Here is a 256,839-nt window from a genome sequence, read left to right as displayed (position 1 = left end):
TTATAACATCTCGCAAATATTCTGTGAATGTTAATTGAAAAATGCTCTCTTTTTGTTATCATGCAACTGAAACCAAACCTCCTCTGGATGTTCCAATTGAAATCTTCTGTCTCGAATGAATATTATTTAAAATAAGAAATATCCTTAATATCTTCTTTGAACATTAGATTTAAATGTTTTCTTGAGAACATTATTAGAACACTGACATTCTAAGTTGGAAATACTCAAACATGACATTGTCAACAGGTTAACAAGGTTTTAAAAAATCACCAGAAGGGATCTTTAAACCTAAATAAGAACTGAGACCATTTTTTTCCAATACACTTAATACATTTTTAATGTAATAGACTTAGAATTACTGGAAGATATTTGTAGTTTACCTACCAGTTCCTTTCCAGATGAGGATTTTATGAACACATCACCCATTTATAAAATTAAATACACTGTAAAAATAGTTCCACCTTTACAATCTACAGCGTGAACAGGCTGCCTGTCAGTGCTTTAATAGTATAATATGAGTTACTGTAATACTAACAGGAACATAATACCTACTTTTACCTCCCTTTACTATAACTCCATTTATTATTCAGGACTTTTACGTAGCTTAGGGTTAGTGAAATAGTGAGTATTTCATATTTTATTCAAGTTATATGCTTGTACATGACAGTGGCGAGTGCAGGAAACAAGGGAAAGTGTCATAGTAGTGAATGATAGATGAAAAAAGGAATGAATATTATATGAACATAAATAACATTTAGCTCAGTAACTCAGCTGTATAAAGAATAATGTCTATAGAGTGTGGATGCAAAGCTTTAAAGAGTAAAACACAGAAAGTAAGTGATTGTGTGAATATTAAAGATGTTTTTCAAAATGTAGTTAATCTTTGAAACCCAGGCTGCTGTTGTTTACACCATGAGGTCAGGTTTATGTTCGATGTCACATGCTGAGGAGACTAAATCATGTTTGTAATTGGTTGCACATGAAACCTTTGACTTTTCTCCAAAGGCCACAAGGTCATGGCAGGCGTCTGAGGCAGAGAGTTCAGGATCTCAGAGAAAATCTGTCCTGCACAAGGCGGTGACTGACAGTCAGCTGATGGTGACACGGTGGAAAAACCTCAGCTGCCGATAGCAACTGTTTTCACGTACACATACAAACATAAACACAGGCATGGACTTGTAGTAGAAAACATGTGGATCGCAGATTTTTATGTAGTCATGTCATGATTAACCCTTGTGTCATCTTGTGGGTCAAAATTGACCTGTTTTAAAGTGTGAAAATGTGAAAAAATATATGTATTTTCACAGTGAAACTTCAGATGTCCATATTTTGAACATTGTGGGAAATCTTTGAATATTTTTTGGTGGAAAAAAGAAATGTTAAAAATGTTTCTTAAGAACATTCGCAAAAAATCTTAAGTTCTTAAGAGAATATTAGAAGTTTTACTGATATATATGTAATCACTTCAAATATTTTAAGGATTTTTTTTGAAGATTTTTAATCATTTTTTGAAAATAATTCCAAGAATTCTCTTGCCAAATTTGGGGGATTTTTTTTTAAATAGTAAAACTTTTAAGGGAAATTTTTTCAAGATTTATTGGAAATTTCTTCCTGAAGGTTTTGCAAATTTTCAGAAATTTGGGGAATTTTTTGTTGAATTTTTGGATTTTTTTTTCAGACAAAGAAACAATATTTTTTGGTGCCTGTAAATGAGGACAGGAGGGTTACCTACAACTCAAATGGAGCTTGTAAAATCAACTGGATCTGTTTTTAAATGTGTTCTTGACATTGTGTGTTAGTATGCATGAAGGAAAATGTTCTAAAAAACAAAACATTGACTTAACTACTGCTGATTGAAATCAGACGTCAACATTAAGGAGGTATTAAAATTCCACTTCAGCTCCTTTGAAACGATCTTGACCTCTGCGACCTCCTCCAGATTTCCACTATGACAGCAAGTGCCTTCGCCTCGTCGTCAGAGGAGAGTGCAACCTGACACTGACCATGAGCCGTAGTGTGCATGAGGCTGCAGGGTGACAGACGATCAGGGATGTATCCCACTCCCTGCTAGTCACTCAATAAGTGGCCCATTGTCCTGCACTCTATTGTGCCCTTGTCACATGTATGCCAAACAAAGAGACAGAGAGGTAGGCTGCCCTGTGTGCCAGAGGGCTAGCATTACATTCATGGCCTGGATGCACAGAAATGAAGAGATGCAGTTGGGTGATGAATGGACTTTGATGTTTCAATGAAGACCGGAATGAGGAGTTTCATTTCACCAGCATTTATAATGCACAATATATACATTCTGTTTAATGCTTAACCCTCCTGTTGTCTTCATTTACAGGCACCAAAAAAAGTGTTTCCTTGTCTGAAAAAAATCCAAAAATTCAGCAAAAACATTCTCCAAATTTATGAAAATTTCCAAAAAACCTTCAAGAATAAAATTCCAATGATTTCTTGAAAGTTTCCCTTAAAAGTTTTATTTTTAAAAAAATCCCTCAAATTTGGCAAGAAAATTCTTGTAAATATTTTCAAAAAATAAGAAAAATCTTCAAGAAAAACCCCTAAAAATTTCTAAAATAATTACATATATATCAGTAAAACCTCTAATGTTTTCTTTTAGAACATTCATTTTTTAAAGAAACATTTTTTCCACCAAAAAATGTTGAAAAACTCCCCAAAAATGTTCAGAAGTTTCACTGTGAAAATAGATATATTTTTTCCACATTTTCAAACTTTAAAACGGGTCAATTTTGACCCGCAAGACAACAGGAGTGTTAAAGTCATTGTAGTGAAGGGAACAGAGGAACTAAATACCCAGGACAGACTGAAAAACCTGGAGTTAAGAGAGTGTTTTGTGTACAATTTTGAAACATCATATTACCAGCATTTTAAAAATCTAAAGCCTGTTTCTGGAGCTGGTTTAGAGCCTCACAGCTCCCATAATAAGAGCTTCACACAGTAATTACAGTAAGCAAAGACAAGAGACTGAAATAAATTTCTTTATTTATTATAAACACTCGATTTTAGATCTTATAATGCAGATGCATGACAGTGACAATGGATGTATTATAGCAGAAAAGGTGTGCATGTGTACCTTTAAGGCCCCAGTATGAGACGCCCTGAAAAGAAACTGTGAGTTCACGGCATTGATCTCGATAAGTGATTAAATAAAGAGTCGCCTGTACTGTATGCATATTATGCACAAGCATGTACTTGCACCAGTCTTGTTCCACTCTGCATGTACTTACCGGCACACATACTTGCAGTGGCCTGATGAAAGGCCTCTACACACGGAGAGCTAAAGGTTAGATGCAACAACCTTCTGTCTGCAAAAGCCTTGATTCTGAATGACATTAAGAGCACAATAAGAATACATAGCTGTGTGTGAGTGTGTGTGGTGTAGGGCCATGGCGTGCTTGAGGAATAAAGAGCTACTCCCAGAGGAGGAGCAGATTCTTGGGCTGGGTTACTCCCTAGAGATGTACCTTCTTTCTTTGTAGGAGGTGTGAACAGTATACACACTCAGGGACAATAAAGTGAACGAGGTGTGGCCTGTATGTGAAGAGCCCTGAGAAATGGAAACTGGCTGCTTAAGCACTCATACCTGCATGCTAAGTGATTCACTTGCTTAAATGTTAATGCTTTTTTGACTTCAGATCACCCTTTAGACCAGGCAACCAGTAAAGAATCCTATTCAGGCTAAACACGCGGCACTAAACAAGAGACGCCCACTTAACAGACAGGCATACACAAACAAGGGATTTGACACTTTACCTGGGATATAAATAAATAACACACTGGGCTTAAAACAGCCACGGAGAAAGATATATAATTAATCATCGCCAGCCTTTGGAATCAGATCTGAAGAGGGTTTCAAAGATTTTAATGGTTCACGGACGCTTCTTTTTTTATTGGACAGCAGAGCAACAGAGGAGCACAGTGTCTGAAGTGCATCCCATTTAACATTGTACAATCAGCTATTGAGCACCCCCAGGCTCTTCAGGCGTCTAAATGATTGCATTTTCTGGATCTCTGTGAGAATTTAACCATTTACCTGTTCAGCCAAGTAGTGAAAACATAAGTGGAGCGAGAGAGAGGAGGTCACCGAACTGATATGTCAGCCCTTCACATTGCCTGCAGAAACCAATAAAGACTTTCTTAGTAGAAGAGGAGCGCACATCCTGTATGCTTTGAAAGCAGCTGTCACTTCACATTTCAAGGCTGCGGTGTCTGTTCAAGTTGTGTCTGTGCAGAGGGGATGTTTTCACAGCCGCTCACTGCTCCCCCTGTTGTTCAAATGAGGAGTTTTCTTGTAGATTTCTGGTGTTGCACTCCTGTTATGTTATCCAGGACAACACACGGTTAGGAATATGAATACAAACCTTTGAAAAACTACTGTTTGTAAGTAATACAGAGGTTCCTTACCTTTTTAATCAGACACATCCCACTGCTCTTTCATATAAACTCAAACCCATTACACTAACCCATTACTTTTATCAGACTATTGGAGCTGATTACCAGTTACAGTTAGCAATAAGTTCATTTATCCATTCATTTTAGCTATCTCCTTTTAGCCCTTTAACTCAGTTTCTCCTCATTTATCCATTACCTAGCTAACTATCTCAATTGTTTATCCGTTATTTCACCACTTAAGAACTTTTCCATCCATTCCTATTATCTAGCTATCAGCTTTAATCACAACTAAAGGTTTATCTATTAAAGGTGTAGTATGCAATTCTAAACCGCAACACTTGTTAAATCCAGCAAATATCTCTTCACAACCCTGTCTCCAGAAAATGGCATTCCTATACAACTCAGCTGCACAATGAAACTTAATTTTGCTCTGAAACAAACATATTTTCCCAGCTTTGATCGAATATAGAAAGTGTGTAGTTTGTATGAGCCACAAAGTCTTTAAAAGCAGGTAGGCAAAGATGGAGGCATAAACTTAGACCAGACTTTTACTCAGTAGACTGGGATTTGCCTCTCATTTCTGTTGCTGTTGATTGGTTAGATTTAAGCACAAAAACTGCTTGGTTAGGGTTTAGGTAAATACTACAGTTTGAGTTGAACTTTCACTTTTACACAACACGTTTGACAAATCTCCCCATTCAGTCGCGTTCCATCTAATATAAGGCTGTGTGGCTGACAAGGGGCAACAGTAAAGCTGTAAAATATATTCCAAAGACATGTTACTCAGAAACATATTTAGAATACATCTCAAACAAACCTTATCTGGCAGAAAATGCAGTTGCATATGCAAACAAACCAGGTATGCCAGACTAATCCACACAAGGAAGAGGGTAGAAGGGGAGAAAAGAGGGAGTATGAGCGAGACGGATGGGAAATTCGGACAATAGTGTTTGAATATATTAGCTATCTAAATATTTACACAGACTTTTAATGCATTCATTTAAACTGATGTATTTTAATCATCAATCCATTAAGTAGCTGTCTGAACTGTCAATATAGATGATGTATTAAATATTTGCCCATCACTTTCAGCTCACTTGTTCTCAATTTTTCACACTGTCAACACTTTATGACTTTACATATACATATACATATTGAAATTTGCACATTTAAGCTGTAAACAAGTGTGCACATGTCTGTATTTGTGTGTAATCTAGTCTAGTTTGTCATCCAAAGTAGGAGTTAAAGTCCTTTTAGTTTATTTTTTGTTGTATAATTAACATAGAACTATCAATAAAGTGGACTTTACTTAGTTAACTCATTTGCTTCAACTTTTCCCCACATTTTCATTCTATCTGTTGCAGCGATGACATTAATGCATCTGACACCTTCATTTAAATTTCAACCATGAAAGACTCAACTCAGGCTCCTGCAGCATCTCAGTCGGTGTACAACAATTACAGCCTCGCTAACGTAACACCACCTTTTCCGACGACCAAATTACACAGGCTTAAAGTCGCCCTTGCAAGTGTAATCCTGCAGTGAATGCCTGTTACCGGCTAACCTGTTCTCACACACCTTCCCCATTCCAGCGACAAGGGAGAAGGAAAGCGGGGAGGATTAGGATGCAAAGAGAGTTCCCTAATCTGTGTATTAACAGCAGCCAATTGAATCGGGCTATCCTGGGCAGGCAGATTTTGGAAAGTAATCTGAAGTGCCTTAATGTGAGCTGTGTAAAAAAAACAGACTTAATTGGAAAGGAGAAACATAAACTCTGACTGCTCATACACCTAAATGTGTCTCATTCTCACATTCTGTCTTCAGACAAACACACAAAGATCACCATACAAAAACACATCTGCCAGCTGAGTGTTGCACCAGATCACAAATGGCATTACATCGTTGCTTTTGATAAAACATATATAAGGCTCAAAAAAGAAGCACAGAACAAAGATGATTGTGTTTATGTATGTGTGAGTCTACCAGCCAAAAATAATTGGCTCTTAGTTGTGGACCCAGAACTTATTATTAAGACTGTTGCCTTTGTAGATGGTCACAGAATGTTTTCTTTACTTAATCTACATACTTTGAACTTTTTTTTTAGCATTTGCACTCCTGGTTTAGTCCAAATCAAATCGGCCGTAATACTCTCACCCTCATTGTAATTCTCCCTGCGTTCTTAAATGTGACGTCTGTGTTCAAACTTCCATCCCCCAAAATAAAAACACCAGCCCCTCATGTATCATAAATGAGGATGGCTCCTCAGCCATCTCTCCTGGTTTAATAAGGGGTGGGGAAAAAAACGCCTCTCATGTCTGAGCCGCTCTCCTCCTACTAAGCAGTCATTTTAATTATTGACCAGGCAAGGGAGGCTCTCAACACACTTTTGTCCGCACACAAACACCCCAGTACACACACACACACACACACACACACATCCAAACAGTGGTGAGTGATATCGGGACAGGTCTCTACAGTACACAGCCACTAAGTCGGGGGTCAGATCGGAGTCAGCTGGATAATAGATGAGCTTGAAAGAGGCAGCCGACAAATCAGTAGACACTCGTCTTACAGCGTCCCTGTCCGCCTGATTTTCTTTTTTGTGTGTGTGTGTGTTTGACAGTATGATTGAGTTCGAGTGCCGGAGAGAGGAGCTGACACACTGAAGACCTCTGTACTGCAGCACAAGTTAGTCGGAGAAAGACAGAGATCGAGGTAAAGGAGTGCAAAAAGGAGAATATCACTTTGATCTATTGTGAAGGTGGTGTGAGAACGCACGGCGAAAATCCCCTTAATTTTTAGATAATTACATGTCAAGCTTAGTATCACTGGTTTAAAATATGAGAACCTTGCTGAGAAGGGTGCAATCTGAGTATTGTTTAAGAAAAAATTTGTCAATGAGCTGATTATTAAGTTGCTTTTGTTGTATTTTTATTCACAGTGGGCTCGATTTTCGCTACTTCTGCACCTGCATGGAAACAGAGCAACCATTTTCACAAGCAAAAAGGTCTCAGAAATATCATCTGTGTAGAGTAACACAGCTATAATGCCTTAATTTTTTTTAAATGACAGATTAATGTATTTGATTATTTATTTAACAAAAACGTGTCCACAGAAGCCACAATATTTAATAAATGATGGCTGTACATTTTATAGATATGCTGCTATTTACATTTTAAATCTGTTTCCGCACTTGTCTCCTATCTGTTCTGTGTAAACACTGCCGGTAGTTCACTTGAAACGTTTCTAGATTTTGTCACATGACTGTTGGTTGTAGCTAGTTGTGGCACAGAATATTCTTTTTTTTTTCTAATTTACTTTTGGCACATTTTTAAAAGATACACGAATAAAGTGATTTTCATTAAATATCACAATTTTACGTTTTGGCTATTTGAAGGACTGTCAAAAATTAGCAATTCGTAATAAATAGTTCATTAATTTTAAGTAATTTTGTGATAATATGACTTTCAAACTTGCTGCTGGGTTCTGAAGAATCAGAGGGTTCAATGAATAGTTGAGCTGATTAGAAGATTTATGCCACTCAGCCTGGTTAGTGAGGCTGAAGGCGGTAGACAGTTAGCTTAGCTTAGCATCAGGACTGGAAGCAGGTATGGCCAGCTCACCTGACACTATACACAGGCAACAACTAATCCCCTAACCTGCACCTCTAAAGCAAACTAATACATTCAATATTGCAAAAGACGTGTAAAAACAAATATTGGTGGTTTTACAGGTATTATGTGTGGAACTATTTCCTGTCCTGGAGCAGTGGCTTCAGACACACAGACATCAGAATGGTTGTTTCCAAAATGCAGCTACATATGAAGGAAAACTGTCTACAATGTGCTGGATATAGCTTCTCTTCTTGGTTTCATTGTATCTGAAATTTGCATATCTTTTGATTTTGCTCTGATGGTCAGACAACAGTAAACATATGTAAAACAACAGATTAATTAACGAGGACAGCGGTCTTCAGTTGGTGTCCTACATAATTGCAAATGTAATTAGAGAACAAGTGCAGCAGGAGGACAAGAGATGTGTGCAAATGCTCTGTCTTGCTGCATGCATCGATTACGAATGTGTCGTAGTCTCTGATCAATACGGCCTCTGTGGCTTCACCCTCTGACCGCCATCATTAGCATCTGTATATCGAGGTTAAGGTGGCGTCTTCACACCTCTGTCAGAGATATACTGTGTGTTGATGTTCCTGTTCAAAGCTAAATCTCTCCTCACGCAGGCCTTCAATGTTACTGTCAGGATAGATTCACAGATCAAAATTTAGGTTATAAGAATAATGTAGAATCACACACAGCCTCAAAGCTGATGGATGAAGAAAAACTATTCGAAACTTCTTAAGGCAAAGGGGAGGACTTGCAATAATACCATTTTGTTTAATGGTTATCTGTTTGCCATGGGTGATTGCTATGACTATTTTGTGGATTATTTCTCTGGAGGGCTGCTGGAAGTTAATATTCACTTTCTTTTTACAATCTGTTTTGTTAATTAATCAAATAAACAAGATACAATGGATTTATTTGCAAGTTTTGACAGAGCAAAGATAGCTGTTTCCCATTGCTCTGTCTTTATGCTAACTATGCTAAGCTATGCTGAGATAAGCTAGGCTACGCTATACTAAGCTAAGTCAACTTGATTCAACTATACTGTCAGGACTGTTTAAAGTCCTGACAGTATGCACTCAAAAAACTTATGTTTAGGCTAATAAAAAGCAATAGTTTGCATCTGTCTTGTTGAGTTAGCGAAACAATAAAAAAAATTATTTTTATTCGCTAGTCTTAGCTATATAAAATTGTCCAAACATGGCAAGAGAGAAAAAGAAACTTGAAATTCTGCATTCAATGTGAAAAGAAAAATAGTTATCAAGCTATTTTTTAAAAAGTTTTCTCAACTTAAATGTAGTTTAAAACCAACTAACCCAAATATTTGGAGTTTAAATCACACAATATAAAGCTGATGTAATTACCAACATTATTCGTCTCTTTAAACTCTTTTCAAGAAAGTGAAAGAGCACATTATAAAATGTAAAACTCATCTTACAATGACAGTCTCATTCTTCCTTGTAGGTACAGAGTTAAAGCGCGTCTTCTCTCCCACCGACACAGACTGCATTGAGTTCAATGTATTCAAGCGTACAAGAACCTTGCAGCAGTGGTCTAGCTTAATAATAAGACTGAACAATGTAGTGAAATGCCCAACTGTGATGCATACTGAAGAAAAATTCACTTCGTCTGCTCTGTAATCTCTCTCACCCTTTAATTCTGCCACCAAAGTCGTGCTCTTCAACTGCAATTGAGCACGAACCTCCGCCAGGCTGCATCGTCTAGACGCTCGATTTCAAAGGCCTTTTAAAAAACTTGAATCAATAAAGTTGCTCTCTCATCAACACACAGCTTCCCCCAGACTTCTGGCCACAAGAGGCCAGATAAACATTGTAGCTTTTGCTGAAACACCATCAATTAATCTCCACTGTTGTCTCTCTGCATGCGTAGTCATCGTTACAAGAGGAGAAGGGAGGGAGAGTCCCAGGATGGAGTTGCTGAGTGTGTTGTAAGTCTTTGTTTATGCTGGATGACGGTGAAGCCTCGTGTTTGCATGTGATTATGTGTGCTTATGTGCTGTCTCCATATGTGTTGATTTACGTATTACAGTAAATGTGGGAAAATGTTAACACTTACTTTTCGTGTGGTTAGCGCTTCCCAAGGTTGTAAACGTAACTAGAACACTCATCTGTACGATGAAAGAGCTTACATGAGACATATGTCTTTGTCTCAGGGTCTGCTAAACTGGAGGTTTGGGTTTTTACTGTAACACTGCAGAATGTGAAGATGAAAACTGCATGCGCTGGCAGCCACAGCTGTGTATGACAATGAACCATCATATCATAACAAACAAACCTTTTCCCTGCATATAACTCCACATAACCTGCTTTTTTTTTGCCATGTCATTGCTTGATCATTAACCCTCCTGTTGTCCTCATTTAAGGGCACCAAAAAATATTGTTTCCTTGTCTGAAAAAAATCCAAAAAATCATCGAAAAAAACCCAAAATTTATGAAAAATTTGCAAAACCTTCAGGCAGAAAATTAGAATTATTCCTTAAAAGTTTCCCTTAAAAGTTTTTTTTTTAATACCCCAAATTTGGCAAGAAAATTTTTGTAAATATTTTTTAAATAATGGGGAAAAATCTTTAAAAAAAAACTAAAAATACCTAAATTGATTACATATATATCAGTGAAACTTATAATATTTTCTTTAAGAACATTCACCAAAAAAAAAATCTTTTTTTTGGTGAACGTTCTTAAGAAACATTTTTAACATTTCTTTTTCTCCACCAAAAAATGTTCAAAGATTTCCCAAAAATGTTGAAAATGTGGACATCAGAAGTTTCACTGTGAAAATATATATATTTTCCCACATTTTCAAACCTTAAAACGAGTCAGTTATGACCCACAGGACAACACGAGGGTTAAGGCTACCTCAGTGTCACACTCCTTGTTAATCTTCAATCACACCAGACAGAAACAGTAATTTCCAGGTCAGGTGTTCCTCCAAGTCACTGTAAAGATTTCAGCTTTGGATGAATGACTTGTCTTGATGTATAATAATAAATAAATCCTTCAGTTGAGGATGTAATTCATATGCACATCCCACATCTGTAGATTAATATTAAAACAAAGAGACCTTTGTTGAAGCACTTCAAATGAAAATTCAAATGACTGTCAGCTATTTTGGAAGTAGTTTCTGCCCGCTCTCCTCTATTCAAACAGCCTCTCTTCTCTATTTATAGATCCATTTCTCTTTAATTTCTTTGGATTTTCAATTATGCAGACTCTTTTAAGTACACTAGCTGGAATTGTATAACACATCGCAGGCCTGGCTATAGTATCCACAGCACAGACGTTATTTGATATAAAGCTGAAAGCAACACTGCATGCTTTGCCCTAAAAATGCCCCCGCAGCTTAACACAAGCTTCTACTCTACCGGCTTTCCAAAGAGTGTGTTTGAGTCATGTATCACAGCGGAAGGTTTCCCCTTGTGTGTGCGCTGAGGCATACCTTGTGATTCATTTTGACTGTGGAAAAAAAAAATCGGGGTTTCCAAACACTATAAATAACTTTCTCAGGGCACCGACCGGCTAAATTATTACATTTATACAACTGGGGCTGAGACGCATTTCACCGCAAACCTTACAGACGCTACAGTGCAAATGTATACAGAATGTCAGTGTGAAATGATGCAGTGTACTGATGGAGGAGTGGCCATCAATCCTTATGAGTCTAACTTAAAGGAATTACTGTAACATTTAGCAGATGATATAGTGCTGTGCAAAGGGGCTGGCGGAAAATGGGAAAATATGTTTTACATTTGCGCCACACTAGCAGCTAAGAAAGTATTGGAGGAAATGAGATGGGAAAGGTTGGATTTTAGAAGCCAGCAAGCATCAGTAAAGTTAATTTAGATGCAAAGATTCAAACATTTATAAAGAAAACCTGCACTGCACACAGAATTTTCAGTATTTAATGATGGATAGTACAGATAAAATACTGCAGTAAATAATGAATATTAAACAAAATACTGCAGTAAATAATGATTACATTTAAAATAAAGCAGTAAATAATGAATACTACTGGTAAATACGGTAGTAAATGATGAATATTACAGGTTGAATACCATAGAAATGATGGATACTACAGATAAAATACTGTATTTAACCTTCACACATTTATAAATTCATTGGCAGCTGACAACCTTTGCATCATACTGCATCTGTTTGTTGCTTTAGCATAGTATTTAAGGATTGGATTGACTATTAATGAAGTACAACGGAGTGTTGAATCGTGATCTGTGCAGTCTGTGCTTGTTCGCATCTGATTGTGAGTGTGCTCGCCTGCTTCTATTAATAGCAGACCTCCAGTAGCTGACCCTGTATTAACACATGTTGTCAGTCAGCAGGCCAGATTATGACCCATCAGACTGTTATTCTGCCATCTGGAAGAGAAGGGTGGGACTTCTCAGATTCTACGTACGCCGACTGCCAGACTTTAAAACCCATACGAGCTGCATGATGCTTTGCTTGCATACATGTTTAGGAATATCTTGCTCAAACTCTGAACTAAATACAGCTTCCTCATTTACCCTTTGGCTTGTTCTGATTCTGTAATGTGTCTTTTTAGCTCATGCATGAACCCGATCGGTCTACACCAGAGGTGTCAAACTCATCTTCATTCAGCCCAGTTTGATTTCCAGTCGGCCGCACCAATAAAATCAGACAGTAATAACCGATAAACAATCAGAACTCCTGATGTTTCCTTTGTTTTAGTGCAAAAATGTTCACATTTTAGTAATTATCTTTTTACAAAATATTATGAACAACCTGAAATTTGTTAAGAAAAAAGAATTCAATCTCAACATTACGTCTCACTTTATCCGCTACACATTACAACTTCCAGATCACAGAGTGTCTACAAAGGAACACAACATTTAGTCACTGGTATCTGGAACTAAATGATATAGTATTTTATTTTATGATCAAAACAACAAAAAAAGACAAAAAAAGACAATAAGCAACAAAAACAAGACAAAATATTACAAAAACGAGACACAATACGACAAAAGCGAGACACAAATTGACAAAAAATGAAACAAATGACACGAAACAAAACAAAAAACAGACAAAAAATCAGACAAAAAAGTTACAAGGCGATAAAAACATGGACGAATGACAAAAATGAGACAAACAGTTGCACAAACGAGACAAAAAGAACAGAAGTGTGAAACAAAACGTCAAAAAATAGATAAACAACACGAGCAAGACAAAAAGGAAACACAAAAAGACAAAAAAGTGAGACAAAAGACAAAAGTCAGACAAAAAACAACAAAAACAAGACAAAATGTTACAGAAATGACACAAAATGACAAAAGAACAATCTAGTATTTTACATTATGACCAAAACAGCTTGTCATGATCTAGAAATGATTTCAAATTTATAGTTTGACAAATGTACAATCTGCAGTTAATGTCTTCTCTGTAATTTTACTCTTTGCAAAATCGTCCCACAGGCCAGATTGGACCCTCTGGAGGGCCGGTTTTGGCCTGTGGGCTGCATGTTTGACACCCCTGGTCTCCATGCACACTCTTCTACACATAGGGACATACAGTACGCCAACACCAGCAGCCGTTCGAGGATTATTTTAGATCTGTGAGTCTGTGGGGCTCCTGGCATTTTGTAGGGGACCAGGTGGTGAGTCTGTTGGGGCCCCACTGCACAGGCACTAATCCTGGGTCACTGCTGGCCGCCGGAGCCCGAGACCTGAAACTTCTGTGTCAAACATGCAACCTGCTGCAATGCATCAACGTAGAGGACACAAAATGCTCTGCAAATTCTGCAAGGATTAAACACGGCGCTGGGTACTGTATGTTCAGTATGTCGGCATTAATCACACACACACACACCAGCACTCAGACAGTGTTTGTGTAAACGCTGAGCACCCTGCAACATATTTTTAAAAGTGGGTCACACCACCTCGCATTCAAATTTAAATAGTTCCGAGCTCGGTTAAGTTGTGCAAAAGCATACCCGTGAGAGAATATTGTGTGTAAATTCTTAGGAGGGAGAGGCAGGGAGGGTGGGGCAGCATTTGTGGATAATTGGATATTGGGCAATGCAGAACAGCTGACAGCACTCCTATACTCACACACACACAATGAGAGTACTGCTCTGTCATCGAGTGTTTACCACTTCCTCCTCCTCTCTGCTCGTCTCCTCCCTCCCTCCATCCGTATATAGTATAGTACTACATGCTCTAGTTGACAGCTCATGCCGAGCCAGCACATTCCACATTATTACTACTTCAGATGTTTGTGGCCCAGAAGCACACCGATTGGCTGCAGTGCCTCCGACACCGAGGCTACTGAGAACCAATGAAGAGGCGACTCTGGGGAGCTGAGAGACAGACTTTTATTTCTAAAGGAACTCCCTCTACTGGGCAGCACAGAGACTATCTGACTGAACAGAGAGCCAACTCACTGTAAACTACTATTTAGCTCACAAAATAAGGCCATATTTGTGTCCATTTTCTCCCTCTAGCCCTGTTTTATTTGCTCACTCTGTTACTTTTGTCTCCTCATTGTTAATTAAGTTTTTTACTTCACCTTTTGAGTTGACATTCAATAATGAGCAATAGCACAATATTTATTACACTGTATGCTTACTACATTTACTATTTTTCTTTGGAAATGCACATTTTACATTTAGGCTTGTAGTGCTTCAGCCTATGTTTAGATTGTTAGGACACTTTTTTTTTTTTTGCTCTTTTTAAAACATATTTTGAGGACATATTTTTCTACTTATGCTTATATTTTTAGGGCATATTTTTTTCTATTGTTCTTTCTATATTTGTAGGACATATTTTTCCACGTATGTTTACAATTTTAGGATGTATTTTTGGAAATATTTTTGTACTTATGTTCATAGTTTTAGGATATATTTTTCTACTTTTTTAAATATACTTTTAGGACATATTTTTTTCGACTTATTTTTAGATATTAATAGGAAATATTTTTGTACTTTTTAAAATATATTTTGAGGACATATTTTCTACTTCCTAAATATATATTTATAGGATAAATGTGTCTACTTTTTAAAATATACTTTTAAGACATATTTTTCTACTTATTTTTATATATTTATAGGATGTATTTTTCTACTTTTTTAAAAGTTTGTACTTTTTAAAATATATTTTTAGGAAGTATTTTTCTATTTATATGTACTTTTATAGGACATTTTTTTCTAGTTTTTTCAACATATTTTTAATAAATATTTTTCTACTTATGTATACATTTTTAAGACATATTTTTCTATCCATCCATCCTCTATAGACCGCTTTATCCTCATTAGGGTCGCGGGGGGTGCTAGAGCCCATCCCAGCTGACTTGAGCGAAGGCAGGGGACACCCTGGACAGGTCGCCAGTCTGTCACAGGGCTACATATACAGACAGACAATCACTCTCACATTCACACCTACAATTTAGAGTAATCAATTAACCTCAGCATATTTTTGGACTGTGGGAGGAAGCCGGAGTACCCGGAGAAAACCCACGCATGTACAGGGAGAACATGCAAACTCCATGCAGAAAGATCCCAGGCCCAACCCGGGATTTGAACCGGGATCTTCTTGCTGCAAGGCGAAAGTGCTAACCACTACTCCACTGTGCAGCCCACCGTATTTTTCTAGTTTTTAAAAAATATTTTAGGATGTATTTTCTACTCATGTTTACATTTTCAGAGCTGATTTTTCTACATATTTTTAGGGCATACTTTTCTACTTATGTTTACATTTTCAGGACATATTTTTCTAATTTTTTAAACCAATTTTTAGGACATATTTTCTAATTACTTTTATCCATATATTTTGCACTGTTTGTATTTCTGACTTTGAATAGGAGCCCCTTTAAGCAGTTTCCCCTGTATGATCAATAAAATATTTCAGATTTTTATTCTCATTGTACCGATTATCTTCGTATTTATCCCAAACTTTTTCGTTCCGTTTTTCCTTCTTTTCCCTTCCAACTTGCTCGATTCCTTATCCTTACCTTCACTTGCAGCTGATCAGGTAATCAGAGAACTTCTGCTGCCGTACAGCTGGTACAAATGCCTAAATAGACACAGAAACACCAAGTGAAGTCAGCTTTTCCAGAATGAGTTTCTTTAATATTTTCCAGAGAACTTGCAGAGGGACAAAAGCCACAAAAACAAAGACGCGTGCTGCTGCTTTGCTCCGCCCTGTGCTCTGCTGGAGGTCATCCAAAAGGCCTGGAATGAGACTGAGAGAAGCATTTGCGGGTGGAGTGTCCCTCTATAAAAATTCCAATGAAATGTCACTCGATTGAGTCAGATGGAAAGTCCAGTTGTTTTGTGTGTGTGTGTGTGTGTGTGTGTGTTGTAAAAGGTGAGTCACAAATGTCTCCGTACATTATCTTCACTGTGTTTACTATAATAAAACCAGTCACGCTGCAAACACAGTCACAGGTAATACTAGGGCTGAACAAAAACATTTTTTCAGAGCCAACATTGAACGTGATTATTAAAAATCAAAAGCAACATTTGAGAGCAACATTTTCTACTTTTTAAAAAATATATTTCTTGGATATTTTTTTCTACCTCTGTTTACATTTTTAGGACTTTTTTTTACTTTTTTAAAAAGATATTTTAGGACACATTTTTCTACTTATGTTTAAATTTTTAGGACTTTTTTTTTTACCTTTTTAAAAAGAGATTAAGACATGAAGAGTTCATTTGCAAAAACAGATAACTCCGTTTTCATAAATTTTCAGAAAAACTTTTTTAATTTTTTAACTTTTTACTTGAGATAATATCAATCAAACTGAAGTTGAGTGGATTTGACTCAGTAGAAAAATACATGACAAAACAGAGAAAAAATAAATTATTAGTGTTGTTATCATTATTATTATTATTATTATCTCAAATAAACAACAAAAAATAGTTTTTGGAAAATTTATAAAATGGAGTTACCTGTTTTTGCAAATGAACTCTTCACATATTTTTCTGCTTTTGAATACATATTTTAGGACATATTTTTCTACTTATTTTTATATATTTTTAGGACATATTTTTCTACTTATTTTTATATATTTTTAGGACATATTTTTCTACTTATTTTTACATATTTTTAGGACATATTTTTCGACTCATTTTTATATATTTTTAGGACATATTTTTCTACTTATTTTTATATATTTTTAGGACATATTTTTCTACTTATTTTTTATATTTTAGGACATATTTTTCTACTTATTTTTATATATTTTTAGGACATATTTTTCTACTTATTTTTATATATTTTAGGACATATTTTTCTACTTATTTTTACATATTTTAGGACATATTTTTCTACTTATTTTTATATATTTTTAGGACATATTTTTCTACTTATTTTTACATATTTTAGGACATATTTTTCTACTTATTTTTATATATTTTTAGGACAGATTTTTCTACTTATGTTTACATTTTTAGACCATTTTTTTCTGCTTATCTTTATCTTTACACTTTGCACTCTGTTTCAGATTTTGTAAGGTAAGCAGTTAGCAAATAAAGGGAGCACAGCAAATGTATGGATGGGTGGTGTTGGGTTTAAAAAATAACAGTGCAAGTATTTTAAAAAACTATTTCCAATAGTAGGTAAATCTGTTGATTTTTTTTTTTGTAAGTCTTCATTACATGATACTGAGGTTGACAAAGTTCCTGTAATGCAGTTAGAAAAAGCCTTGTTCACATGACTGAGTACTGATATTTGGCATGAATATTCAGCATTTATTCCAACAATTTTTAATTCCCTGCCACGTTTTCCAAAAGTAATTTTCATCATCATTGACATTTAAATGAGCCATTATGCTATATGTACTATTAAAAGTGTCACAGCTAGTCATGATCCCACAGAATAATGTGACCTGACTCTGTTCTGTTGGAAGATTTCAGTATCTTCTACCTCACTGCTTTGCTTTCACAGCCTACAGTTGGACTATTTTGGTCCATTCTCGACAATATAAAATCCAGGTACACGTTGCTGGTTTCAGCCCAAGCTGTGACCGCTCGCTGTTTTTCAGCTCCTGTCTGAACGCCACCTGCTTGGCAGCAAAGTCCAGACAAAGTCCACTTTTGAACACGGCAGAGCATTGAGCAGCTCAATAGGCAGCCATTTCCCTCAGGGGTTGGCGGAGACCAGAATAGAGCTAAAATAAGACCAAATGCTGGACTTTGCAGAAAAAATGAATTGATTTAAAAACAAAATGGTCATTTTATTCAATTTAAATAGCAAATGGGTTACAAATAAGGATATATACCATGAGGCATGTCTGTTTAAGGGGTTTAACCCTCCTGTTGTCCACATTTACAGGCACCAAAAAATATTGTTTCCGTGTCTGAAAAAAATCCAAAAATTCTGCAAAAAATTACCCACATTTCTGAAAATTTGCAAAATCTTCAGGAAGAAAATAATAATTAATAAGAATTCCTTAAGTTTCCCTTAAAAGTTTTATTTTAAAAAAAGAAAAAAAATTTGGCCAGAAAATTCTTGTAAATATTCTCAAAAAATGAGTACAAATTTTCCCCCCAAAAAATCCTAAAAAATATTGAAAATGATTACATATATGTCAGTAAAACTTCTGATATTTTCTTTAACAACATTCACATAAAAATCTACCAAAATCCAGCGAAATTCGCTGGATTTTGGTTGATTTTTATGTGAATGTTGTTAAAGAAACATTTTTAACATTTCATTTTTCCACCAAAAAATGTTCAAAGATTACTCAAAAATGCTGAAAATGTGGACATCAGAAGTTTCACTGGGGTAATATATTTTTTTCTACATTTTCACACTTTAAAACAGGTTAATTTTGACCAGCAGGATGACACGACGGTTTAATGATTCAAATGATCTCGGTGAAGTATACTCCTCGAAATCAGCTTCAGCTTTACAATTACATGCATATCTGAATTTTAAACTGACAAAACGAGACTGAAAGTGTCAAAAGAGGAGCTAAAAAGCAGCAGCTACAATGTTAAGTTAAACAGCTTTGCATAACAGCTCTCCTTTCATGCTCTGATAAATATGTTTGCAAAAGTTGCATATTGTTTGTAGACCGTATTACGTAAAGTTCAAAAGCACTGTCAGCTGTATGCTTCTTTGTCTAGCAGCGAAGCGGCCGTGTGCGTGTGTGTGTGTGTGTGTGTGTGTGTGTGTGTGTGTGTGTGTGTGTGTGTGTGTGTGTATGGGTGTGTATGCAACTGTTTGTCTTTTGTTCACGTCCATGTGTGTGTGCGACAGAGAGCAAACAGAGAAAGCCGAGCTGTGCAGGGCATCGCTTGTATAATAACCGAAAGCTTAAGTGAGGCTGGTTGAATTTTAATAGAGTTCTGCGGGGTATTCCATCGCCTCTGGTCCCACGGCTCAAAGATCAGAGAGAATTTTCAAGCATGGTGTCCCTCAGCCTCACACTCTTTCTCTCTTCCTGCCTGTTTCTTACACTTCTCTTCCCACTCGCCCTCCATTCTCATTTTCTCCCTCTTTTTTCCAATCCTTTCCTTCCTCTTGGGGCTTTTGTCTCTCTCTTAATCCCTTACTGCGTCTCGCACTTTCTCTTGCTTTCTCCCTCCACTCTGTCTCCCTGTGAAATGTGTATTAGAGCCACTCGAGGCGTAATTATTGCTAAGCCTCTCTCAGTTCCCTGGCACAGAGAACAACTCATGACTCTCAGCACAGGAGAAAAAAAACTTGCTACTGAAGGACAAAATGCTGTGATGAACTTTTAAAATCATGCACAATGGCTGACAAAATGTTTGGATAGTTCTCCCATGCTCAGAGATTATGCAACAGAAAGCTAATTTTCTCGTTGCCTCAAAGCCATTTAAGGAGCTGAATCGTTTTTATACACTCACATCTAAGTTCGAGCAAATTTATGGAAGATATTACAGATTTATAATTCCGACTCTGCATTTACATGCGTTCTCGCCCTCCACACGAGCTCCAGAACACACACGTGGGTGTAAGCGCAAGATACAAGTTGATCTAATGATCCCTGAAGGCCACATTTTGGAAGCATTTACAAAAAAAGGGGAGACACGAAAGAAACGCATAAAGGTAAAAAATGAAACAAAAAAATGGAATTTAAGTCACAGCTCCCATGACAGAGAAGAGAGCAAAATGTAAAGCTCGTAAAAAGTCTTGAATGGTGGCTGTGATTTGTCTTTTGTTTCATTTGTTGGAGGGAGAAAGTTGGCAAGAGACTGGCGATGATTACTAATTCATAAGGATTAATGGTTGCTATTTAAAAACTAGCATGCTGAGGAGAGCCGATGAACGTTGTGTCTTCCTACTGGGACCATAAGACAAAATATGCCCCTGGCTAATCTTACATGAACACGGCTCATAAAATTCAGCTCCACAGCATTTTGGCACTGCGAATCAAAAAATAAGTGTAACTGAAGTTATTCAGTAGTTAATGTTCCCTAAATAAACAGCTTCTGAAGTTTCTTGGCATGGGGGCAACTCCATCATTCATCTCAGGCCTTTAATCAAACACTATAAAGGTTATCGACGCATTACAGGAGTGGGTACAGCCATTTTCATCAACACTGTAATATATAGACAAGTGTGACATCGAAGGTGACTGGGCTTGATATAAATTTCTTCAAGATGTCTCATTTGAAAGGCGGTTCAGTTAGAATTGAAATTCAGTGTCGAGTTCCAGGCTTTCCTCCCATGAAATAGGAGTTTTCACCCCAAATGACAACAAGGTCAACACAGAAATGCTAAAACCTGCAGTTCCTTGAATGTCCACTTGAGGTCGACTCCAAAAGCGAGTGAATCCTCGTTTGCCCTCATGTTACATTGCATGACTTTACAGCAAAAATTAACATGATTACAGCCTGGTGAAAAAGTTGCTTTTGTCTCTACAGCTAGTTTCACTGTTAACAACAACTGAACAGAAGGTAAATTTGTATATAACACATCCATTAAAATTGTATTGAAGCTTAAAGTTATGCATAATTCGGACATCTGTCAAAAACACTGACGCTGCTGTCCAGACTGCATACTTTATCTTTTTACTTTTATAATATACTGTTGCATGCAGTATTCATACAATTACAGCGCTGACATAATGTTGCATTTTAAGTTTTTATCAGAAGTTTTTCTTGCTAAAATATCCACTGCAACCGGTTGTGTGAAATAGGTTGTTTTCTGTGCGTGTGCTCTCAAGCTGGTTTATTCTCTGCTTTTGGGTCAGAATGGTCAGAAAAGCAGTTCTGAAAAATGCAGCTGAGGGACTTTTGAATATATCTTGGATATATATTATTACGAAGAATATAACTGATAATGTTTTTTTCAAAGCAATGTATTAAACTACAACATCAAATAAAAGCTGCCCATACACATATACAGGGTATAAATACAGCTCAGAATAATCTTTATCAATCTATTAGAAATTTGTCTGAACACATTGTTTTAATGTGCTGCTCTTTGGTGGTCTTTAATATTGGTGCCTTCTTATGAAGACTTAAAGCATCCGACACGATGACAGAATTTTCTCTCCAAAGCTGTAAAAGTTTCCTTTTTTTAAATTTCTTCTTCCACTCTCTTCTTTTCACTGCTTTTATGTGGGCAGGGATCAATAATACAATGTCACAGTAAACCAAAAAAGGATTTAACACCATTTATACCAGAAACTGTTGACAGGGGAGGTCATGAGCTCCATCCACACAGGCCGGATAAGGCAAAGGAGTAATGAAGTGTTTTTTATTTACTTAGAAGCTGCTTCTTTAGACATAAATACTTAATTTTAAATTCGGATTTAAGGTTTTAAAAGTTGAAAAAGAGCTGAAGCTTAGGGAATAAAATGTAACTGTCTAAACGCACATTTGCACAACTATATACGTTTGTCTGCACCTCACTGTAGTCCTGTAACTCTGTATGATACAAACTACTGTTTTCACAGCAGTAAAGCATTTCCAACAAGCTGCATCATGCTTTGCTGTGTGACCTGTGGCCTAATGACTTTTCTTGCATTGATATTTTTTGCTCCAGAAGTGATTTTGCAAACGCTGGACATCTTGGTGGAATGCAGACTCCCTGTTGATTAAAGGAAAAGTCTATTGTTCAGGCTTCATGTTTGACATACACCTGACAAGACAATACAGCCGTGAAGCGACAGACAAGCAGGGACAGGAAAGTACCTTCAGCAAGAGATACATTCCTGCAAGCCAGCAAGTGTTCTCATGCCTTCAATAGTGACTGGAGTTATAGATTTGTCAGTTATGAAAGCACAGGCTGTGCTCTCGAACATTCCATAAAGATTGTGCAAAAACATCTCTTGGAAAAAATGCCAGTATCTAATAAATACAGTCTATTTCTGTCTATTGAATCTGGGCCTCAGCTTGTATTGATCTGTGCTGCCCCCATGTGGCTCGGGCCCAAGTGTTGGAGCAATAAAGGAGAGCAGTCTTGTCAAAATAAAGACATCAGTGTGAAATCCACCAAAGACATCATGTAGGAGGAATGTGCATGGAAAGGGTTACAGGGTTGTACAGTTCGGTTTGTTAACTGACCTTTGTCCTTCTTCCAGGCTGGAACTTGGTTCTGTAGCTCAGTTCAAAGTGACCTTTTGTAGTAAAAGCCAAGCATTGACATTAAAATACAAGCTGTGTGCCTATGTGAGCGTGTAATGTCTTTTACAGGTCTTTAAGTAGGAACTAATCCCTCTAATCCTTATATTTCTACAATACACTCACCCTATCACCCACTTGTTCAGGCGTGGGTCAAAGAAAATTAATTGCTAAATGCGTTGTGAAAATCCTCTGTCAATTATGATCCCTTCCTTTTTAAATCTGGTTAAATTCTGAAACTACAGCAGTTTTGTCTATTAAGGGGTTCTTTATTTGCCTGGTTTTAAACTTTTCCACTCAAAAGCTATAAACTGCATGTAATGTTGCCTGTTTTTCTTTCCATTTCTGCATTATGGTGAATCATATTCTACGTTACTTTTGTGCACAGCTGCAAAAAGACATAAAATATGATGTGGAAAAAGGCGCACATGAATGCAGAAATTGTGTAGTGAGATTAAGAAAATATATTAAACTGTGGACCCTTTAATTGTAAGGCATGATATTCACTCTGTAATGTATTTAATGTATTTAATTAATTAATGTATTTAATGCGTGAAAGCCTCACAAAATAAGAAAATAATATATTTCATCACATCTACTGAAATATTTGACCTTATGTTTTGAACATAAATATTTTAAATGTCTGATTTTCATTTTAATTCTAATCCTGCCTTTTTTAACACCTCTAACTGTATTTCAGTGTAAATTTAAGGCAAACATAGCTGAGGACTGAGCTATCCCTTTGCATAATACACTGAGATGAATGAAATATGAGTCCATTTAGTATATTTATGTCAGCTGGACTGTAAAATGTGATTTAATCAGTGATAATATGTAATACCAGAAGAGTTTTACATTGTGCATAAGTAAAATTCTGACACCATGAATAGCATTCAATAATCAGTCGAGACAAACTGTGGTTCCTGATGCTAAACATTTGCCCTGAGTCACAAAAATTACAAGTTTGAAGACACAAAATATGAGCAGAGAATTTACAAACATCATTTCTCACATTGGAACCTCATACACCCACGAGATTTTTTTGTGTGTGTTGTTTTGTTACATTTTAGCATATCAAAGCAATACTTCATCAAAATATTCATAGGCACAGAGTATGGACAGAAAGAAGCCTGGCATGTTTGCATGTTTTTCTTCAATGTATATAAGAATTATCACAACATAAGACAGAAAAGATTACTAGTATTACCTTGAACAAAATAAGATAAAATGCATATGAGAAAATGTCAAAGTCTACAACCTATTAACGTTGCTCGTGTCTGTAGGACTCTTATTCTGAAATAAATTAGTTTGAAAGAATGATAAAGATGGGATTGTCTCTGTCGAAAAATGAATGTGAAAATAAGATGGGCATCTTAGGGCAGTTCCAGTAACAGCCACTAGAGGTCACCAAAGGAAAGAGTTGTCAAATCCTCCCCAAACAAGCTTTCAGCTTCACACCGAATAAACAAATTATATACAGAAACATAACATGTATATTAAAATTTACCATAGATGAGGAGAAAACTCAGAATATCCCATGAAAGCACCGTTTTTAGCTTCAGTTAGCAAAAACTTACAATACTTAAACAGGTTCTCCTCACAGCTTATTTGTTTGTCCAGCGGTGTAAATTAAACGCCTTACAGCACAACATGTGTTTGTAATGACACTGTCCCACAATCTGCATACATTTCATTTTAAAGTGCAAGTCCAAGTTTCATTCAGAAAAGTCCTTCGCCAGTCCGTCACTAAATCAGGTATCAATAAATTCTCCAGATGTGTGTGGTTTATTATCCATGCCAAGTAGAAGAGAGTCTGCAGTAAGAAGGCAGCTACCTGCCCCCTCTGCGCTGGACAACTATGGTCCCCGCCACAATGTCATACACAGTCCTGTTGTGCTGGAAGAAGAGGAGGGTGATGAAGACAGGAAAGAGGAAGGCAATGGAGAAGTTCTTGTTCAACGCCCGCACAGTAGAGCTGTGAAAATCAAGACGAAATACTGAGAACTGCTGAGTCCCGAACAGATTCTCCGTGGGCACCAGAGACTATTGGAAGCAGTAGTTTTTTTGATTGAGACTCCAAATTAGATTCCAGAGTAAATCAAAGGGCAACATTTACAGTGTAGCTATGCACACACAGATTAATTAAACGCTCATATGTCAGATTATTTCTCTGTTTCTTCTTATCAGTCGTAAAGTGAGCAAACAAAGACATTCATGTGTGATTACTCACGCTGAGAGGGAGACGTTAGATGCTGGAACCACAAGAACCCGGTTGGGTCGAACCAGAGTGGACGTATCACACGTCACCACCCGCAGGCCGAGCAGGAACTTCCCAGGAGTAGCACCACCAGCACCCAGATACAGATCGTCTGATTGGACAAGAACAACAAACAGCTCATTACTGAATGTAATTTTTGTTGCCCAAGACTCTACCTCAATATGCAGCATCAGTGTCTGTATCATGTGTAGTAATTCATGTGCAATGTGCAATGTTTCATATTCTCATTTCTCAGGTATATTACTTCAGTTAATGTGTAATATTTCATTATGTGCAACATTTTTGATTGCATGTGTAATATTTCACTTTAATGTACGGCATTGCCAAAGTAATGTGTAGTATTTCATGAGCATGTGTGATACCGTCTATAACCCAAGTATAATTTCTTCTTCTATTTGTAGCCTTATTTTTGCTTACAGTGGTGGAAAAACATTTTCAGACACCCCATACATTAGCATGTATATTCCATTAAGAATCACTGTTAGCTGTACTCTTTAAGTGCAATTTCTTTGAGTACAATTACAGCTATAATACTAAACAAATCCTACAAAAAAGCCCATAAAAACCTAAAATTGATTGGTTCCATAAAAATAGGAAATTTTGAGTATTGGGTCATTTTTGGTAGAATTTAGCTCTGTTAGTTTTCTTGTAAAGAATAAACAAAAAAGCATCATTTGTATTTGTTTTTGTCTGTCTAATGGAGCCAAATATTTCATAATATTGGAGATTGTGTAACATTTTAAGGATTTCTACAACCTTTTTTCCTCCACTGTATTTTATTTCAGTAATATATTCTACTTATATCCTACAGACTTTCTACTTTCAAGCATAGCATTTCTAATATAATGTCATTTGTTTTTTTCTGAGCAATATCTGGAATTAATAAAGTTTTATCTTCTCTTTTCTCATTAGGAAGAGCAAAAGTGCAAGAAACTTTATGTTCACATTTACACAAACTAGCTCAGGAGCATTTCAGGAAACATGGCAGATGGTGTTCGCCTGAGCAGAGGTGCCTGAATGTCCCAGTGCTGCTCCCCACCTGGGAAAACAAGCCACTGACGCCGAAGTCCAACAAAACACGCAATGCCTGACTTCATCTCAGGCAACTGTGAACGCTGCGTTGCATCACTGTTCTCTACGGAAAAACGATGTTGTGTTGCAAAAGACTGTTCTCATTAAATGTGAGCATGCGATGAGGCAGCTCCGACTAAATGAACATAGAGGGGAATATTATGCATATTTCAAGTGGTGTTTCACTTCATTTATCAGTAGAAATTGTGAGGTAAGAGGTTGTCAGAGGTGAGTGTTTCTTTTCAGCGCAGAAAAACCTGTGCAGCATTACAGTAAAAGGATGTCTGTTTCAATGATTCAAGTAAAAGTAGCGTTAAATAGGTGATTCTTGGAGAGATTAAGTGCTTATAGACCTTACATGACGCTAAATGTTATAAATGTATTAAAGGAAAGCTAAGTTTGAGCAAAAGATCAGCATTTGTATGACAGAATATATATTTGTCAAGTAATGATGCTAAATCATTACTTTGCTTGATTTCAGCCAGCCACGATGCATGTGTTTTTAGTATTTAAAAGTTAGCTGATTATCATAGACCAGTATTACTAAATCCTGTCATTTTGAAGGCAGTGTGAAACATAACCCACCTCATAGACGCACACCAGCACCCTGTAGACCAGAGCAACCGCCATCATCTTCTGTAGGTCCTCCATGGACGTGTTCTCATCAATCTCCTCCACAATGAACTGAGTAATAAATCTGGCAATATCCCTTTAAAGAGGAGAGACAGACACTCTGTGTGAGCACAAACCCGGGGAATGATAATAACCGATTTAACACTAAAGCAGTAATGTAAACTCTTTGGTCATGGACATTGTCTTTTTTTGGCTCTACAGTGACACCACTGCCAGTTGAGCCTGAGAAAAATGTATCAACATTGTAAAACCTACTGTTGCAAAAATACATCATCATTTTTATTATTATTTATTATTATTTGTATCATTTATATATTTATATCTATATATTTTTGCTCATTTTTCTATATTTCATTTTAACAGATTATTTATACACATAATCTGTAAAATAGATATATAAATACATATATAATATGTGTATATATAATTTTATTTTTTAAAATACATTTGGGTTTTGCAGGGTTAATGGACTGCAACACTGAAGGGTTCATTTGAATTAGAAGTTGATCAAATATTGAGTTTTCAGATTACTGTGCTGATTAGTAATCAAGGAGGCCGATAACCAAACTGAAAAAATATTTGCCAGCAAAAATTTAAATTTTTGGTGTCAAAATGTAGAATTACACAAATCCCAAAATAAAACATTCCTGAAATTTAATTTAATTTGTTTTGAATTAGTACACTTTTCACCATTTATTTTTCAGTATTATAGATGTTATTATTTGAAAAGCAACCAATAACACAGTGCAGTCTATGGGTGATTTCTCAAGACTATGAGTGTTCACAGCAGACAGAAAATTTGACTATTGAGTCAATTAAAAAAAAATTTATTTGTGCCTTGGGGGCAATTCAAGGCATGTACAGCAGCTTTCTACACAAGTATAACAACAACTGTACATAGTATTAGCAGCCATGTTATGGTAAAAAAAAACATAAAAAAAAATCAGAATAGAATATAAGTAAAATATTGTATTGGCAATGTAGATACGGTGGTAAAATCGTGATTCCATATTAATTAGCAGCGATGGTTACATAGGGACAGAATCATAGTTTTAACATTTACATCGATGGTGTAGGTCAGATCTAATTAAAGAGCGTAGGGTAGTATTCAGCAGAACCCTAATTTGAATTCTTCAAGCTTTCTGCCCTTGTTCGCACTTTTGATTTTCAAAGCTGCATTACAATATAACACTTACTTCATCCCACTCAGATGCATGATCCACAGCACAATGGTGGCCTTCACGCAAAACAGGATAAAGAAGTCCACTGTCTCTGCCAGAACCTCTGGAGAGGAGAGGGGATGGTGTACTCTCGTCCTGTGGAGCAGAAGAAAACACAAGTGCATCAGTATGCCTTTCATTCAAATAGTTGCTCATTGCTATAAGTCACCAGAGGACTCAAAGGACCTTGAAAACACTCTAAGCATGTAAGCCTGTTTTCACTAGGAGTTTTACTTAAGCCTGCTTCCCATTAGACTCGATGACCTAGCTTATGCATTCAGAATCCCACACATAAGCTGCAGACTGTAAGACAAAGTAGGCCACAGCACCAAACTGAGCCCTACCTGCCTGCGGAGGGTTCCCGTCTGCTGCTGCTGCGCTGGGCGGCATCAGTCGCTGTGAGCGTGGTGGCGGCTGAACCTCTGCCCGCTGTGGGTACCACCCGGGTGAGGAGAGGATGCGGGGAAGCCGAGAGGATACGGGTAGCTGTACCAGGTCCGTGTGTCATAAAAAACCTCGCTCCCGGAGGTCGAGGCAGGTGCCCCCGGTTGTGTCTGGGCGCCTGTGCCCGGCGGAGGGACACCACAAGACGGAGGGAAGGGGAAGGCGGACAGCGCCAACCAGCTCTGCCAGTTGGCGTAGCCCCAATAATACTGCCACATCCATTGCTGCAACTTAGCGCAGTACTCCGTAGTAGCGCTGCTTTCAGGCGATTTTTTGTCGTTTTTAGTATCGTCGCTGCTTCTGTCACACGTCATGGTTGCAGCTGTTCCTGACAAACTCTGCAGACCCACCAGGAAAAGCTTTTTCACCTCGGTTAGCCGTCAGCTAATCCGTCCTCCGCTCTGTCCATTAGCCGTCTGCTGTTAGCTGCGCCTGTTTGTAAATACACGGATTTCCTGGACCGTTCAACTTTACTCATCACCTCCCAGGCTGGTGTCATTGTATAATGTTCAAGTAATTCATATTTAAACAATAATTGATAATTAAGAAATACACTGGATGCTTTATCAGTGCTGTAGATACCAGAAAATTATCACCGTGTTGTGGAAATGTCCGGTAAACCCCCTGTTCTGTCATTAATGGTATGAGCCATTTAAAGGCAGTACTTTTCCTCTATGCACCTGTCAGACCGTAGACTTTATACAGTCTATGTGTCAGACACAAAATTCATTATACTGTAGTAGTTTGCATAGAAAGTTTATGCAGGACTGTAAAATTAAAAAAGAAAAAATGCAAATAATTTAGTGGACTAAAGAAAATAAATAAAGTGATTAAAAAGAGCAAGAAAATAGCAATAAATAAATAAAAGAAGATGAAGCAAATCAGTAAAAACAATAAACAGAGACAACATCCACTTTTTTGAATTTGCATTATGGGATCTGTAGTTTGTGTGTTATCAGCGCTTCATATCGTCAGGCCATTAATAACAATAATAATAAATCAATGTAAAATGATCTCGCGCGGGCCTTGAGTTTGACACATGTGGTCTACACCATGGTAACAATTCATCACTGGACTTCTTTGATGCCTTTAATCTGAAAATGTCCTCAGTTTTAACAGAGTTTTAATGTATTTGTTAAATACAGCACACTATATGTGTAAGTCAGTGTGTATATTTTTATATCATGTGCATATTTCTATGACAAACAGGTGTGGAAATAAAAATATCTGAATCCTCTCAGTCCTCCTGACTAACTGAACATAACCTCTGCAATTGCACCACAAGAGAGCAGCAGAGGTCTGTTGATCTAAAGTCCTCCAAACATGTCAGATTCAACCAGCAGAACAATCTATCTTCATATATTTGTTCTCACAGTATATGGAATAACATTACAGTATATATTACAGGTGTTGCTTTAGGTCAGGTGTTGGTTTTTTCGGTTCATCTCAGCATTAAACAATGTTCTGTTCTGTTCAGTATTTTTGAACATTTACATACGAAGAGTGGGAGGTGGACCTGCTGTCGTATTTAAAAATCCCAAACATGTGAGCTGAGTGACAATCAGCAAGTCTGCTATAGAGGTTAGAGGGGTCAAAAACTCCAAACTCTATAAAAGCTGCTATGGAAATGGCTTTGATTCAAAAAGACCTGCTGATGTTTTGCTCTCTCTGACACGTTCTTTTTGTCTCTGACACACTTTGTCCCTCTTTTTTTTTGTTGCTCTTTCACTATGACCCCACTTTGGAGCAATTTGTCGTTCCTGTTTCCACTCTCATCTCTGTTCCACCTCTACACTCACTTGTCTCCCCACTCTCCTGTCTCTCATTTCACTCCCCCTCCTGTCTGATTAAAATGGGGAGCAGTCGGGGGTGGAGGGTTGTTGCATTTGCTGACTGGGCTGCCCGACTCTTTGGGGTTAGGTGTTAGGTCTGCCAGTTCGAAATGATTGTGCCGGACCCAGTGAATGGAGCCAGTGAGGCGGACGCCAATCCCCCCAATCCCAGTGGACAGAGGCCATGCGATGACTGTGCCCCAAAGTAATCGGGTCCAAATAAAAGCTGCGTCCGGCAAACGCTGACCTCCATAGAAACCCGACAACCTGTGGGATTACTGCTTTGGAGGTGTGTGTGTTTGTGTGTGCGTGTGTGTGTGTGTGTGTGTGTGTGTGTGTGTGTGTGTGTGTGTGTGTGTGCTAAAAGAGAGGTGAATGAGTAGATTTGCATGTCCTGGTTACTGCTGGACAGTTTCGCACCCAGATATGGAATATTCACTGAACTACTGTGGCACAAATTCAAAGTAACAGTACATAAAATCAGTTTTGAAGTTTCAATCTCTGTTGTTGCCAATTTAAAACAAAAATATGTGGGGATCACGATTATGACCTAGTAAGTATACTACAAGTTGGTGATAGAAGTGAATAAAATCAATATTAGCCTATGACCATGAGATAAAGCTATCTTATGTAAATACTGAGCACCATTTCAGTGAACCTCCTAATGTGTACCATATAGACTGAAATTATGTAATCTGGCTGTACTTTCTTGAGTAAACACAACACAACATGCTGATAGTACAGTGAACATAAGGGGGTGAACTTCTGTGTAAAACCATGTCTGAGTGTATTCCTCCTTTTTAACTTTTAATACTGGTAAATGTCTGTGTTTTCACAAGAAATTTGACTTAAAACACTCAAAAGAATCACACTGACGAATATTTAAGAAGTAAAAATTACTGCCTCTTACAATTGAATGCTTTCTTATTTCTTTCATATATGAAACCAGGACATGTATGACACAAGTAAAAACTAGTCTCTGACATGTAATTTTCAAAAACTGTGCAGGTTTTCTGTTTCGATATGGAGAATATGATGCAGACCAAAGAAACAATACCTGTCCTATGATGTAAATAACAGTTATACATAATATACACTGCAAAATAAAAGACAATATGGAGCTTTTCGTCCATCAGACTGGGCGATATGTTTGGCAGACATCAATGAAGCATGGTGGTGGCAGCATCATGATGAGAGGCATGGTGGTGGTAGCATCATGACGTAAAGCATGGTGGTGGCAGCATCATGACGTGAGGCATGGTGAAGGCAGCATCATGATGTGAAGCATGTTGGTGGCATTATCATGACGTGAGGCATGGTGGTGGCATTATCATGACGTGAAGCATGGGGGTGGCATTATCATGACGTGAGGCATGGTGGTGGCATTATCGTGACGTGAACCATGGTGGTGGCATTATCATGACGTGAAGCATGGTGGTGGCATTATGACGTGAGGCATGGTGGTGGCAGTATCATGACGTGAGGCATGGTGGTGGCAGTATCATGACGTGAGGCATGGTGGTGGCATCATGACGTGAAGCATGGTGGTGGCATCATGACGTGAAGCATGGTGGCGGCATCATGACATGAGGCATGGTGGTGGCAGCATCATGACGTGAGGCATGGTGGTGGCAGCATCATGTGAGGCATGGTGGTGGCGCATCATGACGTGAGCATGGTGGTGGCAGCATCATGACGTGAGCATGGTGGTCATGAGCATGCATGGTGGTGGCAGCATCATGACGTGAGGCATGGTGGTGGCAGCATCATGGCGTGAGGCATGGTTGGTGGCAGCATCATCATTTGAATACCTGTATATTTGAATACATGCATCCACATTAATTATTATTATTATTATTATTATCGCTATACCACAAGAAAATTGTCTCTTTCCACCATGGTTGCAACCTGATGGCTCACACACATATCATGCATATGCTTACAGAGGCACACCTCAGACAGACAAAATGGTGAAAAAAATCCATTCACTGACTAACAAAAGTACACATAGTTCATAGTGTTCCTACTGAAAAGGTTGCTATGTCTGTGCAGAATGTGCTGCATGTTCCCAGACATACACTGAAGGAACAAGGCCATCAAATAACCTTAATTGCTCTAAAACACACTTTATGAACAAAATTTAGTGCGTATTTGGTCTTCTGTCACTTTCTCATGACTCAGCGCTGACGTTTCTTACATTTTTGAGACTTTGATTATCTGCTTTTTACAGCATGTGATGGATAAAAACTGGAGTTCATAATCTCTCATAGGTGTTTAGTTGGGTTGAGATCTGGTCAGACGGCCATAATTTGCCCCCGTTTAACATGCCGAGATCCCTTTGAGTGAATCTGAACTTTCTATGGCACTTTGATATTCTCTACAACTAAATGAACTTTTCCTGTAACATGCTGTGCTCAGAGTCCTGCTCATGTGTTGTGTGTGCATGTTTTTATGTTGTTTTTCTGCTAGTGATCTCTATTTGCTATATTTTTTCACTACTTTTTGAACCTAATTTCTTTTTTATTTAACCTTTATTTATACAGGTAATCTCATTGAGACATCAGGTCTCATTCTCAAGAGAGACCTGTCTTCAAATAACATAAGTGTCCTATGGATTGCAACATTGTTATCATGGAAGGAACCACACCCATTATTATAGAAATGTTTGGTCGTAGGATACAATACAACTTTGTGTTTATTTGCTTCCCTCTAAGGGAACAAGTGGAAAGTGGACCCGAATAGCAAAACAGATGAACTATGTCCTTACTGTAGGGGTCAACATTCAAATTAGTCCTGGTGGGATCAATCTTAATAACTCTCAGCAAGAAATCACTGTAGATACGCATGTTTGCTTAAAAAAAAAAAAATGTTTTTTTTTTAATGATATGGATGGTTTGGTGAAGATATTTGTGCTGTTTGTCAAAATTCTGAGGATAACTCAGACCCCAAGCTGTCTCAGGATCTTGACTTTTTGTTGGGTGGGTTTCACTTGACTGAACTGAGCTGTACAGCCACTGCAAGAATCTTAATTTAAAATGGGTTTCCTTCATAACAGGCTAATTATTAGAACCGATTGTCCACAGTTCTCCCACAGTTGTGGAATCCAGCCACAGTTTATGTAAAGGCTCCGTAGAGAACAGCATATCACTGATCTTAGCCAACACCGATTTGGAACCCTTTACAAGAAGCAGTGACTCTTGGCTCCTCAAATGTATCACTCTGACAAGTCTGTCAAAAAGCCCGAAGGCAAATTTTCCACTTCTGCTCATGTGGGAACTCAAGATTTAGGTTTCTGCAGCTTTTTCATACTGGCAGGCTGCCTTGTACTGCACGTTCTGGTTTAAGGTCTTACTGCACACAAAGGTTAAAGCACAGTGATTCAGTCCATTCACATTGTGTCGAGTGGGTCGCAGGGTAAAGAAATGAACAAAGCATGCATCATTCATCTAGAGAATGTGGGGAAAGGGGTCGTGTCCGTTTTGAGGCAGTAGGGAGGGCGGCCATCATGTGATTTATATATAAATTGCTCAGACTGGCTAGAATGCACTTTGGCATTTCATGTTTCATGTTATTTCAGAATGTTCTTACAATCTGTTCCTTCAAATAGGATTAATCTCAGCATTTCACTGATTTCACGCAGAGATTGTTGCATCTACTCTCAGATGTATATTGCTCTGAATAAATGAAACAGTAGAATTGTAGATCAAAGAGTCTATAATGTTTATACCAGAGGTGTCAAACTTATTTTAGTTAAAGGGCCTCATTCAGCCCAGTTTGATCTCCACACCAGTAAAATCACACCATAATAACCTAGAAATAATCACAACTCCTAATGTTTTAGTGCAACAAAGTTCACATTTTAGGTATTATCTTTTTACAAAACATTATGAACAACCTGAAATTTCTTAAGAAAAATAAAACAAATAAACAGCAAAGTCGTGATAAATAGAAGTCCTGAAACCAGAAAAATATAAGATGACTAACTGCTCCATCTGCTGAGGCAGCAGAGGGAAGCCCACATTACCTTTGGCCTAAAGAAGAGGAAAAATCCCTGCCTTTTCTTATACGTAAGAATTTAAGCGAGAACCAATTAAGTAAATTATGTCTGCTTCCCTAGAGCCCTGACAGGAACACCCAAGGGGAGAATGAGAGCAGAACTGCTCTCCCACTGACTTCTGGTTCAAGCAAATTCCCCTCATCCTCCTCCTCGTCGTCGCTTTGTCCCTGAACTCCTTATTTCCTGGACCTTGAATGTCTCAGCACACACTCACCTCTTCCCTGCTGTCAGCACAGCTTGGTCTGGAGTAGAGAAGCTGGTTCATGTAACAGTACAGTAAAACCTTTTTTTTCTACTCATTTCTGCTTTTTGCCTCATCTCTGGCTACGTTTCTCACATGATGCTGTTTCTTTTTCATTTTCTTTCTACCCTGTATATTACCACCCTTCCCAGTTATGAACTCCTTTACATACGAGCTTTAAACCTGGCCTTGTCAGTATTTTATATCAGGAATGGATTCCGTTACTGTGCAGTATAAAAGAGGTCACTCACAGAAAATTATGCAGTTTCTGTTACTTCAACACCTTTTAACTCATTGCTTGCAACTTCACTATTGTGTGTTGCTCTCATTGCTTTGATCAGTCCTGTTCCAGCAGGTGTGAACACAAGCAATGTCTGTTTAACCATCTCAGTTATATTTGAAGCCTCTGTAACGTGCCCTAAAGGTGCAATGCAACTTATCCCTGCTAGGATAGTGCACCAGATTATCATTCAAAAAGTGTCAACTTCTCTCATGAAATGTTAAGTCAGTACATTTTTCCAAAAAGTCATGGTGATTTCATTTCCTAAATTCACTCCTTCTTACCAGTGTGACGCACAATCTACAAATCATCTATTGTGTGTAACGGCTCAGCATCGAACAGACAGAAAAAATGAACCGCTAGCTGGTGAACATGGTGAAGCGTTTAGCAACAGAACATCCTGTTTGCCTGAGGAGTGGATAGAGTTAAATACAGAGTTAAAGGAGAGTAAATACTGCGTTTAGATCTCTCATGAGCCCAGAAATGCTTCTACAAATGAATTCTGATGTTGCAACATATTTTCTGGATGAGCAAACTGGCAAATTGTTATTTCAGAATCAAGAAAGTCTAAATTTTACAAGTAGCTCAAGTGCGCTTCAATTTGTATTGAAACTCTCTTGAAAAGCAAATATTTTTATGTTTACTTTATGATATTCAAGTCCAACAAAACTCATAATGGAGACGGAGTTGCCTTCTGCACAGCTCCCTGTTGAACAACATGCCCAGCAATCCAAACGATGATGAATTCCTGACGTCTAAAACGAGAGGAAATGGTTCCTGTGGCTGTTTCACTATGTCCTACTTCAACCTTCAGCCACTCTTATTTCACTACACTGGTGTCAAGATCCAGACTCTTGGTCACATGCTCCGTTTCTCTCTCCCTTCTGCTTTTTTTTTCCACCATCAAAAGTGCCTGACAAGACAAAGAGCTAACAAAAGAGCTGACCCACACAGGGTGCTTGTTTGTTTAACGTGCAGCTGTGCATTGCAGGGAAGGCAGCTGAGTTGTTTCCCGGTGAGTTTCACACGGACTCAAACAGCTGTAAACCCGCAGACCTCGAATTAATAGAATTAAACTTAATTAGAAAACATACAGCTCTGCAACATGTTGGAAAATAAACTGCTTCACATGATTTACAGGCATCATATTGCAGTCTTATTGCACTCTGACAAAGCCCATAGATGCCATCTAAGAACTAGATCACCTCTGCTTTGGAATGGAGCTTTGTGGTGGTTTAATAAATCTCACCTGAAGGGTTGCGAGAGGTTCGCTGTTTGGGTTTATTCTTCTGAGAGGCCTGTTTACTAGCCACTTGGAGAAAGGTCACCCTCTGACTAATGGCTTCCGTTTTCCTCCCGCCTATCAGAGCTGCGGTTATCTCCACAGTGCATTGTGGGGAAGTGCCTGTTGGTCTACAGCACGTCTCAAAGTGTCCATCAGGCCAACTTTCCTGATGACCTATTGTTTTTTGATAAAAAAAAGTTTCCTCTAAAGAACAGACTGTCCATCTGCGATGAAATCTAGCATCAATTGCTGAATGTATACATAGAAGTACTGATGCACTGTGTAGATAAGGACTCACGCCGCATTGTTTTTTTCTTCCGGCTCAAGTAAGGAGACATATTAGCCTGTATGAGACAGAAATCGCACATGTAGCTTGCACTCTACATTGTTGTATTTAACCATTGGTAGATATTCTGCATCTACTGTAAACCAAACACACACCTGCTATACTGAACACAAAAGGATTAAACTGAAAATTGGTATTTTTAACCCTAATGCTAGCTCTGCTCTTACATTGCTTGATAAAAAAACCAAAATAAAACAGTGAAACATTGAAACCAGATCAGACAAACAACATGATCTGACCTTTAAAATATCAGCACCATTCAGCCATACCACCTGCAGTAGAAGGTCACTGTGTCTGTGTTCATACTCATTGCATAGAAACTACGAAAAACCACTACCATCCACTTAGATTCCTTGAAATCTCACTCATTTTTGCTTACATAAACAGAACCTCACAGAAACAGACAGTCTGCTGTATTGTCTGGCACGACAGGACCAGTCCTACTTCCAGTGGAAAAGTACAGTCACATTTTGGACTGTGATGTCTGCTGCCTATCCTGAAGTCGGCAGTGCTTATCCAGGTCATGGACGATGGTCACATATCTACCAGTTTTGAAATTTCCTAAACTGATTTTGAGCTGAGAGGTTGTTTTTTTTTTTCTTTTTTCATTTTAACGCTGAGATCACTTGAAATAACCATTTCAAATTTTGGTTTCACTGAGTTGATTGTGCAATGATCAGAGTTGAGGGGGAATGCATTACAAGACATTCTTCTAATCACATTACATTTGACTGTAAAAGCAGTATCCATCCTTCCATCTTTTTTTCGCTTATCCCGGATCAGGTCATGGTAAGCAAACATTTCTGTCATCCCTCTCTCCAGCACTTTCAAGCTCCTTATTCAGCATCCCAAGGCGTTTCCCGGCCAGATGAGATATATAATCTCTCCAGTGAGTTCTGAGTCTACCTCAGGGTCTCCTCCCAGTTGGACGAAAATCTCCAAAGGAAGGCGCCCAGGAGGAATCCTAATCAGATTTCTGAAATGCCTCAGCTTGTTCCTTTCAATGTGAAGGAACAGAGACTGTACCCAGAGCTCCCACCCCATGTCCAAGCTCCTCACCCTCGCTCTAAGGCTGAGTCCAGACACGCTACAGAGCAAGCCCACTTTGATCTTGTATTCGCTGCCTCATTCTTTTGGTCATTACTCAGAGCTCAAGACCATAGATAAGGGTTGGAACATAGATTTGCCTTCTGGCTCAGTTCCTTTACAATGCCTATCCAGTACAATGCCTGTATTACTGATGATGCTGCATCAATCCGTCTGTCCATCTCATACACCATGAGATACTTAAGCTTCTTCACTATGGTCAGCAACTCATCCTCACCCCAGATGAAGCATTCTTCTTCAGCAGAGAACCATGGCCTCAGACTTGCAGGTATAGGTCATGCAACATATTACTGTTTCTAGATTCAGTAAGTTACCTTACAGTTACATATCAGCAACAGCTGTTTTTATTTTCAGGCAGTATAGCCTACAGACAGCGCCACAGTGACTCTCTTGAGGTAGTTTTACAATGCAGGAACTTCGAGCTGTCACAAGGCGATGCAAACATTTCCAGGAATGGCCCTGTAATTGGTCTCGTAGCCTTTTTATTTCCATTGAAGTGTAGAATCTTGACAACTTTGATTGCAATGTCAATTCAGTGTGTGCCAAACAATAACAAATACAGGGGTCCTCGGTTTACGATGTCCTCAACCTACGCCATTTCATCGTTACGTTGGAACTGGTTACGTGGAACTAGTTGACGAGCGGAGCAGACAAATATGACGACTTAGTTTACATTCGCCAGTTGTACGCCACTTTGGATTGTGCTACATTCGCTAACTTTTTGCCCTTGCATGGTAAAGTAGATCAAGTTGTGAAAATAGTGCAACATATTCCGTTATCTTCTTGTAAAATGACTCATACATGCATGAAAGTCATTAGTATTCATGAGTTTTCCAAAGAACTGATCAATAGCATGATGCACATAACAGCTTTGTTTCCATTTTTGCTGGAGTTCCGACTTACAAATCGACTCATGTTGGGCCGTAGGAACGGAGCTGCAACGTAAGTAGAGGATGACCTGTAGTAGGTAGTGGACATAATTCCAGTTTTATAAACACACAGGAGATAGAACAATGGACTACTCGAATTTTACACCACTGATGCCAATGTCACAGAGTAGAAGACTGCTGCTTGATGAGAACATCGAGAGGATAGAAAAATTTTCACTCATTGTCTTGTTAGAGTTTACCCCGGAATACACACTTTTTTCTCTCCCAGAATGTCTCTGAAAGGAATTCTCCAGGGGTGGTTCTTGGAATTGGAAAACCCACAAAGGTTTGGGTCACTCTAAAAGGGCCTGCAAGTTCCAGCAGTGGAAAACACCTTGCAGACATGCAGCTGAGCTTGTTCTCGCCACAGCAGTTTTCTGTGAAGTGCTCTTTGGGCTGGTTGATTTTGCCACCTTTGCTGTTGTCTTTGAGGTATTTGTGATAATACGTAGGCGTATATAAGCTTCAAAGTTATCTCGTTAACTGGCAACTTCTTGATTTAGTGTTTGAAGTCAGTTTTTCCTCACAGAAGTTCCGTTAAAACCCTTCATGCTGTGGCCATAAAACAAACTACGCTGCATGTTACAGAGTCACAGAGTTCTTTCTGTGACTGGAGCACAAAGGATGCTTGATGTGAACAAACAGAGCCCATCTATAGTGTTACTTCCCATCTGGCTCAACGTTGACGCACACGCACTCACACACACCGATTTCAAAGATCACCCCATTCCTCGCTTCCCCTCTCAGAGTCACCCCCTCCAGATTACAGATCACATGTCCTGTCACACAGTAGTCGTAGGAGGAGGAGCAGCCGATAAGCCAAACACTATGACGACTTGTGGTGGATTCAGAGCAGAAAATGCCGACACTTACTGACATTCTGATGCCTAACCAGCCATTTCTTTATCTGCGTTTGAACAGAGAGCGCAAATATAGACACACGAACAAATGAACAAGCAGGTAATGATGCTCGTATAAGCAGAAAAAGCCATAGTTTGGGTTGCAGCATTCTCTGGGGAAACTATTGTGTACAGTCAGGTTTGCATAGTCTCACATTAAAGATTTCCACCGTCCTTCCTCTGAGCTATACAATCACTCGGGGCCCCTGTTCTAAGCTAAACTATGACAGGAAGTCCTGGTGAGCTGACATGAAAAACACTGAGTCTCTTTGTGGAGCTCACAAAAGCAATAATATATTTCCTCCTATACATTGCAGAGGCCTTTGGAAGTTATATTTTGAGCTGCCCCCTTCACAGAGTGAGAAGTCTGACATCAGCTTCATGAAAAATATTATTTAAAGATGAAAGACTGAGAACACTCTCCATCTCTCTTGTTGTTGAATGACTGAGGCTCATTCCAGGATCGATGCTTTGTCGCTTGTATTATTATGTTTTGAAAATGGGGTTAGCTTGTTAAGAAACAGTTTAGACATGTAGGTTGGTATTAGATGTCTGCCTTCTTTAGCTTACAATGACCTTTGGTGTTGTTGTACAGTAGCATGATCCCAGACCTTTAAATCAATGCTCATACTGTATCTCAGATTTTTTTTTCAGTGATTTCAATCATTTTTGAATCATGAAAAAAGAAAAATCTGCCACACTTTGCTGTTTGCCCTGTGCTGTTGTCTCTTCTAAGCCATCCATTAGCTTCATGTATATAAAGCAAGTAAACTAATTATGCCATCACATGCAGAATTAAGCAATTTCTGCTAAATTACTGTGTATATATTGTTATTTTAAAAGCTTTCGAGGCATTTAAAACCTCTGAACCTCTAAAAGCCCCCATCAGGTTTGAAAGGCATCCCGTCTTTAGACAGCAAAAAGCTCCAAAATTTCACCATTTATTAGCCAGAAACTGCAGGAAGAGAAAAAAATCATCCCTTCATCTTGAGCTAGTCATCTGTAACATGAAGTCCTATCAACAAAGCACGGCAAATCCAGGCTTAAAATTTTGATATTTAATCAAAATGCAATTGCAGTGACCATATTCTGTGAAAAACAACAAATTCGACCCTCCTTGGGACAACCGTAAAGCTATTAGTGACTCCAACAGTCACATGACAAAAATTCAGGGATTTTTAATTGAACTGCAGGCAGTGTTTATACAGCGCAGGTAGGAGACAAGTACAGAAGCAATTTAAATGTGTGAGCAGCAAAATTTAGAATGTGAAGCCTGCAGTTTTTTCCAGTATTTGTAACACTGTGGGTCTTATATGAATCAATTCCTGTTTTTTTTATTTTTGTAAAATAAATCATCAAAGTAATTCAAATTGCCTATTTTTAAGTGATTTATGCTCATACAACACTGCACAGAAGACCCCTTTTGAGTTGTCTGTTTCTAGCCATGGTTGTTCTGTTTGCATGACTTTTAAACTGAAGTGAAAACGAGCCCACAGAGTGGAGAAATGTACCAGGAGCAACAAACCCATGAACTGCATGAACTTGAGAGGGTTAATCCAGATGTCCACACAGCACTCCGTGATCCACAGCAGCATCCTGCCTCTCTGAGCCTTTAGGGGAGATAACAGGACAGCCGGCCTTTGTCTGACCAGACAGAGCACAGCTTGCATAACATTCAGACACTTTCTGATGAAATCAGAGTTAGCTCTTAAGTATGACTGGATCGTGAAGTTCAGTGGAAAGAAATCTTGTTTCATAGCAACCAGCCTCCCCTATAGCTCAGCAGGGCCTCGACATAGTTCAGCTCAGAGGTTCGGTTGCCCTGGAGACTGATCTTGGGTCACTTTCGGTGTCGTACAAGTCCTGTGGAGAGACTGAGAGGAAACTGATGTGTGTTTAAGGTTTTAGTGAATGTAGAGGCAAACTTCAGAGAAACTTTACTTGGAAAGCAGGTGGAGGTTGACCTCAAGGCTGTCCACACCCTCAAGCAGAAACCTAAGCCGAAAAACACTGAATGGGAGTGGGATTTGTGCGGTAGGTACAGGGAAGATAGTCTCCTTATTCTGTTTTTACTTCAGTTTTCCTGAAACCAAAGCTACTGAGACTCAACGACAATCTACAGTGAGAAAGTTGGTGTAAGATGTGTGAAGTTACTGCTGCTGCTCATTTCAGTACTGACACAATAAATAATAGTCTCTCATATTTTTAAAAGAAAATGTTTGTTCTTGGGTGTTTTCAATTTGTACCTCAAAGTGTATTCATTAGGAACAAGCATAAAGGCCTGTCCAGACAGTAAAAGACTGAGACAAAACAGGTTCTAGCCGTTAGTCACGGTATCTGTCTGGTTTCTAAATTTCTCCCTGATTCAATCATCACAATCACACGGCCAAAGAAAAGCAAATGCTCTATTTTCTTTTTTATCAGTCCCCCCTTATCTTCACATTTCTTCAGATGTGGAAATAAACAGCAACTTTGTGTCCCTGCATTCTGTTCACCGTTTTCTGGATTAGATTGTTGTGACTAAAATTTACAGACCCAGACAATACACTCATTGTACACTTCATATCTCCTAACATGTAGCTCACATTCACAAATGAACAAGTGACCACATTTAGTAGGAACTCACTGGAGATACAGGGTATTTGTTATCATGACTGTGCTAGAACCCACGTTCATTAGTGGAATAGTCTGTAATGTTGATGACTGCCTTTTAAGGCCTTGAAGAATCACTTTTACAAAGCATTGAGAATGTTAGAGGCAGAATCTGTCTTTGGTGTAGCTGCACACCAAATACTTATTATTGTAAGGGTACACAAGTCAAAAAAGACTGGAGACAATGCACTGTAAATCTTTAAACAGCAACCACAGGGTCAGCCACTGTCATTTCAGACAGTCTTGTTGATGTTTGTTATTTGGGATCCAAAACTAAGTTATGTAAAAGAATTTTCCTGAAATCTGAAAAACTATTTTCACACTTTGGATTTTGTGTTTCTATAGTTTTATTCTATCAAAGAAAAAGCCTCTTACCTGCTAAGCCAATTTAGGGTTGGTGTCTCCAGAAATATAATCCCTACAGCCATGAAATTTGGTGAAGACACAGACTTAGAATTTGCAACAGATCCAAATGGATGAAACAGCTTCAGCAGAAGATATTTTTAAAAGAATATTTGTCCTTAAAGTGGTAAAAAAAAAATTGCAAAACTATTAAACAAGATTGGCACATGAATCCTGACATTGTCGTCTCAGAATATGGCCATGCATCAGGGAAGAAAAATCCATTGATATAAAGACTGGTCAGTCAGTATCTTCAGGTAGTCAGCTGATCTCCATTCTTGGGAAACACTATGTTGCTGAACCTGAACAACCCCCAGATCATAACCCTAACCCCCACAGGCTGTAGACACCAGCCATGATGAGTGCATCACTTCATCTGCCTCTCTTCTTACCCTGATGCCCCCATCACTTTGGAACAGGGGTAAATCTGGACTCATCAGACACATTTGTTCCTCTAAGATGATGGTTCTCCACTATCTTTCAGGTTTAATAATGTTGTCGGACGGTTCTTTACCTGATTTTAGTAGTTTCAGAAATCTCCGTAGTTTTTTCTTTGCTTGATGCAGGCCGATAATTGACCTTTTCTGAGACAGATTAACATCCTTCCATGACCACGGAATATGTCTTGGATGTTGTATCCATGACATATCCTGTTCCAACATGGTTGTTTAAGAAATGAGAAGCTCTACTGCTCAGCTATAGGGTTAATAAGTTATTGCAGCTGAAACACTATTCATCACTGCAGTAATTATCCAATGGAAGGCTCTTACTATTTGTTTAGTTAAATCCAGGTGATAGCTTTTTTTTGGCCAGGCAGCATGTTCGTGCAAAGCTTCATTTTGCTTCCATGTTGTCTTCATGAGACGTGAGAGCACCTTTTTAATTTAAAGGAAAATAAAATTGGGTACAGGAGTAACGTGCTATGTGTTGCATGAGAATTAAAAACAATCTGCTTTGTCTGTTCTCAGCTTGATTAGCTTTACTGGAGGTTTTAGCAGGTCTGACTCTACCATCTCCAGATTTGTGCTCGACTTATTATCAGGACAAAGAGGAAGGACACATCGCACCTGCGTCTGCTTCCCTACATTGAGTCCTTGTTGGATTTTCATGTGTTATTGCTCACTTTTACGCCCAATCCATTTACTGCCCTTTATAGGCCCCCTTTCGTCACTGCAGATTGAGTCCTGCTGGTTAAGGTCACAACCTTATATTATACAACTCAGACACTTTTTTATTCATTAAAGCTTTGGTACTTTTTGATAAATGTTTTTATTTTTTTAAAATTCATTCCATTCATTTTGTGCTTTTTGCACCTCTGTCCTCGAGCCCCTTAACCTTATGCTCATTTAGTCCTAAACACTTAGTGCTATAGAAATATCGCTGTTATGCTAAAGCTCTCATGTCATGCATGTTTAGCCGCTGCGAACCACTTGAACATGAAGGTGTTTGTGTTGACTAAGTTTAAGTTAAGGACAAGCAGAGAGGGTGTCAACGCTACAACTCAGTGAGCTTTCCAGATGTTATGCAAAGGATGTGAGTTCATTCTTTTAAAAGTCCGAGACGATCTTTCTCTATACAAAACAACCCTAGTGTCAACAAGATACCTTTGTCTATCAGGATCAGAGCACACACCCAACACCCACTAAAAACACATGCACACCGGCAGATTACATGGTGCACCAGCCACTTGCAAGATATCCTACACCGTGCACCCACATTAGTTGACATTTCAGCGTGTTTTCTTGTGCATCACATCATCAGAGATATCCGAAACTTGAAGCCCTTGTTTCTTTAACTACTATCCTCTGCCAGTTCACTCTCAGTGGGCTTCTCACTATCTTTCATCCTTTCCTCAACAGTTTTCCTAATTGCGCTCTGCTGATGTAAGGTTCACCTCCGTAAACTGTAGGCAGCGGAGGAAGATCAGGACCTTTCCTCTCCAACAAAATACTTCCTGTTCCATCCTGTTTGGCTGCAGTATTATTTCAGATGGTCGGAGGAATATCTGCCTCATGCACATTGTTCGTGTTTATGATTGAACTGTTAACTTTAAATCGCTCAGCTCCTATAATATTCAAATATTGAAGCTACTTGCAGAATGTGACTCTTATTCCACTTTTAGATAATAAGAAAGCCGTAGACAAGATATAAGATGTCGGAGTTAAAACAGGGAGGTGGAGATCTGCTTCATTCCCTGCAGTTAGCCAAACACTGTGACGTGGAGGCCCATGGACTACAAGCAGTGCACCTGTAAGTTAATCCATAGCAGATGTGGTCTGATGTTATCATTCTTTTAGAGCACTTTCATGAGCATACATTGCATTTTGAGCAGACTTAACGCAAGTTTGGTTCAATGTAACGATCAATAAAGCAACAGATTAAAAAGCCATGAACAACATGCTCTTATTTAGCAGTTTATTAGATACACACAGCTAATATTTACTTAACACAACAGTCCCTGCAGTAAGTTATGACACGGTGAATGTTGCTTCTGCTAAAGGAGATAAGAAAGGAAGCATTTAGAGCAGGGGTGTCAAACTCATTTTAGTTCAGGGGTAACATACAGCACAATGTGATCCCAAGTAGGCCGGACCAGTAAAATTAGAGCATAATAACCTATAAATAACCACAACTACAAATTCGATTTTCTTTATGATCAAAACGACAAAGTCAGACAAAAAAGACAAAAAAACAACAAAAACAAGAAAAAATATTACAGTAATGACACATAAAACAAAGAAGCGAGAAACAAAATGACAAAAACTTAGACCAATGACACAAAGTATAACAAAAGAGACAAAAAATTGACCAAAAGGTACAAAGCAACAAAAAATGGACAAACGACAAGAACGAGACAGAAAATTACACAAATGGCACAAACAAGACCAAAAATGACGAAAGCAAGAAACAAAATGACTAACAAAACACACAAGTGAGAAAAAAGGAAACACAAAAAGACAAAGACAACAAAAATAAGACAATAAATTATAAAAATGAGACACAAAATGACAAAAGAACAAAGAACAATGAACAACCTAGTATTTTACTTTAACATAAACGTCAAAACAACTTGTCATGGTCTAGAAACTATGACCAGGGGTCTGTAGTCCCCGATGCAACAGCATGGGTTCGATTCCAGCTTTTTGCCCTTTGCTGCAGGTCTACCCCCTCGTTCTTTACCCTACTTTCCTGTCTGCCTTTTTACTAACTTGTCAAAAAATGGCCAAAAAAAATTATGTAAAAAAAAAGTTGAACTTTGGATGGATGAAGCAAGTGTGACAAGTTGTACAAGAAAAACAAAAAATATTGATAGAAAGACGCATCCAAGTAGAAGAGAGTCCAGAATTTGTAATATTAGACAGCTACTGAATCAGTGGCATGATGAGAAATAACATCTTAATAGTTTCCTTAAATATCAATTTGTGAACAAAATGTGCTTAAAATTTGACAACAGGCTTTTATCTCAATAACTATCTCAGAAAGTATTTGATACCAAGCAAAATCAAACAGATGTCTAGATTCCATGTTTTATGCTATAAAAAGATGTCTTTCAATGATTCTTCTGTTTCTCAGTGGATTGGAACAAGTCATGCTGATCAGTTTTTCATACATTTATTAGAGAGGATGTTGGGTTGTAGTGCTCCTTTTGTTCCTCTTCTGTGCACATTAAATATGTGTGCCGTTAAAAACACCACCAGTGACGCACTAAAACATCTCTACTATGTCGGCCCTTGTTATACTGTTCTACTCTCATTTACTTGGCATCTCCCAGAAGCTCAGATGCTGTACGTCCTTGACCGCTGCCGCTCCATTGTCCGACGTTGGCCCACAGTTCCACCTGGTTCTGCTGTTTTGGCCATTAGGTCCAATCAGTACTATCGTCTCCCTTTTCCTGCCATGGGAAAGTGGCCATTGCCTCTCGAACAATCTCCCCAACACACGAAAACACACAAACTTGAGCAGCGGCCAAAGGGTGGGGGTGGGGGGGCGTAATGTTTTCTAGTTTCTCCATGTCCAGCTGCCAGAACATGTGCAATGGGAAATGTTCGACTTCCCAAATAAGGAAGAGGGGATACGTTTCCCTGCTGACCTCTCCGCATGGTTGCACTCAATATTTCTAAAAAGAGTTCACATTCCTCAAAGAGTCCCTGCCAACACACACCATATATCATCGGAACAGCAGGATGGTTCGCTTCTTGACTTCTAAAGTTGAGTTTGTTATCTGACTTTGCAAAAAAAAAAAAAAAGGAAGTATGAAAGGACCGTACAAGCCAAAGTAGCTTGAAAACACGACTGCAGGTGGATTTATTTGCACTACTTTTTATCAACCCCTGGAATAAACCAAATCAGGAAATCAGCTTGTCAGATTAGCTCCCATTAGAGCACATTTTTGTCCGGCATTCCTCTGCATGCCCTGATGGTCGGAATGCTTTGAAGAATGCCATAATTGAACCGCTAATGACCAGCAGAGTTACTTTAATTATTAATATTTAACAAACACACACACACAGAGAGAGGCGCCACTTTGACAGATTTTTCATTCATTTTTATTCAAATCACCACAACAATTCCAAATGAAACCAAATGTGTCATGTTGGAGAACAGAGGCACAGAATTTTGATTTTTGGCAACACAGTGAGGGTAAAGAGAAGGAAGAAGAGAACACGCCGTTACTTTTAGTTTGGTATTACGCTCATTGAACTGAGCCTGTCGTCCAGCAATGCATCCAAAGAGTGGGCTGAGAGGAAAAATAAAAAAAACAGCCGCCACTGTTACTCCTTTACGTACGTCCTCACAGCAACCACGTCTCCCATTATGCATTTCTGTGTGAAAAGACAAGAGATGAGGTGAGTTTCTGGCTTGTAAAAGAAGCATTTGCAAAGAAGGTTGTGAGAATTTGGGCCATGCTTGTATGTTTTCTTACAAAATTCCAAATAACTTATCATACTTCGTAAGATTTTCATGATACAGCTCTTCCTCAGGTGTGGCTTTTTTTTGTGCCATTTTAGTACTTGGAGGCTCCTGCTATATTTGCATTTTCTGTAATTCAGCTCATTTAAAGTTTTTATTGTTTGAAATTACAGGATTAGTTGGAATACAGGCAGAATAACTGCACTTGTTATGAACACATGTAAAGATAGACTTGAATTAGAATGTGGTTGTCAAGTAGAATGAATTTGACTTGATGTTTTGGCACAAACATAAATAAAGACGGATTAAAGACTTTCAAAATGCAAGTTTTGCAAGTCACATGTGATTTCCTGCTTTGCAATTTAGCTAATTGAATCTACAGATGTATAATTTCGGAGCCAATAAAGGAATATTATATTTCACAAAAAAGTCACAAAAACAAATCCTTACCGCTATCAATTTCCCATCTTCAATCTCCCTCTCTATATTGTTTCTTTGCCATCCCAGTTCTGTTTCTGCACAAGCTTTCCGTTCTCCATGGTCACCACGGTCTGCAGAGCACAAAAACACACCAGACTTTTACCTCCAGCTCAGAAAACACTGTGATTTCAGTGTTTTGTTTGTTTTTTTGTTTTGTTTTGTTTTTTTACTCCTCCTCTCTGAGCAAACACTAACCCGTGTCTTCCTGTCGTCTGCGGTGGTCTCATCAAACGGCTCGTTGAGCTTGAACTTGATTCAGTGGTTTTGAAGGTGCTCTGAGACTTCAAGCAAACAGCCCCCTGGTCGTCCACGGACACTATTAAGTTGGGCTTGGTCCGGTTCCCCACCTGCCGGGTGGCAAAACCCACACCTGAGGAGAGGAGGGCAGAAAACTGAAGCTAATTCAGATATTTAGAAAGTCAAACTATGTCTACATTACATTTTAGTTGCTACACATATCACAAAGCAACATTTTTACATTACATTTAAAATTTCAAAAAGCTAGCATAACTTCACCATTAATGTTTAATTAGTATGTAACAGGTGTGTGATGTTTCTCCAAAAACTAACTTAAACCGTTCCCTCTCTTACCAATTGCTTTCATGTAGTCGTCAAAATTGTCGCTGGAAACCATCTTCCATGTCCCAACAAACTTCTCAACCATGTTTGCAGCCTAAGAAGTGATTATATCCTGGATATCCTGACTAACGGGCCGAGCTGTGACTCCTGGTACGGCTCTTCTTCCACTGTGGGAACAAACGGAGCGCTTTTAAAGGGACAGTCCGCTACTCAGCCACGCAGGAGGAGCCAATCACAGCCCTCGACGTCACATAACGAATCTCACCAAGTCCCGCCCCTGCCACTATCATACTAACTAAGTGGATTAAAGGGGTTGAATTGAAGTTTATCACTAATCTGCTTTTGTTTTTCTGTTTATTTTATAAGCTAAACTGGCATCTCTCACTTCTTTACACCAAGGTGTTTTAACATTTATTAGCTTGACTAGTTATCCTTTGCAGATATCTATATTTCAGCTCTTTCCAGTCAAAAAGAATATTTCAGAAATCCACAATGTCTTTATTTCGAGGATAAATGGCATCCCTTTAACCATTCATGTGTATCTCAGTATTAATATATCCACAGGATGAATTGCCATCATTACACTGTCTTGTAAATACAGCTGTTAAAAAAAAATGTGAACAAAACTGTGAAAATATCAACAAATAACTCTAAATTAAGGATATTTGTTCAGTTGATTTAAATGCTGCCAAACAGTGTCATTTTATGGTCGCACGTTTTTGAAATGGACATTAAGCGTGGTGTGGCTTGTAGTTTTTTTTTTTTAACTCTTTCTAATCAAAGAGAACATTTCACAATTCACAGTGTTGTTCATCCTTCAATAAATGTTACATTTTTTTTTTCATTCATGTGCCTTTCATTACAAATATCTACAGTTCTGCGGCAAATATGACAACACGGACTGTACATATCATCACAGTGTTTGAAAATCTAGTGTGAATACTACAGATTTCAGACTCACCTGTTAGAAATAAGAACTCCATTAGAATGAAAAAGGAATCATTGGCATTTCAAACTCTAGCTTTTCATATATTTTACTGCTCAACACGCCATAAGTTTATCAGTGATTGATAACTGATATATAAAGAATGATTAATAGAATAAAACAGTTAGCTGGAACATAAAAAACTGTTACGACTGACACATATTTTTGTATGTGAAAACACTGAATGTAATAATGTTATATCAGTGCTAATAATCACGAAGTCACAGATGCTAATGGAACAGATGGTAGCAAGCAGAGAGAACAGGATTTCAATCATCTGTGACTGGTGAGAGGATTTTTTTATTTCCTTTTCAGTGAAGCTGCATCTAAACTCTGTGAAACTTAGTTAAGCCTGCTGTGTCAAAGGTTAGAGCTTGCATAATGTTTTCTCAAACACCGGAATGGTCGCTTTTATCAGGAAAATTTCACATTATGCAAGGACAGGCAGTGACCCAAGACTGATCACAGCACATATTACCAGCTGAAGAACTAAAATGATCTGATTGATGTGGAAATGATGGCAAGAGGGAGCAGTGCCACTTCCTGTAACTTGACAGAGGTCAAGTTCATGTTTAAGTGCAAAAACACTCAGGCACGATTCAAAGTTATGAATTAAAGGTGAATTAACACCAGAAGCTGTGCATGTTACCAGTGAAATAGTTTTTATTGTACATGTCAAACAATATACACAATAAATACAAATAAATTCAACTCGCATAACAGGACGTGGTCTTTTTTCGCTTCAGCTTTTGCCCGTGGGTCCTTCGTGCAGCGGGACTGAAAGCGCTCAGCATTCCTGGTGTCACTTTGCCCCCTTCATCAGCAGCCGTTCTCCATCCACTGTCAGACACACAATGGAATGAGTCACAGTGACGCAACGTTCAAGGAGTACAAGGAGTGAAAGGTTGAGGAGTTAAACCCTGAGCAGAAGTCAAGTAACACGATGTAGCGGTTCGTCAGACCACTCTTCTGCTGACTACGGCCCATATTCTATTTTAGCTGTAAGCTCAGCTCACTGTGGGTGGGGTTCATGAGATCATACTGCAAAATCATCAGCATGACAATTCCCAGACTCGTAATACATCATGAGTTGTGTGCTGACTTTTACAGAGCAGGGGCGATGTAAAATTGAGGACTTTTGAAGTCCATGGGGATATATCTTACATATGTTTTATAATAAGTAAAAAACAATGTTTTTTATGTTCATTATGATCATGTCTTTACAAATTCCATATTATTTATTATGGAAACAATCACTTATTAATAAACAATGATTGGATATCACTAAAATGTCAACTAAATAACAGTCTGAATTGAATAACTACCACCATCTAATGAGCTAAACATAATAAAATGAGCTGATTCAAAAAATAGTTTTGATTGTGTACTTTTTATTAAGTTGAGATAATCATGACAGATTATCTATCTATCTATCTATAAACATACATATATTTTTTATAGGGGTTTTGCTAATTTCTTCTGTATTTGGGTTTATATATTATTGTTAATATTTTTGTTTGACTTTATTTTTTGATATAGATATTTTTGTTTTTTCTACATTTGTTTTATTTATATATTTTTGTTTTGTTCATTTTCTCTGTATTTGGGTTTATTCATTATTTTACTATTTAGATTTTTTGTGTTATTTTATATTACTTACTATATTTGGGTCTTACAGGCTAAAGGGAAGTGAGTGACTCCAGTGATGAATGCTGATTAAGTTGCTGCAGTCAGCCATAATGTATCTAGATATTTTTTCAGGGCAAACAGCTATTTACATGTTATGCACCATAGTCGCTGCCTAAAGGACTGGAAATAAAGGCGTGATGACGCAGTGTATTCACAGTGTGTCCTCCTGCATCCCTCTCACCACTGCAGAGCTTTTCCAGAGGAAAAAAAAAAAAGAGTCTTAGCCTGAAAGGCAAATCTTGTAGTGAAAATGACTAACAAATTCAACAATCTAGTCTCTTTGTCTACTCGAATATCACATTCATTGAAAAATAGTGAGCAATAGCCAAGCTTTTATCTCAAACAGGCATGTTGAAAGACGAATATGCTGTAAATATTCAAAGTTTTTTACTTTGTGGTCACTTTTACATTTGTCTGTGATATAAATTTTGAATTCGAAGCTACCTAAATAGCTATACTGTGACTTTTCAAACAGCTCAGTAAACAGCAACTACTATCTAAGGGTTAAAGATAGCACATGTAACACTCCAGCTCTGACCACACTACCTAATATCTGAATGTTGAGACATCATACTTACCAAAAGTAGTAACGTCCACTACAGGTTCAGATTTGTCGTGCGTCACCGTGGTTATCACTTCACAGTTCATGTTAGTAGATCGAGCCTTTTCTGAGCCCACCAAGAGCAAAAACTCCCTGTGAGACAAGAAAAAGACTTATTTAACTACTGTGCGATACGCTTTTACTCCACTGCATTTGTTTTATTGCTGTAATTAATGAACAGATGCAAAAATTATGAACCAAATATATTGTAATTGCACTATTATGATATATAGCTTCACACCAAACCAGGCAGCTGTATGTAAAAAAGACAAAATGAGCTCCACCTCAAGCTAAGACAGGGGTGCCAAACTCCGTTCCTGGAGGACCACTATCCTGCATGTTTTAGATGTTTCCCTCTTCCAACACACCTGATTCAAATGATCAGGCTCGTTATCAGGCTTCTGCTGAGCTTAATGATAAGCTGATCATTTGAATCAGGTGTGTTGGTAGAGGGAAACATCTAAAACATGCAGGATAGTGGCCCTCCAGGAACTGAGTTTGACACCCCTGAGCTAAGACGTTAAGTTACTGCTTCTACATCAGTAATAGAAATCCCATGATAGCTTCCTTTACGATGAGTTCTTATCATTTCAAGAACACTTTGCTGGTAAAACCTGAGTGTGTTCTTATTTAAGTAAAACTGTATTCGAGTTTTTTTAAAATTAAATTTAGTATTAAAGAAGTGGGCAGAAGGGTAAGGAGCTCCTATTAAATCAGTCAGACAGGCTTCATAACCAGAGTCCATTCAATAACAAGCTAGCATGTCATCTGGAGGTCTGACTGCTGTTCGCAAAACTGTCAAAATATCACTTTCATCCATCGTCCAGCCACACAGAACCACCCTGAGACACAGCAGCAGCACTCTACGTGCGTTTCTTACCGTGTTGAGCGAACATTGGACTCGAAGGGACAAAACTGGACCGCGATTTTCTTCACAGCCTTCAGCAGCACGGTCGACTTACTGGACGCCGCCATGTTTTCTTCGGTGACGTTTAACCCCGTCAGAGAGTGACGCTGCTGCTGAGGACCAGCAGGGGGAGCTAGAGGATCAAAAAACAGCTGGGTCAGTGGCTGGGAAATTAATACAGAAATTAAACTGTAATGAGGTGAAAAGTGACCTGAGGCTTTTATTAAGCAGGATGTGAGAGGCCTGTTTAATATAGAAGTCTTAGATTATAATGATAATGGTGATTTATATAGACATTTTAAACATGTGTAGTTAAAATGGAACACTGCTCTCAGTTATTTTGACAGAAAATAACTGAGGATCACAAAGTATTTGGGTCAATATATAATTGAGGGACTTCGAAGTCCAAAGGATATTTCTTGCATACATTCTTATTAAATTTTTAAAAGTAATGTTTTTTATGTTCATTATGATCACGTCTTTACAAATTCCATAATTATTTATTATGGAAACAATCACTTATTAATAAAAATGACTGGATATCACTAAAATGTCAACTAAATAACTGTCTGGATTTAATAACAACCACCTTTTAATTAGCTAAACAATAATAAATGAGGCTCATTCAGATTCTTCGATTGTGTTCTTTCATTAGTTGTTAATGTGTTGTGAGTCAAAGTGTAGATTTATGGCATGTCAACAGGTTTCCTACAGTATCTTTAGAATAACTTTCAATTTCAATGTACTCATTTGTGGTATAATATTTATAGAATCTTTCTGGGGGAAAAATGCCATGTGGTGTTGATTTCAGGCCTGAAAACAGCAAAAATGTAAACTATGTTACAAAAAGTCCCACAACTAATATTGACCCGGGATGTCTTCCTGAAACTAAGCTAATAAGATTAGCATAGCCATGTTTAGCTCACCACTAAGTTTTACCGCACTAATGAAAGCTCTGGAGATTTATTTGTGAATTTGTGAATGGAAAAGTAGGCAAATATGGTTAGTCATGGTCACAATAATTTTAAAAAGGCCTGTTTTAGTAAAACTTAAAAAATAATCAATGATGAGAAAGACAGAGAGGTAAAGGAAATGCTAAACACAACAGTTCAGCGGTTTCACATTCGAGTACTACAAAGTGTTTTGTATTTTATTGTACGGTTATTGGAGACATGACTGTCCTCTTTAGTTTCTCTGTCTGTTTTTAATATCCAAGTGAAATGTATTTGTCTAATTTCACATTTGTTTATTATAAACACTTCTTTTGAAAGATGCTATACAGATACAGTTTTTCTTCTTCTTCTCTTTATATCAGACTTTATGTGATAATGAAAGTGAAACACTGGGGCGTCATTAGGGGGACTTAAGCCAGTTCTAAATCTTTGAATCTTAAATTGATTAATTCCACATTTTAAGTTAAATGAATATAGTGAATAATGAGAGCCACTCTGCCTACAGAAACGTAGGCTATCACACATTCTTTCTATGCTTGGCCCACCATTTGTTGGTTCTTAAAGGCCTTTAAACTTTTATAGCCAATTCCATTTAACAGTAATGTGGGTGATTGACTCTTTAAGGAATTCAGGTGAAGAAATGTAGGGAAAAAGGTTTTCAATAAGATAATAACCAAAATAAACATAACACAATCAAGACTTCTACATTGAACAGTGACTTTACTACATCTAAATAAACAGAACTGAGTTCTGTCTTTTAAAGCAGATGTTACTGATAATTGTTGTAGATGTGAGAATCATCTTACACTTTCCTCTCAGAACCTCCCTTTTCTTTCTTGTCTCATCTACTTTGTTTTACATCCATTTTATTGTTGATTTTAACTTGATTGGCTTTTGTCCCCGTAAATGTTAACAAATGCCAGTGTCAGAGCTTTATTTCATCATTTCTGTAACTTCAGACAGGAAGGAGCAGGTAATACTTTCCATGATAATTCTTTAATGACGACATCACATCAGAAGCAGCATGGCTTTGATTGGGTAATTTTAAATTCAACCCAGTCAGAGGTTTGTAAACAGTTCATTACAACATGACAAAGCTCATTACAGCAAACTGAGAGGAAAAGCGACTGTGGCACCTTCCTGTAATCATCAAGTCCACGAGCAGAATTATGTTAGAGACGAGTGGGGGCTGCGGTGGGTCTGTCAGAACTAAGTCAATAAAGGAGGTGCTGCTCTCCAAATAGACAATCAAACAGGCACATCTCATAATCAAATAGACAGGGAGGATGGGAAATGGTCCGAGGCAAGCTGTGCTTCCTGCATTACGGCAGATGAAAAAAGGTCAAAAGCCTGTCAGGGGCATAAAAAAGAGTCAGAAAGTGGAAATAAATTTCACTTCTGACTGCGTAAGCACTTGAGTCAAATTTAATTACAGCATGAAATAAGTGTCTGCAAGCACTGGGGGATGGAGTCAAAACAACCATTTTGCCAATTTTAAGTAGCAAATTCAATTTTTTTTTTTTTTTTACACTGGAGAGCATCAACGTGTGGGAGTTTATCTCAAGGATGCTTTTAATGTGACTTCTGCATTTTCTCAATAAATGAATAATTTCATTTGCTTCTTTTTGTTTGTCTGGAAAAACAATGCATCCTAATCACCTTATCTGCTCGTTTTGTGCTTTACTTTAACTCCGCATTTGCACTTCCTTGACCTCTGTTCACTGTAAGCTATTTATAGGCCGCCTGTTTTCAGAGCGTGCGAAGAACAAATGTGTTATTCTCAGAGCTCGTACAAATTTCTCCTGACTTTAACACGCCTTGAGTCTCTTTCCTGAATGTCCGACCCGGCTGGTGACAGTTAGACAGTGGAGGCACGGGGCTCTAAATTTAGACACGAAGGCAGAAGCATTTCCTACACACACCCCTCACACACACACACACACACACATATACTTAATAAGTTGCACTGTATGTACTGCAGTAAGTAAGTGGGGGAGAGGGCGCTCAGAAACAATGAATGCTCAGGGGGATGGTTGACCTGAAAGGAGGGAAAACATAGGTATTGTCTTGGTGTAGCATTTCATCTGTAGTGGTCTCTGCAGAGCACAATAATAAGTTCTGAAACTGTCTCACAAGGAAGCTGTGGTGCTTCTACGAAAACTATTAGTGCTGCTATGTCTTCTTCTGCTACAGTACATGTACCTCTCCATATTCCCACCTCGGGTGACTCCAATTTGACAGACTGTAGAAGCTTGTGATATTCAGACTGTTAAATACGAAGCTCCACTTGAGAGAGTGAATTGGGAAAGATATAACAATGTATGAGTGAACGCCCAGGAGGTTTCTTGTGGAAATACCAGTAATTACCTCTGGAGAGAAGGCGTTCCTATAATACACGGTATGCAAGGAATGGCACTTTGGTGCAACTCCGTTCATTCTATTCATCGTTCAAGTGGTGCCTCAAGAACTCCTGGGAATCAAGAAGGGCGTTCCCAGAAGATGAATAACACGAATGTAGTATTCAGTGACGAAGTTGGAGAAATAAAACAGAAGGCACAGCAGTTAAATTATAGCTCTCACACTTCCCAAGCTTCCCCATCAAAATAAACTAGCATGAAACCCATAAATCATGGTAGTCATAAACCAGTAAAAAATTTTTTAAGAAGTTTCCATTTAGTTCCTCGGGGCAATCTGCTCTCCAGAAAGCTGCTCATGTGAAAGTTACAGGATTCCCTGAGTGTCTCTCCCTTCAACACAGCTTTTATATTCTGAAAAGTTTTAGGAATGCTTCAGTGCATATTTTTTGTTCTAGCAGGTTATTGCATTTTGCTAAACTCTGCACACATGAAAGGCAGTGTGTTCTCAGGCTGCACACCATCGAGTTATAACATTGCACATAAAATTAATGTGTGCTTATGTCACTGCAGAAGCGTGTAAATAACCCTCACATATTTATTGTTTATGAAAACATTCAAATATATCTATACTGCTTATTCATGAGGAATATTTGGATTTGTTGGACTTTTCTGTATAATATTGTCAAGTGTTAATGGTAATTCTTAACGTAGCCTAATTTGATAAACTAATAATTATTAATATTAAACACAGTCAGGTTAATTTGTCACATATGTAATACTTTAGGGTCCAACCATAATATTTAAACTAATCAGATACATTTATATAATCAATAATATTCTGTAGTCTTAAACTTAATGTTTAAATTAGTCACTTAAATCTTAATACTAAAATATGTCAGATAAATATATATATTCAGTATATAATATTTTAAGGTCTTAACCTTATTAAGGAAATTTGTCAAGTACATTTTTACTGTATATAATGCAATTAATTCATTTACTTAATAATATGGTCTTATCCTCAATTTTTGAAATAATTAGACTAATGCATATGATAAATAATATCCTATGGTCTTAACCTTAATGCTTAAATTAGTCAGGGGAATTTATTTAACAAATAATATTCTAAGGTCTTCACCATAATATTTCAATTTGATAAATAAATAATATTCCAAGGTCCTAAACCTTAAACTGGCTTGGTGAATCTATATTACATGTAAAATATTGCTAGGTCTTAAATTCAATGCTGAAATCAGTCAGGTAAATTTATTCACCACAAACTACATCTCAGGTCTTAATTGTAGCTATTAAATTCGGGGCGTAAATATTTGTTATGAAGGCAAATATTTTAGCTGTTTATCTTAACATTTAAATCAGTCAGGTACATTTGAAACATCCACTTTGTCTTGGGAAAAGGACTTTGGCTCAGTGATTTTTGTTTTGAATGTGATATATAAACAAATGAATAAATGAATAAATGAAACTATGCACAGAGCTGCCATAAAAATAACACAAGAATGCTTATATATAGTTATTTTTTATACAAATCAACAATTATGGTGTTAAAGTGATAAAAAAAAAAGTAACCTGAAGCAGCAGAAAACCAGCATAACGTTGTCCGACTACATTTCCCATGAAGCAGTGCGCGGCTGCTCTCCTCCTCCCAGCAGTAGCAGCAGCGTCCTGACTGTGGCAGTGAGCGGAGCGAACTGAAAGTGAACGGAGCGGCTCCGGTTCTCTCACGTCCTGAAATGCGCTCAGAGCTGAACACTGAGTCCGTCCGCCGCCCTCACAACATCTCATCTCCTTAATGCGGCGCAGGAAGTCTCTGGAAGCGACACTTTCTCCTCCAGGAACCTCTGAATGCTGAATTTTCTCTCTCCGGACACTCAGTCCTCTGTTTCTCTGGTAAGTCCCCCGCTCCTCATCCTCACATCTCACTGCGTGTAAAAGTTGTTTTGTTTATTTCCCGGAGTGCGGTTGTGTTGTGTTGGAGGGAAAGTTCACGGACGCACACTGAGCTGTTTGTGACTGCGGCAGCCCCGGTGGTCGCAGTGAAAAAGCAGAATGTGAGGCAGGGACTTGTTGCCCTGCAGAAAACGTGAGTCCTCCAAATTAGACTCCCTGTATGCTGCATGAGCACTGAAATGCAACAATTTGACTCATTTTCTGCCTCATTTTCACATATTTTGCTCTCTTATTTTTGCTGCAGTGCCTTTAAATACTTAAAACTGTAGTAACTCGAGTGTAAAACCACATAACCTTGCTGTTACCTTCACATTTCCATCACCTCATCGCTCAGTATTCCTATAAATAAGTTAGCTTTTCTCATTGTTTGTTCTTGTAAATCAGATTGTGCAATAACTGGCTCCTTTTATTAACATTAATGGGAACCTGTCAGATCCTCATAACCTTAAGATACACCTAAACTTGATGACACCGTGTTGGATGTTGCTCTAAGCCCCTCCGGACATCCTCAGACTTTCTCTGCCTCCTCCTCCTCCTCCCTCATTGACACTGACAAGCTCAGCCTTCTCCTGCGTAGCTTAAAGCGTGCACGCTTGGCCAAACACTCATACTGTATGTGCATACGAGATGCAGATTCTCACGCTATTCTGCATTCAGCATCCCCGCTCTGTAATTGGAAATTTTTCTTCTCTCTTTCCCTGCTCACCTGCCACATAAATAAACACCTCCTTTCACAGTCTGTCAGTTCCCTATTTCCTCCCTCCCTCTCTCTCACATACATGAGCAAACAGAGCCAAATGCCAACCAACAGAAAACCCCTCTGTCCATCCTTCCTTCCTGCTTCGCTCTGTTGATGTGTTGCTGAATACGTCGGGCAGAACATTTACCCTGCAGCAGCACGGGCTCTCACAGAAGTTGACATTCACTTGGGCAAACACAATTTGCACTTGTTTAGGTTCCCATCGCAGTCGCTGCACTTCCTTGTGCTACGTCAAACATATATGATTACTCTCTTTCCTGACAGCATCTTGATAAAGATAAATGAATAATCGAGGCATAAGCTGACGCCACAGAGCGGTTCCTAATTCGTGCCTTACCCCCTTGTTGTCCTGCGGGTCAAAATTGACCCGGTTTAAAGTTTGAAAATGTCAAAAAATATATATATTTTCACAGTGAAACTTCTGATGTACACATTTTTGGGAAATTTTTCAACATTTTTGATGGGAAGAAAAGAAATGTTAAAGTTTCTTTAAGAACATTCACAAAAAAATCAACCAAAATCCAGCGAAATTCGCTGGATTTTGGTTGATTTTTTTGTGAATGTTCTTTAAGAAAATATTAGAAGCTTTACTGTTAGCTATATAATCACTTTAGATATATTTAGTATTTTTTAAAGATTTTTACTAATTTTTTGAAAATATTTACAAGAATTTTCTTTCTAAATTTAGGGGATTTTTTTAAAATAAAACTTTTCATCGAAACTTTTAAGGAATTATTGGAATTTTCTTCCTGAATTTTTGGATTTTTTTTCAGACAAGGAAACAATATTTTTTGGTGCCCGTAAATGAGGACAACAGGAGGGTTAAAATCAGTTCCTTCCTCCAGCTTTGCATGTGACAGCAACAATAAATGCCATTCAGTATTTAAGCCAAAAAAGGATTTGAGTGATGTTTCAAAAATCCCAAAAGGGCTAAAATGACTAAATCTCTGCCGCTCTACAAGCAGTTGACTGTAAAGAGGACGGCAGCGTGGCAAATACTTTGTGACAGTTTTAACTCCGGAGTATTCAAAGCGTGCTGCTAATGCTGGAATTTGAATGCGGATGAAGCCGGCTGCATGCAGCTGTTTTACAGAAGCAAGGAGATGAGTGAGGGTAGCAGAAGGAGAGCTCGGAAAAGGATTTACCAAGGACTGTGGAGTGGGCATGAATGATGGATTGGAATTTTTAGAATTTTTGCCTAAATTTCTGTAAAAATGTCCGACTTTATTGACACCTTTATTCTACGTCCACATGAATCCCGCCAGATCTGGATTCACAGCTTAAAAATGATAAGTTTCCAGACAAGTTTTAGTCATTTTGCAAGGATTTTTTATCCACGTTGACGCACCTGCATCTAGAGTAAACAACTAATTTGCTTTTTCTTCTTTCAGCTTGTGTCTGCAACGACTAAAACAGCCTTTTTCTGTGCTTGTTTATAACCTGACTTCTGATTCAGGTGTGGTAATTTTTGGGCTTTCCTTCTACACTGATGAGCCATAACATTAAAACCACCTGCCTAATGCTGAGTAGATCCACTTTGTGCCACCAAAACAGGTTTTGCTTATTGGGACATGGACAGGGAACCTCTAAGGGTGTCCTGTAGCATCTGGTACTGGGATGTTGGTAGAGGATACTTTGGGTCCTTCAGGTTGGAGGTCTGCTCTGGAGAATCCATGGATGCTGGGTCAACACATTGGGCTCTTGGTTGCGTTCCTCGAGCATTTCCTCAGCAGTGTTTCTGGAGAATTCATGGATGCTCTAATCAGTTTGGGATCTTGGGAGTTTGAAGGGTAGGTCATCATATTGGGCTCTTGGTCATGTTCCTCAGACATTTCCTTCACAGTTTTTCTGGTGTTTCTGAAGAATTTATGGATGCTCAATCAGTTTAGGATCTTGGGAATTTGAAGGATGGGTCAATGACATTGGGTTCTTGGTCATGTTCTCGAGCGTTTCCTTAGCAGTTATTCTGGTGTTTTCTAGTGTTTCTGCAGAGTTCATGGATGCTCAATCAGTTTGGGATCTTGGGAATTTGAAGGATTTGAAGGTTCTTGGTCATATTCCTTGAGCATTTTCTTAGCAGCTTTTCTGGTGTTTTGCGGAGAATTCATGGATGCTCGGCCAGATTGGTATCTTGGGAGCTTGAAGGATGGGTCATCACATTGGGGTCTTGTTCCTCGTGTCACTTTTGAGCAGTTTTTCCTGTGTGGCAGAGTGTGTTGTCCTGCTGTTGGGATGCTTCATTGCCAGATGGTGTCACAGTAACATAAGTGAATGTCTGGACCCAAAGTCTCCCAGCAGAACGTTCCATTGTAATGAAATGATCAACGTTTTTCATGTCACCTGACAGTTTTAATGTTTTGAGTGAGCCGTGTAAATGCCACCTGCTAGCCAATTTGGTCAAATGCAGATACAAAAAGTACTGATTTCTCTCAGGAACTAATAATAACCCAATTCTGAAAGTTGGATTTTGAGTCATTTAGTGACTCAAAAGTGGTAAAATGACTTTGCAAAAAGTCATTTGCATGACCGAAACTGCTCTGTATTCTGGAGCTGTGTGGCCGAACAGCTGCCTGTACTTTTACGCTCATTAAAGCAGGTCATAATGTGTCTGGTCTGATGGAGAACCCGGTGATTCTGCCACTGCTGTTCCGGGCCCGGAGGTCCTGCTGCCGAAAGGATAAAGCTTAATCGCGTTGTGTTTTGACTGCTGCGTGAGTAGAGTTTCATCATAGCCTGTCAAGACGTCGTTTAGCAGACTGCACACATTTCACAGTCACTTAGGCTTTAACAAGCAAGATGCCCATCCCCGTCATTGGAAGGCAAACAGCGGAGTGTTTGGCGGTGCACCCCTGGTTTTACAATTACCCTGCGTGCCCTGTTTGACACCCCTGTCCATCTGAGACTAGCACCTCAGGGAATGAGAGGGAAGATTGAGTCTGGAGCTGTGATGTGACTACCAAGGAGTCACGATTGCCCTCGACTGAGTAGGATTCTATTATGAAAATGGAAATGTGCTGTTGTTGCACCGAGTATTTGTTCGGTCATTGATCTGGAACAGAGCGAAATGGAGGAGCAGAGTGTAATTATTTTCCCCTTTTGATGCAGCTTCTGCTCTATTAGTCAGGAGGCGATTTTCAGTAGAGGGGTAACAGCAAACGAGCTGGACGAAAAAAATTAGCTTCTCATTTCTAAGCTCACAGTTGGGACGTTGTGGCTTCTCATGTTATAGGTGTTGGTTTTGTTTCAAGAAATAAAGTCTAAACATTGCGGTTGAGGTATGCCTCTGTGGGCTAATGGCACAGCTCTTGTAAGCAGCAAACTGTCAAGGAGACACCCATCTGTGCTTTCATATTTACATATGCAGAACTTCCGGGGCTGATCTGACTGGGTTTCAATCCCCATCTGTAGAAAACTTCCCTCCACTGCAATGCACTGAGTCTATAATAAAAGTTTCTGCATGATTTCTGCATTTGATCATCGTTTATCTCCCAACTTTGTCTGTAATTTGGCTATATGAGGGTCTGTCATCTTAGAAAGACAGAAAGGGAACTAGCTCGCTGGTGGAGAAATTAATCATTAGCTGTGCACTTGTTCACTCCGGCTGAATAAGGGCGGCTGCTGAAAACGTCTCGTGTCCTCTGCTTGTAAAGATTAGGAGGTTCAGACAGAGTGAGAAATGCAGACAGAAACAGATTCAATCAGGGAGCAAAGAGTGGACTGAGCAAGAAAAAAAGCTATTAGACGGCGAGTGGGACAGAGGAGGGGAATAAAAAATGAGAGAGCAATTCTAATAATAAAAGAGGATATTGATCTACAGTGCATGAGTTGGGGTTATCACTGCTTGCTCCTCTCTGTCTCCTTCAACATTACTGGCCCTCGCACAATTGATTTCATTTGTTGCCTAACATTGTAAAGGGCACTTGGATGAGTGTGTGTTTTCTGATGAAAGCACATTTGAGGTGGTTATTAGAAAGCACCTCTTTTTTTTAAGAAGGGGACACAAAGTACACAGTCTTCAAAGGCTGCACTTGATAGAGTTTATGGACTTCCAACAGGTTTCGGCTCAGAAATGTAAATTCCCGCTGTAAAAGTTGACAAGTATTAATGTTGAAAGAGCTTCTTCAGAGCAGGAAATGCTTCTAGCTGCTCATTTTAAGCAGGGGAATTACCTATGTTCTACTGAGCTCAAATATTACCAGAGTTAGTTTGACTGATCAGGTAGTTTGAACAATGATCAATCAGCAAATGTGGACTTTTTGCAGCTTCATGACTGTTCAGGTATTAACTACACTGGACTTCAGGATATTAGAAAGTGAAAGGCTTTAAACAACTCTGCATATTTGTGTGAAAGTCTATATATGTAGCCAAGTTCCGCTTCTAACAGCAAAAGGCAAACACCTCAGAGACAAGAATCCAGTGAGCTCATTATGTAAGCATACCAAACGTAGGAATGTAAAATCTCATGTGTGTGTGTGTTTGCAAACAGCGCGTTACTTCATTGTCGGAGCAGAACTTGTTTGTCTTGACGTACAGTAGTTGGAATCTGCCTGATCATGCCCTCAGACAAACACTGTAAACAACTAGTTCTCACTCTCAGGGTGTCAGATATTGCCATTTTGAAGAAATGTCTCAGAGGAACGCTCAAGATGACCTCTGGGTGTCAACCCCACCCTGTCCAATATTAGACACTACTAGATGTATTCGGGTTTTTCCAGTGTTGTGCAGTTGTTTATATTTTCGGCGTTACAATTTCATCATGTGTGAAGTCCTCCCTAGATCTCTCTGCTCAAACTTTGTTTCAGCAAATTCTACAGCTGCGCTACAAGGACAGGAGTTGCACATGCCTATATTACGTTGACATCCATCTATTGTGCATGTATGGAATGGAGTCCAATAAGCTGATAGGTGGATTAGAAAGTGGTATAATAACAATTATGTTTCCATAGAATCTGCAGCTGTCATTTTGCATGTCTGTACTGGAGACTTTTAACAAGAAGACTAGTGTTTCTGTTCGTTATTTCCTTTACTTAGTTTTGTTTTTGTGTGTGATTTAAGTCTCTGCTTCATTTGCTGTTTACTTTTATTCGTTAGTCAGTTCAAAACTGCTTACTGAAGGTCGTAAAAAGATCATGGTTTGGGTTATCCCTTTCACAGTATTAACTAGGGATGTTAGTGATTATTCGTTAATCAATTGACGGTAACAATTAACAGGTAGGAGATGAAGGACATGTATGTTACTGTTTAATACTGTAATGACCCGTGGTGGTCAATCTGACTCTCAGCAGTTCAATGTTGGCAATCAGAGAGCATTATGGGAGTTGGATAGTAAAGTGGCACCATGAGAAAGTCTCCCATGATGCTTAATGCCTACTGGCCAGAGTCCTTGTTTTTAAACGAGTTGAAGTTTGCTTTGTTAGTGTCAGTGTGGGTACAGTGGTTGATTGTGTATGACTTTATAGCAGCGCATCTCATGTGTGGCCTATGTTCAGGTGGACATCGGAACACAAAATTATGTCAATTAACTTCATTTTGTGTTACTGTTTAATCAAGTATTGACTTGTGGATGTTATTATTATGGCTAACTTATCCTTTGAACTCCACTGATATATTGGTTTACCAGTATTATAGGCAGATATTGGGATGCCACAGCTATATAAGTATCAGTATCAACATATATGGACAAAAAACAAATACGAAATATAATACAGGAAAAAACATGTTTAGAGTAAGTAGAATTGGGGTCATGACTCAAGCTGTTTACGATGGTCCTAGTACTTTCTTTGTACTTTCTGCAGCACATGTAGCAGAGTAGGGAATCAGAGTTGAGGGCTCACCAGATAGGTTGTAAAATCAATTGCTGGAAAATTGCTAAACAATGACCCCATCAAACCACTCTAACATACTAAACATAAAAAGCATTGGCTCATAGGGGCGGCATGGCTCAGTGGGTAGAGTGGCCGTCTTATAACTGGAAGGTTGCCGGTTTGATCCTCGGCCCGTCGTGCTCATGTCGAGGTGTCCCTGAGTAAGACACCGAACCCCTAATTGCGGCCTGGTGGGTCGTGGTTAGCGCCTTGCATGGCAGCTTCCACCATCAGTGTGTGAATGGGTGAATGTGACATATACATGTAAAGCGCTTTGGATAAAAGCGCTATATAATACAACCATTTATATATTGATATCAGAATCTGTTACTCCCTAAATAGTTTCGGCTCAAAAAACTCTCCCAGCTGAGAAATCCTACTATGGACTTCATGGCGTCTCAGATTTTTTTTTATAGGTCTATTAAACTACCTTGCACTTTGAAAAAGGAAGCCAAAGGCTATCCAGCACATTAAAATGTGACAAAGCGGCCATATGTGACCGCTGGGTTGCATGGTTGACACATTCACACATGCTAACAGACGTAGAGTAAATGCACCCTCGGGTTATTCCAATACACACAGACATGAGCCCCATTATAATACACAGTACACATGCATGTTTTGGAATAATCTTCTCTCCCACTCTTGACTGTGCATGCAGCAGCTTCCACTTACAGATTGTTTACCTCTTTCATACATACAGCACATAGAAGGACACACTGTTATCAACTCACAGTGCCCTTAGCAATTTCTCGAGGATTACAAGGTGTTTCAACTTGTGTCGGCTATCCTGCAGCTCTGGGTTTGTGCACCGACTCGCTCTCTCTGCTGCAGCTCAGAAACCCACCTCACCTCTACAGAGGAGAGGATGAGTGGAGGGATTGGAGAGAGTGTGGCGTATTCAAGGCAAGTAAACATTGTGGAAGCAATTAATTGAGATTGCCTGAGAGGAAGCTCTAATGGAAATCAGAGTCCCTCTCCCAAGGATTGTGGGGTAATTGAAGGATATTCTCCCCCTGCTGTTAGAATCTACATCTAGAGGAGGGTAGGGGATCTGAAATGACTTGCATTCTGTCATTGATGTCTTTTGTAGAGAAGAAGCTCAGTTATATGCTTTCAATCCAGTGACGAAACCTCACATTGCCTGCTTAGATGTATCAATTTTCTCTCTGCAAGAAAGCATGTAATACTCAAAATGCTAACCAACATGGACAAGGTGTCTGAAAAGTGCTAAATCATGACAGGCATGAGCTTGGATGCCTCTAAATCCATCTCCATGGCAACCTTGCTAACTCTATCCACTCATGAAGTGTGTGTGATGCAATTCTAAACTCAAGAAAAAGATAAAAGTGGACCTTGAGTTGGGATTATTTTGTCAAACCATGACTTCCTATGTCGAGAAGGAAGCTTCACGCTTTAAAAGCCGTGTTTTCTCCCTGACCTCGTGGCGTCTAGCTATGCAGATAGTATCCGTTTTATCTGTTGAAGTTTTGAGATCTGTTTCGGAGATTTCTGCTGCCAGCCTGTTTCAGTGGAGGCGAATTCAAAGAAATGACATTTGAAAATCTCAGCAGGAACATGTGTTTCCAGAAAGAATGTCCAGATCACTCCAGATAACCAGTTAACATCATGAGAACAGGTTTTTTACTTCCAGCTTGAGAGGTTAGTGGTATATGTGAGCTGTGTGAGTTGTGTTAACTGACTTTAAAGGTCCCATATTGTGCTATTTTTTTTTAGCAAATTCACCAACGTCTGACAAGCCCCCAAAATGTGTTTTTCAGTTTCTTTCAGCTCAAAATACTCCGAAGATGAGTCAGTTTCACATGACTGTATAACCCCTAGTTGTAGGGATGTTTTAAAATGTTTTGCTCTGAAAACTAATAAAACACTATCTGTGGCTTTCATTACAGCCTTTTACTGCTTTTATTCTATACCGCTGAGTTTAAAACAACCTCAAAACACAATAAAAATGGGTTTTCATGATGTGGGGCCTTTAATGTCTGCCTCGATACTAGAAGCGTAAAGTATAATCCCTGTTTTTGCCTTCATTTCCTTCTCTTTGGTGTCACAAACATTTCATGTTAAGTCTGACTGCATTTACTGGACTCTACTTCTTTCGCATTCTGTGCTACAAGTTGTATTTTGTAGAAGAATTATTTTAAAATGCCAAGAAGCCTATGCTGCTTATGGAGAAATATCAGTTTCCTTTTAACTTTCCTTGTTTGAAATGTGAGCCTTGTGAGTTGCGTTAACATTGTGCAGATTTTCAGCAAGTTATGCAGCATCTTGCAGCTCCTCAGAGTGTGTTTTTTTTTTTTTTTTTTAGCTCAAAATACTACAAAGATGGTTGATTTCACTATGACTGTATAACCTCGTGGTTTTAGGGTTGTTTTGCTCTGAAAACCAATTAGCTGCTGCTGTTCCTGCCGCCTTCAGTAAGAATGTGCTGTCTGAGGAATAGCAGAAGTAAACATCTTCTTATCTTAAGGCTTTTATTTTACACCACCCAACTTTCTAACCACAAAACACAATAAAAATGGATTTTCCCTTAATGAAACCTTTAATGTCTGCCTAGATACTAGACAGTGCTAAGTGTATTTACTTTAAAATCCCAGTTTTTGGTTCCGTTTCTCTCCCCATGGTATCACAAAGTTTTCCAATTAAGTCTGGCTGCATTTAATGGACTCCACTGCTTTTACATTCTGTGCTACCAGGTTGTATTTTGCAGGAGAACTATTTTAATCTGCCTTGAAGCCTGTGTAGCTTTACCTCTGTAGAGTAAGAAATACCAGGTTCATGTTACCGTCTCTTATGCTTATTCAGTGCTTTCTAGGGCAACTACCTGCAGTTGTTGTTGCCTCTTGCTCTTCCAGTCGCATGGAGTGATGCCAAGGACTGGGAGGGGACAAGCAGCAACATCCTTTCGGTAACAGAAGCCACAGGATTGCTGGAAGTGTTGTTCTGTTTACGATTAACACCACAGATACAACTTGTGACGCTTTTAAGAGCTCGAGGTGTGCTGTGCAAGTATGTGAGAGTAAACTGTAGACAGCCAAGTGATTAAACAGCATGCCGAGTGTGTGGAGGGGTGAGGTGAGGTGTTGGACGGACGGCAGACATGGGTGAGTGAACAGAGTGTGTAGAGACTGTCCCTTCTCCTTGGTGTAAAGTGGTGCTGATGCAGCACACACACTTGCGCACAGTCACCCACTGCGGCGGTGGGACTGTAATGTCGCCCAGGGGGAGGATCCTCATCTTACACTCTGCTGGCTAAAGCACTGCAGGGAGGCTGCACACACACACACGCGCACACACACACACACACACACACACACGCACACACACTTACATGAACTGTATACATGCACACACAAAGGCCTGCACACACACACACTGAGCCTCATCTGTATTCTGCACTGCCTACTCATTTTTTGTCTCCGCGAGAACAATATCTGTGGCTTTTTGTAAAATCGTCTTTGTGTTTGGACTTAACTGCGTGTCGTTCTGCATATGCAAGCATGTCTTTGTCCTTGTCTGCATCTCTGATTGTGTGTCTGTAGGCAGTCTCGTCTTGTGGAAATAGTTAGCAGTTAATAATGGACTTGTTTACAAAGCATGATACAGTAAGGAAGTGTTTCATAGCAATAAAAATTTATCGTGTGTTTGTGTCTCAGATTGCAGATAAAGATAAGATTTGATGTTATTGACTTGTTTGCTTGGACTTGCAGCTTATGGTCAATAAAATCTTTTCCGTTTGGAGCCAGAACCTTTTCAATAAGCAGTGCAGGGTGTTGGCTTTCGTGTCCTGGAAACAAAACACACTCTGCTAGCTCGTTGGTAAAACCAACTTGACCAGAAGGGTTTACTGTTTCAGCACAACCAGGCTGTCAACACAACCAAAAACCCCAATCAGTGTTAATGAGTATGAAGAAAATGTTTAAAAACTTTGTTTATCAAGGCTTTCTTCACCTGTCTCTATGTGCACTCACATAAAAAGCTGGCATTTAATGCATCATGTGGCTCTTGAACTATCCACTGAGGTCAACAAGTTGCTGTAATGCAGAGCTATGAGGAATATAGAATTTATTCTGGCAAAAACTGCTGTTACTGCAAGTGATGCAAAAGAGGAATGCTGGTAGCTGCATATTAGTGCCCTTAAACTTTAATCTTCATACATTTAAGCATGATACTCAAGCAGTGCATGAAGGTCTGATAGTATCATGATGAATTCCAAATCTCTGACATATTAGCTGCAGTACCAGCAGTGGAAAATGGACTTGGTAACAAATCAGAACCAAGCATTACAACATGTATGCATTTTCTGCATACAGTTTTCACTATTGTACCTGCAGGACTGCATTTAGCGGTGTAGCTAATAGACAGCTCAACAGGTTTGCAGTTAAAATATATTCTCTCTTCTAATAACTTACATGAAAGCTGATTTAAATCCCAAACTTTGAACAGAACCTCCTCTGGAGCAGCATTGCAGTATCAGTTACCATGGTGACCAAGCAGGTTAAATGAGAGCCACCTTCATGAAAACTCTGACTTTAGGCTCAGCATATCTCCCTAATTCACTATTCTTGCTTTGTAATACACATTTCTGTTACTAAGTGCTAAAAAGGCAGTTATCATAACACACTAGATGTAGTTACCGTACCATGTTTTACAAGATGGATCCTACCATATTAAATAATAAGCAATGTAAGCTACATTTTCCAAACAAATGTTGCCTTGTCCAAGTGTTGAATGTGAAAACATGGGGTTGGTTGGTTTGTAAGTCCTACATTTGTTCACACTAGCTGACTGGTGACAGTACTGAGAATCACTTACTCACTGGAACATAAAATAAAAAGCGATGCAAGGGATAACTATTGTCAAAAAAAGGAAAAGCCATCCACTTTCATGTCGTGCCGTTCAAGCAGCAAGTGGTTCTTTGCTGACTAACTGCACTCAAACGAGGAAATCCTCCATTTAGCTCTAATGATTGTGTTTGTGGCCAGCACTGCTAAAATGAGGACTGTGTGGAGGGGTTTTGAGTCAGGTGTACCGGTGGTCTGGCAACAAGCTGAAATATGAAGCTGCCTCCTCTGCGTTCCTTTCTTAAGATCCGGTTTACAGACTGTCTGATTCAGTCTACTGTCAAAGAAGCAGGGTGGTGGAAGGAAAGGGGCCCAGCTAAGCATTAATCTTACCGTAACTTATCACAAACACTGCAGAACTGCACGTCTGGAAGTCCCTCTGCTTCAGCCTCAAGACTTGAGAGTTGCCGCTTGATTCATGTGGTCAGCTGTTTAGTGTCACATGGTTGGGAGAGAAGTGAAATATCTATTTACGGACAATTCATGTGTGGAGCTCATTGAGGTCTTGATGAAACGATAAAAGACAAAGAGGTGATTGTTCGCTGGTTCTCTGACGTCTCCGAGTGTTGTTGCATTTCTTTGTTTGCCAGTTTCTTTATAATTGGACATATGTGGTGCACAGACACAGACAGGTGATAGTGTGGGGAGGTTTCGTGCTCTGCGGGGTGGTTGTTTGCTCCGTTTATGTGCAGCCAGATGACGGATGGGACGCCCAGTGGATTGGCTTTCATCCATCACCAAGGACCTCAGGCTTTTACACCTTCTCTCTCTCTTGATCTGTGTCTGCCATTCCCCTGTTCTTTTCCCCCTTTTGTTTTGTTTCTCTAGTGCTATTTCGATGTTTATTCCATCTCCCTACCTTATTTTTCCCTCGACCCACCACCTCTTTTTCTGTCTTTTACCCTGGAACCTCATTCTTAAGAATCCCCGCTGCAACATTTAAGCAGAAGCAGTTGGACACACGGACATGCACAAAGACGGTCTGTCCTGCTTACAATTAAAGCGCACCTCCCTCTTCCCTTTTCCCAAGCAGCCCATAATAGGAAATGCCCCTGTTATCTCGTCGGGCACCGGCGTATTAATATAAGCTGCAGACAAACAAGGTGTGGGTACGTGCTCAGCTATGCCTGTGCTCTGATAAAATGCACTGGGCTGCTGCTACATGGTCAGCCTCTGCAAACTGTTTTTCATGAGATTTTTGTCCTCATCAGTGGAGTACAAGAAGGCAGAGGAGAGATAAGAGGAAGAAAAGCAAGAAGTGTGGGAAAATAAAGCCAAAGGTAGAGTTCTTCGATGTTAGTTTTTGCAAGTGTGTGGTGGTCTTTTTGGTGTGAGTCAAATTCACATTGGTAGCATGAGATGTTTGTGTTGTATGTTCTTCTGTAGTTTTTCATGGTTAAAACATTGTAACATTGCTGTACATGACTAACATGAGGATCCTTAATAAATCATTCATGGATGCATGAGAGCAGAGTGCTCTCCTCTGTGTTTTGTTACATTCAGTTTAAGGATGAGTTAATAACTGCTCATTATTAACCCTTTAAAGCCCAAGCAGGTTCTGGATGTTTCTTTGCTCCTGTTACAGTTGTACTCCCCATGGCCTCATTTTTTTACTACAGTATAAAGTCCTGCATCTCTATGGAAACTGTTCAGCATGAGACAGTTGAAATGGCACTAGTATTTTAAAAAATGGTGCCTGTCTGTACTATATACTGCTTAATTGTTGTTTAGGTCTGCTCTTTGTTAACACTACCTGCAGTTCAGCTGAGAAGAACCTGAATTTTTGTTACATGACTGTTGTTTGCAGCTGAGTCAGTTTATTATTAGATAAATCCTAATTTGAGACAGGTTGAATGCTGGGATTTTGAAAAAAAAAAAATCACAATTTTACGGTGAGATTTTACCAAGCTTCCCTTGTAAATTTGCTGATTTTGTAAAGACAACCTGACTTTCAAACCTGCTGGTGGCTTTTGGGGGTTCAAAGGTGGAATTCATGAAAAACCAAGTCATTTTAGGTTGTAAAATATCAGGAAATATTTAAAAAAAAAATGCCCATTTTTCTGTGGCCAAGGTAACATGAATTGTAGCCGCAATTCAGCCGCCATTCAAAACTCAGATATTTAGTTTTTTAATGTCAGAAAACCTGTCTTATGTTGTCTTTTGTACATTTACTATTATTCTTTAATAATGAATAAAGGGATTCTTATTTGCTAACTCAAATTACTGATGGAAAAGTGACTGCAGTGTTCAAAAATAGTCCCTGACTGCAGCCCTTCTGTCAGCCATTCCTCTTTGGTGGAGTTGCTTATCGTGGCTAACAAAGCTAATAAGCTACTTTCTGTTCCTCAGAGGGTCAGCGCTGTCAGACGGCTCAATACTGGTCAGTGGGTTGAACTTCACTTCGCCCACGATGCCAGTTTTGATTTTGTTCCAGACTGATTCTGCCTGCGTGATCTGGCCTTCATTTCAACGGTGATGCAGCTGCTGTTGTTCTGTCGCTGTTTTGTGCCGCTGCGCTGACGCTCGTGTAAATTAAATCTGTTCATGTGATCAGAATCAGAGCTGGTTGGAAAACACAGCTTACAGGGAGGGCATGCGACCCTGCATAAGCCAAAGGTTAAAGAGATACCACAGCAAACACAGCTGTTGGGGTCAGATATATGCAGTGCTTTTATCTTTGTGGATCGTGTGTGGATTCTTTCATACCACATGAAAGAGATTGTCTCTTCACTGGAATGAAACGCTGATAAAAAAGGAAGCCTCTTGCTGTTTTGTTGAACTTTCCGTGTCTTTGATCGCTGTGACTCTGCCCTCACTTTAATATTAGCAATAAAGGAAGCCATCAGTTTGGATTTCTGTCTTGCCTCAGACTGTATAATTGTTTGAGACTATTATCTAGCTGCTGTGGAGGAAATGAGCGGATAGTTCTATCTATTTTTCTCTAGAGATGGGCTTTAGCCTGATTGCTGATGACTGTTTGTAGCGGGGACAGTATTTGTTAATGGACTGTTGGGCTTTATGTCACCAGAGAGCACGAAGGGGATGAGAAAGACAGATAGGGTTTGAATGCAACAATTTGCAACATGAGAATTGTAAGAAAACTGGAGAAGGATGCAATTATGGCCATTAGGACTGTTTTCAGCTTTCCTCAGAAGTGATGGTTTATTGATATCTGCGAGTCGTCCAGGGAATTTACTCTCCGTCTCCTTCTGATTCTCCCACTCTGTCCTCCTCCTTCCTCTCTCAGTCTGGGTCAGTGAAGCTCTTTGAATGGACTCCTTGTTTGGCTGATAGTACATACGCTTCACTGTCCAGAAGGAGACAATGGCAAATGACAAAACGTAAAGGGAAGGAAGAGAGAGAGAGAGAGAGAACATTTAAATATACAGAGAGAGGGAGCGACACGGACAGGGAGTTGGGCCTGAATGAATGAGTAAATAGAATTGCAGAAAAGATGTTTGAGCCAAGTGGAAGAACAAAGAGCGGATTGTTGAAGTAAACTGAGGGGCCTTTCAGTTCCTGGACAGTTGGTCCCTGATGTTTTTCTTAGATTTCCTGATGAAACGTTACAGGATTAGGCACGTTCACTGGGTAAACAGTTTCACTCCCTGCTGTCCATTAAGAGTAGGTAGAATTCTCCGTGCTTTTGGATGTGCTTTTGGACAGTATCGGTAGGTCCGAGTTTCTTACCTAATTCTAGGTGAGTGCTTTTTCACTCAAGTGAAACTTCCATGTACAACGCTGTTGAAAGATTGATCTTTTCTCTCTTTCTTTTATCAGTTTTGGGAAGGGTTGAACAATTAATCAAAATATCAAAATTGCAGGAGTGGCGGTTTTTTGATAAAGGTAAAATTTGTCACAAAATCCCATTCGAAATGAAACGTGGTTCTTCAGAGATGCTATAGCCCACAGATAAAGGAACATACTTGTTTGGTACAGACTGCAGCAACAGTCTGTCATTATTTTTGCTTTGTTTTTATTGGAAAGCAAGTTTTAAAATTGATCGCTAAAATCAAGATTAATTTGCAGAATCTTTCTAAGTAATCGCACTATGATTTTTTTACTCGGTATTCGACTAGGAAAAGGTTGTGTGGTTGTTTCTGGAAGTATGCAACATTTGAAAGATTGACTTTGTTGACGGTTGCATTAAGGTTTTTGAAGAACTTTGTGTCTGTTTTCCTTGAAATACTTATTACTTATTATTAGACACTGATAATATTTTGGAGCAATGTAAATTGGCATTAAAGCTGAAAGTCCTGGTGTCAAAATTGGTAACGAACGACTGCAAGTTGAATTAAAAGAGAACTTTCTGACATTTACCGATCGGTGTTGATTGGCTGTTACTTGTGACACGTAACCAATCAGGTAGAGTTGTGGGCGGGAGAACAGAGGGAATGCAATTGGCAGAACAAAATAAAGACGGTGATAATCAGAAAAATGCTGAGTATTACATCTATTAGTCTGTTGATACTACCAAAAGTCAAAAGTTTGGACTCACATTCTCCTTCAGTATTTTTTTAATCTATTTATATTATTTTCTACATTGTAGATTAATACTGAAGATGAACACTTTTTTGTTTACAACATTATTCCATATTTATTCTTTTATAGTTTTGATGTCTTCAGTATTAATCTACAATGTATAAAATAATAAAATAAAAACCATTGAATGAGAAGGTGTGTTCAAACTTTTGACTGGTAGTGTACGTCAAAGTTAGGATTCCAGAAAGTGTCGCTTTGGTTGTAAAAATACGATATCTGTGCTGGAAATGTTCCAAGCAATACTGAACGTAGTGTTATAATGCTAAATCCTTCAGTTGTCAGCACTGGGAATTTGTGCAAATCAAATGATTACTTGATAAATTTATGAGATAATAAACCTAAGTAAGTGCACATCCTAAAAAGGTGGAGAAAGCAAGGAGAAAGGAGAAACCCTGACTGATTTTCACTCTGCTTCATCAAAATGCTTCTCTTTTACTTGTATAAACTTCTTTTTTCTCCACACATCAGTGAGGTTCTGAGGAGTACACGCGTGGCCTAGGGAGTAGCGTGTTTGAAAAATGCCAACAAAGCGTAAACGCTCAAGTTGCTTTGCGGAAGCTGCACCTTTTTCTTCAGACGGTGGGAGTGGTAGTTTTGACAAGAGGAAGAAAAAGAAGAGGAGTGGGGGTGAGATGAAAGTGGTCTACCTTCCAGCTTCTGGTTACAGAAAGCGATCTGAGTGCCAGCGAGGAACGGATCTGAGCTGGAGAGAAGCGAGGAGACCCGCCACAGCAGGGTGCTCTGCTGATCTGCACCAAACAGCAACATTACAAAAAAAAAGGTTTTGAACCGGCGCTGGGCCCCTTTAGCTCCCTACAAACACTGAGGGACGGAGGAGAAAAAATGAGAGAGGAAATGATGGGAGGAGAGGAAAGTTCAAGAAAATGGGGGATTAGAAGGGAGGGGTGAAGATGAAAAGAGAAGAAGGAAAGTGGAAAATGGGAGAGGAAAGGACAAGAAAAGGTGAATCCTGGGTAGTGAGATGAAGAGAAGTGCTTCCACTGTCGTCTTTCAAGCTGAGTTTAGGGATGAAGGTTGGGAATGACAACCGATTTTAAATGCAGAGCTGTAACTCTCTGAGAGGCACTTTTTCTGTTAGAATCAATGCTCTTATATAAAGAGGAGACATGGAACAGAAATTAAACATGAAGAATCCCTTTGAGAACACAACTGGGAACAACTGATATTTAGTGAAGGCTGTGCTTTAGCTTTGGATGTGATTCATTCAAAATTCTAGTCAGTCGAGTGTTGTGGATCCAGAGGAATTCAGACATGGAAGGATGGAGCTGAGGATATGAGCCAATGGCAACTCTCAGACAGACTGGGATGTGACAGCAGGAAATCCAAGTTGTAATCAGACCTTCTTAATGCTGGTTTGCCAGACATAACAGACCTTAGAAATTCCAAGCACTCAGATGTAAAATTTTCCAGTCCATGCTGTCCTTCTTGCTAATTCTTGTAATCCTAAAGTGAGCCACTGATCTGTTGTAATGCGGGAAAAATTTAGAGCATCTAAAAGATCTTCAAGCGTCATGGAAATGTCTGCAAGTGAATGAGTGTGGAATTCCTTCAGTGTGGAGATGAGTGGATGAGCTTGTCTCTTTAAATGAAAACACTTAAATATCTTGAAATATCTCAACAATTACTGGATGGATTGCCATTAAGTTTTGCTCAGATATTTGTGTTTCCAAAGGTGATTCTATCGACTTTGATGGCTTTACCTCTAACACCATAGTGACATTCACATGCATGGAACAATATCTGAAAAACTTGGCTGAATTGAATTTGAACATTCAAATTCCCTTCCAGGAAGAAATGTTAAACCTTTGCAACTTTTCTGGCATCATCATCATCAGACCACAATGTCATTTAGTCTAATATTTTGGTTTATACGTGGGTGATATCTTTTTGTTTCTACCTCAATACCTTCCCAAGTTTTCACTGGGGTAGCATTGGGGTTTCAGTCCCTACTAGTCAACATTTGTTCAGATGCTGCACTTGAAGCACAACTGCAGATGTATTTGTGGAGCACCCTTCACAATCCAGGCTGTTTCATGCTTTCCACGTCTACAGGGGCCCATGTGATGTAAACTGCATCGTCTTCCCAAGTCTGTGAGTAGAAATCTCTACATACCTCACCACCACCTCCACCTTTAGAACTCGTTAGAACAGTTGTATTTGAAGACGTCGCTGCAGGACTTTGAAAGTGCTTTAATTTGTATATGCTTTCCGTTGATGGCTCTGAAATCTCCAGAAATCCTGTGCTATTTCTGCCCACTGTGCTTTGGATGGGAAGGCAACAAACTCCGAGCTTTTCGTAGCACATCTCAGGAATACTCATCGACACAACGCTACGGCCCAAACTGTGTCTAGCTGGTATATGTTGTGGAAAGTTGGAAATTGCAACCAGGCTTTCAAAATCATCCACAAGAACCCCGTGTGTGGGTTTTTTTTTGTGTGTGTGTGTGTTGCATTTGGCAGGCAACGCAACCATCTGTATAGCAAAGTGACACGTACCCTAAAGAATGTAGTATGAATGTAGGCGACTGCAGGTTCTGCTGTTCCCATTTAAAGTCTGCTCACAGGAATGTAGAAACCATGAACTGGCTTTATTGCTTTGATTTGTTACCACAATTTAGCGCATACAACTTTGTGGGTATCACTGGATCTGAATCTAAAATAAGCCCGAACATGACCAGACATTTTTTCCGAGATCCCCACCAGCAGTGGTCATCTTTCTCAGCTCGGCTGCCTGTTCTGTGCTTCTAGTTCAGAAGCAGGAACAGTTAAAAGTTTTGCATTTTTGTTTGAATGGGGACTGTATGTTGTTGTCAAAATGGTTCCTCATTTGTTTTCCTAGGAAAAGTTAATCTGCGGATCTAGTCGTACATGCGCTAAAAGGTACTAAATAATGGTCTTTCTTTGACCAAAAAGATTATTAATGGAGTTAAGCCGGTTATGAGTCCGTGCCTACAGCTGTTAATAGATGTTTCTCTGTTTGCTGCACATCATTGTAGTCTGCCACTGCATTGCTGCTCTGATTTAAATAAATGTTCATAGAGCTGTTTTCTCTCAGTGAGGAACTTTCTGACGATTCATGTTTTTTTCCCCCTCTCTCAGTAAATAGCTTTTAAGTTTGTGTTTGTTAAAAAGCTGCAGTGGCTGCTGCAGTGCAAAAACAGTAAAGGATGAGGGGATTTCTACAGTATTGTTTGTCAGCTTTCCCTCTCCCATTCCTGACACTGCACATACACACCACATATATGTATAGATGAATGGACTGGTGGCAATAAACACACACCCGGTCATTAAAATTAAAAGCCTGACTCAGAGTAAAAAAATGAAGCTGGGGGGGATTAACGTCATTTCAACTGTGTTATGAGGGTTATTTTTAGGCTCTTCTCAGCCACACAATGCCTCATAAAATAACAAAGCTGCTGGCAGGGTTTGGTTTTTAAACACAGAACTCTGACTCTGCCTTCAGTGGGTTTCAGCTTTTTAACATGATATAGAGGAAGGGAGGAGGTGGTTTGTGTTCCATTTACATGATAGTGACCCAGTAGTGGACTTTAAACTGAGATTTTTGTGCCTTTGTCTGTATATCTCAGTTATCTGAACCTATTTCCCTGCAAATATACCAACGAACAAAGCCCACATCCACACAGAGAGGGATCGGTGCTGGCCCTCAGCCTCCACAGTAACTAATCACTGAGACAGCGTGGCCATGCCCTCTCATTTAGCATGCTGTACAGTGAAAGCAACACCGCTAATGACTCTGCGTTGCTTGTTACACACAATACTTTCAGACTTAATGCTATAATAGTCACCATAAGTCACACAATCTCCAGACAGACAGACGACACTCCCAGCTAACTGTTTTGTCTGTTTAGCCGTTGAGGACGTAATGAGGATTGTGCTTTCCTACATTCTGTCAATAAACCAGAAGGTATATGACCTAAAGCCCCCCCTGCTGAGCTCCCCCAACAACACACACAGTGTTCCAGAAATTTCACATCACATTTATTCCGATGTGTGCTGCCAAGCATTTTTTTTCTCAGCACTTGTTTCTGTGCTGTCATCTTGCATCCGCTGAGGGCTGGAAGTGAGGATATAGCCGGCTCATCTATTTTAGTGGAGTTATCCCGCTCGCGCTTCACGAACTTGACGTCGTCAGCCGAGCGTGCACAAATTCAATCAACAAGAATTTGCAAGGAGGCGAATCACGGTGCCGCTGAGTCCGAGACGGTATTGTACGCTCCTGTCAGCTTATCTTATGGAGCTCTATGTAAATATGAGGGTGTGGTTCCTTGATGGTACACAGTCAGTCGGAGTTTTTACGGAGTTTAAAGTGTTGGTAGTGGAAGTAGTGTGTGTGTTTACTTTGTTGTATTTAATCATCTGGCCAGTTTTGACGGATTTCTCACTGATCCTGAACATTGTTTTGTGTTGGTAATGAATTACAAGGATCGTTTATTTCTGTTTTTGTGCTTTATAGCATGTTTACTGTCTCAGTCTCTTTGGCAACAGCACATATTGTGTGTTTATATTATAGTTATGACTGTATACAAGGTGTCGATCTTTGTAATTTATATTATAGTTTTCATACAAAGTACTCATATGAGGGTGAATCTGTGTTTACAGATCTCAGAGGTTTGCATTAACAGCCTCTTGGCAATGAGAAAATGAAGAACCACTGTGTCCTACTCTGTCTGTTCACTGTCGGGGCCCTGTCGCCCCGGGTAACAGGGTTGCTAGGGGACGGATGGACAGACTGGCATCCCCAAAGTGCCAACCAGGCATGTGGACGATCCGCATCTCGGTTTCCTCACATTTACCCCCATCCGTTTACTGAAATTGACTTCTGTACAAGGTGCTGCTCAAAAAGGCTCCAACTGGTTTTGTGCAGATGCTTCAGTCTAAAATAATTTGGGGATCAGGAAGGAAAGTTCACGTGCTTGTGCTCAAATTCATACCCAGGGCGTGTTCTGCCCTCGCAAACAGGAAGCGTGCTCGCGTTTCATCATCCTCCTTCAGCCCCAAACTGATGCAGTCGTAATTATTCTTTCACAACTGGTCGATGAGGAATCCTGCATCAGGAGTGGAAATCCTGTTTGTTTCCAGTTGTGGAGTTGTTGTCATGGTGACGGATGCGTTTGGTCCCTGTACATGATGAGTCCCTTTTTAACAGACTGTGTCATTTATTATTACTGCAGAGTGCTTAAGCAGTGCTGGTGATGCACTGCAATGGATGGACGTTTGAAGATATATTGTGTTTGTGGAGCACATGTGTGTATACATGTGTGTGTGTGTGTGTGTGTGTGTGTGTGTGTGTGTGTGAGAGAGAGAGAGAGAGAGAGAGAGAGAGAGAGAGAGGAAGGAGTGGAGGTTTGAGGCGCCAGCAAAGAGGATATGTCTGGCAGCTGTGTCATTTCGCAGCGTAAAGGATTATGGGAGAATTACGACGAATGAGCGGGCGGACCATACACACAACTTTCCCTCTAGATTGTGTGTCCATGTGTGTTTCTGCGTGTGTCCGTTGCTCTGTCGCTGCCAGTGAGTCGCCGCTGTGGCATCCATAGCAGCTGGTGCCACTTTAGTCACAGTCTACCTGTGCAAACAAACGTAAGCCGCGACACAAAGCCTGCGTATAAGCCTCCCAATGAAAGTCGCTGTGTAGCAGTGGTATTTGTGACAGTTTTCTGGAGCCATTCCTCTGCTAAACCTTTCAAAGAGAGCTGACGAAAGGGCTTATAGATTATTTACTTAAGATGAACCTACCTGATAATGTTCCCTTAAACAGCCCAGGTTTAAATGACAATCAATTGAATGGGAATGTATCAAGTGTGAACACAGGTTTATAGCCGGTAACAGTTATTTTATTACTACATGGTTATTATAGGATTATTTTAATGCTATCATAGAGATTAGCAGTGATTTCTAAATCTTGCAATCATACATTTTCAGGCTCAATGACACTTCAGCGTAATTGGAGATTGTGACATGTTGCATCAACTTGTCGTAGGGCCAAACCTGCACTCACACAACAACACACACATCCCAGACACGCTCCCACAAAGCCAGCCAGTCATCTGGGATAATCAGTGTGTAATGTGTCTGTGAAAGCATGTGCGTGCTTGTGTTTCTTCTCTGCGACGATGTGTCATCTCTCATACGCTCTTACGCCACACTTCAAGGATGCTTTGTATCCTCGGGAGCATCGCCGGGCGCCTCTGAGGCCGCGGTTGTCATTCCTGCAGCCTATTATTGGGGGACACGCCGCTTTTGGATGCGAGGCAGCCTGCCGAGCGATAACAAGACCCGACGAGGGGTGTTCCACCTCTGAGCATCAGAGGGGATGTTAACAAGCTTTCCTTGATCCCTGGGTGTTTGTTGTACAACATTCGCACACACGTGTGGGTGCATCAGGCTAATGTTAGTTGATGGCATCAAGACACGATTCATTCACAGGAGGAACAGCCAGACAGCCCTCAGAAAAATTAAAGCAATCTGTTTGGCTTAAAAATTCAGTTTCAGCATGTTACCTGGATTTTGATAGATGTCGCTGTTGTTTAAATGTTTCTAACTAATTGAATTATTTCATTAATTATTGAAAGATATCCATTCAGTTAACTTTAATCAATAATTTAGGCCTTGCAGGTCCTTCCAGATGTCTTCAAAAACAGAAAAGATGCTTTAAAACTACAAACTTTGGTAATTTCACATAACACTGATAAAATGTTGCATGGAAAAGTAGATCCTTAAAGCAATGAGCTTTTTTAATTGATTAATCATTCATTGAAAGATTTATTGATTCAAGTGTCATAAAATAAGTCTAAACGATTCACAAACATTAACTGACAGTTATTTTAGAGAAAATAGAACCATTTGCTCAAAAATTCAATTTCAGTGTGCAACCTGGATTTTGATAGATGTCGCTGTTATTTAAATGTTTGTAACTAATTGAATTATTTCATTAATCATTGATTAACATAATTTCTGTTAACTTTAATCAATAATTTAGTCCATGCACAGTCCTTCCAGATGTTTTCAAAAACTGAAAAAGAGGCTTTACAACTGCACATTTGGTCTTTAAATGGTAATTTCACATAATACACGCTGATAAAAATTTTGCCTGGAAAAGTAGATCCTTCCATCAATTAGCTTTTTTAATTGATTTATTGATCCAGGTCTCATATAATTAGTCTCTTAAATGATTCACAAACATTACCTGACAGTTATTTTATCAATTAAGTGGTTCATTGTTTGTGTAATTCCCTAGACTCTGAAGTGATTTCTTCATTCCTTTTGTTTCTCTTTGTTCAGTTTCGTATTGTAGAAGATGAAAAACGGCACAAATCTACCCTTGAGCAGCTGCAACTAGTGAATTCTGAAAATGATCCTTGAATAGCAAATCAGCTGTCAGAATTGCTCCCTGTAGACGTCTTCAAACCGATCTTCCTGTCAGCGTACAACCACAAAGCCGCGTTCAGGTTCTGTAAAGCCGTAAGCCTGAGTGCGCCGTCAGCATGTTCCCTCTATGGGTCAGTGGCCTAATGAATCCCATATGTTTTGCGGGTTTGAGTCCAGGTTGCAGCATATGCCACATATCACACTTTTGCACACCAGCCGATGACATCCTGTCTCTGCTGCGACTCCTACCTTTCAAATCAATAAAATCTATATCCCTCCCTCTAGAAACTGTGGTGATGCTCCACTCAACAAATCTCAGGATGAGACTATGGAGCTCATTACTGACTCATCATATGGACCAACAGCCCGACGCGCTGATCAATTATTCACAGGGTTTGACTGTGAGGTGAATCACAAGTTTGTCTGCCAAGTTGTGTGTAAAACATGAGCCAGAGATTTCAGGTAAATAGTTTCTACAGCTTCCTAAAGGTATCCAGATTCTTCCTCGGGGGCCTTGGATTGAGTCTCTCGGCGGCTTGTTGTGCCTCAGCAGTCAGTTCACGCCTTCTTCTGCTTCCCCTCCAGTCCATCTCTTTCATTTCCTGGTGAAATCTTTGAACAGAGGGTGGCAGCTTTTTGGAATCTCTCCAAACATCTGTTCTGAACTTGTTTTACCGTTACAGAGCCTCACATGAAAGAACCCTCTCAGCTGGACACTTTTTCTTCCGCTAATGCAGTCTGGCTAATTTAATGGGCCATTATGACCATGCAGTGAGGCCCTTTATCACCACAGACAGTGTATTGTTTCATCGTATGGACCGTCTCCTTTTAATTAGTGATATAAGGGAATCAATGAGGAAGAGGCTTTTAGACCAACTAACACCTCATACAGCATAGATTCATAAGGGATTCTTCATTTCCCAACTTAAATTTACTGACTGAAAGTTAAAAATACACTTTTTCTGCTTGATATCACAAAAAAACTATGTGATCTTGTGTAGATTTTCTTTTTCCTTGCCCTTGAGGTTTTTCTAAATAGATGTGTCAGCTTCTCCATGGCCAGCTTTGCAGACAAAACAATCTATAAAAGTACTTGAAAGGCTGAAATGAACACGGTTTCTCTCCCTGCTAAAGTAAGAATCTGCGACTTTAAACAACGGGAAATCCACCCTTCCAAAGGCAAACATCTTCAAACGCCGTTTTGAAGCAGTTAGTGCCTGGTTTAGCCACAATAACATGCAGCCAGCTGTTTATGAGAGCCCTGTGAGCGGAACAATAACTGTGGTAGCTGCGTGCTGCTAATTCTGCTAAGCTAAGCAGCAAGTGTAACCACCGGGACAAGTCAAAACACAGGAAATTAGCTGCTGTTTGCTTTCTCCTCGTCTAGACTTGTTCCTACTAATTAATTGCAAAGAGCCCCCTTGTGGACCCCGATCTCAGAGGAATCAGCTTTCAGTGCTGCATGTTTTAGTGTTTTGTCCCGGTTTGGAAGTGTGGCAGTGTTTGACCCATTTGTGGCCCCCAGGACTGTGAGCTGCAGCAGTTAGGCCCACAGTAATCCCTCAGCGACCCAGAAAGTCATTTCTAGAGCAGGTGGTTATGTGGGACATAGGCCTAATAACACAACAATGGTGGCATATGGCTGAGAAAGTGTTAAAGCCAGCAGGGGTCTGGCAACTTGGTGCCATTAGTAACCCTCTGTGGTAGTTACGGGGCGTTTTTTTTTTTGCTCCCGTTACATTTTTACTCACTGTGGGATCATTTTTCACTGCAGAATTACGTCCTGCACCTCTTTGGAAACAACACAACCATGACTACAAGGAGAGAGGACTCCAATATATCGTCTGTGCAGTAGTTATGATTTGAAGAATTATAAAACAATCTAAGTTGAATTTGTTTGATTACATATTTTACAGCTATTAGAAAAACCTGGACTCAACATGGACCGCATTTTTCACACCAATGTTTTGAGAAAAAAAGTTGGCTCTACATACTACAGATATTTTACCTCTTACATTTTTCATTTGGTTCCATACTGTCTCCCCTCCGTGTACACAGCCTGCAGTTCAGCTGAAAAGTCCCAGACTTTTTGTCGTGTGACAGTCGAGTCACTAATGGATTCATAGTTGCACCAAGGATAATCAGGATAGTGCAAACGATTTATTTTTGATGAATTTTTAAATAGCAGTTTGATGAAATATTATGATTCTTAAGCTTCAGTTTAGGTAATTTCTCCAACAGAGCAGCACATTACAGACGAGTAGTTCAAGGACCATCGTAAATCAGATGATTCCTACTTCTTTCAAAATGTCTGTCTGAAAAATAGTGTCATTTTTGCACTGTTTTAAAAGATAACCTTTCAAACCTTCTGATTCAGAGGGCTATAAGTCTTAAAGATTTCCACCAGTGACCACTGCACTAGCATTAAAATTTGAACTCTGCTGTAAGTGTGTCTGATTATGGTTTTCTAAAAGCGACTGCAGTACATCTTAAACATATGGACCTCCACTGAATTTGTCAGACAGACATAAAGACAATAGTAGAAGCAGTTGTGTGTGAATAAAGCGAAGGATTAATGTACTTGTCTGAGCCATCCAAAAGATTGAATGGGGAATGTTTGAATGCTCAAAATGTTTTTATAGAATTTTCCGGCTGCTGTTGCATATATGGCTAAAGCAGCTGCATCATTTTACCCACAATCCTACTAGATGTTGCACACAGGATGTTTAGTACAATAGAAAAGGCTGAAAGTTGACACATTTCCCAGCATTCCTGCAGCCTCTCTTGGGGCTCTTTGGAGGACAGCGTGTGGACAGAAGGGACAAACCAGGAGGACAATCCCAACAAACTGCACTGTTCTCTTGGGCATCTTTTTCCAGATGAGGCCCTCGTCTCACGGCCTCTGATGAAGCATTTTGAAAGCGTGTGTGTGGCCTGTTTACATTCCACTGATTCCTCACGGGAATTCCTTTCTCTACCCTCTGTTCCCTCGCTGTCCTGCCCGGGACGCTGCATATTGTGTGTGTGCACTTGTGTTTAGGATATTTTTAGACTTTTTCTCTGGAACGCATTTGGCAGCTCTCCTCAGACCAGCGCTCACTGCCGCAGAAAGTTAATTTGGCATCTGTTGTCAGAGAAATCATACAGATTGTTTCAGAAAGAGTGCAGTTTATACGCCAACCAGCTAACCCCTCCACTTCTATCATGTGTTGCTGTATTTATGGACTGGATGCTGTCGATGTCATTCAGGTTAAGTGACAGCAGTCAGTTGTTTCATTTTAGGCAAATTTTCTGGATTCTTGTTCAGGTTTGCATCCTCTGAGAGCTTCATTTAGCGGCACGTGAACCAGCGGCTACGGGTTCCAGTTGGAGTAGCCCTCTAGTTGACTCCTGGAAAACCATGTCAGTAGTGTTTGAGTGACTTTGAGAGTCACTGAAGAGACACCTGAAGTCATACGCTAGCCTGCAGGTAGAGAATCACGAGATTGGACCGACCAGAGCTACTTGTTCTCCACTTTCAAGATCCAGACTTCCACAGTAACATCCTCAAAAACAGGATGCAGGTAATTGTGTGTTCAAGTGATGGGCTTTGCATTCAGGCTACTAAATCCGTGGGAACAGTTGCGATTCGTGTTGTGATTCCGCCCCAAAACATCATCATATGATCATCACATGAGGTCACCCTTAATGCCTCGTGTCATCTTGTGTTCTTTTCCCCTTCGTGTATTTAGTTCCCTCCTCCCAAACCAAGTCCTCCAGCTCAGATTTCTAGGAAGCCTCGCACAACAAATTTGTTGTACGAAGTGAGAGGATTGCGAATGTCATTTTTGTACTCGAGCAGCTTAGGGGCAAAATCTGCAATCTCTTCTCTGACCCTATTCACGCTGTTAATTCCTCCTCAAGAGACGATTTTATGCTCCTTGCTGTGTCAGCTGATGGTTCACTGGTCGCCTTTTTTCTCTCTCTATCTTTTAATCTTCAGAAGGCGGAATCGCATGCTCTCTTAAATATAGTTTTTTGGCAGCATTTCGGTTTTGTTGACAGGGAAGTTGACACGCTCCAAAGACTAGAGGTTGTTCACTTTACTCAGGCTGTCGTTTAACCGACTTCCTCTTTTGAGAAATCTTTGTGATCTAACATTCGTGCTGTGCTCATGGCCCGAATTACAATAAATGATATGCAGCTGATAGACGATCAGGAAGCTCTTAAGTAAGCATCTTATAAAGAGAAGTCATTATCGCCATAATATTATGTCATGTGTTGCATTACATGTTTCACCCAGGGTGATATCAACAGGAAAGAGGGGGGAAAAAAATCATCCTGGTGGCGTCAGAGCAGTGGAGTGTGTTAAGTGTCCGGACCTCTACTAATGGCCTAATATGAGCCGGTGGTCAGGAGCATTAAGAGCTGATTTAAAAGTGCTGCAATGTAATGACTCTTGATTTTAACCCTGCTGTTGTCCTCATTTATGGCACCAAAAAATATTATTTCCTTGTCTGAAAAAATAAAAAATTCAGCAAAATAATTCCCCAAATTTATTAAAAAAAAAAAAAAAAAAAAAAGCAAAATATTCAGGAAGCAAATTCATTAAAAGTTTAGTTTTTTTAATTTCCCAAATTTGGCAAGAAATTAAAAAAAATGAAAATTGTAAATATTTTCAAAAAATGAATAAAAATATTCAAAAAAATCCTAAATATATCTAAAGTGATCCAGCAAATTTTGCTGGATTTTGTTTTTTTTTCCCCAAATGTTCTTAAAGAAACATTTTTTTAAAACATCTTTTTTTTTCCACCAAAAAATATTCAGAAATTTCCCAAAAGTGTTGAAAATGTGGAAGCTTTCACTGTGAAAATATGTATTTTTTTCCCACATCTTCAAACTTTGAAACGGGTCAATTTTGACCCATAGAACGACACAAGGATTAAAGAGGCACTCTGGAGAAAAGTGTAGTGCACAGTGATACTTAATAAAGTGAGTAAATACACCAACAAATGACACATGAAATGACAGAATAGGTCATTTGTAATTGCCTCACAGAGCAGCCCGTGTATTTCCTGACCTGTCGCCACTAGTTTCCACTTTCTGAAAGTCTGCCTATCTTCCCTCTCAGTGCGTCTGTGTCAGTGCGTGAATAATATCAGCGAGTGTCAGTCTCTCCACACATCTCGCTATGTTATCCACCCACTGTGTGTGAACGGATTTGTCACCGGCCACCTCGGCTTCCTTGAAAGTGTCGGAGTGTGAAGGTGCCTCGGTCGCATTTTCCCTCACGCCGAGTGCTTTAATGTATTCTTTCGCATCTCTCGCTCCTTCTTCCTCCCTCCGTCTCTCTCTGCCACGCTAGAGTCTGTCGCTTGCTAATTGGTTCGTCTCCATTCGGGTGACTCTTGTGTGTCCATTTTCCTGCGTCCAAATTCCCAAGTGTGCCCGTGCATGTGTGTGTGTGTGTGCTGATGAATAATCGTCCACGTGTGTGTGTGACTGACAGCAGATTTTCCGCCACCAGCAGGCATTCTGTTTACTGCTCTGATGCACATTCAGTTGGTTCATTTGGTTTCCAGCTCTCCCTCGGGACGCACTGAGCCGCCCCCATTAACTGATTTGAGAAGGGCTGTGGCAGCCACCACCGCTTCGTAAATAAATATCCTCCCGTGTTTTATATTTGTTATACATGATTTGGCCCTCCAGTTCATGAAGCTGTTGAATGTAGCAGACAGTGTGAAGGAGGTTCAGCTGTGTGATTATGCAGTTTTTGGCTTCAGTTGTGCTTGTAAAGAGACGTCTACCATGAATAATTACGTCTCGGTACACAGCTAGTGGCAAATAGTAGGTCAGACAGCTTACCGGCTGCTAGCTGCAATGCTTAAAGGAGTAGTTGGACATTTTGAGTAATATGCTTATTTACTTTCTTTTCCAGCATTAGATGAGAACATTGAGACCATTCTAATGTCTGTATCCTATATATGATCATGCAGCCTGTTAGCTTAGCTTAGCACAAAGGCTGGAAGCAGGAGGAAACAGCTAGCTCAGCTCTGAAGAGAACAGAACCGACCCTTCTTAATACCTAACAACTTAAATCTGGTTTGTTTCTGGGTCACGAGTCCATGACAAAGGAGGGAAAGGCCCAGTTTACAACAGTCACACAAAGACAACCATTCACCTAGCCTAGCCGCGCTAGACAACCCACGGCAACGAATTTAATTCTCTGCCAGGGTGGGTCTAGTTACCCTCCATAAGGCTCGAGGCTGGATTCTCCTAAAACTGGCCGACGAATCACCATGAAGTGTAGAGTCAGAAGGCGGGCGTAACTAAGTGACGACAGAGGCGCGATGATTCTGACAGGAACAACCGGCGCACAATAAACAGTTATCTTTCGACTCGGCTTTGGCCACAGCCCTTAAAGATTTGAAGCTAAAATTCAACTTGAAAGATAAACAAAGGACGGCACTGAAGTGTTTCATTGAGAAGAAAGACGTATTTGGACTTATGCTGACGGGATATGGCAAATCCTTAATATACCAGTTGGCTCCGCTGGTTGGGAAGCTAATGGGACTTAGCCACAATCCGCCGGCGCTCTAGGAACTCCGTCAGCCTGTTCGTTGCGCTGATTGGTTGTATACCTACCCAATTGCTGCAGAGTGATTTGAAAGACAACCTTTTAGCCCGCCTCCCTCCCTGTCGAGCGGCCCTAGACCCTTGTGCCTTCAGAACATGGGTCTAGCGCGGCTAGGCTACCATTCACCCTCAGTACCCCAAAACCTGCCAGCAGATTTGAAAGAAATGTTATCTTTAAAAACTCACCAAAAGAAATGCATTTTTTTACAACACTAGTGTCAAAAAAGAAGCTATTGTCAGTTTTTCTAATGGTCCTTGAACTACACACCTGTGACGTGCAGTCCAGTCAGGAAAGTCGATCAAATCTTAGCTTAAAGTTGTGAAATTGTTGAAGTTATTTTGTTCGGTATGTCTAATTTAAAATAAAATGCCAAATATAAACCGTTGGCATTAGCAGATAAGAGACATTAAAACTGTAAATAATAAAATATCCATAGTATGTAAAGTCATCTTTATTTTTTCCAGTGTTTCTAACACCTGTGGGCAATTGGTAAAATGTTGTACAAGTTGTTTCTACTTTTATTAAATGAAAAATAAAAGGGAACTATCTTTTTTGTGTCATTATCACCCGTTTATAAAAGACAGACGACATGTTTTACTTGGCTGTACATCTCGTCAAGGTTGTGCTGCTTCCATAGAGGTGCTGGACTTTATATTGCAGTAAAAAATGAGTAAAAATAGGGTTAATGGAATAGGATGCATATGATAAAGGCTCACTGTAGCATAGATGTAACTTTACATTGTTGTTTCCTTTAGAAAGTGTGAATCTCTGAAGCCCCAGCCTCCATCTACACCCACCCACGACTCTGTTCAGACACTGTAAAACTACTCTACACTACACAATGACAAGGTGTAGTAATGAAGAAGAAGAAGAGTGATACATTAAGCTCCACCCTGCAAGTACATAGATTGGTTTCTTAGTTTTGTTACATAGAAAATGTCATCAGTTCAAACATCATTCCTGAGTAGAATAGCTCAGCTGTGGCCTTGACTGCTTATTTCGTTCCGACTTATGTATCTTCCAGCGCGTAAAAAGACACCATAAGAATATGGTAACAAGATAAAAGAAAAAAGATTTTCATTGGAGGGGATCTTTAGACAAACTGAGAGCTTCTTAGCAGAACTCAGATAGCGTGCGGATCAGTAGACTCAGCAGTGTAGGCAAATAGAGGTACAAAAAGAACACAGTCAGACCCGAAATGGACTGGAACATTGTAGGGGGCATCACATTTGTTTATTCAAAACAAAAAAATGTATGAAAATGTGCTGTATGATAATGACAAGCAGTTTTATGTAAAGGCCAAACAGCATTTGTACAGTTCAATTTTTATACAAATCGCACTAAACAATCTAATTTGTTCATTGATGTTGTACAAATACCTCTTTGGACCTGTTTTCAGACGTAATGATAAGCTAAGCTACATGCTATGGGATCATACTAGTGATATAAATCCTGAAAAAGCCAAACTATTCCTCTAAATAGAAACAAAAACCAAATTTTCTGCACATTCTCTCCAAATCTGTTGTTGGTTTTGATTCCTCCTCTCTGCCCTGGAGTACCCCCCCCCCTTCTCCGCTGAATACACCCTCGACTGTACTTACCTCCAGGAAACACGGAATAGTCTTCGGCTTGTGAAATGAGAAATGAAATGGAAAAGGTGAAGACAGGAGTGTATCTGTCTTGTGCAATCTCCCGGAGTTGCTCGGGCGTGCGCAGGATTGGATTTAACCAGAAAACGGGAGGATTGCAGTGTGAGGGGTTGCCACATCTTGCAGCATCCTAACCCCCACTCTTCTGTCTTATAGAGGTTGCCATGTATGTTTAGCTTCAAAATCCTCCCCCCCGCCAAATGTCCACCCCACCCCCAGCTGCTGTTCCTGATTGTAGATGTGCCCTTTGAGTCCCTGCAGGCTTCCATATTTTACCATATATTTATGGGGCCGGCAGACGTGTTGAATATGTGATGGTCTGGTTTGGCGACGGAAAGGTGAAGAGAAAGGTTGAGGGCCGAAAATATGGAGGAGAGACAAAGAAGAGAAGACGCCAATAGATTGAACCAGGTTAAAAATCCCAGGGAGTGGAAGTAAAAGTGAAAAATGGCTCGCGCTAAAAGGTCAGAAGCCGCCTCAGACTCATTCTCCTCCTCCACTTTTTCCTCCCTCCTTAGCAAAATGCACACCATTAGGAAACCTCTCTTTCTCCTTAAGCAATGTGTAGTAGGAACGTTCCAGAGGCTTGAAAGGGTCAGACCCTCCACCGGTCGCTCCGTCTGGGTCACCTAATAAACCCACCCCTGCTGTGGTTACAGTCTTGTAAAGATGGATCACATTTCCATTTCAGTCGCTCATCTCCTCTCACACACACACAACTCTTTTAATTCCCCCTTTTGCCCTGTGTCTTTTGTCCAAAAGGCTGGTGTAACAGGAGGAGATAAATGAAGTGCTGCGCTGCAATTTTTCCAAGCAGCAGCAGCCTCAGTTTAAGAACAGTTGGGGTGTGGTAACTCTAAGAAACAAGAATTAAATTGGTGGTTGTTAACACGTTTTTGACGGCGAAAGTGTGTGCATGTTGTCGCTGCAGGAACGAATTCGTTCGTCCGCAGGCATCTGTTGCATCTCATTAGCAGCTCTCACAATGAATTGCCTCAATGGATTTCTCACCCACAACCCGCGCACACATACAGCATCCTTCATCCTATTCCATCCACCCTGATAATCCCTTTATCTTGGCAGCTATTCACCACATGAAGGCCAATGTCACTGAATAATGATGCGCTTGTATCTACTCCTCTTTCACTCTCATGCTAATCTTCATCTCAAGGTGACAATGATGGGGACGTTTCTATGCGCGAAGGCTCGGGTGCTGCGCCGTTTCCTCATCGGGATTGTGTGCATCTGTTTGTATGAGTGCTGGTAATATTTTCTTTTTACGTAGAGGAGAAAGATGTGTCTCTCAGACGGGCACACTTCCTCCTCAAATTCCCAGAGTTCAACAGTTCACCCCCCCTCTCTGTGCCGCCGGTGGTGTTTTCCGAGAAGGTCACTTAGAATGTGAGTGACAGTTGGTGAAATCATTACAACAATCTGTCTTTTTTTCTTTCTTTCTTTCTTTTAAATTTTTAATCCATGCTCCTTCAGTGCCTTCAATTTACATATTTGGATGACACGCCTGGCTGGTTTGTTTAATCACCGTAAATTGCTCGACTGCACAATTACCGAAGTCACTTTTGTTTTGAGAGTTTATTATTAGCTGAGTGGCACCGCTGTCACAAAGCTAATCAATTTGAGACAATGACAGAATGCTTTTTTTTTTCTTTTTCCAGCGGGGAGAATAGAAGTGCTTTGTTGGAACACGGAGACTAAAAAAGGAGAAATAGTGGGGTGTTCGCTTCGTTAAATTTCAGTTTAACCCGTGTTTGCTTGTGTAGCAGATTGGCATAAACACAGCCCTTAATGCTGCATTTGGAAACTTCTGGTTTTTCATTCAGAGGGCCGTTATCCCTCCTGTTGTCCTCATTTACTAAACACCAAAGAATATTGTTTCCCAGTCTGAAAAAATTCAAAAGAATTCCTCAAATTTCTGAAAATTTGCGAAAGCTTCAGGAAGAAAATTCCAATAATTCCTGAAAAGTTTCCATTAAAAGTTTTATTTTAAAAAAATCCCCCAAATTTGGCAAGAAAATTCTTGTCAGTATTTTCAAAAAAATGAGTCAAAATCATCCAAAAAAAATCCTAAAAATATCTAAAGTGATTATATATATATATATCAGTAAGACTTGTAATATTTTCTTTAGCAACATTCACAAAAAATCAACCAAAATCCAGGGAAATTTGCTGGATTTTAGTTGATTTTTTTTGTGTGAATGTTCTTTTTTTCACCAAAAATGTTAAAGAAATTCCCAAAAATGTTGAAAATGTGGACATCAGAAATTTCACTGTGAAAAAATATATTTTTTTTCCACATTTTTAAAGTGTAAAACGGGTCAGTTTTACCCACAGGACAACACGAGGGTTAAAGCAGCGGTGGTTTTGGGAGTTGTTGCAGACAGAAGGGCGAAGTTCTCGCCAACAAAGATGCACTTCCGCTTTTTAAAGACCAAAGAACTGAAAGCCAAAGATTCATCATATGCAAGAGGGAACCAACTGAGAGAGCTGTTTTCATGCAGACAAAAGAAGGGAAGAACAGAGAGAAAAGTAGAAGTGAAACTGAAGAGTGTCTGAGAATGAATTTTCTTCCCGTAGAGTGCGTCGCTGACTCCACAGACACACTTTGTTGAGCTTAATTGAAGGAACGCTCACAGAGTCGAGTCCTAATGATTTAAATGCGGCGCTGCTGCCTCGGGCGTTGGCAAAGAAAGACAATAAGACGGTTTATAAAGTGGGAGAAAGAAGGGAAAAGCCCAAGACAGATGGAAGATGTAAATTATGCTCAACATTAGTGTAGTTTAGATGCTTGATATGAGCATTCTGAAGCATTATCTATGCACAAAAACATGTCTTCAGGAGCAAAACAAGCAAACTGCCAGAGGTTTGTTCCAGCTTCACGCTCATCCGGTTTCAATGCAGTAGTTTCTGGTTCAGTTGTGTTTTCTGAGACAAATCTCTGCAGGCCTCCACAGGCTTCAGGGTCATCGGCGTCCTTGAGAGCTTGGCAGACTAAGACAGGAAATGTAGCTTTTCCCATGGGGCGTTTTGACATTAACGGGAGGCAGATTTTACAGACACGCACACGTGTTTACACAATAACTGCACATATGTGCAAAGCCTTTGTGGACTGCTGTGTCTCTGCGAGGTTGGGGTAGGTCACCGAAGGCTTAGAAGAGAGAGGGGCTTTTGTCATTTCTGTTGAAGAAATAAGACACATGTTGCAGTTTGTGCAGCGTTGAAAACTGAATCCTTGAAATTGGATTCTACGGGTAAAAAACAGAAGTCTGTGCACTAAAGGGATGGATATAGTTCACTTCTTGCCAGCTGAAACACTGAAAAAGCAAGAACTAACATATGTGCAAATGTTCAGAGTGAAAGATAAGACGCTCGCTTGTATCTCTTTTAATCTCTCCAGATTGTGAGTAACTTCAGGGAAGAAAACATTTATCTGCTCGGGGAAAGTGCTTCATATTTCGCTTATATGTCCCCAGTGGGAGATGGTTATAAATGTTACCGCCAGCAGATATAGTTACTGTATATTGCAGAAGAGAGCGAGGAAGAGGGGAGCGCAGTGAGTATGGATGAAGATAAGACGCACATATCTGTAATATGAGACCAGGGAGCAGAAACGGGGGAGCCTCGCTAAATTATGCAGTTTCAATTTCCTCATTTAGGGAGGATAGATCAATTTCTCATACTAAAACCATTAACCCCTTAGGATGGCCGGCGTTACTATGGCAACCCTGATGTGTCCCTTGATCTGAAGCACCTGTTTTTATGCTCTTGCAGACGCACCAGCAGAGGCGTACAGTGATTAGGGAAGACTGTGCGAGGGCTGAATTCGATTAGATGCACAATAAGTCTCAGCCCTCCGGCTTCACACAAACACAGACACTCATGACTTTCAAGTTTCTTTATTTGCGACCAGATTTTTCTGTGTTTGTATGTAGGGGCTTGAACTGCATCGTCTCAGGGCTCGGTCCCTCTTGCACTGCAGTCTGTGGGGAGTTGTATATCATCCTCCCTCCCTGGGGATGGGTATCATGACGACTGTATCAGCCTCTCTGCTGCCTTTTCTGTGTTTCCTTCCTTCCTTTCTGTGTTATCTCCTCTTTCAACACTGGAAAAAATGCCCCTCTCAAAACAAGAAAAAAAAACGTATTTCAAAGAACTTTTACCTTGAAATAAGTTTAAAGAAAACTGTTAATAGAACAAGTGAAAAAATGGCTTGGCAAGATTTCTTGAAATATTTAGAATATTGAGATCTTAAAATTAGCTGGGAAAACTTATTTTAAGCTATTTTACCATGATTGTCAAGCTAAGGTGTCGTAAGCCTCCTGTTGTCGTCATTTTAGGAACCAAAAAATATTTTTTCTTTCTCTGAAAAAAATCCAAAAATTCAGCAAAAATTTTTGCCAAATTTATAAAAATTTGCAAAATCCTCAGGAAGAAAATTCCAAAAATTCCTTAAAATTTTCCCTTAAAAGTTTTATTTAAAAAACAATCACCAAATTTGGCAAGAAATAAAATTTGAAAAAAAAAAAAAAAAGGATTGTAAATATTTTCAAAAAATGAATAAAAATCTTCCAAAAAAATCCTTAAAATATCTAAAGTGATTCTGTGTTTATCAGTAAAACTTCTAATATATTCTTTAAGAACATTCACAAAAAATCAACCAAAATTCAGCGAATTTTACTGGATTTTGGTTGATTTTTTTTCTGAATGTTCTTAAAGAAACATATTTTTTGACATCTCTTTTTTTCCTTCAAAAATGTTCAAAAATTTCCCCAAAACATCATGAAAATGTGGAAGTTTTCACTGTGAAAATATTTTTTTTCCACATTTTCAAATTTTAAAATGGGCCAATTCTGAGCCACAGGATGACAGGAGGGTTAAAACAAGGTAATTTCAAGATTGTTTGACTTAACAAGATATTTAAGATGCATTGTCTCAAAACAAGTCCCTCTATCTTGCTGAAATTTCGGTGAATTTATCTTAAATCAAGTGAGATGGGACATTTTCATTAAAAATAAGAAAAACTTGGAAAGATTTTGAGTTTTTGCAGTGAATCCACTCTCTTCTGTTTCTCTGTTTTCTGTACATCTTCATCACCTTCCCCCTCTTCTTTATCTCCCATCCTCTCCTCTCTTGGCTGCAGTTTCTCATCCTTCTTGTCCCCTCCCCCCAATTCTCTCGCACCCCCACCCTCCAAATGGCCCTCCGGTCAGGACACAAGATGGTCAGTGGAGTGTGTGTTTGATGGCGCTCATTGTTTTTCTGTTTTCATGATGACCAACTGTGAGGTGGGACGGTGATGAAAACTGAGCAAAGCTGGCTAAAAATAGGCCCCTTGTGCATTAAAAAGTGTGACGGGAGTGCGCGTTAGTGTAAATATGTGTTGCGACTGAAAGGATACATCAACATATAGCTTTTTATAAGAGGCTTTGAGGAGGCTGCGTTTTCCCCTTCAGTGGGGATGAACGAGGGTCTTGTGCTTGTGCTAAGTCGCTCCTACAAGCTGTTGTGTTTTAGTCTTCATATTTTTTTGCTGGCCAGAAGGATCACAGAAAATTATACAGTCGAGTGCTTTTGAATCCTCTGCTAAATCCCGGCCCGTTTCCCCAAACGGTGCACAAAAAAATGCTCATGAAAAGATTCTCATTGTTTGGAATAAACACCAGTCATCACTTTCTTCTCCAGCTGCTTGTATAATTTGAGAAACGTTACTCCGGGCTTCCTGCAGAGCTCCACGTAAGCACGACTTCTTGAAGAAAGTTTTCCTCCCCTGAATCCTGGATTATTTATTTTTTGTGGAAATGCCTCTGGCTCGCCTTTGAGAAGCTTCCTGGGGCTCATTTGTCAGCAGCCATCCAGCTGTAAACCTTGCCGGTCTACGTGCACCCCGAGGACCTTGCAGACGGAGGAGGTGTCGCACAGCTAGGAAAGCATCCATGAATTCTGAAGCAGTGATTTGCCCGTGGATGTTAAATTTTTCCCCCTTTCCTTCCTACACATACTCACATGTGGCTGACTTGTACGCTCAGGTTGAGTTTCTGCCTGTAGAGCAGCAGGGTTCAGATTAGATGCCTTGGCTTTCTTGGCTCTGGTTTCTTACAGGGAAGGTTCTGCCATGATGCGGCTTATGGTTAGTCTCAGCCCTGTGTGTTTCTATGGGTACAGCTGGCTGAGGGTAGAATTTGGATTCCTGCCTTGAATCCCCAAAACACATTCCTTTTTTTAAAGTGACTTTTCCAGTCAGTTATTTTCTATGGCACAAGACAGAAGACAGCCACACTGATTGTCTCCCTTCCAAGGCTTCTGTTTTCTTTCATCAGAGCCTGAAAGCAGCAGGAGACGGAGAATGACAACGCAAGAGAGTCCGGTTGTAGTGCTTGGCTTGGCTTGTTGAATCGCATAGCGGTGGTCGGCGAGCAGCTTTCCACAGTGAAATAGATACTCTGAGCTTTTATGTATGATATTTACAAAGCGTTAAGGATCGAAGCGTGTCCTCAGATGAAAGACTGGGTGGTTTATTCCACGCATATTTGCGACTCAGCAGGGAAATATGTCGGCAATGCTGTCCAAAGCCGCGTCTGCATTTGTACTAAGCAGGTTCTTCATACCATTCGAGTAAAGATGGCACGAGTCGAGATTGAGTTTTAATGCCATAAAAAGTAGCAGAGCAGAGTTGGAGAGTTGGAAACAAGTGTGAGGAATGTACTTTAACAGCGATGTGTTACAGCATAGAGTCACTCTGGGACAAATAGAGAAACGTCTTAAGGTCAAAGAACTGACTTAGTGATGTCAGTCACACAAGTTTATGTAAGTTAAGTTGCATAAGTTTCTTGGCTTTAGCCACCACAAGCTTTTTTTTAAGACCTAGTAAGGCATTAAGAGTAAAACTGGGTGTTTTATTGCTTGTGACTGCTACTTTACATCTATCAGACCAAGAATAATCTGACAGACGTTTCCAGCTAATTACAAGTAAATGCACTAACTGTAAAACTTACAGAGAAGATATCTGCTGATAAATCATCAGTGTGTCAGAATCAGGCTGCTGGTTACTTCCATGCATACATAAAACACATTAATAATCTCTTTTGGGATGACATGTCACTTTTTCAAAATGACACTGACAGTGCAGATACAAAAAATGAAAGTAAAAGAAGCTCATGATGTGACGATTAAAGGTGAAGTCAGTGATTCTGGAGAAAAATAGTTGATTTACCATCTGTCACCACCCACTGGGAGTTGCGCATGCGTTAACAATTTGTGGTTTGTAAGGTCTGTGTGTGACATATGTTGCAAGTGGACCAAGTTCACAACAAAGGAGAACTAAAAAAAAACCTGTATGAACCCAAAATAAATCTCTCACTTAATTCAAAATATTGTAGAGCTGGGAATTGATGTAAATCACAAAAGCATGTATATATTACAAAAGTAAGCAACAGACTAGGTATTTATACATAAATTGAAAATATTTAGAAGGGCTGGATGATAGACATGGAAAATGTCTCACTAAAAATCTTCATTTCTCATTTCTGCCAATATTGATGATTACTGATCACTTTTAATCATCTATTTTTAATGAAGTCTATGAGGAGAAAAAGTTTAACCTGAATTTGGTCACTTTAGCCTGTTCAAAGCATACCAGTAATAATTTTGACGATGAAAAACGCACAAATAAATACATTTACACCCTTAGATGAAAATATATAAGGATAAAGGAATAATCTCATAATGACATACAATAAATAACTAGAAGTTTTACCAAACTTGGACCGCCCGGCGACAACGATGACCCCTGTGACCTTGAAAATGAGGTAACGGTCACCAAATTTGAACTTGATCTGTGTCTTAGTATGGTACACCTGTGTACCAAATATGGTGAGGTTACATCAATATTTTATCGAGTTATCGCGCGGAAACCAAATTGTTACAGACAAACAAGCAACCAAGCAACCAACCAACCAACCAACCAAGACCATGCAGCTCAAAACAATACCTTCCGGAAAACGCAGTTTTGCCGGGCGGTAAAAATCAACTTAAACTCTGCAGGTGCATGGAGGTTGGCCAAGGCTAATATTAAGGTTCATAGTGGGCTGGTTTAGGCTGGGTATTAGCAGATGGAGACCCTGAACTAGCATCTTTGTGCACCTTGACATTAATTCCCAAAAGCAGACTACCTGAAGGGCTTTGCTTAGGTGGTGGTGGTGGTGGAGAACACAGGGTTGTGGGTGTTTATTCACTGCAAAATCCTCACAAAAGCCACCACCTCCAACAAGCAGAGTCTGCAGATGAGCACACCTTGGGAGACCTGCACAGAAACCACAAAGAAAGTGTCTCAGGGCAAAGAGGCTCCATTATTAAGTAGCTGTTGCTCAGCAGATGGAGTTGTCATGATCACTGAAGCATTTCAAGGATTCCTCAGTCACATTTGCTTCAGAATGGAGACCGGCAGTGTATTCTTCACCTCGAAAACGGTGGCAGAAATAAACAGACGAGGAACATAATGAAGTGAATGACCAACATACCTGAAAACATAAACCACCTGCAGCGCAACAGTCCTCTATGAGTCGCTTTTAAAACATCTCTGTGGGGTTTTTTTTATTTTCCTCTCCACCACCATAAATAGCGCTGATGGGTAGAAGGAAATGTTGCCATGGCGACACAGTGCTGTGGCAGCCGGTAATTATTCTGGTTTAAGTGCCAGCAGAGACACATGCGAGCTGGCACACAGTGGCGCATATAGTGACACCTGGACGCCAGCCTCTCAGACGAGGTCGGATTCATCAGCCGACGATTGGATTTTAAAGCGAAATCCGGAGACGAAGGTCAAAATCTCATCGGGTCAATTTGATGCTCAACTCCGGAGTTCATAACTGAAACAGTGCACCTCGAGCAGTGTACATGTGTGTGTTCGTAATGTAAAATACTGCCGCGAATACAATCGATATCATGTGTTATATGATACAATTTAGCAGTGATGTCACCTGGTTATTATCCTCTCAGTTACATGGACTGACTGATCAATAAAGTGAACATTGTCTGTGTCCCCTGTGCAACATTGGATATAATATATACTGTGAATGACTAGAGGTGTGTGTGTGTGTGTCTGTGAAGTTGCAGGCAGCCTGTTGTCCGATACATATTTGATATTTAGAAACATAAACATACTCCCAATTCCCTCTTTGCTCTCCCACTCACAAACCCAGCCTACATCTGCACACACGGAACAACAACACCCTCCAAGGATAATATACAGCTCAGTGCTCTACCTCCGCCGAGCAGTAATCCCAACGCCTCCTTCTCATTTTTATCTGCTCTCTTGCAGGCGAGGCCGACCTGACTAATCATCCGAGGTGTCAAGGTAAGGCTGTGTTCGCCACTTGCACTGATAGCAGCATGAGCCCCGTTGTGCTTTTTCATCTAGGCTTGGAGCGGGGGGAGAAAACACAATCGGTGTTTTTAACAAATACAGGAATTCCTCTGTGTCCTTAGAAGAAAAAGAAGTTAAAATTGGGTTCTGCAGCTCGAGCTGATTCGCCACAAAACTTACTTCCCCAGCTCCCACACTCCCCAGTCACATTAGCATAGGCGAGACACAATGGGGCTTTTTTTTTTTACACCGCTGGCACACAGACACACACACACACACACACACACACACACATGCACACACACATGCACATTACACCAGACAGGAGTTTGGCTCGCACCAGGAGGAAATAGACGAGGAAAGATGGATTGTCATATTTTTGTCACTGCCCTCCAGTTCTTGCTGCTGTAGCTGTCTCTTCTGCTAAAGGACGTGCAATAGAAGGCAGAAAGATAGACACTTCTTTTTTGCATCCTGTCAGTCATCTTGTACGCCACCTTTATATTATATACTGTATAATACACACCACCCTCTCCACATTTTTTTTCCTGCCTGTCTTTTTTTCTTTTTTTGGAGGCACGCAATCTCATCCCTGCCACCGCCCCCCCCCAACTCCACACGGCCCCATAAATCAGCCGTGATAACATCAGGGCTTCCATCAGTTCACTGAAACCCAACTTTAGCTGTTAGACGGAGACGTGAGCAGGTTTCTGATGCTGTGCGCAGAGCTCAGACACCAGTTGTGGAGGCTCTGGTGTGAGGGGCCACTGCAGCAGACTGAGGCTGATCACCGTCTGCACTGCAGTCTCTCTCTGCTCTGCTCTGCCACCTGCTGGCCGAGTCTGGTCACTGTATGCAGTTAAGTTGCAGGTGAAAGATGCACAGAAATTTCCAGAAAAGTTCCAAGAAAAGCTCAGATTAAATTCCTCCTACGAACAAGTGATGTCTGCATCGCCAAAGATTGATAGAGACCATTACTTTTTTCACCTTTGCACTTGTGGACATGTTTTAGTTACAATACACATGGGTACTGTATTGATTTTCAGGTCAAATCATGTTTTTATCAAGTCAATACCATATACAAGGTCTTGTAGCCATAAATAATTAAAGAGGTACTATATCCTCAGCTGCAAATAGTTACCAACCATATAATTTATTTCAGGTTTAGTAAAGTTTGCTCAAGTGTAAATAAAGTAAAAGTACACATTTCTTGGCAGTTTTAAAGATTTACACTGTCATTCAAAAGTTTGGAGCCCTTATTTCCGAAAGAAAAGCAGTTTTTTAAATGAAGATAACGTTAAATTGATCAGAAATACAGTCGAGACATTGTTAATGTGGTAAATGGCTGATTTTTAATGGAATATCTCCATAGAGGTACAGAGGAACATTCCCAGCAACCATCACTCCTGTGTTCTAATGCTACATTGTGTTAGGTAATGGGGAAAGGCTCATTGATGATTAGAAAACCCTTGTGCAGTTATGTTAGCACATGAATAAAAGTGTGGGTTTTCATGGAAAACATGAAACTGTCTGGGTGACCCCAAACTGTTGAACGGTAGTGTAAATGTCTGGGATGGGAGTCGGAGAAAGGCTGAGGATATCAAAAAGTATTGGAAGGCACACCAACACATTTGGTTGAGTTTTTTAATAGGATTTGGTAGTGGTAACAAAAATCTAGAATATTAGCAGCTTTATGCTTTAAATCATTTGTTGTTTAGTGAAATAGAATAGAATGTCTTTCTATTTACAACAAAACTGGTGAAATTCTATTCGTGAATGAGTCAGCAAACAAGGAAATTGCAATATTTGCATAAAAGTGACATTTTAGTAACTTGTCATTTTCAGTTTCATAATAAATCATATATAAACTAATTGAACTGATCACAGATGAGCTTTTTTAAATAGAAATTGGAGATGCTTAATGAAGTTTTGTCACATTATAATCTTATTTCAGGATATTTTCTTAGCAGAAGCAGCACAGTTTGTGCAGCATGTCTCATTGTATCCTTCAGTAAACTGCATTAATCCTCAGCCAACAATGATCTTTTAGGATCTCCAGAGAAACTATTAACACTCTTATTCAATTGCACATTAAATATGAGGTTGTTAGCATCTCTCTGAAAGAAGTAATGATCTAATAACAGAATTATGGCATTGAAAATACAAAAGAAATCATTTAGTGTCTTTTTCAATCTAGACGATATGTAATGTGCACATTTTAATTCCTGTGTGTTTGTATTTTCTTGTGTTTCTCCAGCTGGTACCTGTCCGATGTCCTCTCCTCCCACAGTGTGATGTGTCATGGCTCCGGTGCTGAGTGGAGTGTGGTGGGGGCCGGAGGCGGGTGTAGTCGGGTCGGAGACGGCAGCTGGTCCTGGCGTGGCGTCGTGGCTGGGTAGCGGGCAGCTGGTCCTGGTTGTTGCCCTCAGCGTCCTCACTGCTCTGCTGCTGGTCTCTGTGCTGCTGCTGCTGTGTGCTAGCTGCCAGGGGTGAGCACTGACACACAGATTAACACTACCGTCCTGTGTTATTGTTTTAGTCGTCTTCGGTAACACTCGCATATCTAGAAGATGTCGGGAGTGTATGTTGTGAAAACGGCTTCATGCAGCGTCAGCTATCTGAAGCAAATGCACTCCTATTGGAAGTGCCGACTGTGCACAAATACCTGAGGGGACATTCATGCTGTAGTAATTATAGTTGAAGCGACAGTATAGAAAAGTGCTGCTGTGTAACCGTGAAGAAAACCCTCAGGGGTGTTGGTGCTTCAATACAGCTCATATGAATGAGTATGTGTGCTGATAAAGTAGAACACATAGCTAAAGATATAAGCAGAGCAGGGTGGTGTTCTATCATTTAGATTTATATAGTAGTTCCTGTAATAGCTGCAAATGTAGAGCACTGCTGTAAACGGAAAGTTGTTTCATGTAATGAGTCTCAACAGCTTTCTGTCTCATTAGAATTATAATGAAACAAAGAGTGATATTAACCATACTTTAAGTATTGAGGCTGTAAATTTAATCCAAGCAGCCACTTCTGATGTAGAGTTGTAGAACTGTAGTAGTTTTCTGTATTACTCCAAACTGAAAGAGACAAGAGTCCTGTTAACTTAGAATAAAGCTGAATACAGATTTAACCCTCTGAACTCTAAGCAGTTTTTACTTCTGCCACATTTTTACTCACTGTGGACTCATTTTTCACTGCAAGAAGTCCTGCATATAAATCGACAATTATAGCGCCATAAATCATAAAAACAGAAAAAAAGTTACATTTCTTCTATTACTTAGTTTACTTTTATTTTTTGGGGAAAAAAGGGATTCAACATGTACTTTTTCCAAGTGTTACCTAGCCTAGCCGCGCTAGACAACCCACGGCAACGAATTTAATTCTCTGCCAGGGTGGGTCTAGTTACCCTCCATAAGGCTCGAGGCTGGATTCTCTTAAAACTGGCCGACGAATCACCATGAAGTGTAGAGTCAGAAGACGGGCGTAACTAAGTCACGACAGAGGCGCGACGATTCTGACAGAAACAACCAGCGCACAATAAACAGTTATCTTTCGACTCGGCTTTGGCCACAGCCCTTAAATATTTGAAGCTAAAATTCAACTTGAAAGATAAACAAAGGACGACACTGAAGTGTTCATTGAGAAGAAAGACGTATTTGGACTTATGCCGACAGGATATGGCAAATCCTTAATATACCAGTTGGCTCTGCTGGTTGGGAAGCTAATGGGACTTAGCCACAATCCAGCGCTCTAGGAACGCCGTCAGCCTATTCGTTGCGCTGATTGGTTGTATACCTACCCAATTGCTGCAGAGTGATTTGAAAGACAACCTTTTAGCCCGCCTCCCTCCCTGTCGAGCGGTCCTAGACCCTTGTGCCTTCAGAACATGGGTCTAGCGTGGTTAGGCTAAGTGTTACCTATATTGGAAAAACATTGATTTTACATACTCTAGTTACTTTTTTTTATTTCCTTCTTTGCATTTCTTCTATCTGCTTTCTATCAACACACCATGCAGTTCACCCAAGCTCAGCCATAAAGTTGCAGAATTTTAGTAATGTGACTATTGATCTCAGCTAAATCAGAAATTAGTTCACGGTTGCGCCAACAAGTGCGAAATTTTATGGTTTTTACAGAATCTGGTTTGAGCAAATGGTTTTGCGTTTGACAAATTTGTAAATGGGACATGCAGAAAAAAGTATTCAGATGTAGTTTTAAACCTGCAATTAAAGTGATTATGATGCTTCTTTGCAAATTTAAGCTTAAATCTGTGTAGTTTAATGACTAAATGACATTACACAGATAAAAGGTTCCAGGACTGTTGGACAGCTGAATAATTTTCTTCTTTTTTTAGTGTTTTTGACTCTGATAAATGACTTTTAATCTCTTCAACAGAGGGTTAATATTGCAGAGGAGACTTTTGGCCAACAAAAAATAAAAAATAATCATGGCAGAAGTTCATTTGAAAAGGGCGCAGGCATTTTCATTTCCTTCCCTTTTATGTTTAAAATATTAGGAACACTTCTGAATGTAATGCAGTCAACTTGACATCACTATAAATCATATTATATGCTAAAAGATACAGTTCAATTCCATAACAAATGAAACCTTGTAGACATCATGAAAGAGGAATATCAAAGTAGTTGTGTTGGATTGCATTAGATTGTCCAGATGAACCTAATAAAGTGGACACACAGTGTATAATTTGTATTTTAAAAAGCCAAAATCTGAAGGGCAAATAGTATGCCTGGATGAATATGAACACCACATATGTGAAAAACATCAAAACATTTCATTTTAGCCTCATGGTTTCCTTTCAGATGCTACAAAAAACAGAACTGAAAACCATGAATACCAGGCAGACTGAGCCATGAATGGTGTTTTATTACCATCCACCTCTTATCTTTCTCTTTGTCTGTTTTCCCATCTGTCTCTCCTTTTAGGCAGAAGAAAACAGTGAATGGACATCCAGCAGGAGACCATGAGAACCTCATGAATGGGGTGAGTTGGACACAAGGTTTTCCCATCTTTCCTTCAACACTCTAACACATGCATAAAAAACATTTCGGGAGGCACGAACTGAATTTGAATAATATCCAATCATCTCTTCTGACGTCTTTGTGTTTGTTATCTATGAGGTGTGAGATGAGATGTGGAGGGGAGCAGTTTGTTTTGTCGGTCTTGCCACGGTGTGTCAGCCAGGCTAGTAATTACATGCATGCGTGAACATTAATATCCATGCATACGTAGCCTCTCAGACTCATGCAAACAATGTGTGTAATTATAAATGTTTTTTTTAGATAGGTTAGGTCAGAGTTTGTAGCATCTTGAAATTTCTATAGGCCTGTACTACAAATACCAGGATATAGTTTCACTGTAGTATGGCTTACCTAAGTCTAACAAACACAGTCTGGCTAAGAATTCATGTACAACTGATTTCTTATGTTAATTTTGAGCATATATTGACAACAGATGACCAAACAGGGACGGCCCTAGAGCTACATATCTCTTACAAGATTAACAAAATATAATGCAAAATCAGTATGAGGAGTTCAAAAGCAGAATACAGGCTAAAAGCAACACAGCTGCTACAGCTAAAACAGAAAGGAAAGCTGGTTTTAAAAAACTGCAGACTGTGTGAATGTGTTAATAGGCTTTTTAATGTCAGTGTCCCATCAATAAAACACAAGTAGATCTGAGTATAATTAGGCTACAATCGTGTGCTGCGTTAGATTTATGTGTTGCTTAGATGTAGCCTGTTGTTCTGGCGTGCAGGACAGCTTTATTCTTTCAGCTGCAGCCCTGGCAGTAGCGGAGCAAGTAAAAAGCAAATATAAAAGCGTAATTCAATCCAGGAAATAGCCTTACTAGTAAGTACAAGGCTTTAATGCTTTACTCAGTCTCGGTTTTAGGATTGCTTCGCTGTACAAATATTAACAGAACAATGAAGTGAATTGGAAAGTTGTTGCGTCCAACAAGAAAAGAAAAGAAATCAACAAGTTCACTCCACTGAGTCTATATCTCTCATATCTATCCTTCTCAGTGAAAGAAGTTTAGGCATGTGGCTTACGTTGCCACGGTGATGAACCTGGAAAGCTTGAGTTAAACCTGAAGTCACCTCAAACCCAGTACAGGCCTTCGGAAGCTCAAGAAACTGTCACTTCTCGCAGAGAACAATCAGTAATTTGATGTTTCTGCAGGGAATATATTCACTCAGACTTGCGCTCTTTCTTAAACAGAAGCAGCCGACACACACATACACATTGTGGATAAGTGACCTGACATAATCTGGCAGACTGGTAAATGGGTCTGTGGATAGAACTTACAAATTGTCTGCAAGACTGAGTGACACACAATTACACATTCTGACACACAATCTCTGACATTCGCCTTTGAACCCACTTCCCATCACACTGAACACAGAAGCGGCCACACAGCACAACCTCCCTGCACATGGCTGATTGACAGCCTCCAGTTGTTTGCAAGATTGTCTCTGAATTGCCAGCAGCTGCTGATGGGGAAGTGGTTCATCCTGCTCAGAGAGCTCATGTGGGAAATTCTACTGGTTGCTATTCTCAGATCACTTCTTTTGATATGTGTCTTTTTCTTAAGAATGAAGTGAAATTCCATGAAACAAATGGGTCAGTATACAGTTGCGGGACTTTTTCCTAACATAGTTGACATTTTTGCGGTTTTCAGGCCTAAAATCAACATGTCCGCCTATAACCAAACACCACATGACATTTTTACAGAAAAATTCTTCTTAATATTATATATGCAGTTGGTTAAAATTGAAATTCAAAATTATTTATAAAGCTATTGTAGTAAACCTGTTGACATGCCATAAATCCACACTTGACTCACACACTACTTTTATATTAAATAACTCAGAAAGCTTTGGAGTCTTTCCAGTTTTTTCTTCAGGAGGAAATGACATCATGTGGAGCAGGTCATGTGATCTGGAATTAACACACTTCTTCGAGAGGTGTTTTTGTAACGGGGAACTTAGTTGAAAGTGATTTCTTGGACACATGCAATTTTCCGTATAAAAATTGATATATTGCCAAAAAAGAAATATCTGTCATGATTACTTCAACTTAATAAAAAGAACACAATCAAAACTATTTCTGAATAAGCTAATTTTATTGTTGTTTAGTCCATTAAAAGGTGGTTGTTATTAAATCGGGATGGTTATTTCATTGACATTTTAGTGATATTCCATAACAAATAATTATGGAATTTGTAAAGATATGATCATAATGGACATACAAAAACATTAGTTTTTTTTTTACTTTTAATCAAACTATATGGAGGATATATCCCACGGACTTCAAAAGTCCCTCAATTATATACTGACCCAAAAGAATCTAAAGATAAGTATATTTAGGACTTCTAGACTTGACCTTTATCCTTTCCTGTTGCACGCTACTCATAATGACACCCTGTAAATGTAAAGATAGTAATTAACCACGACCATAATATTGATGCTTCGGTAACCATCAACATTTAAGCGTGACAAATGCCCAGCTTTCACCATCTAAGTGACATCCAGTCTTATTCTGTCGCTCCCTCTTTGTGTGTATCTCAGCCTACATGTACACACACACACACACAATCCTCGGAGGCTCTTTGCATTTGATGGATATCTCTGCTGTAACCTTTAAGAAGCAGCGTAATTGCCGGGTGGTCAGATTGTTTCAAGAGGGGTCCATTTGTATGACGGACCATGTCACGGGCTGACAGGTTAAATGGGGGTCTTTGTCTTTGCGGATGAGTAGATTAGCTCTTCCTCGCTCAGCCACAATCTGTCTTTTTTGCCGTCGTGTCCTGACATTCGTGCCTCCATATCCTTCGCTGTATGAGGTGCTTTAACCGTTCAGGGTTCAAATGGACCAGTATTTGAATCTACATTGGATTTGTGTGCAGAATCAGTGAACACATGAGCTGATGTGTTGTGAGATCCAGCTAGAAACAGGTCAAAATTACCGGGAGTCAATTTGCTTCCTTATGAAGTAATAAAAATATCAAAAACGCGAGCTTTGTGATTGCTTTGCATTTTGGGTTGATGTCAGTTCAGGTAACACCAAAAAAACAACAATTAAAAAACCTTTGAAAAATGTTTCAACAGTAATATATTTTCAAAATGATCACAGCTTATTAAACATTCAGCCTGAAGCTACGATCTTGATTAATGTTACTGAAAAGAAACATAAATGCTGACAGGTTCTCTTAGCTTTGCTTTTCTAAATGAATCAAACAAAGAAAGAAAAAGATATTATGGTCATAAAATAGTTAAAGATTACATCATTGGCACCAACAGTTATGAGTGCATGTGACCACTAGGTGGGGCTGTGGAGCTTCTAATACAGAACTCTCAGCTCACACATAAGAAAAACAACAAACCTAAACAAAGACCAGTCTTGGTTCACACTGTTGAAGAGGTTTTCACATTTTCTGATCTCTTAACAGCGAGTGACTGAGTGATTATCCAGACATGACAGTTTATGTGTAAAGTGCGTTCTGATAAATCAAGCCTCAGTGCAGCAAGTATTCAGCACATCCTGTGTTAATCAGCGACTGTTATTTGGAGTCGAGAACAGTGTTGATTTGCGTGTTTGCTCACTCGCAGAGCCGATTCTGCTGCTCTGCTGAGGCTGATCAAACCGGCTGCACGGATATTTTTGAAGTCTGACAGTTTAATTAGAGATTTTTTTTTTTCCCACCCGTGTTTCCATGATGTTTCAAATACAAAAACCAGCTTCTCTGGGAGGCTTTTTAAGTCTCAGAGTGCTCTGCTGAAGTGTCCTTTAGCAAAACTGACTCTCTGCCAGCTTCAGAGCTCTTTTTCTATAGCATCGAGCTTCCTGTAGAGGGAAGCAGGATAAAAGAGGGAAACAAATTTCCCTGTGGGTATCCTCAAAGCATCCTCCTCCTATGGTTTTCATTATTATTCCACTAATACCATCATTTCACCTTCTTTGATCGAACTCTGCTGTAATGCTCGGCTTGGTTTTAGTGCCTCTCGTTAAGGAATCAATGTGACATTGAGGACATAAAATGACATCTGTCCGTGAAACGTTTTCACACCACATTTTGTCAAACGAAGGATGTGAGATTGGCACAGCCTCTCATAAGCCCAGCTACAACAAAACAAGATGAGAATCAACAGCAGCATCAGTCGAATGAGCCTAAATTAGTTAATGTTTTTTATGTTTGTTGTTTATACTCACAGAAATCATTAGCTATATTTAGATGTCTTTTCTTGTTAGGGAAACAATACATTGCATTTAATTAAGAATAATTAACATTCTGATAATGAGCTTAAGGTAATCAGAGGTGTGATTGAAAAAGCCTATAAAAGCTAATAAAGGCGCAGATGAAGCTGGAAAATTGGAATCTGTGATACGAATATGACAAATCCCCCCCAAAAACCAGGAGATCCTAAAAATAATGTTCCAAACATATTACAGTCTGCTGCTAGTGGCTTCTGGATTGCACAGAGGTGTGAAAGTCATCTGCTGTGTGCAAGAAGAGGAGCAGATTGATTTCTGTTCCCTTTATTACCCGCTTTTTTCTCCTTTTTTTTGGTGTATCTTGTAATTGATATCATTGTAGACTGTCTTTTTTTGACATGTGCATTCAATCCCTGGCGCTTTCAGTCCTGAGATGAACTCTGAGCCTCTGGGCTGAGCGCAGCAGTAACAAACAGCTTATCCTTTGTTGTGCAGGTGTCAGAGAGAGAGACCATCAGCCAATCAGCAGACAGTCCAGTGACTGACGTGGCAATCAGCAGCTCTCACAATGGTCCTCTCACCAGCGGTACAAGTAAGCCGACACGATTTAGCTCCGTATGCCTTTGTTTACCGTGTTAACTAGTTTAACTACACGATTATCAGCATTAGTCACAGCTGCAGCATGGTTCTGCCGCCTTCTACGCTCATTAATTAAGTCACATGATAATGACATTTGCTTCATAGCTGTTGTTATGCAACGCGTCAGCTTTAAACCTCAGCTGTTGTTTTCCTACAGGGCGTATCTATGTCATAATCTTCGTCATTTCTAAACTAAACACTAATTTCAGCGTTTGGAAAAGGCAAATATGACTCATTACAGAATGACTGTGATGTAAATGTTACAAATACATCCTGTTTTAAGAAAACAACCCAGTGATATCTTTTTTTCTTCCCTCTCTCCAGTCCTCACAGACACACAGGACACCAGTCCCCAGTTGTCAGAGGAGATGCTCTCCAGCCAATCAGAGCTCAGGTCCTCCAAGTGTCCTCAGGACCGCGAGCTTCCCAGCATCCCTCCCAACAACGCCCTCATCGGGGACGGACCCCCTGCCTCGGGGGACAGCACCTATGAGGTCAGTGTTTAAAAGTCACCTTTCAAGAGCAGAATAATGTTTTTTTTGTGCATGATTAGAGTGGAGGAGGAGATTAAAGCTCTGACTGGTGAGGTGAAAGTACAGTCCAGCTAGAAAATGGAGTGTATTTCTGTTGTCCAGGTGGTGAAGGAGATGGCGGTGGCGTCCCGTGACGTCAGCGTCGAAGACTCTCTGTACGAGACAGTCAAAGAGCTCAAAGACCCCCCAGTGAAGCTCGGCCTCCCCAACGGTACCGTCCAGCTGAGCCCCGACGAACCCCCGCCTCACCCTCCCGCCCTCCTCAACGGCCACCTCAGCCCCAGCACACCTGAGCGGGGGCCCCTGTGCGCCGGGGTGGAATACGCCTCAGTCGACCTGAACAAGAAGAGCCGCCACAGCGTCGACATGGAGGCCAAACGGCGCTCCGATAACGCCGCCGTTCCCCCACACAAGCCCATGGAGGAACCGGAGGAGGATTTGCCTCCACCGGTACCGGAGAAAGTTCTGGATGAAAACGACAACCAGCCAGTGGTGATGAATGGGCTGGTGGGGGCGGGGCTGCACAACGGAGAGGTGAGGACTGTCTGTGTGTGGTTTTTTTTTGTCTCTCACCTGTAGATTGTAGCAAAATTTGCATAATGAAGGTTCATTCCATAATTTGATGGAACTGAGAGATGGAAAACTCATTTGGCAGAGCTATGCAGGAGCAGACGCTGCAGAGGGAAATCAGTTTTTACATTTGAATAAAAGAAGGATTTGAGTTATGATTTTCAGCCAGCGCGTGACCTTGGAAGCAGATAAGATTTTATTTTCAAATGGAGTTTTCTTAACCCTCCTGTTGTCCTCATTTACGGGCACCAAGAAATATTGTTTCCTTGTCTGAAAAAATCCCAAAATTCAGCCAAAAAAAAATTACCCAAATTTCAGAAAATTTGCAAAACTTTCAGGAAGAAAATTCCAATAATTCCTAAAAGTTTACCTTAAAAGTTTTATTTTAAAAAATCCCCCAAGTTTTGTAAGAAAATTAATATTAAATAAATATTAAATATTGAAATTAAATATTTTCAAAAAATGAGTAAAAATCTTCCTAAAAATATCTAAAGTGATTACATATATGTGAGTAAAACTTCTAATATTTTCTTTAAGAAGATTCACATAAAAATCAACCAAAATCCAGCGAAATTAATGAATGTTCTTAAAGAAACGGTTTCAACATTTCTTTTTTTCACCAAAAAAGTTCAAAGATTTCCCAAAAATGTTGAAAATGTGGACATCAGAAGTCTCACTGGCATTTTTCCCCCCCCCCCACATTTTCAATCCTTAAAATGGGTCAATTTTGACCCGCAGGACAACACGAGGGTTAGTCAAATGCATTGCGGCAGATGCAACATTTTTAAATAAGCTTATATTTCCATTTGACAACAAAAATCAGACAAAATCTCAGGTCATGATAGGCATCCTGTCTCTCATAATCCTATCTACGCCCCCATATAGCTGAGGTTGGTCATCTCCTCAGCAACACTGTGCAAAAGAGTCAGCGGAACTGGTTCGAGAACAAAGAAAGAAGCGAGATGTGTCTCACCACCACAATTATCATCTGCTAAGCTGCCATCGCAGTGCTGCTTTAGGGAGAGTGACAGACCGAAGGGAAGAAATTGGATGGCGAGAGAAATGGGTGTAAGAGGAAGGGAGGAGAGAAGACTGGAAATGGGAGCTGGAGAGAGTAATAGATGGAATAGAGATAGCGACAGAGAGATGATGGGAGATTGACTCAAAAAATGCCGAAAGGGTGAGGAGGAAAGAGTCAAGAGTGAAAGAAAGTCAGATAGAGAGGAAGAAAGAAAAAAACAAACTCAACAGCATACAAATGAAGGCATCTGTAGCACAGATGAAGGTAGTAGAGAAAAAGGATGATAAAGAAGAAGCAGCATAATGGAGAGGTGAGGGTGAGATGTATTGAAGAGGTGGAATAAGAGTTAAAGAAAAAGGAGGTGAAAAGAGAAGAAAAGCAGTTCAATGTCATGGACTGAACAGAGTGCTGCTGCTGCTCTCAGCACGCTGCCTTCCACATGCCAGACTCCATCAGAGGAACACACACAAACCAACAAACACGCAGTAGCACACGCACAGAGCTCGGAAAGAATTGCATCAGACAAAACATCACATTGTCAGTCTGACACAAAGCCGCATGAAGGGCCAGCTCTTCATCTGTGCGCTACTTTTTAAAGTTATCACTGTGTTTGCTTTCTTCTTCCAGCCACATCACTTCTCCTCCTCCTGTTTCAAAGGATGGTTAATTAGAGCTTATCTTATTTTCACACCCACTCCTGGTGATGTTCTAAGGATGGCAGCCACACTGAAATATCCATGTCGTCACAGTCATAATCACAGTAGAACCAGTGTGAATGTAAAATGTCCAAGCACCTTTAGTAGTTCAATAAAACTGTTTTCCTACTACTCATCAAGTCACTTTAAATCACTCAAATTCACTTTAAATCTTTGTAAATACTGTATATTGAATTTTAATTACATTTGTATCTCTAGATTTTAAAATTAGAAGTGTTTTTTATAGTATTGTACAGCAAACCTTTAATGTTAATGTTACTAGCCTGTCTTTTAACCCAAACTTTGTGTAACTCATCTGAAAAAGACGTTTCTGTTGTAAGTGTTCATCACCTGTGCAGACTAACTTCCTGAACAAACGGAAACTTAACTTACTTTAGCTTTGGGTGCACATTTCAGATGAATTCCCTTTTGATTTTACCATCACATAAAATGGTTTGATCACTTGTTTACAACCTGCTGCTTCCTTAGCCAGGTGGCTTTTGTTGTGGCAATGTTGCTCCGTTCCCACATCTCAACGTCCAGTGTTATGATAGCTGACAAAAATGACAGCCCAAACTATGAAAATAAGACCACAAATATCCCGTAATGTGCTCTGTCCTCATGACTAGGTATATTAAAGGATGTTTTATCTCCGGTCTCTCTTTCTTCATTGCTCTTCTCCGTGTTTTTAGTCGCATCTCTGTGTTCCTTTGTCTCTGGTGTTGCAGCCAATTAGTTAATCACTGCTTCCCATTTGGACAGCAGGCAAACGTAGCCTCATGTGACCCCCGTATCCGAGATGAAATCTTGATGTAGTGAGCTCCAATACATCTCCACAACGCTGGCAACGCACACATCTTCAAAATGTACTCATTTATATAACCACCCACCCGCTAAATGTACGCACCCACATGTATCTTATTTCCCATCCCCCTCATATTACACAGATTCTATGACGTGTGTGTTTACATATATTCTATTGCACACACTCACACACACACATACACACTCCGGGGCTGATTTAAGGTTAACCGTGAATGTCCCCGGCTCCCTGCGGTTTTTGCCCATGTATGAACAGGAGTCGTCTGCGATTTGTCTTGTCTGACAAAGTGTGTGTATGCATGAGAGTGTGTGTGTGTGTGTGTGTGTGTGTGTGTGTGTGTGTGTGTGTGTGTGTGTGTGTGTGTGTGTGTGTGTGTGTGTGTGTGTGTGTGTGAGCACCAGCTGGCCACCATCAGTATGACAGTTAGTCTGGCTTCATGATGGATGATATGGGCTATAGAAACTCTCCCTCTGTCTCCGTCTGTTACACGTACGCACAGATCATCTGTGCATACACTGAGGCGCCTGTATCTAAATGTTGGAGAGGAATCCCCTCAGGTAGCGGCTCACTAAATGCCGCTCGCACACACACGTTCTTTTGCATACGCCAGCACCTTTCCACATGTACACCTGGTTTGCCCCAGAAATCCACACTCACACAGCCTCCTGTGACCTTTTACTCACAGCTCCTCTGATCCTGTGCAGTCCAACAGTTGAACTGTCATAAACAGTGGTAGCACTTGTTTGCAGTCATTTGCTTGCGCTGTCGCTCACGGGTTTTTCACGTGTGAGGTGCAGGAAATGAGTTTGACCCAGCGGTGGGGCTGCTGGGATATACGCCGGGGACACAGTGCAGGTAAACTGCAATATTCAGTGTGTCAGCAGTATTGAGCCGCCTGTCAGTGAAGGGAATCGCTATTGTTAGATGAAGGATTTGCGTGTTGTTTAAAAAATAACTTGAGTTAGTGTTAAAGTAGTTGACCCTCATGTTGTCCTGCAGGTCAAAGTTGACAAGTCGTAAAGTTTGAAAATGTTGAAAAAAAAAATTATACAGCGAGACTTCTGATGTTCACATTTTTAACATTTTTGGGAAATCTTTCAACATTTTTTGTTTAAAAAAAAAAAAAAAGAAGCGTTTCTTTAAGAACATTCACACAAAAAATCTACCAAATCGCTGAATTTTGTTTTATTTTTTTCTGTGTGATTGTTCTTAAAGAAAATATTAGAAGTTTTGCTGGTATATTTGTATTCACTTTAGATATTTTTCATATTTTTTTGGCAGATTTTTACAAATTTTTTGAAAATATTTACAAGAATTTTCTTCCCAAATTTGGGGATTTTTTTAAAATAAAACTTTTCAGGGAAACTTTTCAGGAATTATTGAAATTTTCTTCCTGAAGGTTTTGCAAATTTTCAGGAAAATTGGTAAATTTTTTGGCTGTATTTTTTATTTTTTTATTTTTTTTGGTGCCTGTGAATCAGGACAACAGGAGGGTTAATATAATTTGCATTCCCACAGTTTTCTGGAGTTGTTTATGTACTTGGGTGACCACATCTGACCCTGGCAGTCTGAGCGGATATATTAATGCTGATTTATACGCACGCATGTCAACGTGCACGTCACCATAACTGACACATTGACACCTGAGTCGTCCATCTTCTGAGGCGACTGTAATCAGCTTACAGTCATACTTGCATGTCCTGTATGTCATTGCATCTCCTATATAAACACATTCCCATAATCCTCTCTCACATAAACACACGCAAGCACACTACGTCTTACTGTAACACGCTGAATTAATAATATCTCACATCTCAATCTGTATCTGCATGGACACAAACAAACATCACATACTTATATAGGTCTTTATATTCATTTAATATGCATAAATGGACTTTCTATGCTCCGATTTATTGCTCATATGCATCAAAAGCAGTTTATATGCTGGGTTTATTTCTGACTGTGCTGCTAACTAAATTAAAATTCCATTTTAATTTCTACTAATACTGGCACCAAGGATAAAAGGGCTTCGTATTAGATGAGCAAACATTGTGAGACACACTAAGAGGTGCGGTGACTGGGACAAGTCACCTGCGTCCTTGTTTCATCCAAACACTCCTCAGGGGGCATTCTGCCTAATTGGTTGGCTAATTAAAGTGAAATGAAAAAAAGGCATCTGCCGCATTGCAAAGTGCGCGCCGGATCTATAAAAGTAATCATGTCTCTAAACATGCGTTCGCCATAAAGTAATCATATTGATTTACACGCTCTGACAAAAAGCCAGAGAAACATGTACCTGGTTGAAGATAGTCTGACATAAAGCTGCAGCGGACCGTTTGATGGATGATCCGTGCGCACAGGTTTCCATTCAGTGTGAGAGAGTGCAGCCTGCATAGAGATGTGTCCTTAACTGACACCGAGCGCTGTGGCTCAAAGTGAACAGCTACTGCTTTAAAAAAAAAAAAAACATTAGCAATAACCTTGGTGCCTCCAGCTCCAACTGAGGACTGAATCTGCCTTCTTATCCTTGCTCCAGCTCCAAAAAAAAATAACACAAAAAGCAATATTTTTCCATTTTCTTGTCCTTTTTTACATGATATAAACTATTTAGGCGCTGCTGCCGGGGATATTGAGATTCTTGTTAGACTCCTGAGGTGTTTTGTACTGCTGTCAGATGTGCTTTGTTGATTAATGGCTCCCTCATCGATCACAAGGCGAAGTGGACAGAGGCTGTGCACAAAAGCGTCACACTCTCAGTCACTGCCTATTGACTTCCACTCAATAATTTTTTTAATGAATGGGTGGTTATATAGAACATTAGTTTCACACGTATCGCGACCGAAACGGCAAATGCAAAGCGTGTTTTTCTCCCACGGCTGGGAATAGCTGTAGTTTAGAATTTCGCCATCGATCGGTTACTGAGCGTTGTTTCAGGCCGAGACAGATTTTCATCTGGTGTGTGTGTGTTTTTTTGAGAAGTTGTCAATAAGTTGCCAGCGTGTTTTAGTGCTACAGCTCGATGAGAAAGCCAACCTTATCTTAATTGCGTTCGCTCACAATTGTTTGAAACAACTCTATCACTACATTTGTTTTCTGTCTTTTACAGCTTTGTGCTTTTAATTAAAATAGTTTATTTTATAAAGCTCTACTACAGTTTACATTCTTACATGAAGATGCATCCAAATTCTTAACAACCCTTTAAATGTTCTTCACAGCCCCTTTCAGGTGGAGTAAGCGTTGACTTTGTGAGCCACAGAAGTGTTTTAAACCTCTGATTCTGCACTCAGTCTTTTCTTTCATGCACCACCTGCCGTATCTGAAGCTATCTTTTTGTTCTTTCCTCCTCCAGTTACACTCCCCTCTGTCTCCTGCACCGGGGTTCGACAACCACGTTCTGTCAGACAATGAGGTAAGTGTGTGTTAAACTCCCTTATTCCCCAAACTGCAGTTTCCAGTCCCGAGACAGCAGCACTTTGCAATGTGAATGCCAATGCTCCGAGCATCAGAAAGATAAAAAAAACAGAGACAGTGGAAAGTGGTAAAATATTCGTACACCATGAGAGAAAATGTGCTAAGAGGGAAAAACTTAGCAGGGATCTTTGGGATATGAAAGCATCAGTGTCTTGACAGTTCACATTCTTTGTTGTCTCATTAAAGAAATTATGTTCATGACAAATCTAGACAATTGATGTGAACTTGAGATCAATCAATATGGGGGTCGATACTGATGCCAATTGTTGCCAATCAAGAAATGCCGATAAATGGTATTTGGAACCGGTACACATTAAATGCAAGAACTGAATATGTTAAGTAGAAATAGGAGTGATTGACATAAGATGCTTCCTTTTGTTTATGTGGGATCAACTGAGATTGATCAGTTTGTCTCCTGCAGGTCCATCTGCTGCTCTTCTTTATTTTCATAATCTTTCTCTGTTCTATCACTTTTATTGCCCACTAAGGTCCATATCTTAAAGCATTATTAGCAAGAAGAGCACTTAGAGAGCGCAGTACTCCACTAAGGCTGTTCATTCCCCCATATGGCATTGTCAGAAATGCAAATAGAATAGAAGGGCCATTTAATATAGATGTACCCACAAACAAAATGACCTTGCGCTGAGCACAGGCATGTGTTGTGCATGTGTACGTTATGTACAGATACCAAATCATGTGATCTCAATATGTAGCAGCCGGCGGTCATGGATGAGACTCAGAACCACTCCCACAATTTAATCATTTGTTCCTTGTATCATTTCCCACAAGTCTGCTGGTGAATTTGTCGCAGGATCGCAATCATGTGATCGTCAGCAGGCAGCTGACGTAGCGTTCACTTGCCATAGTTGCAGTGATGTCATGCCGCTATCTCGCAATGGAAATCTTTCACAAATCCGTGGATTCAGACTATAAGCTGCATCACTGCCAAAATCTAATGAGGTGGTCCTTGTGTCATTTCTGACCTTCCCTGAAAATTTCATCCAAGTCCGTTTTTCAGTAAGGTTGTGCACAGACAAACGTACGGCGATCGTCAAATAACTCCGCTGCGTAGCTTCTCAGAGTAATGATTGTTATCCAGACTCTGTTTCAAGGTAATCTGGGGCAGCCTAAGTTAATAATAATAGTCAGACATTTTATTTGTGAGCGCCTTTCTTGACAACCAAGGTCACTTTACAGTAAAAACAATTACAACAAAACAGATAAAAATCAAACAAAAAGATAAAAATCAAACAAAAAGATAAAAACATACATAAAGATAAAAAGCATACATAAAGAAAGCAGCTAGAGAGAATAAATAGTCCTGAATAGATGAGTTTTGAGTTTTGATTTAAAGAGAGACAGAGAGTCAATATTATGTCAAGAATGAGTGAGTTCCAGAGTTTGGGAGCAGAGCAGCTGGAAGCCCTGCTCCCCATGGTGCTTATGGCGGGCGGAGGGCACTGTGAGGTGGATGGAGGAAGAGGATCTGGATGGAGGAGGTGATGTAAAGGAGATCAGACAGATAGGGAGGGGCAAGGTTGTGGATTGTGGATGGCCTTGAATGTATGCAGGAGGATTTTGAATCCCATTCTGGATTTGACAGGGAGCCAGTGGAGTTGCTGTAGGACGGGGGTGATGTGCTGAAACTATTGGGTTTTGGAGATGATGTGAGCAGCTGACTCCTGGACCAGTTGAAGCTTATGGAGGGATTTGTGAGGGAGACCAAAGAGGACAGAATTACAGTAGTCGATGCGGGAAGTGACGAGGCTGTGGACCAGGATAGAGGTAATAAGTTAGCCACTAGCAGTTAGCATAGCCTTAGACACTGTGAGAGGAGCTCATTTCCTGGTTTGTGGCAACGGCTTGTGTTTCTTGTGCAGTTTTTCTACTCCCTGCTTGAGAGACATTTCTGATACCTCAACAGACAGAGAGAGGCGGCTGCATCAGAGCTGAAGTAGCATATGTAATTTGTCAATAATCGACCAATAGAAATTTAGGTGCCGATAGTAAGAAAAAAAGCCAAATATGGCCACGAAAATTAGCCAGGCTGATAATCGTGTATTCCTATTGTGAACAATTTGTGAATTTTTGTCTCTTCTCTGTGTTACAGTCGGCGGTGTACTCTACGGTCAACAAAACAAACTGTGATGATGCTGTTAATGAGGAAGACAAAGAGCACGACTACAGCAGCATCGCGGAGATCAAAGGTCTGGTCCCGGCCTCCTCCTCCAGCGACCTCTACGCTACAGTCCGAGACATCTACAGCCAACCCGATGAGTCCCAGTCAAGCGGGGAAGACCCCATCCTGGACAGCACAGATCCCGGCTACGAATCCATCCGCATCCCAAAGACTAGCAGCTCGGATGACGACCACAGGGCCGGTCTGGGGGCCGAGGGCTCAGACGTTGCCAAAGCAGAGCCTGATTACGAGAGCGTTGGAGAGTTGGGTCTGAGCCGGGAAACCTCCCGCCTTTGAGTTTTTCATCATCTACATCTGTGGCAACGCTTCCCCAGCCAGTGCATCTTACAGGCATCACTGTAGTGCTTTAAACTTGCTCTCAAGCATGCTTTTGGTGCATGACTTGAGGGGAAAAAATGGCAGAAAATGGCACACCAGAGCATCCATCATCAATGCATGAGCGTCTTCATTACAGCCTGGGTACGGTTTATCATATCTGATTAATTTATCAAACAAGGTGAATGTCATTGGTACTGGTAGGCCTTAACAACACTTGATCAAAAAAATCCAATAAATGAACTGTCAAAATAAATATCCAATCACAAAACTCCATTTTAAAGGTTAGCTGAGGACACGATCAATGCCTGTGATTTAAAAAACAAACACAAAAAGAATTCAGTGCCATATGTTCATGCATTTCATGCACTTACTGTACATGTGAAGGTATTATTATTTATACATCCCATCTGCAGCTGCTAGTCTCTCCAGCTTTTTCCAGGTGACTCAGTGTCATGTTTTATTGAGGTGTCAGATGGTGTATTTCGAGGCCGTTCCTTGTCAGGGTTGGCAGCACCTCCGCTGTGCATTCTCTGCTAGAAATTCCTGTGAAAAGTGTTCTTGGCACGAAACGAAAAAAGCCAATCTGATGTGTGATTAGCAGAAACAAAGGTAGCATTTGACAGATAAAACAAACAGAGACTGCTGCATACATGTCCTTTTGCAAATGTATGGGCTTTTACATGTTCCAGGGTCAAACTATTCATCTGCAGATTTGCATTATGGAAGCATTTTTCGAGATTTTACAGTCCATGTCAATGATTTTTGTGAAATTCATATTTATTTGAAGATGCATATTGTTATGTAATTGTGAAATGTTGCAGAGTGTGTCTGTGAGAGAAACGTAACTAGGCTTTTATAGACGTTTCCAGTGGTTTTATTAAGATTAAATGTTGTGAGGATAACAGCAATTAGGTACGCTTCCCCTTTGACTATTTAAAAAATTCCCTGTTTTAAAAAAAGAAGATCGTTTTTGTCGTTTTGCACACAAGTCGAAACCAATTCAGAAGACTTACAATGTGACAAAATGACACGATAAGTTTGTAGTATTGTATGTTTTTGTTGAGTCTAACTTCGGTACAAGTCTTCATTTGGCATTAAAGCACAGTGTTTAATATGACGGTACTGCATTTATACACAGGTTATGAAAAGCATCATTACAAGCCAGTTACATTGCTGCACAATTTGAACATCTTATGCTTTTTAGAAGAGAAAAAAAAACATATCTGTCTGTTTGTAGCTTGTACTGACGACATGCCAACCAAGGCCTGTATATAGTTAGAGCACTATTTTAACCAATTGTTACTCAATGGAAATTTTATGTATTTGTACAAATGTCCAGAGTGGTATAATTTTAAAAGAGCACTGATGTATGTATGACTTGCTTTAAGGGAAACCCAGTGTGTCCAATGTCTTTTTTATTTTATTTGGCGTTTTAGCTCTGACAAATAGTAACCAAGCAGATGTCAGACACATGGTACAACTCTTTTGGTACGTAGCATTTGAAGAAAAGCGTGGTACTTTTATTAAAAATATATATATGTCTGAATACCGTTGATTGATTTTCCAATTGAATAGGGCCTGTGCTTTTGTGCTGTAAATATATTTTTCATTGCTGCAGTATGTACCTCCTTCCTTATTCGCCAAAAAAATTGGTGTCATCTATTTCCACCCACGTCAAAAAACTTACAGCATTACACTATCTCAAGCCTTAGTTCATGTTTTATTAGACATGCTGGAGCTTGTTGCAGACAAACACAGCCAGTCCGCTCTGACTGGTAGTGGATTCATAAATGATAGACATTTGAAATGCTGTTATATCTGTCAGCATGGCTACACTGAAAGAGGATTTTAAATGAAATCTCTGTGTTTTACATGGGGGGGGGGGGGGGGGGGGTGTAACGGGGTAGCTCATTTCTGCAAAGAGGTAATTGTCAATGTTCACTTAACCCTCCTGCTGTCTTCATTTACGGACACCAAAAAAATATTGTTTCCTTGTCTGAAATAAATTCAGCAATAAAATTCCCCAAATTTTCAGGAAGACAATTCCAATAATTCCTTAAAAGTTTCCCTTGAAAGTTTTATTTAAAAAATTCCCCAAATTTGGCAAGAGAATTCTTGTAAATATTTTCAAAAAATGAGTGAAAATCTTCCAAAAAAAATCCTAAAAATATCTAAAATATCAATGTCGGTCATATAAAAATCAACCAAAATCGCTGGATTTTGGTTGATTTTTATGTGAATGTTCTTAAAGAAGCATTTTTAACATTTCTTTTTTTCCACCAAAAAATATTGAAAGATTTCCCAAAAATGTGGAAAATGTGGACATCAGAAGTTTCACTGTGAAAATATATATATTTTTTCAACATTTTCAAACTTTAAAACGGATCAATTTTGACCCGCAGGACAACACGAGGGCCAAAAAAAAAATAATGAAAAGAACATGAACATTTTAATGCACTGTCAAGTGACACAACTGCATATCAGTGTGGTACCATCAGATACGTATAATAGTGTTCACAGAGTGCTATAAATGACCTCTAAGGAAATGATCTGCCAAAGGGGGACGTTTTAGTGCCAAATCTAATCAGGACAACACACACGGACACAGTTAATAGATACTTAGCTAAAATCACTTATTCTCTCGAGCTACCTATGTCGGTCATATAAACACACACACACACACACACACACACACACACACACACACACACACACACACACACACACACACACTCCCCTCAAGGGAATGGGGGTGTGGTAGGGGTCCAGAGAAGCTCCCTCGCTGCTCCACTCCTCCCCTAATGAGATCATTTGTTCCCCCCGTTACATCCAGCCGACGACTCGCTGGTGACACCCGCCTTTGATCAAAGGGCAAAGCCTGTTTTGGCAGTTATGGCCACATCTGTCACTCCACTCTGTCCGGTTTCCATTCTCTGCATGTAAATATTTTATGACATGAATTGTTCTATTAAAATATAAATTTAATAAATTGTGTCATTTTGTCCTTTTTATTCACCGGATCGCTGTCTTGTAGAAGGATTGTACACCGCGTAGGATTTTTCTAAAAACATTAAATTTGACATTAATTAGGTCATTTGTTACTGCAATAACACTCTTTGGTATATTTTCTCTGCCACACTCGGTGATAATTATGATGAATGAATTAGGCTCCTGGTAAATTTGATTTATCAAAGCGCTATGAACTTTCAAATCAAAAGAGAGTCGTTTATCACTTCTCTTTGCGCTTCTCTGCGAGCGGGAACTCGTGATATGCTGTGAGATCACACTTCATGTTTCTTTTTTAGAACAGCGTTACATGAGATTGTCACCTGACTGTCTTGCACAGTGTTGTAATGATATGCACAAAGTATGGAAAAATCTACATACTGGGGACAAATTTAAAGAAAACTCTTAACCTCTGACCCTCAAATGAAGGGATTTGGTGGCTCTGTTATGCTGTAGGGGGAAATTTGCTGGCATGTTGTGTGTCCACTTGTCGCCTGAGAGGGATGAGGCATTTCAAATAAATATTTTTCTATTTGATCATATATTGAATTTTTAAATATACAAGTGTCAATATGTAATTGCAGGACTTTTTGTGTCATAGTTAACATTTTTGCTGTTTTCAGGCCTAAAATCAACATGGCCGCCTAGAACCAAACACCACACTGCATTTTTGCAGAAAAATTCTTCTAAATATTATATATGCAGTTGGTTAAAATTGAAATTGAAAGCTATTTCTAAAGATATTGTAGTAAACCTGTTGACATACCATAAATCCACACTTGACTCACACACTGCTTTATATTAAATAACTCAGAAAGCCTTGGAGTCTTCCAGTCTTTTCTTCAGGAGGAAATGACATCATGTGAAGCAGATCATGTGATGTGGAATTAGCACACTTCTTTGAGAGATGTTTTTGTAATGAGTAACTTAGTTGAAGGTGACGATTTGTTATTTTCCACATAAAATTTGATATATTGCCAAAAAAGAAATATCTGTCATGATTATCTCAACTTAATAAAAAGAGCACAATCAAAACAATTTTGGAAAAAGCTCATTTTATTATTGTTTTGCTAATTAGAAGGTGGTTGTTATTGGCATTTGTTGTTGACTTTTTAGTGATATCCAGTCATTTTTTTAAATAAATGATTGGTTACAAAATAAATAATGATGGAATTTGTAAAGACATGATCATGATAAACATAAAAAACTTTTTTTAAAAATGTTTTTTTTAATAAAAATGTATGCAAGAAATATCCCTAGGACTCCAAAAATCCTTCAGTTATATACTGACCCACAATTCATTTTTTGGCTTATTGGATATATTTACACTATAGCTTTCCAACATTTTTTACACACACCATATTTTCCATAATGTATATTTTGCACATCACATATTACAAACATCACCTTACGCGACGCCTTCAGTACCTTCCAGTACATCTGTGAGTAGTTTTCGTTCCAGAAATGTTTTATGTTCAGTGTTCGATGTGGGCTCTTGACTGTGATTGTAGCTGCTGTGACAAAATGATTTCTACTATTGATTTTTCACCTCTGGGAGATTATGGACCGACATGTTACATCAACAAAACACCCAAAGAGAGAACATCTTCTGAAAGAATGGCATTTCATCCTGCGAGCAGAGTTCCACAGAGTTGGAGAATCAATACTAAAGGTGCACTGAAGCTGCTCTGATGGGCTAACACCTTGCTAAAACACAACATGTTGGGTTTTCCTTCATTTTGTCACCTGTCTATAGCTGTTGGCTTGCTGCTATCAATGCATCAAATACAGGCATCACTGCATTCTTGGTAAAAATGAGCAAATAACCATTATAAATGTTTGGCATAATGCCTGAGCTACATTTAGTATTTGCACAAGATGAACTTTATAGTATTGTTTTGGGGATTTGATTGGCTCTTGTCTGTGTAGATCATTGATGATGGAAACAGTTTCCCTCCCAAGTTTCCAAAGGTAGATTCAGAGGCAGAGCTTTCAACTATTAGTTCAACAAATCTTTTCATTGTCTGGCTTCACTGAACTCTACAACTGCAGTAAGGACTAAGCAGTTATACGAAGCTGGTTACCAACTCAAGTCAAAGAGCTGGAGCTGGAGTACTGACTAAAAGCAGCCAAAGTAGGAGGAAAAGCTGCAAAAGCCTTCAGACTGTATAAACGCATGAATTAACATATCACTATCAAATTAATAGACCTCCCCTTTACCCTCACCCCAACCAGTTGAGGCAGATGTCTGGCCCCTCTCTGAGCCTGGTTCTGCAGGAAGTTTTTTTCTTCCCAGTGTCACCAAAACTTGTTAAAAATTATTTTTTGCATTTGTTGGGATTCTCTTCATTGTACATTATTGAAAGATGTCCACCTTATTAAACAAAAATGCATTGAGATGTTGTGAACTGGCAGTACCTAAATAAAACTGAATAAAGCACTGACATTCAAAACCTGTTGTATGTTTACATTCACAAAAACAGACCACAGCAGCCCATTTGATTTAGAAGACATTTAGAGGTCCCATGGCACCTGAAAAGTAGGCTACACGCTGGTAGAACTGGGTTACAGTATGAAGCTTTCCGTCTGGCGGAAGTTTTGCTTTCTGGAGCCTAAATTTTCCCCCCTTTGCCTCTCTTTCCCGCCGCTACATCCCCTCCCTTCTGGCTTCCTATCCATCCTTGCGTCATTGTTTTGAATGGAGCATCTTCCCGAGTTGCAATACCTTCTGTCGGAGGAGAAAGGGGATCGGTGGGGGCTTGTGGAGGCGTGTGCTGCGCCGTCCAATTACAGCCCGCCCTGGCCGCCGGACCGCACATGTTTACAGGCAGCATTCCGCCGGTAGAGGCTCTGCTCGGTCGGAGCTAGAAACGGACTGGAGCTCTCAGCAACCGGAGCTGGAGTTCACATAACGGTTGTATTTTGAGCCATTTTCACCTCCCGTGTTGGAATTTCGACTTTCAGGACCAACCTGAGTGGCATAATTCGACGCATTTGCTTCTCTTCTTCCCCGTCCGAGCCATTTGTACGCCGAACAGCCGCCATTTTGTTTAATCGTGTACAAATGTCACTTCGGTTCCGAGACGTAGCGATTAGTCCGCGTTTTCTGGCCGCCCCCGCAGCTCGCAGGGAGCAGTGGGGAAAACAAACGGGTTGAACGGAGGAAGATTGGTAGCCGGTTGGATGTGGAGGTTGTTTAGCGGCGAATGAATCGCTTTCATGTCGCGGGCTGTTGTCGGGTGCTAATTCAAAGTTCTCCCCCAGCTTTCGGTGCTTCTCAGTGCGGTTGTGCGGGACGCGGCGTGGAGTTTTCTCCCTCCGAGTATGTTGCCGCTTTCTAACATTTTGTCAGGGCTGTTGGAGCGCGTAGTCTACCCGCTGCGGTTTTGTGTTTTTCTCGACGTTGTTTACCGGTTATAATTCGACGTTTAATGATTTAAATCCACCGGTTCGCCGGCTCTGAACACAGCGAGACACTTTTTCGACATGCATACGAGGCGTCTGGTGAAGCGGTCGATCCTCGGCAGCCGCGTTTATGCGCCGAGTCCAACCGGGGACGGTGCCCCGGTGACAGGAGTGGTCCAGGCTGTCAAGCAGGAAAACAGAGACGTTTCGGCCGCCGGAGCCCGGAGAAGCGTCTACACCGTGCTCATGCAAGACGGCAGCCTCAAGGAGTTCTCCGAGGAGGAGATAGCTGCGGGGTTCAACCACACCGCCGCCAAGGGACCGCTCAAGTCCAGCCTGAAGGTGGGTAGCGGCGAAGGGCCCCGGCCAGCAGGCAGCGCTTCACTGTTTTTGTTGTGCGGTGTTTTGCAGCGTTTAACCGCTTCCTGCACGGAGCGGATTTAACGGTGTCACCGCCGCCGCTGCTGGCAAATTTAACCAGCGGGGACAAACCCTGCATCATTCAGAATAACTGCAACGCCAATTTGTGTGCATATTGCATCAAATTACGGACTGTCATGACATTTGGCGACATCAGAGATATGGGACAAAGGGCTTGATAGGGCCTGCGAAATGTTTATGTGGGCTAGTGGGTGGGTAAGATGAGGCAAACAAACACGCTCTGACTGCAGCGTTTTGGACTGATGTGAAGAGCTGGGTGCTTTTTTTGTGCACATACATTTGTACTTCTACATCACACTAATTGTGTGCATGCTGCCTTTAATTGCACATTTGCACACCAAAAATCTGTATATTTGGGGGGATTTTTTCATTCATAGATGATGCAGCTTGTCACCCAAATTGCATATTGAATGTGAGTGTTCTGCACAAGGCTGTTATTGTTTAAAAGCATTTAAAAATAGATCATGTGGGATTCCTGCGGCTTTGGAGGGAAAATACTAAGTTTTGATGTTTAAATTTGTAGCCCCGACAAGCAATGACCTAATTGCCTTCAAATCCAAACTGAAGGCTTTGCTGTCACATGGCCTCACATAAAGATTGTGTGGGGAAGAGAAGGCAATCCAGCTTCTTGGATGAAAACACTGTTTCTGCAATAGGGGGAAGTGTGTGTGTGTGGTGTGTTGTGTTCCTTCCTTTTTATAGTGAGGGAGTGACTGAGGAATGCATGTGATTGAACAACAGCTTTTTATGTTCACATTCTGATTTATATGCCTCCTTGCGTTCATCTGCGTTTTGATGCTGGTGCTGAAGTAACTCACAGCCTGCAGTCTTTAATCTTAATTTTCAGAACTGAAATGATTGCTTCCACATTCTGGATCACTCACGTTTCCTTACAGCAGCAACCCTCAGATTTTATTCGTCCGTGTGAAACGCTTGTAAATCGCAAATGAAGTTGTAAACTGTTATTTGAAACATTACACACGCATGTCACGCCTTACAGCCGAGCACGACAGCTCTGCATGGAGAAGTGTGTCAGATATGTCGGCAGTGGGAAATGCAACGTAAACTTGGCTTCTCGTGTTTTGCGTTTGCACATCGGTGTATACAGTGCTGCACTCACAAAAGCTGTTGCACAATACAGTCACCGGTGCAGGCTGGGGTAGTGCAGCTGAGGCCGAGAGTGTAGTCCTGTCAGCACAATGGTCAAGTCTCTTTCAGCACGACTCAATTCCCACTGAGGTCGAAAACAAGCCATAAAATGAGGAGGAGGGTCTGCGCTCGCCCTCTCTCTCTCTCTGTGTGTGTGGATTCACATGTGCCTCTGTGTTGCTTTTTGTGTGCGTGAGGGCGGAATAAAACACGGATGTGAGTTTCCTCTAATGTGTATTTATACGTTTAATGAGTGAGATCTGACTACTTAAAAATTTTGGAATAGAGGTTGTTTGTGAGAGCATTTGTGCAGCAGCAGCTGTGCGCCCAACAAAGTGGGCACCCCCAGGTTGGCAACGGGTGGCATGCTCCAAAGAATCTGGATGCTTGGCCATGTGCCCGGTATGGCAAACGAATGCCCCCTGTTCTGGAGCGGGAGGGGAGGTGGGGGTGGGAGGGGAGGGATGCCACTTGTTGACTAGTTGGTTTGTGCAAGTGTGTGTTGCGTGAGCGAAGTTACAGCGATTTGTCGCCCGGTAACAAGGAGGCGCCGCTTGTTTTTGTTGTGCCGGTGTCTTTTGCTGTTGCTCGTGTTGATCGTGCGCCAACGTGGGAGTCAATGAAGCAAGCTTGTTGACAGAAGCTGAGTGACTCTTTGTTCTGAAGCGGTGATCCCAGACAGGCCAGCGCTGGCTGTCCTCATTGGTCGACTGAGCAACATCAGCATGAAGCACAGTGATCACAGGGTCAAGTCTGGATGCTGGCGCCCCTCTGGAAATATATGAGTAATCGTAAAGGAGGTGTACGTGTTTATATATGTTTTGTGCCTGCTATTTGCACACAAGCACAAGTTAAACAGAAATGAATACATTTTTCTTATTAATATGCAAATGTGAGTGTTCTTCTCAGCTGTTTGCATTAAGTTGGCAAAATAACTCAAATCATTTGTCATATAGTCTGCTATTGCACCAGAAAGCATCAGGGTTGAAATGTTTGGGAAAAATTATGACCTTTTGGACAATATTAATATTGTGACTGCAAGTTGAATTGCATTTTCTTATGGCGTAACTTTCAGGTGTACATTTTGCTGATACCAGGAATAATCACAAGTTTTTCTCAACATTTAAAAGATCCAATAGAATAATGCTTTTGCACCTTGTTGAGGCCATGCAGACATGTTTTTTTCAGAGTCTACAGCAGAGGTGTCAAACTCATTTTAGTTCAGGGGCCACGTTCAGCCCAATTTGATCTCAAGTGACCCGGACCAGTAAAATCAGAGCATAATAACCTAGAAATAACCACAACTCCAAATGTTTCCTTTGTTTTAGTGCAAAAAAGTACATTCTGAAAATATTCACATGAATGAACTATCTTTTTACAAAACACCATGAACAACCTGAAATTTCTTAAGAAAAAGTTTTTCATTTACACATAACAAATTACAGATCAGTGTTTCTACAAAGGCACAAAACATTTAGTCAGAGGTATCTGAAAAATAACATTATAGTATTTGACTTTGTGATCAAAACAACAAAAAAGACAATAAAAACTAAACAAAATATTACAAAATGACAAAAACAAGACACAAAATGAGAGAAATGACATGAAACTAAAAAAAGAGACAAGACAAATTGGGCAAAAAGTTACACAGTGACAAAACAATGGACAACCGAGACAAAATTGGAAAAAAAAACAAGAAACAAAACGACAAACAAATAGACAAACAACCGTGCACAAAATAACAAATAAAGCAAAACCCAAAATGACAAAAAACACAAGTGAGACAAAAAGGAAACAAACATAAGACAAATGACAAAAGTCTGACAAAAAAGACAAGGCAACAAAAACAACACAAAATATTACAAAGATGAGACACAAAAGAACAATGAGCAGTCTAGTGTTTTACTTTATGATTAAAACAACTTGTCACGGTCTAGAAGTTAGTTTAAATTTCTAGTTTTACAGATTTACAATTTGCAGTTAATGTCTTCTCTATAATTTTTGCACTTTACAAAGTCGTTCCCCGGGCCGGGCTGGATCCACCGGGGGACCAGTTTTGGCCCGTGGGCCACATGTTTGACACCCCTGATGTAAACTCTCCAGTTGTTCAGTAATATTCAGGCTGTTTGGGTAGCACATGGAATCAAGCAAGATTGTAAAGCTTGTGATTTGAAAATTGCAATTTTAAACTTTGATTTCAGTATAAACCAAGAAATTGAGAGACAAAGATATATGGTATATTAGAAAATCAATGTTAAATGCAGCATGAGATCTTCAATGAATCATTTACTTTCCTAATCAGAATCATTAATAGCAGATGTGCTGATGCAGTTTTTTTCCCCCAACAACAGAGAACTACATGAGGTAAAAGACACGGTTGAGATTTTAGGACATTTTTTATTACGACCTTTCACCTGTCAAAGTCTAAGAATCTTTAGATGTCTAGGCTGCTGCCCAAAGCGAGTGGGTTATGAGCTTGTGTGTTTTAGAGTGGGAGAGAGAAGCAGAATGAGAGATAAAGAAAGGAGGGACACTCTTAGTATTTGTTCTGTGTGCAGGCACATCAGCTATGACATATGCATCTCACATTTCACCAGCGATTTGGCATGATTCACAATTTCCTGGCTCTGTAAAATGCCATAATTCATAATCCTGGTGAAAGGAAGGACTTGCTCATGGGTTTTATCCGAAGAGTACACTTGTTGTACACACAGCACCTAATCTTCCACGAGCCGGTGTAATCCATCTTGTTGTTTTACTGAAGTCTGTGTTTTCACAGGGCATTTTGTGCACCACTGAGCGTTTACGCGACCAGCCTCTGTCATGAGCGATACTCGATACTAATTTCTCATGTTTTTTTTAACCTCATTAATCAAAATAAATTGTTCTCATAGAGCGTGTGTGTGAGTGATTGACTACGGTGTGTTTTCTGCAGTCAAGACTAATCGTGTTACAGCACTTTGAGGAAAAAGATCTGATCACACACATACACAAAGACACACACACACTGGCCAGAATGTCATTCTCCTCAACGCTCCAGTGGCGTGGGCAGCTGCGTGTGTCACTCTGCTTGTGTTCTGGCCTTTTCTCAATGTGTTTCTAAGAGCCTGATGGCTTCAGTTACGTTCAGGGATGTCTGTTACCCCTTTTCCACCAAGAAGAACCAGGTGCTAGTTCAGTGCTGGTATTTAGTTGGTTCGAACCTCAGACTTTCTAAGAACCGTTTTGCTTTTCCATTGGCAAGGAGCCATGTTAGAGCTATGTTATTGTGTCACTGTAAAATGTTAATATGTATGTAGCCATTCAACAATGTTGGTGCCATACAGAAGGAGCTCATCGTAACCATACAAGTGCTGTTCCTGGCTTTGCAAGCCTACATTGCGAACTGGAAACCCATCTTCGTCATAGTCACAGGTAGGACTGGGCGATAAATCGAATTAATTCGATTAATTCGTCTTTTTAAAACCTGACGATTTGAAAATTTACCAAATCGTAAAATCGAGGCGAGCTTAAATGTATAACAATACAGATTCTTCTTCTGCCTTTCACGACTTGTGCACTGGCGTTTGCTTCCGCCTCTCATCTTCTTCCGCCAAAACACTCACACCCCCGTCATGGTGGACAGAACAGCAGACGAAGAGTTGGTCGTGAGAAAAGGGCCTCATGTTACATCGATTACATGGAAGTGGTTCGGCTTTGACAAGACTGACACAGAGCAAACTACAGTCATGTGCAAGGTTTGCAAAAGTACTGTGAAAACGAAGAGTAGCAGCACAACTAACCTCTTTCAGCACCTCTGGCAGAGGCATCTTAATGAATGGGAAGAGTGCTCGCAGCTACGGGAGTGCGGCATGGCTAGCACTAGCCATAGCAAACAGACTGCAAAGAAACAACAAAAACCGATTAAAATCCGAATCGTCCAAGATGACTAAAAAAAATCGAGATTTTATTTTTTGGCCGTCTCACCCAGCCCTAGTCACAGGTAACAGCGACTATGTTTGAGAAGACAAGTAATGATCAAAGACGATTTGATTCCTAACAGTGAATGTGTTAGTGTTGGCTTTCACTTGGCTGCTTAGCTTCGACTATGCTTGCATCAGTTACATAGCGGGTAAACAGACGCGATAAGTTGATGATAATATCTGTGTTTGTCTTTGTAGACGGTCTTAAGGCTGATTGGGGGGTGGAGGTCGCTTGTTGCCTAGGGCACATCCACGATCACACTACGAGTGGGACACAATTGTACTGGATTTCAGCGCACGGCAGTTTGTGCAAAACTTGGAGATAACTTCATTGAGGAGCTCTCAGGCAGACATGTAAACAATCAGCGTCCTGTCCTTCCATTACCTGAACATAGTAATGACTGACATTAGAGCAGCTTTGATGGAGTGTTTTAAACATGGGGATGAGTGATATTTTTTTTTTAATCTGAAGACATTCTGTTCTATCAAAATTGCCATGAGACATTAACATTTTTTATTGGGATTTTGTTAGCTTTTGTTTCACTAAACTGTTTGAGATGAGGAAATCACTATGGCATGCTTCCACTTAAATGAATTACTTCCATGATTTAATATCTCTGTAGCATGAACTTTTTGTAGTTTCCATAAATTTCACCTGGGATGTCAATAACTTTTTGTGAGCAGTGAATGTAGACATGTCATGTAAGCACACTTCAGTAATATGGTTGAAATGCACAACTTATTGTCTATCAAAATGTGTGTACATGAAGTGTACGCTGAATAAAGTCTCTGTAGATTATAGACAAAACATGCATCACAAATTTCTTTTTATTCACCCAAAGTGCAAGAGTAAAAATACAAAACAAGTGAACTTAAATAACAAATAAGTAAAATAATTTACAAAAAAAATTAGATTTTTTTTTCTAGAAAAGGGCAAAAGTAGCGGATAATGCAGTTTATTTCTGGAACAGTCTCTCCATGCGTCCCATCAGTCCAACCAAAGTGTTTGAATTTTCATCCATCCCAAGCACCTATCAAAGTATTAGTTGTTAGTAATTGTTTTCTATATTCATAAACACAGTTAACTTAAAGTAAATGTTGCGTTTTGCAATTTTGGGATGGGCCGAAAGATAACATATTGATCATGCTGATGTTTGCATATTCTGAAAAAATCCTTCCTGTTTTGGTCTGTTGAGAGGAGGAGCTGCAGGATGGGACCAGCGAGCTGCAGAGTCGTGGTCCTGGTCCAGAGTCCAGGTTCTGGTTCTGGACTGGCACTGGAACCAGCACGGTGTGAAAGGGGTGTGTGTGTTGGTGTGTGCGTAGGTGCGTGCAGGTATTCATGTGCAGCAGGACGTTATTCGTTACTGTTGTGTAAGAGAATAAAGGATTTTTTTCCCCCTAACATTCCTATACAGGTAGGCGTTTTAAAAGTGTTGAGATTGGACCAGTGCCATTCCTGTGTGATTGTCTGTGTGTCAGTGTGTTGAAGGGCTGTATTATCTCTGCAGTCGAACTCTGTGGAGCATTTGTGTGTTGTTGCGTGTCTTTAACTTCAATCAGTTTTATCTTTGCTGTTAGAAACATGGTGCTGAAAATTCTGGCTTATGGCAAACTCAAACACAGAATTATTCTGTGTGCTTACAGTTACATGTAAGTTTAGTTCATGCAGTCTTTCTTACAGTAAGGTGACCAAAAACAACCAAAACAAATTTAGATGGTCCTTTGTTGTGTTGCTGTTATGCTACATTATTAATCTACTGTGTGTTTTCAGTTATGTTAGACATTAGGCTTGAAGTGTTGATGTGTTGTCCAGCTGAATCTGTGGCCGAAGGAGTTTTGTTCCTTCTTTTTAAGCACAAACTGGTATACGGTGCAGTGGAATCAGCAAAATTGATTTACTAATTGCCTAAGATATGCTTTTCTAAAGTACTTTCAAATGCATTTCCTTCCTCATGCAGACCCAAGGGAGATTTTTGTAAATATTTTAAGTTGCAAAATATTTACATCCATGTTAAATAACTTTTAGTCTTCTTCTTTTTGCCTTACAGCACTTGATTGACGATGGTAATCTTTTTTAAAGTATGAACTTTAAAGGTTTTTCAATGCATATATTTTTATCTAAATGTTCAAAGTCACACTGAAGCTGCGCATTATATCACAGATGGCTACTTTTGTGTAAAGTTTCATTTTATTTTTGCTCATGAGAAGGCTTTTTTTTTTTTTAGATGGAAACCTCATACCTCCAAAATGTCTACAGGAGCTGAAAAAAACCTGCTTTACTTGGAACTGACCGCTGTGTATTTTGGAATTTATCCGGTCTGTTTTGCAAAGACCTTTTTAGTCACAAGAGTCTGGAAATTTTCTTAAACCATATTGGACCATGCACTCCTTCATTTTAAATGTAAGCATTAGAATCTTCAAATTTAGGTTACAGGTCAGGGTTTTCCCAAGGTTCTCAGAAAGCAGATTTGGTGTCTCGATTGAGGGTGGTGATGGTTGAGATGTTTGAAACTGAAGGAAGAAAATTTTAAGATATGTCCTTTATGTCAATTTTTTTTGATCATTACTTTGCAGAATTTGATTTATTCGTATACTTAGACTAAACATGGTTCATCTGCAGTACTTATTTGTGACATAAAAGTAGACAAGTCTACTTTTACTTTTACTAACCCTCACCCTGCGCCTGTGAAAGTGGCTGCAAAGTTTGGCGTCTCTTAACTGTTTTCAGTTTTTGCTGTATTTTTGCTATATTTTTTAAAATATTTTGTCGTGTTTTATCGACTGCTGATGGAGGTTTCTGCTGGGAGAAGAATCTGTTCAAGAGAGGAGCTTTTTTCATTGAGACAGAACAAATCTGAACTGCAACATCCAATTCCAGTGGACATCTTGGTGCATGAATAACTATGTAGCTATGTTAGCAATTTATATTTATTTGTAAAATAAACAGCATTACTTATCGCTGTCGTGTAGCTGTTGTTGACGCAATCAAATAAGAATTACCCCCCAACAATAGCATTGTATTTGTTTAAGTTTCCTTGCTTAGGGTTCTGTTGATGAATGCTTGCAACTTATGTCTACATGTCAATGATTGGAATTACGATCCAGACCACCATCTTGGTGATCAGCATCTGTCTCACACCGATCACAAATGTGCCTCCAAGCACAGATCTTATCTTTTTATCTGAAACTGTGTTGAATAACTACATTCTTTACATAATTGTTTCTTTGCAATTATGTGTGATTGTACTAAATGATTGCAATGGACCCAAATTTTGAAGAATTTGTCTTTTCCTGGAGCACAGTTGCATGACAAATTCATCACTCGGAATCTTCAAAAACTATTTTTGCTTCCGGACTCTGCACAACTTTGCATCAGCATTTGAAGTGGCTCATTCCTACATTACCACTGTTCCGAATTTGTTCATGTACATTTATGACCCAATCATTGACTTAATTCTCTTTGCATCTCTTTACAGCAGAGCTCCACTAACGGAGCTCCAGACGGCTATAAGATGGAGGGCGGTTGCCTGAGCCCAGAGGCAGCGGAGGAGCAGCGGCTGGCGGATGGCAAGCGTGTTAGCCGGGACCCCGACACCCGATCAGTGTCTCTGCTCGAGCAGAAACGCAAAGTGGTCTCCTCTAGCATTGACGTCCCTCATGCCAGGTAGGACTGTGTATGTATTTATAAGCCTGACAGTCAGTCTGAGTCTCTTACTCGAGCGAATTTGGCTTGAGTTCATATATGCAAGGTTCATTGAAAGTTTATGACATAGATATGTCATCTCACAAATAGGACAGAGTTTATATGGGCTGACATCCCATTTTTCATCTCATCCTGAAGCCGTCCAGGCTGTGCATTGATTACAATGTGATATGACAAGTTCTCTTTTACTACATATATATTTTATCATATACCATCATACCCTACTCATCAATGCTGTCTGTATGTAAATGGGATTAATGTATTGTTAATCACATAGCAAGGATCAGTCAGTCTGCAACTTTGTCCCTGTTCTAAATATGAAAGAGTGGTGTGCAACATGTCATTTTTGGAAGAGTCCCATGCTGTTGCTTTAACTTGCAGATGCAATTATGGGTTCACTTACTTAAATGATATGGCTCTGGTGGTTTCCCAAATTGTAAAAGTGGTGCAACACAGACTGAGATTCAACTACCAGGGTAAATCATCAGCCAGCCTCCTGAATGTCTTTCGTGCTCCAAAGCAAAGACGCTATGGAAATACTGGATACCGTAGCCTTTCAAACAAATACTTGCGGGAGAACATCCATATCTGCCACATTTTATTAAAAGTGCGATACATAATCCATCTGACCCTGCACTATGCTGCACAGAACCTTATGCAAATGGAAACATTTATTATGTTGTGATGCATTAACTGTTCCTTCGCCCATTGAGTGATTTTCTTTATACCCACACCAACGCATGCACACAAATATTATTTTAGATGGTCAGCATAATCCGCCACTGAAGCCGGTCCACAATAGGGCAATTAAACATTAATAGGAAGCAGTGCACAGCAATGAAGTGCCATCTAATAAAGAAACAACACTCTTTCACTATTAAATGTGAAACACTAATACCTTGTAAAGCACTGCACTGTTATCACACACCACTCCCCATTACTTGTCTTCATGCTGCTAGAGGAGTCCAATCAATGGCAACTGGCTGAAAAGTACAGTAAAAATCTCCCATTTGAACAGCTTTATAACTGCATCCTGAGCCATTGTTTTAAGTTTAATAGTTATTTGCTGATGAATCATTGATTCGGTTCTGTCTTGTTGCCCATTTTAAATGCAATCTATCACATGGAGTAGACGGATTTTTTACACCTGCCCCACTATAATTATCTTCTTGCATAGGGATTGCAATGATATTGATATTTATATGGTTATAGTGGAATGGCTGGAATGGCTTATCGATTGTCTCACTGCTCTTGTTCAAGTTCAGCTTGTTGCCGTAGCTTAGGGACAGACACTTTGTAAGCCTACTTCCTGTTTATCCTCCTAATGAGGTCATCTAACATGGAGAATGTCACATAAGTCAGAATTTACCTCATATGCGGTAATCCTGATATAATGGTTGAGGAAGACCACGAGCTTCACATCGCCTCAGTTATTAGTGTAGGCACACCCAAGTTGTGTCTCTGGCCTAAATTCAAAAAGTAAATGCAGGTGTGTGAAGGAGTACCCTTCTCACCATCAAAAACATCCTGAATGGGGTTTCTTTTTGTGTATATGTTCTGTGACGTGCTGCTGAAAAATTCATCACAATGAAGCGTTTCATTTCAGTTGATATCGATAATTATTGATCATTTTTATTGACCTGTTTTTAATAAAGAAAAGGAGAAATAAAGGTGTAATTCAAAGTTTATTACTTCATTTTGAATTTAATCTTTTAAGCTTGTTAATTAAAGTACTCAAGTAAAATTTTTTTATGTTCGCACAAAATTGAAAAATGCTCAGAAATAAAATTAATTTATGCACAAAAAGTTAAAAAAACATAAGCGTATCAGAATTATGTCACCTTGATATACAGTAAATACAGAAAGCAAGTGAACCCTGGAGTCCACTGATGCTGAAGCTGCGACACTCTGCTATGGTCTGCCTTGGACTGGGTGTCATCAGATGTAAATCCCCCACCTGCCTGTATGCACACCTTGATGTCAAGTCTATCAGCTGCTACAGATCTTGGGCCACATGAGCTGCAAGGGCAACTGCCAGTCCGAACTGGATGTAACTTTCACCAGAGGGGTCTGTGGGCATGCATGAAGGGAAGGAGAGGCCCAGGCAGCTTCAGAGCATTGCAAATTGGGAGACATGCACCGAATCCACAGGGACAGGGATGGAGGATAAGGGCCTCCATTATCAAGGGATACCGTAGGCTATCATGAGCCAAGTGAGCACACTTGGGATTTGTTATGGACCTGAACTTTGCCTTTTCATCATGCACCTTCAGGGGGAGTTACATCTAGTTCATTAAAGTGAAACTACTCAACATTGCATCCAGCTGTTTTCTTATTGCTATAAATTAAGTGTTTGTCACTGATGAATATTTGTCTCCCAGGCTCAGTTCTATGTAAAATTTGTTCAAATGTTAAAAATTTATAATATTAAGCTATCCCATGTTTTGTCTCTTGCTCTTTTTTAATGATTTAATGTTTTTCTGTGTTTTACCTTTATTTGACAGTCACATAGTAAAGAGAGACAGAAACCGTGGGGTCAGACAGTTTGCTGTTTAATCTTGTTTCAGTTATGTGGATTAAAAATTTGAGTTTCTTCAGGTTTTTGTAGAAGTTAGGAGTCGCATTAAAGTCCTTTCCTACATGTTTCTTGGTTCCAAATGTCCTCATAGTTGAAGTTAAGCAAGTTCATCCCTTTTTAATGTCACAGGCTTTTTACGAGTTAATGAAAAGTCGAACAGCATAGACTTGACATCTAATTAAGGAAGTGTGTAGCACTTCAAAGCCTGGTACTCAAAATCCAACCATCTAATGTGCTTGTCAAATACGAAATCAAACACACTGCAGAGCCAGACTTTAAAAAATCCATTCCAGCCCAATTTACAAAATGTGTTTGCACAATTAAGAATGTTCATTGTGGCCACGTCTTAGGAGCAGAGCCTGAGATATTTTCTCAGATATCCCTGTAGTGACCTCTTCAGTGCACAACACCATTATTGCCTCAAGATTAAGATCCATGGCTCTCATCCTCTGCACACCTGCGACCAATTTTCAGCCCTGCTCCAGCTCTGGGAAAGATACGGTCTCACCAGTGACCACAAAGTAGCGTTTATCTGTAATGGAGAAAAGGAGGGAGACAGATGCAAGGAGAAAGGAGGAATGGTGGGGAGGGGAAGAGGGAGAACTGGAAAAACAAGGAGGGAAATGTAAGTGTGAATAGTGGAAGAGAAAAGGGTAAAGGGGATGAAGAGAGCATGTGTAAGAGTGCGTAGCTGTGAAGATACCAGAAAAAGTGAGAGGAGAGAGAATGCCTGAGGATCTGTTCAGAGCTAACTCTCCAGAGAAGTATGACCTTGTGGTTGTTAATTGCACTCTGAAAAGTTCCCTCTCTGCTGGTTATTTACCAAGAAAATGCCTCGCTGCTTGATGGCTCTTCAGATCCCTTGCAACCCAGAATACAATAGGTTTCCTACTTCACCGGGAGTCGCTGAAGGACCCGAATGCCTCGTCTGCAATCATTGGGAAAATAGAGGAAAAATGACAGTGTGCCATATAGATGGTGGACCTCGGGGGTTTTGTATAACTACATTTCATGGTTCTGTCAGCAAGTCCAGCTGAGTTTATCGAGTAGCTTCTTGCATCGTATTTGTTTACAGCACATTTACTTTGCCTGCGTTTCGTCAGATTTTGCACCAAAAATCAATAGGTGTCATTCCGTGATTGACCTATTTCCAGCATAGCTCCAACTCCCAAATGCCCAAAGAAATGGTTTCCTTTATGAATCACTTTATAAATGTGCTGCGTCTTGAGATACAGAGGAAGAAATTGCTCACTGTGGCAGGTTCTGATTTGTTTACGCCATGTTTATGCGTGATTCTGCCTTTACTGAATGCTCGGATATCTCTACGCATTGTCAGGCTGTGGTCTTAGCAGCTGCTGGACCTGTTCCCTCCTCCAAGGGCTTATATTTTCTCTATGCAGGAAACAGTCAATTGTAACAAGAGCTGGCGGGGGCAGACCAGTGGGAACGAATGGCTTGGCTTTTGACAAATAGCGTTCTGGAGACTAATTGCTAGCAGGGGAAGTGAAGTATAACCTTAGTTGAAGGGGAAATCAAGAGAGTACTTTGCTTATTATTGCAAAACCCCAAAACAACAGATCTGAGGGTTCAAATCCTCCTCTCTTCAGACCGCCAGCAGCCAGCCCTCCCTTTCTAGCGTCAACTGAGGTTACTCATGGTTGTGTAAATGACCAGACCCCTTGCTGGCCCTGCATGATGTTTTTTTTTTCTTTTCTTTTTTATATACAAGCCCACAGTTAACACATGTAATTTGATTATGGTAACTGATGACCATTCCACATAATTGTAAACCGAAACACGCAATCTGATGGGGCTGCGTAGGACCAACTTCAAAACCAGCTTTTATGCCAAAATGAAACAGTTTGTTATTGTCATTTTCATTGTTGATCCGTGTGTTTGCAGTTCAGTGTGCTGAGCCAACCATGTGCTCTGCTCTTGGAGCCTGGTGCATCAGCCAACTCACACATGGAACAAGGCCAAAGACAAAAAGAGGCCCAGAGGGACTGTCAAATTATCGTTTGTCTTTTGATAAATTGGCACGGCTCATAATCTGCTTGTGTTCCTCCTGCTCGTGGTTTTTTGTTTGTCTTTACGGGCATTTCTTACCTTTTTGGAACACTGTTGTAGCTCTTGCTCCTTTTGCACAATGTGTTTGTGTTTGTGGCGAAGGAGGGCGTTCGAGTTTCGAAACAAGAGAAAGGAGGGGAGGAAAGGCTGCATGAGGTTCTCCAGAGAGTGAGTGACAGAGAGAGCGAGAGAGATGCTCAGCACTTGCCAAAGAAAACAGTTTTGCTGGTTTGGATGCCAGTGGAGTCTAAGAACCATGAGATTACCATCTGAAAAGACAGCTCCCATGATCTCTCTCTCTCTTTCTCTCTTTCCCTTTCATTCACTGTCTCATTCTCCTAATCTCAATGTGCTATTATGCAATTCAATGTTGATGGGCTTTTTTCACAACAATCTACTGAGTCAAATATTCTGATAATCTGATTGGCCTCACTACATACAGCTGAAAATAACTGAAATGTGCTTTTTATTTACATAAAGACGACATTGCCCAACTTGTGTAATTGAGCGTTCCTGTTTTTGTGCTTTAGTAATGGCTCCCAAAACTCCAAACGTTATGTAATCTATCATAATGACATCTTTAGTGGGCAACATTTTCTGAGGACAATGAATCTACTACATACAAAATCGCAAACAAATGGGTTGAGAAAAAAATTGGAAAGAATGCATTTGTTTGTGGGAAGGTTGTCCTGTAGAATTTTCTGATGTTTTCCACTTTGTTAATGGGTCTTTCCAGTGCACTATTGTTTGTAGAAAATAACTTAGAATAGGGTTGCAGAAGGAATTTCAATAAATGCACGTAGTGAGCTCATCACAACAGGCTGCTTCATTGCCCAGGAGCCCTGACAGAGAAAGTCTCAGCTCTGTAACAGCCGGTAGGGACCGCCACAGGGTCCTGACTCTGACTTATGAGGGGTTAAAGGGTCTCTGATCATATCTCGGTACCAGGTGCATTGATGTTTTTAAAAGGGATCAGCAAAATCTTAAAATCAATTCAGAGAGTATCAGCTAACCAGTGTAAACATGCTAAAATTAGAGTGATATGATCTAATTTGTGTCAGGGTTGCGCAGTGACTATCGTGTGCATCGCTGAAATATCAGACCCGTACTCTAGCTTCCCACTTTTCATCTTTGGTGTCTCGGTGTAATATAACTCAGAGTAATAGGACAAAATGAGATTTTCTTTGTCGTGAAGAAGAATAAATGCACAGGAGGGAAAAAAAAGCTCCCTGTCTGCTGCAGGGTGTCATTGCAATTTTTCAAGCATGAAGGAGATTTCTCCAGGGAGCGTATTGTATGAAACAGTGGCCCATATAGATTACATAAACATCACACCTGTGTTTCTTGGGTCATTCTATCTGTAGAAGGTCGTGACAATTGCTTTTGACAAGCGCCTTAAAGAAAGTAGTTTAAACTGGCTTGCTTTGTTTTGCCGGATTCACTGTGATTTCCTTTTTCCAAGGCTGGAAAAGCATCTAAGTTGATTGTGAATCTTTAATCTCAGTAACAGTTGAGTATTCATGAATCCATCCCACCCTGCTGTTAACTCAGCTTTAGATTTATTACACTTTGACTAATCAAAGGAAAAGCCTTCACTCTTTGTCAATATCTGAGGCACACAAGCGAGAGCCGCATACTGTTGGTCTAGCAGCTCGTTCAACGGGATCTGGCTCCCAAGAAAACAACCACCTGTGATGCCGCGGGAGTGGAATTGTGAGTTTAAATTTATATGCAAATTGGCTCTTTAATTAAGTGCGCTGAATATCCGTTAGGGGGAGTGTGGGAATGGTTAACCATGGATTAGACGGTGAGCTTAAATTCACTGTGATCTCTTGCCAAAGCAATGGACCTTGGCAAGTATGGGTAGGCAATATGCGTGTTATTGTTGTGATCCCAGTTCAGGATTTACATTCACTTTAAAGCAGGAGCTACTTGCAAGTTCACTGGCGTACATCTGGCATACTAATTACAACATCAATTATTGAGAACAGAAAGGATCTCACAACATCAGTACCCTTTTTTTTTTTAGCCTGAAGGTTCACAGTTTAAAAGCCTTCCTCATTGTGTGCTGTTTCTCTTAAAAACGTATTTGACACTCAAGATGTCCACTGCTGATGGCTAGTAGTAGAAGTGACTCATTACGTCCCAGAATTCATTTTGAAGCTATCAGCACAAGTCTGTTTGCAGTTACTGATGTCATAAATAAACATGGCACAGCTTCTTGGGAGTCTGAACACTCATTATGGCTGTCAGGGAAGCGTGACTAAATGTGTCGATGTGACAGCAGTGATGTCACCAATCAACAGATGAATCAATCTAAAGCCTCGCAGAAAATGTCACTAATATGCTAATTTGTCTCGCATTGCTGTTGTTGTATCTATAAGTCAGTTTTGTGTCCAATCGCTTTTCGTCTCAAAGCCAATGTTTACGTGGCAGTTGGCCCTGGAAGCCCTCTGCTGCTTCGGACCAATCCATAGTCCCCAGCTTTAATGGACTGATGGCACAGGGTGCTGCAGGAAAAGAAAAGCTCTAATTGATTCTATTGACGGATGTGCATTATGGTCATCTACCCATATACGAGGTGGGACTAATTGATGATGGTGTTAAGCTTCTCACATTGTGTCCAAACAGAAGCACTAATGAGGTGATGAGGCTACATCCAGTCAGACCTAAAACCGAGTGGTAAGGTCAGCAGACGGTGTCAGTGTTATCGCTTAAATAATTGGAAAATGTTTTCAAACCTTTTCACACAGGTCATGCACTGACCTAAAGAGCAAAACCTGAACAAAAGTTGTGCAGTTGCACCAACATACAGGATTAATGACACATTCGGTTATGCTTTTAAACTGGCAACATGTGTGTGAAATTGATCATATTGTTAAGCCCCTTTTAGACATGCACTCCTTTCTGTTAATCCGACAGCATCTGATCATGTCGGCCTCTTGTCTTAATGAACACCCTGATCATTTTTCAGTAAAAGTCACAGCAACAAATCTAACAATGTCAGCCCTCGTCACATTTCCACATCACTTTTCATAAGGCGGAGTGTGAACTGCTCCTCATCACATTAACGGATAGACAGCCACAAGCGACAGTGCTTTGATTTGTGTGTGAAGCGAAGTGGGGAAGACTTTTATCCACATTTCAGCACCAATATTAGTCTAAATTTATCAATGAAAGCGTGAAAGACATGAGCCTCCTGATTCAGTTCATAAGCGACGGTTAAATCGTCCGTTACACAGCGGTCGTCCTCAGGTCGAGCGCCATCACAGCTGTTGTGTTATTTATTTATTTTATTGTTTGTAAAGTATTACTTACGACTGTCATCACACATGGACAGAATTTTCATTGTTTAGAAAATCACAAATAAACCAGGCTATTAGTCATTTAGACAGTTTCCTGCTAGTCTAGATTACATGTTTTGGTTATCGGTGCAATATTATACATATACATCACTTGATATATTGTCTAATCCCACGTGTTGTCACTCTCCTTCACTTTTGTTAATACATTTGAATGAGGTCATGAAGACATTAAAATAAAAATTAAGTATGTCTGAATGACAGCAAGGAGCATTGCTAATTCTGTGTTGGAAATCGGCTTTTTTCATGTATATTCATCTATTGTTTAGACCTTGACATGTTATTTGATCTCTTTGACTTTGTTGTTCATGTAATAAATTGTATTAAATTGAAATCAGGTAACTTGTTTGGAATAAATCAGTGGGTAAATCAATTATTTATGTTTATTACAGACCTTTTTTGTGTGTTATTTGGTAGCATACAGCCACATATTTAGTTCCTGGTTGTTTTTTTCTTAAAAGAATTTTATCTCTTGCACTGTAGAATATATGCTCCAACAGCAACCAATAAAAGCACAAATTGTGCGTACAAATTGCACAGCCTAAGGTTTGTAAATTTGGTTCTGTTGTACCCCCTACCATAATTAATTTTACTGTACTGACCCTGGCAAAGTTTTGGTTTGGGGCAAAGACATTGTGACACAACGGGGAAGCGACATGCTTCTCAAGTCTAACCTATTAAAAAACAAACCCAGTCTGCAGAAGTACCCCCTCCCCACGTTATTTCTAATTATGGCCATCAATTTTGAAGCGCCTGTCTGTTTTAAATTATTGATATCTGTCAGACTGACAGGCTTTATTAATTAAAATGGAGATGTACTAATTAAGAACACGGCATGAGGGTGTCATAATTGTAGCCCCCCCTTTTAATTTGAGTGTCACACATCAGGTTTATCGCAGTTTAGCAGAGTGGCTGCGGAGTAACAAAGCGCCAATGAAGGTAGGGTGGAGATTCCCATGATTGCGTTGAAGCGTGTGTGTATTTCGGTGTGCGCTTGTGTGTGTTTACCCTTCACTTGCGCTAATGTCCATCATTTGACACCACTCCAACTTTCCACTTTGCAGACCGCCAGCACCTCCCACTTTACACCAGATGCTATAAAGGCTTTCCTTCTTTGTTCCTGACAGTTTGCAGGAGAACATCAGTTGTTCTTTGTCATAATCTAGGGAGATAAGTGCAAATTAAATTCAACGAAAGGTCCATCTAACAACAGAACATATCATTTTCTCTCCCATGAGTTGCTCTCCACATATTATTAGGGGAGCCCCTTAAATGTACTTTTAGGGTGCTTTCACACCTGTTAGTCCGTTAGAGTGGTTCGCTTGGACCCAAAAGTTGTTACAATGTTGCTAATTTCAACTGGTTCGGTTCACATTCACACCAGTGTTTTCACAGTTGAACCAACTACGATGAATGTTATATCTCCCCCTAGTCGTTTGGCGGCGCTGTTCACAAAAATAATGACGTAGGTGAACGCTGATTGGCGCAGCATGTGAAGAGGGAAAAATCCCAGAAGAAAACAACAGGCTGGTTTATTCGTAAACAATGAACTATGTTCTCCTGTTCCTTCTTGTTGCCATATATTCGTATCATTGCTTTATGCAGCAAGCACAAATACTGCTGTTGTTCCAGCATGAAGCTCGCATTCGGTACGAGAACATTACACAGTCGTTTTTGGCACGGAGAAGATGCATTGCAAGACGTTATCGTTATCCCAAAATTCCCCCTGCCTGCAGGTTGCTACGGCAGCTCCCGTAGACCAAAAAGTCTGCTGCGCCATCAAGCCGGTCCGAATGGAGACAGGTTTGTGTTCTCACCAGGAGCGAACCAAACTGGAGTTCACATAGAAGCGGACCGAGACCACCTTCGAGAGGTGGTCTCGGTCCGGTTCTTTAGTCCGCACCAAAAACATCTGGTCTGCTTTCACACCAGCCGAAACGAACCGTACTTGCTGGTGTTGCGGACTCCAGTCCGCTTTAAGTGGACCAAAAGGCGTATGTGTGAAAGCACCCTCAATCAAATTGAGACACTGAACTGGGAAGTGATGTGAAAACTGTTTGGTGTGCTTCAGTAACTTGCCGTAATCTTCAGCAGGCACGCATTCTGAAAGCAAACTATTGCTTGATTCTTTCCATTGGTCCCCCAGATGAGAGTCTGTCATCTTGGAATGAAATGTGGAAAAATGCTGTGAAGAACTGCAACTGCCAAACGGCGTAGGATGGCTTGTTTAGTACGGTTCAGTGCATCTGTTTATCAGAGCACTTGTGTGTGGATACTCATATTTATGACTTGTATACGTTTTTGTGGGAGCATTTACACACACACACACACACACACGTGTTATGGATGTAGTAATTTCACAGGATTAATGTGTCATCGCTGCCATATTACTCACCAGCAGCGTCCCCCTTTCTTTCTCACATGCTGGGAGCCTGGCACCCCTCTGCGTCATATCAGGTCAGAACACAGGTGTCTCTGCACTCCTGAAAAATGTTGGGTTGCTTAGCCGTTCACAGAAATCTCACACGTCCCGAGTCCCTCAAACGGTGTTTTGACCACCACAGTCCGATAGTTTCTGCACCAGTCTAATGACAGCTGAGTTATTGACCACATAAGGACACAAGTTACCTGCTAATTAGCAGCTTGAAACGACCGGACACGCCATCATCCTGACAGAGAACTGACTTTGAATCCCCAAAGAGCCCTTTATAGTCAAAAGAACACATGTCGAAAACAAATGAGTGAATATGCAAATCGTACTCAGGCTGTAAAACCATTTAAGGTAGTTTATCACTGCACGCTCCTGTACATTACAGTCTCAGCTTCTAAGAATTAAAGTGGTTCAACAGATTTGTAGATTAAACTGTGCGTTTGTGTGATCCTGACTCGTGTGATGAATCAAAGCCATGGTGTCCACACAAGTGTTAATTCCCAGATGTGGCATGAACGCACCTTCTGGACTAACAGATGTATAAAAGATATTTACACTCTGGGAGAGGCTATAATGTGTTTAATGAGGTTGCATGTAATTTCACCTTCAAGATCATTTTCCACACAAGCGACAACCATGCAAACTTCAGGTTGTGATAATAACCATGTTTCTGTGCAGATTTGATTTTTTTGTTTGTTTGTTTGTTTTTTGGTACAATAAGGCTTAATGGTGGAATTGTGATTTACACTACAAGAAGCGAGACAGTAGTTTGATATGCAGCATCTCAACTGTTGGACTCCTTTGAGTTTTGTTCGACGCCGTTGAATCACAGTCAGATAATCCTGACGTTTAGTCAAAACTACCCCACAGATGTCTTTCTCAACAAAAAGACCGTATGTTGTGAGGAGGGAGCGATAAAGTTAATTGAAAGTTAGCCATTTGCCAGTCTGACATCCAAGAACCATCTGCTGAGGCCGATCTACATAAAGTGTTCTCGACGAGGACAACAGTGGAATATCCTTTTACTTCTTAATCCAATAAGGGGCTTCCATGGTCTTTGGTGTCTCCAGTAAGATCTAAAGCTACGAGTAGGCAGCAGACCAGAACTGTAAATAACAGACCAGTCCTTTCCAAGATAAAACGTAATCCGTCATCTGTTGGGTTTTTAGTTCACTGACTTGGCCAGAGATACATACATTTGAGCTTAACAACAGGTAAGAGACACTGTTGATGTTCCTGTCTTTTCTTAAATTGGAACTTTGTAATCCGATCTTGTAGAATGACTATAGCTGTACTAAAACAAACAGTTGTATTTTAGCACACCTTCATGCGTTGTTCAACTTTTGCATTTCTGCTTATTCGCTTATTTTTGTTCTCAGGGCCTTGTGGCTTTCTCTCAGAAATCACTGAAATGCACAAACCTCCTTTTGTGGTGCTAAAACTTTAAATGTCGGACCCCCAGCTGCATCATAAATGCATCAAATTGCACTTGGCCTTCGCCACACACACCCAACCTTCAAATGAGATAAAGCTTTGATTGTTGTATCCTCTCTGTAGGGGTCTTGTGTAATACTCTCTCTTTTGCACACACTCACTTTCTCTTTGTCTCTCTCTTTTACTCCGCTGTCCTTTGTTCTTCAGAGACATTTGTCATTAGCTCCACTAGCTTCACCTGCAAGCTGGCAGGCAGTTGCATGATTATTGTGCACACACATACAAACGCACACACACACACACACACACACACACACACACACACACACACACACACACACACACACACACACACACACACACACACACACACACACACACACAACCCCTGAAGGTAAAGGTTAGTTTTTCACAAATCTACTTATCTTCAGGTTGTCCCTTGTCACTGTACAGAACAGCTTGTAAGTGGGTAAACAGCCAGTAGTGACACTTTTAGCTTTGAGGTAGAATATGAGAGCGTCTTTGTGTGGGTCTCTGTGGGTGGGGGGTGTTAACGTTCAGGGTGGTGCTGGAATTCAGAAGACAGCTGGTACAGTTGCCCCCTCAACCCCCATTTGGAGATGTTGTTCAGGCCATCTCCTGTTTTCCTCAGCACACACACACACACACACACACACACACACACACACACACACACACACACACACACACTTACACCACCCCCACCGCCGGAGAGCTCTTAATATCAACAAAACTGCAGTTTGCCCAAACTGTAGATTCATCACCTCCTTGCCTGCCTCCCCCACCCCGCCTCACCTCCTGTCCCCTTCCTGTAAACAATGGGAGCTAGTAGCTTCGGTCACGTGAGCTCCCAGCATCTGCAGATGAGGTTGTTATTGTTTTGATTTGGGTTCCACATGCTGAACTTCAGTCCCATGTGTGCTGGAGCGTGTGTGTGTGTGTGTGTGTGTAATCATTTTAAGGGGTTTGGGTCGGGTGGGACTCCGATGTTCAGCCAAGCCAGTGTGCTGCTGAGCTGCAGAACTTTGTGTGTGCTTTTGCATGTGCGCCTGAGTGTGTGTGTCGCGGTAGATTTGGTAGTATTACCTCACTATGAGCTGAAAATGGATGTGTTTACCAGGGGCTTCTCTCGCTCGCTCTTTCTCTCCCTTCGTCTCTCTTAAGTCTTTTATTTTCTCTCTCACAGCCGTTTGAGGCTCACAGCCCTGATGGAGGGAAACATAACACCCCCATTAGACAGACACACAAAAGCATTTTCTGGAGTTTAAGCCGGCAAACATGCACACATGCACCATGTTACATAGGCACGTCTGACCATATAGCATGCATAATTCATGACCCCCATTGATATCTATGTAAACATGGGTGCTTCCTCCAGCTTCTCTGTAGTAGGTCTTTGTTGGAGGGTGTGAAGAGTTGAATAAAATACTCCAGATTTACTCAACTTCAGCCACACACTCTTTCATAAAGTAAAAACATCTTTCAAAGAAGCCATTGTTTTTATACCCTCTGCTGACTTTTCCCAGTCAGAGCCACAGTCCTCCCTCATCTGAATACTGTTGCACTGGGAATACGTAAGATTTGTTGGCCGGTTTTATATATTAGATCTGAAGTAAATGTTTTTCTTCTTTGATTAAAGCAATAAGAACACCGAAAACCTTTGTCATTTCTTCCTTCTAGCTGTTTATCCACTCCTTTGTCTCTTTTCCCACTTATAATACCCCTTTTCCTTTCACTGCCCACTCCTTTCTTTCTTTTTGTTCCCTCCATCTGTATCATTGTCCCCTAATTGCACAGATGAGCTTTCTAATATTGTTTTCCATCCCCTTCCTCCCCCCCCCCGCTTTTACCTCCCCTGACTCGCTGTATTCTATCTTGCTCTCTCCATCTCTGCTTTCCCGCTCATTTCCCCCTTCGTTCCCCCATGATCTGTGTCTCTCCCACCCTCCCACACTCAACTGGCCCTCCCTCTCTTCCTTTGTCTTCTCTCTCCACTGCCTGCTCGCTGTACGTGTGTGTATGTGAATGTGTTTTTCCTCTAACTGACAGAGAGAGATGTTAGCATGCTGCTGAGCTGTGTGCTGGCGTTGGAGAACAGGCAGTGTGGCTAACTTACACGAGCATGTAACGACGAACGCAGTGAGGCACGTATACAAGTTGTTTGTCTGAGTTTTCTCTGACAAAGAACTGTCAAATTTTGCCACCAAAACATCCTCAGATTTCGAAATCTGCCCGCGCACTTCAGAGAATTTGCTGCAGTCTTCTGTCTGGTTTCTGTAATTAAATAAAAAAGCTGTAATTAATAAGTTAACCAAGTTAACATGCAGTATACTGAACATGCATGCAGATTCTACATCCACATGCACATTTCCAATTAAGTATGCAAATATGTCAGTCATTTGCAGTTAACCCTCACAGGAAAGGTTAATGATCCCCCATTTCCAGCTGATTATATCACAGACAGACAGCCAAGTGGCATTCTCTACTCAGTTCCATTTCATGATAGTTACAGCCTAAGTTTGTTTCGTTTACCTTTTGACTGCAGAGCGTTGTGAGCAAAAACATGCAGCATTGAGTTGAATGCAAAGTGACAACTGGCACGTTTGCTGGCTGAAGCTGTCCATCAATTTGCTGCCTCGCTTGCGGCTGCTTGGAGCGTTAGCGCTGAAAACGTGCGCGGCATACCGGCGCATACACAGGTGGTGGGACTGAAGCTCAGAAGTCCAGACCCTTTTATGTAGCGGAAGGGTTTTACTCTCTGCAGTTTTTGTTCATGCTTGCGTTCGGTGGCACATTTTGCAAACCCCTTTGTTTGCTGAAGTCACTCAACACACCAAGATGCAGGCTACACTTTGAAGAATGCTGATGTCCTCCACATTTAAAGAACAATCAATAATGCAACTGTAATGTGAAGCATTTAGATTTGTTTGTGCGACCTATTGATTCTCATGCAACCTGCTGTTTCTGCCAGCATCCCTGTGTTTCTGTGTCTTCTTTTGTGTTCTTTTTAGGCACTATAAGTAAAGAGCACGGTTTTAAGAAATAATGCAATGGATAGTCGCAACATACAGAGTGCAGTAAATTTAATCGATACTTGTTGTGGCCAGCCATTGCCTTTGCACCAATTCTCCAAGGTACACATCTGCAGAGTTTTTTTTTCTGTCAGACAAAGGGGTAATTTGCACCGCAGACAATTTCAATAATTACAGTTTTGCGTCCCCACCCCTCAGTTAACAGTTTGAGTGAAACTCGGCAACAGTTCTTTAACGCCTGTGCACAGGCTGTCCTCTTCAAACGGTAGAACTTGTACTGAAAACGATGCTGGATTTGAGCAAAAATAAAAAAGGATTGTCTGTCTGTATGTCTGTTCAAACCTGATCAAATTTTCAGACAGGTTAAGCTATTACATATACATAAAGTTTCAAAAGAATTCTTATGTTGATGTAAGAGAAGTTTTGATCGGAGTTGGGAACACAATGTACGGAATGATTTTTTTCATAAATGTGAGCGGTGATGCCTCCATAAGGATCTATATGGTACAGTGGAGCGGAGGATTCTTTGTGTGGACTTGTTGACATGGTTGAGAAGGATGGAGGAAGGGGTGGGCTCTCCCTCACTCTCCCTCCTGCTCTTTTCTCCGGTCTTTCTAGCTCTCTCTGTCCTCTCTCTTTGTGTTTTCATTTTTTTTTGTCGGGGCTGCCTCTTCACGGTCGGTGTCACATCCTCACACCACACAGCAGTAAATTAATCAGAGATGATGCTCGCTGATGGAGACCTCCTCCCCCTAAACACAGCCATCTCCGTTCTCACTGATTTTTCTTTCTCACAAACATCATTTTTATTGCCAAGAAAAAATTCAACCCAAAGATCATTCTCACATGTTTATGACTTGTATTGATTGTCTCACTGCTAATGAGGGATGTTTTTCTGCCCTTTTCCAATTAGGGTGCCAATGGGCAACACTTTAACGTGCTGCTTCTTCATAGCAATCATTATGGTACGGTACAGTAGATCTAGGAGTGTGACGAGGGACTTGGCTGGAAAAGCACAGCTCTGTTAACTTTTCCTGGATGGGAAAATAATGCACAGTTAACAAATGCATAGTGGATGAAGAGGAGAAAGGACAGCGGTGGAAGTAAAGGGGGAGGGGTGTGAGTAAAAGGCCTTTAGGTAAATGTTGGCGGGCAGATCCTTTGTCCTGCCTGGAGGCTGCGTGAAGCGATTGGACCGGCTGATAGGCCTTTTATAATGCTCTCCATCAGCTCAATCTCCAGGGGTTTTATGAGCACCTTCAGCAAATACACAGCCTCTGACGTGCACGCCGGCACACACACACACACACACACACACACACACGGACACGGACACGGCCAACCCCCTCCTTCAAAATCTAATTGGGAAAGAGGCCCCTTCCTCCTGTGTGTATCGCTCTCCTGGGAGCTGAAGGGCTGGAGGTGTGTGTGGAAGTTTGGACGTGCATCTGTCTACTGCTGCCGTTACAGCCAAGGTGTTTATAATCAAGCTCAGCAGTGATAAAAGGGTGTTTTTGTGTTTATCTCCGTGGTTTATGGCACTTATTGGCAGGTTGTGTGTGTGTGTCAGGAGGGCAGGTGGAGAGAAAGGAAGACTCGGGGGCTAAACTCATGGCGCTCTTACGACCCCTATTATCACCGCCGCCCTCTTCGTCACCAAACGCTGTAACGGACACGCGACCACGCAGGCACTGAGGTGAAAGGTAGCTGGAGGAGAGGACTTCCTCGGTGCTTGAACAAGCAACGGGTAAAGAAGGCAATGGGACTAAGGTAGTGTCATTTCATAAGCCTGCAAAAAATGATTTTGATAAACAAATGACTAGCAAACAAGTAGAGTGTTTGTAACTGCTTGCATTTGAGCTAACAGTGATAGATTATTATTGTCTTGCAACTAAAGGGTGTTGAGCTCTGAGCGATACCAAAATGTGGGTGACCTACACTCTGTACGGTGCATCCAGTGCAAATTTACAACTGAAGTTTCTGCTGCTGCTCTGCTAGCCTGCTTTGACCACCTGCGTTTGTGCATAAAAATCTGCGTGTTGATATCTTAGAGGCCACCTGTGTTTTTGGTAATCTTTTTGTATTTAGTAATTATGCAAATTTCCATGTGTCATAGCTGTTGATGTCCCAGTTATGGCACCATAGATGTATATCCTACAATGCTACAATTAAAACATTTTTGTTTTGCAGTTTACACCACACGTGTTGGTTTGGTGTTGGAGCTCCCTTTGAACCACGCCTGTCAAGTAATTCAGTCACTAGCTAATAAGTTACCAGAGTCAGGACTATGTTGTTGTTAACACAAATAAATCACGCCGATCCCACTGCTGCAATAAGGACATATCAGAGCCACAGAGATAAATAGACATCCTCTGATGTTTGCTTTCTTCACTACATCTCTGCTCTTCATTTACTCCGTTTCTGACACAGAGTTAAGATGCTTCATTCCTCTGCCTTCATCCTTTTGTTTACTCCAAGGCTGCATCATATGGATGGATGACAATGTTGATCCATGAGGAGAGAGGCATATAGGTGGGAGATAGAGGAGGGGGGGTTGAGGGAGCACGAGGCCGAAAGAAAGAAATAGGATGAAGAGTGAAGAGCTGGTGGAGAATGTTCACCAGCCAGAGCCGCTCAGGAGGTCGTAATGACTCTTGTAGCTGCTGCCTTTGTTCACTGAAGACTCTCCCACTCTGACTTTCACCCACATTCATATACACCCCCTGTCAAAAGTTTTGGGACACTTTCTCCTTCAAATGAATGAGAACCTGTCCTAAAACTTTTGACAGGGGGTGTACGTTCGGTCTAGCTGCACGTGCGCACAGAGAATGTAAACATTTCATAGAAAGCGACACGTCTGCTCGCTCACACACGCACACAGTGTCACATGCAGACACACATGAGGCCAAATGAGTCGCTTGGAGCTGTGAGATCCAGTGTATTCCCTCTGCTCATTAGGGCATACAACAACATCAATTCAGGGAAAGCCCATCACTGTGTACCGTGTGTGTCTGTGTGTGTGTCACAATGGGTTACCCCTGCTCCCACCTCCTGTTCTTCTTTCCTCTTGCATCGCCCTCATCATTGCACTTTGCATTTTAAATGTGTCCCCATCATTACACCTATTACACCCATTGTTATCCCTCTGTCATTAGGAATATGAAGGTCTGTTTTTTTGAACACTGCCTCAAGGGTTTTGCATATATTTTTATTTGTGACATTGTTTACCTGAAATTTATTCTGCCTTGTTGTTCCTTTTTGGTTGTTTTTCCTTTTTGTAGAATATGTATGTTTCTCTTTTATTGTGCAAGTTAAAAGAGAGGCAGGCAGAAAATGAGGTGAGAGAAAATGACTTGCAGCTGGGGATGTTACTGATTACCTGGTCAGCATCACAAACCCCATGTGGCTAGTTTTGAGCTGGTGCTTAATGTGCTGCCAGAACTGGCAGACAGATATGGCATAACTCAGAGTCTCCTAATGTTGAGAGTCATTGATAATCCAGATAATGTGTGTGTGCAGCTCACTGACAGCAGGTTGCCGTGATATCTGGGTGCACAAGTTCACATACAGACGGAGCCAAATAACAGCTTTGGGAGAGTAGTCGTCTGGTGCCTTTAAAGAAAAGACAAGACTGCATTTGTTGTTCATGTTTCACAGCAACAAGTTTGTCAAGGTGCTTATTTGATTCAAGTGTAGATTCAGCTATGAGGAAACCATGCTGAGATGCAATGATAACACTGTCACTGCCACCAGGGATTACTTCAGTACATGCATCCACAAGTGAATACCAAAAAAAAAAAAAGAATCAAAACAAAACAGTGGAAAAACAAGAGGGATTGTATCTGAACTGAAAACAGGAGTCATGCACTGTTAAAAAAATAATAAAAAAATAGAAAAAAAAAGTGTTACAGGCAACAGTATTAGAAAAAGTATACTGAATGATGGGGTAGACTGTAATGTTTAAAAAAATAACAGCAACTACCTGTAAAATAATAATATTTCTAGTGGATCTGAATACAGAAAAAATGTAATAATATGAACTAATCCATTTATATTAATACTTCTATAATTTTACTAGATATCTGTAATTTAACAGAATAGGGAAAATCTAAAAAAAACACTTTAAATTATTAACTGTATTTTTTGCATCAAATGACAGCATATATATATATATATATATAAAATTATGATTTTTTTGCAGATTTCAATGGAGTAAAATTTGTTTAATTTTTGGATGAAGAATTAAAACAAATTATTTGTGAAAAATCCAGATTTTTCATGTGGATTTAGGGTTAGTTAAGTGGCCTCAATGTTGCGGGAGCAGAAGTATGAGAGCAGTGAGTAAATGAATGGTTAATTAAATATAAAAAATCCTGGTCCGCATGCTGCAGGCAGAAATATATCTGTTGTTTACCAAATGTGTCTTCAACCTGCTGTTCTCTCCTGTTAGCTGTTTGTATGTTTGGCCCAGAGGCTGGCACAGAAGTGGAACCTCTCCAACCTATAGCACCAATCTGGGGCAAAACCACCCAGTGAGTGTATGTGTGTGTTCAGTTTCATCCCGAAGGCTTGGATGTATGCAGGGACCTCAACCTATAGTGCCAATCTAGAACACCGTTCTGATGTGTGCATGTGTCTCAATGAAAAGGCACATTAAAAGGTAAAGTGCAGCCAAGAGAGCGAGTGATCATTTCCGTCACTCAAGGGTTAACTGTCTTTGTGGATGTGAAATGAGAGCAAATGAGGACTTGTATACATCAACCTGACGCACAGGTACACACATTAGCTCTCTGAAGGCTTAGCTTTCTACCCCGCAAACACGTGCACATGCTACCTGAAAACTCTCTTCTTTCATGCCCTTAACCATCCCTGCATCTGAGCCATTAATGCGTTGCTACGCGCAGTCTGGCTCCCCTTTCTTCCTGACATATTTATATTTGAGTTCAGCGTTAATCCATTCACATGAAATTGTTTGACACCGGGTCATAAACAAAACGGTTCTGCATGAGTCTTTTCATATTCACTATTTTATGAGGAAAGTGAAAGGAGAAATAGAAACTGATAAGGAATATTGACAAATTTTATGGGGCTTAGTTAATTTTTCAAGCATGAAGTCAATTTATTTAACAGGGAAAGCTTATCCCCAGTGTGTGCCAGTAATGTGTTACCATACTTCAGAGATACCCGTCCATATCTCTGATTACAAGTGGCCAGCAGTGCTTGAACAACTCCAAAGGCCCTGTTACATTTGATGCTGTTCTGAAGGCGTTTCCATAATCCTCAATGACTCTTCTCTACTGAGTAAGTTGCTGTAGTATCTGACCAGACGTGTTGTTAGATGTGATTCTTATGACCTGAGACGTGATGTTGGACGTGTTGCAAAGCATGTGCTATATGTTAGAATGGACTGTATCTTCTTGCTGAAAGAACTCAGTGTTGTATTAGTAGTTCCTGTGTCTAGGGAATTTTCCTATGGATTCCGCCACAGGGTTTATCAATGAGGCTTTTGTTTTTTGGTCTTCTGATACAAATCACATGTTGGGACATGGTTCCACTTGTTTAAAACATATAAAAGTGACCTCCGTTTGTTGTTCATTTGGCCGGATTCTCCCAGACAGTCTCTCTGTCTGATCAATGCTGTTCTTCCTTATAATAAACTTATTAAGCAAGTCAGTGTCAACGGACATTTCTTCTCCGCCTGCACATCACGGACATCAGAAAAACTACAACATTGCAAAAGTGCCTTTGCCCAATTTATACAACACGAAGCAAAATGGAAACATTTAATTATGTTTTGTATTTGTCTATAACGATTACTTTCTATTATCTTTGCACAAAATAATGCACTCATATTTTTTGTCCTGTACTTTTAGCAGGTAGAAAGTCTCGTCTCAACTCAGAAAATGGCTGATATTTTTTGGTGTGTGGGTTGTATAGCACTCAGTATTGTATTTCTGTCAGAAATGTTTCTTGGAGATATTAGAAATATGTCTTAGAAATTATTTGTATTTCTAAGAAGTTGATGCAATGCTCATGAGAGGCACAAACAATGGCTTAAACTCAAACTGCTGCTTAGCATTTGTGGCTGTCATGACAAAACCATTAGCGACATAAAAGGTTCTTGTCTGATAAATCAGCAGTGAGTGGCAGATGAGTGTCCTTCAGATATTTTAATAAGTAGTTTATAAGGCCCCACTGACTTGTTGAGTCCTTGTGAGTGTGTCGGTGCAGCTCAAAGACAGACTGTCTGGTCCAGATACTGTTAATATCATTACGTTTCAAGCAGTCAAAATGAAAAAAGGAAGCCTGAGGGTGTTTTAAAGCACATTTATATGTAGACTTGTCAAACTGTTATATCTAAGTGGAAGTAATTGTGTCTCCCTTGTGCATGTGTATCTGTTTACATGTATGATCCAATTTCCACTGTTGCGTGTGCATGGGTGTGAGCTTCGTTATTGTGTGTGTGTGTGTGTGCACATGTGTACATTGGTTCTCCCAGTGGTGTGTTGTGTAAATGCTTATTTGATTCAAGCAAACTAGGCTAAAGAGCAACACAGAGGAGGGAGGTTGTTTTGTTGCCAGTGCCTTCTGCGATAAAGATCTGCTGTTTTCCAAGACAGAATGAGACAGAAAAGCACACATTGTCTACCTGTAAAGAATTGTACGTATGTCTCCACAGGTCAGTGTTAACTCATTTTCACTTTTACTGCATGAAACGTATCTGCAGTCGATGCATTGGAGACAGAAACGAACAAAGGCGAGGTTAAACAGACATAGCAGATAAAAACCTGCTCTGTTGATCTGCAAATAAGTCTGCCGTACAGCTGTGACCGTCTGTCTGCAGACACATGAGGAAATAGCACACGTGGGCACACGGAGGGTCTTTGGCTCCATGCCTGGCTAATGTACGCCACACCCTGTTTTTCTCTTACCAGAGGGCTTTAACTATTAGAAAAGTGTGTCTGATTGTGTGCTTGTTGTTCAAGAAGGGGGAAGTAGGAGACAGTGTGTTTCCATCTGCACCTACTGTCATGTGTAAAAGTGACTGTTTACTGTTCTATAAGTGTGACTTTGTGACTCATTATTTGTGTGTGTTGGGAGGGTAGATAGAGAGAGAGAGAGAGAGAGAGAGAGGAGCAGGCAACTAAAACATGCTAATGCGTAATCAACTAATTAGCTGCTAGCGAATGCCAATGATTAGACACGGTGTGGCTCTCAGCAATAATATTGTTGAGTCCTAATGAGTTCATCATCTCCTCTAATCAACCCACGACCATCTCTGTACATTCGAAGAGCAAATCTCCATACGATCGACACATGATTGTGTGCAAGAACTTATGAAAATGGTGGCGGTGCAGTTGGGTGTGCACAGGTGGTTTGCTCAGGAAACGGACGGAAAAAAGACTCTTAACATATTCAATATTTCAGGTTCTCTTCTGGAAACACAAAAAACACTTTGCTCTGTCCCCCGGAGAGTTTATTAAGGAAAACCGACCAGTGCCTTGTGTTTGGTAATGTCTGCAGAACAACCTGTGTTCTTCCGGTTTGATTGATGTTAATCGTGCAAAGCAATTTCTTGAACGTGGTCCTGTTTTTGTCTTTGATCTTGAGAGCTTTGAAAGTCAGCAGTCACTCACAATGATGTCTTCATTGCCCTCGCTTCACCAATGAAAGTGAATTCTAGCAGCTTCGCATCAGAACAACCTTCTGAGGATTCACTGTCTTTATATTAATTTCTAAAGCAGAGAAGACGGCAAGAACTCACCTCGTTCCATCTTTGCAATTTTGTAGTTTTAATCGCATTTAAATTTCGTTGTTAAAATATGAGAGATGTGCTCATAGATGTTGCGGATGTTTTTGGAGGATGCAAACTTTAATTGAAGAATTTTTATCACTACAGGAGGTCCGCAGTTTACGACGTCCTTGACCTACAGCGTTTCGGTGTTACGTCGGATGTGGTTACGTTGAAGTAGCTGGCAAGCAGAGCGGACAAATACGTTGTCATGCGGCGTTATAAGACGGCTTTGTTGACATTCTCTGGTTGTAAACCACCTTGGATTGTGCCACATTCGCTAACTTTTTACCCTTCTTATGGCTCCCAAGCATAAGTCAGACTGTTCTGATGACAGAGAAAATGGCAATGGTAAAAGCTGCAGCTATCCGACTAGTTAAAGTCGTACTTGCCAAATGAATTGTGAGTAGTAGCAAACTTGACTTCTTTACTGTGGCTCTTCATACACATTACAGAGTGAAAACTGTACCAAAAACATCATAAAACTACATAAATACTTGTAAATAAATCCTTTTATCTTAACCAGTAAATCCAAAAGTGATGTTCCTTACTTACGACATTGCCTCTGCATCCAGAAAAGCACGTATGTGTGTACAGCTAAACATCAAAATAGCAGACAGGAAGTGACAACTGTAAGCAGACAACTTCAAAATAAAGGCTTTTTCAAAATAAAAGTACATTGATAATTCTGCCTTAAGGGCGGCACAAGATGGAAGTGAAATTAGACTTAATAAAACGGCGGAATGGGGTGAAACATCGGAATTATTAGATCAAGTTGTAAAACCAGTGAAACATATTCTGTTATCCTCTTGTGAAATGACTCATCCATGCATTAAAGTCATTGGTATTCATGTCTTTTCTGAAGAATTGATCAATATGGTGATGCACGTATCGGCTTTGTTTACTTTTTCTCGGGAGGTTCCGAATTATGGCGAAAATCGACTTACATCAATCTGTAGAAACGGAAGTCCAATGTAAGTTGAGGACCTCCCCATATTTCAACTTCATTTGTCCTTTAATGTTACCAGCTATCTGTTTAAAAAAATAAATCAAATGCAAGACTACCTTTTGTCATTAAGTGACAGCTTTATTGTGGTCATGGCAATGTAAACCATCACATTCTCTATACATGTGTTCATGTAATGCAGAATGTCAGTGAAAGATTACAACAGAATGATACTGTTTATTTAAAATCATGACTAAATATAATGTTTTTTAACTGAGGTAAACATCAGCATGAGCGCGATGACGCTATCACAACTTAATATCCCATTGTGTGATCTTAATTACAGGAAATTTTATCCTGAAATTCTTCTCCGGTTACGTCTCACAGTTCAGTCCAGGCTTTTCATTATGATAATGTTCCTCCAAATCTAGACACAAGAGGGTTATTAAATCATTTTAAAAATCAATTCTCCATGCAGGAGATAAGTTTGTCCTATTATATGTTGTAATTTAAAACCATCTGCTTTTCAAATGTTTCCAATGTGATGCATCAGTTCTGAATGAGGGTATCTTGACATTTCTTGGAAAAGGGGCCCATTTTTCAGCAGTGGAAGAACTCTGATCTGGACGAGAGTTCACTGTAAAGCTCATGTTACAGCGAATCAGATGAAGGTTTGGCACTAAAGCAGAAGCAGACTCTGCGCAGGGAAAATGCCCATGGCTCCTATTTCAACATGCTGGCTTCCAGGCCAGTGCATATGTTTTTATGGCTAGGAAGATGACTTGGTCCTTGGAGTATATGTCTGTGTATGTGAGGCTGCCAGAACAGATGTGCAGTTCAGAAACATTGAAAAACCATCTCTTGTATGTATCTGCATGTGCTCAATATTGATGGGATAACAGATATTTTAATTTCGATACTTCTTCTTCCCTAATTTCAAAAACAAAGTTTGACTGTGGTACCAAGTTGACCCAGTGGTGGACAACCAGACTTTCAAAAAATGAAACAAATGTAGGGTTGTATTAAACAATCATTCTGTCTAATGACTTCCTGATGAAGGCTTTACGCCGAAATGCGTAGAAGTAATGTAGGTCTATATGACCGTGCCGTTTAAATAAAGGCTTTTTAAATCTTAATATTTTTTAGAGAGTGCCTTGGAGTCTCCTCTTTTTGTTTCAATCATTCTGTCTAACTTGATACGTCTGAAAATAATGAAAAAAGTCAACTATTTACAGGCTAAGGAAATGCTGTCAAATGTCTCCCTTTGTCAGAGTTTTCAGTTTGTAGTAATCTAAAACCAGGCAAAACCCTAACCTTTGACAAAACGGAAGAGGAGAAAAGCTTTTGTTTGAAAAGTCAATGAAATGAATAATTGCCATAATATACCCAACAGTAGCAATAAATAGACCTGCAATGACTAATTGTTTAAAATCAATTTACTTCAAAAAAATAAAAAGTTAAAAAAACCAACAAAACCCTGTGATTCCAGCTTCTTAAATGCTATTATTTTTCTGGTTTCTTTATCACAGTAAACTGAATATCTGTGAGGAACTCATCTAAGGCTTTAGAGAACAGTAATTGGCATTAATCACTATTTTCTGACATTTTATTGACCCAATAATTAACCAATTAAGAGAAAAAATAATCAACAGATTAATCAGCAATGAAAATAATTATTACTTGCAGCCCGAATAATAAACCAGGTTTCATTAAACCAGCTAAGGCTGGAATAATTATTTTTACAGACGCTTAATATGCCGATAATCTCTTTAATTAGCTGATTATTCTGTGAGTCCATTAAATGTCAGAAGTTAAGAAAAAAACACCTTAATTTTCCAAAGCCCAAGTGGACATATTCATGTGGGCTCAGTGGTCTTTAAGAAAACAAAGCAAAGCATCGTGCCCTTTAATATGCCAGAACCAGTGAAGATTGAGTACTTTTGATTATATCTACACTCATTTTCTATAATTTTATCTAAATTTCTAAATATAAATAATATAATATAAACAAATACGGCATATAATAGACTGAAAAAGAGGTGAGATGTTCCCCAAATTATGGCAACAATGATGATGTCGTGGTAAAAATGATAGTAATAAATGCACAAAATCAACAAAGAACCATCCAGTTTCTTTACACCAGAAGTGTCAAACTTATTTTAGCTCAGGGGCCACATACTGCCCAGTTTGATCTCAGTTAAAGAATAATAACCTAAAAGTAACAATGACTATGCAAATATTTCCCTTTGCTTTAGCGCAAAAAAATACATTCTGAAAATGTTCACCTTAAATTAACTATCTTTTAACGAAGCATTATGAACAACCTGAAATTTCTTAAGAAAAATAAGTTCAATTTAAACAATATTATCCCTTGTTTACCCATGACAGTTTACAGATCACAGAGTGTCTACAAAGGAACAAAACATTTAGTCACAGGTATCTGGAACTGAATGATATAGTATTTAATTTTCTGATCAAAACAACTTGTCAAGATATAGAAATTATTTTCGATTTACATTCATTTCCACTTCTGTGTAGTAATCCTGACCAGCACAACACACAAACTGAAGTAGAAACTATTATCCTCCTGCATGTAAATGCATAAAATGATTACATTAAAAAATGTAAAAATGTATAAAAGCAGTACAGTGGACAAATTAAAAATATTGTTTATTGAAACATTGCAGTTAATGTCGTGTCTGTAATCTTTGCATTTTGCAAAGTCGTCCCGTGGGCCGGATTGGGGGCCACTTTTGACCCGCGGGCTGCATGTTTGACAGCCCTGCTGTCCACCAACACGTGCTGGTTTTTGCTTTTACTCCTATAAATAATCATTTGGCTATTAAAACAGACAACGCCCAAACGAGATTGTTTATTTTGGACATCCCCTTCCCTCTAGAATTGTGATTGCAGCCATAAAAACAGATCCCTCTTATAAGCCATGTGCTCAACTTTACAGCGAGACAAACACTGTCCTGCAGCTGTCGCCAACACGTGTCCAACCCTTCACATATAAGCCCAGACTTCACACATACACACCTTGTGTTTAACAACAACCTCAGGAAATTGAATAGGCAACACACAGCCTCAATACGCCCCTTTGTATATACATCAGGTTTTATAGAATTGCTGTCTTTGTATGTGCGCGTTCAAGGCCCTTTATCTGAAACATCTCTGAATGATGCACACGAGCATGTCAAAGAAAATTCCGGTGTGTGCCTTCATACACATCTGCCAATCAAAAGCTGTACCCTTCATGCATGTTAGCCCCAGTGTCATATGCAGATTCCTTTTGTGGTTTTGATATTATGTGTGTGTGTGTCAGTGAGGGAGGGAGGACAAGGAATCAGATAAGCACATAGTAGAGGAGAAGCTCTCTGATTTATAGGAGCTTATTGTGGAGGAAATAGGCTTCATAGTCCAGCGGCTGTTGTAAACGAGTAGCCCTCCCTGCACCGCACGGCATCAAAGAGACAAGCCAACCTAAACACACACATATTTACGCACACAGCTGCATGCACACACTCTCGTTTCTTGCTCACTTACTTTGCTCGCACTGTGATCCGTGGCAACGAAAAAGTCAGAGGGAGCTCAAAGTGAGGAGCTGGGGGGGGGGGGGGGGGCGTATAGTCCAGCAGGGGTGAAGGGAGGAAGAGGAGTGTAGGAGTGAGGGGTGTGCTTGGCAGCGCTGACCTGCATTTCAGGGGAATTCCTGCAACACGCTGCACCTTTCAACCGCCTTCATTAGAAATGATTGATAGTTTTTTTGGGTAACACAGAAAGTAAAGCTACCAGGGGTTTGTGCATGAGTGTGTGTTCAGAGAATGACCTTGGCCCATTTAGTTTGAAGGAGTTTGGAAAGGGAGTTTGTTCAAAAGATTACAAATTTGAAACGGTGCATTGCACTGTTGCTTCATGTGAAACATCATCCGTGGTGTATCTGAACTTGTCAAGAATGTGACCCGGGGTAATTTAATTCGCTGCGGCCAGACGTTTTCCCTCATTAGCTTTAAATAGAGGAATGCTGAATTGTGTCGGCCACTAAAGGTCATTAAATTGTCAGTTTCAGAGACAGGATTTGTACAGCTGTAGGCTTTTTTCCACCTGTCTCACTTTTATTGATCAAAGTTAAAAGTTGTAACTTATCGTGGAGAATTTCTGCGTCTGTCCAGTAGGGCTGCACACTGTTTTCAAGTTTACTGTTACTATAGTACTATTACTATAAGATTTGTCTTCATTCATTGATAACTTGTGTGGTCTGTCAGAAAACAATGAAAACCACCAATTATTGCTTTTTTCAATTCAAAAGATGACATCCTCAAATATCTTGTTTTGCCCACAATCTAAAGATGTTCAGTTTAATGTCATAGAGGAGTAAAGAAACCTGGAAATATTCAATTTTAAGACGCTGGATTCTGAATATTTTAACTTGGTCTTTAAAAAACACTCCAGTGACGGCCTCTTCAGTAGCTCCATCTATGTCAGTTAACTGTTTTTAGCTTTTTTTCTGCTTTTTCTATTTTAACTACATTTGTATTCTATAGATTTTAAAATTAAAGCATTTTTATAGTATAGTATTGTACAGGAAGATTTTCAGAGTATATACTAACCTTTAATGTTAATATTACTAACCTATCTTTTTGCTATTTTCTGTTGTTGGATGTAAGCTGCCGAACACTTGAATTTCCCTCGGGATTAATAAAGTGTCTATCTGTCTGATTAATTGATGTTTAGTAATCACAATAATTTATTTTTTGACAACTCTTCTGATAATCAGTTAGTTGATTTGATTGATTATTGTAAGGTTAATTGTGTGAGCTGCCCCCTCTGATGTCATAACTATCAACTACTGTGTCCTTGTTCTCCACTTGCTGCTGAGACGGTTGTAGTCGTACAGATCTGCTCTCAGGTGTGAATGAGTATAATTTGATAAGTGCTCAGTAGAGTGCTGCAAGTGCAAATGACTTGAGAAACTTCCCTTTTTAATAAATAGAATGTCTATTTGATTGCCTGTTAATTGAAATTAATCATCTGTTCTGTTGCAAAGCCACACAGCAGCATTCAGATGAAACACTTCAGCTACTTTTCAAAGATTGCAAAAAGACTATTTTTCTTTCCTCATCATCCAACTAAATTTAAAAATGTGATACCATGTGTCATTGTCTCCCCTCTACCTGTCAAAGCAACACGGCCACAGTAACATGAACCCCCTGTTAGTCTCTCTCTGTCCCTGCCCAGTGTTTTGCTGGAAACTGGACACTGCCTGTCCCCCATAATGGTGGCGACTTGACTTCACACTTTCATGCACATGACCCTGCCTTCTGTCTCACTTGTTCTCATGCAGGCCTTTTGTTGGATTCCTTTGTAGTGCCTATAAAGAGTCGACACATCTGGCCAGGGAGCACAACAAGCGCACACCGCACATACCATCTATTGGCAGGTTGGCAAACAGCCATATCTCCCACCAAACTCATCCCAAACCCTGAAGAGGGAGCTGTTGTTTTACTTGTATCTCCACACCCAGAGAGGGTTAATGCCATCTACTCCCTGCTTCTGGTTTTAGCTGCTTTAGTGTCTCATTTTTGTCATTTTCAGCTTGTATTCATGATTTTCTCATCAATTAGTCTGTGATCTACTCGTCTTTTTGTCTGGAAGCTTTTGAATGGCTCGGTAACAAACGGTTTATATCTTTTACTTGCTCAGTACCTGTCCTGTTTTTGCTTCTCTCCGGCCCATGTCAGCCAGCCTAGGCTTGCACAATGCAAAGTCTTTTTTGTTTTGTCTGTTAGTTTCCAGACAGAATACTTTAAAGGATTAGGAATTGACGTACTTGAAACAGATAAAACCACATTAAGGCGATTGTATTTTAAATCTTCGACACACCCATGGAGCACTCACACAGGTGTTTTCATCTATATAGGTTGAACCTCATTAGCACATGAAGTTTAGTGAGCTCACCCATCGTTAACCCGATCAGAGGTTTAATTAGCCAGATTAAGCATCGACACTCGTGTGGGCGTACAGAAAGTTGAGTATATCCGCTACTTGACTGAAGGGTCTCTGGAGCGGAAATGGTCACCTGAGTAATGAATTTATCACTTAATCTGCACTAATTTGCTCATTATTTAATTGTGATAAATTTCGCAGCCAAACTACTAAATATCGTCCACTTTTAGCCTCCCTAATGGGACCGTTTGCTGCTTTTCTTTGCTTTCTGCGTTAGTATGCAGAATCCGTTTGAGCCTTTGATTGTCAGAACAACAAAACGGCTAATCTGAAGGCAACGCTGTTTTCTGACACTCACCAGACCATAATAATTAAATTTACTAATCAATAAAGTCATTGGCATATTTCCATTAATGAAAAAAATCAGTATGCACAGCCGCGATGGTTTTATCTTTTGTGTTGTCTGTTCCTTTGTAATTGAAAAGTTTTTTGTATTAAAGAGCATTTGACAGTGGAGCTAAAAGCAGAAGGAAGCAAACAACACTTTACCTACTCTGGTACTTTTAAATGACAGTAAATTTAATTTGTAATCAGAGATTTGTCCAGTGGAGTGACGCCTGTTTGCATTTTTAAAAAACAGATACAGATAATTACTGTATTGTGATGCTACGTGAGCAGAATGTATATTAATTAAAGAGTTTGGGGGCTTTTTCAGGTCAGTGAAATATAACCATGGCCGTCTTTAAAGGATTTAACAACCTCTAAATTGACATGTTTGTTTGGCCCCTGAGTAGCCATCAGCAAGATAAAATTACATGGATCCATCCCATGTAATCTGCGTCGGTAAACAAGCTCTTTACTTTGGCTGTAGTGTGTTGATGAAGCTGTACATACAGGATGATGTTCCTTTTAGGAAGCCTCAGGGGTCCGACATGGGAAGATGTTTTATTGCAAATAAGTGAAGTAAGAATATTAAAACACACCGTCGCACACACACAGCAACACACAAACATGTCGAAGTATGAAACTCATTTCTCAGAATTCACTTACCAATCCATTAACCATCCCACCATGTCTCCTGTGTCACATGGATCATGCATTTAAACATGTCTGCGCACACACACATACATGCTCTCAGTGTGTGTTAATTAGAGCCCATAATAAGCACTTGGACGGAAACTAAGTTTGATAAGACCGCTAATGACAAATGCGATTTGGGAAATTCCCTTTTCCCGCTCTCTCTTTCCCTCCGTCTCATACATCACGTCTTAATTATTAGTCGTCCTAATGTGTTTTCCTCAGATTTACTATTTCATATTTCAAGACCGACAAATCTCCCAGTAATTATTGTCTGTCACTGTTGCCACGGTGATAGAATATCTACAGTCACATGATGGCCTCCCAAGGTGACCAGGAAGTGGTTTTACGGCGACGCGAGGTGGGGGGTTATGGGTAATGGGGGCGGCTGTGCGTGCAGCTGCATTTCTTGATTTATGTGCAGCCTGTAATGACATCATATTCAACAGCAGAAAGGGTAATAAATTAGACATCAACTAATGGAGGCTGCGGCTCTTTCTTTGTTAGCTAGCGCGCTCCTCTCTTCTCACATCTCTCTGTTTGCTGGTGAAGTAAATATACTTTTAATGGCTCTCAATTATCTCTGAAGCATAATTTATTTACAGTGATGTTGTTGAAAACAAGATGCAAACTTTTAAGAGTTTTTGGCAACTTGGACCACATAGCAAAGTTACGGTCCGTGAGTCGGATCATATTTCAGATATGGTCCAAATGATATACAGTAGAATGTATTTTGTTGTTTTTTACATGTTTGTGGTCTGGTCGTGTTTCTAGTTAAACATGAGTAAATATTAGTTGGGTCAATATATAACTGAGGGACTTTTGAAGTCCATAGGATATATCTTGCATACATTTTTATTAAAAGTAACAAGAACTAGAGTTTTTGGGCATTATGATGTTCATTATGGTCATGTCTTTTCAAATTCCATCATTATTTATTATGGAAATAATCACTTATTAATAAAAAATTACTGGATATCACTAAAATGTCAACTAAATAACCATTCGGATTTAATAACAACTACCTTTTAATTAACTAAACAATAATAACATGAGCTTATTCAAAAATGTTTTGTGTTCTTTGTATTAAGTTGAGATAATCATGACAGATATTTAATTTTTGCCAATATGTCAGATTTTATATGGGAAAAAACTAATTGTATCTGTGTCTGAGAAATCACTTTCAACTAAGTTATCCGTTACAAAAACACCTCTCAAGGAAGTGTGTTAATTCCAGATCAAATGACCTGCTCCACATGATGTCATTTCCTCCTAAAGAAAAGACTGGCAAGACTCCAAGGCTTTCTGAGTTATTTAATATAAAGTAGTGTGTGAGTAAAGTGTAGATTTATGGCATGTCAACAGGTTTACTAAAATATCTTTCAATATCAATTTCATTTAATTGTATATATAATATTTTAGAAGAATCTTTCTGTAAAAATGCCGTGTGATGTTTGGTTCTAGGCGGCCATGTTGATTTTTGGCCTGAAATTTGCAAAAATGTCAACTGTGTTACAAAAAGTCCTGCAATTATATACCTGTGTTGTGTTACAGTATTGTTTTTATAGACACTTATGTTGCATGTGTTTTCAAGTTTGAGAGGAAAATTTGTTTATTTTATTCTAAATTACCGCTTCATTTTTCATGTTTGTGAAAATTGGCCTGAATGCATCAAATCCATTCAGTGGATGTTTCTAAAATTGTGAACAGTTGACCTTTATCAAAGCCAATTTTACAAAAATGATACAGTCCAAAAATAATCCTTCAAAAGTCTGTTTTCGTTTAGAAAAGAACTCTGGAAATCCCCTTCAGCTCTGTTTGCCTTTTTTTTTTTTTTTTAGCTTGTAGTTGGCAACAGAGGCCCTCAGTCCTCAAAAGACATTTGCGGCCAAAAATAAAACCTTACTGGCTGCATCTGGAGAAGCACAGAGTCCTGCTGCGGTCAACAAAAACCATGCACAGTTACGCAGAAAAGTAAAGACCCCTGAATGCTGAAGATGAGCCCGCAGGATGTTCTGATCAATGCAAACCAACGCTAATTAACATTTCAGTGGTTACTTCTCCTGAGACCACAGATGTAATGATTATTGTCTTGTATGCATACAGCTGGCCAAGAGCATCCCCCATAAAGATCCATTTTCAAACAGACTGAGTGTTTTCTCTCCTGGGTAAACGTGAGGATCTGTCAGTTGCTCATCATTGTACAAACAAAGAGGTCTGCACTTTTCTTTTAGTAATAAAAAAACACTCAACACTACATCTCTAACATATTTAAGAGAGGTGTCAGTTATCCAAACATTGATCTTTAATTTAGTTTCTCCCAGTACAGCTGCCAAAGCAGGACTTCTTTCTTATTTGGTGAATAAGAATTAATTTATAATGAACAGTGGAATTTATTGTAGCAAAACAAAAAGCTCGTTTTTCATTCCTCTTCAGTTTTTTTTTTTTTTTTGCTTTAATAATACTCATCAGCTTTCAGTCTTCTGTGTTGTCTTAAATTCACTTGTGTTGGAACATCTGGAATTTGGGGCTTTGTTCTTTCTTTAGCTCAGTCAACTAAGAAGGGGAGCAGCTGTGCCTTAAACCCACTCTAAAAATAAATATCGGGAGTCATGTTTGGGCTTTGACTGAGCCACTGAACAAGTGTAGTGGTGTTCCTAAGCCTCCCCAGTGCTGGTTTTTTCTTGTGCAGCATGTTGTAAGTCGTGTTCTGTTGTTGCCCCGGTGAAAGAGGCAATGGAAGTCATCACATGTCTCCAGTATCTTTATTAGTCTCCCACTTCCCCATCATGCCTTACACTACGATGGAGCAGCAGACCAGACGGTGAACTGCAGAGTGACCAGTGAGCTCAATATTAATCCAATTGCTTCCTCTTTACTTTTACATGTGCATGTTTTCTCTTTGGTTATTTGCAAGAACCGGGCAGGCTGCTGTCGCTCTGCTTGCCTGCAGCGCTGCACAGATGCAGTTTGTGGTTGCAGCCAACACCCTGTACAGTTAATCACTTTGCTGGTTTTAGAATTAATGTAATGCAAATTTTCGTCTTGCTTTATGTATGAAAATGATCTTTTGTGTGCATGTGTAAGCAACAGTCTGCCATTGGACAGAACAAAACCGTTTACTGGGAAATCTGAAGTCTCTCACAGTCAGTACTGCCTTGCTTATCTTTTCTTCTTCTTTTCGCTGCCGTTCATGAAGTGAAGTCATTCAGCCAAGGGCAACTGTGAATTTTTCAACATATTCAGCACAAACATGCAGGTCTTTGACTTTCTTTGAACTATTCTGAGCTAATCCACATCTGTCTGTTTTTATTCATTAGCTTTGGATGAATACATGCTCTGTCTAAATCTTCATCTGATCGACTTTTTTGCTCGCTACCGAATGCATATAGCCGCTATTATATAGACATATAAATAATAAACACTGATAGGAGCACAGTAGGTTGATGTTATAAGCGAGTGTTCATGAAACAGAGTAAATGTTGCAATCATCTCGCAGAATGTACAATCCCCTCTGTGCCACGTGGGAATGTGTTTGTGTTTTGACAGTTATGGGGAAAGATTGAGTTGTTTATTTCAGCAGCTTGTTGCCTCTACTGTATGTGTACCAATTAAGATGCTGGATAAGCTCACGGTTTGATCTGAGCGGCTGTGAAAACTGGGTGATTGCTGATGTCATGTTCCTCCGAGGCAGCAGGAGATTTCATCATTGTTGGAGAATTGACTTTGATCGTTTGGCGTCCGCACACCATCAAAGCCCTGCTTGCTCAGGGACAAAACGCACACACACGTAAATGGTGAGCGTGTACCACAGGTATGCTGTTAGTAATAAAGCTATTGATCACAGGGATTGTCTGTCTCTTAGGAATACATGCCAGTGGATTAAGACGCATGTCTTCTAGGCCACGTTTCATGCACACTAATTAGAAGAGACAAAAATGCTTGTGGGGTGTGGTTACAGTGTCATATGGATTAGTCAGAGTGTGCACTGTAACATTGTTGATGCTCTGTTACCAGACCCACATCAGTCCAGTCTAGTTTAGGCAGTAATATAGGTTTTTGTTTGTTTTGTGCTGTTGTGTTTCAGCTGTTCACTATTGATTTTTTCCACTTGTGGCTAGGCGCTTACATCAGTCGCATAGAACAAACACAAAAAAGCAAACCTAAAACTTCAATGTAATTAGCAGCTTATGTTGCAGTCATTGTAGGAGAATGCGAACCAGAAGGTCTGCTTTGTGTCTGAAAGCATCTGTCTGAGGGAAGTGAAGAAGAAAAGTGCTCACTGTGTTCTGGAGCTAAATTCTTCCTGTCTAATTTTGGTAATGTGTGTTTACTGTGGCCTGTTGAAATCAGCATCTGAACAAAGGGATATGTGCACATTTAGTTTTCCTTTTTGCACTAATCAAAACTTTCTATATAAAGGGGAAGTGTTTTTTCACGTGTGGAAGAACCTCGGTAAAGTTTTCTTCTTCTTCTTCTGTTGTGTTTTGACAGACGGTCAGAGGAGGAAGTGGATATGGACAAGGTGACGGCTGCCATGGTGCTGACGAGTCTCTCCACGAGCCCGCTGGTGAGGAGTCCACCTGTCAAAGTCAGCGGTAAGTAACATGACCACAGAATGACTGATGAAGTGAGGATGCTTAAATGAACGCTTGTTTTTGATTTGTCAGCCCTTCTCTCCTGCTGCTAATAAAGCCAAATTTTGTTAAAAGCGAGCACAAAAGAAGTTGCTCAGCCTAAGCCAATCATTTGTATTCTCTCCTGTAAACTGTCTTTTCATTCCCTCACAGCTGTTATCTTGTGAATGCGTGTAGAAGCTTAGGTTGATAAATTACTGCCACCTGCTGTGCCGTTGGATTGCCTCATCAGTGCTGCAAATCCACGGAAAAGCACAATGAGTCTGGATCGGTGCCACTCGACAAAGTGGCGGAAATCCAAAGTGCCCCCGTAACTGCAATCACAGGCAGCCGTTTAACTAGTGTGTGCAACCAACCGACTGTCCGTCCAGCCGAGCAGACAAGCGGCCACCAGGCACACGTTGTCACGGTCACACATGCGGTCAGATGTTAAATGTACATCACATACATCATGCACACATGCACAAATTGGATTTTAAATACCAGTTGTACAGTAGTTGTCTTAATGTAGTCATACACATGTCATAGTTCTGTATGCACGTTTGACATCATATAATGTGCTTTTACATCATTGCACACAGAACATTCTCATGCACGGTGCACAGTTTCAAGCTCAGCAATGGTTGACATTTTTCCTCATAATCTACCATATGATTATCAAAAAAAGCACATCATATCATTAGCGCTTCATTCAGCCATGTTGTTTGTTGTTCTTTACCTCAAAACCAACGTAGAGAACTTATTCTTGAGAGCTGCTGTGACACAAATGCAATCTGATGCACCTCAGACTCTCTCCAAAGTTTACCCCAGCCTACATCTTCACAAACTGAAATGCCTTTTTGGAGCTGATATTCAAAAGAAGCATTCCTTTGATCTTAAACAAAACAAGACCTTGGAAGTGTCTCGGCAGAATCAAGGAACAGGAAGGTAACCTTTTATTTTCTGGTGTCACAGTCAACAGTAGTTCGGGGAGGCTCTTTTATGTGAAGTGCAAATAAAGCCGTCTGAACTGAATTGAATGTTTTGATTGCATCCTTTTTTGGTGGTTGCGGCACTGACAAGTATAACTGAGGAAGTTAGACGTATTGTTAGATTAAGTCTCATGCTCTGTCTCTCCTCACTTGCTCTTCCTCCCTCTGTTTCTGCCTTTCTGTTCACCTCCTATCTCTTCAGAGGGTCTGAGCGGTTCATGGAAGGACAACGGCTCAGCGGGACCTTTCACCCCGTCGAGCAACAGCTCCTCAGGGGGCTACTGGAGCTGGTCGGCTCCCAGCGACCAGTCCAACCCCTCCACACCTTCCCCGCCACTCTCCGCTGACAGCTTCAAGCCCTTCCGCGTGCCCAGCCTGGGAGGGGTGGGACCTGGCCCGGCAGGACCTGAAGACCCCAGTCTGGATGAGCAGGACGGCAGCAGTCTGCTCTTTGATGAGCCAATCCCTCGCAAGCGCAAGGTGAGTGCCGTAAACCAGTTCTAATGCTGGGCTGCCAGTTCTACCCCTATATGCTACACCAGTGATTTTCAACCACTGTGCCGTAAGAGATCATCAGGTGTGCCGTGAGAAATTATCCAATATCACTTTTTTAAAATTAACATTTATTAATCATTTTCTGCAAATATTATGTCATTGTCGAGTGTCCGTGCTGCAAAGACTGGCAGAGTAATGTAATATTTGTCCATGTGGCAACACGTAGCTGATTGCCTCGTTCCTCAAAGAGAATTAGTGATGCACGTGAGAGGTCGTGGTGACAGTCATGGAGAAGTTTTTAAAGAGGACAAATGCAAACTCCGAACTGGGCCCTGGACAAGATTCTGACCCAGATGAAGGCCCTAGTATGAGTGGTGGGGAAAAGAAGGCAAAGACGGTGAGCTCAAGGCAATATAGTGAAAGCTATCTTTCGTTCGGATTTACTTTCACCGGGGATGAGACAACACCTATTCCATTATGCCTGGTGTGTGGCGAGAAGCTATCCAACAGCGCCATGGTGTCAAGCAAGCTTAAACGCCATCTCCAAACGAAACACCCATCGCTTCAAACCAAGCCGATAGACTATTATGTTCGCCTGCATGAAAACACAGAGAAACAGGCAACGTTTATGAGAAAAACCACAAAGGTAAATGAGAACGCGCTCAAAGCTTGTTACCTAGTTGCCGAACTCGTTGCTAAAGCCAAAAAGTCGTACACTGTGGCAGAGACATTAATACTACCTGCTTGTAAAGCCATTGTCAACGAGATGCTCGGCCCTGACGCGGTTAAAGACATAGCTAAACCCAGATCTGATTGTTACGCACTGTTTTTTGCACCGTGAGGCCCTCCTTGCTAAGACTTTACCAGCCGAACTGGTTCCTGTGTTGGACGATGTAGTGCGCATAGTGAACTTTGTAAAGACACGACCTCTGAAAAGCCGTATATTCGCATCTCCGTGTGAGGAAATGGGAGCGGAGCATAAAGCCTTATTGCTCCATAGGGAGGTCTGATGGTTGTCACGCGGTAAGGTGCTGACCCGTGTGTAAGAGCTGCGAGAGGAACTTAAAATATTTCTGACAAATGAGAGGTCTGATTACTCAAATCTGTTTGCAAGTGATGAGTGGTGCGCAAAGCTGGCATACCTGGCTGATATATTTCATCATCTGAATGAACTGAACACAAGGATGCAGGGCCGAAATGAAAACCTGCTTACAAGCACAGATAAAGTAAATGGATTCCGTTTAAAGGTGCACCTCTGGCAACAACGTCCCAACCTGGAGATCTTCCCACTCACAGAGAAACGGCAAAGTCCCACTGCTGCACTGTGTGAGGTAATAGGTAAACATTTGAAAACTCTTGAAGAGAAGTTGTCATTTTATTTCTCTTCAGCCTCCACTGAATGCTTTGACTGGGTTAGGGACCTATACAGCTCAGCGTCAGCTGTTGGAAAGGACATGACTTTACAAGAGCAGGAGGAACCGCCTGAACTGAAACAGGATCGTGGTTTAAAACTAAGATTTGCTGATCTTCCTTTGGACAGTTTTTGGTTGACTGCTGCCAAGGAGTTCCCCATTCTGGCCAACAAAGCTGTTCTGACATTGCTCCCATTTTCCACAACCTATCTGTGTGAGCTGAGCTTTTCAAGCCTAACTGCTATAAAAACTAAAAACAGAGAGAGACTGAGAGCTGTTGAAGAAGAGCTTCGTGTGTGTCTTTCTTCTATTCCTGCCAGGATATCGGCTTTGTGTTCATCTAAACAGGCCCAGGTTTCACACTGAGTGTGTATAAATAAATTGAGAAATGATATTGTAATTAAATATACTGTACAGAGTGTCATTTTGTAACATTTTTGGTTAGTGGTGTTCTGCAAGATTTTTCCAATGTAAAAAACGTGCCGTGGCTCAAAAAAGGTTGAAAAACACTGCTTTACACTAATAACACTGTAGCACTAACATAAACCACAACAGTTACATTTAAACACCCTGAACTCCCATGGTGCATTGCAGCACAACAGTTAAGTCATAGCGACTGGCTCTGTGATCGCGACATTATTTTAATTCTTTTTGCGGCAAAATAAGCAGTTTCTAGACTACACAATTGTAAAGAATATAAAAAATATGTAAAAAAATTAAAACATATTAAATGAGTATTTAATCAAAATTAAATGCATAGCGTACTGATTGGCTCAGCAACCGTAACATCAGTCTCCTCTGTCTCCTGTGTGCAGCAGCATTCAGCATCTTGCCTTGTCCATTTTACATAGACTGATCGCTGCACATTGTGTTGCTCTGTGGTGTTATGTGGTGTGTTGGGAGGGTTTTAAAAGCCTTAAAATATGAAAATAACAACATAAGTATGGTCGCTACTTTCTGAATTTTCGCAGGGGTTACGTTCCAGACCCCCGCGATAGACAAAAGAAGTTACCACTGTACATACAGACTAGTTGCAGCACCACTGTTGTGTGATTGGGAAGCTATAAGATCTTAGCTTGCCTTATTCTTACCATTACACAGCTCTGTACTGTGTCTGAGCAGGCAAATGTTTTCCTAAAAGCTCTGCTGTTGTATTCATGCTAAAACGCCTCACTGCCATTTCTTGTTTTCAAAATGTTTTGTTGTCTGAAAAATAAATAAGAAATTGCTTTGCATGTATAGGAAGTAAAAGTGGAAAGAAAAAGATGCATTTTCTGATACAGCCGAGCTCTGAGTACGTTATTTTAAAAAGCTATTTCCTCTACGGCTGCGAGGTCCAATTAATTTGACCAGTTACCACTTAATCCTCATAGAAAAAACTGTGGTTTTGTAGTCATGACCTTTAGTTTCCCAGAAGGTTCAGAAATGGTTACGGCGGTTCTTTAAGAATTTCTTTAGGTACACTGTGGAGCGCTCATACATTCATGCATTAAACGTACCAGCAGCAGTTCTATTGACAACAGGCACATCTCATGATATAAATAAAAGGGTTATGAACTTGTTTCTGAAATGCTGTCACATGTATGTGAGCTGGTTGATTTCCTTCTTCAGAATGCTGAAATATTAACCTTTGTAATAAAAATTCTGTCTGAAAATGGGGCAGAAAAGGACACACAACCTTTTTCTCCTGTGGTAGTTCTCAGCACGGGCTCAACACTCTTTTTTTCCTCGTGTATCTTTTTACTTCGTATCATTTCTACACACGTCCTCCAGCTCATTGAATACACAGCTCACTGTCACTCATTATATTTTAAGATGTATATTGTGTTGCTCTCTCTTTCTCCCTTATCCCATGTGCCAGTTTGCTGACGGTATCATCCATCCATCCCTTCTTTTCATTCCCTCACCCTCATTCTCCCCCACTTCCTCTCGCCTCTCTCTTTATGTCTATGTCCTCTCCAGACAGTTGCCCTTCATAATTACTCCTCAGCCTTCACATGCAGCTGCTCCACAAGAGCAATAATGATTTTAATACCTGGTGCAGAAAACTTAAAGATCCTGCCAGGCCTCACGTGTCCTTCCACAATCGATAAATGCTCTTGGCGCCGCATCGGCACACACTGTACTGTATTAATTGGGGACTCATCACAAAGAAGGACCGATAGAAAGGGGAAAGAGGGAACAGCATAAAGGTTACGGATGAAAAATTAAGAGTGACTATCAGGAATTAGCAGAGAAACAAAGAAAGATTGTGGATGGCAACAAAAACAGCTTCTCTCAAAGCTTGGACACCAATGTTGACATAAAAAAGCACGCAAGCTATATGTGCAGCGCCAGGGTTTGATATGAAATTATCTCCAGGGCCCCCTTGGCAACACAATACCGTTTGAAGCTCCCCATTTAATTAACAGTGAAATGCTTCTTTAAAGGGAATAGCACGCACGCACACACACTAACATACAAAATGAGCTTTTGTTACGCAAAGACAAAACAATGCACAGCGGACAGATGATTGTTGTGCTTGCGTGTGTCTCAGAAAGAAGGAGGGCGATTTATTAAAAAAAAAAAAACACGTCAAAATTAAATGAGAGCCTTAAACAATAGTTGGATAGACGGGCCTATAAGACCGTTTATGATGGCTGAGAGTGGGGGAGCAGGAGGGCAGAAAGGAAGCTTATAGGGCTTTTTATTCCATGAAAACAATATACTGCCTCCCTCAGAAGGCGGTGGTGTAATTACAGTAGATAAATAGTACAGTAGGATATAACATACAGGAGCGTTGCCAGCGTTGTGCTCAGGAATGCTCCAGAGGAAGATGTTATTGTGTGGCAAGGTGTCCATTTTGCACATTATAACTATAGTAGAGATGACGCATGCAGAGTGAAATTGTTTAAATCCTTCATAAAAGGAATGTTTACTAAGCAATGTGGCTCAACCAGCACTATAGACATTTTAATAGCAGAATAACCACTAAAAAGAGGTGTCATCTTAATATTTAGGTTCAAAAACAGAAGAAGAAAAGCACTCAGGGAGCGCATTAGTCCATCAAGACTGTTCATTTTCTGATCTTGCGGGACACAAGAGAGGTCATTTACAAAAGAAATTTGTACACTGTACCAAATGGGACTTAAGTGTTTCCAGAAAAATGAGAAATTCTTAACTCTGAAGTAGTTTTTTAGCCTATGAGTGACAAGATAACACTGTTTATAATAACCATTGTTTCTATTGTCTCTGCTGGTGCGACTGTGTTTTTTAGTTTCTGACACACTCTAACCACTTTAATCATTCAGTACTTATGAAAGCAAGACCTGATTTAATTACTCTGTGCACACTGCAGTGCGGTCACTCATAGAGCTGAGAAGTTTGAATTATGTACTGATGGTTGAGCCACCTTGAAGAGACATAACCACATCAATCCTGTTCCTCTGTAATCTTGAGTTGAGCTCGGGGAATCTGTCTGCACACTTTGTAGTGTCAGTGATGATGGTGGCAGATAAGGAAGGTGACATCCGCAGAGGTGAGAAATTTGCTTGGTAGTGACTTTCTGTTGTTTATTCTGCAGTTAAGAAGGAAGGCTGTCTTTGAAGTCGGTATCAGAACATCAGTGAAAGTCGTCTGTTGTGTTTTGTTTTTTTTGTCCGGCAGAACTCCATGAAGGTGATGTTCAAGTGCCTGTGGAAGAACTGTGGCAAGGTGCTGAGTACCGCTGCTGGCATTCAGAGACACATCCGCACCATCCACCTGGGGTAAAACACCAACACACACGTACAGATCGTAGCTGCAGTCCACTCACAGCCTTTAAAACAGCTCTACCACTTCAGTTCTGACTCCTCCGGGCTGCTTCATTGTCAAAACAACAGATTAATGGCTTATGGATTATTAGCACAGTAGCACGCTCTGCTCGGGTTGTACGGGGGGGGGGGGGGTGACAGGTGAAGGGAAAATAAGTGAGGCGGAGAGCACCGATATTGGACGGATCAGACGTTTATAGAGCCATTTAAGTGGAGATTGACATTAATGCTGAAGTGGTGCAGAGGTCTGATGTGATTGCATTGACATCATTAGTGTCACAGTCACTGCAAGCTCCTCTTTACTTCTCTGTATTTCTGTCCATCATCCCTCACTATCTGAATCCTCTTCAGGCGTAACTGCGACTCCGACTGCAGCGACGGCGAGGAGGACTTCTACTACACGGAGATCAAGCTCAACACCGACTCGGTGGCCGACGGGCTGAGCAGCCTTTCCCCCGTGTCGCCCTCCATCCTCTCTCCCCCGCCTCCGCCCCCGTCTCCTCTCCCTTCTCTCAGCCAGCTGCCAGACTCCCACAGACCCCAGCAGTCCTCTGACACCAAGGAGCCTCACGCCGGCGGTGCCACCCCGCTCAGCCGCTCTGCGCCCAGCGCTCTCTACCTCATCCACACGGACCACGCCTATCAGGTGAGAGTGCACGCTCAATCCCAACCTCCACACTCACACACTCTAAGGCAGTGGTTCCCAACCTGAGGTGCTTTGTGGAGAGCGCAAAACTTTGTCTGTTCTGAGACTGTGAGATTATAAAAAAAATAGATTTTTACATTCTGGATATAATCAGAGTAACAGACTTTGCTGCTTCGATGGCCACACCTCCTTGACCTTTCAACTTCCACGCTTTCTTCATGTTTCCTCGCTAGTTCATGCTGATTCATTAGTTTGTGTGCAGTTAGAAAATTACTGACGGGAATGATGTCTGAAAAATGCAGAACGGGTGACGATTCATCAGTACCTAAAAAAAAAAAAAACTCCGGCTATATCTCGAGAGTTACCTTAAATTTGGTTTTATTGAAGGACAAGATAGAATTGCGTTATTTGTGGTGAAATGCTAGAAAATGACAGCATGAGGCCAAGCAAATTACGGCGGCATCAGGAAACAAAATGCAGGTGAAGTTGGAAAGATATTCACAGATGTGGACTTCCGACATCAATAAGTCATTACATATATGTTGTCAAAACATAAACGATGCCTCTTTCCCATCGTTGTAAGGTAGACAAAGTGCTACAAGCACAAAAGTCGCTGTCTTTCAAGCTGCAGAAATAACATTGGTGTCTATGCGCAGCCGGCTGTACCCAGACAGCTCAACTGGTTGAGCATGCGCCCCAATAAACAAAGGCTATAATCCCCAACGCAGTGGCCCGGGTTTGATTCCAGTTCATGACCCTTTGTTGAAACTCTTCCCCTATTCTTCTTCCTGCTTTCCTGTCTTCTCCTCTACTTACCTGTCCAATAAAGCCAACAAAAGCACAAAAAAATAACTTAAAAAAATCCCCTGAGGAACATTCCTGCTAAATGTGTGAGAACTTGAGGTTTCCCCACTCTCAGATCATCAAGTGCAAGAGAGCTCTGATCTGGTGGGACTTTTCAAAGCTACTATGCAGCGTTTCTGTGACTCCACAGATCTGTAGACGTTCCTTAGAGACATGCCCTAGTTTGTAGCAAAATTGGTGACTTATAAGTCGTATGTCCTGCCCCCCATAAAATGTACACAACCCAAGCATGAATGTAGTGTGAGGAAGAAATTCACCAGGGAGTTTATGTGTAAATGGCAACATCTGGCTGCTCACTGTTGCGGTTACTTATTGCATGTTTGTAGGATTCTTTATTAGTTTGCTAAAATGTATAAGTAGAGGAATGGCACAGACAGGATGTGATTAACTGGGCTGCTGATCACACTGCAAGTACTAATTCCCCTTTTTTTAAATGCCGATGCAATGTGCTTCCTTTATACTCCAAATACAGTGGAGTTATGTGACAATTGGCGTACGTTTGTTTGTCTTTCTGTGCGCAGTAATGGTGAAACTAGTACCTGAGCTGCCGCGCGTCAGCTTGTCTCTTGACCTCCACCTCACACTAGCTGCTGTGGCTTCAAACAAAAAAACATAAGAATTTTTTTAATTAAATGTTTTTGAATGTGCTTCTCTGTATTTTCATGTTCTTGCATTGTGCATCCATAGGCTTTAAATGGTGCAGGTTTAGAGCAAAGGTTAGGTGCCGTATCCGATCCAGATTTGGAATGAAGATGGGGTTGTAAACGCTCACAGGGTCTAAGAATCAGACTAATTCCTGGGTAGGTTTTCTGTGGGTCAGACGGGGAAGAATCTGGGGTGCCAATGAAATCACAATGTGAGGGATAACCTCCTTAAACAGTGTTATTTTTTGACAGTTTGATCAATATTTGTGCAATACTTCTGTCACTGAAATAGGAAATGCCCTTTTAAGAATTTTTTGCACAGTTACTTTTTTTTAATGTTGAACAAAATCTTTTTAGTTTTTCTCCTTATGGTTATTGTCTATATAATAACAGATTTGAAATGAAATTCAATGAAATTTTCAGGGAAGGTCAGAAATGACACAATGACCAAATGATTAGATTTATAGTCTGGATCCACGGATTTGTTAAAGATTTCTGTATCATTGCGAGATAACGTCACTGTAACTAAGACAACAAGTGAATGCTACATCAGCTGCCCGCTGACAGGCAGCTGTGTTAAATAAATACAAAAATTCACATGAATCAGGGCTTTCATTATACTGATGATGCTTCACGGTGTTTATAAGCACATTAATGATGTCACACAGACTTGTGGTCCCTCACTCCCGTTAGCAGCTGTGCTAACAGTTGTGCTATATCAACACACAGCAGCAGCTTTGAATAATTAATTAGACACAATTACACACATTACACAACTATTTTGACCCATACTGTATGTCAAATAACTGCCAATATCATGTTACTCACTCTTTATTACTATTTTTGCATCTCTGTATCTGATACTTTTGTAGAGCTGCATGTTTCACCAGTAAATTGTATTAATGCAATCTATTAAAAACAGACTTGTTCCTACTAGTCCTTGTATAAAATGTGTTGGCTCAACCCTGTACCTGCTTTTCTTTTCAACCTCACCAAAACAAGATAATATTCTGTTTAATGTGAAATTCAATTTGCAGTTAAAGTAAAAAGGCAGGTCTAAGAGAGCCAGACAATTCAACCAGTAAAAACACAAAATAATTTGGAAGTCAGGGTTTGGTGAATTAGAAAATGATAAGAAAAGCAGTAATCGCTAACAGAAATAATAGATTTTCCACTTTCCCATTTGTATAGAAGCATGAAAACAATGTGTTTGCCTGCTCCTTTCAGGCCACGGCTCCGGTGTCCATCCCGTCCAGCACCAGTAACTCGGCCGGCTCAGCCTGCACCAGCTTCACTCCCACCAACAGCTCCAGTTTTAGCATCTCCTGGCAGTCGCCTCCCGTTACTTTCACCGGGAACACGGTGAGGAGACTGGAATGCAAGTCCCAGCAGTTTAATCACTCGCCGTTGTTTTCTGGTTTTCACGATCACGCTCCTGTCGTCCCTCTTCTTCAGGTGTCTCCCAGTAAAAGCCAGGGGTTTGGTGAACAGCGCTCCCAGACCATCGCTGTGCTGTCATCCCCTCCCAGAGCCACCACTGCCCTCAGGTACACAACCCTCCAAGCTCACTGGGTCTTATCTGACATTTGCTTGATAGCTCTAATTAAAGGCAGCCACAACAAAGAAACCATATCTGAGTCGGTGCGTCTAATGTAATTTTCTACTTGAGCTTTCCTGACTTCGTGTCACCTCATGTGGTGAAAATAAAAATTGACTCCCACAAATCAGCTCAATGCTCCTAATTAAAAACGGGTCATGATTAGACAGCTCAGTTCAGCCTCTGATCCTCCTGATCCACATCAATAAGGAGCAGCGGCATATCTGTGTGTTATCTCCCACGTTTGGACGCAAATGATCGTTCTTGGACTTAATCAGAGCTCAACTAATCTATTAAGAGACAGTAACGGTAATTCATGTGGAAGTGTCATTGTTGTCTAGATGAAGGTTGAGCAATTAGAGAAGGCTTTGTTCTCGTGGAAAGCAGCGTGGCAGTGCTTAAATGCTGAGTTAAACGTTTCTAGAAATACACTTGTTTGCTTTTGTGGGATCTATTACACCGACTGATATCACTCTAATGTCTGTACAGTAAATAAGAAGCAAGATAGTCGAGTTTGGTTAGAATACTGACTGGAAATAGCTTTGTCTAAAAGTACTAATCATCTCATCTAGTTCTCAAGAAGAGAGAAACTGCCAAAAATATAGAACTTTTCCTCTGAACTGCGCTCTACTCTCCCATGAAAGTAGCCTAAAGAGTCCATATTATGCACATTTACAAGTTTATCATTTTATTTTTGCGGTCTACATTTTCGTATTCTCTCTTGCACTTTGGTGTATTGCTGAACCACCTCCTCTCATACTTTGAAATGATCAGTTTTTATCTCACTTCCTGAAAATGCCAGTCTGATCCAATTGGTCAGCTGGGCCAGTGAGACCAGTTTAATGTTTGTTATGCACCATATCCTCAGATTTCTGACACATGCAGCTCTATTGTTTACATAATGTTGGACTGCTAGAACGATGCTCATTCTTTGTTTGAGGTTGTGCCAAAGCAGCTACTAGACAGATTACAAAACTCATTGTTTGGATCATATCATGGCTTTGGAGTCATGGACCAGATCATTTTCAGATCAGGAAGAGCAGACAGATAGCGCCATGACCGTCATTGTCAACTGTTTTAATGGGCCCTATTCATATGAAAATGCTTTGTATCTTATCACTGCAACTCTATATTTAGATTTAAGGAGTTATTAGTCATGGAGATGTTTCAGTGCCGTTTTTTTGTCTGTTTGTCTGCAAGCAGAATTACACAAAAACTGCCAGGCACTGATCTGGATCACTTCCTATAAAACAGAGAGAGTACTGGCAGAGGACTGCTCTTCTAATTACTTTATTTCACTTTATGAGAGTTAAACTTTGTAATTAATATGCTGATCACATGCGTGCTGAACAGTGGGTGGATCCGTACAATCCATGGATCAACGATGGTCCATTACATCACAGGATGTTATGCAAATATCTTACATAAATAAATAAGCCCTGACTTTAATGGGGTATGTCAGACAGGTAGCTAGCAGTGATTTCTGTGGGAGACAATAAGTGTCTTTGGTGTGGACCATAGGCTGTATGATAAAGACGGACGAAGCTACCGTGACGTCACTCGTTGGGTTCTGCACTGAGAAAATGAAACCAGGATTTTGCTGCTTCCTGGTTCCCATCTTGGACTGAGAGCTGAGGACTTTCTGCCCGCCCACATTTACCAGCTTCTGCTGTTTATCAACACCACTGCTAACAACGTTAGCCTTCAAAAGCAGAGCTAAACTCTTCTGTGGTCAGAACACACAGAAATAAACTCCATCAGCTTGTAGAGTGCATTGTACACGTTATATCTGACACTAAAGCTGCATACAAAATGCATTAAAAGGGACATGAAGAAGAGAATAAACATTAACTTTAAAAAATAAATTCCTGAGCCGTAGAAAAGCAGTCCATTGAATTTTATTTTATTTTTATTTTATTTGTGTATTTTGTAGGGACAGTGCACATTAATGAAATGGGCGTAAATATAGTGGATTACTAATGCTAATTTACATTCGCAGTCCCTAAGAAAAAAGACATAACAGTGATACATAGAACAGTAAGCCACAATAGAAGCGCACTGCAAAAAGTAGACAGACAACATAACAGTGAAACATACAATAAAACATAGAACAATAGATCACACAATAAAAATTCTAGTTTTTCCCATGTAGAATTTGTGTCTGTGGAGCTTTTTGGAGCCAGCCCATCAGACAGAGTGGTACTGCAAGTTTTTGACACGTCCAGATAGGCCTCATGTTTGGAGCCAGGCGCTACGTCCTTTATTATACAGTCTATGGTGTGGACTTTGTGAGTGTTCAGATCTTTTACCAGAGCAAACCCAGAAAGCACAACATGGACTCTTTAAAGTTAATCTGTAACAGGAGTTTAGCTGCGTTGGGCTGAGTTTTATGTCTAACCACAGCTTTCTGCTCGTTTGGTGCTCACGTTGTTAATGATTCTCCGTCTCCTCTCTGCAGTCGGAAGGTGCGCGGCGAGGGGAAGAAGTGCCGTAAGGTGTACGGGATGGAGAACCGCGACATGTGGTGCACCGCCTGCCGCTGGAAAAAGGCCTGTCAGAGATTCACCGACTGATCGATCCCCGCCACTGCAACGGCCCGCCACTCCAACAGGAGCCAGAGAGATGCGGAATGGGCGTCGTTTTGCATGCGTTTGGTTTTCTTCAGCTCAAAATCACAACTCGTCCGTCAAAGCTCTGGCTCTGTCCCTCTCCGTTCTGGCTTCTCCCAGCTCCACTGAAACATTCCAGCTGTGGAAGCAGCTGGAGGACGGCAGAGTCCCCTTTTACATCGTCGTCCAGGATTCCCAGTACATTCCCTTCAATCCCAGTTGTGGGAAAAACCCCAGTGCAGCTAAACAGTGTAAAGAAAAAAAAGTAGATCTAAAGATTTCTGCAGTTTTTTATGTTGAGTCCAGTGTTGCATCTTTCTATGTTTTGTACAGCTCTGGTTTTTAAATGGAAAGTCTAGTCAAAGAAGGGGTCAGAAAAAAGGCCAAAAGCTTGTTTTGTGTGTTTCGTCAAAAGATTTAAAAAGAAATCTTCACTTTTTTATCCAAAAAGAAGAATCGGCCTGTTTGCTGAAGTGTTTGAAGAAGATTATGAAAAAGCATGGAGGGAAAGGCTCGCAGTTTTTGTTCTTCCTTCAACTTGTTCATCCATTTGTTTTATTTCTGGACTTTTTCGTGGTGATTTTTCTAACATCACAGCCTCTCCTGGCCCCTCCACCCTCCTGACAGCCCTGAGGGAATGTAAGGCAGAGCCAGGAAGGGCTGCTTGACAGGTAGAAGAAGGAGGGGCACACAAGGTGAATGATCAATGCAAAAAAGAACCAATTCACAGTCAGGGAAAGTAGATGGACCACAGCATCCAACACACACACAGGTATTCCCACAGAATCAAAGCAGAATATTATGTCACTTTTTATCCGGTTGAGTCGTTTTCTTTGTGTCATCAGGGATGTGATTCTAAAGAAAGCAAAAACCAGCAGCTCAGACCTGTGGTTATACTGTATGCAGCACTATCTAAGCAGCTTCTCTCTTCATCACACATGACAACTTTGCAACCAAAAACCCCTTTATGTCGTTCTTTTATGTTTTTGGTTTTTGTTAAGGTGCCATGTTTAGCGTTGTTGATGTAGTGTTTGTTTTTTTCTTCTTTTTTTTTTTGGTGAAACCAAGACTGTTTACCTACCTGCTAAACAAAGTGTTTAAAGATCTTCCTGACCACTGGAAGTCAGCAGCATGTGATGCCATCAAAAGATCTTTGACCACCGCCCTCCTCCTGAACTAACCTTTACGCTTTCCCAAAGGGAGCAACAACTTTGTGTTTACGTATCTTGATGATCTGTTAACCAAAGGAGGAGGGCTAAAAACCAAAAGTGAGGCACTTGTACTGTATTTGTGTAACGGAGCACCTGGTGCATTTGTGGTTAGTTTTAGAACGTTCAAAATGTTCCAATCTTCCTCCATATTTCCAATTTAACTGCTTACTAAAAGAAGTACAAACAACATGTGCTCGCCCAGATGTAGCCTCCGTTTTAAACCTTTTTTTTTTTTTAAAGTTGTGGGGGACTTGATTAGGCCACTCCTTTGTTGTTGAGCGTGCAAATTTCACTCACTTGGCAACATGCTAGAAAAAGCTTTGGACAAGCTTTCAAAAGAGTCCGCAGACTTTGTTACTGATGAGGTGGAAAGAGGTCAAGATTGTAACAAAAAAAAGAAAAAAAAGATCTGATTTGTCATTTGAATTTCAGCCTCCTTGTTGGCCCAAAAGCAGGAAAGCCAAAGGCCAAATAGTTTACACATGTGGACCAACTCTTGCTCCATTTCGTGTTCAAGTGAAGACCAGCGTGTCTCCCAACAGGCACCTTGTTCCTTTGGTTTCTGCATTTACTCTGCATTTTGTGACGTTTTGTTTGAATGCATGCTTTGAATGCACACACACACACACACACACACACACGCACACGCACAGCATCATTTTACACCAGATTTATTTCAAACCAACACCAGCTAATAAACTCACACCCCGCTCGCCCGTAAATCAAAAACCGTAGCTCTTTCGTTTGCTCAGCTGTTTCTATTTTGTCTGTTCTTTTAGTTTCTTCCTGTATATATGTAGTTATTGTATTTTTTTAATGACCAGTTATCTCGGTCATTACTTCTGCCACCTTATGAACAACACAGGTTAGAGTGTGATGTTCTGCGCGAGGAACTAACGTGCTGTTGAATCTGTCTGGCTTCTGTTGTTTGAGTCTAGAGCTAGCCTTAAAGTCACTCTTTGTGCTTCTTCAATGTCATTATGTTGATGTTTCGGTAAGAAATATTATTATTATCTCAAAACAGATTCGCCCTTGTACTATGTGAACATATTGTTTAAGAAAAGACGTCTATATAAGAAAAAGATTTAAATTCAAAGCGACAAGAAGAGAAGACATTCATTTGGCTGTTTCTGTTGGGTTCTTTTCTCATATACATTATATATACATATGACTATATATATATATATTCTGTTGATGGATTTTGTTTTCATGTTCTGCTGAAGGAGATTCATAAACGTAGGAGGAAACCCCGGCACAATTTTCATTACGGAATAAGCTTGTGCTCTTTTCAGTGTGACCCGCACGCTCCCGCCTGGAGCTCCTTCACGTCACGCTTCCCGCTGTCGGCGCCGCTTAGGGGTCCAAAACCACACGAGTTTAAAACCTTTATCTTATTTCCAATTCTCCTCTCTCCAGTCACGCCGGCTTGCCTGCAATTAGTTTGATTGACGTCTCGATGTGCTTGCGCCAGTGTGTGTACGTTTGCTCGTCGCCTCTTGTGTGCGAACGTGAAGGAGCCCCGGGCGAAAGTATGCGGGGCGGAAGCTCGACGCCCCCTCCCCCCCTCCCTCCCCCATCCAAAACATCGCTACGGCTCCTCCCGAGGAGCTACATACCTTTTATCAAACGGCCCGTGGCGTTTCCCTGTCAGGCCGCCAGCGGGTCGAGCACACTCCTGACAAACCAACACTCTGCAGTTCAAACATGTTTTTGTCGGTGAAGCCCTCGGTGGCTGCACGTGGCGGATGCTGTTTCTTACTCCATGCACTTCCCCCTTCCCTCCCTCCATCACTGTGGTGCTTTATGTTGGTGTTTGGAACCACCCTCCTCCATTGATGTTGGGAAAACCCTGATCCGGTCAGGGCTCTGTCCAGAAACAAGTCCCGGCGTTGGTTCAGATCATTCAGAGGTGCTGGTGAGACCGGATACTTCACGGCAGCATTTCAGGGCAGCTAATTCTACTAGAAGTTCTCTGTGGATTCTTATCCTCGGTCAGTGTTGTGTCGATTTGGCCAAAAATAAGCTCATTGATGGTTAATCCAAATTACCTCAAAAGGATATCTGCTGCCGTATTTCTCGAACCCGTCCAGGGATTTGTTTGTGGACTCCGGCCTGAGAACATCTCGGTTTCATTCACTGCCGGCGGCACAAAGCTGGCCTTTAGCATGACGGTGCTTTCAGAGACACTCGGTCGGGTCTGCGCCTGCATCCTGTACATGCTGGTGCTGAGGCCTCGGCGGAGGAGGGGGAGAAATGTAGGTGCTATAAAAACCCCACGCAGTGCTGTTTCTCCCGTGTTTCCTCTGATCATATTAACTCCATTTTGTACACATTGTTGATGCTGTAGAACATGAAAATAAAAAACACCCTGCCTCAAGCCTACCAAGTGTCCAGACACGAGTTAGTGAGTGGGGCCCCGATAAAAAAACCTCTGTCTCTCTCCTGATTCATCAAGTTTGGTGGTTTTGTTTTGTGAAATGTACTGATTATTGTCTCTTATTTCATCACTAAAGATTCTGACATCAGGTAATTTAGTAATAATGAGTGAGTGTGGATGTAGTCGAATTCAGAAGTAACCGTTCATAAAACTGTCTTTTACTTGCTTCTGCTGGAGCTTTTGACCCACATCACTTAGTCTTAAACTATAGATTGAGTTAAATGACAATTTGCCAGGATTTTGTGGTCGTTTTGGGAGATTGTTGCGACCTAAAATGCCTGAATTCGTGGCACCTTTCCAAAAAAATTGCGATGTTTATTTGTTGCGATGTAATTGCGGGACTCAGTGACAGTTGCTAATAAGTTGCAATTTTTTCAGCTTTTAGAACCTGTTTCAAGATTTTAATTGACAATATTTATACTGAAACTAATTCTTTAACACTCTCCAACTCATTTACACAACTTTCACACACCACGGTGGGAGATTAGCAGCAGCCAGATACTGGTCTACCATAGAGTGGTTGGCAGATTTAAGTCACTAAATGATCATTTACTATTGAATTAGTCATATTTGGACACATCTGCCAGTGGCTTAAAATGTTAAAGAATTCGCAGAGATTGGATTCGTGTGAATTGGTGCCATCGCAACATCACAAATTCGTGGAGGGACTGATCAAAATGTTATTAAAATGGCAAAAGTAAAATTTTATTTCATAATAATGTATTGTTTGATTATTTTTTCGTTAATAAGCATCGCTGATATTGCATCTGATAAAAACTAATCTTGAATATATTGCCTCCTGCCAGCTAGCTTAGAGTTAACAACCCATTGTCGTTTCTTTTTCCTGCTCAAATTCGTACACAAGTAAAGCTCTTGATTAAATTTACTCTCCATCACAACTGATGAAGACCATGTGTACTCAAAAGCTCCAGATTGACTCAAAAAAAAGGTCAATGGCAACATCCAACCTCATTTTCTTGATTTTTCCATATCGGTAAACTGGCCACCTGTAGATGTACATCTGTTCAAAATTTGGCACAAATGGGGGGGAAAAAACAAAACAAAACAAAACAGACGACTTTAACCAACACTGCAGCATCTTTGCCGTTCCAAAACATTAAACTCTTCTCCCGTCAGATGTTGCAGAGATGTCAGGGATATTGGATAATTTAATTTCTTTTGGGGACATCAAAAAAAAAAAAAAAAACTGCCAGACAAAGCAAGATCACGCCGCTCATCATTTTACTCCCAAACTGACAACCTAATGATGCCAAACGTGCCATATGGCAGCATCCTCTTACTCTGATCGTGTAACTTATTCATATTAAACTGATCTCTCAGCCCTGAAACCTGGAGGGGAGGCAGAGCGGCTAAACACGAGCTCCGAAATGATCTGCCATTATAAACATGTGTTCACGCAGCAGAATTAAAACTGTGGCATCAGAGGGGCGCAATAGGGAGTGTTGTTGCTCTAGAGAGAGTGCTATGAATACTTATGAGGACTTTTTTTTATTATTTTTCTCTCTAAGTGAAGCGGCAGCGACTGGTCTGGCTTTTGTTCTCTGGCGTGTTTACTCCGCTGCTGCCTATTAAAGGGCTGAGCGTTCGGCTGCGATTTATAAGCTGAATATAACAAGATGGCATGATTCTGCTCATGGATGATATAAAAAAATCAGCTCTTGGAGGTTACGGGGGCCCTGCGCGTCCTCCGTGCACGGCGGTCCGGTCCGGTGACGACTTTAACGGCAGTTCACGTGTTGACAGTTTTACAAGGATTCCTGGTTTATGTACCTGATCCTTACTGAGATCAGTATTTCATACATGACAACACTTGTTTGTGACAAGAGGCTGACGATTAATATACCTTATATCATCCGACGTATAGGTCAATATATGCTACAGTATATTCAGATTAAGCTACAGTACAGTATACCTAAGCTACAGTATCTGTGTGTATCAGTATATCCATGTGATATCCCAAACTTTCTCCAAATTTCTGCCGTTTTCCATTTTCCTGTCGGCAAAGTGCCTTCAGTCCGGAGGCCCTTTCAGCTCTGTGGTTGCAGGTTAATCCTCCTGTTGTCCTCATTTAGGGGCACCAAAAAATATGGCTTCCTTGTCTGAAAAAAAATCCAAAAATTCAGCAAAAAAAATTACCTTCAGGAAGAAAACTCCAGCAATTCCTTAAAAGTTTCCCTAAAAAATTTTATTCCAAAACAATCCCTCAAATTTGAAAATAAAATTCTTGTAAATATTTTCAAAAAATTAGTAAAATCTTCCAAAAATTGAGTAAAAATATGTACTAAAGTGATTACATGTATATCAGTAGAACTTCTAATATTTACTTAAGAACACTGACAAAAAAAAATCAACCAAAATCCAGCAAATTTCACTGATCAATGTTCTTAAGAAACAATTTTAACATTTCTTTTTGCACCGAAAAATGTGCCAAAATTTCCCAAAAATGTTGAAAATGTGGACATCAGAAGTTTCACTGTAGAAATGTATTTTTTTTTACATTTTCACATTTTAAAACCGGTCATTTTTGCCACGCAGGACGATACGAGGGTTAAACCGGCCACCCACCTCTACCAGCAGATAAAACATGTGAGGGGGTTGTTATCTGCCCCGCACAGACCCTCTAGCATGGGCAGCACTCGATAAACAGCAGGTGGCGCTCTGCTGAAGCGGTGCAGCATCGTCTGAAATGACCCCGAGCAGAGATTGAGGAGGGGTATGTGTGTTTCTAAAGCATCCAGATCCTACCAACAGGTTTCTATGGCTACCATGCCGTCGGGCAGAATTGTGCGTCTTCGCTCCTTATGGGCTGCCAGTGCAGCGGCGGGGCGGCGTTGTTGTCAATTAAAAAGAGGAGAGGCCCTCCCTCAGCCCTCCATTCATTCAGGAATGTGAATAAGGAGGAGGTTTTTCTTTTGAGCATTAATGATTAAAAAGGAAGTCCTCGGTGTGTGTTTCCAGAATCCGCTTCACCCTTGTTTTCTTTGGAGGATTATATATGAATGTGCCTTGATGAACGTAGAGTTTCTAACTCTGGAGGTGTGTTGCTGTGATATGCAGGCCTACAGCGACGGTGGTGGAATGTCTCTGGTGCTGGCTAGTCTGAGTTCTCCTCTCTGTATCTAGAATTCAAAGATTTGTTGATACAAATAAATGTCCTGTGAGTTGCGTTCTGAGGCCCCTTTGGCCCAATTTCTCGGTTCCAGAAAGATGTTGCAAGATCTAAGAGTGACTTTTCTACTCTTTGCTGTAAACAGTTTTTTCAATCCAATCTTCTACTGTGTTTCAATGTGTGTGTGTTTTTTTTTCTTTTCTCTTGTCTTTGTTTTCCCAAACATGACTCCTCCTCTCCCCTTTTGTACAAGGGCTTGTAGATAAATGTACGTCGATGTGAAAAATCGCTGTTGTGGTGCAATCTCAAAGAAAAAAAAGATGTTTGGGAAATCAAGGGAGCCTCACTCAGCAAACAGCATGTGAAACAGTCGGTGAGGTGATCCATTTTTAGCGCCGAGCTGCTAAGTGGTTTCCACAGGAACCTGAAAAAGGCATCACTTGCATTCTGCGCGAAGGTGTTTGAATATTAATGCATTTCAACAGGCAGACAGGAGAGAAGCACTTTCATCAGCCTGAAATTCTGTTATTGGGTTTAAGCATTCGGAATATTAGCAGCTGAGTTGATTATTTCAGGGTGTTTGTGGGGCAGCTCCTTCAGCTTTAAATATGCAACAGAGAGACTCGGCCTCTCTTCAAACTGGATCACCTCATTGGCTGTTTTATCGGATTACAATCATGTCAGACCTCAAGAACTCAATGACTGTCGCACTGGATTTTTACACTCTTTTTTCAAACGGTATATCTACTGCTCTGGTCTAACTGTATTTTTAATACTGCATGTGCATGCAAATAAGGAAAATTATGGAATACATGACTTTATATAAATGTGCTCTATTTGTGCTGTGGCGTCCATGACAGGGGTTGGGAGCAGCCAGTGTTGCCTTCAGTGTCTTCATTTCACACACACACACAAAAGAAAAAAACTGGCATAAGAAAAGAAATCCCTGACTCATGTTTTCAAATCTATACAAGCGGTTTGAAAGTACCTGTGATTCCCTGCTGGCACGGACCAATTTGTCACAGTCTGAGCGAGGCCGACTTCTTGTTGTGTGTATTAACAGTGAGTCTGGCGGGATGCTGGTAGAAGACAGATCGCCAGAGGAGGCTGTGCACTAAAGCCTGCCTCTCTGTAGCAGTGGTGGGAACAGAGCCAGCCAGAGTTATGAAGAAATCTGAAGTGTGAATTCTTGCTTGTTCCTCCTCTTGCGTCCAGAGAGATATTTTCCATCTGTGTGTGATCAGAATCATGTGGTACTTACCAAACTTTACCACCACGAGACTATTGAACACAGCGATGATTTAAAACTGCACTTAACCCAGAATCCCTCAGCAGCGCTCGGGGACTTTAAATAACTTGTAGATTCGTACACAGAGACTCGGTTTGGCGGCGGCTGCTCTCCACCCCGTCGTCCTCGGTACAGTATGTTGCGTTTTATATCCTTTTGAAGCCTCTAAATGTAAATGTTTGATATGTGTTTCCAGACTGTAAACTAAATCGTAGATGCAACACATTTTCCTTCTCCGGATCTGTTCAGCGCATTAGGTGACACAGTTGATTAACGGGGATGAAGGTTGGGGACGAGGGGATTTTGCTTCTGGAGGATTTCACGAACAGGATCAGTTCAGCTTTCGGTTCAAAGTATCAAGGAAACGTGATCTGCTGGCGGTGGTGACATGCGGAGGAATTCACAGATTTGCTTTCTTGCTGAGAGTTAGGAGAGAACATCCAACAACTGTACAGTAAATGTGAAGTAGCATCCACTGGCATGTTAGCTCAACTTGAGATTGGGGAAACAAAACAATTCTTACAGGTAACAACTCACGGTGATTTAAAGCTAATAAGACCAGCCCCCGATCTAAATGAATGAGAAAAGAGCCATAACTTCAATTTTAATGTTCATCAGGACATAAAAACTACATTTATAGAAACATTAGTGAAATCTGATTTGACATAACGCTCAAAACATTTGTTGACTTTGCCCTAAAATAACATCTAAAATGTGTCTTTCCCCTTAGTTTATACCTCCAACATTATTGGCTAGATAATTCTCAGGTCAGTCATTCGCCTTTTCACTGAGCGGTTGAGCCAGGTGTCATAAAACGACCATCTATGGCAAAATTCTTCCTTAGATTTCTGTTCAGGATTCTCTAAATGATGAGTCTCTCCTCTAAAGCCTCTATGAAAATGACTACACTAGTTTGCCAACTGTAATAAAATCCTTCTTTCAACGTGGCTAAAGTTCAAACTAACAGTTTTTTTTCTGTACGAAAACCAAAGTGTGAAAGCAACAATTGACAATTTCAAGGGAGGGTTATACACCAAACTACTGCTGCCTTCAAACAGGGTCATGAGTTCAAAAAGCGTCTATTTTGCTTTTGCCGTGTTTAGTGTTCCGTTGACATGATTTCTAATGTGGTGAACATGAACTCAAGAATTTGAAGGCAGCATGTCTGTTGTTTCTGAGGAGCTACTACTAGCCAACTAGCCAAGACACCACAGTGAAGTAATATTCGAGTACGTAGCATGCAATAAAACTGCAAAAATGTCATTATTCTCTTTTATGTATGGAAAAACAACTTAAATCTATTAATTCCTTAGCTTTGAAGGTGCTGGTTGGCAGAGGTTTTTTTACCTTTTGCTCAAGAAACTTTCATGCTAACCTAAGCTAAAAGGCTAACTCCTTATTTACTGTACAAACGCAAGTGTGGTGTCGTTCTTCTCGTCTCACTCTCATCAAGAAAGTGAATACATGTGTTTCCCAAGCTGTTTTGGCATTCATGTGGAGTCTGAAAAGACTGATATAAATACATTTTTCCTAACAGTTGAGATAAAAAGCAGATGTTGGCGGGTGTTATGCCTTCTCTGCATCCAATCGGCCTCATCTACTTCTGTTCTGATGCTGAAACAACAACCCTGTAGGAAAGCGTCTCATTGTACTGCTGCAGGTTGAGGAATTATTCACAACACCAAAGTGCTCTGATACCTCAAACTCTGTCAGCTCTAATAACAATACTTGTCTCCCAAAGCCTCTCTTTACTTTTTTTTTAATTTATGTGGTGAAAATAAGTCTTGGGAAAACTACAGGATGAGCTCCAGTATGTTTCCCTCAGGTCTGCTTCCTCCGGGTCATCAGGAGTACGTTTTCATAAACCTGCCGTCTCATCGCTGAGGGACGAATGAGACCTTATATTGCACTGAAAAAGACTGAAAATAAGATGAGAAATTAGGCGAGACAGTTGAGGGAGGTGCAAGCTGTTTTCCATATTGGCAAGGCTCTCTCCGTTTCCACTCTACCTTGCAGCAAGCCACATTCATTTCATCCATCCATCCATTCTCTACACACCGCTTTATCCTCACTAGGGTCGCGGGGGGGTGCTGGAGCCTATCCCAGCTGACTCGAGCGAAGGCAGGGGACACCCTGGACAGGTCGCCAGTCTGTCACAGGGCTACAACATTCATTTGTCTGCATCATATATCAAGCGGGATTTATTAAGGAAAGAATATGCAACTAAACGCCGTCTTTGGGGCAGGACTCCTTAACACTGCGCCCGATATTACACAACCTCTCCACACACACAGACAGAGTGAAAGAGGTGTGAAAGCCAACTGTGTTAGCTCATGTCATTGGGCCAATATGTGCCCTCGCTGCTCAACATATGTCCCCGTGTCCCCTCATCCTGTGATGATGTGAGGAGCTCGCTGATGGAGGCTGCTCACCAGGCCGCGGGTCCAGAAAGCTCCGCTAAGGAGTTGCTAGTGTCGGTGTGTGTTGTGTGTCTGCGTTTCGAGGGGTGAGATGATGGAGTGTGTTTCCATTGACCGCCTGAGGTACGTCCCATCTGTTCAATGTAGCATTTACAGCTCCTCCTGTTTGTCTGCGTCGGGAAACAAAAGCTTAGTGCGAGTGTGTCTGTGTGTACACCTCTACTCCCTACAAAGCCAGATCAAGCCATTCCTGCGGCCATAAATGCACATTTCAGTGTGCAAGCTGTCATACCTCATGCATTATCAACTAGTACATTGACATAAAATAATAAACCTCCCCCTGCTGCTTTTCACACCAGCATAAATTCTGTGTGAAGCATTATCCTGAATACTGGCTCCTACAGAGTGTCGCTCTCCTTTGAAATGACCAAAATGAAACAGAAGCGAAGGGATTTCACGCTTGTGATGCTAAATGCAAGGTCATATTGCGTCTGCTTTGAAGCTCAGTGGCGTTTTACACGATGTTGTGATTGTCGTGGTCAGTTGTGGTGCGGAGTGTTCAAGGCCTCGGCGAGTCGATCGTCCAGAAGATGTTTGGCGAATTAGTGGAGCTCCTGTGTCCGTGTGTGTCCAAGCCATTGAATAATTGATGAGGACGATGAGAAACAGCACATGTACACGGGCTCCATCTGTGACCTTAGCTGATAAGAATCACTGCTGTCCATGAAATCGGTAGCTTCCCTTCGCTGTGAGGGCGCGAGGAGGTTCAAAGCAGAGGGGAGGGCGAGGAAGAACAAGACACATATGGATCAGTCTTACACAAGCAATACAGCTAAACCCGAAAACTCAAGAAGACAAAGAGAGATCTCTGCGGTCGCAAGAGCACAATCTAGCCACAAATTAGAGGCAAAATCGATTCTGCGTGTTTGCACCGTGACAGAAATGTCTCAGAAGTCTTCATGCCAATAGCCATGAGAAATGCTTTGAACTATGGTCATTATCTCACCTGTCAGAGAGGCGAGAAGAAGAAATACGAACTGATCGTGGAAAAACGCATCCTTGTTTTGTGTCTGTATAGTCGACGGAGTTGTGAGTGACTCCCTTTTGGAACTGTGGCTAAGATGCTTTTTCACATTCTTGCAGAGTTAGAGGAGGAGATTGATACCGTGACTGAGGTTGTGGAGCTGTAGCCAGTTAGCTTAGCTTAGCATAAAGAACTGGGGGAGAAAGCAGCTAACCTGGCTCTGTCTGAAAGTAACAAAATTGTTCTACCAGCATCTTTAACACTAACCGACTAATTTGCGTCGTCTGTTTTTCTCGCAGAGTTTGTTTAAAATGCTGATAATTAATCCCGTGTCTGTAAGGTTAAGATGTGGCTATTTGACAATTAGCTTACTTTAGCGCTTGAAGCCATGGTAGAATTAGGTAACCAGCTAAAATTTGTCTAAAGGTTAAAGAAAAGGCCTATCAACACTACTAAGCAGTTTTTCTTGAGGTTGAGCCAAACAAAAGTAAATGTCAAATGTGAAACTACACTTCACTTAGCCTCGCAAAAACACTGGAAACATCTAGAAGAGCTAGCTTGGCTCATCCAAAGTTCACAGACGCGGCTAATTATCACTACTAAAGTGGTTAAATTTTCAAATCTTTTAGTTGAGGAAGTTGATACCACTTGTGTCTATGTAGCCAGACTTTACAAGGACTTTGGGTTAGCTTTATTTAGCGAAAAGATGCTACACCGAGGTGGGGTCTAGCACATCAATCATGTTGTTGATGGTTGAAGGGCTAAACATGTTTTACATTTAGTTTGTTGTATGAATTACACAAACAACACATGATATTGATATTAATAACTGATATTTAAAGATGCTGGTGAGACAGAACCATTTAAGCTCTTTGCCTCTGTTTACACTCTTTATGCTAAGCTAACTAGCTGTAGCTTCATATTCACCGTACAGATGCGAGTGTGGTATCAATATTCTCGTCCGGTTCTCAACAAGAAAACCAATCTTTCAGTTCCCAACCTGTCAAAATATGAACGTTTTCATCCCGAATTGCACATTCAGGATTTCTGAAGGTTTTTTGCCGACTGGACCTTACACACACCAAGCCATGTTTGAACTGAATGTTCTCTTTCTGCACATTTAAAGCAGCCTGCATCTCCACATTACACCCTCAAACAGTTGTCCAGACACTGAGTCTACATGGGATTTATTATCAACACTACACACTTCACAAAGCACCTGCAATATGTATCTGCTCTATCACACAAATGTATACTCTGTTGCACCAATGATGTTTTCTTATATTCTTTTCCACGATATTATCAAAGGAATTCTATCAATATATGATGATTTTTCTCAGATGAGTAGAATCGATGCACACTGACTGTTAACTCCTATACTTTTCTTTTTTCTTATCTGATCTGTGTGTGTAGAAACTGCCATTGTTCTTGTTGTAAATGGTGTTTACTGACAAATTGCGTTCTGGTGCTGTTGTTGTTTGACTCGGTGTACAGTTTAGATCTTCTCCAGAGTGATCTGTGTGACTAGAAGATTCTGCAGGCATCTGGTTATAACTGAATAAAGATTTTTTGGCAGCTGTTTGTTAGCTGTTGTCACCGTGTCTTTTGTCACTGGAGCTAAATGTTATTTGTGCTAGCTTTTTCAGTCAGCTGAAGCGAATATACCACTGAGAGGTAACTTTTTTGAGGGACTTTTGAAGTCCATGGGATATATCTTGCATACATTTTTATTAAAAGTACAAAAACTATTGTCTTTTTATGTTCATTATGATCATGTCTTTACAAATTCCATAATTATTTATTATGGAAATAATCACTTATTCATAAAAAAATTAATGGATATCACTAAAATGTCAACTAAATAACCGTACAACTTTAATAACAACCACCTTCTAATTAGCTAAACAATAATGAGCTTATTCAAAAATTGTTTTGATTATGTTTTTTTTTTTTAATTAACTTGAGATCATCATGACAGATATTTCTTTTTTGGCAACATGTCAAATTTTATATGGAAAATAACAAATTGTATCTGTGTCTGAGAAATCGCTTTCAATCAAGTTAGCCATTACAAAAACACCTCTCAAGCAAGTGTGTTAACCCTCCTGTTGTCCTCATTTACCAGAACCAAAAAATATCGTTTCCTTGTCTGAAAAAAATTTTTTAAAAAAAATACCCCAGATTTGGCAAGAAATTTCTTGTAAATATTTTCAGAAAATGAGTAAAAAATTTCAAAAAAAATCCTAAAAATATCTAAAGTGATTACACATATATCAGTAAAACTTCTAATAGTTTCTTTAAGAACATTCATTTAAAAAAATCAACCAAAAATCAGCGAAATTTGTTGGATTTTGGTTGATTTTGATGGTAGGTTCTTAACCTTTTTTTTTTTTTACATTTCTTTTTTTCCACCACAATAATGTTGAAAAATTTCCCAAAAATGTTGAAATGTGGACATCAAAAAAAAAAATTTCCACATTTTTAAACTTTGTCCTGCAGGACAACATGAGGGTTAATTCCAGATCACATGACCTGCTCCACATGATGTCATTTCTTCCTGAAGAAAAGACCGGCAAGACTCCAAGGCTTTCTGAGTTATTTAACATAAAGTAGTGTGTGAGTCAAGTATGGAACAGTTTAACTACAATATCTTAGTAAGTAACTTTCAATTTTACTCAGTTGTTTACGTAAATTTAGAAGAATCTTGGTATGAAAATGCCATGTGGTGTTTAGTTATAGGCGGGCATGTTGATTTTAGGTTTGAAAACAGCAAAAATGTCACCAATGTTACAAAAAGTCCCGCAATTATATATTGATCTATCTCAAAAAATGAGAATGTTCCTCATAAATCAGTGGAATTACTGCAGAACATCAGGAACCTCTTCAATAACAGTATATCTATGCAGAGGTTCCTGCATAGAGTGATTGTTGGTGCTCCCAAATAAAGTTTTCACCAGCATCTAAAGAAAATAATCAGCATGAATACGATAAGAATTGAGAATAATAACAGCATAATATACATTTTTGTCCATCCAGGGCTTAGAAATATCAAGAAAATGCATGTATTTCTGCTGTCAAACAAGGTAACACAGACTCATTGCCTTCATTATATCCATACTGATCACACTTCCTGCTGAGCCAGGAAAACTCTGGCAGGGAAACATGTGTAGCTGTTCAGTTTTCATCTTTATTTATGAACACGATACAGTTTGGATTAACAGTGGACCACAAATACTGACGTTTCTGTGTGAATCATAAGCTATACTGTTACAATGACTTTTAAATTCATCCGTCTGGTTTACATTTTAACTCTTTCCAGGCCTGTTTTAACATAAAAAAAAGATAGCACTGCAGCTAAATTCAAACATTTTTTTGAATCCTGTCCGCATCAGACCAGTGAACGTCTTTTGAAATAACCCTAGCTGCTTTAATTTACCAAGACATGACGTGTTTACATATGGCCTGCATAGTAAGAAGCTGAATAAAAACATTTGGGGTCTCCTGCCTCCTCAGTGTCCTCCTGGATCTGGGCATGTGGAGCTCTACTAAATATAACAGCCACCAGTTATGAGTCGGTTCAGCTGCAGGCTCCAGGCAGTCTGGGCTGGATTGAGAAATAAAGCCATCAGATGGAGCCGCTATTGTTGGATGCCCTCTTGTGCTCAACTTAGGTACTGCAGCTAAATGAGTATTGTCGTCATCAGACTGCTTTAACCACAAATATATTACTATCACAGAACTTATACATTTCTACTATGAATTTAACTAAAAACAAAAAAGCTGAAAGATCCATTAACAACCTTAAAAAATTCAAACTTAAACCTGGCTCCTCCTAATTGTTTTGTTTCTTTGAGTGTCATTTAATTGTTCACTTTATCTCCCCCTCTTGTGTGATGTAAAGTAGAATATCCCTGGCATTTTCCTCTTTGTTGTATTTTTGTGTAAAATCGCAAATAAAATTGATTTTAAAAAATATATATATTACTATCACAGTTATTTTTTATGTATTTTTGTGCATTTGCTCTACTTTTTGTACAATCTTCTGAGCAATTAGATAAGTGGGTCGATATATAATTGCAGGACTTTTTGTATTATAGTTGACATTTTGCTGTTTTCAGGCCTAAAATCAAGCTGGCCGCCTATAACCAAACACAACAAGCTCAGGAAAAAATCTTGCAAGTAACGAGAAACAACAAACTAAACTTCAGCTCCTGTTTAACTTTTCCCAAAACCCGACATACTCGTTGTTATTGGGGAGTCTCTGTGTGCTGTACACATACAGTCTATATCACAGCAATGTTGTATTTTTGTGGAGCAGATGCAGACTTCAATCTGAATTGTAGAGCAAAACAAATGAGGTAAGACTCAATGTACACAGAGCGTGTTTCGTAGGTCAATATATAATTAGGGGACTTTTTGTAACATAGTTGACATTTTTGCTGTTTTCAGGCCTAAAATCAACATGGCCGCCTATAACCAAACACCCAAAGGCATTTTTACAGAAAGATTCTTCTAAATATTATATATATACAATTGAGTAAAATTGAAAGTTATTTCTAAAGAGATTATAGTAAACCTAAAAACTCAACAGCTTTACAAACTCTAAGATTAAACTCTCCACAAGGATCCATAATAAGTTGGACTCCTACATGAGAGCTTTAATTATTCTTCATCTCTTTCCTGAAAAGTTTGGTAAAAAAAAAAAGACAAAAATTAATATTTTCAGCTGAACTCAAGACAGACTTTGTGATTTTTCTGCTCACATGTTGTGTTGTTGTAAACTTACTCTTTCAAATAAATACCCTCCTAACCTCCTGGAAACCAGTGTTTGTCCTGTTTTTGTGTCACTCCTCGGTGACCCTAGACAGCCGGCTGTAATGTTTTTTGAGCAACACATCATACTATGATGTTTTTACAGTGAAGGTTCTACTATGGAACCAGTTTGACATGTTCAGGTGTTCTTTGTGTGAAAACTCAGAGATTTCAGGTATCAGAATGTGGTTTTCAACTTTCTTTGTTAACTTTCTGCTTCAACTTTAAACTAAATTTCCTTCACTAAGCCAGCCCTCTGGACTTCCAGTAAGCTGTGTTCCTATTGGCTGTCCAGGTGGCTGCTTGGTTTTATCAGGAACACCTGAGCAGCTCAGTGTCTTCCTGCTTTATGTCTGCAGTCAAACATTTCCTCTGTTTCTTTTCCTGAACCGGGTTCGGCTCCGTTGCTTTGGTTTGTTCTTTAGGTGTTGGCTTCCAGCTTCCAGCAGTAAAATTGTCTTTAATGTGTTTCTTGGTGTGTTTTAGGGATTTATACTGGATAGTTGTCTTGGTAAATGTGGTTCTTTAGCCACAGTTATCACATGGTGCTAATGTGTGCAGTGATTAGTGGATTTGGTGCAGCTGAGTTGTGTCTTTATCTTGGCTATAGTGAGTCTTTAGAGGTTTTTGGTCAGACACATTCTGTATTCTTGTTTGTGAACCAACGTTGTTTGTCCAGAAGGTAAGAGTTCCTGTCTTGATTCTCTGTTTAAAGAGCTTCTCTGGTAGGCTGCAGGAGACTTTAGCGTTTGGGTTGTGCTAGTTTGGTTTTTGTACGGTTTCATTTGGACGACTATCTTGAGGCTCCTCCATGTGGTTTAGTGAGGTTTTCTGTAACAGTTCTTCAAAGCAACCCGCAGCAGAAGAGACTCGGAGAGTTTTTAGGAAGTTCTGGAGACCAGACTTTAGAGCAGCAGAAACATTTGTCAGCAGTTTGAGCAGGAGAAGGTGAGCTTCAGAGTAGAAATGAGAAAGAAACCTTCTTGACCTGTGTGGTGAGGTCCTGTACCAAGAGTTTGGGCAGGCTGTGAAGAGTCTGTAGTTCTTTGGTCTGAAAGCAGCAGAAGAGTTGACTCATTAAAGGAGAAAACGGGAAATATTGTTGGTTCTTCTGTCGCTCTGCAGTTTCCAGTTTCCTTAAACTGAATATGAAGTTTCTATTTTAAATGATTTACCGTGTGAGCCCAAGAAGACTTCAATAAACTCCCTCCATCAGAAATCCAAACAGAAATCCATTTCTAATATTTCTATCAAATATGTTTGTCTATAAAATATATTGGATATCAATAAAAATGTCTGCATAGTGAAATATGTGAAGTCCATTTGCATTTATACATCATATTGATAACAGGAACTGCAGCCCACATTCAGTCAAGTTAGTGGAATTACGGATAAACAACGTTTCCAGGGTTCTCTTACAAAATACAAGCCGTGATTTGTTTCACGGCAAAATTACATAATTTCAAAAATGAGACTCTGAAAATGTAAATCAAACTGTAATAAGCGTTAGCTAGCTGCTCCACTTGTTCTGAATATTTTTGTTCTCGTCTTTGTCAAGCCCAAACGAAAAATTAATTAACATTCTGGCTACATTACTTACAACAGCATCCATGGAGTGACCGGAAGTTAGCCGACCTAGCGGAAGTGCTAATGAGGTCTGGTCTGGCACGGATCATTACTGTCACACACGTAGCTTTGAAAATAAATCCTGTGTATGACTTCCTCTAATAAAATCCTCCTGTCCACTGCGAGCTGCAGCCATAGATATATATCTATCTACTGATTCATATCTATGCACACTCCTCTGGTCCGATGCAGTCTCGATGATGACGTTTCACTAGTACATGAGAACCAAGTACGGACAGTTACGTACTGAGAAAGGGCCATAGTCTTCCTACCGCAAAGGTACAAAGCTGCTCGTCTTCTCCTCCAGCGTCAGGAAACGTCTTCAAAGCGTCTTCAAATCCAGACGAAATACAATCAAAACATCAAACTAACGTCGTTGGTGCATTCAGGCGCAGTCGGACAATGAAGTTGCGTTCATGAGTATCGGAAATCGGAGTATCAGTCATGTAAATCTCCAACGAAAATTTTGGAGGGGCATACAGGGTGGCCAATCAGATCACGGGGGGGGGGGGGGGGGGGGGGCACTGCTCCCAGATTCGCCACTGACTAAACTATGACATTTTTGTGACATTTTGAACGACATAAAAATCTATGACATTTTTAATACATTTAGGACAACTTACTAAACGATGATGTTAGTTTTTAGGCTCTTTTGTTGGTTTTATTCAATAGGTAAGTAAAGAGGAAGACAGGAAAGCGGGAAGACCTGCAGTAAATGGCCATGAGCTGGATTTTTTTTTTTTTGCTTTAGTATGCAAGAAATATCCCATGGACTTCCAAAGTCCCTCAATTATATACTGCCTCACTGTATACTGGCAATGCTTAATATTTTAAATGCATCTTCCCCACATTAGATGCTCTTAAATGTTAAAAATAACATCCTTTCAGCTAAGGAATGACACTCCTCCCACATAAAGCCAGCTAACACTGAGTCAGGTTACTTCAAAAGTATTTTAATTAGAGTACATTTCTTGTCCATGTTTCCATTAATGAACATATATGCGTGCGTTGTTTACATGACTCCAAAATAAAATCCTCACGCCTGTGATAAGAGGCTGGAACACATTCTGGTCACAAAGCAGTGTCACGGGATACTGTATTGATGTTACAAAAAAAAAAATCCAGCAAAACAAGTTTGAGAAATCCTGCTGATCCACAGTCTGTGCGGTGAAGTTGTATCACTAATGGCTGTGAGTGTGGGTGGAGAGCTGATTCACATTCATGTTGAGCTGCTCATCCACCAGCAGGGGAAGACTTGCAGCAGCAGAGTTAGAAATCTGTGTTAAATCCACTTTTAGTTAAGCTCGTGTATCAGAGAAAGGCTGGGCTGTGTTCACGTTGGCTCTGTTTGCCCTTCATGTTGTATTTAACCTCCATCAGTAGCCCTGTGTGCATTAGCCAATTCGAAAAAAAAAGTGTCTGGTGGGAGTAATTGTTCAGTAGTTTAATAATTTCTAGGATATAACCAATATAAAGCAGCACGAGAGTGTAAAGCTGACACCCGACGATGGTCGTCATTTAATGTAATGTTGATCTCAGTCACTCTTAACATTTAGTAAGATTGTAAGGTCTCTATGAAAGCAGCATTTTCAGTAAATACTGTATATATATTTATATAAAACCGTGCACTTTGAGAACATACTACCAAAAGAGGCTGATTTTGATCCATTCGTGCAACCAAAAAGGAGGAAAAACTGAGGTGAAGCTCTTCTATTACACGGTTATCCAGTATCAGTGTACAACATAACATCGAGTGCACAGTTCTCTTGCCATTCCTTTCTTCTCGTTGTGCTCCACACAGCGTTGGGGGAGGCTAGGTGTTACCTCCCTCGCAGAGACAATGCACAAGTGTTTCAATATTGACTCTGGCGCTGGAAGAGACATTTATTTCACTCTCACCTCGGGTCAAGGCCGAACCTTGACGCCGTGTTTGCTCACTCTCTGTTCTGCTGATCTTGGCTGTTTTCCTGTAACTATCTAAGCGTGGAGATCATTTTCTAAAAGGCTCTTTGCAACAAAAAAATAGGAAAAAAGATGGCTTTATTCTGAAATATGAAATTCCTACTTTGGAGTCAGTGGTTGTATTAATGACACAGTGTTGTACCGATGTGACAGAAAAAGGCATACATTCATAGCTTGAACACAGTGTTAGACTACTTAATGATTGCGCGGCCTCTTAAAATCAGCACAATTAGAAGAAGACAGAAATCAGATTGGCCCACACAGAGGTAGCCCACTGTAAACCAAGTATGGCCCCAAAGTAGAGGCAGTGCTTTTAAAGAATAACTAACAAATAACATAGGGCATGCAGACACTTTAAGCAAACAACTGCCTGGTTCACATACAGAGGAAGTGTTAATCCTTCTCTAAGGAAGTGTGTAAGTGTACAATATTCTGTTTTTGTGCAATTTTCTACACTCAAATATACATTAAAGTGTTAAAAGAAAAAAAAGTTGGGAGCATGTTTGGCATCTGAGCTTTGCTGGTTAGACAAAGGTGGAGAGATAAGGAGTAGAGAGGAAAAAGGATTTCTCCCACAGTGAGCCTGGACACACTTGGAAATATACGACCGGCACTAGACCGCATGCCTGCACCCATCCCATGCTTTCAGTTTCCACACTAGCTAACAAGCGAGCGCACGTGTCAGGAGAAAAGAGCAGACAATTAAATCACACAGGAGGCTTGGGGGAAGTCATTTGTTTCCAATAAAGGGAGACTGGCACACAAGAGTTGAGGGGAGAGGAGGGGAGGCGAGTGTATGAAGGCTCAGGAGGGTCAACAGGGTCAAGTGAGGAGGGGATGAGGGGATTGGGGGAGGTGGGGGAGGTCAGGACGGGTTAGACTGGTCTAAGCGCGTCGTCGTCGTTGTCTCCTGGGATGGGCGAGTCCTCAGGCTGGGTGAGGAAAGACTCGGTGGCCGGAGGACCGCCGCTGTCCTGGCTGCCGGCATCACTGGTGGACCCTGAAGGAGTCATCTTAGTCTGAACACAGGAGGAGGAATAAGGCGTTATTTATGATGATTATGATAATTTATGACACAAGAAGAAAAATTGTACTCAAAATCAAATATCCTTCTGTTAAAAAAGTCTACAATTTATCATTCAACCCTTGTGTCGTCCTGCGGGTCAAAATTGACCCGTTTTAAAGTTTGAAAATGTGGGGAAAAAAAAAATTTTCACAGTGAAACCTCTGATGTCCACATTTTCAACATTTTTGGGAAATTTTAGAACGTTATTTGGTGGGAAAAAAAATGTTAAAAATGTTTCTTAAGAACATTCACATAAAATTTTGGTTGATTTTTATGTGAATGTTCTTAAGAGAATATTAGAAGTTTTACTGATATATATGTAGTCACTTTAGATACTTTTAGGAATTTTTTGGGAAGGTTTTTACTCATTTTTTGAAAATATTTACAAGAATTTTCTCGCCAAATTTGGGTGATATCTTTAAAATAAACCTTTTAAGGGAAACCTTTAAGTAATTATTGAAATTTTCTTCCTGAAGGTTTTGCAAATTGTCAGAAATTTGGGTAATTTTTTGGCTGAATTTTTGGATTTTTTTCAGACAAGGAAATAATATTTTTTGGTGCCTGTAAATGAAGACAACAAGAGGGTTAAGGACAGTGACTGAAAATAGCATCGTCACCTTCCTAAAATAATGGCCTTAGTTATTTTTTTTCGCCTAAATCATCTCCTCATGTTGCTGGCCACCTCTGGTAAAATCCCCTACATCCTCAGCTGAACACATCATGGGATTTTACCCCCGTAGTATAACAGCCTAGGTCAAGCTTCAGTGTGGTGTGGTTCAGTTTTTTGTGTTTCCTGAAAAAACGACTTCAGCGATTATTTGAAGAGGGTGTTGATCAACCGATTTTTTTACTATTTATATATAAATTATGGTATTAATAATATTCCATAACATATACATTTTTGTTGATTGTTCTTTTATTGTTATATTTACACAAAGTTTGGTCTGCCTCCCTTTACGAGGGGCTCCTATGCCCCTAAGAGCACTTTCAGCCGCCCCACGGTGTCCTATATATGCGCTTCTCCCGCCTTCCCTCTCCCCTTTGTTCATGTATTCAGAAGGAAAGGTGAGTGAGATTGTGCTGTTTTAGTGTCATGCAATTCCACTTATTAATTAATATATGTGCATTGTTTTTCTGCAGGAATCCGAGTCTATAAGACGGAAGATTTTATGCTTTTTGTCTACTGTGAAGGAAAAAAAAATAAATGGAGATCGTCTCCGAAGAGATTCATGTGTCGACTAAATCATCACAACGCAGAGAAGGAAGCCACCGGTGACATAGGGGCAATACTGATGACGATTATTGGTCATCATGTTTGATGGCACAAACCAGGAAATTAGCTTCTCTCACAGTGGCTAAGGCTATGCTAACGGCTAGCAGGTAAATTAGAACACAGTCACAGAATAAGCTGGAACAGCCTGGAAAACAATAAATAATGCTTTAAAATATGGACATTAATGGACAATAAAAGATAAAAGCAGCAGGAGACAAACTGATCAGTCTCAATCGATCCCACAGAAACAGGAGAGAGCCTAATTTAATCACTTCTACGTTACATATTCAGTTAGAATCACACTTAAAAATGAAGAAGTGCAGTTACAAATGACAGGTTCTCTCTTATCAAATGCTGTTAAAACATTACATTTAATGTATATTGATTCCAAATATCAGTTATCGGCCATTTGTGCAGTTTCTGCTTCAGAAACATTTGAGACCACAGAGTGACTACACAGGGAGAGAAGCAGCATTTACTTCATCAATAACCTGCCAATAAAAATACTGATACCGAGTCTGACTCATAAACAACTAAAGACCACTTCACTCTATTTAAACACTGAAGAATTCTGCTGCTAAAGCCTTATTTAGTCTAGTATGACCAATAACTTACTGCGGCTAACTTCAGTTCTGTTTAACTAACTTCCAATCATTCCTCTACATTTTTTTTTATTTATTTTAGCTCAGACAGGCTGTCTAAGAATCACTTGAAAATACATAAGAAAATCAATGTAGTCACTGCTTGTGGCCCATAGTCGTCTCTGTTCAGCAAATCCTATAAAGTTTTATTTTAAATGCCAATAAAAAGCCATTTAGAGTGAGTTGTGACCTCTCTGTGATCTAAAGGAATGTTTGATAAAACTATTAAAAAGATATGACAAACAGATTGAGATGGTGATGCTTGCAATTGAGCAGGACTCATGCTTCAAACATATGATCCCGTCAACATTTCCACTGAGGGTGAGGTCAGATAAAAGCATGGATCTCTGAGTTCTAATCACTATATTTTCAGAGTCACAGCTACATTTGTTTACACGACCCTGGTCTGAGTGTTGGCAGCTTTTACCTTCAGTGTCTCTACTTTCTCCTCCAATGACTTGAAAGTTGGCGCATTTCTGTGAAAGCAAAAAAAGCATAAAAGAGGATTTATGAAAGACATGGATGGGCCTACACTGATTGCTTTTCAACAACTTTATTCAGAAAAAAGGAGCTGGGTATCTACTGTTGGCACAACCTTTAGAGGTCACGTTATCCGATACTGAATACACACAATGCGGCATTTTTTAAAAGTGACCCAATTTTATTCCTTTCTACTGAAAAGGTGCTAAGAGGTGTTGGCTTTCATGAAAGCAAAATCAGGAGGATGCAGAATAAAAACAGAAAAGAGGAGAAATAAGGAGAAAAGAGCTGACGTATTGCCTCAAAAGAGCCTCTTTGATCAGATTATTAACCAGTTTTCTTAGTCCTCTATGAGCATAATCTGCATATAAAAGCAGAACATTTAGATCTTCTGGTTTGGGATTTCTGGCCAGACAAAAAAGGAAATCATTTCACATCATTGTGTGATGTTTTAGAGACCAAATAACTGATTGTTTCATCAGTTTATCAGCTAAAGTTTCACAGATATTTGTAAGCTGCAGCTGCGATCATCTCCGTCTTCCCAAAGTGACTGAGAAATTGACCACAAAATCTGGTTACAGAGAAAGCAGTGTGCCATCATGCTTGAAAGGCATAGCATGTATTAGGAGCAGAACTTATTTTTACGTGCAGAAAACCCACCAACAGAGCTGCCTCTGAAGCTGGGCGTTTCCCAGTTCACAGCCAGCTGATGCTGCCTCGGGCTTTATCATTGCATTTGTGACAAGATTTCTGCTGGACCTCCGTAAGCTTGACGAAACAGCAGCCTGGCTGGGGGAGATTACTGCAGCTGCAGCTTCTCTGATAGCTGATAAAGTGGTTTTCAGCGGTGGGTATCTCTAGATGTCCTCAAGGTACACACTCGGGCCTTTTTAGCTTATACATTAAATCCACAGCATTTTTCGACAAACACTGTGCAGCTTTTACCTCTTTCATGTTTAATTATTCAGTGTCAGGGCAAGACTGTGATCTCCTTACCTCATGGCTGGCATGCTAGCTGAGTGCGGTAAAGAGTGTATGCTGTCCGACAGCATTATATGGAGAAGAAAGAGGGAGTTAGTGATTATTTTAGTAGCATAGCAGCAAAGCACACACAGAAACACCAGGAGAACAAAAGAAAGACATGCTCACATATGCAAGAAGAACATACAACACAAACCCTCATTTATTCCACCAAGTGCATAAATCCTATAAATCCTGCTTTATCCCATTAAGATCAATTGTGTATTAACACAGAGGGGCATGTGCTAATCCGCTGCATTATGGGGGAGTATCTTGTCATCAAGCGGGCGCGCACAAAACCGCCACAAAGCACGTAGGCACACATGAGGACGCCCAACCACCGCTGTGACCCCTGTCAGGTCACCGTTCACCACCCCCGCCCCCCGCCCCAAACCAGCTCTGAGCTCGGGCTCATCTGTGAGGCTGCACTTCTCAGCACACTGCAGCTTTCAGGGGGCTAATAATCTTGTTTACAGCTCAGTAATCCAGAGAGAAGAAGGATGACAAGGGAGAAGACAGATTAGGACCTGAGGGGATCAACGAGAGATAGATCTGGAATGGAACAATCTGGTGTTGGTTTTTCTGAGTGTTTAATCAGGAAATATTAACGAGAAAGCATGGATGGAAATTGCAGTCGACACGTTTGGCATTTCAGAATTTGGTGGCTTCTTGCACAGAAAATCAAGTGGTTGCATCTATGGCTTCTATATACTGTGTATCCCTTTCATGAATGAGGGGAAGATGATAGAGAACACTGGCAGCTTGAACAGTAATGTGATTAGAGTGGATAAGTGGTGAAATGGGGGTCAAAAAAAGAGGGAACTAAAGGTGTCATCAAATGAAATGCTAAAGAAAAACAACACAACTATATACACAAACACACATTATTACTAGTACATTTACACATAAACATTCCCATGATTTTAGTTTCATCAAACAGATCTGGCAGAACAGCTAGGAAAAACTCATGATCTGCAAAGAGAATTTAATCTTTAGTTCTTCACTATAGGGTAGATGTTTTTTGACAAACATATTTAGACTACAACCTATAAAGAAACATGTGCTGATGTAAGTTACCGTCATTTGTGGTGTGTGTATTTGTACATTCAAATAATAGTCTGTCAGCTGTAAACCTCTATTTCTAACAAGTTATCTCTCATTTGTTTGGCTCCAGCCACATTATGGATTTACAGGAAATGAGGAAGTCACTGATCCTGTGCAAACAATGAGATACAATAATCTGTGAGCATTATGGTGGCTGGTGGATGGATTTTTAACGACAGGCTAGCCGTTTCCTATTGTTGTCAGTCTTTATGCTAAGCTAACAGTCCCCCAGTTTCATTATGTATGCAAATACAGTCATGGAAAAAAATATTAGACCACCCTTGCCATCAAAAACAATGGTTATGCAGTCAAGTACTAACTCCTGTGAGTATCATGTGACTAAAACAGACAGAAAAGAAAACATGGAATGCCTAAAAGCTGTTTTTTGGAGTACAATGTCATAGCTATAGATGGAAGAACTTAGGTGATTTTGGTTATTATCAAGAAAACCAAATGACCAGACATCAGCTCTTATTAAACTCTTATGAGCCATTTTTGTTGTTATCATTATATTTGTCCAAACAAATGCCCCTTTAGTTGTACCAGGCATTAAAATGAACAAAATAAACAGCAAAACAAGGCTGGTCTAATAATTTTTCCATGACTGGATGAAAAACTTGTCAAAACCAGTATTCATCATTGTTGACAAATGATCAAAGAATTGTGGTCTCGAGGTGATGCTTCGACGTGAAAGAACTTCAAGATCCCCATGAACACATACGTTTAAGTGTCCATATTTTTTTCAGATCACCAATTATTATCGTTAGTATTATTATTAATAATCACATGCGACCATGTAAAGAAAAACGGCTTAACCCAGTGTCTACTATTCAGAATGTTCTGCCTTTTTTGTGCAGCAGCTTTTTTTCTAGTTTAACTTCTCTGACAGAAACCACAGACAGAAACTATCATGAGAGGTGATGCTGGTCTATCTAGAGGTAATGTTAGAGTGGTTATAAGCAGTCACGATATCATCCTTGAAACAAGACTGACACGTAGCACAGGAGTTCTTTTTGATAAAGTGCTGAATTTTCTGCCAGAGAAACATGCGACACGAACAGACACCCTCAGGTGATTTCTGGGATGTAAATCGTCAGGTTGTCCATCAGGGTAGCAGAAAAATACCAGACAGGTAGAGAACAGTGGGACAATCCATACTGTGGTTCTTCAAAGGTTTCACAAAACGTCACTGGCTGCGTTTCCATTACTCTTAGATATGCGCAAAATGTAAATAGTGCAATAAAAAACTGGTAATGGAAACACCTGAATTTTAAAAAAGGACTAAAATATCGCTAAAAAGTTTTTACGCTCTCATGAGGTGGTTTTTCAGACGTTTCGATAGTGAAAAATATCGCAAAAGCGCAATGGAAACACTTTTTCCGCAATTATACGTTATCGGACATGACGTACCTGGTCACATGACCAGTTCTCTCAGAGTAAACATGGCGCGGTACGTGTGGACAGAAGAGGAGACCAAGACTTTTCTTGCCATTATTCTTGAGAAAAACATCACTGCCATACTAGACAGCAAACAGCAGAGGAATGCAGAGTGTTATAAGGAGATAGAAGCGGAAATGAGGGAGAAAGGGTTCGACGTCGAAATCTCGCGGGATGATATTTTAAGAGAGTTACGATGCTTCTGCCCAGAACAGCCTTCAATGGAAACACGTTCAAAGCGCAAATATACTTTGCCGAAATTTTAGAAATATCACTTTTATTTTGCGAAAAACTGTAATGGAAACCCAGCTACTGACTTTCAAAGCTGGTGGATGTGTCGTCATGCCGATGTCCCTAATGTGACTCACCTGACATCCTCGAGCTTCCGGCTGATGGCTGAGCCCATATTGGAGAAGGCTGCTGTGGCCTTCTGACCCGCCTGAGAGAGAGTCTCAGAAGTCCTCCTATAGCTGAAGCAGAGATGGGAGGCAGAGAGGGAGAGGGAGGAGGGATAGGCAGCATAAAGAGAGGACATGAGTGATGAAAAGAGACAGAGGGATCAAAGACTGGAGAGAGGCATCAAGGACAGACCTAAACTCTGATGTCTTTTTCATTTTAAAAAAGCCTGAGAGCATCAGAATGCTGCTCATTTCCTGTAATATAAAACCCATCAAACAATTTCACACAGGCCACAGGCAGCCTGTCAAGTGCACTGAACTCTTTCTCCTCGTTCAGTAGATGAAAAACGTTTTTTCTCAACAGCGCTGACAGTTAACCACATTTCAAGGCATTCAGTGAGAGAAAAAATACAAAGCCTGATGCATGTGGTGAAGAAGTTATGGATAATAAGGCTGTCATGAGGTTTCTGTTCTTTTTCCAAAGGGCAGCGTACTAAAAAGGCATCTTACAAAGTGTGAAACTTGGTAAAATCAAAAGTCACAAACTTAATAGGCAAATAAGGTGTGCTGTCAGGTCAAATGTCTGCATAATGTGGAGGGTAAGTACTCACGCAGTGGAAGTAGTGACCTCCTGCCAGGTTTTGCTGATGTTCTGTTTCAGCTCATTGAGAGGCGTGATGCCCAGCTTCCTCTTAATATCTGCCAACTGCTTCTCTTTGGCTGCCAGAACCTGGGTCAGAGTCTGGATCTCATCTTCAACCTGAGCGTAAAAACACCGTTCCTGAGTCGTCTTACTTGATTTAAAATGTAAATGAGTTGTGCTTAAACCAGTCAAGTTTGAACTTATCTTGGTTCTTTGGAGAAACAAGGGAAAGCAGCAGGAACAAACAGAGGAGTATTAAAATTGTATATGTAAGTGTACATTTTTAATACTGTCAGCTGTTGTTGTCTAAGTTAAGAGATAAGACTGCTGTTACTTAATACTGTTATTAACACGAAATGACCAAATCTAACAACATATGCACACAGCTGACAAGTATTGCCTTTGGTTTGTAGTTTTTCCTCTTTATTATTAACCTCCACTATTTTTGAAATACAATTAAAATACATTGGTGAACTACATGGTTGGACATTTATTAACAATTTATTAACAGTCAATCACACAAACACTTTCCGGCTGTCATAAATACTAACTAGCACATCAAGGCCATGACAAAAGCACCATTTATTAATTTCAGTGGCATTTGCTAAGACTGCAGCTGTCTTAAATTAAACTATATATATACACAGTGGTGGAAAAAAGTCTTTGGACAGTCTATACATTTGTTTGTATATTAAATTAAAAATCACTTCAAGTGCAGTTTCTTTTCGTACAATCACAGCCATAATACTAAACAAATCCTTAAGAAGCCATTAAAAACCTAAAATTGATTGGTTAAACAAAAATTTTGAGTATGGGGACATTACAGTAGAATTTAGTTTTGTTACATTTTCTTGTAAACAATAAACAGAAAAAAATAGAATCTGCACTTGTTTGTGTTTGTCGAATGCAGCCACGCCTTCTGAAACACAAAAAAGATTTTTCACCAATATTTCAAGATAATGTTTGAGATTGTGGAAAATTTTAAGGATGTCCAAAAACTTTTTTCCACCACTGTATCTGTATACGACCTGTTAATGAGGGCCACAGACAGACTTTAGAAAGTCAAGAAAGTACAGAAAGATGGCCTAATGTCTGTCTTATCCTTAAAAAATATATATAAATGCTCGGTCGTCTAATTCAAAACAATTATGTTAAGAGTGCCGCTGGGAATATTGGCTGTCAGAGAAATTAAAAACTGAAAAGTGATCCAACTTGTGTGGTATGGTAAGAGAGGAATCACACAAGGAAAGAAGAGTACTGCAGTACTGTTTCTATGACCACAGTCTAAGTATAATTAAATGAAAGCATACTCAAATCATACATTAACCCTTTAAGCTTCAGTCAATTCCAGCCGTTTTCAGTACAAAAAAATCGCTAATATTCTATTTTTAAATAAAAAAAATTACGAAAAATACAGGGAATATTGGACGGGCATCGCGAGGTGCATTTCCTTGAAAATGACCGATTCGGGGATTTTATACCGACTTCAGGACATGTTTTGGATAAAATAGTTTACTGGCTTGTGTCATCTGGATGTAAAAGGTTGGATTATGGCCGTTTTTTGTGGAATCTTTTTTTTGTGTGTAATAATGAACCCGGAAATGTGAGTCACGCTGTGTGCGTTGAAGCCGTGTATAGAGAACGGATGGATGAATATTCGTTTTTGTCGGACAAATGTGTTTTTCTCACCCGCTGTAGTAATCGCATCTGAAAGTGGTTTATACCGGCGGATTCATGAGAATCTACACTTTTAAGCTTCAGTGTACCGCCGGCGGTACACTGAAGCTTAAAGGGTTAAGGTAACGCAAAGCAGAAAAACTGTGACTGACATGGTGTACACATATGGTAATGATGACATCAGCCATGCATATTCTGTCCTAACCATCCTCTGCTGTTTACTAGGACGCCTGTCTTTAATACAGCCGGTCATGTTCGACACCTGATCTTGAGTCCCTGAACCACAACTTCGTTAATCCCGTCCTGACCTTGGCCAGCTCCTCCTGTAGCTCCTGACGCTCTTCCTCTGTCATGGCGGGGGGAGGAGGGGAGGGACCGACGGCCGTCACAGCATCTTCTCCCACCTCTGGGACGGAGTCAGGCTGCTCCTGGGGACCTGGGAGGTAAAAAACAGCAAGCGAGCAGGTTTATTCATACAGCACCTTGTCATACACAGAGGTCATTCAGAGTCCTTTACAGGCAAATGTAAAAATAAATTAAAAAAAACTGTACAGACAACTACAATAAAATGCACACTGATTTACAGAATAATTAAAAGAAGACAAGAAATTATAATAACAGACAGGACTAGTATCCCAGGTAGTTTAGACCAGACATTATAATAACACTGACTACATAGAAGCAGTGGGAAAAAAAGGAACAGTCTTCAGTCTAGTCTTAAAAATGGCTTCCAAGGGGAACTGGTTTCCACAATGGCAGACTTAAGATTATAAGTAGGGCCTTAAATTTAATTCTATATTTAACAGGATGCCATGAGATCGAAGAGTTAAACAATCTTATTATTTAGGTCAATCAGGAGTCCATTACAGTAGTCCGCTCTGCATGTAATAAAAGCATTAATGTGTTTTTCTAGATCTTGCTGGCATACATATTTCTCATCTTGGGAATGAGGACTCCATTACACTTTTAAGTTGCCTGCGAATTTGAGACTGTAATCAATAATTTTACTAACATTTTGGATTGAAAGTAAACACTGAGTGCTAAATAAGAAAATGCATGAATAATTTTCACTTCAGTCAAAGAATCTTTTTTTTCCCCTTGTGTCGTCCTGCGGGTCAAAATTGACTCTTTTTAAGTTTGAAAACGTGGGGGAAAAAAATATTTTCACAGTAAAACTTCTGATGTACACATTTTCAACAATTTTGGGAAATCTTGGAACATTTTTGGTAGAAAAAAAGAAATGTTAAAAATGTTTCTTAAGAACACACACACACACACACACACACACACACACACACACACACACACACACACACACACACACACACACACACACACACACACACACACACACACACACACACACACACACACACACACACACACACACACACACACACACACACACACACACACACACCACTATTTTTAGGAATGTTTTACTCATTTTTTGAAAATATTTACAAGAATTTTCTTGCCAATTTCAGGGATTTTTTTAGAATATTTTTTAAGGAAAATTTTTAAGGGATTACTGGAATTTTCTTCCTGAAGGTTTCGCAATTTTTCAGAAGTTTGGGGAATTTTTTTGCTGAATTTTTGGATTTTTTTCAGATAAGGAAACAATATTCTTTGGTACCCATAAATGAAGACAGCAGGAGGGTTAAAGACATGTAGGCGCCCATGTTTTCTGTGTGACAGTAAACAGGTGGTATGAGAGGGGGGGGTCTGACGTTCAAACTGTCACACTATTTCCTCCAGAGGATAAAGAGACAAAGAAAGGTGTTGAATGAGACATCAGCAAGTGGTTCTGGAAAATATTCAGGCTTCTGCTGTTTAAGGTATGATGCAGGTGAAGAAGGAGATGATCAAACACCCGAGCTTTCATTCCTACTGTACATAGCCTCTCCTTCTCTCTCACTCACTCACTTGTAGTTTCCCTCCACACACATGCAGTATACAGTAGACACACTTCTCTTTGATGCCGCCTTTCTGACAGGGCTGTGCCTAGTAGGAGCAGCAGTGCATCAATAATACAAAGTAGTTTCTAGATGGAGACATCCTGGGCTCAGACAGCGGGAGAGAACACAGGAGGGAGGGTTGTCAGGATCTGTGAGTCAAAAGGGCTACAGCACATGAGGATGTTCTGGGCCCGAAGTGAGCTGGACTAGGGAGACACAAATCTGTCTCTGAGGTCATTTTTCTTTGTATCTCAGCCTTCCAATTATTTTAAGGAAGTAGAAATACAAAGGCAAAAATAGGACAGCGTAAAAAAAAGGAAAAAGGGGAAACCCAAGAGCTGAATAAAACAGGGCGAGGGGAAGAAGACAAAAAAAAAAAGGAACTGCTGGAGAATGAACTCAACGCGTGCTGTGTGCTTTTATCTCAGCAGGAAAGGAGGCAGGGTCATCACACAAACCGAGAACAAAGACCAAAACAGACCTGAGTGTGGATACGATTACCATTTAGGGTTTTTTTGTAGCTTCCGAGCCCACAACATATTAGTAAGAGAATTTAGCTCGGCCCATTTCATACATTCTGTAGGGATCTAAATGACAGTGTTTAACCGGCTAACCACAGATAAACTAAAAATATGTAAAGGATTTGTTTGCTGGTGATCGCTATTCAGAACATGACATGCAAATGTTGCCATGCAAACAGCCAGCGGCCAAGGGGTAGTTTAGCATAAAGAGTAGGAAAAGGGGGCAACAGCTAGTGGAGCTTTGTCCATATTTGTTTGGTTTTTTTCAATGAAAAAAAATCCTATACAGAAAATTAAATAACCAGGCAGAGTCACGAGTCCCTGCCACCAGCCAAAAACATAATAGAGCACAACCCCCTACAGACATAAACGATACAACACGTAGTAGTTAGTGGTTGGATGTTGTTATCTTCAAACAGAGCCAGGCTAGTTTATGCTAAGCTAGGCTAACCATCTGCTCCTTTTAAGGTGTGTAGAGGAAAGAAATAGCCAGATGTTATCACTGCTGAATCACCACAGACACAACAATTACATCATTCACAGCACGCTACGTGCAAGAATACATAAAAATAACACTGGTTCCAAGGCGATACAAATCTATTCCCACGTCTTCTTGCTTTTTGGTCCTATCACACATTTACTCCCTGTGGGCTCAGTTTTCACCATAATTTAAGTTTTGCACCTCTATAGAAAGAGCACATCCAGAGATAGAAGCAGACAGCAAATAGAAAGCAGTTTTGTACAGCATAACAAAAATAAAATGGCATAAATCATAAAAAAGTAAGAATGAAAGTGAATGAAGTTCTTTAATTATTTGACAAAATTGTGTTACTAATACTGTAAAACTGCTCAGCACACTGAAGATATTTTACTACTTCTCAATTTGCTTTCATGCTCGTCTCCTCTCTGCTCCGTACAAACACCGCCTGTAGTTCAACTGAAAAGTCTCAGAACTTTTGTCACGCTGGTCACAGCTGAGTCACTCATGTCTTCTCGGTTGCACCAAGGAGTGGAAAATTTTTTGTTTGCTACAGAAAGTCTTTCATACAATTTCTTTTTTGTGTGAATTTTTATGAGACATAAAGATTAAAGTGGTTTTAATGAATTACTATGATTTCAAAGTTGGATTTGGAGAATTTTCCAGATAGAAATGCATGTCACACACGATTAGCTCGAGGAAAGTTGGAAAAACTGTAGATTCTTTCTGCTTTTACAGTTTCTGACTGTGGTAAATGGTGTCATTTTGGAGGTTTTTTTCCAAAGATAAAATGCCTGTCAAACTGCCAGCGGGTTTGAAGACCAAGAGGGTTAATCTCCCTCAACGATTACACCAATCTCACAATTCTGCACTGTACTAGCAGTTAGTTGAAAGAAACAGTCTTTGTTTGTACTGCTAGCATTTTACAGTTGATAATAAGGCTTCATAGGTTCTTCCTGGTGTCATCTCTACTAGCGTTACGTCTTTGCCGTCAGACAACTGCCGCACAAAAACGTGTAAAACTGAAGCAGACATTTTCAAACACCTGTGAGTTCTCTTTTGCATGGTGTAGTGACACACCCTGCAGCCTGCTCCACTGCAGCAAAGAGAAAAATAACACCACCAGAGGTTAGCAAAAAACATGCCTCTTAGCTGGAGATAAGAATTCTGTGGGGAGAGATATTTTACTTATTCACACTGAGAACGTTTAACATATAATCTCACTAAAAGGAATGCCATTTCAGGTCCATTTTCACATCCAGCCTCCCACTCCCACGTCATTCCAAACACTTGGCATTTTGTCTCTCTTTTATGTCTCACTCCAACATTTAAAAAAAACACATTTTAACAAAGACTGAAATGCTAGGGCAGAGATACAAAAATCACAAAAATCTAGCAATACGTACTCCCACTAACAGTGGAATTTGCTCACAACTGTCTAGAGAGCTGTTAATGAAATTACAGCCCTCCGATCACATATTGCTATCAAAAGCCGAGAGCTGAGCTGCGCCATTACTTAGTCTTTTTACAATTAATTAACACCATGGGAATAAGAAGAGCTGATTGGACATCTCTCATGAGCAAATATTTATATGTCAAAACACACTGAAGCGAGAAAAACGCAAATCAGTGACAAATGGTTTAACAGAGGAAACAAAGGCGGGCACTGCAGTAATTAAGTGAGAGGATATACAGAGGAAATTCTCTTTCAGTGTTCAGTCCTGAAACCACCCCCACTGGCCTTCTGAACTGTATTAATTCATATGCCCTCAAGCGATTCTCCCCTCATATGTCTCTCATGCCGTACATTTGCCCTCTCCTTCCTACTATTGGTGATATGGTAGTGTGACACACACACAATATACAGAAACACCTTCTGACAAAGACAGCATGGTGTCATAGTCACACTTCCCCTTACAATACCGGTGCTTACAACAATTTTCCCTCTGTATCTATACACATACTCATTTTAATAACCATTGTTCTCAGGAACTAAATTTCTATTGAATTCTTTCTTGAAACACCTCATCAGACTCCTCTGCAGTAGGCAGCAGTGCAAGAGCTCTATGTCTGTAGGCAACTGTGTAACAGTGAATGTATGAGTTGGATGTGTTTCCATCAGTAGGTGCAGAAAGGAAAAGAAAAAAACCAAAGGCAGAGAGACAGAGAAGTTTGTATGCGAGTGTAGGCAGAAGTTTGGCTTGCTGCACCAAACTGCATACCCACCCACATCACTGCCCAACCTCTGCGGTTGAGCTCATTTCCTCTTAACAAGTTCAGCCCCGTGACCACCAGCTCTATGTAGCTGTCAAATCTGTAGCAATTAGCAAAGCAAGTAGTGTATTTAAAACTGAAAGCCTGCCTGAAAAGAGCAACATTTTAACAGACCGCCAGCATTTAATTATCTCTCCTTTTGTGATAAGTTAAAGGAAAGGCAGTGATTTTAGCTGGGTCCACTGAACTAATGCAGTCTAATCATTGGGAAACTGCATTACTGCATAGTTTCCACTTTATTATTATGACTGAGCCACACAAAGACATGTGGACTTGGTAGATTACTTGAACGTGGAAGCTGATTTAAGTTACATAATACCATGTAGTTGTGTTATGACAAAACTGAAATAGTGAACACCCAGGAGTAAAACTACAAAACAGACACAAACAATTGATCCTACACATTTCATCTCCACACACCATTAGAAGAAAGGCTCGACAAAGACTACAAAGCGCTCAGCACAAAGAGAAAGCGACACTAGAATTGTTATGAGGATGCTTCTGACTCTACAATCCAAAGTCTGCTAATGAAAATAAGTTACTTCTCATGTACTTATTTAGGTTTAATTAAATCAATACTGACAAACAGTACAGGATCTGCTTGACCAATTCCATAGACCAGTGTGTGATGAGAAAAACACGGTGAAGAATTCACTAAAGACAGCTCAAATGGACATATAGCATGCCATAGAACTAAATTCAGTAAAAGAATTGCTAATTGCTACATTTCTCACTTTGAAAACCAGAATATAATAAGCACCTTTTAGTATTTGAACTCTAAGAGAAATAGCAAAACCTCCATAATTTCTAACACACAGAACACACAAACACAGGGTGCAGACCAGGGAAATGTTTGGAAGAACCACCCTGATGAAAGCAAGATAAATGAAAAGGTTTAGGAAATAATGCACAGTGTGTCTGAAAAATCACAACCATAACAAAAAACAACTAACATATACCAGATTATGATGGTCTGAACTGGAGACACTGTCCGATAACTAAATTAAAGCAAAATGAAAATTGGCAAAAGCTGCTGTCACACATGCCACCAACCGTTATCACTTGTTCCCTCCCCTCCCAGTTTGTGTTCCCCCAAATTCTTCCCGCTCATTGAACCAAACCCATGTTTTGTCTCAGTGTCCAGAGCACACACACACACACACACACAAACACACATCCTCCACTCGGCCTCTCCCTTTCCTTTCCTCCTTGTGATTACCTCTGGTTTTGACAGCTGGTGAGCTGGGCGGTGAGTCGCTGTAGGCTGGGGAGAGGTAGAGGTAGCTGGAGTTGACTCCTTGTTCAAAGTCAAACGGAGAGTGGTATTCCTCCAGAGGCTCCATATTTACCGCTGACAGTGTTGTTGGTCAGAGCGACTACCACCTATTTGCCACTACTACTACCTAAGCAAAGCGAGCCCAGGGCTGATTGTCTGCATGTGATCCGAGCACGTGTCCGTTGTCTGCGTCTCCTTGTTTACAGCACCCTGAACTCTTGTGGAGCACGTAATGGAGACACTCAGTGTCCAAGCGTATGCATGCACAAGGAAGTACAATTTATATTGAGGTGATCAGAAGGTCAGAATGAAACTGCAGTGACATCAGGTATTCATTTTCCCTCTCTGCAACAGGCCCAGGTGTTGTAAGTCCTCTGCTCCTTACTTGCTGTTAATAAGTTACCTGTCCCTTCAAGCAGGTGCTGCAGCAGATACACACCCACTTCCTCGTCACTCTAATCCCAAAGGTCAACCCTCGTTCCATCCTTCAAACATCCGTTTGTGCAATCAGTGCTGTTTTGAGATGCTAGCCAGCGTTAGCTAGTCCCGCAGTGATATTGCATGACATTCCAGTTTCAATACTCCCAGGTCCCTCTGCCAATTCCCTTCCTCCCTCACTTTCCCATCATCCAGCCTGTCATCCAAGGAGGAAATAAGAGAGGTCCCATTTGTGTGGGCAGGTCACGTGATGTGTGTGGGTAGGGGCGCATTAGATGAAAAGCATAATCTGCAGTGTCCCAGATTACAGCGAAGCGCTAATCCAGGGTGGCCGGTCCAGCTCCAAGCAGCAGTAAAGCTAGTCAGCTCAAACGGAGAAGAGAGAGTGCCAGAGGCTACGCTAGGTATTGTATGTGTGCACTTGAGGGAAAGTGCTCTGTCTAGTAAAGGGAAAACTTTGCATGTGTCACTGTGTATGTTCATACAACCATTCATCACGGTTGACATTTACTGAGCAATAAACCTGCATAATGGAAATCCTTCATTGATTAAAAACACTCTTTCATCAATCAAAATTTGTTTCTAAAAAGAAGTCTTGCTGTCTCATCTTTCTACCTACTAAACAGATCTACGATAATAAAAAGAACTTGATCTGCACAACTGAGGAAAAATGCAAGAATAATTCGTGTCACCTTTCGCTCAAACAACAAACATCTCAACGTATTCAAACACCTGCTGAGATGTTCAAGGCTGCAGTGAAATGGAAAAGCAGTTTGGGGACATTCCAGCACAAATTTTATGAGAGGATGACAAGATGTTGTCAAAGAGCTCAAAGGCTTTGTGGGAGGAGGTGGAAAAAAGACATCAGTTGGTTTAACCAGAAGTGCAGAGAGCTGATAACTTATCCCAGCAAGATGGATCACTAAAATTCAGATGTAAATTGGTCAGAAATGTATTCTTGATGCATTCAGGGAGATTAACTAAAGCCAGAATTAAAGAAGACAGTTTGGTCTGGTGAACAATGACCACTGAAAACTAAATGGTGAAGTCAGCAAAGGTAAAATTGGAACAAAAACAAATTAGCACATCGGAAAAGTTCACAACCAGTGAATTAATCTGAAAATTCTACACATAAATCACACGTTCTCCACATTGAATTCCCATCAGGCCTCCTCAGCCATCCTTCTTCTATTGTAAGGAGCCAGACAAGTATGTTTACGTGATTTTCTCCAGGAAATACCTGGCATTAAAGAGAGAATAGCAGCCGCTCTCCTGCAAGTATTGAAGCACTAGGGGACAAATTCCACAATTGACTCCAGTCATGTGCAAAAATAGGTCCGTCTCGTGGAGACTGCTGTCATTTTTGACATATCTGAACAAGTAAACAGTTGATCCTCTTTGAAACAGTACTTACAGATAAACATAGAGTAACTAAAGAACAATACAAGGGAAATTAGCTTCATTTACTACACAAAAGCATGGATATATCTAATATTCTTCAGTGAAAAGAAAGCACTTAGTCTCTGACATCAGCCTGCTGAAAAATTTCACCACCCTCCAGCTGTAAGAAGTTTGAGGGTTTCCTTGAAAGTACTGTATATTTCAAATCCTTCCACTCCATTTCAGTGGGACTAACACATTCCATAACCCTCCATTTCTTCCGCTTGGTGAATTTTCTACAGTGCTTGCAGTCATTATCCTATTAAATGGTACACTTCTGGTTCAACTTCAACGTTATCTTAAGGCACTCTTTGATAAGATGAATTCATGGTTGAATGAATGACTGCAAGATGCTCAGTGTCTAAGGCAGTGAATCAACCCCAAACCATAACATTTTCTTGACCATGTTTCACAGTCTGTGTGCGGTTCTTCCCCTTGAAAGCCTGCTCAGGGTTCTTGGAGACGTGTTTTGTTTTTTTTTTTTGCATGAAACTGTTTACTTTAGGGCCGTTTTTGCTGGGGCAACTACTCATTTCAAAAATATGTCAACTTTATGTGCAATTTGTTTGAAAATGTCACCTTTATCTGTACGCGCTGTTTCAAAGACGATCGCGTGTTTGCAATTCAATGGAATGTTCTTATTTTTCCACACAACTCTAAGTCAAAGTGAAGAAAATGGATGACTCGCGTTATTTAATCAAGCCCATAACAACAGTGGCATTGTAATTACCGAGGCAGACAGGAAAAATTATTGATTTCAATGTAATGCAAGCCTCACTGTACCCGTGATAAGCCTGTAAAAACAAAGTTGTGGGTCATACAAGGCTAACTAATGTGGCCTGATCTGAGTCAGGAGTCCACTGAAGCGCTCTTTCATTCAGCAAGATCAGCCCTGAAGTGACACGCTTACAGTCAGTCAGCACATCAAGGACAGTGAATCCTTGCCATTAGTTTTCCTCTCTTGCTGCTCAGATTTGTGGTCTTTTTGTCATTTTGGTTCAGACACTTTAACTTTGATCTACATTATTTCTATTGAGAGAATAATATGCGCACATGCTGAAACATTCAAGCAAAAATCCATTCTATTCTACTCCATTAGCGTTAAAGGTTACACATCTGTTCTTTTTCTTACACCAAACAACTGTAAAACTATAAATGACAAGCAAAATTAATTTAGTGTTGTCAACATGTAAGTAAACAGCTATCTGGGCCATGATTTTACTCTGCAGCCCTCCTAACTAGCAGAACCACTGATTCATGACGCACTGGATTCATGTGACACTTGTTAAAAAGAAATGACTACTATGCTTGAATTGGATAAATTATTTAATATTGTGAAGTCAGAAATCGGAACATTTCAGCAAACAATTTTGGTGTACTCTTTGAGTGGGTTGTTTGATAAATTATATCTAATTTATAAATCTAAATACATAAGTAGACCAAAAACCCAGGGTTCTGCTCATCCAGGCTGTAAGCAGGAGCAAACAGCTATTTTAAAGTGGTTAATGAAGCACAGCGTGAGATCAATTACCTTACTATTCAAGGCCTAGTCTGTCACATGATTAGCCTAAAACAAGAATCATGAGGCATGGATGACTGTGGATGCTTCTACTGAGCCCCCGAAGTTCCCATTAGATGTGCATCATGACAAAACAGGAAGAAAAGCAATGAGTAGCTACACCTCAGAGACACTACCATACTGTACGTATGTTCCACAAGACTCTCTGGTGCACTACTGGAGGTAAACGAACAGATAAAAGCTGGTTCACGGAATATTGTGACAAATTTGGAAAATTACCTCAACTGCTTTCTTTTTAGGAGTTAGATGTGAAGATGGGAGCACATTTAGGCTAAATATGAAGCTACTGCTAGTGGATGGTTCCCACATAGACTGGAAGGAAGTGGAAACAATGAGCTGTCCCAGTTTGGCTTCACACAGACTATAATTCACCATCAATTTTCTAGTCTAAATTGCAACAAGAAGGCAATTGAACATATCCCTCAAAGTGTTAAACTATTCCTTTAAACAAACAGGCTGAACAAACTTGCTCAAACACAAGGTCAGAAATATGCAGACTTATGTTTCTTTAATAATAAAAGTTACCCTCACATTATGCCCACAGTGCCTTAACTGTCACATCATGGCTGATCGGTTGACATAGTTATAATTCCACCTGGGCATTGAAATGGATGCAGGTAAACTGGTGTTGTACGTGGTGTTTCTGTAACACATTTCCTTCATCTACAGAGCACATTATTATTTAGTACAGGAGCATATTTGTGTAACATAAGATACAAATTAATTTAGTAGACAAAACACACTATTCTCTGCAATAATAACCCAGTAGGACCTTCTTTGTTTTACTCACATCTCAGTTGGACTCATGCTGAAGACACTGCCTTGAGATATTATTAATAATTAATTCCCTCCCCATTGTCACCTAGTTTTGTTCAATGGTAAACTATTGGGATCCTTCCTATAATGCAGTAAGGTATTAACCTTAATATGTAAAATGCCTCAAGATGATGTAAGTTATGCTTTTTTAAAAGAAAAAAATGAATTGAAATGGAAAAAATAAGAAGTCAATTAAAGGTAGATTTGTACTCAACTGTGTCTAAAAGCGAGATAACCTATTTACAGATTTGTAGATCAACGGATGACAAAGAATTCCAGTCCCTCTGGAATAACCTAGTTAGGCCTCATTTTTTGCACAGCATTTGTAGATGTCATTTATAAGCATCTAAATACTACACTGAAACAACGTTAAAAAGGAGCAGAATTACATATCAAATCCTAAGTTTTTTTAGGACTGATGATATATACAGCTCCTGTGCTCCATTTGACAGTAAAATATTCAGCTTCTCTCACCAGCATTATGTTGAAATATGGCCTGTGTGATACCAGAGCTATCAGACAGGTGAGAACGCAGCTTGGCCAAAGCTCACAGGTTAATGAAAAATTCTACATAAAGCCATGAAACGGCCTCTTAGTTTCTTTGCAGTCCCATTTTGTAATGACTATAAAAGTTGTATTTTAGTGCATATAAAATAATTCACTCGCCCTTCAAATATGCAGTATTGTGATGTGTATTTGGACTCACACCCAATAAACTGAGCACAGTGCAGCAGTTTAATAGACTAGAATATTCAGACTATCCTATATAACATATCATACTTTAATCACGCACCACGTTTGCTTCAGAAGCACTTTCCTCCGGGTAACTCTAAAGTTGTCAAATACAAAACGAGGCCTTGCTTTAATCTTGGAGATAAAATGTGCAAATGTGCTGACGCCAGTGTTTGAATCTGCAGTTTTTTTCAAAAAGGCCAAAGAGTCTGAGTAGTACAGTTTTAGTTAAATAACAACCTACATCAATAGCACTCTTTTAAATGACCTATGATATATGACTGTTATCAGATGCATTTCTAGGAAGACTTAGTAATGGTTTGGCTAAACAAACATCTGATTCTACCTTAATTCAATATCCAGGTAAGAGTGAGAAAGCTCCTAAGCTCCAAGTTGACATTTGCTGACATGATCTAACAAATAATAGCAAACGTTAAAATATGCCCTAGCTGTTGCTATCCTTTACAATCGATTAAATATCCCGCATCCTTTAAAAAATATTTAACTTAATTGGGGTTTCATTTACTTGAGAAAAATTGGCCATTTTGTTCATTAAACTGGCATAAATAACAGGAAAAGCACACATTTCTGCTCAATAAGATGAGACAGAATATTAGACATAAACGTATGATTTTGTTCTGCTAAATGCATTTCCTGCTCTAACAAATCAGCTGTACATTGCTGGGGGGATGTTGTCTGCGAGAACACTTCCTCTGATGCCTGAAAGCAGCCGGTTGTGCCTCATATAAATCTAATAAGGCAAAAATGCTGGCCACTGTTCATGATCAATCTCATAAGACAAGCAAGTTGGAAAAACAAGATGGCCTGGTAAGCCTGACTGTGTCCCTTTTGAACAAAAATTGTATGCTTTTATAAAGGAAGCAGAAAATAGTAGAAATAGGCAACATCCAAACAACAGCCACCGATGTTCGAAGAGGTTCAGTCTGGAATACGTTAACATAATTGCAAAAACCATGTTTCACTTCAAGAGCCTTTGACATTGACCTGGAACAGTATTCCTTAGAAAGCTTTTAGTCTGATTCATCTGTGGGAGTATTCACATTTTCACTGCATGTCAAGTCAAACATTGTCTTTCCATAGTAGAGAAATACAACAAATGCAAATGAATCAATTAAGTTTTCCACAAAATATCACACAACCAAAACTATGTGCAATTGACTGAAAATTACTAAATAAAAAAGACAATGACTAAGTCAAAGACAGACCAATTAAAGCAAAAGAAAAAAGAAAGAAAGGGGAAAACAAAGGATCCATATGCGCTAAAGTCACTATTAGAAACTCCATTTAGCTACAGGGTAAAGCAAGCACAAAGAAAGATATGCTTGTTATACAAAGGTCATCTATGCACACAGGCGAGCTGACTCCTTTGAGAAGCACCAGTCAAAGCACTCAGTCTGCACTGACCTTGCTGCTGGTAAAACATGTTAACCTTGCCTCATTTCATTGTGTTATTTGCAGTGAAATACTGACAAAAGATGTGGAAGAACACCTACACATTAAGTGAAGTAAACCCATGAAACAAAAAATAAAATTATTTTAAAAGGCAAGGTCTGTAATGATATGCTTTAATGTAAATTTTTAAGTCTTAAATACTGAAATCCAACAGGTGGCAGTGACATGGAGAAGGATAAACACTGCAGGTAGAGATGGTAGGTGGATACAGCTGCACAGATACCTGTATAAAAGTGTGGCAATGAAACGGACTTCACTGTCTGTTGCCATGACATTGTGACTAAAAGGAGAACACAATAGTTCCTATAATGAGATTTAAAGTGATACAGTGACAGCTAACAACACCTTAATGCTGCAGCAAAGTTACAGCTTGAATTCATCATTTTTTTTTAAACTGTGCCCTCGTAAGACAACTTATAGAGTAACAAAAGACAAGATATTTGCTCTCTGGACTGCGAGTGCATCAGCTGCACACATGAGGTGAAGCAATACATAATGTGGTAATGCAAACCTCATTCAGTCTCATGTTAGGACACCACAAATGATTAACCAGTAATATTTTACATCTGTTGATCCAGCATCAATATACAAACTATTCTGTGCCTTCTCCTTTAATTATATGATTAAAAAAATACAGACATCAGGAAATTATATTTGTGAAAGCTTGGGGGTGAAGACGACTTCTGCCGAAGGAAAAAAACATTTTTATGTTTGTTTGTTTGCCTGCTTTTTGTTTTTTTTAATCTAGCTTTCGCCTGAGGCGAACAAATAAATGTCTGTTTCTTCTCTCCACAAGAACAACACGGCATTGTTAGGTGCAAATAAAAGTGAATAAAACTGTGTTTATCCTGGTTCAGGATGGGCCTTTGCATGGTGACTATGCACCACTGTAAAACTGGTCTGTGTAAGTCTGTTACCTTACTGGACAAACATTTATACTTTTTCCAACAATGGGTAAGCCAAAATGACTACTGTGTCTAAGTAAATTAAAATCCAAATCAACAAATCTGGTTACATTTTTTTTATTCTTATAATGTTAGTGCTGATATTTTTCTTTGACACTGGGAGAGGAAAAAAATTTTTATGGGTCCCAAACATCCCTTTATGCAGGAAAACCCCTGTTTGAATAATAATTCTTTGCTATTCTCTTGTGTTGCAGCAAAAACACATGCAATTGTGTGTGGAACAGCTGTTGCAATAGACAGAAGTACAGTGGTGCAGAGGAATAAGAGAGCAGATGGCTGCCTAGCAGGAACACAATTGTCCAGACAGATGTGGGAGAAGAAGGGGAGCAGGAATGGCAGGTACAATACATTCACACCATACCTGTGGTTTGTACACTCAGCTGCTTGTGCTCTGACAGTTTGACCTCACCGACAAATTAAACAGCTCTACCACTTTGACACAGAATAAAAGTGTGACACATTCACATAAAACGATTGCATCAGTGCAAAAGCAGAATCAGAAATAGAGAGACTTGACTAAACCAGATGTGGTGCAATTAGCGTGCAATTAGCTGTCAAACGGGTGTAACCTATTTGTATGGGTTCGGTTGTCAATAAAAAAAACGTTTTTCACTACTTTTCAGCCTGTCAAAGTTCTATCTTGTTTTTTTAAAGGTAAACTGAAACGACAACCTCCTCGTTCGATTGTATCTAAGTAGCTCATCACATGTTGAAATGCTGGATTAAACTTTGTTTAATTTTGCAGTTCCGTGTTACTTTTATGTACTTTATAAGTCCATCAATATCAATTTATTTCCTTTCACAAGTCTCATTGTCGCTGTCTTTGTCACAAAATCCGCTGAATTCACTTTAAACGAACTTTGAAAAGTAGCATATGTTCTCAACGGACTAACTTCAGTCGCAGCACAAAGTTAGCTAAGTTTGCTAACTTTCATGTGAGACAAAGTAGTTTCAGAGTTCTTTCGGTCATGACACTGACACACTGACACTCATCAGTAAAATAATTACCTTTCTCAGCATCCTCCATCGTACGTCTGAGCGTTGTTTCTGGCTGTTTTATGTCCAGAGTGTGTAGGTACCTGACTTGACGGTTGCAGGTCTTCCTGTTCTCTCCCTCATGTTGCCAGGCAGCCCGACGTACGTGCGAGGTGGGGTTCTCAGTGACGTCATGACGCAGCACTGTAAACAGAGGCGAGCACGTGGATCAAGTTTTACACCATCAACAATGCACAGCTGCATGACAAGGACACGTCATTATTTGTTTTTTTTCATTGTCCAACGCATACTTAAACACGTTGTCATATCTCAGTTATACAATACAATTATAAAAGCCAAAAAGTTCTACACACACCAACAAAACACAAGCTAGAAAGAAGGATTTTAAGGCAGACACAGTCTCAGTTAACATCTAATACACAGACAGGTAGTCACATACAAACCTGCTGCTTTAGATCTAAATGAGAGAGAGCTTGTGTAGTGTGCATAAAAGAAAGTTAAATTGATCTTCTTAAATTTTGAAAACCTAAAACCAAAATACTCTCTACAAGGAAATACTGTTTTGCCAACTGTAACTGTATACAAAGGATACAGTAACAATGAAGAGATAAGTTGAAATCCAGCTTTATAGGTTGTCAAGATATGTGGATTTCATTTATTGTTTTCATATTGTCAATTACATTTCCCTGCTTGTTATCCAAAATATTTCCTATTTCTTGATTGTTATTTGTTTCCTGTTTTGTGTCTGCTTTTTGTTTGTTTTGTTTTCAGTAACATACTAGTAGTAAAACTTGTGGTTATGCATTCAGGGGAACATATTAATGTAATAAAAATTGGAAAAACTGGAAACTTGGAAGGCAATATCCTTGAGAGGTTATACTAAACTGAACCACTTGGTTTGATTTGTGCATTTACAATTAAATCAGCACAAGATTTATTAAAACCGGCAGAAGTGTAGATCTCAATCATTTAAACGTCAAACCCATTTACATCCTATTAAAGAAAATATGTTAGAAAGTCCCCATCTTAATCATTTGAGGGAATTTAAATTAGGCAGCATTATCTCATTTGGTAATATCAAGATGATAGGAAATGCATGTGAAAGCTGGAGAAAAAAATAGGCACACTAATTGCACACAACATGCCTGATCACCCCCTTGGGAATTTAGCCATTACATGGGAAATACAATCCTCCACCTTATTGTAATCAAAACCTGGGTTAAACCCCAGTCTTGTTCACACGCTGTGTGCAAAGCCCTTAATTGGACAACACTGAAACTATACACCCAACTATGTGAAGCATCAAACCAGCAAACACACACAAAGAGGGCGAGATGCTAACATGAAAGAGTGCCACCTGCTGGAGCTCATTTTAATAACAGGGAGCAGAAAGTCAGTCAAGAAACATGTTGATGTAGTAAATACTTCACTCTAGGCTATAATAAGTCACTAGTCTAAGTAGGAAGACAGATTCACACCCAAACACCATTATGTTACCTTTTTAAAAAAATCACATTTATTAATGATTATTTTGAAATGGTTTATTAGCTATTGTATACACACCTCTAAGGACTGCAAATAAAACTCCAAATACACTATAAACTATGAGATCATCCTTATATGCACACTTTCTTCAGTTTAGATGGTTTTTACAAAGAAATCCCTATGTCATTATAACTGAGTGTCATTACTAATTTATTGCAATTTTAATCAGTATTTTTTAAATTTGATTAAATACCAGTGAATTAATGTATAGATGTACATGTATATCTGAATATATATGTATACATATGTAGTTAGCTTTGCTCATTTTTAGTCAACTTTTTTCTATATTTATCTATTGTAACATATTGTATATAATATGTATGTCTTATATAATAAAATATAAAGTCACCACAGTGCCACAGACACACTACAAGCTCTCATACAGAAGTCCTATAGATTTATTATTTGCCTATCATGGTCACCCCGCTCAGCAGGAGGGCTTAAGTGGGGCACACAATCCGACATTCATGGGCTGAGAAAACAAGCAAAGTCAGAAGATGAAAAGCATGCGGAAAATGGGTGCAGCTTTCAAACACAAAAGCCCCCTTGCTGATCAACAGCACCCCCATCTTCCTGTAAAAGCCGCCCCCTCCCTCTCCAGCCCCCCCTTTCCCTGGTCGAGGTGCATTGTGGGGAGGAAAGTCGTTGCCATTCGACCTCTGCGGGGCCTGCGCGGACGCAGCGAGAACCCTGAAATTCATTATGCGTTTAAAACCTTTATTTATTTCCGCATAACCTACATACTCTCACCGGGAGGGCCAAGCGGAGAGAAGAAACGACGACGGTCCATCTCTTTCGGGAAAATACATCGTTTACAAACACATTTTTTTTTTGTCGGAGGTGGATACTGTTGAGAAAGTGAAGATTCTAACGTATATTAAGAAAAATGTCCGGTGAGAGAAACCGCAGGTCGTTGGCTTTCCGAGGAGGTGGATTAGCTGGGTTAACGGGTTCCAGCGGTATCGGTGGGGGGAACTGTAACAGCTGGGAGGGCCCGGCCTGTCAAGACCGACATTTTAACGGGAACAGGCCGGATCAAGAGGAGGACAGGGATCTGGGGGCTAAAGGACCGTCGCAGAAGAGAGTGGAGGGCGCTGGGTCTGTCAGCGATAGCACGGAACCCGAGGCGGAGGAAGAAGAGGACCCGGAAGGGGGCAGCTGGGCAGCCGGGGACGGCGACGATCGTGTCGGCTCGGTGGAAGTGGAGGACGGGTCCAGGGAGGGGAGTAGCTGGACAGCGGGGAACGGTCCCAACAACGCCGACGGCCAGGAGTCTGGAAGCGGTGCGAGGGGAGGCGAGACCAGGAAATCTGGGGTAGAGATGAGACCGCAGACGCTGCTTCAGAAACACTCACTGTTCCATGCTTCGTGGTTGCAAGAATTTCCATGGCTCAAATTTTGCCAGGAGACGGGACTCATGTCCTGTTCTTGGTGTCACAACATTGCCACTAAAAACAGCGATGAGCTTGTCAAAGGCAGTCGCAACTACAAACGGGCCTTGCTGCTGAGACATCACCTGTCTTCCGAGCACGGGAGGAATGACCCCACCAAACAGGTAACGTTAGCTCAACACCAGGACGCTTTCGTTTACTTTATCTACGTAAAATTAAATACTTGTCAAACTATTATCACACCGCATGACTTCTTCTGTTTGGTTTGTCGCTTACGTTGACAGTTTCTACAACTTCTAAAACGCAGAGAAGGCGAAAATAGGCTATCGCTTAAGCTTCACAATCCCTTCTCCTGGCTAATTAGTTAGCACCAGCCTGCTAACCTGAGCTAACAGCTAGCCTAGCTTACTAGCCGCTTGTAGCCGTGCCGTGTAGCCGGAGGTAGATGGCCAGTGGCGGCAGTGGAAAGCCCCTAGTGAGGGCAGGGAGTTACTGAGCGGCAAAAATGAACCACTCACAAGTGTGGGCGACACGAATCTTTCTGATTGAGTTAACGTGTAAAAAAGTGTTGTTGTCAGTCCACTCACTAGTCAATTTACAAGCACAGGCTTGCTCCAGTTTGACACCTGCTACCTACTGTCATTCCGGAGGCTGTTTCTCAGGTTGAAGGATGAAGCACGTCGCGAGTAACTGTTAATAATTTTCACACAAAATGGAATTAACTAGTAATGACACATCGTGGTGTTGTACAGTACTTGATTATATGCACTTTGTACAGCAAACTCCTTTTGTAGCCTCAGCAGCAGTCTTGATTGCTAGCTTGCTAGAGGTCACACAATGGCAAGGGCTCGACCCTGGCAGCCTTTGGGGAGCCGCACCCCTTCCCAACCCCCCGCCTCTCATGCAGTTCTGCTGCTTCGCAATCCCGGGTGACCTCTGGCGCATTTCTTCCTCCTCCACCTCCTCCTCCCTTTAGGGAGCTAAATTAGAGGCATTGTGCTACAATGACCCCCCAAAATCCATAGATGGTGTCACTTGCAAGGCTGCACAAGAGGAGGAGAGTAAATCATGTTGTCCGGAGCCTGACAGCTCCCTCACCCAGAGGCAACCTTTGATCAGGGTGGAATGAGTGAAATAGATGTCAGTAATAGAATGACACAGCATCACCTGAACCTGTCATCCCTTTTTCTGGATTAATGGGCTCCAGTGTTATGCCTTTGAGGCATAGTTTACGAATAAAGCTTCATCCTGTATGCACAAGACTAAAACCACATGTGACACTAACTGGAAATTACTACTATTTATTTAATTGGTATTTGAAGACGATGCGGTTAGCCTAGGCTTTAGGTAGTTATACATTTATTGCCAGTATCAGTAAATTGAATGCCTTTAATTTAAAATACTCAAACCAGTTTTATATTTGAACTGTCTATCGATGTGCATGAGATCTTTTTATTGCTTCATTATTTTTTATTGCAGTGTAGGCAACACTCCTACAGTGCTCTTTCAGTGACCTCATAAAAACAGGTTTGCCCGTGCAAACTGGTGTCAAAGGGCATTTCTTCGGTCCGATTTTAGAAAATAAGCTTAGTCTTACATACTGTTCCTTGTACATTGCCACATCCTACCTCATATCCTGACAATGGTTTGAGCTGACAAGAGAATTAAGTGTGGAGGATTTCACTACTACATTTAGTTCCTTCCTTTGTACACGCAATCGCTAATCAGAATGACTTAAAGTGATCCACTAACTTGTACACATCTCTAATTGGTAAGGAGAGCAGTAGGAGTGGATTAGGGGCTTGGTGTGGCTTTTCCCTAGCAACAAGGACCCCAGACACTGTATTGAGAGGTTATCCAGGCCATTTCCTCATAGGAGGATAGAGCTGGGAAGATAAAGTCCCACTGCTGCATTATTGGAAGTGCTTTATTTGTGATTTATCTTGAATATGTTTTTTGTTATCCTATTATTCTGTTGCCATGTTGCTCAGTTTGGATTTTTATCTTTTAAGCATGCCTCTTGAGTAAAACTAATCTTTTTCCTATATACAATACAGATGAAATAATGAGCAGCAGTGGAAGCAAGGCTGCATTAACCGCACATTAATGGAGAATTATGCTATTATGAGGCAATGTCTTGTTCTATTCAGCCATTCCTGATGTTAGTCAGGCCTCTGCTGCATTTGTTAAAGCTAACTCAATTAGCCGCAGCACACCAGGGCAGCTGTGGTAAATGTGGGTATCCTTGGAGAAGGGGACCGTTGTCCTTAATTCTCTAGATGCTGTCTTGTGCACAGATTGTTCCCTTGGCTCACTTATAAAAGGTTATGGTGAAGCAAAAGTAGACCGTTGGGTTTTCTTTGATCAGATATGAGATCATATATGTAGTACCAATATAATTCAGTTTTATTCCGTCAGAATTGCGTTATATGGCAGAAATACTGTGTGTGTGAGACACAAGCATGTGTTAAACCCACATTGGTTGACGCATAGTAGTCCCTTGTCATAGCCATCTACAGCAACTCTATTCTATAACTGTCTTTCAATTTACATCATAATACACAGAGATACATTGTGTAACTGAAACAGTTTTCTGTTTCAGTTCTCCACTGCTAGTTTCATCATATACTCCATATTTCTCTCTTACCATTCCAGCGCTTTCTTATCTCTCTTGCTCTTTAGTAGGCATAAGTAACAAATTAAGCTCCAACACTCATTCTAGAGGTTCATTTGCAAAATTATATATCTCAGTTTTTTGCAAATTTTCTTAAAGTGTGTTTTTTAGTTAGGCTGTCCAAGTAAAAACAATCCAACTGCAGTTAAGTTGTTGGATTAATTAAATTTAACTGCCAAATTACTGATTACTGACTAAATAAAACCTTACTGAAATATTCTTTCCCTTTTTTCAAATGTAAAGATTTAGTTTTTAAGCCAACTTTTATTGTTAGTTAGTATTTCACAGTATTAGTAATAACTCCGTCATTCATGTTACTCACTGTTCAGTCTCAGGTCAGTATTCAGTCTGCATTATCCATCTCAAAAGATGAGCCACCATTCACTTTCAGACCGCACATCTCCAGCTGAATGGTCTCGACCAGGTTGCAGTGCCTGACCTGAATACAATGCGCAGATTCCACTGAATTTATTTTTATTTATTTATTTATTTATTTTTTGCAAGAATAGCATTGCAGTTTGATGTGTTCTGCTGTAAAGCATGAAAATTTATGGTTCATGTGCACATGTTTTATGAACTCATGACTGTTGGTTTGTTGAGTTTCTGAGGGATTATGTTTATCAATTTTTACAAATGAATCCTTCATATGTTCAAACTAGATCAGGGTAAGGATGGCATAGTCAGGTCAGATGATGCATGTTAACCAGTTTGAGTAACTTGACAAATATTATAACTTAATCATTATGTCGGTCTCAGTCATGTATACGTCACCACATTTTCTTCTCAGAAAGAAAATACATATATATTCAGGGACTTTACAAGTAATTTCCAGGACCTCATTTTAGTCAAGACAAACACCACACTCATTGTTAGCGAGTCTCCCCAAACAGAGAAGGGGACCCACCCATTTCGGCTTGGTGCCTGGCAGATAGATGGGATGTTTATTGGGGGCCACAGGTCAGGCAAATGGGTTGGGTGGAGCCAGAGGGAGAATTCTTCTCGTTGAATCCGTTAGTGACACCCCCCTCAGGATCTTTAGCATTGTTTGGAGGCTGGGAGACACTCAGTGCAGCCCTCCCACACCTTGGGCCAAAGGCACACTGCAGTATTGTTCTAGCATCTGGGGACAGACGAGTTGAGTGAGGAAGGGGGGGTTGAGTGAAGGATACAGTAGATGTAGGGAGTTGGGGAATGACTGGCGGAGATGGCCTCAGGGCTGGGCTGGTCATGGGACTGGATTGATGATGGGTGGGGGTGGTGTGTGAGTGAGAGGATGAAGGCAAACATGTACATACAAGGTAAACAAAAACTGTCTCCAGTGGGTCATTATGCTGCATGGGGACCGTGTTGTATCACGTGATCTGATAGAGGTGTGTCTAAGTGCTTGTCATGGATCTGCTGGCCTTGGGGCTTTGTGGTTTGTTTGGGTTTGTGGTTGGTTTTGTTGAAATATTCTTTTCTCCAAGTTGCAGCACATCATGACTACGTAGCCAGTGCACCAATAAGCTGGAATTTATGGCCATCTTGATTTGTTTAATCCACCTGTAAATCAGAGTTCATGTTTGACCCAGATCAAAGGGTTCTTCTTCCCCCGCACCTTCTTGGATGGTACACTCTCTTTTTTTTCTGCCTTTCATTCTTCCACCCCTGCCATCTCTGGCTCAAATAAAAACCTAGCCACGTCATGACTGGGGGAGGTTGATATTGTCCCCACATTCTCTCTTGGTTCAAGCTGCTTTTTGCCTCCAGCATCTGCTGTGCAGGGTTGATCTGCTGGTTCTCTAAGCTCCCAGCTCACACGTGGCACATCTGGAGCAAGGATGCTGCTGCTGATGAGGCCAGTATGGAGAAACTTATCCAGTACCAGGCTGTCCTTGCCTGACTCCAGTAGGTGCATAGACATGACTCATGAGAACTGTCAAATCTCAACATGGATAAAAGAGAGGGGAGTTATGGCATTAGGGGGTGGGATGGCTAGTTGGTTGAAATGAGCAGGGAAGGGTCTACAAATACTCAGATTGTATGAGTCTGAGAACCCTTGTTATTTATGAAATCTCTAGCATATTGGCTGGTTTTTTTGTCTTTAACCTTCAAAGTTTCTGATTTTAAATGTGTATTTGAAGGTGTTGTTTTAGGATGCTAAATTGCAAATTGTAATTTCATTAGATCTGAACTTATCGCAAGTGGAGAAAAGTAGACTAACTGTACAGGCACTGGCAATCAAACTTGAAAGCATATTCGTCTAACTCTTGCTCCTCGCATGCCCTTCACCACACCAATATATTCCACCGTAGTACTCAACATGATGACCATGTCCCTCCAGAGGCTTTGATGTGTATATCATGGAATAATTTTTCTCCCCCTCTCCTCATCCTCTTAGCCTCACCCACATGCACCATGGCTCCTTTCTATGCTTGCGAGTGGGAGCTGCTGTGTAATAAGAGAGTGAGTGCCGAGCCTTTTCACAAAGGCCCACAGTGAGTGGACAATAAGCCTCGGGGAGAACACGGTCTATTGTGAAGGCTAAAATGGGGTGACCCAACTCCTTCTCTATCGCGCTCGCTTTCTGTCCCCCTCTGCTCCACATTTTCTCCTCCGCCCTTTTTCCTCAGTGCTCAAGGTTTCGCTCTCAGTCGCTCTTATTCATGTTCTTTCAGTGCGTGTTATCAGCCTGTGCACCGACCATTTCTCATTTTCTTTTCATGTTTATTTCTGTCAGCTCTGTTTTCTATGTTTTTTCCTCCGTCTGAACTCCACAGTGCAGCTCCTGTGTCTCTTAATATTTTCTGTGGTCCGCAAAGCACGTCTCCCTCCTCCTCCCCTCTTCTATCTCACCCTCATTCTGCCTTTCATTTTATTCCATCCCATCTCTCTCCATCTATCCCCCTCCAGCTGCGGCAGAGGACGATAAGCCCCCCTGTACTGTCCTGTGTGCCCAGGCTGCCCTGGACAAGAGCTGCAGTGTGGAGGGAGTAGGGGTGGTGGGTGGGGGTTGGGTGGGGACCTCAGAGAAAATGGATTTAATCTGAATTACTCGAACTGAAACCCCAGCTGTGTGTACGTGTAGGCAGCTTGGTTTCTGTGTGTTTGTTTGTGTGCGTACATGCATGTGTGCGCGGAAGAGCTGGTGGTGGGTGGGGTCAAAAATGCAGGGCTCGAGCAATGTGAATTATTCTGGATTAGGACATCTGCTGTGCAATTCTAAAATGAGCCAGAGATATATGCCCTGCTTGTGTGTATTATGTTTAAAAACTATAATATTCTACAGATTCTGGGTGTAGATGGATTTTTTTAAATTATTGGCTCTTATATCCTGTGCACATTGTGACCATGTATACATTTAACTCAACCATGTGTATCCTGTGTGATGCAATGTACAGTATGTAGAAGGCATATGCACATATGTGTTATACTTCCCTCGTTTCTGCTCCGTACCAGGCTGGTCCTTGCCTTCCACGCTTCTGTTACAGGGTAGCAGGGTCTGTTACTGAGTAGTTCTATGCTTTTTCCAGTTCCCCTCCCTTCCCACAGTCAGGTTGGTTCTGATTTGGACACTCCACAGCCCTCCTCCAGGTCTAGTTATGGCCTGTTTTACGTTTAGCTTCTGTATTCAAAACATTAAATCTTTCAAAGCTGCTTTACAGTCTAGTTTTAGAAGTAGTACCCAAAGGAAATTTAGAAAAAAATTTGCGTGTTACAGAAAATTAGGTTTTGAATTATGCTATTAGCAGATTTATAAAAGCTGTTTTCTCAAAAGAAATGGCCTGAATAGATGCTCTTCAACATAAAAATAGCCACTGAGGAGAATCGTGATGGATGGTGGTCTTAAGCCAGAATTGTATCCATCTGTGCTGGACGTAGATCAGGGTGCATAGGCGTCGCTGGGATGCTTTCATGCTTTTTTTCTGAACCCAAGCCCTAACAAGAATGGAATCAGTCTGCTTCATTGAGGTGAAACTCGGCACAACATGTGGAAATCGTAGCATTTCTATCAAGCATAGAAAGCATAGCGCATTATCGGAGGAGCACAAATCCACCATTAGATGTAGAAAATAGTAGCTAATGTCTCTAGCATATTTGTTGTTCAGTATATTTTTTGGAGTGCCTCTATTTTTAAACAAAATACATGTGCAGCATGGCCTTATGTTGAGGGTTTTGCTGTGCAGTTTGCATAGACCCTAAAATGTGTTGCTTTTTTTTGGGTGAGTGTTGTCAGTGGGGGGTTTTTTTCCCTCATTTGACTCACTGAAAATGTACTGTGTACTGTCACTACACTGTAGAAAATGTATGAAATCTTTAGTTAAAATACAAATTGTCAGGCTAAAAGTCAACAACAACTTTCAGTGTTTATTAATCTGTTGTCTGACAGAGCACTGCATTGTTTTTATGTCAGGAGAGGTTGAGGTTCAGTTGGATTGAGGAAACAAACTATAGGGCTGCATACTACTGAGCCTTAAAGTAATATGCTTTGTGTTGCCTCGTCCCCACCCCCCACCCCTTCTTAACAGAAGCCTGTCAGACCTGTTTTACCCCTAGCGCAGGTGCAACGGTATCATACAAGGAACCCAGAGGGTGTATGTGTTTTCGTTAAGACAGAGTTACAGGAAGGAAAAACACATTTGTGCATAATTGCTTTAGTGCTTGCATTTGGAAATTATTTGTGTTAGCACCCACATTTTCTGCAATAATTTTTCTTTTCTTTCTTCCTCCTATTCACCTAAAAGGAAACTGTGAGGCCCTCAGGCAATGCCAGCCCCTCCACTAACTGCTCAGAGGAAGACTACCGCAACAAGCCCAATGAGAACTCCTACTGTTACCAGCTACTCCAGGAGTTGGACAAGCAACGCAAAAGTGGCATCCTGTGTGACGTCAACATTGTTGTCTCAGGCCAGGTGTTCCGCGCACACAAGAATATCCTGGTAGCAGGCAGCCGCTACTTCAAAACCCTCTACTGTCTGACCAAGAGTGAGGCTCAGGACCAGGCCACTGTCACGCACCTGGATGTTGCTGCTGTACAGGGCTTCTCCGTTATCCTCGACTTTCTCTACTCCGGGAATCTGCTGCTCACAAGCCAAAATGCCATTGAGGTGATGTCCGTTGCTAGTTACCTACAGATGACAGAGGTTGTACAGTCGTGTAGGGCTTTTATAAAGGATGCCCTGAATATCAGCATTAAACAAGAAGCCCCTGATTCCGTTGTGGTGGATTACAACAAGAGGCAAATGGTGGCCAAAGAGGGACAGAGAGGTCTAGACCGAAAGCCAAGCAACTTCTGGGCCACGAGCATCCTGTCGAAGCTGTCAATCAAGGCCAGTGGCAACCAAGGAAAGGAAGCAATGGAGGAAGATGACGAGGCTAGCAGGGTGAAGGAGGAGACCAGTGATATAGAGGTGACAGTGGTCGGGGGCGAGGGCTGTGCCCTGGTGACTCCCGGATCCTCCGGTAGCTGGACCCACCACAATGACAACTCATCTGATTCAGCAGAGACCAATGAAACGCGGGCGGCAAGTGGCCAGATGCAGGTCTTCGTCTGGAACGAGCCAGCCCCAGGTGGCACTGCTGCAGCACCCTCGGCAATAAAGCGAGAGGCACCGGATCCCGTGGCTGGAAGCGGGCGGAGGAAAAAACAGACCACCACACGTCGCTTTGTCTACAACTTCCCACCAGAGCCTGAAGAGGGATTCGATGAAGGAATGTTCATCCAGCCTTCAGCCTCCTACCCCCGAGAGGACTTCTCTTCCCTCTCTGAAAACGCTGGTAAGACCCACATATGCACTTTCAACACACCTCACTGTCAGTGTTTTACCTTAGAAAAGTTCTTAATTAAGTCATAATTTACTTGTTCCTGTTGGTGATACACTCTGGAATTGAAATAGAGAGACTTCTGTTTTATGGATGGAAATATGCATGCAGAATCTGATCTGTGACCTATGATCAGAATTATTTGAATATAACATCCGTATTATTGATAATATGAAATACATATTTTCCAATGTTATCTATGTAAAGCTCCTTTAACACGCAGTAGTCAGGATGTCATAATGGCATTTTGTACTTGTGTAGACATTCCATTCAACATGCTGCATGTTTATGATGCTTTCAGCAATGGCCAGGGTCAAAAAATATAATTACAAGGTGGCTGTAGTTAAAAAAAAAATTCTTGAAGGACAATCTTACCAAACATCTTCTTTGGCACAGAGAAACTAAAGGAATCACTCCAATGCGCTAATAAAAATATTCAGCTGACATTTGTTGTTGCCCTTTTTGCAAAAATGCTGGAATTTATTACTAATGTAAGAGTTCTGTGAACACCTTTGTGTAACTTTGTGCATCTCTGTGATACTGTGAAGACATGTTATGATTAGGGCTGCGAACTATCTGAAGCTGCTGCAAGTTAGAGACACAAGAACCCGTTATGTCAGATAGCATATTAACTAGCAAGCTGCTTATGTGCCCTATTCCTCTCCCATTCCTCCATTGCAGTCTTCCTGTAGAACGTCTAAGTTTTTTAATTTACTTCCACTTTCTGTTTCATAACTTAATGCCACATAGGGATAGATAAAACTGTCAATTTTCTAAAGATTGCAATCTGAATATGAGTTGCTAGATTTTGAAACGAAGTGCTAAATGTCATGCATATGCAGTAGATTTGTGTTGTTAGAGGTTCAGTTTGGTTTGTATAATAAATAAAATGTAAACTGAGTTAATACAACATCCACAGAAGAGATACTATAAGTGGAAAGAATGACATGGATGAAAGCTGACTGTATTGACTACATGAAGTCATGTTGGTACTGTAAGCTGGTATGTCAATAGTTACTGTCTATGTCTACCATGACCTGGGGTAGATGGTGGACTCTATAGATTGCAACTATGAGAGGATAGACTGAAAAGCACTTTGCACACTCATCAAGTCTCTGTTTGTATTTATTTACATATGAAGTTGTGGAAATTGAATGAAAATTGAGTGGATTTTATGTAATGTAGTTTTTCTCTGCCAAGATAGCTAATGCTAACTAGCCATTCCAATGTGTGAAAAGAAGAAGTTGCAGTTTCTGGGCTAAATACTGAGAAGTGTGTGATGTAGCATGAATTTTTGCCTGATGCAAGTGAATAATGAGTAATCAGACTGAATTAAAACTAATCAATTCTGGACTCAAAATCAAATCGGGAGATCAGTGCTACTGTTTGGCCGTCACACAAGCTTAATATTTTTATGACTGCGCCATTGTATTATATATGTCAAGTTTATAGTTATATACACCCCTTTTTCTGAACTCCATATTTGATATCTTTGGTAATACACTCTGAATATAATTACTGTCTATAGACCGTGCATTTGTATTGATTTGCCCACCAGGGGGTCAGTGGGGTTGAAGAGGATAACCCCTTTAACTTGGCCAACTTCAGTATTTCATCAGCTGCTGGGAGGCGGCATGACCACAAATGTATGAATCATCTCCCACCATATTGTCACATATCTGTTTATGCCAAATGTGTGATCACCTGACGGCTGCCTGGAGTGCGTAACACAGGCACGATCACTGGTTTTCACGATCATCCTTTTAAATAAGAAACGGATTTTAAGCTTTCAATCATCGCCCTGCTGTTACTCCCAAAAGCAGAGAGATTTGCTTATCATGTTTTGAACCTGCTATGCATAGCTGACAAGTGAGTCACTCCGAGCCGTGATCTTTACCAATCACACCAGAGCAGGGGGCTTACGAAAGTTAACACCCACCTGGAGAGATGAGAGGTATGAGTGTGTGTGTGTGTGTGTTTTAAACCAGAATCCCAAGCAGTTTCTGGGCATTTTTTTTAAAGCTTCTGACACATTTTTACTCACTGTAGGCTCATTTTCCACTGCAATATTAACTCTTTGACGCTCAACATGGGTCAAGAGATACCCATTTTCCATTGAATGTTTTTGACTCATGTTGTGCATCAAAGGGTTAAGTCCTGTATCTGTCTAGGAGCAACTTAACAATGGCTAAAGGAAGAGAACTCACAAATATCTTCTTTGCAGCGTCATTAAATTATGCCATCAAAAGTAGAATTTCTTTGTATTTTACAAAAAATGTTTAAATCTGGAATCATGCACAACATTTGTCCAAGTGTGTTACCAAAAACTGAAAAGTTCCTGAGTATTTTTCTTGTGATTGTTGGTCGCAGTTGAGTCTCTAATGGCTTGATGTAAGGACAGTATCGGCATATCAGTTGTTGGCAAAAAAAAAGCCAATATTGGACATCCGTGGTTAGAGCAAATGCTTTATTTTGACAAGTCGCAAACTAAAACAAATGTATTCTAAAGATGTTTTAATAAAATATCACAAGTTTAAGCTTATTTTTGATTCAGTTGGGAGCAGTTCAAGGACTGTCCAAAAATTGAAAATCCAGCAGTTTTTCTTGTAAATACAGTTTCTCGCTCATATAAATGAAGCAATTTTGGTGATGCTATGAGATGGCATCCCTTTCAAACTCACTGGCAAGTTTCAGGTTTCAAGGTTCTAAGACAGGTGTCAAACTCAGTTCCTGGAGGGCCACTGTCCTGCGTGTTTTAGATGTTTCCTGCTCCAACACACCTGATTCAAATGATCAGCTTATCATCAAGCTCAGCAGAAGCCTGATAACGAGCCTGATCATTTGAATCAGGTGTGTTGGAAGAGGGGAAACATCTAAAACATGCAGGATAGTGGCCCTCCAGGAACTGAGTTTGACACCCCTGTTCTAAGAGGTCAGGGTAATTTGTGACACATAAATGTTCAGTTTGTCATGCGCTGCATTCGTTTTTAAACCAGTACTTTATGTTGTGGTTGAAAATAGCATCAGATCCCTTTGACCTTTTTAAGTGGCTTTACGTATTCAATCAATTTTCCAATCCTCTTTTTCTTGCTTGATAAAACAGTTCTATCCTTTTCATCTTTTCTCTTCACCCCTTGATACCTTCCCCACTCTATCTCTTAATCTATCCGTTGCTCCATCCGTGCCGTCCTATCCACATCCAGTGTAGTGCTCTTGGTAATCTCTTCTCTTAGCTCCAGCCTTCTCCTTCTGTTGGGCCCATTAGGCATGGCACTCCATGTAACCATAATGATATCACATATTAAGTGGAGTGGTATGGACAGGGGGAGGGGAAGTGTGAGGCCCAAAGTGTCTGTAGAAATAGAAATAGAAGCCCTCTCTGATGCAGGATAATGAAGAAAGCAGGGGAAACATTTCTTCCCCTCAGGCCTCCCTAAATGCGCTTGAATGCTCTTAGTGCCTCCAACTCCTCCTAGGGCTCTTTTAATGCGTGCATGAAGTGATCTAGGGTGTTGTAATAGCCTATAGAGATGCTGGCTTAAAGACAGTTTGTCTGCCAGTGTGCTAAGTCTCTAACCCCTTTTTTCTTCACGTCTTTGTTGTTTAGCTCCATATCTCTTTTTAATGTATACTGCTTTTCCAAATAAAGGCATTGCTAAGGCTTCACGTAGGCTGTTAGTCAAAGTAAAAGGTTTTAAGGCAGCAGTTTACAGTGGATAATTTCAAACTCTAGATTTCATTCATACTAAACCAGTCACCAGTGTAAATATAGAATGTGAATATTATGTCTCTATAAGGGCTTTAAATGGTAAAGATTTGTCTGAGAAGATCGGTTCACTAAAAATAGCTTTCTTCCAGTCTCGACAGTCCGACCAGTTCTTCACTACTGTAGCAAGAACAGTGAATGTCTGTAACTAATGGATGCCCCAGTGTCAAGCATCTGAGAGTGGTGGTGTCCAGAGAATTTAAGGCCGAAATGTGTAACACATTATCCTACTGTTGTTTGATGTTGGGGTGAGAGGAGGGCTTTGCTGCATTTTTAAAGCAAAAAGAAATGAACAAGCGGCCTCGTCATATGTTCAAATTCACATGTTATATGTAAGATGTAAAGTTTAATTCATTTCTGTGTTCAGCTAATTAGCCTTGCCAAACTGCGTATGGTGGTCTCTTAGTTGCCACGTAAGTAGAATGATGCCCTTAGTACTGACTGAAAGACTGAAGTATCATGGCAGGGAAGTCTCAACTGTTTTTTGTTTTGTGTTTTTTTTCTTGACGGCATCAAGGATATTGCAGATTTTTATTTGTTTTGATATTAAGACACAATGAGGGGCACAGACAAAAGGACAAAGAAAAAAAAGAATCTGTGAATGTGAGCTGCCATTTGTTTACAGTAATGAGTGTGATCCTGTATATTATTCTCATTTGTGCTTTCACTCTGTAGTAGATAACCAGCCACACTTTTGGTTAATTCAAATATTTTTGAATATTATTGTGACTAAGCAAATGAATTAATCAGACGTTGGAGCTGTTGTGTACTAGACTCCAGATGAATTAATATCGACACATGAAATTCTGCATTTGTTTACATGTACTGGCAGTTACACAGAGCTCTGGACTAACTTTTTCACTGGTGGTTAGTCTCACCTCCCACCTTAGCGCAGACAAAACCTTAAACCTGAAGGTCTGCTTATCGATAGACATTACATTCACCGATGTTCCCTAAACGCCTCAGTGCTCTCAGACAGGCGCGTGAGCAAAAATTAACTTGAAAAAAGTGAAATAGGGGGTTCTAATGTCAGATTTGTCTGAGATGAAACCAACTGATTTTATCCTCGTGAACGGAGAAAACGACGCATGTAGCTTTTTACTAGCGAACCGCATTGTTAAATGCAATTTTTGTATTTTTAAATCTAGGCAGTCACGTTCATATCATGGGGAAAACCAAAATCATGATTGATATTTGTTTGATTTTCAGCCCAGTGTGTCTGAGTCGGGACCTGTCCCTCTCGGCCAATTTTCAGTCAAATTTTTAAGCAATAATCAGCTACAGTTATCTTTTCACTGTTACCTTTGGAACACACAACAGCTAAACAACTTGCATCAGACAGACATAGACTGACGGAACTAGGGAAGAAATGAAAATGGCACCAATATAGCTAACGCACTAGCTACCTATACCTGTTATAGTGACACCACAACAGCATCATAGTAATCATTCAGTTGCACAGTTACAACCAATTGCAATTTTATCTCGCACAATTCTCAAAACATGAACCTAGATTGAAGTCCTGTTAAAGACTTGCTATGTCATAGAATGAACTGCACAGGCTCCACCGCATTTGTAAAGTTGTAGCACTGAAAACCGTATCAATGCCATTTTTCACTCATGGTCCGGTACCATTTATAGACAGAAAGTTATTTGTCAGAGATTGCAGTTCGTGACAGTGTTTCCCACAGTCTCTGCCTGCTGTCTAGCCTTGTACTACATACAGTGCTCATTTTGTTGTGGCTCGCTTAGGAAATGCATGTCACATGATCTTAGATCTTCAATACTGGCGACGCTTTACTAAAATATTGCCTTACAAATAAAAACAATAATCTCAACATAGTCACGCAGAAAATACCAGAGAGAGCCAACCATTTTGTTAGTAGGCGCAACTACACAATGTTTTGGTTGTGATACAATGTCTGAAACTAGACAGCCGTCTTGCACCAGTTGTCGTTTGCTTGCATATTTGCGTTTGCGCCTGTGAATAGCCATCCAGCAATATTAGCCGTCCCAGTTTCCCACAGTGATGTCACTCTTTTGGCTTTCATTTTGCTTCAGTTTTGTCTGCGCGGTCATGCTTCAAGGATGGAAACCTAGTAGCCCAAATGGTGGCATTCCTTCTGCTGCTATGTCACCCCTTGTACTAAATATGTGCTTGTTTTAGAGGGTGTTCATCAGAATGTTCAGGCCTGCCGACAGCAATTGCACAGATTATTTTGCTAAAGTTTTTTCTTAAAGTGCTTGAAAACGGTGAAAAGTATCTGTAACGATTCACAGCGATGTCTTCACACGGTTCATCTGATGAATAGTCCAAACATTCAGCATCCAAATATTTGTTTTGCAATTGTATAAAAGCGAGAAAAGCAGCTGTCAGTTCTTGGTAATGATTTACCAGAAAAGACTCAAAGTCACAGGTACCGTTGTAGAGGCAGCTGGTGTTGGACTTGGACAGCGTACAGAGTCACAGGTAGGATATTGCTGTGGAAAATATGTGCAGTTGAAAGTGAGAAGCAGCTTTAAGGAAACAAGTACTTTACCATTGCTGTCTGCTCTTATGACGCTGAGCTCACAGCCAACACACTTGTGGCCAGTAAATTCTTGGGTCTTCTCCAAACAAGACTGTTGGATTGTTTAAAGGGTGGGTGCTGCACAGACACACAGAGCAGTTGAAATGCATTTGCATGCGCACAGCACTCCATGGAAGCTCACACAAACACACCCACGCACACGATAACACCCCCAGCCCCCCTCCCCACCATCCCTGAGAGGTGCAAAGCCGCCAGGGGCAGTCCCTTCTCACCCTAATCCACTCTAATGCAGTGGGGCTGTCCTCACTATTCCAAATATTGACCCAGGGAGAATGGACACACACACACACACACACACACACACACACACACACACACACACACACACACACACAGGGGCGTGTCTTTAATGGGCTTGAAGCGCTGATGCTCGAGGAACCGGACACACACTCACACACACACACACAGGTGCTCACACAAGTGCTTACAAAAGCTGAGTGTAAGATGAGCTTGTGCGAGGACTCAACTTTGTCCTCCTCTAATTAACCCCCTCCCTCCTGCAGCCCCAGTTAGGTTGTTGCCCCGCCTTGAGGAACACACAGCTTTTACGTACAGTAGGGGCGTGTGTGTGTGTGTGTGTGTGTGTGTGTGTGTGTGTGTGTGTGTGTGTGTGTGTGTGTGTGTGTGTGTGTGTGTGTGTGTGTGTGTGTGTGTGTGTGTGTGTGTGTGTGTGTGTGTGTGTGTGTGTGTGTGTGTGTGTGTGTGTGTGTGTGTGTGTGTGTGTGTGTGTGTGTGTGTGTGTGTGTGTGTGTGTGTATTCATTGAAACTTCCATTGTTTCGTGTGGGGGTGGTTAGTTGTGTACACAAGACATTGTGAGGTGTGCATCCCCCTCTCCTCCCTCCAGGCTCTCAACCACCTCTCATCTCTCTTTCTCCCTGTCGCTCTTCTTGTCCCCTCCCTCTTTCCCAGAGCTGGCCAATCAGATCCAGTATAGCATCATCCAAGACTTACAGCAAGGGGAGTCCTGGGAGAATGGTAAGATGCCACACTCTCCAGACTACAGCTAAATTACTGCCATTGGCTAAAAGTGAATCTTAAAAGCTTATAGTTTTATGTATCTTTTTAAATGAGTCTGGGCAACATACCTCATTTTAACAAGTGAGCAGACAAACACCCTTTCTACTTAAGGACTCATGTTCAACCAGTTTTTTTAAGGTGTGGCTGACCGGTTGGAGACCCTTGTAAGGTGCTTAACCATTTAAAGGTCCAGGAAATGCCTGAGAGCTCATGCCCAGGTACTTTCCCAGGGGTAAAAGTTCCTCCAGTGCATTGTGAGTTGCACTTTCCACAGGAAGGCAAAAACCCAGTGAAGCTTAGGCAAGACAGTCCACTAATGTGACTGTCTGAACATCTTTTACTTTGCAAAAATGCACAACAAAGCCTGGACTTTGTCGTCACAATCACAATATATTTGCAGTCGCTTGTGTTGAAATTTGGGGGGTTTGGGACAATGTTACAAAAGTGCAAAGGTATTTGAGTGAAATTTAGCGCTGCTAGCCATGCGCTTTTAGATAAAATGATCATCCATGTTATCTCCTTTTCAGTCTGTTTGTGAAGGATATGAAACAGGCTGGGGAACCACATATGGAGGAGAACATTTCTGACTGTTCAGATTATGCAGTATGTTCACAATAAAAGTAGTTATGCATACTGAAAAATGATTTAAAGTGGACAACTTTTTTACCCATATTGTATTTTTCAACAACAATTGAAGAGCTGCTTAGTTAAAATAAACAAAAGCAAGCTGTGGATAGAGGTAGGACAGCTTTGAGAACATCACTGAATATTAGGTATTAAATCACTGAAAAAACACTTAACATTGTGTCCTGTTAGTTATTTTTATACTGTCTGCAAAGACTATATTCTAAGACCATTAGTGCTGTATATACAGTAAAAACAAGCTGAACTGAAAAACTAGCAGAGGAGAGAAGAATTTTATTGAAGGTGATATTTGCCCCTTTCAGAAGCTCTAATGTGTTTTGATCTGTATCCAGGCTGCAAATACCAACAGCCCGAAGACAGAAAGTTTAAGACTACAGCTTATTGCACTGTCAGTTTGATTTTAATGTTGTGTAAAATCAAAAAAGTCTGCTTATAGTAGAGGGGGTGTGGAAAATGAATGGGTAGTTAGAGGGAGAGTATAATAAATGCTGTAAATGGAACGTATTGGTGCGATTGGTGCCACATCTCCTATTTATGACCCTATATACATGCACACGATCAATATTGGTTTAGGAGTTGGGCGGACAGGTGGAACAGAGACATGAGATGAAAAGGCACAAAGGGGACAGAAGTTAGAAGGCTTCAGTTGAATTCAGTGAATTACATATAAAAACATATAATCAGTCCATCAAAATGTATTTATATAGCTCTATACAACAGCCCAAAGTGCTTTACAGTAAAAACAAAATAACTTAACAAAAATAGAATAACTTTCAACAGAGACAACAGTAAAATATACAATAAAACAAAAGATAAACGGGAACCATGCCACAATATTAAAAGCCGTTTTAAACAGGTTTTGAGCTTTCATTTAAAAAGACCCAGATCAGTGATGGTATCCATATCAGGGGGAAGCTTGTTCTAGAGCCTTAGTGCTGCCCAGTCACCCTAATGTTTGTGCTTTGACTTGAAGCATATAAATACAGGCAAAAAATTAACTCTCGTGTTCAAAACCTTAAAAAACATCCAATCTTTTAAACAAAACAAAAACATAGATTCATTTTTTTAATCTTCTATCTCTAAAGACAGTTTTGTCTGCACTGCTTGTGTAATAACAGATAGTTAAAACGTAATTTATACTAAACCTCTGAAGCTTAAAACTAACAGCTTGTTGCGCTTCCACAAGCTGCTTCTCTGCTGAAGACACACACACACACACACACACACACACACACAGATTGAATACACAGGTGACCTGCTTCTCATCAACCCTCCCCTCCTCCCCTCTCCCCCTAGCAACCTGCCTTGACAACGCCTCTGTTGTGTGCTCCCTGGTTCAAACAAAGGGATAGGCCCTGTTACCCCACTCTCAGCGGAGAAGACTAACACTCTGTTTGGAGCCCTTTCAAAATCAATACATTGCTTATTTATTTGTCAGCCCCAGCTGTCTTCAATGGCTTGTTAGCATCGACATCCCTGGAGTGTTAATGAAGGAAATGCGAGTGCAAACATCTGACATGGCTATTTGTTTCTTTCCACACTGAAATAAAAGAACATGCTGTCCCACAAGGCTCTTAAGTAATGTAACAGCCAAGCTTGATGGAAATTGAGACTTGATGGTTGTAATTTTAGGTTATTAGCTTATAGGCTTTGCTAACTCTGTTGTTGTTAGTTGCTAATGCGCTGTTATCTAACACAACTATATGCATGTCTGTCTGTTCACAAGATTGCTTTGGAATGACATTTTTAGGGGTTATGCAGCTTACCTTGTGGTTTGTTGTGACTCATGTTGTTGGTAGTCGTGTGTCATCACTCGCATTGCAATAGAAGACGTTTCAGTTGCAATACTTTGATTCCCACCAAACTGTATTAATAAATGCACCTAGCTCATTCACAGATCTGTGTTGCTGCTTTACATCCACTGCTAATATGAATCTGCATGCTGTCTGAAATCGCCATGGTGAAGCCCCCAACATCATTAGGCTGAGCTGCAGACAAGCAGCGGTTCCTTAGCAACTGTCAAAGAGAAAGATTGCGAAATTAACACGGGCGCCATAGTAATCACTTGTCCCATTGTAGTTTTGTGCAGCTTTGAGTAAATGATCTTTGATCCATCCACGTTTGTGGTTTTATATTCCCAGTAATGGTTGCCACACCCTAACTCAGTGTTTTGATAAACAGGATATTGGTTCCTGACACACCCCTCTCTCATTAGAGGATCTATACGCGGAAATGAAGTTTTTATGATGATTGTCTCATTCCTTCTCGACATTATTGGTTTCGAGTAACTTCCAGTCCAGTTAAGTGAAAATTTGACTTGAGGTTTATTCTTTGAGCAAAGCTGATGTTTTTCTGCGTTTTTGTGTTTCTCTCTACCCAGGCGAGTCCTCACACCTAGCCCTCAATAAGCTTAAGTGCCCCCACTGTAACTACATCGCCAAGCATCGGCGCACGCTCAAGAGGCACCTGATCATCCACTCGGGTGTGCGCTCCTTCAGCTGTGACATCTGTGGCAAGCTGTTCACCCGCCGCGAGCACGTCAAGAGACATTCCCTGGTGAGTTCACATATGCACAGGATCCTCTCCTCTCTTTCACCACAGCGTCATGTTTATCCTCCGTCTTCTGCCAAACACTACAACGCTTGGGCCACGCTTACATCATCGCACTCCACTTTGTGTTGTGCGTCTGGCAGCTCTTGCTTAAGGGAGTGAGTGCAAAGGTAGACATTTTTTGGCTCTAATATCTATTTTCTAATGCAGGGAGTATCGCAGGGTCACTCACAAAGTGGTACCATACAGATGGATTTGGACATTACACATGTTTACAAATGAGGTGGCAAAGTCGATCATTTTACTGCCAGCACGTCTGGAAAGAATTAATGGGAAGTGAAGTATAAATACTCATGTGCTATATTCAGCTGACATTCATTAAATTGGTTTCATATCCAAGTTTCCTTTATAGGAAAAGGACAGACATAATCATTTTGCTCCACCAGTTTCAGGCAAATATACTTATTTACTTTCTTACAAAACAACCAAAATGAGAATCAGTCCCACTGATGTCCACACATTAAATCATATAGCTCTAACTGCAGGGAATTTAGCTTAGCCTAAAGACTCAAGACAAGGGGAAAGGAAGGTTTAAAAACCTGTACGTCATGAACATATTAAAAACATACGTTGTTTTTTTTACTGTCACACCAAACTAAACAGATAAACTGCTCTACTGAAGCAGATGTATTACTGTAGTGTGCTTACATGACGTGTCTACATACACTACTACAAAAAGTTATTCAACTCTCTCGTGAAATTTGTGGAAAATGTAAAAAGTTTATGCTGTAGTGATATTATGTCATGAAAGTAGGACATTTAGAGACATGCAATAGTGATTTCCACATCTCAAACAGTTTATTGAAACAAAAGCTAACAGTGGTGGGTATATCACAACAATAATGTCTCATGACAGTTTGGACAGAACAGCAGCCTTTAGCTGAAGTCTGGTACAGTTGTGTCCCACAAGTAGTGTGATCGCGGCTGTGCCCAAACAACAGCTGACCTCTGCCTCGTAATTAGCCTTCAAACCCTCTATAAAGATAAACGTAGATATTATTATCAACTAATTGCGTTTGTTTAACAGCTATGTAATGGATGCAAAGGTAGTCGAAGTTAAGTGGCTAAGCTAACGCTAACACACCACTGTGTGAATCCAAACATCTTTGACAATTACCTGCTTGTGACTACGATGAAGACGGGTAGCTACTAACAGTTTGATTATTTGTTTCTGGATCGCAGTGTAAGCTTGCAACGTCACAAACAACACTTGCATGTTTACGGTGTGCCAACATTGCTGAACGGCTACACATGCAGTGACGTACAGATGATTTACAGTGACGTAGTGACATGGCTCTTAATTTTGCTCCTTGCCAATGGAAAAGCAAAACTGTTGTAAGGAGGCACGGGATTTGAACCAACTAAGGACCAGCATCGAACTAGCACCACTTCTAAAGTCTCTTCACTGGCTTCCAGTCAGTCACAGAATAGATTTTCAAACCCTACTGATCGTTTACAAATCCTGGAACGGTTTAGATCCAGAATACGTCTGTGATATGTTCAGAGAATGCAAGCCTAGCAGGGCTCATAGATCCAAGGACTCAGGTCAGCTAGTCCAGACCAGAGTCCAGACTAAACATGGAGAAGCAGCATTTAGCTGTTATGCTGCAAACAAGTGGAACAAACTTTGACCAAATGTATCCACTTTTAAATCCAGGTTAAAAACATTTCTTTTATTGTGTGCCTATGCATGAAATCCGAACGGTATCTTTTAACTATCTGCACCTCACTGAAAAGCTCTTAATGTTTATGTAAAGCACTTTGAATTGTCTCGGACATGAAGCGTGCTCTACAAATGAACTTGCCTTGTCTTGGTTCTTTTTGGTCTAGAAGGGGTAATATTCGGTGTGACGGTGTAAATGGTACAGAATATTTCTCAGCTTGCAGCAGTCACTCCCTGTAGTCTTTTTGTTAGTGGGAGGTTACCAGGCAACCAGTAGAGACACCTACAAGTTACTGTGCCTGGCACCACAATGTTTTGATTTTTTTGGGTGAACAGACAGTTTTCAGACTGTTTTGTAAGAGTTCCAAATTCAAATGGCAACCAACCTCTCTGCTCAACCCTCTCCCACTCTCTCCATGTCCCTCTCGTAGGTGCACAAGAAGGACAAAAAATACAAGTGCATGGTGTGCAAGAAGATCTTCATGCTTGCTGCCAGCGTCGGCATCCGTCACGGCTCGCGGCGCTATGGCGTGTGTGCAGACTGCGCCGACTCGCACCAGGCCTCTCAGGAGGGCCTGGAGGGCATTGAGTTTCCTCGCGACGAAGACTTTGACGGGGAGGAAGGCGAGGACGTGGAGGGGGAGGAACCCACCGACAACGACCAATCAAATTGGGGTGAGGGCAACGCTGGTGCTGCCCCGGAAGAGGACTAAGAATTTAACAAGCTTGAGAAACAAAATTTAAAAAAAAAAAGTTGATGTTTAATATATATGTATACAAAAACTAGCTGGTAAACAATCAACTCCAAAGTGCTATCAAATATTGAGGTTACTTAATTGTGCAAGTATATGACAGAGATGGATTTAAAAGAAAAAAAAAAAGCTTTGCTAGAGTGGGAACTCCAAGATGTACAGATTTTATTATTGTTGAAATGTGTCCAACTCTGGGCCCAGCGCCCACAAGAGAACGATTCTAACGACAAATAACATGATGAATCAGGTTTTTGGTGATGTATTTTTATTTCCTGTTTTTTCGGGGGGGAGCTGGGCAGGGTTATGTAGTTTTTGCGGTGAGATAGGCCAATCATCTAAACAAAGAAATGTTAATTATTTAATTTATGAAGAGAGGTTATTGTGGTCTTATCACATGCTATAATTTTTTATTTCTGTTGTTTTTGTCTGCGAGCAGAGGCACAGTAAAGGCTGCCGCCTCCTGCTCAGTCTGAAACTATATTGCTTGGTGCTTGTAGAAGTACGCGGAGGAAGAGCATTATCGTCCACAGGAAGATTTGAACTTGCTCTGTAGATCTTGTTTAGGCGCGCGTGAAATATTTAGATTATTTCTTTTCTACTTTTTTTTTTCTTTCCCTGCACAAATCTTGGAACCAAAAAATCTGTTTTGTGACTCTAATGTATCATAGCCATATTTATGATTAATTTAAGAGGGCTGTGATATTGTGCCAAACAGACCGCACACCAAGATTTAGCAGGAAACAAAAACTACTGAATACGCTTAAGAAAAAAGAAAGAAAAACACATCGTTGGGTTTGTTGTTAAGCGGGGGGAAAAAAGATGAATTTTTAAAAAAAAGAGAGAAAGTACTAGGGGAAATGTTATTGCTAGCTTTATACAAATCACGGCGTCACAGTAACACTTTATTATTATTAAACAAAAGCATTTGACTTTCACTTAAAGCTTGAATTTTGCCAAATGATGAAACGTTTGGTGCTGTAATGCTTGTTGCAGAATACTGGACCTACAGGCTATATATGATGTTTATAATCATAAAGCTTAAACTGACTCAGTTATGCATATGTAATCAGCTTAAACTATAGAACACTGTTGTGCTACGGCGACTATCAGGTATGCTTTGCCATTGTTTTTAAGCTTTTTATTTTATTTAATGCACACACTCACACACATACCATTTTGTAGAACTACCGGCAGTACTTGTAATTGACATTTTGAGGACCTAAGTGGACATCAATACCTGTATGCGTTTGTTTATATTTGGTACTGAGGTTTAAAGTAAATACAGTATATATATATATATATATTTTGAATCACTTGAACGTTGGTTGCGAGGCGGAAGAAGCGTGCAGAAATCATGATGTGTGATGTTTTAAGTGTAAGAGAACTCCATTTTTCATTTGTAAATGGTATACAGAAATGTCACCAGTTTAATTTGATATAAGTTTGCTTTTTTTTTTTTTTTTTTTTTAGGTCTGCCAGGTAGAAAACACTTTGTTCCACAAAAAGTGAAGCTCTATGGCGCCTCATAGACATGCACTTACTTTTGCGTTCATGAAAAGATTTTTCTTTTTATGTGTCGGTGTTTCCCCAAAAGCGGGTCTGAATGGAACTATATGAAAACTGTTGTCTTTCTTCCAATGCGCAACTTTTTTTTATTAGACGTTTTGTTTTTCTCTTTTTTTTTTTTTGTTATTTAATATTATATATTGACTCCAAAATGCAATCAAGACTGTTAATTTCTATTTGTCCAACCAAAATTGTTGTTTTTAATTATTGTTGAAATATAATGTATGAGAAAAAGCCAGGTGAATACTTGCTTAGTGTAGAAAATCCTTGCTTGTGTCTGTAATTGTTGAAATTTTTAAATGTTTTTAATGCTACAGAATCATTCACTTTACCCTAGAAACCTATTTTGTTTAATTTTGTCCTTTCCACAGATGTTTCCTTTCTCCTTTGTTATTTCATTAAGCACATATTTTCTAAAGAAACACGGATTGTTTGCGGGTTAAAACCTTGGAGCAGCAGTATCTGTTCATATGCAGTGGAATATACAGTATGTACTAAAGTGCTAATGATACAGAAGATGTGTAACTTCCCTTTACGCTCAGTGGAAGAAGATATATTTTAAGTCATAGAGATAGTCATCCTCTTCGTGTCACTTTTACCTTCAAATCACTGTGGGAGGGGTTATATAGCGTATATATATATGTTGAGAATATATGAGATAAATATATATATATATATATATATGAAGAATATATTATTTAAACGGTGGATTTACTTAATGGAACACATTGACAGTCAGTTACAAACCTGCCGTGGCGGTTTGTTTCCGTGAAACTTTAACCTTCCGCTTTCTCTCTGTTCACGCTGTGTGCTTGTTCATCACACCATCCTGTTGTCTTGTTCTTTTGATACTATTTACCATCCTACTGATTTTACTGTAATGAATGAAACTCAAAACTCTGATGTATCATTTTAGATTTTATGCTGTATTTGTTATATGGACAAGAAAAGAAAAAAAAAACTCGGAAAAACAAAGCAAAAACACTACAGATGTAAAGCAGAGGTTTTTTTCCCCAGCTGTATTTTTTTACGCTGTTGCAAAAGGTTGTATTTTTCAATTTCTCTCGAACTTTAACAGTGATGCAAAACTTTGGGCCGCGCCTCAGTGCCCTCCGAACACAAAGCAAATTCAGGTTACTCTTTTTACGTTTTTATCAAAGGTTTTCAAAGATGGAACTACATTCTCCTTTTTTCTGTCTGAATTGTACTACTGTTCCTCTCTATACTACATTTTAAGAATAAAACTTTGATATTGCTTTAACCTTTTGGTCCGCTTCTTTTCCTGCTGGGAGACCTCTGATCTTGTGTTGATATTCAGTACGAACCTATTGGGGAAGATGGCGAACAGACATCCATTCATTCTCAACCCAAAGCACTGGCTACTTTCTTTTTTAAAAAATCCCAAAGAAATGCACCTAGACTATTTCCATCCTGACTGTAACAAAACAGAACAGTACAATACAGTATGTAACAACTGTGATTCCAGACTAGTTCAGGGCAGCACCATCTCATAAAAGCAGTCTGATCAATCATTACTAGGGATGTCCGATATATATTGGCTGTTTTGTCAATAAACGATATGCCGTTATTGTCCAACTTTTTAAGTTGGGAAGGTTAAACTTTTGATATTTTATTAAAACATCTTTATTATATATTTTTTTTATTTTGCAATTTGTCAAAATAATGCATTTGCTCTAACCAGGGATGCCCAATATTGGCTTTTTTACCAATAACGGATATGCCATCATTGTACAACTCTCAATTTCCGATTCCGATATATGTGTGCTATTTAACTAATTTTCGGTAGCATCATGTATCTCTTGTTGTAGAATTAACATATCATGCTCGTCTAGTTTTATTGTGATGCCCAATTGGATGCATTCTCAAATGCGACAAGGATTTCCAAATGTAAACATTATCTGTGCAAAATAAGAAAACTGCTTCAGCTTAAATTATAGAAAAAATGCCTTTCTTTTTTTTAATTGTCTCAAACAACAGTTCACACTCCCTCTCTCTATGAGCCAGTAAATGCCGGTGAAATCCAGGCATTCTTTTATTTGATTGGTTTTCAGGATGGGGAAAAAAAAAGAACGATATTGACTATGTCAGATATTTATGTCAATATCGGGCCGATAATATTATCGGACATCCCTAATTATTACTATTATATAGGGACAACAAATGGATCATATATGATTAAAATGAGCCTGACTGTGGACACGGATATAAAGCAGTAGGCGTAGTAGCACAAATGCATGCCTGACCCCCACTTTGAGATTATGTTTTGGCTCTATTAAACTGTAGGGGGACATTTTCCTGGCATGATTTAGGTCCATTTGGTCTCTTAGATTGAAGAGACTGCAGATCAATTTAGAGGGCACAAGGGCTCACTGAAGGGTTTGATGATTTTCTAATTGATGTGAATGAAATGCTGCGACCTTCACAACCCCAGATCTCAACTCAGTGGAACACTTGTGGAGGATTTTGGACAAAAGAGCTCCATACCATCACCTTTAAAACCCCAAATGAAGGACTTTTCTTTGGAAGAATGGTGTCCATCTCTCTAGTAGACTTCCAGAGGGTTGGGGAATGAATAGTAAGGAGCACTGAAGCTATTATGGCACTACGTAGTGGTTTAACTCCTTACTAGGACACTTCATTTTGTTTTTTTCTTTAATTTGTCACCTGTCCCGCTCAGATGATGAAATGATGTGGCAACTCCCTCTAATTGAAATTAATTTGTCATTTTTTTTCTTTTTAATGCATTTTAACTTTCTGACAAAAACACCTATTCTAGAAGAAGACGAAAACACCATTTTGGTTACAGTGATGAACACATTTGACTTTTGTGTGGCTTTTTGTGGGACAAATGAAGTGTGAATGTGGCACAGAATGCTTTAGTGTCTCCAAGCAATTGAAACTGTCTCACTATCAGTGCTGACTAACTGCCCAACCTTCAAACCAGCAGCTTGCACTGTGACATAGTTCAGACTGACACACCTGTGGTTAAAGGGATAACAACAGGTGGCAGACAGCTGACTGTCAGGGGAACTCAGCCCTGGTGAGGACGTGATATTTTAGGAGATTTACTCAACCCTCCACGGCTTCAGGTCACGTCAGGTCAGAAATTCACTGTGTTTTTCTTTGGCTTTGTTGTTCTTCTGTACAATTTGTGTGTTTTAAAGCAACTTGTCCCATCACCAGGAACAATCCGCCATCAGTTCCATCAGCTGCTGGATGAAATACATGCGTGGTTTGATTTGATCACCACATAGTCCAGCCCAGAGGTGTTCTGTTGACTGAAGCTGGACAAGCAGATGGGTTCAGAAGTTGCACACTTTGATCTCAATGTAGGATCTAAGGTGCTGCCACCTGCTGTTAGGACCCAGTTTAAAATAATGTTTCAATCTTGGCCGGCACCAGGTGGCAGCACTTGTCTTTGCATTTCCTCCTGTGTAGTTAAAACATCAACCTCAGTTCCTCTGCTGTTCCAGTGATTTGGTGTGACCACTGAGATGAATTGTTTGATGCTTTAATGAAATATGGCTGTGCTGAAAATTCGGACCGTTGGTTTTTACCAGTTGTAAGCCTGGCTGGTGTTTGTGCTTTTTCCTGAGGTGGTGCAGTGGTCCTTCTGCACATTTCTGGCCCAAAAGATTTTGAGCTGATTGGTGTTAAATGTTTGAATTTGACCCTTCCTCAGATTTATGATCAGAATGACTAGTGAGTGAGTGATGTGAGTTAGAGGACAGATGTGTTGAATGCAAACACAAATACTTTCATAAAACTGGGTGTAGAGTTGCAAACTAAATTTGTGTAAGATAATATTCCCCTTTAGATTTTCTCTTAACCCGCCTGTTGTCTTCATTTACAGGCACCAAAAATTATTGTT

General features: G+C 40.2%; 6 protein-coding genes and 1 non-coding gene across 13 annotated transcripts; 3 read left to right on the top strand and 4 right to left on the bottom strand.

Annotated features, from left to right (window-relative positions):
- Positions 1–23,407: 23,407 nt before the first annotated feature.
- fam8a1a (family with sequence similarity 8 member A1a) lies at positions 23,408–28,899 on the bottom strand. Its single transcript, XM_022209325.2, is given in 8 exon segments — positions 23,408–24,594; positions 24,850–24,973; positions 24,976–24,988; positions 26,554–26,677; positions 27,798–27,879; positions 27,882–27,917; positions 28,166–28,187; positions 28,190–28,899. Coding segments are annotated over 8 exon segments (936 nt in total). The 5' UTR covers positions 28,580–28,899; the 3' UTR covers positions 23,408–24,449.
- A 17,927-nt stretch (positions 28,900–46,826) lies between these two features.
- fabp4a (fatty acid binding protein 4a) lies at positions 46,827–48,454 on the bottom strand. Its single transcript, XM_022209091.2, is given in 6 exon segments — positions 46,827–47,118; positions 47,657–47,697; positions 47,700–47,757; positions 47,882–47,940; positions 47,943–48,056; positions 48,278–48,454. Coding segments are annotated over 6 exon segments (396 nt in total). The 5' UTR covers positions 48,351–48,454; the 3' UTR covers positions 46,827–47,067.
- A 3,064-nt stretch (positions 48,455–51,518) lies between these two features.
- On the bottom strand, positions 51,519–57,359 carry LOC110961520 (uncharacterized). The gene is made up of 3 exons (XR_007945014.1): positions 57,345–57,359; positions 52,421–52,580; positions 51,519–51,633 (listed from the first exon to the last, which is right to left on the bottom strand). It is a non-coding gene; the product is annotated as an uncharacterized LOC110961520 (transcript).
- Positions 57,360–57,442: 83 nt separating this feature from the next.
- Positions 57,443–121,296, top strand: pag1 (phosphoprotein membrane anchor with glycosphingolipid microdomains 1). Of its 3 annotated transcripts, none has more exons than XM_051955201.1 (9): positions 57,443–57,665; positions 98,760–98,795; positions 101,062–101,293; positions 103,748–103,805; positions 108,533–108,629; positions 109,001–109,170; positions 109,312–109,743; positions 115,668–115,727; positions 117,900–121,296. In XM_051955201.1, the coding sequence occupies exons 3-9, from the start codon at positions 101,106–101,108 to the stop codon at positions 118,263–118,265; spliced, it is 1,371 nt and encodes a 456-aa protein (XP_051811161.1). In that variant the 5' UTR covers positions 57,443–57,665; positions 98,760–98,795; positions 101,062–101,105; the 3' UTR covers positions 118,266–121,296. The 3 variants fall into 3 exon arrangements, with proteins under 3 accessions (XP_051811161.1, XP_051811163.1, XP_051811162.1); XM_051955202.1 differs by lacking the exon at positions 57,443–57,665 and adding an exon at positions 70,322–70,491; XM_051955203.1 differs by lacking the exon at positions 98,760–98,795.
- A 2,828-nt stretch (positions 121,297–124,124) lies between these two features.
- znf704 (zinc finger protein 704) lies at positions 124,125–195,424 on the top strand. 2 transcript variants are annotated; one of them, XM_022202332.2, is made up of 9 exons: positions 124,125–125,060; positions 133,753–133,937; positions 169,157–169,260; positions 170,473–170,750; positions 175,823–175,923; positions 176,320–176,614; positions 179,350–179,484; positions 179,578–179,669; positions 182,178–195,424. In XM_022202332.2, the coding sequence occupies exons 1-9, from the start codon at positions 124,800–124,802 to the stop codon at positions 182,290–182,292; spliced, it is 1,566 nt and encodes a 521-aa protein (XP_022058024.1). In that variant the 5' UTR covers positions 124,125–124,799; the 3' UTR covers positions 182,293–195,424. The 2 variants fall into 2 exon arrangements, with proteins under 2 accessions (XP_022058024.1, XP_022058023.1); XM_022202331.2 differs by having other exon boundaries at positions 124,126–125,060; positions 133,750–133,937.
- A 5,784-nt stretch (positions 195,425–201,208) lies between these two features.
- On the bottom strand, positions 201,209–227,084 carry tpd52 (tumor protein D52). 3 transcript variants are annotated; one of them, XM_051955924.1, is made up of 7 exons: positions 226,936–227,084; positions 212,286–212,413; positions 210,269–210,417; positions 209,628–209,729; positions 206,695–206,736; positions 205,646–205,694; positions 201,209–203,257 (listed from the first exon to the last, which is right to left on the bottom strand). In XM_051955924.1, the coding sequence occupies exons 1-7, from the start codon at positions 226,952–226,954 to the stop codon at positions 203,114–203,116; spliced, it is 633 nt and encodes a 210-aa protein (XP_051811884.1). In that variant the 5' UTR covers positions 226,955–227,084; the 3' UTR covers positions 201,209–203,113. The 3 variants fall into 3 exon arrangements, with proteins under 3 accessions (XP_051811884.1, XP_022058021.2, XP_022058022.2); XM_022202329.2 differs by lacking the exon at positions 206,695–206,736; XM_022202330.2 differs by lacking the exons at positions 201,209–203,257; positions 205,646–205,694; positions 206,695–206,736 and having other exon boundaries at positions 209,624–209,729.
- A 1,992-nt stretch (positions 227,085–229,076) lies between these two features.
- zbtb10 (zinc finger and BTB domain containing 10) lies at positions 229,077–254,208 on the top strand. 2 transcript variants are annotated; one of them, XM_022202327.2, is made up of 5 exons: positions 229,077–230,023; positions 237,258–238,290; positions 245,604–245,669; positions 248,737–248,912; positions 251,061–254,208. In XM_022202327.2, the coding sequence occupies exons 1-5, from the start codon at positions 229,355–229,357 to the stop codon at positions 251,340–251,342; spliced, it is 2,226 nt and encodes a 741-aa protein (XP_022058019.2). In that variant the 5' UTR covers positions 229,077–229,354; the 3' UTR covers positions 251,343–254,208. The 2 variants fall into 2 exon arrangements, with proteins under 2 accessions (XP_022058019.2, XP_022058020.2); XM_022202328.2 differs by lacking the exon at positions 245,604–245,669.
- The last annotated feature ends 2,631 nt before the right edge of the window (positions 254,209–256,839 follow it).

The sequence above is a fragment of the Acanthochromis polyacanthus genome, chromosome 11 (assembly GCF_021347895.1).
Source record: "Acanthochromis polyacanthus isolate Apoly-LR-REF ecotype Palm Island chromosome 11, KAUST_Apoly_ChrSc, whole genome shotgun sequence".
In the NCBI taxonomy this organism is placed as follows: Eukaryota; Metazoa; Chordata; class Actinopteri; family Pomacentridae; genus Acanthochromis; species Acanthochromis polyacanthus.
This window is presented reverse-complemented; position numbering and strand designations above follow the sequence as displayed.

What these genes read in the sequence shown, in the direction of transcription:
- tpd52 (XM_051955924.1), bottom strand. An exon ending in TACAGGAGGAGCTGGCCAAG is followed by an intron (nt 210,418 to 212,285) that starts GTCAGGACGGGA and finishes TTTTACGCTCAG; the next exon opens with GTTGAAGATGAGATCCAGAC. An exon ending in GCTAGCATGCCAGCCATGAG is followed by an intron (nt 205,695 to 206,694) that starts GTAAGGAGATCA and finishes TTGCTTTCACAG; the next exon opens with AAATGCGCCAACTTTCAAGT.
- pag1 (XM_051955203.1), top strand. Translation starts at nt 101,106, where the DNA reads ATGGCTCCGGTGCTGAGTGGAGTGTGGTGGGGGCCGGAGGCGGGTGTA. An exon ending in ATGAGAACCTCATGAATGGG is followed by an intron (nt 103,806 to 108,532) that starts GTGAGTTGGACA and finishes TTTGTTGTGCAG; the next exon opens with GTGTCAGAGAGAGAGACCAT. An exon ending in CGGGGGACAGCACCTATGAG is followed by an intron (nt 109,171 to 109,311) that starts GTCAGTGTTTAA and finishes TCTGTTGTCCAG; the next exon opens with GTGGTGAAGGAGATGGCGGT.
- znf704 (XM_022202331.2), top strand. Translation starts at nt 124,800, where the DNA reads ATGCATACGAGGCGTCTGGTGAAGCGGTCGATCCTCGGCAGCCGCGTT. An exon ending in CGCTCAAGTCCAGCCTGAAG is followed by an intron (nt 125,061 to 133,749) that starts GTGGGTAGCGGC and finishes ATCTCTTTACAG; the next exon opens with CAGAGCTCCACTAACGGAGC. An exon ending in TCCACCTGTCAAAGTCAGCG is followed by an intron (nt 169,261 to 170,472) that starts GTAAGTAACATG and finishes CTATCTCTTCAG; the next exon opens with AGGGTCTGAGCGGTTCATGG.
- zbtb10 (XM_022202327.2), top strand. Translation starts at nt 229,355, where the DNA reads ATGTCCGGTGAGAGAAACCGCAGGTCGTTGGCTTTCCGAGGAGGTGGA. An exon ending in GGAATGACCCCACCAAACAG is followed by an intron (nt 230,024 to 237,257) that starts GTAACGTTAGCT and finishes TTCACCTAAAAG; the next exon opens with GAAACTGTGAGGCCCTCAGG. An exon ending in AGGGGAGTCCTGGGAGAATG is followed by an intron (nt 245,670 to 248,736) that starts GTAAGATGCCAC and finishes CTCTCTACCCAG; the next exon opens with GCGAGTCCTCACACCTAGCC.